General features: G+C 42.2%; 5 protein-coding genes and 1 long non-coding RNA gene across 16 annotated transcripts in view; 3 read left to right on the top strand and 3 right to left on the bottom strand.

Moving 5' to 3' along the window:
- LOC113019101 (phosphatidylinositol-binding clathrin assembly protein) overlaps nt 1-94,655 on the top strand; it is a 112,010-nt gene extending 17,355 nt beyond the window's left edge. Inside the window, exons 2-21 of one of the 6 annotated variants that reach the window (XM_026162624.1) lie at nt 19,023-19,165; nt 46,321-46,396; nt 46,623-46,725; nt 47,956-48,049; nt 48,574-48,685; nt 50,632-50,738; nt 53,906-53,947; nt 56,602-56,622; nt 60,765-60,850; nt 61,011-61,134; nt 64,919-65,055; nt 67,859-67,959; nt 70,022-70,132; nt 78,524-78,667; nt 79,013-79,043; nt 79,305-79,437; nt 82,469-82,492; nt 88,341-88,397; nt 90,195-90,311; nt 91,941-94,655. In XM_026162624.1, the coding sequence (XP_026018409.1) occupies nt 19,023-19,165; nt 46,321-46,396; nt 46,623-46,725; nt 47,956-48,049; nt 48,574-48,685; nt 50,632-50,738; nt 53,906-53,947; nt 56,602-56,622; nt 60,765-60,850; nt 61,011-61,134; nt 64,919-65,055; nt 67,859-67,959; nt 70,022-70,132; nt 78,524-78,667; nt 79,013-79,043; nt 79,305-79,437; nt 82,469-82,492; nt 88,341-88,397; nt 90,195-90,311; nt 91,941-91,955 (1,778 nt within the window). In that variant the 3' untranslated portion in view covers nt 91,956-94,655. The remainder of the gene's footprint in view (nt 1-19,022; nt 19,166-46,320; nt 46,397-46,622; nt 46,726-47,955; nt 48,050-48,573; nt 48,686-50,631; nt 50,739-53,905; nt 53,948-56,601; nt 56,623-60,764; nt 60,851-61,010; nt 61,135-64,918; nt 65,056-67,858; nt 67,960-70,021; nt 70,133-78,523; nt 78,668-79,012; nt 79,044-79,304; nt 79,438-82,468; nt 82,493-88,340; nt 88,398-90,194; nt 90,312-91,940) is intronic. The other 5 variants (XM_026162627.1, XM_026162625.1, XM_026162629.1 and 2 more) reach the window with 5 other exon arrangements.
- Nucleotides 1,683-7,026, bottom strand: LOC113019102 (uncharacterized). Its single transcript, XR_003271939.1, has 2 exons — nt 6,635-7,026; nt 1,683-3,049 (listed from the first exon to the last, which is right to left on the bottom strand). It is a non-coding gene; the product is annotated as an uncharacterized LOC113019102 (long non-coding RNA).
- A 7,079-nt stretch (nt 94,656-101,734) lies between the features above and the next one.
- Nucleotides 101,735-113,042, top strand: LOC113019100 (cysteine and histidine-rich domain-containing protein 1). Its single transcript, XM_026162622.1, has 11 exons — nt 101,735-102,310; nt 102,848-102,897; nt 102,980-103,036; nt 104,087-104,241; nt 104,533-104,636; nt 106,328-106,380; nt 109,305-109,375; nt 109,860-109,962; nt 110,430-110,549; nt 111,665-111,727; nt 112,174-113,042. The coding sequence occupies exons 1-11, from the start codon at nt 102,247-102,249 to the stop codon at nt 112,606-112,608; spliced, it is 1,275 nt and encodes a 424-aa protein (XP_026018407.1). The 5' UTR covers nt 101,735-102,246; the 3' UTR covers nt 112,609-113,042.
- Nucleotides 113,043-114,111: 1,069 nt separating this feature from the next.
- On the bottom strand, nt 114,112-206,539 carry LOC113019099 (diacylglycerol kinase delta). Of its 3 annotated transcripts, none has more exons than XM_026162619.1 (31): nt 206,040-206,539; nt 204,600-204,967; nt 202,869-202,973; nt 148,802-148,912; nt 148,613-148,693; nt 147,802-147,906; nt 147,065-147,197; nt 145,104-145,210; nt 144,833-144,958; nt 141,917-142,019; nt 141,497-141,656; nt 141,272-141,380; nt 140,050-140,189; nt 137,060-137,147; nt 135,193-135,284; nt 131,143-131,242; nt 129,810-129,875; nt 128,017-128,188; nt 127,808-127,933; nt 127,536-127,620; nt 127,346-127,453; nt 126,728-126,824; nt 126,492-126,599; nt 126,235-126,348; nt 124,786-124,920; nt 123,940-124,103; nt 122,888-122,993; nt 122,597-122,686; nt 120,387-120,500; nt 120,091-120,205; nt 114,112-118,034 (listed from the first exon to the last, which is right to left on the bottom strand). In XM_026162619.1, exons 2-31 carry the CDS (start codon nt 204,687-204,689, stop codon nt 117,982-117,984), a joined length of 3,303 nt encoding a protein of 1,100 aa, XP_026018404.1. In that variant the 5' UTR covers nt 204,690-204,967; nt 206,040-206,539; the 3' UTR covers nt 114,112-117,981. The 3 variants fall into 3 exon arrangements, with proteins under 3 accessions (XP_026018404.1, XP_026018405.1, XP_026018406.1); XM_026162620.1 differs by having other exon boundaries at nt 127,808-127,906; nt 206,040-206,538; XM_026162621.1 differs by lacking the exons at nt 202,869-202,973; nt 204,600-204,967; nt 206,040-206,539 and adding an exon at nt 154,490-155,409.
- A 46,967-nt stretch (nt 206,540-253,506) lies between these two features.
- Nucleotides 253,507-258,121, top strand: gpr185b (G protein-coupled receptor 185 b). Of its 3 annotated transcripts, none has more exons than XM_026162616.1 (2): nt 253,507-253,744; nt 255,203-258,121. In XM_026162616.1, the coding sequence occupies exon 2, from the start codon at nt 255,205-255,207 to the stop codon at nt 256,273-256,275; it is 1,071 nt and encodes a 356-aa protein (XP_026018401.1). In that variant the 5' UTR covers nt 253,507-253,744; nt 255,203-255,204; the 3' UTR covers nt 256,276-258,121. The 3 variants fall into 3 exon arrangements, with proteins under 3 accessions (XP_026018401.1, XP_026018402.1, XP_026018400.1); XM_026162617.1 differs by lacking the exon at nt 253,507-253,744 and adding an exon at nt 253,761-253,875; XM_026162615.1 differs by lacking the exon at nt 253,507-253,744 and adding an exon at nt 254,560-254,606.
- Nucleotides 258,122-275,681: 17,560 nt separating this feature from the next.
- LOC113019097 (wiskott-Aldrich syndrome protein family member 3) overlaps nt 275,682-288,358 on the bottom strand; it is a 57,631-nt gene continuing 44,954 nt past the window's right edge. The window contains exons 6-11 of one of the 2 annotated variants that reach the window (XM_026162613.1): nt 284,449-284,517; nt 283,868-283,912; nt 280,922-281,055; nt 280,116-280,418; nt 279,599-280,011; nt 275,682-279,273 (exon numbers count right to left, since the gene is read on the bottom strand). In XM_026162613.1, coding sequence (XP_026018398.1) covers nt 279,116-279,273; nt 279,599-280,011; nt 280,116-280,418; nt 280,922-281,055; nt 283,868-283,912; nt 284,449-284,517 — 1,122 coding nt within the window. In that variant the 3' untranslated portion in view covers nt 275,682-279,115. The remainder of the gene's footprint in view (nt 279,274-279,598; nt 280,012-280,115; nt 280,419-280,921; nt 281,056-283,867; nt 283,913-284,448; nt 284,518-288,358) is intronic. The other variant, XM_026162614.1, reaches the window with a different exon arrangement.

Below are 288,358 nucleotides of genomic sequence, written 5' to 3'. Positions count from 1 at the left end.
AATGGCAACATTCAACAATTAGACTTAACATTTCCCTCCTTTTTGTCATTGTTCTTAAATTTCAACTTATGCACCCTTTGTTTAGACAGTGTCAGTGTAGATTTCATTCATGCACAGTAAACTACATCCTATACATAAGCAAATCAGTATCAACAGTTCAAAAACAGGAATTAATATTTTCAAAAGAAGATGCCACCAAGGACCAGACAGTAACCAAGCTATCCAGCCTTGTGGCGGATCTACTCCTGTCGTGCAATTCATTATGTATTTCTTCAAGTACACAACTGAATGTCAAAGGTCAAACAAGAAGAATCATCATTCTCAAAAATCATATGTCTCTACAATCCAACTGTATACAGACATAGGTATTTAAACGCATCAGTTGACTTTATTGTTTGTCCATATGGCTCTCAGCTAACTTCAAAGCTGCAGCCTGGTCAACACCCTTCTTTATGACTCCTATCAACCCCCCAAATCTTCTCACTGTAGGCATCCTGTGGGGGTTAGAGTCAACTGGTGAATTATCTGCATTTACAACTCTTCTCCTGTCCTGTTGTCACCACAGAAAAAGCTTTGTAAAGGAAATTGGATCAAGCTGTTTTGATCTTCTTGGCTCAAAACCTCAAGTGTTCATGATGTAAATGTAGACAAAAGGCTTCTCTGTTTACATCCTTCTTGCAAAAGACAAAAGAATAAGTGATGTTACCATGTTCCATGGTTAATCTCCAACTTGGGCTAATCCATTGTCCTTCGTACACATAGGCAATTGGCCTGTTTCCAGTTCGTTTAACTGTATAATGTCCTGCAACAAGTCATATTCTTTGAGTCAGACGAGCAGGTCTGTCTCACCAGAGCAGTTCACCTTCCCAGCTACTGGTGAATCAACCTTCCATTCAGGTTCAGAGCAGTTGAAAAGTTGGCAGTGTTCCTGGATGTGTTGCTAAAGCAACCAAACAAACTGTCTCGCTCCAAGTGATGCTATCCGGTTGTGTTCTTAAACTGCCACCAGTAGTTGGTTGAAAACCCATGCGGGTACTGGGTGTGATTTGCTCTGTCCCAATGCGCTCCTGTCATCCCACTCAGGGTCCACAGGCACAAGAAGATGCACAGCACATTCCCAGCCATTCTGATGAGTACCTGTGGCTCAGTTGGTTTCTTCACCGGATTGAGACGAGGGGCCCTGGAGGCTTTCCCCCCCCTTTGTTCCCGGTCTTCCTGCCACTTACTCCGAGCTGGCCTGGATGTGTGTCACCTTCTTGCAGTGCGCTTGATGTATCCAAGTGTTCCTTCCAGCAATCTTCACTGCTGTGGTCGTCGTCAGCAGCATCCGATATGGACCTTCCCACCATGGACTGGACCAGCACTTCCTCTCCATGGCCTTATCATCATCCAATCTCCAGACTTCAGGCTCTGCTCCTGCGAAGAAACAGAATCATCTGGCAGATCATTTGTTCTCATGACTACTTTACTTTTAAACATTTTCAAGCATCTAATCTGCTAATATGCTCTCTCTTCTGCTTTTCTATCATCACTACAGAAGACTGGAACTCTAAATGCTCTAACATGTGTAATCTCAAAGAGTCAGACCATTCTCTGTTGGAGTAATCCTCATGTACTTATTCTATACAGTCTAACCATGTCCTGCCTGTCTTCCTAAATCTTAACTTTACTGTCTGCAAAAGTTTTTTTTTTAAAGTATTTAATAATCCTAGAGTGAGTATAACGACTGCTCATCTCCCTCCTGTTTGAGACATGGCATAGCCAATGGCTCAAAATAGCAGCAGTCTTATACAAATTATTAGGCAGTACTGGTTTATCACACAGATAAAAAAATCATCCTGCAAGCTTGCTCCCTCTGTAAGTCACAACTATTGTCCTGCAGTAGGTGAGTGGGCCTGCATGTCTGCTAATGCTGTACTGATAAAAGGTTAACACCATGTTTAACTAAAGCTGCCTCTTTTGCGATCTTATCTGCAAAAACTTCCCCTAATGCAACCGGATCTTTCCCTCACATGTGTGCTGCACATTTACAAACGGCAATTCCACTGGTTAATAACGCTGCATCCAGCAGAATTTGCAAGAGTTTGGTGTGTTCTGCAGGTTTCCCTGTAGAGGTTGTCACACCTCGTCTCACTCACTGCACTACAAAGAAATGTACAGTAGCAAATGTATACTACCTATCAGTGTATATTGTCTCTCTACAGCTTTACACGCTTCCGTTAAAGCTAGCATCTCTGCTGCTCAAGCAAATATGAAACATGCTAGTTGTCCTACATAGATAACTCTCTCTCACTGTCAGCTACAGTAAAACGTGTTCTAGTCTGTCCCTCTGCTGTTGTAAAACTCAAATCATCAACAAACCAAACCTTTCCCTCAACGAGTGGCACATCTATTAAGTCATCCCTCAGCTTACACGTCTTCTCCTCGCGCTCTCTACACTCATGAGAAGTGCCCTCCTCCGTTGGCAAAAAGGGTTGGACAGATTCAGAATTCTGCACCACTTTATGGTAGTATGTGTGGTTGTGAGAGTAACAGTAACATTAAAGACAAGTGTCTTGTAGGTGACAGAAATGTAAGTTTAGTCTGCAGTAGTAGACATCTACCTCGTGTGGAACTAACAATTGCAAAAGGTGAAATAAACTATTGAAACATTGTACAGCTTAAGCTGCTGCACATACTGATCTCACGCATGGAGGTAAAGCACGAGCAACTAGAGCTAATCTTTTAGGATAGTAAGTTACTGGCTTCACTTGTGGAAAAAGTGCTGTTAGTTATTTTACAGTCACCTGGCATTTGTGCTGTTCACAGAACCACAAGTCCATCGCTGGACCTCCTCTGCGCTGTCACTTTTTGGAGCTTGGCACGCTCCCTCAGGTTCCATTTTCCAACGCTGAAAGTCTCCTTGTGACAATCCTTTGGAAGCCCAGTAGCACAGCTCTCTGTGCTGAAGGTGATCTCCGATCCTCCTGAAGACTCCCTCCAGGCCTCAGCTTCCATCTTGTGGACGATCCTCTCAGTCTCTCCTTCTCATCATGGCACCTCACGACATCTACAAATTGGAAAAAATGACACTCCTCTCGCCACACGGCTTTCGCCATGTGTCAACTCCCCAATGAGACATGTACAAGAGTGTTGCACAGTCTCCCTAAAACAATCTCCAGGGTTTGTCCCTTGGAGCAGCTTCACTCCAAGCTGTAACCCTGTGTAAGAACATTAATCAGCACTTAAATGTTCAGCTTGTTTAACTCCCAGCTCCTGTATCACAGAAGACAAAGTCTTAAATTTAAACAACTTCACATTTGCAACCAACTGTAGATCATAAGAGTAATAAAGTATTCAGCATCACAGAGACAAGTATCATTGCAGGTTTATTCTAAACTCATTAATCTCCTACGTTTTCCCATAATTTATTCCAAATTATTTAACATCTCAATGTTATTCCACATTGTAATCAGTGAACTTCACTTATAGGCCATCAAAGCCTCATCTGAACATGGATGCACCACTTGCATAGGTTTAATACTTGTAAATAAACAGCTAATCACACAAATCACTGCAACAATAATAGAAAACATTGTTTAATATTAATTCTGGACCCCACCTCTTGACGCATGGACACTTCTCATGCGTCAACTCACCAAACCTGGATCCCTGTCTTAAAAACTGGCTCCACCAGGAGCCTGCATACTCACCATCATGGCCTGGAAAACAAGATCTGGAAGTAAAATCAAACTTCACACTTATAAACAAGTATATCACAAGGGTAACAAGCATTCAGCATCAGCAAGACAAGTGTCATGTGCAGGTTTTCTCAAATCATTAAATCACTATTGTTACCATAATTCGCCTCAAACATGGATCATCCCATGTGCTCAGTTAACATTAATGTAATCGGTGACTTCTCTTAAGCAAAGTCACTCCACTCATATATTTATTATGGGTCCAAAAGTGGCCAGCAAATGAGCCCATAATAAACTATTCCATAAATATCGTAATCTCTTATTTGTTTTATTCATGTCACTTGTCCGCTTCTGCTGAATGCTACATGCACTCTTAAAGAAAACAAAACCTGTAATAAAGAAACAAACATCCACCAGTTGTTCTGCTAAAAACCACATCATCAAATCACATGAAAAACTGCAATGCTGTAAGAAAAAATGCAAATGTTAGCGCTGCGCAGGTGTGTACACACTTTCTCACAGTAACTTCTGTGAGTACCACAAGCCCATGAATAACACACCTCTGATAGATTCACAAACATAAAAATGGCATTTAAAAGGTTAAACCATCACGCAACCTCAGATGTTGCTATCATCTTTCTGCTCCTGTAACAGAGACACACACAGAGATACATCCACACCTTTGTCAAGTGGGGGTTGACTTCACACAATGGTGTTAAGTCAGTCAGTCAGTTCCCGATTTATTTTAAAATTCTTACTCATTCACTCAGTGATTCCTTCTTTTGCTAATTGTGGAAATTATCGTCGCATTCGTTTCCACGCTCAGCAAAACAACGTCATTTCAAAAAGAAAAATAATTTAGACTGGATTTCCTCGTTGAATCCTTTTGGACAGGAATTTGTTTCCTGATTGTCCCAAATAAGAGCCCATTTTAATTTTGGGGAAGCTCACTTTGCAACAGTTTTCTCGACGACGCTTCGATTCTAATCGTGCAGATCTGCTCAACAGAGATCATCAAACAAAACTTTCAGTGCACCATGAAAGTAACAAAATAAAAGAAAGAAAATAAAAGAAATCAAAGAAAATAAAGGAAAGATAGGCCTTGTTTAAATCATGACACGTGTTCTTCATGCCAGGGGGATAAATCGTAACAAAAGACAAATCAAACAGCCAGTTTAATCTCAAACATTCATCCAATCAGCCATACACACAACATACAGCATAACCCTGTTGTCTTAGCACATAATAAGTTTTAGTTCTCATGTAACTAAATGTGTGCCATGGTAAAACTTCTTCACACACCAGAAACTCACAATCAGCTCACTCAACTCACTCATTTAAGACCTCTCATCAGCATTCTGTTTCCTCCTCTATGATGCAACCATCTGTCCTCCTATAATATTCAGTCCACTAGTCTATGTATCACTTTCATCTTACTAGTGACTTGGACAAGATGACAAACAGAATCTCATGCTTAAGATGCTGTCTGGTCTCATGAGTATCATTGTATGTGTATATGCATGTAGGGTTAGTATGGTTAATGCATTTTCAGTATGTTTTTGTGTTCATCTCTCACCACACTTCCATTATTCTCATCACTGCTTAAAACAACACACATCTCTCTGTTTTTTTTCTTTAACTGTACTTTTCTCCAAAACAGAAAATAGCATTACAGCTGTTTCAGACTGAGAAACACCAAACACTCTTCGTGCTATCATTCATCCACACAACTATTTTATTTCTTTTTGTCCACTGGGCAGGTGACATGCAGAATCACGTCTGCCCCAGCTGGATACCTTTCACACACACCATGACGTCAGACACTCTCACACTCATGGAATTGATCAGGAGAAAAACTTTCTTCATCTTCACACTCTGTTACAGAAACACCATATGTTTTTTTTTTTTTTTTTGTTTTTTGTTTTTGTGTTGTGTCAGGGATGGATATGTAGTTGTAACGTTTGTGTTCACTAACTTTACTTTCTGTTTCCTACCCTGCCAAGTCTGTCTTGGACTCAATGCTGCTCCTAATATGCCTTTAATCTCTCCTCCACTTCTGCCTCTGCTCTCTCACGCTCTTCTCTGACTCTACTTTCTGCTAACATTCTTGCTCTTCCTAATGCTTTTCTATGGTGTTGTTCTAGAGTAGTTGCAGTGGATTGAGCTGTAGTTTCATCCTCAGGTTTCACAACTACTTCTTGCAATATTGCTCTTTTAACATTCTGTGCTTCTCTCCTCTTCTGAGCCTGCTCCAGCCACAACTTAGCAACTGCTAACTGCAATTCCTTCCTCTGCTTCGCTTTACCTGTTTTACCTGCTACACTTACAGCTATTCTTTCTACCAGCATTTTACACTGAACTTCCACTAATGTCCCTTCAAATCCACATTTCTTATACCAACAACCTACATACTGCGTGCTGCCTGGTAAAACTTTCTGCATAAATTTTACATCTCCTTCTAAGGCAGACTTACACATTTTATTCTCCATTACAAGACAACAATCAGCCACACTCACGCAGACCACGTCTGGCCCGCACACACACAACATAGGCCTATCGCTTGCGTCTGCACGCACAGCTAGCGCTCTCTGTTGAAAACTCTCAAACGCCCCATATGGCGGAGAATTCAACCTTCGGACACTCTCCAACGCCCCAAATGGCGGAGATTCCGGACTCTGAACCTAGGTTCTCTCCACGCCCCAAATGGCGGAGAACTCTCTACGCCCCAAACGGCGGAGAAGCCTGCGTCTCTCTCACGCGGCTAGCGCGCTCCCGGACTCACGTTTAACGCACAGCCCGTAGCCGCTCTCTATTGTTTTGGGTCCACGTGCGCTCTCGTGACCAGCGCTCCCCGGGACTCAAACGTTTCACGCAGAATCACGGTGACGCGTATCTAGGATCCCACATTCATTCACACGGTTATAGAGATGCTCTCTAAGGCCTTCTGTACTCACTGTTTGTTTACGTTCATGGGAAGAGTCTCTGGATCCCGTCAATCGTCATCCATCCCGAGGGGAGGTCAGGCGCAAACTTCCCGGCCTGGTGGCAAGCCAAAAACACCAGGGCTTTACGTCAATCATCCCAGACGTTGCGGTGGCGTCCTCTCCCTCTCCTCGGTGGATGCAATGTGTTAGGCTCCGGCTCCGAAGGACCAAAAAATGTTGGGTCTAAACTCAGACCCCGCTGTATCCAAGACTTATTCCCATGAAAGAAAAACAAGGCAACAGTGTTCGATCGATTTCTTGCGCAAGGGAGGCCCCCTCATCTGTGTCCAGCACGACAATGAACCCCGATGATGGCCTCCTCTCGCTGCCTTTTATTGACAAACTTCAAACAATAGTTTACAAAACACCTCCCCTTGCAACCCCCCTTTGGTTACAAAGACAAGGCACTGTATGTAAGTGTGTGTGTGTGGGTGTTATGTGAGAATGTATGTGTGTGTGTGTGTGTGTGTGTGTGTGTGTGTGTGTGTGTGTGTGTGTGTGTGTGTGTGTGTGTGTGTGTGTGTGTGTGTGTGTGTGTGTGTGTGTGTGTGTGTTTGATCAAAGGGTCATAAAACCTAAAAGCAGGAACAACATCCTTGGTCATAAAGAGGGTAGTCTTCCCCCACACCCAATGTATGGTTTACCAAAGATAACACAGTGAAACCATACAAAGGGTAGGAAGCTCTACCAAACATCAAACAGATCTTCAAGTTAGGATGTATCTACAATAAAACCTCCCCCAGCACAGAGTGGCTGGAGAGGTGGTCAGGATCAAAGGAATGGCTTTGATCCTACTGCTTAAACTAAGACTGTACAAATTTAAGAAACACAATGGCAACATTCAACAATTAGACTTAACAATCAATTTTTCACTTTAATTTTCAAAGTGTTTTTAAATTCAGCTGTATGTAGTTTGATCCTTTTCATTTCCCTCGAACAATGTGGCAGTTCGCTCCTAACACATCTAACACAGTGCTCAGTCCATATGAGCAGAGATATCCAGCACTGAGGTCTGATGTGTTGTCTAAATGTTTGTTTTTTCTTAGGTGTAAAATTTCAAACTGTTTTCTTGTTCGGTCAAACAGTTGCACACTCATCGCAATACTTGTTGTACCAGTAGATAGAGGTGCAGAATTAGGACGTCACGTGTCCCTTGTGTCTTCATGAGTTGCTTAGCTCACTAAAAGAAAAGTTGTTTAAACAGCAATAAGACATACAGCACCTGATAAGCTTTAGTCTTGCTGCCTCTGTTTCTGATTTGCATGAGACATTACACAGAGGAGAGGGGCGGGGGCGGCTCTCACATGCTGCAGCACACCACGGACTCTGCTCTTAATGATAACAGAGGAAAGCTAAACATTTAAAAGAATTCACAAGTTGATACCGACAGCAGTCGATCCCGCAAGTGCATCAAGTCCCTTGTACTGCATGTTTAAAGAGGATTCATTGATGTAGTCAGGTTGTTTTTAGCTCCTGTTCTCTTTAATCTTGGTGACATTAAAAGTATCATATGTTTGAACATCAGGCAGAATTTCTCTTCTGTCCAAATTTTAAAGTAAATTTTAAGACGTCATATCATTTTAACATAGTGTAAACCGAACTGAAGTCTCCTGACATTTTCTGCATCTCTAATGCAGCTGTGCGAGAATAAAAAGGGACGTGATGCTCGTAAACAGAAGCCGATAACTACCATGAACAGTAATTTTTGTGCTGCTGTACGCGCACACTGAGTCACATCACTGTTTTATTCTCTTACGGCGAAAACATAAATGCAGATCAATGGTGTAACATCTGCTGCTTGATTGGCTACATTGCCCGTAAAGTGATCAGTCATAGAAAGAATTGAAAGCGACAGAGAGCCTCTGGTGATAAAGGAGAAGCTTTGTTTCCTCCGTCGACAGTACAAGACAACATTGTCATTTTCACACTGAACCACTCTTCAGAGCGTTTACAAAAAGCCTTCTTCGAGGTTTTAAAAAATGCTGTCTTAGTATGACTATAAATCTGGAAAGGAAAGTGATGTGTTTTCAAATTTAGCAGGCTTACAATTCTTCACACCTCTCTTTTTTCCTTTTCCTCCTCCTATCAGGGGGGATTTGAGAGGGAAGAGAGGTGGAGGGAGGGGTGGACGGGGAATCTTCTTTTGAGGCAACACCTCTCGACAGTCCCTAACACAAAGACAGACAGAGGGGAGAAGGAGATTACAAGTACATGCCAGACAAGGTGCGGATTCTGCTGAGTGTTAATCTGTAACAGATTGGGGGCTGCACTCCTCCCGGTGCCTTCAGTGTCGGGCTTTTCATATGCATGGTTTCTGCTAATGTGCATGTCCTTCTCTTACTCGGTACCGGCGCAGGTCCGGCAAGGTCATTCGGCTCTTTGGCAGTGCTCCTGTTTTTAGTTAGCCGTGGTATTAAACCTCAGTAATCTCAGTTCCCTGTGGATTGACTAGAACTGAGGGGTTGGGAGGATTGTTCTTGAACCTCATGGCTAATTCTCAGGCCTTCAGGTTCAGCTTATATACTGGTCCTTGAGAAAATAGTGAATTTGTACTGATGGCAGAAGAGGTGATGCTCTGTCATGTAGTTGACAGAGTTGGGCAGGTTTTTCCATAGTCCAGATGTCCGATTATCCCACAAGATCATCAAAAGCAAGGAAAAATGTTTTTTACTTTCATTGGGAAGCTACTGGCGACCGCTCATACAATCCTTGATCCTTGAGGTTGTCATCATAAAGGAATTCAAAATGTTGTTAAGTCTAATGACAGGACAGAAAGGTAAAGGTCCATCCATTTCATTACCATTTATACAGTTCAGCAGGGGTGCTGTATCCTAACCTATGTTTCTGCACAAAGCTGGCCAGTGGATTTGAACCCAGGAACTTCATGCCCTGAGGCAGTGGTACCAAACTCTACACCACTATTCTACCGAAAAAAGCAAGCTGTTTTATCATTTCTGAGTTTTAATTTGGCTATTCACAGAGAGACCATCTCCAGCCTGATTAGAGCTAGTGTCTCTAACAGCGGATCAGGAAGTGGACTATTAAACTCATCTCCAATTCATTATTTTTATTTTTGGACTCCTCAGAAAACCGAGCCTTAATGACGAAAAAGCATTTTTAAAAGCACTCGTAGGCAGAGAAGTGGATTAAAGTTTGTGATAAAAGAAGCTGGGTGGATGTGCATAACTAGACCCGGGAGTAGGAAAACGCACGGAAAGCTGCATATGGAGCAGTGTGAAGCTGTAGCTTTGGACTTAATTGGACATACAGTGACCTTTTTATTATTTTAAATTATGCCCATGTTTGTTGTGACTATCCACCACTATAACTGTGGGTGTATCTATTTATACTATGGGAAAATAAGCGTTCACTTTAGAGTGATATTCTGCCTACAGAATACTTTGGCATTGAGAAACTAAGTAAAGCAAATAACAGTTGCTGTAGCAACTTCCGGGACTGAAGACTGGTAGCACGGCATTGTTTTTTCTGGTTACACAGGCAGTCATGTGTCCCATCTAAGTAATTTAATATAGCTATGTGTGAACTTACTCGCCTTTTCTTCATAACAATCGGAGCCAAATGCTTAAAATCTCCTCTGTGGATTTGTCCAGATAGATCCTCCTCTGGAATTCCAGCTATGTGAACCTGACCTGCCCTCTGAGGTCTCTGAAGGGTCTTGAATGTGGAGAGACCGAGTGTGTCAGGCATACAGAGCAAGGCGCTGATGTCCCATCGTGTCCGACAGATGCGTACAAAATGTCAGAACAGGGTCGAGAAGCTGGATGTAGAATGTGTTTGACGCATTTGCTTTAAAAAGGCCAGGAAATGGCAAAATACCAGATATCATCCCGGGGTTCCCATGCTGTGCTAGTGATGGTAATATACCAGCACCACTCTCAGGATTTAGTTATTTTTGCAGAAACATAAATGTATAACTTGTTGTACAAATAAAACTTTACAGATCAGGTACACTAAATTAAAACTGGACCACCAACCTTCTTAGAACCAGAGCTGTTGAACGGAAGGAATCGCGTTTTGTTTTAAATGAACGTTATCAACATATGCTAATCCTGCTATCGAGTTATAGCAGCACAGAAGTTTGAAAGTTTGAGATGCATTTTTAAAAGGTAGGAACAAGTCGGATGTTACCAGAATGCATTTCAACTGCTCACTAAGCACTTGCGGGAATTATTTGAAGCCTACGTGAAGCTTGTGACTGAATTCTGAACCCCCGCTGACACGACTCTGACACACTCAAGGACTTTGCGTCCAACTAGGGAAAAGTCGATGATTACCTGATGATTACAACAAATATTTTCACATTCTTCAACCAATTGCGAGTAGTTGCAGCAACAAACTGATTGCTCAGCGGTGTGATTGCTTTTGATTGGAAAACACAGGTCACCTGGTGAGATGCAACTTGTCTCCAAACAATCACAGATGAACTGTCACAGATTGGTACTGCAAAAACACCTGCCGTCAAATTTATAAACGCAGACAGCAGCGATCGGTCTGCATCTTTGGCTTAGTAAACTTGACGCAGCTCACTGTATTTTGTATTGTGGTTATATTACTATATAAGGCAACGTTGCTGAGTACTTGTCATTTTGCAGCTAAATGTCCAACATCAGTTTCTGATGTATTTTTTAAAATACCTGGATGAATATAGTTTTACATACAGAACTTACACTGTTCACAAGTGCTGACTGTGTCCTCACCACTTGTGTCTATACCATAGTCAAGTTTGTTCCATACTCTTGTGAGCATGTCTGGCAACCATGTAAAACTGTGAACTTACTTGTGAACTACTGTGGAATTAAAGCACTTTCTGATATTCATTGTATTTAGAATTGGGGGGGAAAGAACCTCGTAAAACAACAATACTGGTTGTAAAGTAAATGGTTAAAATTAACATTAAAAAATGCTCTTATGACTTGTTAATAGTTGGGAAAAACTTAAAGTCAAGCTGTTGATGGAGCTTCAAACTGGGCCCTCGAGGTCTGAATCTCTAAGTTGCGTGATTGAGTTGTGGTATTTCATGGCAGAATTGCGGATTTGCATCCTAAATGGAGAAAATATTGCTAAACCTGCTCCTCCTGTCCTTTCTTTTGCTTTATTTTTATCTCACAAAAAAGTATTAGCACAACATAAAAATCTGAGAGAGTGTGCTTTCCTTTTGGGACAAGATCCACCATACAGTCAATAGCAATGGTCGTTTTTATCAATAGTAATAATGACTTTTTTGTGGTTTGAACTGCAGAAGCGGCTGAAGTTGATGCTTGTCGATTATTGGGATTCTTTAGCCATTTTCTGCCACCATTGTGTCACCTTATAGAGCGGCAGCTGGTCCCGGAGCGGCTGCAATGGATTAAATAAAGAAGATGAAGAGCAGAGGGAGTGAAAGAGGAGGCTTAAAGTGACACCCAGAGAGGCAGGCACCGGCGGTTAATTAGTGAACCTGTTGTAATAGTTTGTGTGCAGATCAGACAATATGAAGGAGGAGATGAAATGTGAGTTTGTGTGCCTGTGCGCACGTGTGTGTGTGTGTGCCTCTCCCCCATGTGCAGCAGCTGGATGGTGTGGGGACTTAAAGGTGGATGAAGTGATGAGAGGAGAGCGAATAGAGAAGGTAGCCAGGTGGGCCAGATGTAGACTTTATCTCCTCCCCCTCCCTTGCCCTTCTTCTACCTCCTGCTTGATTTAACACTCACATAGGCAGAAGAAGCTGTTCACTGGAAAAAGAAAAAACGTCTAACACAAGTGCCTCACAGAATATAGATAACTTTCTGTTGGTTTATCGCTCACAAGCACGCGCCACCCCCTATCAGATGTCGAGCCTGGCTCCTCCAGGTCCTCGCGCCGGTCCCTCGGTACCAGGAAGTCTCCGGTCGGGTGTGGTTTAATCAAAGGCCTCAGAGGTCAACAGGCAACTGGCAACAATGGATCTCAGTGAGATCAGGGAGGAACACAGAAGGTCACTGTTGGTGATGAGATCACATCTACTCAGCACTCATTCCTCCCACATGTGTAAATGTGCGAGTTTGTTAGTCGCACTAATTAGTATAAAGCTACAAAAGTCCTCTGGGGATGGCAGGGTATCAGACAACAACTTAAAATAAGTCTGTCTGTTTTTTCTTATAATCCTGTATTATCAGAATAAAGAGTGTTTTAGTCAGATTTAAAAAAAAATCTATTTATTTCTATTTATTACTTTGTGTCTGAGGTGCAGCTACCATCAGGTTATCACAGATGTCTTCCTTCTTTTTCTGTGTGTCAGCTTCAAAATTAGACTGGGCATTCATTCCTCACACAAATTGTTTGGAGCTGAGAGTCGCTTCCTCTTCCTGTCAGTTAATTAGGGCTGCAACAGATGACTGCTTTCTTCATTAATGCAATAAAATGGTAACTTTTACAGCACTGAAAAGCATGTTTACAGGCTGGTACAAAAAATGCCTTATGATTAAGTTCCCCTTTTTATATCAACTCTAAGCAGGGTAAATAATTTATTATTGCAGTTAGGGGCGTGGCTGTGTTGATTGACACGTGTCCTTACAGGCCTCACCACTGCTCAAGTGGACCTTTTCACTGTGTTTGGGCTGTTTTGTGTCTTTTTGGGGATTTTTTTTTTTTTTTCTTTTTTCTTCATAGAATTATTTGAGAAATATTATAGCTTGCTTGAAAGGTTCAGAAGGAGCCTTTGGGGGCTTACTAGTATGATTCATATCCATGTACTTAAGGCATATAACTGTTTTGGCCTTTTGATGGGCAAAGCTTTATTTTAAGCCTTAGTGAAACTTAAAAAAAAAATCCTAGTTCTTGTGATGTTTTGCTTAACCTGCTTAAGGACTGATGAACTCATGCTGGAATTTAATCACTTATATAAGGGGATCTCCTAATGAGCCTTCACCCAAACCGTGACCAAGGTCAAGGACACCTTTGCCATTTTATGAGAAATAACCTGTGGATTGGGACAGACCTTGAGCTACTGCATCACTGATGTTTCTGGTCTGACTCTTGAGGAGCTAAACTCGCCTGCTGGGATGTGAGTGGTAGGCAAACAGAGGTCAAGTATGGGTCAAACTCTGCCTCTATACTAAAATATAAGACTAAATGATTTAAGTAAAAGATTAAAGCTTTATTTTTATGTTTTTGATGCAAACAATTTAAAAAAAAATTTGAAAGATTGAAGAGACCACTCTGATGTTACCCAATGGTAACGACCTAAGACCTGGGGTATTGAACTCCAGGCCTCAAGTGTCGGTGTCCTGCAGGTTTTAGATCTCACCCTGGGTCAACACACCTGAATCAGAATATTAGTTCATTACCAGGCCTCTGGAGAACTTCAAGACATGTTGACGAGGTAGGTTAGCCTTTTAAATCAGCTGTGATGGATCAAGGACACCTACAGGACACTGGTCCTTGAGGCCTGGAGTTGCCTACCCCTGCCTAAAACCAAAGCCTCTTTGCTTGCCTTTCAGATTTGGGGAGTGTAATCATAGATGCATCACAGTGACGAGAGACCTCAAAGTTTGTGATGAAATGAACTTTTCTTAACTTTGAAGTGAATGATTGAAGCAACTACCAATCCAAATTCAATTTTCAATTTAATTGTATTTATATAGCACCAAATCACAACACCTCAAGGTGCTCGACAGCTAAAGATCCGACAATAATCCAGGGAAGACAATCGCACAACCCCCTTTGAGCAAGAACGAGATAAAAGTGGGAACCAGAAAAAAATCCCTTTTAACATTAAGAAACCTTCAGCAGAACCAGACAGCCAGACTGCTGTGACCAGTTTGGGGTGAGGGGAGGAAGATGGTACAAAAGGCACACAATGATAGCGATCAATGCCCATGATAAGGTTGATTAAAGTATGGACTCATAATAGTTATATTAGGCAACTGGACGGTGAAATTTTCTGCTAGTAACTAACGGATGGTTTCTGAGTGATGCACGATGAGTGAAAGTGGCTTAAGTCTGTTTCTTGTCTCTAGTGTCAGATAAAAGCAGATCTTTAGCCTCTCGTTCAAAAAACCCCAAAAAAAACCCAATACAGAACTTACGTCATGGCAACCAAAAGGCCTTTTTTTTTTTTAAGCAAGTAGGTGACTTTAGGGTGGCTACGTCAATCTTTCATGCCGTTTGTGGTGAGTCTAAATGAGTAAGGGACGCTGAAGTACTCAGCATAATGAATAACCAATACTTGGCTAACCTAACACAGAACCGGCCACTTCAGTCTCTACAGACCCAGCTTTTAAAGTACACTTGTAATGAGACTTCTGACATTGTATAATGCGCTCTCGTACACAGACTGCTTCAGTCCTCTGTTGTCCTCATCTTGTAATGTGTGGGCGCCAATTAGCCAGGCTACGTTTGTTATGAAACTGTTGTGCAGGTAATTGCTTGTAGGACGCTGACATGTTGGTCTTAGCCTTGCCGTTGAGGGATGATAGACTCAAACTTATGTATTTTTCCATTTGCGGTCAGAATAATTGCCCCGGGGTGTGCTTGCGGGGGAGAAGAAAAAATTGCATCCCCAACTGCGTTTCTGCTGCAGAGATAAAGCGAGGCGAGCAGCTTGTTGAGCGGTGTGTGGATTCTTCTAAATTGTCTGGATGAAGAGACACTCATGTCTCACGTCTCATAATCTCATTTCATTTATCGATCTCTTCTTCTCGTCCCCCTATTCTTCAACACTTTTCATCCGTTTCCTCTTTATACCTCTCTGTAGGACTCTTGATCTCTCGTCACATCTGCTCGTGTCTCCTTCTCTTTACCTCGTCTTCCCCTCTTTTTTTTATCTTCATTTCTCAGCCATATGTTTGTCTCAATTGCCTCGCCGTCCCTTTTCTCTCTGTCTCTCGCCGGTCTGGGATCAGTGGCATCTAATGCTTTCCGCTCTGGCTGATTAAGTCAGCACATGTACCCTCTTTTAAATTATCACTCGCACACGTACACACTCATGCACGAGCGTCCCCACAGACCTAATCAGTCCTTCTCTTAGTTCTCTCTGTTTCTCTCACACCACTCCAGACCTAATGAAAAAACATGAGCTCTGCTAAAAAAGAAGGCGAGATGGACAGATGGGGGGGGAAGAGAAACAAGGTAGCAGCAGCAATAATAAAGAAAGACAGAGCAGCAAGGAGACTAATTCGTTAACAAAGACACCAGTCGCTTTCGGTGCCCGCTTCCAGTTCAGAGATATTGTTTCCAGTCATAATGTCATGCAGCGGTGCAGTGGGAGGTGGGGTGGGGGGCTGCAGAGAGACAGAAAGGCAAGGTGAGTCTGGCTGTGAGAGCGTTTTCAGTCCAGCTGCACTCTGTTAGCCACTAAATGTTGTTCTGTTTGGCTAAATGCAGCTGTGCTGTGTTACATTATTCTACTCTCATTTGTATTGACCGCATAGCAGACTGCTTGGTGTGTGTGTGTGTGTGTGTTTAGGGGGTAAGTGGGAGAGGTAGCATGTTGAGTGAATGATTGATACGGGACTGGGAGTCTGCTGTGGAATGTTACTGTAAGTGTGTGTGTGAGTACTTGAGGGAGATGATGGGTTAAGTGAGTGAAGGTATGATTCTTTATTGAATGAAGGCACGCGTTCGTGCATGTGCGCATGCACACCTGATTATGGTGATGAAGTTCCCCGTCGGGAGTCTCTCCCGCTACAGTCCTCGAGTAGTTTAATGAGAAGCTGTTTCCGTAGTTACCAGGTGTGCGAGCCGGCAGCTCATAACGTCCTGCGGTGAAGAATAAAAGATGGCGAGAGAGAGGCGAAGGAATGAAAGTGGTTGAGGACGCCAGAGAAATGAAACAGAAAACACCCTGATATCTGGTGTGAATGATCAATTTAACCGTGTGTGTCTGTATTGATGTTTGTGCTCGAGAGGCTTGCTGAGGGCGTTGCACGCGGCGAGCGGAGACACTGAATCTGTGTAATAAGCTAGAAGACCTTCAAATCGATCTCCATTTAAAGTGGTAGGAACAGCAAGGTGGGGCCAAGCTGTTAGGTTCTGGTCAGATCATATTAGGCATCTCTTGGGATGAAGTAAAAGCTAAAGAGAATTTTATGCAATGGGGGAAACATCCCTAGCTCAATAAGCACCTTTTATTTATTCTTTGTTTAAAAATAAATAAATCTAGGGCGTCTGTCAGTTTCCTGTTTTCTCTAAAGTGGTAAAAAAATGTGCATATTTTAAGTGTTTGAAGCAGCTAAACAAGAAAAAGTTGGTGCTCTTCTCTTCCTGGAGTAACTCTTTGTGTGTGTGTGTGTGTGTGTGTGTGTGTGTGTGTGTGTGTGTAAAAATTATAAACTAGTTTATGTTTAACACATTAGTGGTTGCGTAGGCTGTTGCCTCTTTTAATCAGAATACTTTATTAATCCCTAAGGAAAATTATGTGGGTTACAGTTGCTCCAAGACAGTAACAGTAATAGACTGAACTAATTAAATAATATGTTACAGAATTTACAAATTTAAGAAACGGCACTCTGAGCACCTGTACTGAGGTATCATTGGAATGCTGGTAAAGACAAACATAATCATACACTCATGTCTTCAACCCGTCCGTGCACGCTCAGCATGCCAGGTCACAAAAATTAAGAGGTGCACAACAAGAAATCACTTCCAGATGGCAACAATGTAAATTAAAACGGCATAAATTAACATAAACTACATTTGATGTGGTAGCTTTCCCTGGCAGACCTTGCTCTGGGACTCGTTTGATTTTATTTTTTGAAGGGCTTTTTAAATCTGTGTGGATGTTTCTCCTGTTTGTATAAAAGCATCTAGTTTCCTCATGCCACACATGCTTCCCAGGTCAGACACCTGTTACATAGAAAGCTTTTCTTCTGTTTTTGTAGTTTTAATAGACGTATTATTATTATTATCATCTTCCAAAAATCAAGTACAAATTTATGTAACAATCGTTGAAACTTGAGTTATTAATTTAACAGCTATTTAAATATTCACAAATCACAACCATCCGTAATCATCCCTGTACAGTTTGGATTTTGCTAATTTAGTCATACCTGCCAACACACCTGTTTTTTCCTGGGTCCTTTAAGGCAGTCTTATAGTCTCCTGCCTCTTAGCTGTTCAACATAGAATTTGTTTTTTCCTCACTGGGCCAGTAGATCAGACTTTCACTGGCCCCAAAAAACCCTTTTGAATTACTGTATATAATAAACTAACTTAATCTCTAAAACATACCATCATTTTCTTAGGAGGGTTTTCAGAAAGAAAGGAGGAGTGAATGCTGTGCCCCTCACCCGCCGCATGTCTTGCTGCTAGAAAGAGACATCATGCCTGCCAGCAGCTTGCAGCAAAGGTTATGAGAAATGCCAAATTGAGAGACCTAAGAAGTTTACCTGTACACAGACAGCTTTGATTTTAGCTGCTTCTTCATTTCCTTGTGCTGTCTGTGTCTGTGTGGTGGATGAAAACAGCTAAAAAGATCACTTTTCTTGACACTTAAACTTTCTGAACATGCTGTTTTATTTTAATGTGAAAATACTGTAGTATATTACTACCCGTACTACTACCCTGTGGTGTAAGAAAAATACATTAATTCCTGATGGTTCATTTCACCCAGTACCCGTGAAAGGTGAACAGATCTGTGGAAATACTGTTTACATATTTTTTTTTCTTAAAAAGAAAACAGCAGCTGGTTGGTCAACTTGCCCAACATATGTTTGTTATGTTGAACCCTGATGATGCCAGTATTGCACAGACTTAACCTGCAAAGATAATCCCACACCTCCATGAATAATGTTCACATTACTGGAGTATTTGCTGAAAGTTAACATTTAATTAACATTAAACTCTAACAAAAAATTGCCTCATTATAAAAATCTAATGCCAGACTTTGGTGGAAAGTTAAAGCAGTGATGTAACACTATATACTGTAAAAGACCTGTTTTGAGATTATTTCTGAGATCTGCCAGTTTGGTTTTTTTTATTATATTTTGACAGTCATACAGTCGAAGGTTCAGTTTTCCTCCAGGTTGGGTGAATGAATGACACGTGAGCTTCTGCTAAGATGTCGAGAGCAGAGAAGAGGGTAAAGGTGCAGCAGAGTAAGAGTCAAAAGAAGACAAGAAATAGTTCTGTGGGTAGCACCTGTCCTTCAGGCTTCTTTCACTTAAGAATTCAGATGAAATTCGTGCTCTGTTTGTTGGTCCTTGCTGTGTGTCTGCATTTTTTTTTTCTCTGTGTGAAAAGTAATTTGGCATTGTGTCGGTCAGGGTTATCTTTAAAAGCTTCTCATCACTGCTCTTTGTTCTGTTGTCTTGTGTAAGCTTCTCTTCTTCTCTCATTTTGTTGTTGGTTTTTTTTTTTTTTTTGTTTGTGTCCTGGCCAGATCTGATCCACTGCACCAATGAGATGAACGTGAACATTCCCCAGCTGGCGGACACGCTGTTTGAGCGCACAGCCAACTCCAGCTGGGTGGTGGTCTTCAAAGCTCTTATCACCACCCACCACCTCATGATGTACGGCAACGAGGTAGGAGACATCACACACACACACATACTGACACAAACAAAAGCCCTCCAGGGCAGTCAGAGCAAGCTACATCAATAAGTGATATTATTACTCAACCCTGTCTCAACCCACACACTCATAAATCCGAACATACACAGATTTTAAAAAGTCTTTTATTCATGTCTGTGCATTGTGATCAACATCAGCGGAGTGGGAGGGTGGCCGACCCGTATGGGACGTAAACAGCATGCACAGTAACTGAGGATGTATATATTGGACACGAGGCGTGAGTGATTGAAGTAGCTGTGGAGCGCTGAGAAATTAATTAGCTCAGCCAGAGGCTAGATGGGGGACGAGGATGGAAGCAAAAGAATAATCAAATGATTTAACTTCATAAAAAAACATGCTTGGAAGCAGGAAGAATAACCCAGCTGGGTCTCTCCATGGGTTTGCCGGCATTCAAAGACAAATCTGAAATGAAAGCCCAAGCAAACCTTTCTTTGTTCATGAGAACTTTTTTTTTTTCATTAATTATGAGGTCTGATAAGGACCCGTGTACACAAAATGTCAGTTTATATGCAGCAGTACAGATTTTAATAAAGAGATCTGTGTTTATTTTATTAAGGTTTTTACTTAGTGAACCGCTTACTGTACAATACTGAGCTTTTAATTTGGTATTATTTTATTTAGAGCTTATTTACTGAGCTTCTCCTGTTTTTTCTGCTTAAATATCAAGTTTATTTATTTACCTATTTTTGCTTTTTTGGGCCATGTTCTCCTCTCTCATTGTATTTATTTTACTAAGCAGTCTAAGTCATCATTATTGATTGACTTTAACCCTAACCCCAATGGTAGGTTCAATTCCAAATTGAAAGTCGGAATTTTCAGCTGAACCCCGTCAGACTTCAGACTTGGAAAGTTGGAGCAGCTGATGGCGGCAGTTAACATAAACATGATTAAAACTGTAGAACTTGTAATCTCGACTGCTAGTGTTGTGTGTTTGTTACTTACTGAAAAAGCCCCACAGAGAGTGCTGACCAGGCTCTGTCCTTGAATGTGCTGCAGTGATGTTTTTAAGGAGTTAAAAAAAAAAAAGCATTATGCTTTACTGCTAGTGATGCACGAATGGCTCTGCCTTGCTAAGGAGCTAGGGAAATAAACTGGCTATCCAACAGTATAGGATTTTTGCCAAGAAGGCTTGCTACGGTGACAAAATCCTCACTACTTGTGTTAAGTTTGTAATTTTTCCAACTCATCACTCTCAGTCCAGCTGCTGGAGATGTTGATCTATCTGTATGAGACCAGTTGTCAACCATCTGGCAACCGCTGATCACTGCGGGCAGGGCGGGGGGGTGTCACAATCAGACTGATTGTGACTGATTGCTGCTGTCTTTGGAGTGAAATTACTTGCAAAGTGGTTTACTTTCCTGCACCAAAACCCTCCCTGAGGTTGCTTTGGTTGCTAGCACATTGCCTTGGTCACCATGGTAGCTTTGCATACCAGACGCCAACTGGGCTGCTTACACCACTAAACTACCCGACAAGCGGTAGCAAAACCCTGCAAGTTGATACGTGTCATGCAAACTACAGCAGACATGGGTAATCTGCTAGCAACAGTGCAGCTTTTTACTTCACCAGCTGGACAGGGAATGCACTCCCCCCCCCCCCCCCCCCCCCCCTCTTAATAACCTGTAGTTGCTAAGGGGTCAGTCTCCAGGGCTGTGTGATTGAGGCCTTAACTTTATTTATATTTTTTTTCCCCTGGTCATCCAGTAATGGTTTTGAGAAGCACTGCCATAACATGTACTACAATCCTTTGTCCAGGTAAAAGTGTTGTTTTTTTTCCCCCCTCTTTGTGGAAAAAAAGAGGTCACTTATTTACTTATGTAGTAAATATATTCATCTTATAGATGGTAATAGAACTATGCAACCACTTTCAAATTCATGCAGTGTACAAAAGTCACAGCTGGCTACCTAACCAGATCTTGTTTATCTCTAGCAACATTATGCGAGCGGAAATGTTGGTTCGCTTGACAAACTTCTTCACCACCTGACATAATCCAAGATACTTGCTTCTGTGAAATGTTCTGTTATTGAGTTAAGCAATCATTAAATCCTGTAATGGCACAAAGAAAATGTGTAAAACAGAGGCAGGTAAAAGCATGCAAGTCACCTTTGTTGTTGATGCATGCAGTGCATATGCTGGTTGTTGCATAAGATGCATTACACAGATTGCACACAGTGCTGCATAATGGTTCATGACACTGTGTGTTTGTGTCTCATCACTGTTTTTGCTGCAAGTAGCTTGCACATTTGCAGTAAATAGCAGTGGAGCGCTGCATGAGGTTCATTTGGCGGTTGTGGTTATCATTAATAACAGTGGTTCTCTGGAAGTCACACCCAGTGCAGTTTCTCCTTCTTTGTGGTGAACTCTGCTGTGGTTTTTACCTTTCCGTTTCACACCAACCTTTAAAAATGTCCGTCTTTGACCTAAGATTGTCTCTATGCCCAGAGGTGATGATGTTGTTGGCTTGTAGAAGGACTGCACACAAAAGCGACTCTGCCTCTGCTATGGTTAAATACTCAGAATCCTTCCCTCTGCATTGGTGGAAAGCTATTTAGACACCAGTGCTGCACCAAAAGCTGGCCCTAACTCCTGCCTGATGCTCCTGCTAGTTTCATAATGCTGAATGCAACTTTTCTGAATTGAGTAGTAGATGGTGGGGAAAAAAAGGAACCTTTCTATCATTTAGCTGTCTATCACTTAATTATTTTGGTGTAGGGGTGAGGGGTCTTTTCCATTGGAACAGCTTTAAAACCTATGAACATACAGTTAAATGTAAGAAAATCTATATCCTCCCTTATACAGTGGGTGAGACTGGAGTGTTTGCTGGACCAATTCTGGCCTCAGACCTTATGTTGCACGCTCCTGGTTTAGGAAATGTAAACGTTTTGCTTCCAAGCTATTAGCTTAGCTCTCAGTCTGTTGCTGTTATGCAATGTTTTTGCGTAGCGATAATTTGGGAGCTTTGGTAGATTAACTTTGGACGGAGGCGGAATAGTTGGTTCCCCCTTGTTCCTGTTTTTTTTGTGAAAGCTAGCTAGCACGCCGCTTACTCATATTTATTGTGCAAACGCCAAAGTGACATAAATCTCCACTAACTCTCGCTAAGAATACGAAAATGAGGAAATTCTCTAAAATGTCGAATGATTCCTCTAAAAGAGCAAGCCGCTCTGTGGATTGTTGTCATTCTTCATCCATCAGATATAAGTAGATAACAGTCAGCTATGAAATGGTGGGTAGTTAAGCTTGTTTGCAAATACACTGTGTACTGTAGGATCAAAAAAAAATACCATGCACTTGTATACAAACACTCCCAAACGCCGACACTCCCTGCACCGCATTCCTTTCAATATCAGTCAGTATGGGGAAGCATCGCTTCCTTGTTTTGCCAAGATCAGTTTTGTCCACATTACATAACATTTCCTGTTGGAGGTGCATTGTTTGATTGCGCCAATCTAAAGTTCCTCTGAAAAATGAGGAAGACTTGGGAGTGAGGCAATTGCATTTTTGGTGTTTTGCTAGAAACCTCTTCCTGACTGGCAGTATTTTAGGTTCAGAGCATTAGTCACAATACTCCAGAATTAGCTGTTGCATTGAAAGCACCAGTGCAGCAGAGACAAACTGACACACTAAAAAAAAAAAAAAAAAGAATAAGTCAAGACCTTAGTTAAGAGAGACATCAGCAGGTACCTCCATCCTGTTTGATTGCTCAAGCTGTGGAAATTCCTGCAACATTTCTGATAAATCAAATCATGCTAAGTAGGTCACTGCAGAGCAGCAGGAAGCGGTTTAGAGGTATTCCCGAACTGTAGGCTGATTTATCTCGGAGCTGTCGCTGTCAGAAGGAACCCGTTTGATGTTGACGTCTCACCTACAGTGATAGCAGCAGCACACTAGTTTCTAATTTCTGTGTTACTAACGAAGAGCTTGCAGTCAGTGTGTCTTCCTGTGTTTATTTCTGCTGTGGCATATTTAAAAAAAATCTAATCAATCTTTCTTTATATTACTGTCTTTCCACCTTTTCATTGTCCCCAATCCATCATGGAGCCATAATACTGAAGTAATAGGCATCATCTTTTTGTGTTTGCATGTAAAGACTAGTTAATGCATTGTTGTTGTTTTGTTTTTAGATTAGCTTTGCCTGTACGACCTTGTTGAGAGGTTATTAAATGTGTAAAATAAGAGTGATGCACCGAATCGCTAATAGTAGGGAGATGCACTCCTCCTGCTTTAGCCCCGTGGAGCGAGGCTTCCGGCTGTAGTAGAGACAAGACTGTGTACTCATCAGCCTGCATTCATCAGACCTGTCAGGACACTGGTGCTGACTAGGGCTCAGCAGCCAGGTGTCCCTGCTCCCTCACGGTCGTCCCATCCATTACAGTCAGAGCTGAGAGAAATCCGGCCGTAAAATTAGAAACCAAAGACCCGCAGAATTGGGGTCAATAGACTGTACATTCCCCTTCAGATCAACACTGCTGAGCACTTGCAGCTTGTCTGGCACACTAAAGATGGCCACGTTCGGCTTCTGACGAACGATCTCGTAGTAAAGATCGTGACGAGTGGTGTGAGTCTTGATGTAAAAGGAAATGACATCATGTAGGTTTCACCCTGAAAAGTAATTTCCTTGGTTTTAAAGAACTGCTAATCCCAAAATAATTGCATTTGTCTGGGTTTTCGGGGGCATTATTTAGTCTCCCAGGTACTCTGAGCTGTGCTTATTAATGGATGATCTGATATCCTCGTGTCGGTGTTGTTCCCACATCATCATAATAAATGTTGTTCCAGGTTCAACGTTGCAAGTGACCAATCACATTGTTGTGACGTCCCCCTTTTGTGCCTTTGAAAATACCGCCTTAAAAAAAATCTACTTCACTTGCGAGAAGAGAAACCACTTCTGTCCGCCCATCCAGGAACTTAAATTCTTTGCATTTCAGGATAATTGTCTTTAATAAACGGTAAGCATTATACATATTGTCCTTACAGAGGCGGTTTCTCCTCGCAAGTGAAGTAGATTTTTTGAAGGCGTTTGTTTTTTTCCGAGGTCGCGGATGACGTCAGGAGAAGGTGATTGGTCACTTTCAATGTTGAACCTGCAGTAACATGTACTACAATCCTTCACATAAGGTCTTCACTGAGATTAAAACATTTTTTTCTTGTAGGGGAGATCTTTTTGTGAAAAACTAGCTTTGGCACTACTTCCTTACTTGTGGGACTACATTTGTTTTTCATACACAATGATCAGTCGTTGCTCATGTACAACTCACCATTCAGCTCAAAGCACACTACATTCACGGTGCGATACCGGCGGTTGCAAAAAGATTGTCTGTAGGATGTGACCTCTGACTTAGACCATTAACTCATCAGGAAAGTGCTTATGGCGGTCACGTCCGATATGCTCATTCAAGTCCATGTTGAATAAAACGACTTGTGGCTGACAAGTCATTAACAATGAGCGTGTGGTTTCAGTCTGATCCACACCTCACTCCTCGCATCCGCTTTCACAACAGCACAGTCATCAGTGGATTTTGCAAATCAATTGGTGATGTCGCATTTTTATGCTTTCTAAGGTTTTATGAGTCAGTTACAATTTAGCGTAATTTCACTGCTAGGTGTGACATAACTGGCAGCACGATGACAGGTAAAGGGAAGAAAAAGTATGTTTCAGCAAAATAATTGGGCAGCTCAGGCCAATGAATGTGCTGTTGCCAAGCAGAATTTCAAGTGTAACTGAAGCAAACAGTTACTAATAGCTTGTGTTTTTCTTGCTATTAATAGTCTATTTTCACGCTTCATATGCTCACCGCCTACTCTACCTGAGCCTGGTTCTGTTGGAGGTTTCTTCCTGTTAGAAGGGAGTTTTCCCTTCCTACTCCAAAGTGCTTGCTCATAGAGGGTCATAGGGTTTCTGTTTTCTTTGTATTATTGTAGGGTCTTTACCTCACAACATAAGGCACCTTAAAGTGACTGTTGTTGTGATTTGGAGTTATACTGGATAAATTAAATTGAAGTTAAATTAAGACCGGCAGCAGGATGCTGAAGTGATGCTGGTTGTGCAGGACTCAATAGAATGAGGGGTGGGAATTTAAAAAAATAAAAAATGCCAATGAAAATGTTCAACAGTAACAAAGATAGTAATTCATGGTAGACCAGAACTTTCCCTCCTTGCACAGTGTGGGTGCAACATTGGGCCAACTGACTGACCGGAACTGACCAATCATGTTGTCTGAATATTTAGTTAGCATTAGCTAAGAAGTTAGCTAAAGCTATTGAAAACGATCAGAAGCAAACCAACATGAGTAACCTAAATTTGACTAACAGCAAACCTAACTTGATTATTAATTTTTGAAATATAACAAATATTAAGACTTAAAGTGCAATTGGTCAGTTGCAATATTGATCCTGGGCCAACGTTATTGTGATGATGCCAGAACAACACGGGAAATGTGCCCACTGTTGGCAGCAACTACCTAAAACTACCTGCATACTAACCTGAAGATGTTACAGTTCAATGAATTGGCCAGATTAAACATCAGAAATCATGCAAATAAATGAATGAATAAAACACGATATATTGGACATGTTTCATGAGTACAGAAGCAGGAACACTGGAATGAAGCAAAAATAAATAAAGGTGGTGGTAGTGAAAGACAGTGTTTCTGAACTTGTCATTAAGCATCCTTTAGCTGCCATCTCATGTTATCTCAGGGGGCAGTTTTATGTGAGGGATTATGAATGTGTTTGCATGAATGAGGCTTGTAGTGGTGTTGAGTGCTCAACTACATTAGAAAATCTCTATATGAGAACTTTAACCTTGTTTGTATTTTATAAACCATTTAAAACGTGTCGTTTCTGCTTTAACTCGGCGGTACATCGATACTACAAGTGTTTGCCTTGCCTTCCTCTGCATCTGTGCTCAACTAACTGTAAATCAGCAGACCGTAATATCTGAGCATATTTAAATTTGGTCTGCTGTTGCATTCGTTGTAGGGTGCAGCCATTTTAAATGCTGCCCATTTTACTGTGGTAATATATTCAGCCCTTGCTTTCAAATCGAATGTGGGAATTTACCATTCGGAGCAAATAGCAGGTGAATTAACTTTTAATTTCTCATCTTTGCCTCAGCTGCCATATTTGTGAAGGGGGCTTTTGGATCGTGATTAGAGTAAAAGTGCATTTTCTCTGTGTGGGTGTGGGTGTGTGGTGGGTATTGATATTCATTCAATTCAATTCACCTCCAGTTTTTTCCGCCTTGCTCAGAAGCTGTGCTGACTCGCTCCCTGGTGACACTGAATCTTGCAAGCGATCAAGAGTCAGTCAATATCTTTGATCACGATTTCACTTCTGTGCCTCTACAAAGCCAATTTGCGAGTATGTCTTGCAGAAACACAGCTGTGGTATTTGGAGTTTCTCCCTCCCACCTCATTGTTTCTACTTCTGGGTGTTCGTGACAGGCACTCACACAGCGCCAGATAAAGTCTGAACTTTCCTAATTAATAAATGCATAGATTAGATTCAGCATTAACCACAGACAGAGATTTGATGTGTGCCTAGGCCTGTCTGACTTTGGTCTCAGTTGTTGTGCCTCTGCTTTCCAAGCCTTTGTACGATGGGCCAATATGTACTAAAAACAACCAGCAGGAAACCCCAAACAATGGCTGAGACAGCCAATTTCCATCGCTTCTCTCCCAATCGGTCCTCCTCTCTCTTCCCTCCAGGGAGGCTGTTAGTCTCTCCTGGGAGCGTTTAATGCTTAGACCACCTAATCAAGGATAAAACTCAATGGAGAGAAAGGAAGGACATAGGAGAAAATAAAGAAGAGAGAATTATGTTCATGTAATTACGAGAATAGTTAGAAAGATGAACGAGAATAAGCAAGTGCTTAAGAGAGATGGCGAGTCGAGGGTCATATAGAAGTCAGTGTTTTTAAAATTGATTTTTTTTTTTTTTTAAAGGCTAAAAGCATCTTGTTCAAATGGGTATCTGACACATAACCCTAACCCTAGCCACCTGAATTTCTCATCTTTCCCAGCATTTCTAGCCAATGATTGTCCAAAAACATTTTCCCCCACATTTATTGATCTAAAGTTATCGCTGATAATGCTTACTTTATTTTAAGATTTTTAATGAAGACAGTCATTTTAATAGCATGCCAATTCTAAAACAAGATACTTCTCGGGTATACACGAAATGACCAAAAACAACTCAAATGCACCCATTATCCAACGTGACATAGCATGTAAGCTAGCTACTGTGTCAGCTCTTTGATCCTTTGTGTTTTAGTGATTATGCAAATGGATAAATACTCAGTATGTGAAACCTCCACTAGAAACAGTCGATTGATCAGAAACCACACACCGTTATCACAACAAACTAAATAAATAATTGTCATCAGCATCAGTGAGTCTGTGATCAGACCGGGAGCCTGCTATGGTCCGCTTGGTCCGAGTGGCCACGTAAGGAATGACTACTTAGCCACTGGGTCTCCAGCTGCCTGCAGTGGAATATATATATATATATATAGATATATAGATATATATATATATATATATATATATATATGATAGATAAAGATAGTTGTACAATGTAATGCAAAACTGTGTGGTCACAAAAATAGGCAGGCATGCGGATAAAAAAGGTTTCTCGTGTGAGGATTTGGGACATTATAGTACTGTGTTTATATTAGAGATGGCACGATACCACTTTATTATGTCCGATATCGATATCATAAATTTGGATATCTGCCGATACCCATATGTATCCGATATATAGTGTTTTTTTTAATCAATAAAACTGTTTGTTTTTTTTGTTTTGTTTTTTTTATATCTTGCTGCATTTTTATAAGTTCATACTCAAGTACTCGTACTCAAAAAAAAAAAAAAAAAAAAAAAAAAATAGGGAACCACCCTCCGCCTTGTGATGCTTAATCGACGTAATTGACTTTAATTTAATGCACGTGTATAAAAAAATACACAGAAATAAATTATTTTTCCACAATAATTAAATAGATTCAACATCTTTCTTCTACAGAATTGCAGACTGCACAGATGGTATCTTCCCAAAGGAAAAAGTACTATAGCTTACTAGGGTATATTAGACTTAATAGTTACTATATTCAGTAATGGACTTCAGATGAAAACTTTGGGTGTAAGATTCAGATAATTATTTATTAAAAGCTAGACATTTTAAATGGGAATAAGAAAGAAAAGTATGTCTTTTATCATATCAGTTTTTTCTCAAATTTCTTGGTAATAACAAACTTATGGAAAAGGAAGACTTTGCCAGGTTAGGCAGAAAGGCATCCTACTACCAACTTGTTCCCATCTGAGGGTGTCAGATACTGATGCTTGATAGATGCATGTGTGAAGTCTGCTTTAGTTTTGGCCTTAGACTGTGCACAGCAATATTGAACAACTACAGGTAGTGAGATGGTCCTCTTTAAAAGACTCATGATGCTTTAGGGGGGCTGGGTGGTAGAACAAGCATACAGCGGTTTGTTTCCTCAGGGGGTGTTTGGTACTCGGCATACTTTTGATTTTGCTGATTCATGTAATATTCACTTGTCTTTTACTGTCTTTTGGTTACTGGTTTAGACTCTAAAAGTACTTTGTCAGGTTTGGGAATAGATTGCAGCTCGGGTTAAAAAGGCCAAAGGCCATATATGACAGATTGGAAGAGAGACCCATCTCAGTATTGCCTAACCTGGTGCGTCACAGCATGGGACCCCAAAGGGCCCCGGGACTTTCCTCTGAGAACTCAGCGGCTTTGATAAAACGCCAGGTATTTGATTTGTTGGAATGAGAGCAGGCTTTTCCATTTTGTTTGCCCTAAGGTGAGATGGGAGTGTCTGTACCTTGGTTGTTGAGAGGTTTTAATTAAAACCACAAGAAACGTCAAAGGAACACCCAAGTTCTTATTAACTACCTGAGAAAAATGACTGTGTACACAGTCGTTGGTGTATCCTCTTGGCACGAGGCGTACACGAGCTTGTGACCTCCCTGAGGCTGGGTGTGTGTGACCTCCTGATCTCGAACTATGGATCTTTTTGCTTTTAAAGCAAAGGGGATAACCACTGTTTATTGCACTTTGGGGAATTATTGGTATTTGCTAACAGTGCAGGTAAAAAAAAAACAACAGGTAGCTTTACTGGGTGAGTTTTTGCAGCATTTTCTTTCTCCATATTTTGTTTTTCTCTTAAACACAGTACAATATCAAAACCCCAGCAACCCAAACCTGTCACACTAAATATTTTCCACAAGTAACAGCCTTTCTGAAAGCCCACATAGTTATTCTTTGCAACTTCAAGAGATGTCACAGCACAAAGATTTGCAAGACCACAAGGTGCTGTATAACACACCGCTGTGAAAACCTTTTTCCCCCCCCCGTGTTTTCAAGGACAACACACTCAGAAAATACTACCATCATCATTTCTTCTTCAGGGCAGGATACTTGTAAGTGTCAGCTAGGAAAATTACAGTCTGATTGATTACACCTCAGTGCATCAGGAATCAGGATGGAGGGCCGTGGCTCTGTGCTTTAAAACAGGGTGCTGGAGTAGGATGGAGGGCATTGACGGTGCAGGAGGAAAGGCAGTAGGGAGGTGAGGGAGGGAGAGAGGACGCCAAGTGGGAGAGTCATTAAGGACATGAGAGGAGACAGGGACGGTCTGGCGAGGACACCGGTGAAAGTGCTGATGGTTGCAGGACACGCCGCTTTCCCTTTCTTGTGTGTGTGTGTGTGTGTGTGTGTGTGTGTGTGTGTGTGTGTGTGTGTGTGTGTGTGTGTGTGTGTGTGTGTGTTGTGTGTGTGTGTGTGTGTGTGTGTGTGTGTGTGTGTGTGTGTGTGTGTGTGTGTGTGAGAGTGAGTGATGGGAAGAGATCTGGGGGGAGTGAGAAAACACTGTGTGCAAAGTTACACTACAAGTCGCCGCCGCTGGTGTCCTAGATAGTGAACGGCCCATTTGTTTTAGTGACGTCACTAGAGCACTACAGTGCCTCAGCACCCTTTGGGATGGCGAGGACGCAGACTGTGGCAGAGATTTAAGCAAAAGGGTGAGGCGTTGTGAGTTCTTATGAAAGCCGGGCGTTTGACCGAGCGAGACGGTGCGGACTGGGAGGAAAATGAACGACAGAAAGAGAGGTGTGGAAATCTGCTGACTCAAGCACTGTGTCGAAGATCATGGGGAGGGAGGATGTTATTTGTGTTGCGTTTTGAGAGCTCGCCGTGACTCTTGATAGGGGTCACTAGTGATAATCTGAAAAGCTTGAATGCACACATGAACAAAGTCACCGCACATGTGCTTCCTATCAGCTCCTCCTGCACAGCAGTAAAGATGATTAGTGGAGAGACAGAGATTGCAGTACACGACTATAGTGTGTGCACGCTTATCTCTTATACCCAAACATCCTATCTTTAAAAAAAAAAAAAAAAGGTGGAAACTCCAGGGTGACCCACACACGCGCTGCAAACTTCTTTATGCTCCTTCAGGCAGATAAACAAGTTTTTCCAACTCAAGTAAATTGGCTGCATCTATGTGATCAATAGAAGAAAGCAATGGGCGTGTGTGTGTTTTGTTTTGTTTGTGTGCCGCCCTCCTACTGCGCTCAGCAGATTCAGCCATCCAGAAACTTGGAGGCTACAACGAGCTCAATAGAGATTCTCCCAGCCAGTGGTGTCTGCATCTATTTTTCTTTTGTCACTTTTTCCCTGTTCAATAGCGGCTCGGGTTATTGATTTGACATAATGCTGAGCTGATTTTTTTTTCTTTTTAATTCCACTTCCAACTGTAGCCTTATGCATAGCAGGTGTGTCCATGTATGCTAAAAAGATCAGAATCAGAATACTTTATTGATCCCTGGGGGAAATTATTTTTTGTTCCAGTGCTCCATTATAAACCAACATTAAGACAAGACGGACAATACACTAACTAAGAATAGTACAATATATACATAAGTCACTCATAAATAAATAGCTGGAAAAGAAACATGTGTAGTTGTAGCAGTAACCAGTGTGTTAAGTGGATGCGTTGTACAGGGAGATGGCCACAGGCAGGAAAGATTTCCAGTGTCGTTCAGTGGTGCTTTTCGGTAATCTCAGTCTCTCACTGAACGTGCTCCTGTGACTGACCAGCATGTCATGGAGTGGGTGGGAGGTGTTATCCAACATTGTCTTTATCTTGGACAGCATCCGCCTCTCCGACACCACCTTGAGGGAGTCCAGCTCCATCCCCACAATATTGCTGGCCTTACGGATTAGTTTATTAAGTCTGTTGGCATCTGCGACCCTCAGCCTGCTCCCCCAGAGATGAAAAGATGTGCATGGAGGTGAAGTAAGAGACTCAGCTTTAGGGGCGTCAACCATGGCCTCTGAATTGTCCCAACTCCAATCTGGCCTGCTGGAGGGCTTTGGAAACTTTCCTAGTGACAAAGAGCTCCTCTGTGGCCTTCATATTACACTGAAGTAACCAAGTATTACATAAACATTTAAATAACATCCATCCATCTTCTTCCGCTTATCCGGGGCCGGGTCGCAGGGGCAGCAGCCCAAGCAGAGAAGCCCAGAACCCTCCCTCTCCCCAGCCCCTTCCTCCAGCTTATCGGGGGTAACACCAAGGCGTTCCCAGGCCCGCCAAGAGATAATCTCTCCAGCGTGACCCGACCCCTACAGTGCCTCCTGCGGGTGGTGGGTCTGCAGGAAGATGGGCCCATGTCCCTTTAGTGGGCTGTACCCGCCCGGGCCCCATTGCGTAAGGCCCGGCCACTAGACGCTCACCCTCGGGCACCCTCCCCGGGCGTGGCTCCAGAGCGGGGCCCCGGTAACCCTGTCCCGGGCAGGGTGAACTGGTCCCTCAATGGTCTTTTCATATGGGTCTTCTGAATCGCTCTTTGTCTGGTCCCTCACCCAGGACCAATTTGCCATGGGAGACCCTACCAGGGTGCAAAAGCCCCCAGACAACATAGCCCCTGGGATCCCTGGGACACACAAACCCCTCCATCACGATAAGGTAGTGATTTGCGGAGGGGCATTTAAATAACAGGTTCCCATATTCTTCACTATCAACAACAGAAATTTCTATGATTTATAGTGCGTCTATACAAAAATAACCCCAGAAATTGGCAAACACTGAGCAAGCAGAACTTTAGTAACTTTACATATATTGTTCTTACAATTTAAGCCCAGCGAGTCACACTAAGAGTCTTCTTCCATTTACTACAGCAGTGTTTCTTTATCATGTGGAAAAACTGAGATGTACTATTGTACTTGAGCCACTTTTTTTATTTTTTTATTTAGATATCGGAAGGATTCCATGTGTGGTTAAACTTAACTGGTTTCACTGGTTTGACATCCCTATTTGAGAGGGTGATTTATGGTAAAATTACTGCTACTGCTATCAAAGCTAACAGTAGGAAATGGCAAGAGTGAGATGAGTAGACTCAGAGTAGAAAAGCGCTATATAAGAACCAGTCCATTTACCATATGAGGACCTTAGGGTCTTGTTCAAAATTTAATAGTGGGGCATTGATGTGGATGCTCTAACAGTCTGTGGTGGTTGTTTTCTGAAGTTCTGTTATGAAGCTTGAGATGAGTGTTTTCACTGTTTCCTTCTCGGCGTTTTGAAACCATATTTGATCAGTGAGCTGCAGATATGAATGAACAATTGTTGGTTCGCAGCTTTGCGGAGGGTCACAAGCCAGTTTACTAGTGCCAGTCTTGTGCTTGGATAAATAGGGAGTGTTGCATCAAGAAGAGAATCCGGCTTAAAATGTTTTCAAATCAAACACGTGTAATCAAGAATGAGATTTCCAAATCAGATGAGTCAAGGCCTGGGTTAACACAGGCAGTCTCCAGTGCTGTTGACAAGCAAGCAGGTTGCCGATGGGAAATGCACTACTGTTGGGCAAAAACAAAGGAAGAGGAGGAGGGCGGAGTAGGCATGTTAGGAGGCAGTGAGAGGAAAGGTAAGGTGGGATGTATGGACTCCAGGCAGGAGGAAGACCACAGAGAAGATTAATGGATGGAGTGAAGGACATGTAGAGGGTTGGTGTGACAGAAAGGGAGTGTAGCACTTCTTGTATTACCAGAGCTCTATTTAAAAAAAGAAAAAAAAAAATCTTAAATGAAGACAAACAGCCACACAAACATCAACTGTTACAAAAAACATCATTACCATTAAGTTATGTCCTGAAAACCCCTCTTAACACAAGGCCTGATGAGCTCTACACCGCCATTAAAGACCACCGCTGTTTCTTCTTCACTGATCATCAACACACCCACAGTGCATCCACGTTTACGTGTGTGTGTGGGCACAGTTGCTTGTGAATTGGTCGTGAAGCTCCTAATCTTCCATGAAATGGCAGAAGCCCACGTTTCCAGTCATGCAGTGTGCACACTGAGTACTACCTCTCTTATTTAGCTGCTTTTTTTTTTTTAAGGTAATCTTGTTTTTACAGCATCCCTACTAATTGTTGCACCCTTTCTCTAAAAAGCACTGCCTGTGAGATGTGATTTTTGCTTTTTCTTTCTCCACTAGTTTCCCTTCAAGTGCCAGGTTTAATTAGTAGGACTGTAATTAGCCCTGCTGGTGCCACCACTCTATACTGTTACTGCACTTAAGACATTACATTTAACTCTATCGCTGCTTTTGATCTCTCATCAATGTCCTCTTGCAGCAAAAAAGCAGCAGAGTTCTCAAGAGATGTAACAATTTTTTTTATTTGTCTTTGGTATATTTTTTATTTATTGTTATGAAACCTGGTTTTGCTAAAAGAGAAAAACCTCCGTACTCTTCTATTAGGTTTGAACACATTTCTGACAAACTGAATGCATTTGGTAACACCTGGCACGCATATGTAAAATGAGTTGACGCTTATTAGCTACATATACATCTCTCAACAAATTGATGCATGCATAATTTTTATGAGAGCTAAATGGAAGGTGCAGGAGCAGCCTAAGCAGAGAAGCCTGGGCCTCACTCTCACTAGCCACCTCTTCTAGCTTTACTGGGGCAACGCAGAGTTGTTCCTAGACCAGTTGAGAGAGATAATCTCTCCAGCGTGTCCTGGATCTGCCCTTAAGGCATCTGCCTGGGAGGTGCCTAGGAGGCATCCTTGCCAGATATCCAAATCAACTCATCTGCCTCCTTTTGATGTGGCTTCCGAGTGACTGAACTCCTCACCCTATCTCTAACAGACGAGGCCTGCCACCCTTCAAAGAAAACTCATTTCCATCGCTTGCATCCGCAACCTTGTTCTTTTGGGTACTTCCGAGAGCTTGTGACCACAGGTGAAGGTAGGATGGTAGCTTCGCTTCCCACCCAGATCTCTCTCTCTCATTCCCACCACTTAACACTTTGCTGCACACTGCTCCAGTGTGAACTGGAGGCAACAGAACACCATCATCTGCGAAAATCGGAGATGATACTTCGAGGCCCCAGAACAGTCTAAATTTAATGTATTGGTGACTAAAACCTGCAGTGATGACTGTAGCTAGGATTATCGATTAAATTGGGAGGTGTAAGAAAACGGAAATCATTTGACTGCAGTGTGCTGTCTAATGACTTAGTGATTAAAAAATTTTATCACTAGAGAGTAGTGGTTATCAGTGATCCAGAAGTAAAGCAGTCCATGAAAAATCAGCCTCGGCAAGCAAATCATCAGAAGACCAAAATCATCTAAAGGTGCAGTGGAGGTAATACATCATCAGAGTTGAGTAACAGAAGATTTCAAGCTTTTGAAATGGGTCGTAAGTTTGTTTGCTTGTTCTCAGGTGTCCAATATCATCTCAGACGCCTGAAATAATTTAAAGTCGTTGCAAGTGCCTTTAATTTACATTAACCCTCTGAGTCATAACCCTATCATAGCCCTATATTTTGGAGGTTGATCATCTGGATTATTTGGAAACAATGTGAGTGTCAGAATTATAAATTTCTTTGTCTCAATTGCCAAGACTGAGGAGAACAATGGGGGTTAACAAAGTCCCACTGTGACATAAAAAATTCAGCAGTCAGATCTGATGAAATCGGCTTCAAACCTCTGCTGACTTTGCCCCAAAGTAAGAGTTTAAATAATAATAAACTTTATTTAATATAGCACCTTTCAAAACAAAGTTACGTGCTTCACAAGACGAGATGGAACTGATGAAATGGCACGCAACTGAGACACGCTTAACAATTGTACAGCATTAAGAAAGGAAAAGTAGCAATACGAGGAAAATAGAAGCAAAACAACATAAACTAATTAAAAATAATATAAAATAATGCAGGGTAGTCACTAGGAAGAGATGGTGACACTAAATAGGATTACAAAATAAAAGTAGCTCAAACTGGAAGCACTGAGAAACTGTGCTTATAGAAACGTGTTTAGAAGTGATTTTAAAAGGCAAGCGGGTCTGCGTTGATCTGATTCTCAGGGAGATTGTACCAGAGAGTGGCCATCCTAACAGAAAAGGCTCCCCATCATCTTTAGTCCTCAAACCAAGAGACTGTGGGATGGCTAGTAGAGCCTGGCTGACAGTTGTTGCATTCCCTGAACAAGTTCATGAGAGTTGTCTCTGTCTATGCAGCTACCCTTGGAACAACTCTGAAACCACGTCTTTATCGATATATACTGAGGTTTCAAAACACCTCATTAAGGGTATGCTCTTGCCTTTATGAGGCAAAGAGTTAATATGGTCTCTTGTTGTGCATCAAATTAACCCCGAACAGTATCTGGAGATGAATTGATCAAGTTCCTACAAAGTAGAGTCTTAGTTATCTGCACACACCGGCACGGCTTTCAGTTCAACGACTGGGCGCTTCTTGCTGACGCACTGCTGAGATTCACGGGTAACTTCTTTTTAAAGTTATCGTGTTAATAAAACAAACTCTGTTGCTTTTTTCTTCAAACTTTTGTGCAGTTCTGAGCTTCAGAAGAGCTCCGTTACCTAACAATGTCTGCTGAGAAAATGAACTTTAGCTTGAATGATGTTTCCACTCCTCAGTTTGAGTACAAAGAACAGCTCTGGATAGACCCGCTGGAGGAAGTGTGAGACTATCCCAGCTACGACACTCTTTGCACTCGTAGTTCCCAACAGAGAAACGTCAGGAAAATTAAGTTGCTCCTGAAAACTGTATTCAGGTCGGTGTTTCAAACGGTGACTCATGTTGCTTGGCTTCCTCACTGACCTCCAGACATACTCATCATCCACCAAGACACGACTGTTCCCGTGAGGCGAGGAGCCCACACACGATTAGCCTTGTCACCTTGTAGGCAATGCTATCACACACAGGCACGAACAGATCTGCAGCCACAAAAGTTTAAGTGCGGAGAAATAAATATATATATAGATGTATTTAATCGTATCCCTTAATCACCCACCCGACGTGTCTTTGTGACTCAGTTCCTTTCACACTTTGATTGGATTTGGAGGCTAAATGGTTGATTGCGTAAGAGAAGGAGAAATATAGGGTTGGAGAAAAAGGGAGGAGGAGGAAATTGAAGAAGGGAGCAGAATCCTGGGAAAGATCTGGACTAGTAGCAGGCCTTTTTTTGTGTGTGCGCGTGTGCTCATGTCCACGCGTCTGTTTCCCTCCCATGCGTTTCTGTGCTTGCATAAGAGCAGCTTTCATTCAACACAGCCCGATCACGACTCATTCTTCGTGTGTTAGTCACCACCTTTCATGGAACTGGGCTTGCAGTCAGTTCTGACGATTTTGTGCATGTGTGTGTTTTTCACAGAAAGTCAAATTGAGCACAGCAGCCAAAAATAATTCCCCCGTGGACTCCCTGAACTCAGTCTGGCGATAAGTACGCCTAACTGCCTCTTTTTTTATTCTCTACAAACAGGTGTTAAAATATATATATATTTTTACTTTATTTCAGTCAGACACTCCAGACTGCCTCCTCCCGGCTGAAGTAGCCCTAAAGCCAGAAAGTAAATCCAAAATAACCAAAGCTGTTTGTACTGGGCCTGAAAGCTGTAGAGAAGATTTCACTACAAGGATCAATGATTCCTGTGCCGGCTGACGTGGTTGTTCATTGACTCTCTGTACACATTGGCAGCTTCACAAAGAGATGAGCAGTAAATCTTTCAACTTCACTGATATCATATAAGGTGATCTCAGTAAGCTGCACAGAGCACACTCGTGTCTACCAACCAGGCCGGTTTATTTTTTTTAATTTTTACTTCTTTTTTTTTTTTCTTTTTTTTTTGGTAATGCCAAAGGGAGACAAGATGAAAAGGGTCTGTTGGCAGATTAGTGCTTCTGGATTTGAGCCTCAATTCACCATTATTTATTTTATTTAGATACAGAAAAGTTAAAGTTTGAACTTTACTTGAACTCTAATCTGAAAATCAAATGTTTTGACAGCACTGCCCTCTGGAATTGGTATACATTTTGGTAGATTTTTGAGTTTTTCCAAACCTACACTGGTTGTCTAAATAGCTGAAGGTGAGAAATCGAACTGGATTTGACTGTTTTCTCAACTGCCTTTAACATCGCACTCGGAGATTAAAATGAAATTGATTTCAAGTTCTGTTAATACTCCCTGTAGTGTTTCCTTTACTCTTTAAAACCTAGCACAGAGTATTTTGTCACATGACACTCTGTCAGGTCTGTAACAGGGAAACGCCGAGCCGACTGTGCAACTCTGCCAAATAAAAATGACATGTCCATTGTTTGGACATATTTTTTGGATTTACTAGACAACATCAAACTGAAAACTTCAGCGACCAAATCTAATACCACCTATTTGTCACAATACTTTCAGTTCATTCATATTATTGAAAGAATTATTATTGAAAGGAATTCCAGATTTAGTAGCTGAACAGTTTCACAGAGTGAACCTAATGAATTATGAGGGCAAGAACAGGAAGTGTGTATGTGTATGCTGTCTAATTTTCTTACTAATTTTCAAGTTTTCCACTTTCCCTTCGAATTCCCAGGTATCTGGATTGGGCTAACAGAATTCTTTTGGGGTGAATCGGACCTTAATTTACAGAACATTTAGATGAACATCATGCTGTATTCTAATAAACCATGCTTTATTAGCTCCACTTTACAGGCAAGGACGTAATTTCAGTAACGCTTTGCTGTGTTTGCCTGTTGTTTCAGTCACATTTGTAGTAGGTGGGTGGTATATATTAGAGATGGCACGATACCACTTTTTTTTTTGTCCGATATTTTTATGTCCGATGTCATAAATTTGGATATCTACCGATATGAATCCGATAGTGTTTTAATCAATAAAACTGTTTTGTTTTTTTTATATATCTTTCTGCATTTTGTATAAGTTCATACTCAAGTTTAAAAACAAACAAACACTAAAGCTATTCTGTTATGCCTGTATGTAAAAAGACTGCATACAGGTATAACAGACTGCACAGATGGTATCTTCCCAAAGGAAAAAGTACTATAGCTTACTAGGGTATATTAGACTTAATAGTCACTATATACAGTAATGGACTTCTATACATTTTACACCAGATTAAAACTTTGGGTGTAAGCTTCAGATAATTATTTATTAAAAGCTAGATGTTTTAAATGAGAATAAGAAAGAAAAGTATGTCTTTGTGCCCCCTTTTCCCTGTTAATGCCCTATCGGCCCCCCTGGCTAAACTTTGCTGGATCCGCCCCTGCACAGTTACCAGCCGTCAGCTGCGTAGAAAAAGATCCTGGTGTAGAAAGTAATATTAAATAAATTCTAACAACAGCTTATCAAGCTTAAACGTGCTGCTGTTGTTCAGCCGCTGGTTTCCTCTTTCTGGCTTGAAGTGGGCGATAAACAAACAAGAGAGACGGACTCGCAACAGAAAAGCCGATCAGCTGATCATTGATCAGTTTCATGATTGAAGTAGCAGCAAGAAGAGGCAGTCGCTCCATATATCAGTTGTTAAGCTTAACGCGGGAATGCTTAACAAACATTCAGAGATGGACTTACACACTTGCTTTACTTCTCTGGGATAACTTCCTCCGAGATGAAATGCCGGTTTGGTAGCGAGGCTCCAAATGCTCAACCAGACCGCTGACAGGTATCGCATGCCACAGCCGCTCTATCACGTGACGCATACTGCTCCGACGTGCTACGGTTATGAGCAGAGTTAAGCCATGTCGCAAGTTTTGTGATATTTAATGGATAGAATTACATTTTTTATTTGTCTCCGATACCTGATCCAGTAATTTAGGTCAGTATCGGACCGATACGTAATATCGGACCATCTCTAGTATATATATGTAATTGTGCTCCTACGTTTCTTCTCTGCAAATGTTTTATTTGCAAATGCTTGGTGACAAATGGATAATTGAGCGATAGATTCGGTGAACTCCAGCTCCACCATCTGGGACTCCAGCTGGTTACGCTAGTGCTTCTTCTGCTCGGCAGCTTCAGCGAGCTTGGTGTAGCAGCACGTGAATCGGCACCACATCTGCTTATGGGTATGGTTAGAGTGACCCTTTGGCCTTGAGCTTGCAATGGATCTCCAGAGCAATACGTGGAGTGCTGCCACCAGCTGCAGTCCAAGATGATGGAGTTGGAGTATGTCCTACCAGTGGGATAAGATTCTGATATCCCACTGATAAGTCTGATAAAATCCCTACCGACCGAAACAAGTAGGGAATGGTCAGGGTCACATGGTTAGCTTTGACTGTTCTTCTAATGTAAGAGTGAGAGGATTGTCCACTAGCAGATCGTGCGCAGTGGCATTTTTTACTCGAATAAACAAAAGACCCTAAACAGAGAAACACTGAAACTCTGTAGGTTACGACCATGTTTGTCTATATATTGAGTACTGCTTCTGTGGCAGACACACAAAAATCAGTAAAATATTACAGGGCTCAACAAGTCAGTTTAAATTTACTGCAGTTTGCTCCTGTTATCTACAAAGTTCCAGCCTTGGCATCTACTCCACACATAACCTGACTAATGGAGGGAAGAGAAAACATGCACACAAAAAAGCATGCTTTAGGTCAGCATAGACGCCATGGTGTTTCTACGGAAACCAGCAACTTGTGTACTCTCGAGGGTCGGATGTGGAGAAATGGATTAGAGAGGAAGACGTGTGGTAGCTCTGTATGTTGCACTGTAGAGGTGGAGGGGAGGCAGGGAGTATAGCCGTGATCTGAATGCATCAATAATGCATGAGGTTGTTCTCCAATATGCTAACATGAATTATTTGACAAGCAGTGCCGACCTGCTTCTCCACCATCTAGTGTCTATGCATCGTCTCACTGTCTCCTCTATTCTTAGACCGTTTCTCTAAATCTGAATCTCTGCGTCTTTTTCTTGGAACTGTCTTTGCTGAATAATCTGGGGCTCAGCGGGTTTCCGAATCTCCCACTCTGTCTCTCTCTGCACCAAGTGTTTCTTCCCCTTTTTATAGATTTTTTTTTTTTCTCCCCCTCCTTTTAACCATATCCATGCATTTTGTGTGGGTTCTCTCTGCCTCCGCCTCTGTATGTGAGACCGAGGGAGAAAGGCAGGCTGTCGTCAAATGGACTTTTGATGAGGAAGAAAGCAGTTGGCGCACAAGAAGAGGCAGAGAAAGGGAGCTTATGAAGTTTATGAGCTCTTTTTCTTGCCATCTCTCCTTTGTTTCCTCTCTTTATCTCTGTGACCATCTTGTCTAAGTTTCATTTTTATCCTCGGTTCATTGCGACTCGACCAGAATACTAAACGGCGTCACAAAAACAAAGCCAAGGACAGTATCCTGTCCTTTCTGTTATTTTCTGAGTACTTTCGTGGATAATGTAGGGACACGCATTCAGCTGAAAGGCTCAATCTGTTTGTGGATCACCAGGAAAAACAAAAACAAGAAAACAACAATTTGAAAGCCATTCAGCAAGCAGCAAGAGCGAGTCTGCATTCATGCAAGTGGTTCTGTGAGACTCTATTTAAGCGCAGCTGTGCTTTGAGCTAAGTGGTAATATCACCATGGCAGCATCCTGAATTTAAGCAGGTATAATGCTTGGCATGTGCCAGAGATGCTCATGGGAAGTGAAATGACATTGCAGCCATTCAGCCTGCTACTGAAAAAGACAAATTACGGTCTGATAACGGCACCGCAAAGAAATTCATCATGTGAAGAACATGAATGTTGATAGCAGACCTCATCGCTGTCGAAAACGATTCACAATGCAACAGAAATCTGCTCTCCATTAAACGTTACAGAGGGTTGCTGAAATGTTCAAGTGCTGTTCTGTCCTTGAAGTTGCATTGTTGTAGGGCGGCTTTTTAGATTTTAATCTGTTGCAGTTTTGACTTCCAGCTTATTTTACAGCAGCCACTTGCCAAGTGGTTGGGAAATTCACATTTTTCACTTCCTTCGAGAGGTTTCCAGATGGTTGCGGACCAGTCTCTAGGTCCGTGTAACTGAGGTAGAGAGACAAAGACTTTGGTTAACAAGATCTATTTGAAGGAAATGCATTTCTGAAAGTTTGTCCCCGTATCGCTCAGTCTATTTTCAGTAGTGGATGAGTGTCTCAGCACTTCCCGGAAGCAATCGAGCAGCAGCCATGCTTGGATGTAGTGCAGTCCACAAAGGAGAGATGGGCCCAAATTTTATCAGCTTAGTTTTAGTTTTTACGTAGATTTTTTCATAGGCAAAGTATTAACTGGTTGAAACAATAGCGGGCAGATTAATTAACTTTTTTTTGTTAATTCATTTTTTTTATTAAACATGTCAGACTTTGTCAGGAATAACCCAATGATGTTGTCAGACTTATTTTGATGCCAGTCTAAGCTATTCTTACATTAACTACCCTGCAGCTTCCTGGCCTTGACCTCAACTTAAACTTTAATGGTGACCGTAACATCCCTCCAATACCAGACCGAAAATCTCCAAATCAATGGTTAAGTTGTTGGGGACTGAATTTCTGTCCACAGATGGAAGTTGAATCCCTACAGTGTGAATAGGGGTTTGTGTGTGTGCACACAGGCAAAAAAAAAAAAAGGACAAGAACCAAATCACATTCTTTATGCCTTTTTAAACAGTCCCAGAGGCCTTGGAAACATCAGTGCAGCTGAATCCAACACATGCCTGCAAGTGTGTTTGTGCTCACAACCGCACATGCACACACACCCTCTCTTAGATCCTCCGACCAGCCAGTCAGGGCTGGTTATTTGCCAGATAGGGAATTGGCAAACTGGTAAATCTCAGATCATTTTAAGTCAGTTGGACAGAGACGGCCTTAAAAGTTAAGATGCTTTCAGGAAGCCCGAGGCCTGAGTTCCCAGAACTGTGGATAATAGCCAAGACTCCTTCCACAACAACGAAGTGAGGAAGACGTGGTAGCAGAACTGTTCACGAGAGACAAAATGTAAGTTTAGGTCTCTAATGTATAGACAGAGGCCAGGTTAACGTTTTTCTAAAGTTTTTCCAGTCAAAAATTGGATTCAGGTCTCCCTGTGTCACAAATAAACATATGTGGTGGTACAGTCTAAAAGTTTCAGTGTCACTACATGTTACATGCAGTCGGAGGGTTGGTGGGGCTTTGCCGACTTTCTGAGTGGGAAGTGTGACAACTGTGGGGTCTTTCAGTTTTACGACTTAAAACTCTGGATTTCCAGTGTCTGACTTCAAATGTTGTGCAGCATTAGCACTGCTTCACACTGTGTGGTTTTTAAGTGCATGCCCAAGCAAATGGTCTGTTTCTGTACATAATAGTTCTTCTACATGGCCCAGGGCCTTGAAAGTCCTTCAAATTTAATGGGTGCAACATATAATGCAGTATTCGGGTAAGTAGTGTGGAAACTACCACACCTTGGTTTGAATGCACATACCTGTGGTTTACAGCCGCACAGGGCTTAGCTGGACAGCACCTTACTAATTCTTAAGTCAAGTCTGAAGTCGAGGACAGCTTGTACATAATGGTTAAAGTGGGATTGTTTGCAATGGAAGTCAGTAACACTGGTTTGTTGCTCTCTGCCAGATTGATTGAGACCTTTTTTTTTTCTCCTAAAGTAAATATGCATGAGCTGCCAGGACCTACTCGGAGACTGTGGTCCTCCCAAAAGTCTGGCTCATTCAGCTCTAGCCAGAAAAATCAAAGATTCAGAAAGTGAATAAATAAAGTGCTGCACATTATTAATATTTCAACATTCAGAAACTCTCACATAGGGAGAAGAAAAAGCAAGAAACAAACAAAGTTAGCTGACCAGCAGCGAACAGTAGCAGCTCCCAGGTGCGAGAGAAAAAGCAGTCATGCTGTGCAAAAACCTTTCCTGGAAAATGGAAAGTACAAGGCTTCCCACACCTGCTCGGTGACATCAGATTTGTCAAAAAGAACAAGCGACTAGTATTTAAGAGTTGGCAGGATCAGGTTTCTTTACGTCACGCTGCAGTGGGAAAATGTTCAAATATAAACAAAGCTGTCAAGAAAGTCTAAATGGCAGCAGTGACATGATTTGTCACTGTCATGAGAGGACTTTTAGCTCAAGATTTGATCTCATTTGCAAAGGGCTGTTTGCATAATCGTTTATTATATTGTGCTGCCAACCCTCTCCTGCTTCCCAAAGGTTAATGATTTGCTTCCTCTTGCCAGTTCTGTGTGAGCTACTCTAAAGGAATCCTAAGAAACAAGAATAGAGAAGTTAATTTTTAGACACAGACTACATGCACTGGAGGCAAATAAAACATGAGTATTTGGTCATCGCAGTGAAGTGTTTGAGTCAAAGCAGATACCACTGTGTACTTGATATTAAAGGAGACTTCCATATAAGCCTTTTTTAGTGGGTTTAAACTGTTATCTGTCTGAGGTTAGTGTGTGTGTTTAGGTAGATACTGTTTTATGTCTCCAGTTATTTAAATAGCCCTTATAACAGGAGAATTCATGCTGCAAATATGGCACTAAGTGTTTTTCTGTCCAGTTTTTGAAGAGGTTATGTGCAGATATTCAAGTTTCCAGGGGAGGAAGCCTAATGACTCCAGTAATACTTTATATCCAGATAAAAATCTCAACTTGGGGACTATGTAGTTGGTTGATTTGGTGGTCAGATTCCACATTTAGGTCACTGAGAGGATGAATCCTTGAGACTTTTGGGACATCTCCTGTCGCGCTTGCTTCAGAACCTGTAAAAGGTTCACACACCACACATGAACAGTAACAAACCTTTTCTACAGATTTTTGAAAGCATATTCATTTAACTTAGTTTTACCCAAAGGCAATAAAACATGCAGGTAGCTTCCTCAGTTTGTGGCGGTAGAATGTTTAGGTGACACAAAAACCCCTGGAGACACATGTTGTAGAACACATAGTTACCAGGTCATCTTATACCAGGTTATAGGATGTTCCACCCTTACTGTTTAATATTGAAACTATAAGCCTGGCCTGCAAATCCATACAGCTACAATAGTTGGGCAGCAGAAATGTTTCTGTCAAATGCAAATTGGGGAAAAGTGTTATAAAAATACTGAAACAGTAGCGTTTGTATAGCTACATGTAATATATTTTATTTATAGATTGCCAAATTAAAACAACAGTCTCCTCTAGGTGCCTCATATCTTATATGAATTCCATCAATGGTGCCAAATTTGAAATTGTCAGTAGATAAAGGTAAAGGAAAAGTGGACTTGATGATATCGTTCTTGAGTAAATACATCTGTGGCACGGTTTTAAAAAATCCTGTGGAGCCTGCTTTTCAAGCTAATGCATTCACAAGGTTTTCAGTAAACTTGACCTCTGATTTTGACCTTGAAGTCACAGATTTTTAGTAGGTACATCTATGGTGTCAGTTCCTGCTACCAAATCCTGTCAGCTAGTTCTCCAGTTATGTTCCCAAAGTTGCCGGCCTGCCCCCTCGCCCAGCAGGGTGACAACAACACTCTAAGCTTTTCAAACTGAGGTGTCAAAATGAAGCCAGTGCACAAGTGCCCTGTGCAGGCCACCAGGTGATGATAGCTGGGGTTGGAAAGAGACGTCTGGTCCTATAGAAATCTATGAGAAAATGTTTTATTGACCTGACCTTTGTAAACACTTAGCTGCTGAATTTATGGGATCGTTAATTTTAGGACCTACTGAAATCTATTTTGTAAATCTTGCTCATGCCATGATTAATCGATTGTTGTAGTTTTATTTTTCTCAAGTGGTTTCACGTTCAGACCAGTCCCTCCTCGTCACATCTGGTTTTTTCCGTGACCAAGATCACGATGACAGAAACTCATCTTGGGGTTTTAAAACAGGACTTCAGTAACTGTGTGCGTCTTTTGCATCATCTGTGGGCTTTCCTCCGTCTTTCTAATTTGGCTCTGTGTTCTGTCAGAGCGCCACCCCTTAGTTTGACAAGGTCATAATTTCAATTTGTTGACTTGGTTTAGGACCAACTGTCTTTAAACTCTGTGACATCCCCATCAGCCCGTAGCTGTGTGGGCGCTTTTGTAGCATAGATGACACTCTGAACATGTCACCATGCTCCGCTTTGTCCAACTGTAGCCTCACAGATCGTGCATCAGCATTATGCTTTACTGATATGCAGTGCAATCCAGCTGTACATATGCTCAGTGTTGATTTTGTAGAGATTTGAGGTAAAGGCTTTGGTCTGGCTTTGTATGCCAGCACATTTGATTTGTGAAGAAACAATGAAGATGCAACTAAAGTCCTGACTTTCAGCTTTGATTCAAGGGACTAAGCTTCAGTATTGCATTAACTGGTGATGGGAAATTATTCATTTGTTCAATTAGATTTCAGTCTCTGGAAATAGTGGGGACCGTGTATAAAAGACAGGCTGGAATTTCTAAATGGTTGAAGCTGTATTTTTTTATTCCGCCACTTAAACCTGAAGCGGAGAATCAACACTTTAGTTATGTTGGATTGTTTCAGTTCAAATCTGTTTTACAGAACCAAACTTATGTCACTGTCCATTTCCAGACTCTTACTGTAAGTGTTTTTGGTTCATTTGCACACAGCCTTTTCAACCATCTGGGATTCATACAAGCAACCACATTAACAAATGCGGTGTAACTGAAATAATTCCAAGATGATTCCCAAGAAAAACACATCCATCGAAGGATTAAGCAGTGGGAAATGTATCTGTCAAAACTCCAGTAAATCCAGCCCTTTTGTCTGGGTTCATTTGTTTTATTTTTAAGTTTGCACTTTGCAAGCCTTAAATCAATCAAGTGTTAACTTTTGTTTTTCTTATTGCAGCGTTTCATCCAGTACCTGGCCTCCAGAAACACTCTGTTTAACCTGAACAACTTCCTGGATAAGGGAGCTCTGCAAGGTAAAGCACACACAAACCCCTGTGAAGATCATTCACAGCACAATTTCCTTTCAGAGAACCAGATGGGGGTTGATTTGCCTCGAGGTACATCACTCTGAACACCATAATGTTTCTGATAATTAAGAAGAAAGTGTTTAAAAGTCAAAAGTAGTGTCAAAATATTATTTATTACTCACACTGAGGATATTTCTTTCCCTCTGACAGTTTGTTTTTTTTGCTCCACCAGGTTATGACATGTCAACCTTCATCAGGCGATACAGTCGCTACCTGAATGAGAAGGCCATGTCCTACAGACTGGTGGCTGTGGATTTCACCAAGATGAAGAGAGGGTACACACACACTGTCATCTTTACTCTTCATTTCACACTTATCTTGTCACACAGCCGGAGACTGTGTTTATCTTTTGGCAATGCACTTAGAGAGAAGCAGTAGACAAAGACAGAACTAGCAGTTTCTCTGCAAAACCTCAAACTTGGACAGCAAACAAAGTTTTTTTTGGTTTTTTTGGGGTTTTTTTTTGTTGTTTTCTTTAGAGTTTATCCTGCAAGACATTTCAGACAAAACTGAACATTTTTCTGTTGGATGCATGTGAAATATTGCAGAAAGGGAAAAGCGAAAATGTTGCATCCAGCTTGCTGAAATAAAGAAATAAGCAATTAGAATTAGGACGGGAAAAAACAAGCACATGAAACACAAGTTGCAGATAGTTTTCAGTCAACTTGAGTAGATTTGTGGTTTTCATAGAGTGCACATTGGGGAAAGAAAATGGACTTCCGCTCCTGAAAGCTGGAGCTGAGTGATTGATAATAATAAATTCTAGAAAAATACTGAATGAATTGGAATCGCAGTATTTCACCAAGAGAATGAAACTATGTAGGAAGCATATAAAAGGAGAATAACAATGAGCCCAAAAATGTTTCTGTATCTGGCTGTAAACATGTTTACGTCTGCTTTAAAGTTGAATATCTTAACGTGAAAGTCTCATTTTTTGGGCCCACTCAAATGGCCACTAGAGGAACTGGAGATTTATGGGGTATTCAGGGGTTTTGGGGGGGGGTTTGTTCTTTTTTTCCTCTCTCTCAACTAAACCTTTAATTGCAGCCGTCGTATGCAGATTATGACACTTCATTTGTGGTATTTTAATCCCTCAGCTAAAGCTTTACAGCCTCCCTGGAGCCCTGTGTTTTCAAGTGAAAGTGGGTGCATCCTTTCTGAAGGTTTTGTGTGTGCACACAATCATTTCAATTTCAGAAAGTCCAGCCGCGGTGGAATGACACTGAATCTGTGTCACGCTGATCCAGCTGAGCAGAGTCTCATTATTTATCAGAGAGTGTTTTCAGTCTCCCATTTGTTGCACCTCAAAAAAGCACTTTGCACTACTGAGGATGCTTCAGTATGCAAAATATCGGTTCACTTACTACATGCTTCACATAGTTTTGGATCATCACTTCATTCCTTTTTTGTGAATCCTCTTAATTTGCATCAGAATTTAAATTTTGTCCACCAGGTGCCTGCTGTAATTGTGTGTTTGTGTGCGTTTTTGCTTCCTGTTTTGTCAGTATTGACGGCGTGATGCGCACCATGAACACAGAGAAGCTGATCAAGACGCTGCCCATCATCCAGAACCAGCTGGACGCTCTGCTGGATTTCCAGGTACCGAGTGTCTTTGTGTGCTACATATGTGCGCGTCCTGTGTCAGCCATGCTTCGTTCACTTTCTCATCAAAATGTAAATTGAAACCGTTTGTAAAGTTTTGAAATGCATTGATAGGAGTATTAAATAAAAAAATCACACTATGGGGACAGATTGCACATCTAAGTGCGAGCGTCTAGGAAGGGCACGGGAGGACTGGGTGGGGACTCATTGGTGAGGGTGCTGTGGTTTGTGCCAGCGAGCTTCAAAGAGTGATAAAATGGATGGTTTCTCATTGAAATGCATACTGAATGTGTATTGAGGGAGTGTGTGTGGGTATGGAAGTGATGGGGTTTTTTATTTTTATCCCCTCCACCTAAACTAAATTGACATTTTGCTCTGTGTGTGGTGATGTGTTCGCTTCACGCCGAAGGGGGAGAGGTGTCGGTATTTGAAAGAGATGCTTTATTTTTCTGAAAAGCTTTGGAAAGATGTGAGAGCGATGCCTCCTTCACCCTCTCACTCTCTACCTCTCTTCTCTGTAGGCCAACCCTAATGAGCTGACCAACGGTGTGATCAACTCAGCCTTCATGCTGCTCTTCAAGGACTCCATAAGGCTGTTTGCTGCTTACAATGAAGGGGTCATCAACCTATTGGGTACACACACACACACGAACACACACGCAGGATAAACAGCGAGCTTTCTCTCCTACATGTGTCAGGAATGATGAGGTATATCTGCAGTTTGTCTTTTGTGTGTGTTATGCGTGTCCTCACACTCACGCTCTTGTCAAGCAGATGTATAAAAACCCTCTCGCCAGCACATACACACACGTGTGCGCACAGTAGGTTTTGACAAGCTGTCATGTAGCTGCCAAAAGCTTCTTTTTCTACAGCCGATGAATGTTCCTGTCTTCTTTACTTCCTCCTTTCCTTACAGTACTGTGTAAAAGTCTTGAGCTACCCCTCATTTTCTATATTTTGTTGGGAAAATAATGTTTCAATAATTGATTTCTTGAAACACCATGTTGTAGCCATTTCCCTCATTGCCGAGGTTCAAATTTTTGTGAACGAGACGCTCTCATGACTTCTCGAGTGACAATACTGACCAGCTAATCGGTGGCATGCAGTGTGACGACATTACATTTTAGTACCTGGTTGGATCGTTTGGAACTGCGGCCAAGCAGGTGCTGAAAAAGTACCTGATACCAGGTACTATGACCTAATGGAAAACCCTGCAAACCGTGGTGAAACTGTGCCGAATCGATCCAAGTAGGTACTAATGGAAAAGGGGCTTTGGACAAGGTTTCTTGTAATTTCTTAAAGCAGTCTTCAGGAATATTTCTCCAGGCTTTTAAAGGACATTTAAAGCTTTTCTTTGGACGTTTCTGCCTTGTTCCATTGTCAGTCGAGATGATCCCACACTGGTTTAATAAAGTTGAGGTCCAGGCTCTGGTGAAGCCAATCCATGACTGATAGAGTTCCACTGTGTGTTTGTCTATCATAGTATGCTTTTACTGCATTGGGAGTGTTTGGGGGATCATTGTCATGCTGAAAAATGATGCTGTTATGAATGAAACAATTTCCAGATTATATTGCATTTTTCATCATAATCCGATGATACTTTTCTGCGTTCATAATTTCATCAGTTTTTAAAAGATCCCCAACATCACTGAGTGAAATGCATCTTCAAACCATGACAGAGCCTCCACCTCTCTCCTGACCTCCTCCTTATATACCGATTTGAACAAAAAATGTCAAATTCAGATTCCCTGCTCGATCAGACCTGTTGTCACTGATTTTCAGTCTATGCCAGCCTTGTAATCTGACATACCTCAGCCTTTCCTCCCTGTTTCCCTTCCTTAAGAATGGCTTCTTGACAGCCACCCTTCCACTGAGACCATTTCTGACGGGGCTTCAGTGAACAGCAGGTCTCTAGTAGAACTATGTCAGGTCTTTGCTGGATTTTTTTTTTTCTTAAGGAAATGACTTTCAGATACTCTTCAACTGCTGTAAACAGTTTTTCAGGCCTGTCACTTCTTCTTTTGTCCTTCATTTGTCCGGTTTTCTCAGATTTGCTGGCATATGACAAGTTGTCGGCTAACAGCTCTTCACCTCGTTGGTGCAAAAATGTTATTTCATGCCTGTCAAACTCTGTTATCACTGGCCTTTTTTCATAGACTCAACTAAACAAAGGCAAACAAATGATGTGTTTTGGTGACAGGCAAGTAATAAAGTGCCTAAAGATACAATTTAAAATTGGTTCTCTCTAACGGTCTCTTTTGTAAAGACTCAAAACTAGTCCATGCCTTGAGTTAGGTGCATTTGTTAAGTCAAGGAAAAAGAATGGCTCTGAAAATGGTCAGGTATAAGAACTGGACTGGAAGTGAGTGAAAAAGCAGCCAATGTCCAAAGAAAGAACTGTTAAAGACTTGTAGAAAACCTGGAGAACTATTACTCAAGAAAACTTTCCAAAGTCTGGCTGCTTAGTAGACAAACGAGTAGAAATGAAGGGTGGCTCAAGACTTCTGACTTTCGTACTGTACTTCACACTTCTGTCTTCCTTTTTCCTTTTAAATTTGTATGTCTTTCCCTCTCTGTAGAGAAATACTTTGACATGAAGAAGAACCAGTGTAAAGATGCCCTGGACATCTACAAGAAGTTCCTTTACAGGATGACGAAGCTCTCAGAGTTCCTCAAAGTGGCAGAGGTATATTTTTCCACGCAGACACCTTATTTTGAAGGCAATTTTGACCATTTTCCTTAAAGGTTTTTAAAACAAAAAACAAAAAACCTTTATATATACATAAAACCTACAGATACGGTGAACCAGAAGTGCATATAAAGAGGGCCACATTTTTGCTCACACGGCTACTGTACGCTCTTCAAACCAGAATTCCTAACTTGCCCTCCCAGCCCCACATTTGCTGCACACACTTACATATATATGCACCCAAAATAACCCCGAAGATGGAGCATGTGGTTAGGCGCTCCGTTAGCTCGCTCTCCCTCTGCTCCCCACACTCCTCCATCTCATCCTTTCTCCTCCCTCGCTCTTCCCTCCGCCCCTGACAGAGATGGATACTCGTGTGGCTCTCCTTCGCCCAGCGCCTACAGATCATCCCTCTTTCTGTCTTCCCTCTGGTGCCCCCTCTCTTTCATCCCTCCCGGTGTTTCAGCAGACTTGAAACAGTGAGATCAGCTGCTGTAACTTCCACATTAGTGGGTTTTATCTTCTCTCCATTAATGTACATAAAAAAATAAATGTTCCCAGTCACTTTCCTTTTGTCTTTTATAATTGGCTTTTGAGTAGCGCTCTGAGCTATTCATATATTTTTTTCGCTTCCATGTTTTACATGACATGATTCAAACATGTAGATTTCAGGGATTTCCAAGCCATCTATGCAGTTTATGACATATCCATAAATTAAATGACATGTTTCTCAGTAGCGAGCTGGTGCAGATGAGTCTGCTCCATGTGGTCATTAACGCTACATCTAAACGATGAGTAGTCAGTGTAGTAAATGTACTAAAAACAACTGAGATCTTGAGGTGTTACCTTTTTAGTTCAATGGATTGTTGAAGCAGATTTGCACATGAGGGTTGGGCATCATTTTAAGAAAGCAGCTTTCCACAGCAGACATTTTTGCTCAGGCCCTGCAGTTAGAAAGATTACCAGTGGCTCAGAACTGTTCTAATCAAAGGGAGCAACATGAACAGTGAGAGGACTCAGGTGACTGGACATTAGTCTTCATTAATTCTGAGATTTACCCCTGTTGTCGTGTGATTGGTGAAAAATGTCTGCAGTGTAAAAGGCCTCCTGTTAAAATGGGACCGTCCCATTTTTCTAAACTCTTAAGCTTTCGTTTAATAACTGAAAGCACCTGGATTGACTTGAAATGTGCCCTTGATATTCATGTTTGGTTGTTTTGTGATAAATGACAACAGGATAAATAATCAAAAGTATAAGTTGGAGGCCAACTAATTAAAATATCGTCTTTGGAAGGCACATGTTTAATTCTTACAGTGGCTGAATCAGACATTTTACTGACTTTGGACTGTGCAGCTAGCAGGGTAAAGACTGTTTAACATCCAATCTGACTCTTTTTACTTTAGGATATCTGTGTTCTCTCATGCAAGCCCACTGGTTAAAGTTGAAAAAAGGGGGGGAAAGAAAATATGCTGTCTTTCAGTTCTAATGTTTTACGTATCAGGACATAATTTAAAAAATCCTCAGCAGGTAAACACAACCTCAGATGAACAGCAACATATGACAAATTGCACAATGTCCTTATTTAATTAAGAAAATGAAGCTAAAACACACAAACAGTTTATAGAAAATTAGTGCACCCCAGGACTGAGCAGCTTGTAGAAGCACCTTGAAGGAACTGTTTTCTGTGGGACTTCATTAGTTTTTCACATCATCTTGGAGAAATTTTGTCCCGCTGTTATTTACCATGTGTAGTCAGTTCATTGAGGCTTGTAGGTATTTGTTCATGCACAGTTTGCTTAAGGTACCACCGCAGCATTTCATTCAGGACCCCAAACACAGGAGCAAATCTAAAACAGAATGGCTGAAAAAGAGTCAAACTCCTCGTCCTTATCTGTCAGACAGATGTTTGTCTCTGGAATACTTTGGTATTCAGAGGAGTTCATGTTCAGCCCAATGACAACGTGCCCAGATCCTGTGGCTGCAAAACAAGCCCAGATTCATCACCCCACCTCCGCCGTGCCTGACAGTTGGTGTGAGGTGTTTGTACTGATATGCTGAGTTTGGCTGTCTCCAAATGTCGAGCTGTGAATTACAACCACACATCTGATTTTTATCTTGTCTGTCTAAAGGACATTCTTCAGCAAATCTTGTGGTCTGTTTAGATGCAGTGGAAACCTAAATCATGCTGCCGTGTTCTTTTTAGAAGGAAGACACGTTCTCCTGAGAGTCCTTCCAAACAAGCCATACTTATCCAGTCTTTTTCTAACTGTGCTGTCATGAACTTTAACATTTAACATGCTAACTGAGGCCTGTAGATCTGAGATGTAACTCTTGGGTTTTTGCCGTTTCTTTCACCTAGGGGTGGGTTTGCTGGGAAAGTTGTTAATTATCTTTCTCAGTGTAAAATGATGGACTTTGCTCAGGATTTGACTTTTAATCATTGTCAGCAGTTGTTTCTCTAAGATCATTCCTGATGTCTTTTGTCCTCAGTCCACTTACTTACAATGCAGAAGCAGCATAAGTAGGTTTTTTTGTTTTTAAATTAACTACACAATATTGTTGCTGTTCATCTGAGGGTGTATTTTAATCTTTTAAACCTTGCTTCAGACCAGATCATTTATTTATTTAAATGCTATCCTGGTCTAATAATTTAAAGAGGCTGTACATTTTTCTTCATTGACTCAAACGATCTTCAAGTAACAGGATTAAACGTTACTCATATTTCCTGTTGGTAAAGCCTGAAGGTGAGTTTGACAACAGGTTTGAAAGAGGGGAAAATAAGCTTGTTTATGTCGTGTCCTAGTGTTTTGGAGATGGTTTTGGTGCAGGTTATGGCGTCCTTTATGAGTGTTTTCAGAGTTATCACGCCATCCTTCATGCCTGCTCTCCCTCATCGGTCAGACATGTTTATCACTGTGCAGTCATTGTTGTCATTCACTGTTGAGATGTCAAACTTTTTCATGTTTATTTCTGTTTTTGTTGACACTGCCGCTGCATGAAGTAATGATTCCCCTGTTTTGTTTTGTTTTTCTTTTCTCATCCTTTTATTTTCACCAAATGGACCCCGCCCTCCTCTTTATGCTTCCTTCTCCATTTTATCCCACCCCCGACCCCTTCCTTTTTTCTTTTTTTTTTCCTTTTGTAAATTTTGTTTTTGACGACAGCAAGTTGGAATAGATCAGGGTGACATCCCAGATCTCTCACAGGTCAGTGTACATCTCACCGTCCACCTCTCTAATTCCAACCTTCTCACCTTTTTTCCCCCAAAGAGTTTCTCCTGCAGCACTACTTCTTATCTCACTGCTCTCTCTGTGCTTTCATCCACTGACTCACACTTTATTTCACCCCTGCCTATGCCTGTTTCTCCCTCCTGACCAGTTGTTTACTTCCTTTTCACTCTCCACCCTACTCCTTTTTTGTTTCTTTAAAAGAAAGCTAACCTGAATTTACTGTTTGAATCCAGGCAACTCCCTTCTGGTATAATTGATTTTGCTTTCCTGCTTTCCCTTTCACTTCTAAATACTCGTTACAGATATAAAAAAAAACAGACTGAGCTGTGTTAAAGTTGGCCTGCTTAAGCGCTCCGGGCCATCGGCATGCCTGACGCCGATTTAAAAACCCCAAACAATGAGCTTTGGACCTTGAATCAATTAAATTAAAGTTAATTGCAAAAATGAAGGGCTTAAAAAAACAGGACAGCAACAGCACTTTCTAATTGTCAAGAATAAATTTTCCTTTTTGTTTGTGAGTTCAGTGGAATCGCTTGAAGCGTTGTTTTTATCCTCCCCGTGGTTTATGATCGAACATCAAGGACATTGTTTTCTTTGTTACACTGCTACCCATAAACACACATTATAATTCACTTCAATACCGTTAATGACCTGTTTCTGTTTGTTTGTTTGTGTTTGTTTGCCTTCTTTGTTGTTCTAAATGTGTTAAAAATAGAAGGCCCGTCCTTGGATTCAGTGGAGTGAAATTGATCACCAAGAGGGCTGCAGCTAATGATTGCTTTACCAATCCATCTGTTGGTTGTCTTAATTAATCTGTGTAAAATACTGCAGTAAGTGGCATCGTTAATTGCTTCATTTAGTTGGTCAAACAGCAAAAACTAAACAAAAAAATCGAGGATATTGGGTTTGTTGCAATAATATTTAACAGGAAAAAGGCCCAAATCCCCACATTAGAGAAGCGGAAACTGTTAGGCTGTGTACTATAGAACATTGTTTTTGAGAAATAATGAAGCTATTAATTGTTTTTCAAAATGATAGCAAAAGTATGATTATCTGGTTGTTTCAGATTCTAAATGGTGATGATTTGCTGCTGGTCTGTGTGATAGAGCATTATTAAAGTGTATGTTTTTTCTACAGAAGGCATTTACAGCGAAACTAGCAGACCTGCTGTACAGTATCATATTATTCTTAATGAGCAACAACAGTCAGTCAGTTAATTTTAGTTACTAGTTGGATGAGATCTGCTGTAAAGGGGGAAAAAAACCTCAACAATCAGACATTTCTCTGTTGGCAACAGTGGCGAAGAAGAACTTACTTTGAACAGGAAGACACCTCCAGCAGGGGCAGCCATCTGCTGTGACTGTAGAGAATATAAATGATGGTGTTGTTGAGGATATGTTGAACCATCAACAAGCGCATCTGCTCGCCTCTGTTAGCTGCCGTTAGCTTCTCTTGGTGTTTATTAGCAGCTCTTAGTGTCTGTTAGCTGCTTTTAGCCAGGGTTAGTGAAGGGTTTTTTGAAGCGGATGTAACATTGTTGGACTCAGACACTTAGTGAATAAACTCTCATTTGATGTGAGAATGTAATCAAACTGTTTATCAAAGGGAATGTTTTTGTTTGTTTGTTTTGTGTTTTTTGACACTTAACCCTAACATTAGCTAGCATAAAGTTAGTTTAAAAACCAACTATTGTTGTTTAGCCAACTTGTTGTCAGCGATGTGGAGACAGGAGGCTGATCTCAAGCTGCTTACGTAAAATGCCAATAATGTGCAGTGACTTGTCTTTCCTGGCCACTGTATTCAAATATGGTTGGTGAACAAGCTGGCTTCTGCAAACCAGCTTTTTAATAGATGAATTATACGTTTATTAGAAGGCATCAGTTTGCTGGAAAAGTAATTACATACTGTTCTATGCATATTTATGATTACAGTATCCTCTTTTCTGCTGACTGTATCTTTAAAGTAGCAAGTGTAGGCTAAATGTGGATGCATGTAATCAGAGATGCTGTCTTAGTGTTGGGTTGTGGGATTTCTTTTTGGTATTTTATATAACAATGAGTCAAAATTAACTTGGCATAGAGCAGTTGCTTCTGACAGATCTATTTCACCCACCCGCGACTTCTTTCATAGCACACAGCCACAATATGTGACTGATCCTGGTGTCATCTAGTTCCTTTGTCGCTGTCACAGTCTCTGCTATGCCTCAGCCAGCTCAGTTTGGTGCTGTTCAAATATCAGCACCATATCTCAGAAGCGAGTTATCAATTGGTGTGTCCTTGGCTGACAGATTCATCCATAACAAAATAATCATAAGCTGCAGCCCTGATTGGATTGACAGTTTATTAAATTGAGCATACTTTGGCTCATAGTTGAAATAAACTTGGGTGAATTTTTTTTCCTATTTTTGCCTAAAGGGAGGGGGAGTCTCCCACACACTGACACACAACAGTAAAACTTTACAGCTTGCTGGATCGCGACCTTGGTTATGCATTACTAAAAAATCATTAGAGTGTGAAGCTGGAAGTCAACAGCATGCGAGCTGACAGTGTGGGTGTTGAACTCATAGTAAAACTGCACAGTTTACTGTAGTCATTAAACAGACGTTTTTCTTCTTCCCCCTCCTCTCGCAGAAAACAAAAGGATCATACATTGTAGGTGGTGGGTTGCATACTCTACGCCCCCCCAATCCTGCTTAACCTCCTCCTCCTGCATGAACGTCTTCATAGCATGTGTGTGTGCAACCATACACACTTGCACCTCAAGCCCTCAAAGGCATGCTCTTCCCCTGTTTTTCGAGCGCAGAATGATCTGGTGTCAACTCAGTGCAATATGTGTGTGTCGGCCTCAGGTGGCAGTCGCTATCAAACGCACACACACACACACACACACACTCAAACGCGCACACACACAGCCTTGGCACGACAAGCAAAAGGCCATGAAACCTCATGAATAGAAAATGAAGCTTCACCCCTCCGTCTTCATCTGCATGAAAAGAATCTCTGCAACGGCTTTCGGCTCAGCTCATTTAAATTCCGTCCTCCTCCTTTTTAGATGTTGTTTATTTCATACTTGTCATGCACGACATCATTTCTTCAACACGCATGGTGCAGGTGCTTTAATAGTGAATGACCCGAGCATTACTGCGTAATCACTGTCAAAAAATAAAGGAAACATCAGAGAGAAGAAAGCAGGGATTCTTTTTTTTTTTTTTAATACTAGCACTTTTTTCTCAGTGCTTTCTAAAGTCAGAGGTATTACTGCTAAGCATCTTATGTTAAGAGCAAGGCATGCTCGTGATATTTCCCCCCCCTCTGAGAGTGTGTGTATGTCAGAGCTAATATTGACTAAGCACACACACAGTCTTCTTTTCACCTATTCAGACTCTGCGGCAGTTAAAGATCTTTCTTTGTGCAAGTCGCTGTTTCTTTAACAACCAGGCAACAGTTTGGCAAGAACCCACTGTCTGGCCCAGCCTCCAAATGCCTCTTTTGTGTGTGTGTGTGTGTGTGTGTGTGTGTGTGTGTGTGTGTGTGTGTGTGTGTGTGTGTGTGTGTGTGTGTGTGTGTCTACTGACAGCGAACTTTGCATTCTTGCGGACGGAGAGGCAGACATGACGTTGTGATATTTTCACAGTGAAAGAATTTCCCCTCCTCTCTCCAAAGCCAAAAGAGAGATGAACTATTCTTTTAATTGCTGCATGCTAAGTATGGACGACTGAAACTCCCACTTATAGAAATGATGAGTTTGGGTCTCTAATTTATTGGACTAGTGACACATTTTGTTTGCAGTCTTGCTTCTGTACACCACCACAGTAGATTTTAAATCACTGAGTCTGTGATTGACTGTGAAGGTTTTCAGAGGTCTAACAAACATTTTGCATTAACTGTTTAAAAATTGCAGCCATTTTTATACATATTACCGTATTTTAGAGGTTTAAAACTGACTGACAGGCACTTTCAGTTACAGTTCCTTGTTATTCTCTAAAAATAAAGCAGACTTAATATCCAAAGTTGATTCAAAGTGTTGAATTTTTATTTTTTAGGCTTTTAACTAATTTTAAATGTAAGACCCAAAGAGATGACAGTGTGAGTGAGGGAGGCTGTCATTAGGCTCTAATACTAAAATAAACCTACCAGAGAGGAACAGCAAGAATTTTCAGTGTGGCAAAATCAACAATTTGGTTCATTTTTTAAAAAAAAAAAGGGGACGGCACCGGCCAGCTCAGGAACACCAAAAAGTCCCACCAAAACCCCACAGGATGTGACTAAAGATGTCAGAATTATTTCCATGGTTAAGAAAAATAAATTCACAACATCTAACCAACTCAGGAGCAATCTCAAGGAGGTATGAGTATTATTGTCAGAGTGTAAAATCAAGAGACACCTTCATGAAATACAGACTGTTTACAACAAAGTGCAATCCACTGGTTACACTGAAGTACAAGAAGACCAGATTAGACTTGGCCTGCACAGTTCTGCAAAAAGGACAAAAGCCAAATCTGCCAAAGCAACCCAAGAAAAAATTGGACAAAAAAAAAAAGTCAGTCACCTGATGTCAAACCAACACAGAGGCTTTTTAGTTACAAGATACAGAACTGAAGATGGAGATCTACAGACAAGCAGCAGCTAAAGAGAGCTGTAGTAAGGGCCTGTTGGAGCATCTCAGTGAATGTTACGCCCCAGTCTAGGGGTACAGGAACGCAACATAAGTTTGAAAAGACTGCCCCGCCCTGGTCCCCAAAACCATACACAGAGGGAAACCAATTCCTTAGTGAATCGTGTTTTATTATCTACACTGCAAAAATGAAGCTCCAGGGTGAACAAAGGCCAAAATAACAAACAAAACAAGCTAAGTCAGGAGGAGGAGCTATCTAAAACCCTATGTGAAATCAAACATCAAACAAAAGACAAGCGCTACACCTAACTCCCTAACTGAAATAAACAGGAGAAAACAGTGCAAGGAAAAACAATACGGCAGCTCACCCCTTCTGTTGCAGTGCTATTTACAATGTGCTATGTACAATGAAAGCTAATATACACACTATATACAGAACTCAGAGAAGCCGCACAAATCGCAAGCATAAAAGTCTCAAGTTTTGGAGGCCAGGGTCAGGTCTGCTGCTGCTGTCAGTGGCTGCCCCGGGACAACTGCTGGTGAGGGATTTGAAGAAGATCACATGGCCAGGGGACCAATCAGCAGCCGTCAGCTCATCCACTCCGGGACCTGCAAAGACTTAAAGGCAGACAGATGACAACAACAGCCACCAAAACAGATTATGGACAGGGCCATAACAGTGAAGGAAACACAACATCTGTTGATGTCCATGAGTTTGACCTCTATTTCCTAAACAGTTTATGCAAAACTCTTCATTGAATTAAAGCTGAAAGTCTCCCACGTGGTGTTGTACAGACGCAAAACTCTGAAAATGTTGCCTTTTCCCAACAAGTTATGGGCATCACTGTAAATGAGCCATTAATTGCATCAAGAAAATACTGTAGGCATTAATTTCATTAATGAAATGTGACAGATTGATTTATTTGCCAATTTTATTTTTATATTTGAAAAGGTTCTGGTTGTATTTTCCATCCCAGTTTACTTTGATGTGATATATATTCATTTATTTCAATAGAGATACTTTCTTTTTCCAGAAATCTATCGTCTTTATCTTGTTTAGCTGTTGGTCTCAATTTTTATTTTAGCAGACAAAGAAACACACTTTGAATTACAGTCTACTTATTTGTGTAAATCAGAAATACCTAAAGAAGCATCAGAGCAATAACAAATACATCATTTATTAAGGGAAATACTTTAAAATAGGAAATGAAGTAAAGCTAAATAATTTAAAGCTATGTTGAATCAGTTGATGTCATTTAATTGATTTTGTTTAATTTTTATGTCCCGTTTAATATGATGTAATTATTTCTAATTTTGGCACTCGTGGTCCTCCGTAGCTCTTAAAAACCATTGATTATGCAGCGATAGTGCGGCTGCCTGGCTCGCTGTCGCCTTGCTGTTTTGCTGTGGTCTTTTTTTGGCATTAATGAGGCACCTAACGAGTGCAGAAGACGTCCTGTTGTGCAGTGTCAAACAATTGGAGTTGAACTCGAAGCTGCAGCCGAACTGTTTTATCTGTAGAAGCATAGCAACAGTCCCCAAGTAACCCACTCGCTAACTGGTACACAACAGCTCAAATTTAGCGCTGCTGCCTGGTGTCGTTGTACAACAAAAGGCTCTTTAAACACTCCTAGCCTCGCTTGTTTTTAGGAAAAACAAGCGAGGCCATGATCTCAGTCTGCAAGTGCAATAAATGCAGAGAGAATTAGTAAAGCTACAGCAGAGGCACACTGACAAGTCAGAGGTAAAGAGTACAGCCTGGCATTGTTTGACAGGACGTCGCGGTGTGAGGGCACTGCAAGATGAATAAGACAAAGAGGCAAACGTAGCAAAGGGAAGGCCCGGCATTGAAATGATCGCTCTGTGCTCGGGAAGTCAAGAGAATAAGGCGCAGCCTCTCCTCTTCAACTTCTTCCTCACTCTTTTTCAACCTCCTCCTTTGTTGTGTCTCTCCTTTGAGTCTCCTGCTAACAGTGTGAGTGTTTTCTGCATGTTGCCTTGGCTATTCCTGGAGCCTGATGTACTCTGTTACCTTCCTGTGAGACCAACTAACTCTGGGTGCTGTTTGTGTCTGTTACTGTATGTGTAGGTGGGGGTTTTTGTTTTTTTGCATGTGAGAGAAACAAGTTGAGCGGATGACTGAATTTCCTCCGTTTCTCCCCTCATACTCGACTCTCAGGCTCCCAGCAGCCTGCTGGAGGCTTTGGAGCAGCACCTTGCCTCTCTGGAGGGCAAGAAGACCAAGGAGCTGAATGCAGACACCAGGTAGACACGTTATAATTGGTCAGCGGCATCAGCCTTTCTCTAGTTTGCGTCATTTGCATTTCCATCATATGAAATTTCACCGTTCCTCCTCGAGAGTACTCCCTCAAAAAGAAAAATTGAACACCACCTCTGTTTTCTCCCCTTTCTCTTATGTTTGCAGAGCATCCACCCTGTCGAACGCCGTCTCGTCTCTCTCCTCCACCGGCATGTCCTTCAGCCGCATGGATGAGAAGGAGAAGCAGCAGGCTTTGGAGGAGGAACAGGCCAGATTGCAGGCGCTCAAGGTAACAAATTTTATTCTTTTTGGCCAAATTGTTTCTGGATCAAAGCAGGGCAGAGTCAGAGCTGCAGCAGCAGAGAGGCCAGCAGCAGCAGGTCAAGTAGTTACTGCTGTCTCCCCTTTCAAGAGACTTTTCAAGTGGCATCACTTGATTCAATTTATTCGATTTCGTGCAGCTCCTGCCAGACACAGCCATTTCTTCCCACATATTCAGTAATGCTTCAGTCGTTCAGCAGCCTTCGATGAATGAAATCAGTGCAGGCTTTTATTTTTAGGTGTGTGTGTGTGTGTGTGTGTGTGTGTGTATGGATGGATATGGATGGATGGATATGGATGGATGGATGGATATAGCGCAGATAATGTCGTAGTGTTCAGTGTTGAATGCTCATTTTTATTGAACTGTATTAGAGCAGCTTTGCATGATTCCCACAGTTTAAAATGATGCTCATCGTTCTCACTCTGAGTTTTGATGAAACTTTGGTTGTTCTGTTGTCATTGAACAGCAGATGGTTGGAGCTCATCCTTTCTCTTTGACCTCATGCAGGCCAAGAGCAGACGAGCTGTGTGACACAGAGCGTGAAACCTATTACGTCTACACATGCTCAAAAAAACCATACCTGATTTTAGCTCCTCCCCCCTTGAAAGTCATGACTATGTTAAACTTGTGCAATAAGCCACCCTGAACCTAATGTTCACTTTGAAGACAAGGAAGAAGTCACAGAAAAAGATGGCACAGGCCACATAAAGTCGCTGAATGTTTTTCTTGGATGCTTCTGGACATTAGACAAGAACTTTGTGTTGAAAGTTCGATACAGTGGGACAAAATTCAAGTGTAAAACCCAGTGAATCTCATAAATGGACAGGCATGCTTCCAGCAGCATTCCTGACCCTTGGGCTCAGACACCACACGCTCCTCCACTGTCGTTGCCAGTGATGGTCCTCGACATTAAAATCGGGTCATTTAGACACAGAAGTCGGGAGTGATGCAAACGTAAATCAGGTGTGGATGTTGCTTTTTATTGCTGGAGTCGGAGTGCTTGTTATAAGTCTGTGCTTGAAGCTCTTTAAACCCATCCTATAATCCAGCCTGTCTATATGGAAATAAAGAATAATAGCCTCACAAAAACCACCTCCATGACGAGCGTAGCTGCAGTCCTGTCTCTGGAAAAACTCTACTGCAAATCTCCTGCAACATTTAAGCACTTACAAGTGGGGAGGAGAAATAAAATCCATACTGCTCCACTTTGCTTTACCGGTAGAAGACCGGCTGTGTTGTTGTTGCGTTGCTGCTGAAAGATTGTCGAGTAACTTTGGCGAGTTCTGAACTCCCAGTCGAGGATAAAGGCCAGCAGTCTCAGTGGCGAAGTGAGCAATAGAAAAGTCAAGTGTAAAATGTGTTGACGTTTCTTGCTCCAGCCCTGGGAGTCCTGCCTTACAGCAAACTGTAATTGAGTAGGAGCAGTGAAGCTACAACACAGCGACTCAGTGTGTGTGTGCATGTTAAGCGTGCTTACATCCTGGCAGAAAAGATACAGTACGTGTCTCCCAGTGTTACTGGGATCTCTGTGTGTATCCTGGCAGATTACACTTGTCTGTGTGTTGCCAGCCAGCCAGCGCGCCTAGGTGTGCGCTCGCGTGCACGTGCTTGATTGGATTTTAGCACGCTGTTTACTCCGTGCCTTTGGTTGCCCCCCGTTTCTGCCAGGGTCCACCGATTACCTTTTGGGTTTAGTAAGAAAGGAGAGGGGAGATAAAGTGAGAGCGAGAGCAGAACAGAGTAAAGAAGAGGAGCTGAAAAGAGAGAGAACGAGCTCTGGGGTTAGCGGGGGTCGTCCAAATACTCTAGTCCAGCTGTCTGCGCTCTCTGGTGTCCATATGGACACATGCACTCACGCTCAGCTACTGTCCAGCTGGGGCCTCAGCCAAAACAATAACAGCAGTTCCCATTTGTTCCTCGCTGCACTGTCAGAATAACGATGAAGAGGACTCGGCCTGGCTGAGGCCGGCGCGGCAGCAGCGGGAGCTTCTGCCTATTAATCCGCTCAAAGTCCAAAATCCCTGAAAGGTGGACGAGGTTGTAAAGTGCAGTAGAACATTTGCATACATTGAAAGTTCAGGCTGAAGTGAAAATGCCTGGACAAGCACCTGAAAGCTTAAACATTCAAGACGTTTTATTGTCATTATGCAAGCAAAACCATGACAGTAAGGCAGTGATCCCTCACAGTGTGTAAAAAGTGTTGGTTCAAGTCAGTTTCTGGCCACTTTCATTCTTTTTTTTTTTTTTTTTTTTGACTTATTATTATTTTTATTGTCCATTTTATTTCTAGTTTTGCACTTTAGTTTTCCTTCTTGTTTTAAGACGTGATTTATTTTTTGCCACTTATTCTCTAACGTGTGCCTTTCTCTTATTTTTGTATGTATTTCTCCTGCTGTCTACTATTTATATTTCTTCCTGCACAGTTGGTGTTGAGCACCCACAGTTTCATTGTACATGTACAATGACAATAAAGGGCTATTCTATTCATTCTATTTATTGCTTTCTTTTAACTGGGAGCACTTTGGTCAGAGCTGTTGTTTCCTTTCTTTTTCCTTTTTCTTTTTTCTTTAAACACGCACTATCAATAAAGTATATGGACATATGTGCATCGATCCCTGTGGAGAAATGAGTTCATTGCCACAGCGAATCAGGGGAAGGACACGAGTGTGAGACGAGAAACAGGCAATAACAACAGCGAGAATGACAAAAGCGAGCGATGTGGTCGCTGAAAACGGCACTCGAAGCTTCAGCGTCTTCTGTGACTCGCATGGAGAAACCGATATTAGTTATTTTTATTATCATGTGTTTTAAATTTTAACACAGATGACTGAGAACAGAGTTGCTTGACAGTTGGACGTCTTCCGTCGAGCTGATCCTGATGCAAAATCTTTATATTAATGCAAGAGTTAAGAGTCTCTAGAGCTGCAGGAACACCTTCAGAGTGCTTTGATGATGATTTGATGAATAAATTATTTAAAACTGCATTATCCAGATCAGTTTCATAACCTGACGGCAGGCTTTTTTACTCCTGTTTCAGCTAAATGTAAAGGCGTGCGCAGCTCAGGCTTCACATGCGTTTGAATTCATCTTCCCGAATCAGCGGAAAAGGCACAAAATTCTAAACCTGTTATTGTTTTCTCCAGTTTGGTTGGACTCTGCTGATGTCGGTGTTTCTGTCACCAGAGAGATCCGCATTCAGCGTTTCAGCAGCACCTGAGTCTCGGGGTCAAGCGCTGCTGGACTTTTTAGCATCGCAACAAAAAAGAATTTGCTGGAAACAATTAGTTTTAAAGTACTTTACACTAATAGCCTGTCATTGTATTGTTGTGTGCGCTGAATCAAAAACAACACGGCAGGCTTGGCAGGCGAAACTGCACAATAATCTGAGGCTGGGAATTCATTTGGCCTGGCTTTTAAAGCCAAGAAGTGACTCTGTAGATCCCCAAAGCGTACTTTCTCCTGTGTATTTTCTCTTGCTCATCCTTGCGTCACGTCATTCATTTGTGAGATTAGATGCCTGAATCAAAAACAGCAACACAAAGCTATATAACTGCGGAGGTTTAGGGTGGTGCTTTCCTCTGTGGAAATGTGTATTTTTCTTCATGTGCACACAGTGTGTCACTTCCCCCGGATCGGAGCTTGTTGGAAAAGAGCCTCTTGTTTATTTCTGTGGGAAATAGCTGTTTAAGTGTTGCCTTCCTGGTCACATTGTGCTGTTTTTCACACTCCCGGCTGTGTGTTCTCCTTCCAGGACCAGCGCCTGAAGGAGATCACCATGCAGACTCCACCCTCTGCCTCCCCCAGCAGCCAGTCGATAGGCAGCGCCAACAACAACAACCACGTCACGCAGACCCCGGAGTTTTTCAGCTCCACGCTGTCCACCAACAGGTGAGCACGCTGCACAGCCAAACACCTCCCTCACACAGTCATACTCATCACACTGAAAAGGAGCCATTAGCTTAAATATGCAGCGCTTTGTAAAGATGTTCAGTAACGAGCACAGGTGTGCACGTTACTGAACAGGTCGGTGAGGAATTTGCATTTTACCACCGTCCTGTGTGCAGCAGAGATCTGACTTCATGCTGCAAGCAGCAGGTTTTGAGACAAGAGCAGCACATAGAGTTCTTAAATGAAACCCACTTAGTAATATGGTAACTGATACAGCACCACTGACCAGCTACAGTGTAGCTCTAACACCAATGCACTGTGTTAGACGTAGACAGGGGTTACTTTGTAACTCATCTAAAACCTTACGCTACAGCCTGACGTTCACCCGGAGAAATGTAACTCCACGTTACATCAGCACAGTCTGCAACACTTGTGATTGGTCCGTTCAGTTACATTGTTTCCTCCTGTGTTAGTAGGCAGCTACTTTTCAGTACGGCTGGGTATCGTCACTGATTTCTAGAATCAATTCAATTCGATTTGAATCTGGGAAATTTTGCCTCAGACAGTCAGAAATATTAGAATTCAGATCAGTACATTTACATATTTTTGCATCTATAAAAAGGAAGCTGACACTCACAAGACTTTATCAAAGGTGTGAGCATCACAGCAGAGGCCTTTGTGCCAAAGTAGCTGAAGATAAAACAGAAAAACATGAAGGTGGTTTTCCTGGCCTGGGTTTTATAAAAATATTCTGCAGTTCATCAAAAACAAAAGAAAACTATTAATCAACATATGAACATTACCTCTGAAGTTACAGCGGTTTTATTAGAGACACGGCTAACGTTTTGCATTTTGCCACATTTTAAAAAGTTTACATTTGTTCAGTATTGAACGGCAGAAATTAGGTTTTCTTTTCGGAAGTAAGTAAAAGGGAAAAAAAGAGCGGCCGACAGCCTGTAAATAACGTAGACTTGTGCGTAACAAGCAAGCGAATAATGCAGAAAACAGATTTTTAGACGGGAAACTGTTCTTGAAGTACAGAGAGAGAGAGAGAGAGCTGTGCATGAAGTGTACGATGTTTATGTGAAGCGTAGTTTGAATCTTCTTTTGCTGCTGGTTCAGTCAGTATTGTTTGGAGAGAGATCAAACTAACAGCTCTAGAATCAGCGCAAAAAGGGCGTAAACACAAAGTGCGGACTCGCCGAAACATCAGAATCAGCGAGCTGTCGGCTTTCAGCCCCGACCGTGCCGTCGGGTGAGAAAGGCGACATCTCACTGATTCTGATCCGTCGGCGGGTCCGCGCTTTGTGTTTACGTCTTTGTGCAGAATCCGTGTACCTGCTCTTATTTACTGTTTTAGCTGTTTGGTGGTTGTCGAAACTGAGATTCTGGCATTTCGGGCAAAATAAATTTATATTAAAAAATCGATTCAGGATTTTAATGAATCGATATCACGTTATCCAAGCCAGAATCGATATTAATCGATAAATCTATTATCAAAACCCACCCCTACTTTTCAGACTGTCATCTGGATGTGATGCACAAGCAACAAATGAGTTAGTGATTCGTTTTCTGTCAAGTCCATGAAACATATTGGCTTTGATTTGAGGGTGATCATGTGACTGACGTGATTTTTATCCTGGCATCCTAGGTGAAAATCAGTGGGAGCACTGTTGAGTTCCTGCCTCTTACATACAGTCTTGTCATTGAAACCCAGTTTGCACTGGCGTGACACATTACTAAATCTGTTCTTTAGTTTGTATGAGTGCAGAGCCCGTATAGGAAGTCTGCAGACAGACGATAACCACTGTTAAAGAGGAGCTGATAGAAAACTTAAAAAGATGCATTTGAATGATGGTGATGCTGTGAAGATCTAATGTTGTGATCTAACCTTACATTACGCTGTCACTCGTGAACTTTGTGCAGTATGAGGAGAATCGGTCAGGACATCGTCCTTGTTACGTTCTTACTACAGGAGATAGTCCACTGCAGACAAGTTCTCACTACTGGAAACACTTAAGGAAGCTGCCAGGAGGGAGGACACATGACAGACTTAATTAGCTAAACTGTTCTCACATGCCTGAAATTCAACATCACGCAGACTTTGCTCTGGAGACATGATGACATTTACATTCTTACTCACAGCTCCGGTGGGTGAAATATTAGGGCTGCAGTGGGTTTTAGGTGCTGGTGCCCAGCCATTTGAACTCAACAGGAGGTGCTTTATATTATAATACAGATTTTCAGCTGAAGTTTCAAGATGTTAATGAACTTTTTAAAGACAGTAACAAACCTCCTCTTGTTGTGCAACAGAGATTAAAAATATATATTTGTTTTCTGTCAGCGTGCATTTTTAAAAAGAATTCTTATCTAACACAACACATCCTTCTCGTATCTCATCTCTGGCTGTAGCGGAGGTAAAGTAAGACTATTTATTCTTGATAATCAGAACAGAATTTAGGCCCAGTGTGCACGCTCTGAATTTACTGCTCCTAACTGCTTTATTGCTCTCTGGAAGTTTTTACAGCCCTTCAGAGCGGGAGGATTAATCTTTATCTGTGACAAACGAACATTTTTAGTGGTGGCTTTAGCTATTTATGCTCAATTGATTAAATATTAATGCTGCGTCTCCATCTGTCTTTCCGTATCTCTCTGTTCTCTCGCTGACTTACTCGACTCCTGTTCCCCTTTTTTCTCCCCCTCCTCCCTCTCGACTCATCCTCATCTCTTTCACCCTCTTTTTCTTTTCTTTTTTTTCTGCTCGCCTCTTCTGTGGCTTGCCTCTCTGCTTTTCTCTCCTCAGTGTGCCCAATCTGAACAGTGACCTGTTTGATCTTCAGCCGGCCTTCATCCCTGCTGTGCAGAGCACTCCTTCCATCTCCAACGCCAATAGTGCCTGGGGAGGTACGTTACCTGCATACATACACGTTTTCATTTATTTTTATATATATTTATATATATAAAAATAAATGCACCAGCAGGGACGCAGACATGCGTATAATCAGACTTACACAAGTTAATTTATTTCTGTAATATCCCCTCTGGCTGCCACTCGAGCACCTGTGTCCATCCATCTATCTGACCATTCGTCATGGAAACCATCCATCCACCACCACCGTCTCCACCGTCATCGTGTTTTCTTCAGGGGCTAATGTAGCGTGACCCAGTCGGCGTCTTGTGTTGCGTTCCAATCTCTGCTGCTCAGTACAGAAGTGAGACTCACACAGCGTCTCCTTGTTGTTTGTTTGAGGCTGAAAAGCTGAGAACAGACTGCACCCCAACAAATTTGTGTGGAGGGGGAAAAAAAAGAAGAAGGTCGACATTTCAGCGGGTGCAATCGGCCGCTTCGGATCAAAATGTAGCGCAAAGATGCGTCTGTAAGCTGGGCTAGTGCGGCGTATTTAAGGCTTTATGATAAAGGATTATGCAGAGTTTGGCCACGTTACAGTCAGAGCGACTTCCTCACTTCAGATATGAGCCTTTCACATTATCAGGGACTCTGACCCAGAAGCTCAGATAAATGTCCCCCGTACTTTTCTCAGAAATACCACAAAGCTTACTTGCTTCAGGAAATGTCAGAGGATGTAAGATTACGAGATACTGATCGGGTTTTCAGTCGGGCAATAGACGGAGGATGTATTTTAAAAGAGTACTTTAATATTTGAGGGAAATATGCTTCCCGTTGTGCTGGGGAAAACTTTACAGAGAATGTGTGGCTAGCTGAGACCACGAGTTGTAACGTTCCCATTAAAGGGATGCACTGACTTGTCCCACTTTTTCAGCTGGAATGATCCTTTTTAGGGAATTTTCTCACTCACACTTTTACCCCCGTACCAAAAAAGAAATGGTATTCAGTTCATTTATTACCATTTTGGTTCATTCAAGCTCAGTTTGAGTCTTTCATGATTGCACTAGTGTTTTTTCTCTGCTCTGTTTTACTGTGAGTACACCACCTCACACAAGAGACGGGTGAAGTGAAGATGATAGCAATCAGGTAGAAGACGGCTCCTTCTCCCTGCTGTAGATGCACTAAAAGCTTCCCAGTAAGTGTAAAACCAAACATAATGAGAAAGAGAAAGAAAGTGCTTTTGTTGGAGCTTTTCAGTGGGTGTCAACATATTTTTTGGTAAAGCGAAAAGCCAAACAAACAACAACAAAAACGGACTTAAAAGCTGGTGCACTGCTGCAGAAACATGGTATCAAAGGACAGCACAACGTGTAATATAGCTGAATAGATTGGCCCCAATGCTGAGCTTTCTGAGCCAGCACCAAACCAGTGTCTCATACAGTATAGATGTCAGCTCGGAGCATCTCTGGGAAATTAATGAGCTTATATCCAAAATGGCAGAGTCTTCCTTTACATACACGCAAAGTTTTAGTCAGGGAAACTTGTGCCGTGACAGAATTGCCAATTACAGGTGCACAAATAGCAGCATGCTAGTTGTTAAGACGTCACTTTTTCTGAATGTTGTAAGAGCAACATTTTACATGCAGATAATTGCATATCTGTGCTTTATGGTGACGTTTTTGGGGCGTATTCTTGTTTTGTGGATCCCACAAAAGACGCCCGTTCCCCCGAGGCTTCAAGCTCCTAATCCCAGTCGGGGATGCGGAAAGACAAAAAGGTGCGTCAGTGGATTTCCTCGTGCACTGGCTTAACTCTCCCGTGAAAGGCTGACGTCCCCGACAGCCTGCGCAGAATCCCGAGTCATCGAGCAACAACAATAGCAGTACACTGGGGACTGTAGCGTCCGTGCTCCTAATCTAATGGGATTAGTTAAGCAGGAGGTGCTGGAATCCTTACTTAAAGCAAAGCTGTGACTTTGGGCCTGTCTGATGGATGGATGTATGTACAGCTGTTTCCTTTGTAAAAGTGTGCCCGATAAAGCGTCTCCAGCTGCTATCTCGCGCAGCCTAAATAGCACAAACGGTGCTTTAATCAGTCATATTTAATTGCATTCCTCAGGACTGGACAGCCAACCTCTGCAGCAGAGCGGCCCCGCCATGACCGTAGATTTCGATGCTGTGTTTGGGAATAAGGCCACACCCAGTAACAACGGCCCGCAGCCTGCAGCCGGTAAAGCCTCCTCTGCCTGACTGTCCGGGCAGAGCCAGACTGAACTAAACCTTTTCCATCTTTTTATTATATAACTTTTGGCTTTGCTGGGAACAAAAGCTTAACACTTTACTAACCTTCTGACTTGTTTCTTGCGACTGAGTGGGTGTGTGCAGCTTGCTCGCTCTGTCACATAGACCTTTTGTAACACTTCAAACCCGAAGATGACTTCAGAAACAAATGCTTCCAGTATTTTTTATTGTTTAAAGGTGCATTGTTATAACTGGTACATATTATATCCAGGATCTGAGCGTGACCTAGACAGTGTGTAGGTAGCAGAACAGCAAAAGTCACAGCCATAGCTAGTTGATGATCTTTCAAAATAAAATGCATATACATCTAGCACCTTTTAAGACTGTTAATGTGTGTCCATGAGGCTGATTTTAAAAGCAGTGGTTGCAGACCACGGCACAAACGTATGCAATGAACTTGCAGACTCTGAAATGGTTGCTCGAAAGCAGGGACCAAGTCTGTGACCACTCACAGTCAGCTGCTGTCCTCAAAGAGACTTTGTTGGATCAAGATGTAGACAAAGCTGCATTGAGATGGAATTAGTCTGCAGTTAAACTCAGTTGGTTAAGTTAGTATTTACATGGAATCTGTTTGTGATAAAATGGCAAAGATCGCTGATTTACTTTGAGTACACCGACGTTCACATTACCTGCTTGCACTCAGAGTCCAGGCAGAACCTCATACATCTAAAACTCCTCCACAGATAGTTGCTGCAGGGCAGCAATGTAGCTGCAACCTGACATGGGTACATGGGTAACATTGCTTCTAAATCAGAATATAACCAGAATACAACCGGTTAAGCCAAGTCATTTATTTCAGAGAGATGGGTTACACTCATCAGACCGACTCATATTGATTGCAGTGTTCTGACAGTCTGTTCATAAATTAGACGGTAATTATTTGCAGACCTTTCCAAATCCACGTGAGAGTGACTGGAGCTGGTGTGAGTTTGGAGACAAGTTGCCGTCCACCAGTTTATCGTCGTCTGACCCCAGAGAGGGTGGTACACACTAAATTAGTTGGTCACCACAATCGGGCAACCCCATAGATGTTTTTCTAGTCAGAGGTTGTCATCCTGTTTTTCCTCCAGTGTGATTGAGGCATTACTGGGTTTCTTTAATGTGCAATCTTTTTTAAATTTGAGCATTTAAACAGATCTTACCAAGCTGGAAGAAAACTGCTAAATACCCTAGTTAACTTCTGTTATCATTGTTAGTAGTGAGATGATTCTGACAGAGTGAACAGAGCTGAATCTATGAATACACTGTAAAGAATATTGTTGAATAGAGGAGTCATGATGTGTAGGAGGCCATCCTTCAGCCTCCTCGCCTGCTGCTGCTGTTGTGTCCTCCCTGTTATGGTAACAGCTTTGGACTGACTCTGACTGGCTCTTAAGTGTTGCAGGTCTAAGCCTTTTGGCTCTGAGCCCTCTTATTAGCTTACTTTCCTTTAACCTCTCAGCAACTGACACAATCAATTCCAGCGCTTCTCAACCCTTTAGAGTCCCGAGGCACTCCTGCAAAGCATATAATTTTAAGGCACACCGAGTTATCGACCACTCCAGAGAAGGTACAGCAGATAAGAGCGACTACCTGCAGAGGTCATCTAAAGACTATTTTCATCATAAAGGGAGAGGGAAGTTCAGAAAGAAGTGCAGGTTTAACTGCAGCAGCACGGAGGAAGTGTGCTGTGACTTCATTGGGTTTGTTTTAAATTAATTAAAGGGGTTTTTTTGGGTGCTTTTATTTCACACTTGAGGAAATTTACTGAAAGGTGTTTCATGGTGCCAGCCATTTTCACTGTGCTGGCGTCCATCAATCAGCCTCACCGGGATTTATCGTCCAGCTGTTTCGGAGCAGCATTCGCTCCACGCGCAGTTCACACTCGTTGTCGGGACGACTTGATCATAGCACATTTGTCACACAGATCGCTCGTCGTAACCTCGAGGAAAGAATATCCTGAAGTCACCTGGGTGAAATGTTGTCACGTTATCATTGTTATCCGGAGGATTAGCTGTATTTGCACAGCTGTAGCGCTGCCTCGTCAGACACTCTTAAAGCCGTTTCACTCCAAAGGACCTGAGTTGTGACTTTGCTCGGGAGCTGCTCGCTCTAATCTCGTCTAACCCTGTCAGTCTCCTCTGCTCAGATTTAACAGTTGGAGGCGTGCAGCTTGTTCCTGGCTCTGGACGGAGCGACTCTTTCTATTAATAGGGCCTGTGTCGAGGCTGCCTCTACAACTACCAATACACCATCTGGGCCACTGGCAGCATCGCATGTAAAATCCCCCTGTGTGTATGTGTGTGCTCATGCGTTATCTGTGTATTTCTATGCGTGCTCACATGTGTTTGTGAGTCTGTGCTCACACGTCTTCTGTCATTTTACTCCATCCCATCTGTCTGCTTCTGCTCGTCTGTTATTTGTTGTTGTGGTTCACACCATCCCCACCTTCCTACTCCTCCCTGTATTTCCTCTCCCTCCCTCTCCCTGTCTTTGCCTCATCGTCTCCCCATCACACTTCACAAGGCAAAAATCACCCAGGCAACTCCTTTCCATCTGCTCTCCTCCTCCTCCTCTTCCTGTCTGTTTTTCCTCCCTTCTTAATTAATTAATAATTGATACTTTGCCTGAATTTTGGCCACTCTTAAGCTGTATTTGACCTCTAGTGATCTTTTCAAGATTTGAGTTTTCTGAAGGACAACAAGCAATTTCTGCTGGTTATTCTAATGAAGGTGCTCTGCCTGCTACTGCTGTGTCTGTGTGTCCGTGTTATTTAAAGCAGACTTGTAATGCATGCTTACTGCTGTGCTTCACAGTTGAAAATAATCCTTATAGTATCTTACAATGGCCTTGGTGCAGCCCCTCAGTGCATTCTCTGTATATGGGAAGCTCTCCCTTGGAAGTTGGGAGGCAGTGGGAGAGAGCTGTCAGGGATGTTAGCCTCTGACTGATATCATAAAGAAAAAAACCAGTTTGAACTGACCTCGTTATTCTAAACTCTGTTTAACATTAGCAGCCACATATATGTGAGAAGAAATAAAGGTATAGTTCTGCCCTAATTCTGCTGCGTTCCTCTGTTTATGATCTTATCTGGTTTTGTCAGTGCAGCTTTCTGTTATTAACAAGCTCATAAAGACTTGCACAGGTCGTCAGTGAAGAAGTCACACTCTTAGAAAGGCCTGACGTTTGTTAGTCGCTTTGTGTAAACTCGTGATGATAATCTTCCTTCTCAGGCGGGACAAGTCTGAATTGAGTTTTGTCACATTAGCGTGGAAGCTGCGGCAGAACCAGATGAAACACTTGGACGGAGATTAAATGCACATCTTGTACTTCCTAAGAGGACTGTGTATCTTCAGTTATTACCTGCATAAAGGATGGGTTAATAGGGTTATGTTGGAAACACAGAATAGAGTGGTCTGATATTATTGAGTTTCCTGATCGTAAAACTGATTTATGATCATTTAGTCATCAGGATTCAGATGTTTTAAAATGGGGATGTGTTAGCTTTAGCTGCAGTCTGTTGGCATGATATAACATACTATATGTATCAAGTTAATAAGAGGGACTTTTTGCAGGAAGAAGTCGCTGTTACTTTGTGACCTGATTCAGGGCTTTTCACCAGGGAGAACAGTGTGGTGTGTGGCAGCAGGGTTTGTTAATGTTGATGTACTGGGTGAGAAAAGTAATCCTTACTGTGTGTTTACATACACACTGAAATATAGATGAATATATCAAATATGATGTTAAACTTGGTGTTTTTGACCAAACGTAATGCATTTATAGGTGCTGTAGATTAAATTTAGGTGAAATCATTGTGTAATTGTTTCACATTTCAAATGTACAGAGCTTTGTGCTGGTGCTTGGACAAGGATGCTGTGCCATCCAGTGTCCAGGCCTTTGTGTTTGGGCCTTGGCTCCATTAAACAGCACATTAGTTTTTATCTGTTATGAGGAGCAAAAGCGAAACTTTATTAAAAAACGAAAATCACTTGATTTGATAATAAAAGGGATAAAAGTATTCCCTAACCCGCTGGCTGCTGCTTGTTTCTGGGTGAAATTGGTCACAAAGAAGGTGCTGCAGTAGAAACTTCCTCATGACTTCTTTTGATCACCAGTAAATTACAGTCATTTTCATGGAAGATGCCGACTTGCGTGCTGACTTTTGTGTTGTGCTTTTGAAAACGTACCACCCGCTCTGCAGGCAGCGAGTGAGGGTTTGAGGACTCGTGGAACATTTTCCAAGTTTGGTGGGTGGTCAGCGAGTGTTTGCGGGCAAGTCGGTGTCTATCAGGTGTCACATAACCCTATGACAACCCACTGGATACCAAACAAATCACAGCAAGGTTTTTGGCGTAGCACCCTTTTATGTGGTATCACTGCCAGCAACCACTCATCAACCAGTTGGTGGAATACGTACTTTTCCCTGGCTAGTGGGCTGCCCACTGGTCTCCTGACCCTTTTTTTTTTCTTTTTCTTTTTTTTTTTTTTACCCCTAGCAACCTGTGGTTACCAGGAGGTTCCTGAGCAGTCTAGACTGAAGCCTATCAGCCATTTACTTGGTTCTTAAGCTTTTAGACTCCGTGGGCCTGATCCAGTCCAGCACCACCCAGAATCAACTTCAACCTCAGATCAGAATTACCTTTTATAACAGAAGATTTTCCCAAATCTGGGATAAATACGGTTTGGAAGACTGGTTTGCTTAGAAGAAAGACAAAGAACAGCAGGTTTCACTCAATTGTTGCTGTTGTTTTGGTCTCACATACAGCTATACACAGCCTATATTATTGTAACTGAACTGTAAAACTGTCCCTGTTATCGACTAAACAATCGCCACCCGAGTCCGATGGACCCCAATCCTCAACAGAAACCTGAGATGCTGGAAAGGGCTGATTAGGAGTCCGCTCCTGGGAATGAAGCGACAGCTACTTAAAGCCACTCTTGCAGGGTTATGAGGGAACAAGAGAGTTTCTGTTAGCATCAGTCAGTTCGATGGAGCTGGTAGGACTCATAGCAACAAAAAAGTCATCAGTCTGTAGATAAGAAACAAGCTAGAACCTTCACTGTCTCGAAACCATTGAAGCCTCTTCCTCCGTATCTGCCTGTCACACAGCAGCTCCTAAAGCTCTTTTTTGTAAAGATCCCCCATCATATGTTAATACCACCCTTGGGGACATTTAGGTATGATGAAGCCAGCGATGGTGGGTACTTCATTTCTGAAAGAAACGCAACGTTTTTACAACTTCTTTTCAGATCTCTGAGCAGTCAGCGCTGGTGTTTTGAATCCTCGATATGGATTTACTTTCTTCTTTCCCTTTGATCTTAAACTCTATTGACTGTCAAATCCATCGCTGAAACACCTAACACAGATATCATTATCTCCTCAGTTCAATACGACACACACCGCTTACTTATCTCCCTCCATCCCTGCTTTCTTCTTCTTCTTTTTGCTGCCCTGCAGTGTTGTGTGATCTACTGAGGAAGCTTGTTCCGTTCATCTGTCGCTTCTTGGTTCAGTTTAATTCAGTGGTGCTTTACTGATGTGACGATTTCAGAAATAAAGAAATATAAACTCACCTGTGTTGACAAAGCGTTTTATCACAGGAGGGAAATCAGTGTTTAAAACTAGGTTCATTTCTCGATCTCCCTTCTGTCTCAATTCCCGTTCTTCTCTCTACTTCCAGTCTTCTTTCTGTCTCGGTATATTTTCCATCCTCTCCCTTTTTCTCTCTCATCTGCTAAGCTAGCAGGAAGAGTGCTTTCTGAATCTCTTGTGTCAGCACCACTGTCAGACCCACACACCGCTTCCTAACTAAATATTATTCCTCCGTTTTTTTTCCCCTCTCCACCATCAGTTGCCTTACTTTCATCCTTTCTCCTTAGCAGCAGAGCAATCATTTGTTCTCATTCTTGTTTTAATTTTTGTTGCTGTTCTCCTGCCTTCATCTCTCCATCTTTCAATGAAAGATATTTTTTTAATAGTTTTAGCCATGCTGACCTTTTCCTCCTCTGAATATGCACCATCACATCTCCAGGTTCCCACCATCAGACCTGTGCTAAGCCATTAGCTGAATGAGTGCTGACATGAGAAGCTGTTAACGCAGCCACTTAGACGCAAACACTTCCACACCAGTGCAGGAAATTACCCTGTCATTTCCACCTATCAGAGACAAACTCAGTTAACTTTCCCACACAGAAGCACACACGCATGTTCCAAACTAATCACTGTTCACAGTCAGAGTGTGTACATGACGACTACAAACAGATAAATCAATCATCTGGAACAACTGCTGCAAGCTACAGAGTCAGGGATTAAAGGCTCGCTACTGAAGCTGCTACATGGCAAAGAAAAAAAGAGTGGTTTAGGTCGAGGATATCTGATTTAAACTATCTGCTTTTTCCCCCGTGTGGGTAAATGCTAAAAATAGGTCGGAAAGAATTCAATTAACAGAGAGGCTAGCAGTGAGATTGAGGTTCATATTAAGGAGGCCCAACTCAGCAATATTCTCAGATCAAAACTGTCCAGCTCGGCTTCATTAAAGTGGTCGAGCCATAAGTTGATGTATTTAAAGAGTAGGAAAAATTAGGTTGAAAGCAAGAGCCTGCTCTCATTAGAGTCAGGATTAAATGTCTTCTCACTCATACAGAAACTTTATAACGTTTGTTCCCAAACTTTCTTGTCTTGTCCTCCAGCGTGAACTTCACTCATTAACTTTTAGATGTTATTTTTCTTTTTTCAGCCTTACCATTGATAGTCCCCCGTCTCCTTTAGTAAGTTGGTAAATTCTGCCTGTCGAACTTTTTGTTGTTGCGTTGGAGCATAATACAGCTCACAGTGAGAACAGCTGCAGATTTCAATGGAAATGCAGTCATTTTTTGATATAGGTGGACAAGTTTAAGCAGACGTCTGCTATTAAAGAAGCTAGTTTGTCTGTTCGGGTTAGGTAAACATGGTATTCTTGGCAACCCAAAGTAAAACAATGCTCAGAGGAACTGCAAAAAAGGAACTACATCTCAGACTCTGCTGACCTCAGTTAACAAGTTCATGACAGCATGATCAGAAAAAGACTGAAGAAGTATTGCTTGTTTGGAACGGAGGCCAAACTGTGATTTTTCTCTCTAAAAATCACAGTTTGTAAATCAGAAACCACAAGACTTCTGGAATGTCCTTTGAACTGATGAGACCAAAGTGGAGATGTTTTGCTGCGCAGCACCATGTCTGAAAAATCCCAACAGCATATCAGCACAAGCACCTCATACCAACTGTCGGGCACGATAGAGGAGGGGTGATGAGAGGGGCTTTTTGCAGCCACATGACATGAGCACCTTGTAGTCACTGAGTCGACCATGGACTCCTCTGTATGCCAAAGTGTTCTAGAGTCAAATGTGAGGCCACCTGTCTGGCAGACATTCTGCAAACTGAATCAACGCTGTAAAGAAGAGCGGACTAAAAGTCCTCCACACTGATGTGAGAGACTCAAAGCCACACAGAAAATGATTACTTCATGTTATTGCTGATAAAGGCAGTTCTACAAGCTGCTGAATCACAGGGTATATTCAGTCCTGGGAAAACTTTCTTTTTCACATCTGTAACTGCAATCTAATTAGCATTTAGGACAAGTAAGCTACCATGAACGACTTAGTTTGATTACAAAAAGGCTCTCTGTGTATCACCAGTAAGCGTGTTCAGTAAACAAAGGGCTCTTTGCCAACATTGCTAGACTGTTTACATCAAATGTATTCTTTCCCACATCCAGTGAAGAGTGGGATAGAGGGGTTAACAGCGTGTAGGGCGTAGTAGCATCCAGGACACTTAAGCTAACATTAAACGTGTGTGGTAGCGTGGTTCCAGAAAGACTTAAGGATTTGTAGCTACAATGAAGGATAACTGTAACATCTCCAGAGGTAGCTGTCGGTGAGAAATACTACACCATATTCTTGATACAGTAACCCTACGAAATGCAATTTGGCTAGTAAAATGTTGATTACTACTGTAGCTGAGCTGTGCAGCTCACATTACAGCAGGCAAACAGAGTGATATATATGTAGCCTTTTGCTCCTTGTCTCTTTATTGACTTGGCATATGGAGAAATCCAAAGCTTGACAGGCCTTCTGTGCCTAGTTACAGTTTTCTAATCTGTAATTGAACAGTTGCTGTTGAGGGAAAAGGTTCATCAGCGGTCAAGTCTGCCACTCGGTTAAATTAAATATGAAGTGCTTGATCTTGCTTTTTGCTCAGTCTTTCTGCCTGCCTGTATGCCGTTATTAGCAGCCATTCCTATTAAAAATGCAGTTTTTCTGCACACCCATCTCACTCGCTTGTTTACCTTGATTTCTTCTTCAGGTTTTGATGCTCTCGGAGACCTGTTAAAGCCTACAGTTCCCACACACACCGCACCTCCTCCACCTCCCCCTCAAGTGGCCATCCATCATGGAGGAAAGCTGCTAGCCAACGACCTCGACTCGTCTCTGGCCAACCTCGTGGGCAGTGAGTGTTGAGATTCATGTGAATAGACCAGCAAAGACGAGAGAAAAACTGGGTTACATAACGTGGCACATGCAATGCCTGGCCTTGAATACGTGCCTGCAATGTACTCTCAGACTCTTAAGGACATATTAAAGTTTACTGTTGCTTGTACATAGAAGTGAGCCTGCATATTCCTCTTTAACTTCATGTGTTTGGTTGGAATTAGTTATTTCTTTGTGGAAACTTGAACCTCTTTTCATGAGGGGAAAAAAACAGCATTTGAGGCTGAAATTCCTTCCTGCCTCCCTTTTCATTGTACTCTCTTAACTGCGATCACTCACTTTCTGTGTTTCCAACTCTCCACAGATCTGCAGTTTGGTGGGACCCCAGCCAAAAAGTAAGTTTTGCTGAGTCGTGATGGTGCCTTTCCTGAATTGTGCCTGTAGTCTCTGCAAAAGCAAATATACGCTTTTAAGCTGTTCTTGGTCAGGAAACTGTCAGCACAAATCTCAGAAAGCAAATTTATTATGAACTGCTTAATATGCACACACATCTGTGGCCTATTGAATTAGACTTTAAAGATTTGAAAAACGTAAATAGCAAATTATGTGATAACTAAACCTGAGATTAAACAGCTGAATCCATTTGACTTCCACAGGCCAGATATGCAGTGGAACCAACTGGGAGAGAAGAAGCTGACGGGCGGCCAGAACTGGCAAAATAAGACCATGTCGACCACACAGTGGAGCCCAGCACCCATGGCCCCACAGCCCATGCCTGTACCACATGTGGTAAGGAGACCAACACATGCACAAATACCCAGCTGCTATAAAGAATTGTGCAACCTCAACATTTTGCCCAAAGGCGTCCATCGAGGTGTCTGTAAGTCCTGGAAGTCTTGGATAATTTTGGTTTATCACAAAAACAAATCTTATCTTCTCATTTGGCATTTTTGGCATCATTCCTGTTTAGTGCTTTACTTTAGATTAACCAAGTTAACTAGCTCAGATTTTGAGAACAACGTCACAAGATGTCCACAACAGCTACAAACTGGACCCAGTTGGGCAGACTGGAGGGAAACAAAGCTGCAAGTTTGGAAAAGAAAGCAAAAAACAAAATGAAAGTAAAGCTCACTGGTTACTTTGTTAGGTCTTGCTAGTTCTGAGTTACTTTTCCCTTCAGAGTTGCTTAATTCAGTAAAATGTTATCTAAATATCCATGATGTTGATCTTCCGTTCTGCCACGTCTCAAAGGGGCTCTCCTGAGTTGAGATCTGGTGACTGTGGAGTCAAGGAATCAGTTTGAGATGATGATTTGAGACATGGTTTGTTATCCTGCTGGAAGCAGCCATCAGAAGATAGTACACTGTGATCATAAGGGGATGGACGTGGACAGCAACAATACTCACTACGATCAGAGCATCTGCCTGCCTAAGGGGCCCAAAGCGTGCCAACAAAATATCCCCCACAGCGAGTTATTAATTGTCTTTGATAATCTTACAAATCTGTTGCTTTAATATCCGGTCTCATCATGTTTCTTATCCTCAATGACTTTAATTGCTGCCAGCTTTCATAAATGATGCCCCAAGCTACGAAAATGAGACTTGAGTTGTGATAAACCAAAGTTATTGTTAAAGTCACGAAAAAAAATTCATGGGAAAGACCCTTTATTGTTGTTTGATGCACGGCATTTTGGGAAATGCGGTTGGTCGATGAGAAGATGCCACAGTCAAAGCTCTGCTAGCAGTTTTCTTTGCTTAGGTCAGCTCGTTAAAATAATGTAAAAGAAGTATGATTTTTTTATTTTTTTTAACCTCCAACACTAAGTATAATTTCTAAACTGAAAATCATGAAGTGGCTTATTCAGTTAATTCAATTAAATTTTATTTATACACCACCATATCACAACAACTGTTGCCTCAAGGCGCTTTAAGGTTTAAGTTAGACCCTGCAATAATACTAACAGAGAAAAACCCAACAATCACATGACCCCCTATGAGCAAGCACTTTGGCGACAGTGGGAAGGAAAAACTCCCTTTTAACAGGAAGACTTGAGACAAACAGCTGAGACCAGAAACCTAGACAGAAAGTGTTTACTGAGGTAATAAAGCAGTTAGACACAGCGGTAGTTTTCATTTAGATTTCCATAGAACTGAATAACTTCTGGCAACCTGAGTAGTCGCCCCCTGCTGACCAATCTCAGAAATGCTGGTTTAAGCTTAAATTGTCAGACCTCAAAGTTACACCTCCGGAAACCCATTTTACCTCTGCACCACATCCTTCTACATAAATGTAACTACACGTCGGGTCAACGCATACCACAAGACTTGATTGGCGTGGAAGGTTGCTTTGTGGGGGAAAGAGTTGTTTCTGGTTAATTCGTTAAGTTAGGATGTAGATTTCCTGCAAAAGTTAAAATCACGCTTTAGGACACTTTGCATCCACCGTATTGGTGACTTTGACCACCGCCACTGACATCATCGCCAGATGTCACCGTACACTCATGTCTTCAACCCGGCTGTGGCAGCCCAACATCCCATGTTACACAAATCAAACCAGCAGAAACTAATCTATTTCGTTGACCAGTAATTCCCGTCATCGTTTTCAGTTTTTTCCCCTGACATAAACGAGACGACAGCTAAATAAAATCTAATGCAGGGCGACAAAAACTGATGAAATGTATTGACAACTTCTGAAAACAAGATCCAACCAAAACTTATCCTGCCTTTCTACGTAGCATGAGTCTGGAAGCAAACCAATCAGTAATCTCCTTGTGCAGTAAGATGTTCACATTTGATCTGCGCTGATGAACAGGGTGGGGTCGTACAGCCACAGGGGCTCTTTCCAGATCCAACACATCCACGTCCTCACTGCGAGGGCATGTAGCATCTTCTCATTTCACTCTGTGCCCGAAAGTTCCCAAAATGTCAGTGTAATAATTTGGCCTCCTTTCATGTTTCTGCCAGTGCTGGAGACAAAATCAGTTTAAATATTTAGGTTGGCTTCTCACAAACATACAGCGTGATGCCGAGCTGACTGGAACTTGCAAACACTTTGTAGGACATGCATCTAATCTAAAACTGTGGCACTTCTCACACCGAGCGCTGTGAAAATATCTGTGCATGTCTGTGCGGTGTCTTTGTTGTATCAGCTCGGTACATTTTATAGGTGTGTGTGTGTGTGTGTGTGTGGTTATTTGTGTGCGTTTGCTGATCCTGGCAGCTCCTGATTGTCATCCTGATCTCTTGACTGCAGTTTCTGGCTGACGTGGACAAACTGTCACTAACCCTCCGCTTCCCCTCTTTCTCTCATTTTCTCCTCCTGTTGATCTTTCCCTTTCTTCCTTTCTTCCCTCGCTGTCCGCTTCACCTCTGCTGTCATTCCCTCTAATTTCTCCTTCCTGTCCCGCTCATCCTCCTCGTCCGCTCGTTTTGCACCGTCATCCACTCGTCTTCCTTCCCTCGTTGGCTCGTGTTCTGCTTTATCACGACTCTTGTTATTTTTTGTTTTTTGTTGCGTTGTCATCTTCTCGTCCTGTTTTCTTCGCCCTGCCTTTGACATCTGCACGTTTGCACCGCGACCCCTCATTCTTTTATTATTTTCTGCTTGTTTCCTGTGCTTCTAATCTTTCACTCTCGTTTTTCCTCCTCCTTACTTTCTCCTCATCTTTACCTCACTCTACCGGTTTTGCCACCCTCTTTCATCATCTCCCGCTCATTTTCCCCCACTTTTTCCCATCTCATCACCTTGCCTCCTCTCCCTCCTCCTCCTCTCTTGTCTTTCTCTGTTTTTTGTCCCTTTTCCTCGTTGCGTCCTGATGCAGAATGGAATGTTCTATACTAGTTATGTAAGTACTTATCTCTGTTTAACGAGCTGCTCAGACACGTCCTCTCCCGGGTATCTTTCTCTTCATCTCTTTCCCTGTCACCTCTTCTTTCACTTGCATTCCCCGGAGACGCTTATTTAAAAAAAATAGAGAAAAAAAGGAAGTTCATTCTGTTCTTGCACCATTATCATAAATAACCTTCTCACCTCTGTGATAAAAAGTAATAGTCTGCGCTGCTTATGTAAGCAAATTGATGTGAGGAAGTTAGAACAAGGCGCTCCTTCTCCCTACTAAAACCTAAGAGCGCCATTCTTCTGGGTGTCTTTTAAAAGATCCACGTCTAATTTATTTGTCAGCCGTTCATCGGGTTATTATCCACATTTTTCTCCCCCCTCAATCAACAAATCCCATGAAACGGAAACAAAACGGCAAACCGAGCCACTCTGAGGCGCTTCAGAAGTCTGTTATCTCTGTGGCTGAAATGGCGACGTTATCTCGGTATGAAAGGAAAAACTTCATGTGCAGCAGAGGTCCGGTCCAGGATGCACAGATCAAAGTATCGCAATGAAGGATTTAACAACAAGTTACTAAATGGTTGCAAACAGCCACAGAGAGTCAGCTCTACCGGGTTTTTTTCTCTAATATAAACAACACTTTTCAGTTATTAACATCGATCTGTGTATCAATTTGGTCTCATTTGTTGCTTTTAATGACCCTCAGGCCTGATTTAGACCTAGAGGTAGAGGTTGTGGCGTAACCTTTTCTTTTCACGTCTTTGCTTTCATGGGTAAACAGACTGCAGTGAACAGGATTTATGAAAAGGTTGTACATTATATAAAGAAATGGCCTGTTTTGCAAGCATACTTTCAGATACTTGCTACCTGCCATTTTCATAAGTGTTGAAGCTTTTTCTGATGATAAATTAATCATACTGCATCAAAATAATTAATAAATGACAGAAAAGTGCCTGTTTTTTCTGCTCTAAAAGTTTTTTTTCATCAGGCAAAATTTAAGAAAATTAAATAAGAAATTTTCCTAAATTCATAAAATGTTGTTTTAATGAGCTTACAGAAGATTCTGTCATTTTAGATATTTTTTTCACAAGTTAGTCCCAGAGTGTTTCTTTCATTTACTACAGCAGTGTTTCTTTGTCATGTAGAGATTTGCTGTTGCATTTAGACGACTTCTTATATCCAGATGTCTCAGGGATTCAGTGTGTAGTTAAATGTTAATAAACTACACTGACAGAAAGAGGAGTTTCTTTGGTTCAGCTTTGAGATCGAAATGGGAGCAGTATGTGTTTGCCATCGCTACTTTACAGGTCGTTTACCTCTTATTGGCTGCTCTTGCAAACAGAAAGCTTAAGGTATATCCCACATCACTGACATAATACAGAGTTAAGAATCAAACACAAAACAAAACTAGAATATACTATAATAGCTCCTCTTAACTCTTGCCCCCCATACAGTCGGCATCTGACAACCTGCTCTGTACCCTTAAAGACTAGCTTTGACACCTCAGTATATCTCAGTTAATACTTGGTTTAATGATCATTAGAGTAGTTGAAAAATAACAAAGAGCCTCTTAGTCGACTTTCAAGGGGTAAAGAGTTTAAACACCCTGCAACAGAGCAGCAAAATCCAGCTGAAATGAGTCCCTGATGCACCAAGAAACATCTTTTTTTTTTTTTTTTTTTTTTTTTAAGAGATGTGCAGGAAAAAAACGTGTTGAAGTAATTCTCAAACCAGCTAATTCTTAAGGTGTTATATTATTTCAGCCTTTAACTCCCACTGACAAGCCAGCAAGAACAGAAATTGCCTATGGGGATTAATTCAGCAGCACAATAATAGGAAAAGAGGTGATGGGTCCCTGAGCAGAACAAACTAAAACAAACTTTTCACCTCTTACACGGTACGACACAGAAATTCTGCATGGTTCAGTCAGCACGACAGAAACATCAGCTTTAACCAAACAAAGCTCAGAGAGAGAATATTAATAAAACTGCTCATTACTGTCCCCGAGAATGAAAATACACAGTCTGTGACTCCAGCGCAGCTGAGATGACCTCCCATAATCCATGAGACAATAAATAAATCATAGCAGAACTGCATGAGACATCACAGGTAACACGAGTAAGCAGCTCGTCACGCTTCACGCATGATAATCGAAACTCCCACGTCTGAGATTCTCAACAGAAGGGCAAGGTTGTAACTGTCTGTGCTGGTTGGATATTCAAAAACGCCATCAAAAAGCATTTTCCCTTTGCTTTTCTTTTTTTTTTTTACTGTGACTGAGACTGCAGGCCACTCAAGGTCAGAAGTCTGAGTTTGCATTAGAAAGCACAGAAAGAAGAAAGTTGCTTGTGCCGAGGAGATGGCAGAGGGAGCAGCAGAAGTTCAGCTGTGAAAGCTGAAACTTGGGATGAAAGATGCAGAGAAAAGACAGCTTTCTTTTTTTTTTTAAATTTAATGCGCAGATAGGCAGGGAGACACGCTGGTGAAGGATAGAACAGCAGGCGGGAGATTGAGCATAAAAAGACGGATACAAACTCATGGATGTGTCACACGATGCACCGAGGAGCTGTCGGCGGCGTAAAGATAGATGGACAAAAACACCGGTTGAGAATCTGCAGCGGTGCATCGACACGTCTCACCTTCTCTGCTTTGTCTTGGGTTTCTTTTTGTTTTTCTGTTGTGTTTTAAAGAAGTAGGGAATAAAAATGATGCTCGCCGTCATTTTTGCACAAGCAGCCGTGAAGACAGACAGGAAGCAGAGATGGATGGTTTGCAAATTAATGAGCGATTCGGGTGCAGAGGACGGTAAAGTCAATTTCATCTTTAATCAGGGTTCAAATGCTAAAACCACAAACCCACTGATCAATTGCTGAACGCACAATAAGATGGATAAATTAAAGCGTCTTTTTTTTAATCTGAATTGGCTTCTTTTCGTACAACTTGTAGTTCACTTTGATTAATGCTTTTGAGCAACTGTCACAACTCGCTCTACAAAGGCGAGAACTTACTTGCGATTGATTATCTCCTGAGGGCGGTGCGCAGGTTCACCTTATCTGGCTTTTCTCCTGAGGGCGTCTTAACCAGAGTATACACTGAGCAAGGTCTTTGCGCTTTGTGAGAGATCTTCAAAGTTGGTCATTTTGAGGGTCTTGCCATCGAACGTGGAAAATCACCACAGAGAGGTCTTAAATGTTTTTTGCAAGGATCTTTTACCTCACATCCACATTTAAGTCCTGGCAATGACACTGCAGGGCTGAGACTGCGGTTCTGAAAGTGGCAGCCATCGCTCAGAAAGCTGTTTGACGCTGGAAAAATAACAGACGGACAATTAAAGTAGCAGAAGGCTGGCTAGCTTACTTGTTATCTTCACCAAGGAAATTGTGTTTTTATTTGTTAACATATATAGAAAGATTTAAAATAGTCTCACATTTGACCTTTGACCTCCCCTTCAAGTTCAATAGATTGGCGTGAAAGGTCAAAATGATAATGATGGTATATAGAGCTATTTGTTTCTGACTGCTGTTGTTTGTACCGGCAATATATTGGCATACAGGGAACGATGGGGATTCTAAATACTGTGTTACTTTTGACCTTCGACCTCTTCAAGGTCAAATCAGGTCAAGCTTTTTTAAAATGTCTTGTCTTTAAAACTTTGCGTAAAAAATCTTGCTGCCTTTGTTTGTATTGGCAACATTTAGAAAATGACACTGTTGTAAAAGTCACATTATAGTTTGCATCCAAATATCAGGACAGGTTTGACCTCTGACCTTTTTTTCCTCTTCAAATGTTTTATATCTTTAAATTGCGTGAGCTGCCCGGTTAGTTAGAAATATACTGCAATATTACCTGTAAACACAAACTGATATTACTGTTAATACTGCGACCCACCTCCAGTACTTTCACAGCCCACCAGGGGGCCTTGGCCCACACTTTGGGAATCCCTGCTCAATCCCCATACACACCATTAAAAGTTAGTGAGCTGACTGCTCTGTAACCATCTGTGCAGAAGCTTCTCACTCGTGGTTCAGGTGGAAAAGGTCAGGTAGGCGTGCTCTTCACTGGGACCACCCATCTTCTTCCTTTTATAAATCACTTTAAATCTTCAGTGTTCAGATGCAGTTTTCTGAGTATTTTAAATGACTTCGGCTCAGTTTTCATAAGTTTTAAAAAGTCAAAAGCTCGCATAGCGCGCACAATCAAATCAGATCGAGTGAGGTGATAAATCATCCTGTGGAGCAGTCACATTAGTTTGACTTAAAATTAAATAGGCACATCAGATGTTCTCATTTCATCAAGATAATGCAAGTAGGGGAAAAACTCAATTTTACCTGGAGCCACTTTTTTTTTTTTTTTTTTTTTTTTTTTTTTTAAATGATGAGCAAGAATATCTTTAACTTCAGCCAAAGACAGCGCATGAGGCACATTAGAAATAATAGAAACTGAAAGATATTCCTTCTCTGAGTCAAATCTGAGCTCTCTGATTTTATGCACGGGCTGTTAAACTCAGTGTGTCACACTGACTTGTACTTACTGTTCATTATCTTAATATCTGTCATAAAAGACAAATAAATCAACTCGTGAACACGCCTGATGGTTATGTGTCACATTTTTTTCAGATGTGTCAAATTAATCCAGAGATTCTCCACATCTGTGGGAACTTTTCACGCATGAAACTGTCTGTTTGCAAAGAGCAGCGCGTCACAAAAGAGAAAGTTAGACAGGCCATGAAAGGAGAGGTAGCAAAAACAGACACAAAAAAAATCATGCAAAGCTACGCTGGAGTCCGAGAGTCAACGTGCCTCATTTGAAATAACCACAGCAGGTCCTTTTTATGGTGTCGGTGCATAAATAACAATTAAATGATGATGCTGGGGTGGTTGTGTTTTTGCCAATAACAAAACTAAACCCACAAGTGCACTCACTTAATTCATGTAGCTCATCATTTTACGTAAGCCTGCTATGACTTTCCCATGCAGCTAATTGCTGTGTTTAATGGAAATATTTTACCGGTCTCTCTCAGCAGTTTGATTGAGGCTTTGTAATTGTGTTAAAAATGCCGCGGTTGTCTCATTTACGATGATGGATTAGGTCTGTGAAGGCAGCTGTTTTTAATGGGTTTTTGCAAACAGTGGGGTGAGCGGGTGCTGACCTGCAGCAGAGCAGGCAGTCACGGCTTGTGATGAGGAGAGTGCAAACGCTATAAGGTGTTCCCAAAACCCAGTGAGGTGCTTCCTGGTTGTGTTTGACAGACATCAAAGTCGTATGGGCTCTGTCAGTAACTCATCTGTTGATATTAATACTCCTCTACTGTTGTGCAAGAGGCACGCCGCCCTGCACCTGCCCATATCATCTTGTAAACTGACTTCCATCCAGGATATTCGCCGACACGATACCGCAATGTACCGCAGACGCTCGCGCCCATAAATTACCAATTTGTCAAGCAGAAGTCGGGCGGCGGCGACGCAGACACACGTGGGTTGTAAACGATGGCTACAAATTGCCCGTCACATCGAATTTGAAGCCTGTTCAGCTGTAGTGGATTTGATTTGCAAAGTGAGCAGGGCAGGGCCAATCACTGTGCTATTGAGCCACCCCTTTTTAAAGCAGTGGTAATGATTGCACTCAGTGGGAATCCACTAAGTACCCCTACTGCATGCTGCGTTATTGTGCTCCTAATGTGCACATACTTGAGCATTAAATGTACTCTCCTTGCACATAAAGTAGGCTTTATTGTGAGGTTTTTATTTTATTTTATTTTTTGAAGGCTTGAAGCCGTATGTGACAAAAGCCATGAAATGTTTGAGTCAGGTGCTTTTGTTCTGATAGTTGACACCTGTTTTCTGTTTTTCTGCCAGGCTCCAGCTCCCATGGCTTTCCCCATGACCACACCGCAAGTGCCTGTGTATGGAATGGTAAGCATGCACATATTAACATATTCCCACACATGCCTGGGGGGGCACTGTCGTAGATTTATATGGAGACTAGAGCTGCAAGTCTGTATTTGTATTATTAATTAAACTGTGTGTTTTCAAATGTAGCATAACTAGCGTGTACACCCAAGTTTGAGAGCAAGGGGACCAATGTTCACATTGGACAGAGAAGACAAGAGGAGTAAATGAGTCCATCTATGTGCGCTGTGAACGACCACCATTGAACCGAGGGGGTGGCCTATGACAGTCTGCCACCTACCATCTAGTTTTGAGATCCCTTCCCAGGTGCCTGAACCCCCACTCACAACTTGGGTTATGTGACCTCAGTGGGTCACATGATAGGATGGGGCAAGGTCTCACAGTGGTTTCACCTGAAACCTCTGCTGATAATGACCCATGCCCTCTTTCACAGCTTGGCACATGTGATGAGACACATGTTTAACCCTTTAAAACCGGTCGGAGCGGGCACGCTCCATTTTGCATAACTATTTTAAAATCCCTGTAGAACCGGAACCACGTTAAGCTAGCACAATAATTTTTTTGGCATATGAAACCGGAGTTGTTGTATTTACATCTTATGCCATCAGTTTGTCCTAGGTCACGGTTTCCTTCCACATATAGCTTTGCAAAATTTGCATAAAAAGCACTTGCAGCAACAAAAACATAATATTCCAGAAACACGCTTTGCTGATCCGATCAACTGTTCATAACACTTTCTACGTTGGAATAGACGTCAGCGCGAACTATCGTATGCCTACCTGCCCAAAATCAGAAGTGACATTTTCGCGGAAAATGTAGTTTTTTACCTTCAGGGCCTTATAAGCCTGTACTGGTGTTTTTAAAAGTCACATTTGGCTTTGTGCTTTTCTGTATTGTTTCTGGGATGCTTAGAACTTAAATTGCACTGCTGGAAATAGTTTATTTTGATGCACCTGCTGTTTTCTTTGTAAATTTGCATTGTAATATTTTCATTTTTCCTGCAGTATATAAAAAATTGGTGTATCTCAAAAATAAAACTATGAAGACACTCAAAATTTCCTTTTGTTAGAAACTATTTTGTGCAACTTTTTTGTATTTACAGTTTTGAGGGATAAGCCTCTTAAATTTCTCTAACTAGAAATATATGTTAAATTTAAAAAAGCGATTTTCAATTTTCTGTAGTTTATTGCACTTTTTTGCAATTTATATAGTTATTATAGACTTAATGCATAGATATTATCAAAATTTGGGCTATAACGGTTATATTGATGTATAGCAACTTCCAAAAATGGCACTACAGCATGTAAAATTATAAAGATAACTCTCGCGGACTTGGTTCTATGGTAGGTCTTAATGGGTTCATAGTGGGTCAACTCCCAGGAGGGTTTAAATGCCTGGGACTTGCCACCTTCTGGTTTTAGACCTAAAGAAGCTTATTGGATGAGACGTGAAACATCTGCACGAAATTTAAAGAACTCCAGTCACCTTATTTTCCTTACAAGGCGCCAGTATGTTCAGCTGCTGAAGACTGTCCCACTACCTAGAGTGTAATGTTTGGCACACTTCACCTGTAAAACAAAAGGAGTTTCACCCTCAGATTAAACACAATGAGCTTGAAAACAGACTTTGTTGGGTGATGAAATCATTTTTAAAATGATTGCTCCGTGCTTAGCCACCGCTGAGCGGCTGGTTGTCTTGTTTCCATTACTGCGTATAACAAAATATTTTTTTAAAACCTTATGTCTTTCTTTCTTTAATTTTTACTTTGCAAACATCTCTCTGCATCTTACCTTTGTCCAGGTTCCTCCCCAGATGGGTCAGATGGGTGGGGTACCTGTGATGGCTCCTCAGCCAATGATGTACAACCAGCCTGTTCTAAGACCCACTAACCCCTTCGCACCCATGCCCGGAGCCCAGGTAACTCTCATACATTTTTAACATCTTAACAGCTGATTACTTTTAGGAAATTAAATGACGGGATTGAAAATGTTGGACTCAAAGTCACCCTGACCTTAATAATTTGGCGAGGCTCGGTGTGTTTGTTTGGCAGTGTGTTAGCAGGATTACTCAGAAAGTTTTGAATGAATTTGCATGCAAATTTTTCAAAACTTGAGGCTTGAACCAACTTAGAGAAGATTAACTGCTAATAACAGAGCTGCTCTTATTATGATTACAACATCAGTTTAAATTCTCACGTTCTTTGTGGGTGGCAAAACAGGAAGTTCATGCAACAACATGCTCTTACCAAGATTTCTGTTTTGATCAGTGACACTTTATCAGTTATGAGGTTTTATGAGTTGGTTGTGGATTTTGTGTTTTGTTTTTTTGGGGGGGGTTTTAGAACCAGTTATCAGCCCCTGGTGTCCATTAAAAAGACATTAAAATGAAAATTTTAAGAATTTTAAATTCCTCGTTGGCCTCACTGTACACGACCAGGAGCTCCATCCATTTTATGCCTCTTACCACTGGTACCTACTTGGCTTTACTTGAATCAACTGTGTTTCAGTTGTTTTCCATTATAATTGAGTACCAGCTCAATATGTGTTGGGTCGTTATAGCAACGCTTCCGCAAGTCTATGACATTTATAAGCGTCGCAATCATAACGCAACAATGGAGGACGTCGAGGTGATGGTGTTGATGGTCTATGGCTTTTTGTCAGACTCGACACCACGATTCTGGTTTTTGTGGAGCCATTTGAGTCCTTGCAGAGCTTCAAAAATGGCAGTTTTTGTTTTCAATCTCGCTACTGAGTGACCAATCGATGACATGCAGTCTGTTGACCTCACATTTTCAGACTGGAACCTCGGCCCATCAGGTACTAAAAAGTAACAGCTACTACCACGTAATTGAAAATCGTAAAAGTCGAGTCGAGCTGAGAAGGTACGAGTAGAAAAGAGGCATATTTTCTGTGAAAATGGGCACCTCGTGGGCACAACACCAGATTTAAGGTCAACATTAAAGAGGTGACTCCAGGATGCTGGATGGCTAGAAATTTGCAACACGACTGTAAAACGGAAACACTGAAATAGAAAGACAAGCACAGGTAGTTTGTGAAAAATAGTGAAAAAAAAAAAGGTTTGTTTTTCCCCTGATTCCTTAAAGAAAATCCTCCCAACCTGTGACACAGATGTGTCGTCTTGAGTCACCCACAGAAAACCTGAGAGTGGCAGACTGGTTGAAAACAAAACCAGCAGTACATAAATAACATTTGGCACACAAAGTCATCTCAAAAGCAACAAATGCATAGAAGACAGGGTAAAGAATGATCACCAGGTCAACTGTGTTTTCATCTGATAGCTTTTAAGAGGGCCGGGGAAGTTCAATTATTCAGCAATTTTTAGAAATGCTGGTATTTTTCATAGAAGTTTGTTTGTATTGTTTTTTTATCTCGTTTTATCTTGCCATTTTTCCTCACCCTCAGTTTTTTTTTGTGTAATTTCCCATTGAGAAATTCTTTACTGCGGTCAGAGCAGAGTGTCAGAGGGCTTCTCTGTGATCAAAACAAACCGTTTCTCCTATCATGTTCTCTCTCTTTGTCTGTTTAGATGCAGTTTATGTAATCCAGTCAGGAGGGGAAGCAGAGTGCCAAAAGCAACATACATACAAACAAACAAACAAACAGCATAAACAAACACAAGAGGATGATGATGAGATGGACGGAAGGATGATTTGCTCAAGCTGAAACGACAGACTGACACAAGATAACCGGGCTGACACCAAAAGTCAAGTTGGAAAGAGGAAGAGAAGATGACGAAAAGGATGGACTGAGCGATGGCAGGGGTTCGATGGGGAAGATGTTATCCTGGCTGGTCGTTGTCTGAAACAACTCTTTGCACCTGTGTGTGTGTGTGTGTGTGTGTGTGTGTGTGTGTGTGTGTAGCTTCTCTCTGTTTATTGTCTGATTTGTGTTCCTATCGATGGAGTGATGTTTCAGGAGAGGGAATAAGGACGAGAGAGAACGACGGGGAGGAGGGAAGAGGGGATTCAGGAAATCCTACCTCTAGTTTTCAGTCAGGCTAAATGTGTCTGACTGCTGTGAGAGTCTCTGCTGCAGAATTAGCTTTATTTCATACTGGTGCTATTTTGTCCTCTGTGGGTCACTGCTCGCCTGCAACGGCAACTTTGGAGCACTTACGAGAAGACAAGTGTTTGTTTTATTGTGTGTGTGTGTGTGTGTGTGTGTGTGTGTGTGTGTGTGTGTGCTCAGCAGTTGTTTCAGACAATACCTTTGCCACGGACCTCCTCTCCATCCCCACCCTCGCTCCCTGTCTGCGTCCACAACCGTCCACTTAGCAAGAGATTTAGTGGCAAATCCTCTTCGGTGTGTTTCCTGTAATTTTCCGCTTTGTTGGGATATATTTGTATTTTTCTGTCAGTTTTTCTTCGCCAACTTCTCCTGAATGTTATCGGGGCTTGTACAGCGATTTGTTGAAGCATTTGTTAATAGTAATTGAGCGTTTGTTGTTAAGGGTTTTGAGCTAAAGTCTTTGTTACTCATACAGCATTGTTTTTCTCCACGTAATGCTACAGATACACACAGAAAGATGGGAGCTAGCAGGCACAGCATGCTAGCACTGTATGAAATTATGTTTTAAGGCCTAGTCACACCAGAAAGTGACACAGCAAAACTAAGCTAATAGCAGTTAGATAGTAATTTGGTAGTTTGGGATTTTTTTTTGTTATCCTTTGTTTTTCTAGTGGGTAGTTTATTTTTTCTAAAAATTATTATAGAAATTTAGTTGAATAAATTAAATACATTGATTAAAGAGATCTGTTAGACAGTAAACTAAAGGTTTACTGAAAATACAGCTGTAGTATTTTGAAGTTTTCACTCTGAGAAACGGTAAGGAAAGGAATTGTGCACGTAGCTAATAAGTTACAACAGCATGAGGTTGGCCTATGTTAAACTTATCCAGAGCTGCACCATTAGCAATTTTCCTTAAGTCACTAAGCAGTGCTGTTTTCAAACGAAAACTCCCATTACTACATACAAAAATAAAAGATCATCCAGGGCATCAGGAGACTGGACGCTTGTTTCTACCACAGACAAAATGTAACAACTGCCCAAAAGAGACTAAATTCTGGGCTATCTCAAAATTTTGAATTGCGTATATTGTAGTTTCGAGATGCATTACTCAAAATGTTGAGTTATTAAGACAAATTTTAATCATGGTCGCTGTTTGCAACATCCTTGAATTTTGAAGGACAACTTTGAAGAAATTATATCCGTGGTTTGTTGACTTTGGAATAAAGGTGCAGCTGCTGTGATGGGCCAATGGAGAGGAGCAGTCTTACACCTGAGTTTGACTTTTACAAGTTAGACCCTGAAGTCAAAGATGCTCCAAAAAAATGGCTCAAAGTTATTTATTGACTCTCAAACTTGTTGTTGAGCTCAATAAAGGGTAGTCCAAAATGTAGAACTTTAAGGGCATCGGAACAAAGGAGGCCGGACTTCCTTCAGGTTTTTGAAAGGGTTAGCGCTAAGTTTAGTTATTCCATAAATGTTAGACAGCAGTACAGGAATAAATGCTCTAACAGGCTTCAGAAGAACCACCCTTCTCCCCCAAACACATCCTGGTGGCAACAGTTTTCTATCAAAGATCACAACAGTTAAACTTGATTTAAAAAAATTAGCAGACATTTGCTGTGTCAAACGTTGGTGTGACGAGACCTCCAACTGTACATTGTGTTCAACTTGGTGGTCAGTTTAGGAATAGGTAAAGTGTATTTTTGTTTAATCTCTCACTGTTAATTAGCATTGTTAGCCTGTGGTTTGTTGACTTTCTGCCTCAGTTGGATCTATCTGTGTGTATCTGTTTTTCCTGTCTTCTTCATCAGCTCATCAACCAGTCTTTAAGGATTTGAGCTTTGTTTCATTAGGTACAACTTCTTGGCAGATCCACAGTATGTGCCAGTGATCGATGACAGCGGCACAGAGTGAGTTAAATGTTACTGAATCAAGTTGAATTCACTTTTAATTGCACTGAATCAAAGTGAGTGGCTGTAAGTGCGACACTGAACCTGTGGCGTCTCCCTCGCTCAGTGGTTCCAAGAATCTGTGGGGATCAAATTTGACTCTTCAGCTCAGCCAAAGCATCCATCCCCATGAGTTTGACTGTGGGTGTATTTATGCATAACGACTTCTCGTGTCCACGTGTATCCTTACACATTTATGTGTACGTATTTTCTTTTCTTCATCGAGGGCTATTTCTGAGGGTCAAATTTAAAGCCAGACTTGATCCGATATGTTTAACACAAAATGGGCTTGATTTGTTTTTATAAAGTCAAATTTTGTTGCAAAAATGCACATGCAAAAATGTTGCACTCAAGTGGCTATCCTGCCGTAGCAGAGCTGTTGTTTTTGGGGGTTTTGTTTCTTTCCGGTATGAAAAAGTTGAGGAAGATTTGAAGTGTGTAGAAGTAGTTTAGGGTTTTACAACATAATAGGTTTGTCAAATCTACCAGCCACTTTGGCGGGAGACTCAAGGTTACTCTCCTGCCATTCTAACAATGAACTTGAAGCTTTTTTAGTACCATTCCCGATCTCAGTCCAGCATCTCCATCCCAGCCATCAGTGGTTGTCCAGTATCAAACTCATCGCCCACTCTGCTGTGAAGTCTCTACAATCTCGCTTCAGCCTGTCTGGTCCAGTTGGTCTTTCTCTAGGATGCTTCTTTAGCCTGTTTGTCACTGTTGGTATGTGTAGATATGTGTAAGTAAAAAAATAGCTATAATAACCAGTTTCTGTCTAGATTGTCCACTCATCCCTGTCGCTGTTGGATAGATGCTGCTTCTAGAAGCTTCCTGTTGCAGTCTTGTGTTAGCTTAGCCTCTCTTCATAGTATCCCCTGAAACCTGTGGAAGACCTCCCACAGCAGGTTTTCCCACCCCGTCCTCTTCTCCGCCAGTAACTGTAGCTCTATTATCTCTCTTGATGTCTCAGTCTTTTAGCAGTAGATTAAACCTCTCACCGGCTCTCAGGCTTTGTAGTTCTCGAGCTTTTCCTTAACATCTCTGCAGTGTTTGGTAGGTGAGGTCCTCATCTTTTTTTTCCCCTCCATCTCCAATCATATTTGCCAGTCATGATGTCAGCAGCCTACAGAGTGTCTCCGGTTGGACCTCGACGGCGAATCACACGACGCTTGAATATCCAGGTGTTTTGTTACAAGTGGGCGAGCTGAAATGGTGCTTTTCTAGAACTAGTGAAGTATGTAGTCCAAGAAGTGTTGGAACTTAGATGTCAGCTGTGACTGGGAGGTTTGTCAGTCAACCAGCTGTTGTTCAGGGGCACTTAGGAAAATTATGGAAAGTAGTGAGTCCACTGATCACTGGGACAGTTGATCGAGATATTAGCTCTCTTCCCTGTTAGTTTTATTATAGCTCTGCGGAGAGGCACCGAAATGTCTTTGCAAACCTACGCAGAGAAGGATGTCATTCGTACCCAGTGGTTGAGCACACCTCTTAAATCTCAACGACGTAGTAACTGCCACAAGTGATCTTCGAGCAGAACACAGGAAACTTAATCTGTTTGGTTTTTTTTTTTTATTGGTTTTTTACACCAGTGAATTCCTCGTTTCTGTCTTGGATTTCGTCGTTTGTTCGTGCTTGCCCACTGCGTGTAAATCTGTTTTCGAGATGTGGCATATTGGCCTTTTTGCACAACAGTCAAAGAAAAACGTGCTTATGTTTGCCGGCTTGCAGGCTGGAGAGACGTACCTCAAGCTTATCTATGGCTTCTAACAAATACGACTATGCAGAATCTTTAGGTCTTTGCTGCCGTAAGCTTTCTGGTTTCAACTTGTAGTACAAGTTCTGTTTTCCAATCTCCTTTGAGCTTTGGTTGCGCGCAGGTCTGTAGAGAACAACAGCAGGATTCATCCAGATATCTTGGCTGCACTCTAAGCCTGCGAACAGTAGCAGCTGGACCTGGAGTTCTTAAATAGTCGATAAATTCTGTGATTGGATGTTCCTGATGCTCCCTGTGTCCTAAATATGGACTCTTTGGATCTTCTCCATCTTCAAAACTTCCCCTCCTCTGGGCCACCTGTGTTTTTGAGTCCCAGCTTTAAAAAGAAAACTATTTTGTTAATGGATGTGTCCTTTTTTTGGCACCAATATGAGACCGTTTTTATATTCTAGGACAGCTGCCTTACTGTCTCTAATCTTATGTGATAAATTGACACTTCACAAATAAAAGCTGCTTGATTTGCGTGGCACTGATCCAGGATCAGGTCATCATAGCCCTGGATGATAAAGTAATAAATCACATGAGGTCTAACTGCAGATCTGATGATTGATAACAAGTTTGTAATAGTCTCATTAGGCTTTGAAATGAAGAAGGGTAAAATGAGAGCCAGGACGTGGAGGTGAAATCAGGTTAACTGTTTGCTTTAATGTAATCTTTGCAGTCTTTGCGTTTCTTTTGTTATTTTTGTTCTACTTTCTCTGAGTGGAACCTACTGCTGCCAGTTGGGATCAGGTTATTCGACTGGTTTTAAAATGTTCCGATGTCGAAAGATTGAGTGGGTTCAGAAAAAATGGCCGCGGTGGTTTTTCCGTTGCTGGCTCGCCACCTTTAGCGTCAGTGCAACTTGCCAATAGTTTTTACGGCTTTATCACATAAGGTGTGGCCAAGCATGCGGGCCTTATTCAGTGCTTCACCTTCCCTCAAATTCAGACTCTTTCTCACATTTACAGCTGAGACTTTCCCGCCTCGACCGCTGTTTTCTGCTGTTAGCCTGCTGGGATCAGTCCTGGGGAACCTCGTGGCCACGTTGCAAAGTTTCTTTCAACTTTAAAAAAAGAAGGAAAAAAAAGCTGCTGCCGCCTGTCTGCATTGTTGTAGCATGAATCTAAGTGGAGGAGGATACATGGATAAACCTTGATGTCATATTAAAACGTCTGCTGAGGTGTTGAGCGAGCGGACTCCTCTCTGGCGAGCCATCTCTCTTTTTCTCGGGGAGTGCATGGTTGTGTTGTTGGTGTTTCTTGTCCCCCCCCCCCCCCCCCCCCCCCCACCCACACACACACACACACACACACCCTTGCAAAGGATTTTTTAAGAAAGCATGATATGACAGTCGCAGCGGTGGTGCTCATGATAAATTCCCTCCTGTTGTTGTTGTCGTTGCTGCTTTAAACGGCCCCAACAGCGCGAAGGGGCGGATGGATTATCTGAGCGCAAGGGCAGGTTCATCGCTTTGTCTGGACTGACAGATGTTTGGCCGCTGTAACCACCCGGTTGAACTTGTCCCAGAGATCTCACATTAGTTGCTTGGTTTGCGGCGTCCCCTGTGGGTCGCAGCAGAGTCAACCCCCCTGCCGCCATCCCCCCAAGAAAAGGAAGACGAGCAAAAAGAGAGAGGCTGTTCGATGGTAAATCCCCCCATTTTTGTGTCGGTGAGTCGGTGTGTCGAGTCGATGATCTCTTGTGCACGTTCTGTTTTTTCTACATCTGTTTTTTGGTAAGAACCCTCGGATTGCTGCCTCACTATACTGTATATAGAGAAATGCACACCTTCACACTCACAACACAGCTTAAAGACATACTCATAATCTGCATTATTTTCATTTACTCTTTATTTTTCTGAACTTGAAAGATATTGGCGTTCTTACAGCAGTATATAGGTATGATTGCTACTCGGTGGGGGCAGGCTGAACAGACAGACGATGCAGAAATCTTTGGAGGGCTGCAGACCTGCCCCGTACTTCAGGATCAGCCATGAGTTTCACAATGATGCCAAATGTTTTTCGGAGCAGAGTACAGCTTTTAATCTCTGATTCCTCTTCTGTCTCCTCCCCCCCATCTCTTTCTTTGTACATGTTTTCTATTTATTTAAAGCAGAAATATATGGATTGTATCAAGCATGGAAAGGCAAACAGATGTTACAGTTGACAAAAACACAAAAAAAATCACAGGCTTTTATTTTACAGCAGTATATTTGTTTATTCTAGGGACTTGTTTTCTCTCTCTCTATTTTTTTTTTTTTTTTGAAAGAAATAAAAAGTCATTTTCATTCCTAAGCGAGTGTTTTTGTGATCTTTTAACTCAAACAGTCGAAAAGTCTATAAACTCTGAAAATATTCACCATTCAAGGTCTCAGAGTGTCAAACGGCTCAGCTTCTGATTTTTAATTGCGCCACCCCGAGGGCTTGAGAATGTGTTTTCTTAATTGCGCAACTTTTTTTTCTTTTTTTTTAAGTGAGATTTTTAAACAGTCCACTAAATATTTCAGCAGTTTTTCTACCAGCAGCGATCTTCTTAAATTTGATCGAGACTGGCAGATTCGGCGGTCGCTTTTTGAGCGTGTTTATTTGAAGAAAATGGGCTGTTTGTCGTTAATCAAAGGCACACATTAAAATCTTACATCTGCCTCCAGCTGCAGGCTTGAACCCTCAACATTCGTTGCTGATGCAGGAGAGTTACTGTGCACTCACCACATCTAAGGGCTTTAAATCAGGGGATGTGGATATAAGATCAGATCCTGTCACATTAAATGTATTATCCAAATTAACTGCGAATAATTTTTTGGCACAGATGCAGCGCAAAATATGCTACACGTCACTGATAAAATGTACATTTTCTGTACTGTGTAAAAGTCCTGAGCCAGCCCTCATTTGCACGCTTGAGTTGTGTGCACAGAAAACATGCACAACTCAAGAGATGAAGCAGTGTTTTGTCTGCACATGACACGACTTGGCAAATAACACATTTGTTAAAAGCACCCTGTCATAAGAATGCATCATTTGTCCCAATTTCTTCAGTTAAATCTATAAAAATGTCAAAGACAGCACAATCTGACACACATAAAACAGTATTTCTGCACCAACAAAGTGATTTCCAAACAGCTGTTAGCTGCATGGTGTGCAGGTGGCTGTGAAGAATACTTAAAAGTACCATCAGATTTTGATCGACCATAAAAATTTCCACTATCTGGAAATCATTTGATTGCCTTTATTTTTCAGCATGACAATGATCCCAAAGACACTGGCAGTGCAGTAAAAACACAAAGTGGAACACTATCAGTCATGGATTGGCCTCCCCAGTGCCCGGACCTCATCATTACTGCAGCGGTTTGGGATCATCTTGAAGAGATAAGGGGGGGAAACAGACAAACTTTGTGAACATGTGGTTATTATTCCTCCACCGGGTCAGGTTTACTCCAAAAGTGAGTAAATTACAGCAGAAATAAACATGCTTACAGTGTCTGTAGTTATGCACAGGTTAAAACGTGTAACATTTAAACTGAATTAAGTCTTAAACTTATACATGATTAAACTGCATTCCTGCTGCTAACAGTCACTCAATCATGTTTTTTGCCCTTTTCATGTGTTTGTGGTCAGTATGGCCTGCTGTCTGGATAACTTTACCAGCACCCTGTGCAGAAAACCCAGTGTTTCCCTTCAAGTATGAGATGGGTAAAAAAACACAGCCTATAAACGCTGGGGGACGTCAGAGTGGGTTTATTAAGTGTCAGTAAATGAACTGTTAGTTTGAGCCACATGATCACCTTTAAAAGATGTTTATCCTCTTCTTTGTTCTACACCGCTGAATCCTGCTAACCAGCCACAATGCAGTTAAACCTTCTGTTTTCAGCCTGCAGCATCCTCGCGTCACTGCGTATCTGCAATGCATTCGTTTAAACTCTTCCCTTTAGTTCACATTGCCTCCTCAGCATTCTTTTATTATGTACCCAACTCCTCTGAGAAAACATTTACCACACCGTATAAATGTCATTTACGACAATAAACGCCTTCATTATTCTGGTAAATCTACGTTTATGCTTAAAGCTCACTGAAAAGATGCAAACAAACTTGAGTAAAGCCTCAAAAGATCCCCACACCGTGGGAAACCTCCAGCCTCTGCTCCTCTCCAGTTCCTATAGTTGTTGTTTTTTTTGTTTACGTCTGATTACAGTCTATACCTCTAATCTCTTCTTGTTGCTACACGTTAGCGTGAAACGCCTCTGATTTGCTCCGCCATTGTCTGCCATGATATCAACGCTCCCACAGCGAGGGATTTGGCAAAGTGTTCCCACCTCCCGACTCCCGCTGAGCCCTGAATAATGAAAGCGTTTGTACACATTTGTTCCACAATCACATCGAGGGCTGCTCGCTGATGCTGCCGCTGATACACTGGGTCATATTTCAGGGTTTTTTGTTTTTTCTTATTCCTGATTCTTTGTAGGAAATAAATCACTTAAAAAGTCCTGTGCCTGACAAACAGCAGTGTTTTGTCTCGAGTGAATAATTTATTGTCGCCTGGAGTCGCTGGCAGTTTGTCTCAGTGTGCCCGGGATGAAAGATATTTTAGGAGCAAACTACAAAAGGCCGGCATATAAATAAATGCCTTTCTGCACCGTGTTAGCCTGAGCTGAATTAACTGTCCTGTCAGGGAGATGTGAGAGCAGGCTGTGCTGCCACATGGATGCAGTTAGGTCCATAAGTATCAGGACAGTTTGTTGTAGTCGGGATGTGATTGAAGTGCCGACTTTAATTAAAGTCATTGTACAAACAAACTCATTTTAAACACAAGGATTGTTTTTAATAGTTGGATGAAAATCTTTTGCAATCAATCACAGCCCGAACTCTAAAACTCGGGAACATCGACAGATGCTGCATTTCCTCCACTGAGATGATCTAACAGACCTTTAACTGCTGGTTGGTTGTGGGTCTCTCCGCCTGTGGTTAGTAACTAAAAAGCTGCTCTGTTGGTTGGAGAGCAGGTGACTGATTTGGAGTAGTTTTCTTTCTTTATCTTGAGAAACTCATGAGTTGCTTGAGTGAGGTGTGCAGAGACTTCATCCCTGCTGCTTCTGTCAGCAGTCACATCGTCACTGAGTACTCAAGACCTGCTTTTACTGGCTCGCATATGTGCCAATGCCATAACAACACCTCCACCATGTTTGACGGGTGATGTGGTGCACTGGAAACAAGTTTGTTTCATCTGTCTGGACTTCCTGTTCCTGAGTGTAACCAGTGGTTTGCACTTTGTTGTAAATCCTCTGCACTTCCATTCATGATGGCATCTCTTGATATCTTTAGCACGTTAAAAAAAAAAAACCCAGTTTCAAAATGTTATACGAATGAAAGCCCACTATAAGTTCGCCTAAATCGCTGTGCTTTGGTCTTGTAGTCTTGTGGAGGTACAAATATACACAAAAGAAGTGGCATGGTGCTGGGACACACTGGGATTAAGTATTCCCTTCCTATGGCTTCGTGTCACATGAGTTTAGGGGTCCCTGAACTAGGCGGGCTCCAAAGTGTTGTGGACAATCTTCCCTGAAGACCAGTTATTAACTCAGTGTCACATGTGGAACACAATCACCTTAAAAGCGCTGAGGAAGTTTCAGCACAGGGTGGAATTAAAATGTCTGTCAGCGTCTCGAGCACTGGTTTGCCGTCTCTGCAGTGGATCCAGCGCACAGAGTGACAGGAAATCCAGGAGTTGTCAGTCCTATTGTGGCTGCTGCCGGGCCGCGGCAGGCCTGTTTGTGACAGCCGACACTCACCGGGAGGAATGTCAGCCCCCACCCCCAGATAAGTTTTGACAGCTGTAAATTGCGAGAGGGGCGTGGGGGTAGGAGGGAGGTGAGCTGCTATTTTTATCTTTCATTCAGCCAGGCCTGAACCAGAGAGAGACGGAGACCCCCCTCTCTATCTCTCACTTCTCCACAAGGCGACGAGTCCTTCTGGATCTCTCCTTTCTGCCTGGCTGGAGAAACTTCTGGAGACCCGACCGAGGCATTAAGACCTGGAGACACGGCCGGTGTGAAGGAACATATCTAAACGCAAGCGAACGAGTGCAGACTGTACAGTGAAGAAGAAGACATCGCAGTCCACGAGGCCAACATGGCTCTGCTGTGCTACAACAAAGGCTGTGGGCAGAAGTTTGACCCCGACAAGAACAAGGATGGTAAGATCCTCCTGCATGTGTCTGCTCCTTTACTTTAAACCTGCGACTCCGAGTCATCCTGTTATCAAAGACCTGGAGCTGAAGTGGAAGAAAACTGGGTGTGAGATGACACTTGTAGGTTGTCCGAAGAAACAGAATTTCCTTCATGATGATGATGACGTCTAAATTTTCAGCCACCTTTAAAAGGAGCTCTGCACTTTTATTTTGAAAGGGAGCACCCATGAATAGTTTTACTTTAATGTAATGTTTTGGGACTCGATTCAAATTCAGATTGTGTGCACTAAACATGAACAGTGTGTGAACCTGTGATCGTGACAGATTGACTGATCACGCGCTGGTTTGCGTGACATCAAGTAGAAGTTGTGTCCGTGTGAGAGAGACGGTCTAGTCTGAGACAGCGTGGCTGAGAGAGACGGCCATCTTCCTTCCTTATAAGGGACACACGGCACCTCCACACTGCAGTGACCCTGTGAGCAGCTGGGGTCTCAGTGAGTGTCTATATGCAGACTCATGTTGTCTTTATCTCCACTCTAAAAGATTCCTGCCTCTTCCACCCGGGAGCCCCCGTCTTCCACGATGCACTGAAGGTAAACTCTCCTCTTAGAGTCTGACTCGAGTGGGAGAATAAAACTCAACACTAATCACATGTTTGCTTGTTTGTGTCTCCAGGGCTGGTCCTGCTGTAGGAAAAGGACGACAGACTTCTCTGAGTTTCTCTCCATCAAGGTAATACAAGCTCAGGGTCCACGCTCCAGAAGTGTTTGTCATGGTGAAAGTACCAAAAAAACAGGGAATAAATTAGGAGAAAACATGGAGCTCTTTTGATGAATGTTTAATCAGGTGGCAGCAAAAGCAGTGGAGTGAAACCTAATGAGAGTTAGTGTCAGGCATTTCCAACATTTATTTTAAACCAACTAAAACCCCAGTGTTGTAATGAAGTATGATACTTTTTCAACCATTAAAATGAGCTTAATCATGCAGGACGGAGAGGTTAGCTCTGAATGATGAGTGAAGGCTTAATTAGCGGGAAATCTATGTTTGTTTTATGTTGAAAATTTGCTGCCCAGTTATCAGGATGTTTCATCTTCAGCCCAGGACATGCAGATGGCATTTAAAGATGAAGAGCGTACACAAAGATGTAAAAACCAATATGGGAGGTTGATTTAGCCACTGAAAAAGGTAAATACATAAAATAAATACACAAATAATTCTTCCAGACAGAGCGAAGACTGAACTTTTATTTGCTGGTAATAGTTGCATGTACACAATATATTTAATTGGTCTTTAACGTATGGAGGCTCGTGTCTGCCCCTGAAAGTTTTGCGCTCCGCAAGTTACAATTTCAGGTTATCATCTCAAAATATCAACTTATCTCAAAATTTCAAGTTAGTTTGGTTAATTACCTGAATCTTTTACATTTTTGTGACAGAAACAATCAATGAAAACAAAAACGTGAGTACAAAAATATTGTGTACCTTCTTTCAGCTGTTACCAAATACTTACACACTCTGTATCAGTATCATCAGTTCTGCACTGTAAGAGCAAAAAAGTACATTTTGCATGTTTGATGTTTTTCTGCCAAGATGAGCGAGGTTGGAGTCACTGGTGTGAGCTTAAATGACTTGTATTTAACAAAGCAACAAACTAATAAGAACCGAAAAACTGAAGCTGTCACAGGAGCGCGAAAGGTTTCATCAGGTATGTGGGATCTGGAATCTCATCCAGAGCTTCGTTACCTGAGCATGACTGAAGTGACCCGTGTGGTTTTGAACGCAGGGCTGTACCCGCGGGCGCCACAGCGACGTGAAACCCCAGGAGCCTCTGAGGCCCGAGGTGTCGTCGGATAAGGGCGAGATTAAACACGCCGAAGGCCGAGAGATAATCTATCAGGGCCCCAAATCTGCAGAGATGCTGCAGAAGGAGAGACCCAGGTGTGTGTTTGAGATCTGCAGTCAGCTCTCATTTATATCAGCATCCACCTTTTTCTGATGCGCGTGTGATCGCTGGAGTTTGTCACGTTGTGTGTTTGTCCCTGTTTGCTTTATCTGTGCAGCGAAGTCATGGGGGGGGGGGAGGTCACGGGGGTCACCGTGAGGTTACGGCTGGAATAAATTATTCACTGCGTAACTCTTGTGTGTCAGTCTGCTCATGCTTGTGTATGTGTGTGTTCATTTCTCTGTTGTAACGTGTGTGTGTGTGTTCATTTCTCTGCGCGTGCACAGTTCAGACGAGCCCATGACCAAACTTCCCCAGAAGGTGTCGGCGTCGCTGGCTCAGGCGCTGGAGAAACTGGACATCAGCAAGAGAGGAGAGAACGAGAAGAAAGGTACACAAACGCTCACCGTTTAAAAGAATCACAACAAACGTTTACTCCAGGGGTGGGCAACTCCAGGCCTCACAGGCCGGTGTCCTGCAGGTTTTAGATGTGTCCTTCATCCAACACAATTGATTTAGGCTACATTACCTCCTCAACATGTCTTGAAGTTCTCCAGAGGCCTGGAATCTGAAGCCTAGACTGTCCCATTTCACAGCCTCGAACTTCCGGCCCTCTAATGTGTAATGTGTATGTGTTAGTGCCCATAGGGAAATTACTCCTCTGCAGAGGGAGCAGTGTGTAGGGATGGTACCTTGCTCAGGGGTACCTCAGGGTAGCCGTGCAGTGGATTTGAACCACCGACCTTCCGATCATGCGGCAACAACTCTACCTACTGAGCTAGCGCTGCGTGGGCCGGTCTTTGAAGGGCCCAGCCCACGTAGACAGAAAAGGCCGGGTCCGAGTCACACCGGCCCTTGAGGCCTGGAGTTCCGCACCCCTGGTTTACAGTGTTGTTTCTTCAGGGGTGGTACAGAGAAATGAAACTTTAACTTTTTGAACTCTGATAGAGCAGCTTTGCATGATTCACAGTTCAAAATAATCCCTGTGCTTCCTGCTTTGAGCCAACCTCCTTCACAAACAGAAGGGTTGAACGGGAGGTGGGCGGGGCTTCTGAAGCTATGTTAGGGATGTCCGTGCTGACTGATGTGATACAGACCCATAAGCAGTCTGAAGTCTGACCTTTTTTCTGAGCTCAGTACTTAAATGTACACCTCGTTATCGCTGGGTTGCCTTCACAGCTTCTTTAACTCTTCCTGGAACAGATTCGACACGCTGCTGGAAACATCTCAGAGACTTTGGTCCATATTAACTTGACAGCAGCAGATAGTTGGCGTGGTCTTCTGCTTCGAGGTTCAGCGTGTTGTGCGTTCAGAGATGCTCTTCTGCATAGTTTGCTTGTGACGAGTGTGGTTATTTGAGTCGACTGATCTTTCTGCTCAGGTGTCAACAAGACATTTTCTCCCTGTGAATTGCTTTTCCCTGGATTTTCTCTTTCACATCATTCTCTCTAAACTCTAGAGATGTTAGTGTGGGAAAAACCTCAAAGTCACTTAAATAAACTTTCTTCAAAACAATCAGCTCTGCATTGAGACTTTTCTGAAATCGGGTGCGTAAATCTTTAAACGAGGCAAAGTAAGCGAGGCGCCGCAGTCAAATCGATATCTGTGAAAGACGAGTCGACGTGTATTGGAAACAGTTTGAAATATTGATGCTACACTAGCAGGTGTTTCTCATTTAGGGAAAAGTAAACTTTTCAGATTCAATTAAAGTCAGAATGAGACGGTAAGGCGGGTTTATCGTGGATCCAGGAGTGCACGTGTCTCACTCTTACTCCAGATCAGAGTGATACAATGAAAAAATATCAGGAATGCAGTCTCTCACCGCCCTCCACCACCTCAGCAGCAGCTGTGTAAGCTTCACGTCAAATGACAAGTGTAGTTTTTTTCTAAGTATGTGCTGCACACTTCCAGTTTTATCGCACGTTTCTGAAAAAGAGGGGAAAAAATGTCTGCACACTGAGAATAATTTGATCTCAGTACAGCACAAATCAATACATCAAAGCTGCGTGCACTCTCACTGCTCTGTTAGAATAAAACTTGGACTTGTTAGTGTCTTATCTCTGTTTTTGTTTTTTCCAACAGAGAGTCAGGCTGTTATTTGCGGGACCCGCTGCAAAAACGCAGGATGCAAAACAGTGAGTGTCTTTTTGTCATTTGTGTGATTTAATGCCTGAATCTGAGCTTATCAGTCCTTTCAGACTGTGGCACCACGGTTGGGGAATTCTCTCCCACTGTCTCTTCGCTGCACGGACTCCACTGATTCTTTTAAGAAACAGCTGAAGACATTTTTATTTAGAAAAGCATTTGATTAATTTCTTCTTATGCTGTTTTTATAGTTTTATTGTTTTACATTGTTTTATTTACTGTTGTATTGTTTTTATATTTCCATTTCCTGTGTTGTAAAGCACTTTGTGATTTTCATCTGTGAAAAGCGCTATATAAATAAATTTTACTTACTTACTACTTAAAGCTGAGACTTAACAACTTTTAAAAGACTCACACTAAAGTAGTCATCATAATACACACATGTGGCAGTTTTCTTAACCATTTATTACACGACATAGTGGAGCGGCGTTGGAGCTTTGTAATAACTTGACCCGGCCCCCGCAGATGCACCCAGGCAGTAACGCAGCCTCACTGATGCGCTTTCGTTTGAGTTCAGGCCATCAAGCCTCTGCTTCAGCCTCTGTAAAGTTTATTAAGGGCGCCATCTAGTGCACAAAGCAGGCAACAACACATATCAGCTGGTACTAACTGTAGCAGCTCTTTGTTTCCTCAAATGTAGAGAAAACACACAAAAGTAAAGCCTCCAAACAGTTGACTGACTTTTCATATTTACTAGAACTCTATGAAAAATGCTGCTTCCTTATAACTACAGTATGCTACAGGTATCGGGGGCGCTGTTTGCCCAGTGATTGCTTTTTCGTTTTTAATGGACTAGTGAATGCAAGGCTTCTACCTACTTTAATGTTTTCTTTTCTTTTTGCAGCATAAAAATATAAGGATATATGGGATTGCTACTGTACTCCTGAGCACAAAACTATAAATACTCTGCTTGAAAATAATTGTGCGTCAAGACGATGATAAAAGTGCAATAAGACGGAGTTGGTCTGTAATCAGTTATCAGTTATCAGGTTGGCAATTACATGCAACCTGTTTGTGATAATCAGGCAATTAACTGTGATAAATGAGTGAAAATGGCTAATTTGTTGCCATCTGCATACACAGAAATTCATACTTGAATCCAGAGTGTGGACAGAACCTCACAGATCTGAAACACAAATTTGTAAATAGCTGCAGCAGGATGGAGATTTAACTGCCAGATGACATCGGTGCTTGGCAGTCTTGACCGTAAACTGGAATATAACCAGTTGGCAGCCAGCTGAATCCAGTCACCTACTGCAGAAAGACCACTCAGACTGATGGCAACATGCTGGTGATCTGTCTGCATTTATAAATTGGATGGTAGTTATTCGTAAACCTTAACCAGTCTCTCTGAGCGTGATTGCAAGTGTTTGGAGACTGGTTACCTTCCACCACTTGACTTGTGATCAAAAGTGTTTACCCAGGGGTTGAGAGTGCAACATCACTATCAGTCACCAAAGATGGAGGCAGTGAGTGGAGAAACTGAGAATTGAGTGGTGACACACACATCGCTTCTGTGTTTTCACATCATTTTGACCTTTAACCCTCTTAAATACAGTAAAACATCACAGTTCACAAACCACACCAAGCTTTCACGTTCACAGGTGATTTTTTTTTTAAGTCTTTAGTTTTACTTTCAAATTATATTTGGATTTTAAACCCATTCAAATTCAAATTTTATTTGTCACGTACACAGTCATACACAGTACGATATGCAGTGAAATGCTTACACAACTGCTCGTGACCTAAAGAAAAAAGAAAAGGCTATGAATGAGAGGAAATAAATATGAAAATTAAAAAGGGTAAATTTAAATAGGAAGGAATAAAATAAAATATATAAATTAAAGTTGAAAATAAAATAACTGTACAACAAAATACACAATACACAAATACACAGTATAGAAATATATAAGAATGTATAAGAAATATAAATATATATACACAATAACAGCAGCTGTACAAGTATTAAATGGAAATGAAGAAATATACTGTCCAGTGTTGTGCAATCCACATTTGTAATTCAGTTTGATCACATGATCGAACCTTAATTAATATTTAATAAGTGTTAATTAAAATAAGTCCTGAACTAAAAACTACACTGGTGCCACCTTCGACATAGAAGGCAATGATATAGAAATGATCATGAACTTTAACCTGCTAGGATCAATAAAACGTATGAGCCACATCAAGGCAACGATGAAATCATCGGATAATATCTTAGAAATCTAAGGACAAGAAAAGAAGGCTTACGTACAGTTTGATTTCCTTCATGGTCACCTATAGTTGAACTATAAGAAAACAGCGCAGTCACTAAATCATCAGTATTTTTGAGATGTGGTGAGAAGACTGAGTTTATAAATTTAGGAGGACCAACAGACCAGTCTTGAATGAAATCGAGCCAACAACGTCACTGAAAGGACAGAAATCGAAGCTACTACTCGCCTACTTTGATTGTCATAAGGCAGATGAAGATTTCCTTGTGTACTCATTTTTATTTAGTCACCGTTTTGTTGTTTGTATCACTATACTGTTTTCCTCCAAAAACAAAAAAGGTTGTTGATGAAATGAACTCTGTTCCTGAAGTTCTTCCCATCAAAGGACTGAGGATAGGATTGATGTTTATTTATGAAGGCACTATGATTCACGAACGAACTGATGACCTTAACTTTAATTGCTTTATATTTAACAAACAGTGCTGACATAAAAGGGAGCTATCCTTTCACTTCACCCTTCAAGGTCTTTGCCTTTACAATTAAATATGGCTGAACGCCGCTTATTGGACAGAAAATATGACATCGCCCTGTTAAAAATGGAAGAAAAACGTAATCTTTTATGCCTAAATCTTTAATATTATCAAACGTCCCCATAACTGATCCGATGGTCTTTGCATTGTGTGCTATGTTTCTGTGTTTAGGTCTACCAAGGACCACAGACCGACATGGAGGTCTGCACCCACCATCCTGGAGCTCCCGTCTTCCACGAGGGGTAAGAACAAAAACTCTACCCTGCCACTTGTTTACTGGAGCTTTTTTTCTTTTTTAACAAAAACAAGTCTAATCCACTGTAACAAAACCGTAATTACATTCTTTATTTGCATAGCTCGTATCAAAAACAACAATTAGCTGACTTCTACAAAGGAGGGACGCAAACAAAACAAAACTGAAGGCCATGCACGCAAAGCAAGAAACATAAACACGTCGAGATAAGAGAGTTAATTAAAGATTGGTAATTAAAGCAAATCTGCAACATTACAAACAGACTTTAAGAGTAAATAAACTGCAAGCGCTGCTTTTAAATCACATTAAGTGTAACGCTGGGCTTCCTACTGCTGGGGAGCTTCCTAACAAAACCTGAATTAGTCTCATTTCATGGGGATCACGTAGGGTTGTTGTTGTCTCCAGGATGACACGGCTTGTTTCTTACAAACTGTGACCATTTCTTTGTATTTTCTTTTTTTGTTGTTGTTTAGGTACAAGTACTGGAGTTGCTGCTGCATCAAGACAACAGACTTCAACGCCTTCCTGGACCAGAAGGGCTGCACCATGGGGAAACACTGCTGGGTCCCAAAGCAGGTACATGCACCACCTGGAGAATGTACTAGAGAAACTGCTGGTGGGACACCGGGGATCGGATCAAAGTTTGCAGAGAAAAAGGAAAACAGATCCCAAGGGCTGACAACAACATCAAAAAAAGCTTTAAAGTGACCTATTTTTGCGTGCACAGTTCACTTGTTCGTCCTTTTGATCACTATAAAACAAAGACTTGAGTGGGAAGATTTATCTGTGAGTGCAGACAAAAAACAAGTCAAACTTCAAGTCAAACAAATCATGTTTACCACAAATTCAAATGTCCTTGAAGAGCGCTAAAGCAATCCAACCACTCAAGCCAGGGCAGGAATAAAAAGGTTTCTTTCTTTCATTGGGATGTTTTGATTTAGATTTGATAACTATGATTATCAGCCTTCGAGTCGCTCCTCGGTCTCGCAGCAGTCTGGCTGTGCAGCTCACCGGTGTGTGTGGGTTCACGTGTGTGTTTGCAGGACAAGAAGAAGGTGGCGTGTCGCAATGACTGGCATCAGACTGGCAACAGCGTCGTCGTGACCATTTACGCCAAGAACGCAAACCCAGAGTTTTCCAGCATAGAGGCCAACCGGACGGTGGTGAGTTTAATGAAACAGACAACGCACAGCGTATGTGGTTGGATCTAGTATGACTTTGCAATGAGACAACCTCATTAATAAGCAGCTTATTCTAATAATTTGTGGTTTAATTAACTGTTAACAAATCAGGATTCAGCACAGTAACAGGTGTTAATGAGATTTAGCTCAACTTCCTGTTGAGGTCCAAAAATGAGTCATTTATGACAATCCTGTAACACTTTCTGAGATTGTAGTGATTTTTAAGAGGGTCTATGATGCACATGTAGATAATTTATCAACCACAATAAGATGGCAATGTGTATGTTGTGTATTAGAGTGACTGCATTTATGTAACAGGTTTTACTAAATTACTTTTGTACATCAGCGCTTTAACGTCCGTAGGTCAAAGAGATGCGTCATAGAAAAGTTGCACTCATTAACAGACTGACTCACATTCACTGCAAACTGTCACCAATCTGTCTGCGAGTGAACGCAGCCACCCTCAGCATCACCATGACAACTTGATTGCTGCAACTTCTTGAAGTCCTTCATTGTTAGCAAAAGAAATTTGATTGGTCCTTGTATGCTGCACAGTGGCAGCCTGGTGACTGTATGAGCTCAATCGCCAGTTTCAGGTCATACTGAGCATACATGAAGTTAACTTTGCTAATAATAAATAAAAAAACAAAAATATTAGCAACACCGTAGCAACCAGAGAGCATCGAAAGTCAATGAAACTCAGCGACATGTGGCGACATAGGGTGAAATAACCATTACCGATAAACTTCTCTCAGGCGACCAAAGTGACCACGAAGGGGTTCTCGGGAGAGTAGTGTAAACGTGCATTGACCGACTGTGAGCAAAAAAGCGATGTCCAATAACTGAACTGTTAGATGTGGACAGGGTTGTACTCTACCTTTGATTACGGAAGTCGAAACCATAGAAAAGGACAGACAAGCCAAGCGTCTTCAAGCTTTTTACTAATCTTACTAAGAAGTGCTATTTTAATTTTATACCCAGTAGCCTACTAATAATCATGGTCTAACTCAAGATTTTTTTTCATTAACAGATTTGTATATTTAGCCATTTATGCAATAAGACCTACACCGTTTCTCTGTCTTCTGTCCTCTCTTTAGCTCTCGTGTCAAATCCAGTTTGAGAACAATAAGATTTTCAAGAAAGAGTTCCACCTCTGGGGGGTAAGTATCTGCTGTCTGCTGGGAATCGCCTTTCCCACTTACACTTGGAACATTTGAGCTCATGTTCAAAGATCAGTGAATGGACTGAGGTTTGAGGATGGTGAGCACACAAAGCGCCCGACTCTTGTTTGGCAGGTTTTGCTGGCTGTGGTTGGAAAAAAGTATTTAGGAGAGAAAGAGGTAGATAAAGACTTTGTGTCCGACTAACTACGCTGGATGGACCTTTCCTCAGCAGTGGAGTGCTGTGAACACCTAAACATAATCTGAAGTTTAGAAATAAGTAAATCAGTTGCAACTAGATTTTCTTAAAAATATAACCGTGATCATAATCATTAGCTTATCCCGTGGTTAGTTAGTTATCAGTTCACACGTTTCTGATGAACACATTTAAACTAGATTGCGCTTGAATGTTGTCCATCCAAAGTTTGAATTTCTCTTACCTGCAGGTGATCAACGTAAAGCACAGCTCGGTCAATATGGTCCCATCTAAACTGGAGATAAACCTCCGCAAGGCCGACCAAGTGGCTTGGGGCAAACTGGAGGACCCGAACTACAAACCTGAGCCCGAGCCCGCAGACGACCCGTTCATCGAATCCAACGAGTCGTACCAGCCCGACTGGGACATCGATGATGACGACATCAGTGACTCGGACGAGGAGTGGGCCTATGACACGCCCAAGAATAAAAAGGCAGAGAAGGACGAAAATCAAAAGAAGAACGAGGAGGAAGAGAGGCAGAAGTTAAAGAGGAAGGAGGTGGAGGAGGAGATGAAGAGGGCATTGGAGGAGCGGATGAAGGCGGAGGAGGAGAGGAAGAAGCTAGAAGAGCAGAGGAGGCAGGAGGAAGAGGAAGGATATGAAGACATGCCAGAGCTAGAGTGAGAAATGTTAGATTTCTTTGTGGTTTAGAAATAGAAAATCAAAAGAGATTTTTATAACATAGGACATATTTACTTCTGAAATAATAATTACTCACTACAAACCCCAATGAGACGTGTTTAAATGACCACGATATGGAAAACATGATGTAAAGACAAAACTGTACCTTCAATAGAAGAAATAAAGTTTTCTATGTCAGTTTCTAGTTTTACATTTGTGGGGGGTGTTGTTTCATTTTGTATGTGTACCGACTGGTAGCATTTCACCACTGTTGGCTACATTCATACAGATTAAATAGCTGGATCAATGTTATAAAGACTTGATATCCATCACAAGTCCCCTGGGCTTTAAGCAGAAAGATTAATGATTTTTTTTCAAAAGCCTGTAATGAATAATTAGTTAATCCACTGGTGCTGTAAATAAAACAGTTTAGGTCAGACTTTAGTTCATGAGTCATACTTAAATTGTATTTCCACACTTTGTTTTCATTATTATAAGCCTATTGTACATCTGTGAGAGCAGCCTACACAGTATTACTCACCGACTGGCTTTACTACAGCCAAACAAAGAACATACAGCATGTGGGCTAATTGTTTAGAGCAAGCGTGGCTAGTAAACAAGGCGAGAAAATATCAGGGGTAGTTTTGTGTTTGAAAATGCCTCCTTGATGCGGGAGTTTGTTGGAGAAGTCCCAGAAGTCGGAGTTACTTCTGTCACCTAAGAGCAGGAAACTGAAACTACATTTCACGCCGGCTTGCTAAAATTGGACAGTATAAGAAAAATGTTGCCTCGTCTGATGAGTCCCCAGTTTTACTACAACAAGAAAGCATCACTCCATCCCGGCTTCTATAAGGCTGCTGTGGTGTTGGTGTACTATTAGAGGATGTTATCTAAACAACACAGTCTTACCTGTGTCTTGTTGTTGACTATGCCGATTCCTTTATGACCAAAACTTCTGGAACTTGTTCCAGCACGGTAACACATCACCTTACAAAGCTACGTTCACTGTTCACTTAGATTGAGATATGGCCTCCATAGATCCAGATCCTAATAAAATGGAGCAGCTTGGGGATGTGGTGAAACGAGAGATTCACGTCCCAGATGTGCAGTGGATAAATCTGCAGAAGCTACGATTAGCTCCCTCCTTTGTGCTGCAGAAACATGTTATTGTAAGAAAAAGGCTATTAAAAAAAATGCTACAGAAATTAAGAATCTGCTCCAAAAACTAAAAGATAATTTTAACTATTCACAGACATCAAAGTGATTTATCAAGTGTAAAAATATACATAGAAAAATCAAAGAGAAAAATCAAGCAATGAGACAGTGCCTAAAAGTTAAGTGGGTAGACAATAGTGAAAATACTATTTAAGTCTTTACCTTTAGTTGTGACCTACTTTGATTAAAGCACGCCGAGGCCTTGACTCTTTTGTCAACCTGGAATAAAAACACTCGAAGGCGCAAGAGCACCACAAATCACACAGTTACTAAATAAAACAACACACAAGATTCACACTTCAATAATTCATTTAATCTCCAGAGGGTTGCACTGACTTTGTCTTTGTTACAAACTGCACATGATAACACAATAAAACACCTCGCAACGTACAAGGTCGTGCAACATCTAGTCTGGCTTCCAGCACTGTCTCAATATATAGGCTGCTCAGAATCAGGGGTGCGTTCACAAATGTCATCTATGGAATACTGTTGCACAAACATGGCAGTGTTTGTAATCTGTGGATTCATTTAAGTTCCTTTGCTAGCATTTTTCTTTTCAGCTTCACGTAACTCCTTGGGAAGAGTTTCAGTTTGTGACATCAGAAAATTAAAAAAAAAAACAAACCCTATAAAAGAAAAAACAAAACTAGGAGATATTTAATTAAAAGAGCAATAAATAAGCAATTACTTGTCCCAAAATGGCTTCCATATATTATGTTCCCCAACATCTTTGCAGTAATTTTCAGCACAACACAAACCAAATCAAAAACTATACACAAAAATTTCAACCCCCCCCCAAAAAAAAAGGCTCAACACAAGCTGAACAACTTCTTTGTGTTAGTAGTTTGTAAATAACACTGGATTACATTTTAAATAACTTTGGTTTGAAATTAGTATTACTTTTTTCTTTTTTTTCCTTCTTCTTTGGGATAGCGTACCAATTGGGCTAAGGATGTTTAGATGACATCGCTGTGATAGTAGAATGACACAATCACGAATAACATTGGTGTCAAATGGTGTCGAGCTGCTGTTGGAGTAATTGTACCGCCACGAATGTAATAAACATTTGTGTATACAGCTCCATATATTCATATTTTTTTGTGATAGGTTACATATATCACACTTTATCGAAACACTTATGTCCGTATACATTTTTCATAAATAAAGATTTCATTCATCGATTAAAAAAAAACAACCCTGTAAACACGTGAAATCTTAGCGTACACACACACACACGTACACGTGATTACCCCCCAATCAAGTTAACCTCTTGATAAAGTGCAAGGCAAGATACAGTAAACTTTGAAATATATGACATACAACAACTCCTGCATCTCAAGTGCATGTGAGCGCCATCGCTCAATCACGCGCACGTTATTGTATGTCTCATAACCCACAAAAGTACAAACTTGGCACAACACCACGAAAGCCTCTAAGGTGTAGAGCGTAAGCTGGCACACTATGGATACAGTAGCACAATCCTACATCTACAACGCCTCACACTTATTCTGTCTGGTAAAGGATTAGTTTGATAAATGTGGAAAATGATGTCCGAACTCAACAACCGAGCACTTCTGTGTAAATGAAGCAAAGCTGATGCACAAACAACTTTATTTTAACAGACCTGAGTCAAAGTGAGATTGTGAATGTACATTTCTGTCCCTTTTCTAGTTTTCAAAGCAGTTTAGTTATAAATTAAGATTATGTAGGCTTCTTATGAAAAAACATCTAACAACCACTGCGTCATATTGCTAGCTTGAAAAGCTAGTATTAGCTAAAACTAGCTAGTATTTCATTTTGTTTTAATTTTCTTACTTCTTACATTCTGACAATCAAACACTTGGCAGTAACTATGTCTCATGGTGTAGTTCAGGCCAATAAATGTGAAAATGTGAGTGTAAAGAAAAAAAAAGTATAGCTAACTTGTACTGTAACATTAAAACTTAGGTAAAGGTTAGCTAGTGAATGTTCTTTATTATATGCTGATAGCAAAAATTTTATGAAATTTACTTTTTTGCTAGGCAAGAGGAATGTTTTATTATTTACAAATTTAGCTTTGCTTCTGAAAAAAGATGTATAAAGGAAGATGTCAAATCCTGCCAAAAGTTGGATTTGATTGCTTAACAACTGTTTGAGTAGCAATTATCGGATCCATTGCCACCGTCTCTAGTAGGGATGTACAGGACCAGTCGGCTTGAATATTACTGCAATTCCTAGTTGCACAGAAATACTTGTGGGTTGAAATGATTATAGGATTTTTTTATGCTGTAATTGATATGAGTATTTGGTGGTTTAAAACTCTGATATTCCAACATTTGGCCATTCTCTTTTCAAACAAAACAGATTTCCCTCACATTTATTATTAATTTTTTTATGTGCGTGTTGTTGGATCGTGTATTTCACTTTTAGGCTAGTAGGAAAAGAAGGAAAAAAACAAACAGTAAACGAGTTAACAAGTTTCTGGAGTATTGTGAAGGAACAATTTTCGATTTCAGGGATTTCCAAACAGCAGAACAACAATTTAGGTACTCAAATAATACACTATTGATACACGGCTTGACAAAATTTACAATACGCAGGGTGTAAGTATGTAAGTAAGTGGTTTGTCTTTTTTTTTTTTGCTAAACTAACTCCTGCTTTTCAGTTAAACTCCAACCAGCCTGGTTTAAAACAAAAGTAACATTCACAAATGTTGCTGGTCTGAACAAACACGTAAAAAAAAAAATTACATTTAAAGAAAAAATCATTTTCATGAGGCAATATCCACTGTGAGGCGAAGGCTAAGTATGCATGCGGGGACACACATAACAATAGTAATTGGCTTGATTATATGCATGGTGGCCAAAGAGTTTGTCAAAGGGGGAAGCAGCAAAGCCAGAACAGCTTCACAGGTTACCATTGGGAAAATAAGATATACAAAAAAATAGATATACATTTTGTAATGTTAATAACAATAATAATAATAGCTTTTAACCACAACAAGGCAAAGTCAAATATCCACTGACTCTTATATTACATATACAATCATGAATATGGCAAAGTATTAGTAACACACTGAGTAGCTGTAATGTTTTGTTTGTGTGCATCCTTGATGCTTCCTCCTTCTGTAAACGCATTTACCAGACGCTACCAAAAATATCTGCTCTTATCGAGTCACTTCATCTGGTACTGTGCCTCATAGTGGTTCACAGAACTGAAAAACTGCACAGTGGGAAGAAATATTTAACTCCCACATAAGCCACATTTTAGACCTCAATAATAACCAAAAGAACGTACTTTAAAAATCCCACAGTCGGATCTTTTCACAGGGCTGAATGCCAGATGAAATGACTCACAGTAAAGTTTTTTTTTCTTTTTGCAGCGTGGCTGCATAGCCTCGGACCACACAAGCCACACAACAGCCTATTAAGAACCACTTTAAAACCACAACAATAGAACCTCTGTAAAATCATATACGATTTATCATTTAACATCATCATTATTCACAGGTTAGTACAAGTCCACACAAGTACATTCCTCAGTATATATATATATTTTTTGCAACATATAAGAGAATCTCCAGTTCAGTAGACAGTAAGGTCGAGATGTTTCAGTTTGTTCATTTTGTTGATTTGTTGCGTCGGAGTTCTCATAGCAGTAGCATCACGGAATAAATACTCAGTCTTAATCAACGTCTAAAGGCGATTCAAGAAGTTTCGAAATAAAACAATTAAAGTTAAAAGATTGTAACAACTTATGATTGTACATATAAAATAATATGGCTGAACTCAACATGCAAGGAGAGCACCACGTAAACACATTTCTTGGTCACGAAAAAAAGAAAAAAAAAAAACATAAGCCAGGAAGGACGTTGTTGCTCCACGCCTGCCTTGATTTCAGTTTAATTCGCTGCTGGCCACATCTACCAAACCAGAAGCAGAGCGCCAGTGGTGAAGCAATGCGATGCAAAGCCAGGGCCCTTTAGAAAAAAATTCAACAGAAACGGGGAGGAAAAATAAAATCCCCCCCTCAACCCACGTAAAATAAAATAAATCCTATAGTGGGAGGAAACACCTCTCTCAAGCCAATGGGCATTAGATTAGAGGTAAGGGTAGGAGGGGCGCTCCTCACACCTGGTTTTCAGGGTAACGGGGTCGGTAATAAAGCACCTCTAACAGGACTTCAGTTGCCTGAAGAATCTGCCTCAGTGGTCCCACCTTTGATATCCCAGGTTCCTGTGGACGAAACAGAAAACAATGAAAACCTGACCCTGCTTACAAAGACACATAACTGTGTGTTTTTAAAATAAAAGCAGGCTGAAGCTGACAAAGCCTCTTCTTTTAGTTCTTGGAGTAAACTGCTGTTAAGGACAACAGGACCTTGAAAAACGACAGCATCCCCCGCCTCTCTTTTTGTTGCTCACTGATGTATAATTGAAGAAAAATGCTAGCTGCTGTTTGTTTGGCAAACTTGATCCTTTGTGGTCTGGTTCCAGTGTCGCACAGAGTTTGATTATGTGGTTAAAATCAATTAAATGGTTTGCCCAGCGGGAGTAACTACTGCAAACAAACGAACAAAAGAAAAACTCTAAATGGCATGGCTGACTCAGTATAGCTGTAACCGATCCACAAGAAACTGATCCAAGTCCTGGAGACATGCAGAACCGTCTCCTCGTCAAAGGGTCCTTTTTATAGTTCCACCGTGGGCACTGTGACTTACATACACGACAGATACCAGGTGAAAAAAGATTAACGCTTCCATTTATTGCACCAAACAACCCAAAACGTATCCGTCTTTCAAATCATCCTCTCAGGACAGGACCTGTTCACTCCTATACTGCGTGCATCAATTTTTATTTGGTTTGGATATGCTTGTGTTCTACTTTGTATTAACACCAGCCAATTTATAATGAATTGGGTTAGGAGATCAAATCAGGACAGGATCAAATCACTTAATATGAAAAGCTAATAGAGATAAAAGATGGATTCATTTATGTTTTTCCTTACTAGGTTTAAAAGGCTGAGGTCAGTAGCTGTTTAGTTCTGCTAAACCCAAGAAGACAGAAAAGGAGCCTTTGGTCAACAAAATGCATGTTGACACAAACTTAACCTTTCCTTTGAGTTATATTTAAAGTTCAAGGAAAAGATTTTTTTTTCATGACTATTCATATGTGTATTTGTTTTCTTTTACTATAACCAAGAAGTACTACATAATCCATATTTTCCCTAGGGATTAATAAAGTATTCTGATTGCAAAACCTCAGTGGAATTGTAGTTTGTCCTTGATAAAGGACAGGGACGCATGAGTGTTGCTGCACAGCACACAGAGAGCTTTTTCAGTCAGTTTAATTTCAGAAAGTTTCATTTAATCTTAGGCCAGAGGTTTCGCAGGTCGATACCTTCGGCTCTAAGATGAAACCGTCTCCTGCCGTGTGTTTGGCTCCTTTTTCTCTCATTGTTGGACAGCAGGGGCTAAAATGACTCATTTGATGTTGAAGGTTGCTGACCTGGTCTAGACAACACCTTGGTCTTTGTATTGCTGTAACCCACATCCCAAAGAAATGAACAAACACAGCTAATGGCTCAGTCACACTACAGCGAAAATAGGACGGTAAACTCTTTCTGACTTTGGGGGAAATAAATATTTAAAATTCTGGTCGTTGCCCAATGATTGCTTTCAATATTTTTGCTGACAATGACAGATGTCAAGAGTTGCAACTGACAACCTTGTCTGGGCGAACACTCAAACACAAGGCTATTGCTCAAGTTGTGGTGGGAAGCAACCTGTCTCCTGACTGCAGTCACTCTCCAACAGATTGGCCAAGATTTGCAAATAACTGGAGTCTATTTTTGCAATAGGGAATACAATTGACTGGTTCCAAACTGCCTGAGCTATTTTGCATTTAAATTGCCGTCCTGAAGCAACTGCATCACTATTTGTAACTCTTTAGAAATGTATAACTGTCTATTTTAAACGTATGAGGTTCTGAACTCTTAACGCAAGTAGTTCATGTGAATTTCTGTGCATGGAGATGGCAGCAGGATTTGCTGATTTATTATAGTTAATCAGCATCTTATTGATGTGTTGACGCACAAGTCTTGACAGACCAAAGTTGCTTCGAAGACGACAACTGGCTGCGAGTGCTTGCAAACCTGCTCCCAGTCTTCAAAGCAACCATTTCAAAGGCAACAAGACTGCGAAATGTTTGGACACGATCACAATAAATTTGTTCCTGCTGTGGTCAACAAACTAGTTTAACTGTTAGCATGCTGACATGCTAAGATCTTTTACCTGAGAGAGAACTGTTGGACTTCTGCTTGTGGAGCTTCTCTCTCTCCTTCTTCCCCTTAGGTATGATCTTAAGCTTCATACTGCTGCTGCTCTTAGTGCTGCTCCTCACTGAGTCCTAGAAATAAGAGATTGATGGGTACACAGTGAGGGATATTTTGCTATGTGAAAGTCGTCAGTGAAGGCAGATGGGCTGCTACTGAGCAACAGAAGTGACACTGTGGCACTTTGCTGGTTGTTAGTCTGCGATAATGCCACGGCTTCTCTCTGACACAAACAAACACTGCATCCCATCCCACCTCCTCGGTGCACTGCATGAGCGGGCAGATCCAGTGGATGTCATCCAGCTTGTGAAGCTCGGCGCTGAGGCTGTTCAAAGTCAAGCGAAGCTCCTCTCGCTCTGGAGACTCCGACTGAGACAGAGAGAAGGTGAAGAAGAGTTCAATTATAATCAGAATGGGACATTTGACATTTAACCCTCTGAAAGTTGGTAAAAAGTCAACACCTGTTCTGCGTGTTTTTGACCCCTTCTGATTCACAAATGCATAAACACCTGTTAATGTGTCAACAGTGGTTACTTCCAATTTCTTTGAAAGGAAAAATATTTTGTATATTTTGCTAATATTTTGCTGCACCTGCACCTGTGTAATCATCACATGTTCACTTCATTTCATCTCTCATCAAAACAAGTTTACAGAAGTAAAATCCCTACCTGTGGTTCACCATTCAGTGTTAAAGGAAGCGAAAGTTAAACCCTGTTTATTAACTAAAAAAAATGGCTTTTAGATACTTCAAAAAAGGAAGCAGATTAAACTGCATCCCCAGGAAATTTGTATCTGACACTCTCTAACATGTAGACGTGTTAAAGACAGCATCAAAAGAAGTAGAGGTGGGTTGTAAGGCGGCTTGCAGCAAGACTAAAACAACTTAAATGTGCTTTATCTAAGATTTACCAGAAGGATGAGCAGAAGGCTATCATCTGAGCCATCAGCCAATGCTGTCTGGCACCGCCATGAGCCATTCAGCACGCACTAATGCTGTTCTCGGTTTCTCCCTCTAGCTGTGAACAAAGGATTGTTCAATTTGTCCAACTGTGCATGAAGTGCCACCCACAAGTTGAAATGTCTGGACACACCATACAGTCGAGCTGTTCCCATGACAGCTCCGTGGGACTGAGATCTGGTGACTGCACTGGACATAGACCGAATACCAGCTGACTGTTTCTTGAAATAGTTCTTACCTAGTTTGGAGCTTTGTTTTGGATCATTTTCCTGTTGTGGGAGGAAACTGGCATCGCCACAGGGTATGGCTCGTGTTGAAAAATGGAGCAATATCCTCCCTTGTTTCAACAATAGTTTCTCTTACACAAACCTTCCCCCCCCTCTGCAACCAAACTATTGGATTTCTTCACCATGCTTTAAAGTTATTGTTGAGCTCCTCCAGCACCTATTTGTTCCGAATCTCTGTTCTGTTTTGACCACAACTCCTCAAACTTTAGATTAATGGGTCTGTAAGGCTGGTTTCTAATCTTCCTCCGTCCAGTGTTTGTGTTCTTTCCCCACAGTTTCCTTTTCCATTTATTGGCCAAAGTCAAATTAAGCTTTTTCCTTTCAACTCTGCCTAGAAGGCCATCAGGAAGATGTCTCATCATTACTGCTGACACTGAAACTAGTTATTTACGGGAACTGTTTATTGAAGGTGCCAGAGCATGTTTTCTCCAAAGGGAGTTGTTCCTTCTGGTCTTTGTTGAGCCATGCTCTAGTCTTTATTTCTTATCGGGTGTACACACAGGAAGAGCAATGAAAAAAAAGGTAACTTGTATCAGTGCCGAGCAAAATAAGCCAAATAAATTAACAAGCAGTTAAACTAATGTCAACTTTAAAGCCACATCCACACTGGAAGTGATTTGCAGCGATGTGGTGACCAGAAACTACCGAAACTGAATGAAATGCTGATTACGAACGAAACAACCACCATGATGGGACGTGAGCGGGACCTCAGATAACCAGGTAAGTGCCTGAAGCAACTTCCAGTGAGAGTGAAGGATATATGAAATATGATCTGTTAATAAATATATTGGAAGTCGCGATTACTCGAAAGTGACAAGCAATCTGCTTCAAGGAGCAAACTGCTTCCAGTGTGAACGCAGCCTCCTGACTACCAATGGGAATGAACTATACGCCTGACTGACTCATGACAGGGCAGAAGATTTGCTAGAGGGTTACCTACACAGTGAGATTGATCATCCAGTAGCGACTAACACTCAGTATACAGTAGTCATATGCAGAGTTCTCATTTTATCTGCTCGTCTGCACAAAGGCTCACTGCGTTAAACTGTGAGATTTCCTTAAAGCTACAGCGAACACAAACTGAACAAACATGTTGAACAGCAGAAGCTGAAATATGAGATGGAATATCTGAATGGCTTCAGAGGAAATGAAGGGCCGAACGCAAACAAGGAGGGAAACAAAGAACGGAGAGACGAGAGGGATGAACGGCTGACGCGTACCAGTAGTTTTCCATCGAGCAGCATCCTGGTCTCAGCCTGGAGGACTTTACTGCTGTTAACAATTTCCACTGCAGTGCTGCGACTCAGACACTGAGAAAAAAAAATAAATTCAAAAGTGACTGTTTTGAAGACATACGTCGTCCTCGAGGTGACATCACTGATGGAGTTCAGGTTAACAGGCTGCAAATTTAACAGCCTTTAAATTGACATGAAATCTGAGCATTTTTCTGAAAATCTGGTCATTTTGTGCCATCAATAAACTCCCATCTGCTCTCCGCCTCGGTGTCTTACCTCGGGGCTGGACAGTTTGGCCTCTGTGAGCACCAGGGCAGTGGCGTTGACTGCGTGAGCCAACTCCTGCTCCACCAGCTTGTGTGTCTTGGCCGCCTCGCGGATTCTGAGCGGGCACAAAGCAGGAAATGGTGAGAAAAAAAACCCCAGAAAAGCACAATTATGGCCGCTGTAGCCTGTTGATACGTACCCGCCTCTGAATTTACTTTCTTTTATTGTCTATTATTGTATTGCCTCTTTCTCAAATATAACCGGAGCATCTTCTACTGTGCGCTTAAATTATTTGTAACACATCTCTCTTGAATTGAAATTCCCTTTACGAACGTTTCTCCACATCTGAGGAAAGTTTACAAATGTAATTAAAATATTTATCATCCTGAAAGTACGGCAGTTTTGAAACATAACCGAAGACATCATCATAAACAGGGCAAACTGAGACAGGACGAAGGAGTTGCAGAGGGACACTACTTGTTTGCAAATGTGAAAAAGATAAATAAAACAGCTCATCAGTGCAACGGAGACAAGCTCAACGCAAGTTTGCAAATAAGCCAGTTAATTGCGGTGGGATGAGGAAATTACCCCTTTATGGTCTCCACACACAGACGGATGCAGCTCAGTTAGACTGAGCTGTTTGCAATGTTTGAATGATATATTTTAAAATAATGTAGAGCGGGCATGGGGAACTCGAGGGCCGGTGTCCTGCAGGTTTTACATCTCACCCGGGTCAACACACCTGAATCAAATGATTAGTTCATTACCAGGCCTCTGGAGAACTTCAAGAGGTCATTTAGCCATTTAAATCAGCTGTTTTGGATCAAGGACACATCTAAAACCTGCAGGACACCAGCCCTCGAGGCCTGGAGTTCCCCCACCTTCGATGTAAAGAAGAGAGGAGATGTGTTTTTCAGTTTTAGTGCTAAATTTTTGTATTTTTAACATTTTCTTCTGACCACAAAACAGCATCCAGCTTTTAAAACCACTGTGTGGCGTCAGCACGCACTAATAAACTGTAGGACAGCTGAGACGAGAAGAAAATCTGAAGCGGTGCCTACTTGTTGATCAGCGTGTCGGCCACGATGCCTAGCTGCTGAACCTGGGCGCACTCCTCCTCGGTCAGGTATTCCATGGACTGCTGGGAGTTAAGGCGGGGCCTGCTGGCGCGGTAGCTGTCGATCTTCCTCTTGTCCTCCCACGACTTCAGCGTGCTCTCAAACGCCTGGTTGTAAAGAGATCAATGTTCAGCCAAGCTAGTGCTGCTGAGCCATCTTTGAAAGAGAAGCCCATTTCAAACAAATCCAAGAGCCACCCGATGTCTGCTTTGAAGGAGTTCCCCTGTCAGTCACTGTGCGGTTTGTAGAAATAAATGTCAGGGTGCATTTCATTTCACGTCTAAGACTAATACACAACAGCAAAGACATCTTTTTAATCTCATGAAGGAGCAAAGGAAGAAAAGTGTTTCATTATGAATTTAATTTAAAAACTCGCCAATAATCGTGCCTCGAGCAGGCAACCAGCAGGGAAAAGCTTTACCCGACACATAACTGTCACTATTTCACTGAATAAAGCCGCATTTAGGGAGGATAAAACCAGCGAGCCAACTCTGTGGTGCTTAAGGAGGGGAAACCATGGAAACAAACTGCCCAAATGTGCTTGGCTCAAGAGAGCTCTCAGAGGTTTGAGCAGCATGAAGGGAGAACAAACAGTGGGTATGGATGTGATTTAAGAAATCCCAAAATAGAAAGACTCAACAACACGGGCAGAGCGCTGAGTGTCCAGCTGCAATATTTATAAAAGGAAAAGGGAGTATCTCCAGCCACTGCTGGTTTTAACATGCATGCCGCAGACATGGGTATGCAAAGTGTCAGGTGCAGGTTTTTTATGTGTGCTTCAGCGCTCACCCGGTCTCTCGTGAGCATCTGAGCGCGGTTCTTGTGGATGATCTTGACGATGCCGGGCGGCTGGATCCAGGCCTCTCCGTCCACCTGCACAGGAACCCCCTCCTCCCCCAGGATGGTGATCTTCACCTGGCGGCACTGAGAAGCGGCAGAGCAGAAAACAGCAGCTGTCAGATGCGGGGGTTTGAGTGCTTTTTATCAGCTAACCCCTTAAACTGACCTCCTCTGCCCTCTACTGATGAACACTGAGCAATTCATGTGAAAAAAACAGCAAGTTTAAGGGTTGGGGCTCTTCTTGCACGGTTGGATTTTATACCTCTTGACAGCCCTCAAAGCTCAGAACAAACAACTTCTGATTTTCCAAATCACCAAGGCCTGATAATTTGTACTAACCAAGAAAGCTCACCAGCCACAAAAAGATCCTTGTCATTAGTTGTAATTAAATTAGCAGGATTACCCAGCCAAAATAATTCATGATAACAGCACAGTGGAAATAATACCAGGCCTACTACGTTGAAGTGCCAAGGGCTTTAAATCCCCGTGAAAAACATCTGTTGATCGTTCAATTTTATTTATGTAGTGCCAAATCAAAATGAATCACCTCAAGGTGCTTTAAACTGTAGGGTAAAGATCCTGCAACAATTAAGAGGAAGCACTTAGCGAAAGTGGGAAGGAAAAACTCCCTTTTAACAGGAAGAAACCAGCAGAACCAGGTTCAGGGAGGGGCCATGACCAGAGTGAGTGAAAACAAGCTGGTTTTGGGGACGGTGGGCACCTGGCAGATCCCACGGATGCCTTTGAAAGAGGATGACAACAGCGAGAGGAAAAGGAAAGCTCGCCTTTATGTGCGTACAACCACAGGGGGAGAGTTTGGGCTGTGATCCTCCTCCAGTTATTGAATTATTGGTGCACTGGGACGCTCTTATTTAAAATAAATGCCAGTGTATGAAAATATCTTCGGTGTGTAGCTTATTCAAAGACTGTTTTGATCTGAATATACATTTTAGATTACTCATGTTGCACATTCATGTAAACACTCTGACTCCATATAAATATTATAATTACTCCACGGCCTCCTTTATTATCCTTCATATGTAGATGACTGTGGAGAGTTTTTATTTATATACAGTAAGGAGCTGTTGGTTCAGAGTGGAAATTAAATATTTGCATCTGATATTTGTCTTTTATTGGTGCAGAAAGTGACGGGATTTGATTCCAGTTTGTTTTGAGTTGCTTCCTGTTATTAAAGCTCAACCTCTGATAAGAGCTGATGTGCAGGTTTTGCAGGTCCTGAAGTCTTGTGGACTTTCACCTTCTCAGCCAACCTTACCAGTGGTTTAACTTGCTCGGTGTGTCCTTTTGAAGGCCAAACTAAGATGCTGATGTAGGGAAGAGGTTTTAAAAAGGCTCTGTCAGACATGTAGAGGTAAGCGTTATATGTGTCTGTGTTACCTGTGCAATGCGATGGTGCTGCAGGTTTATGACTCTGGACACGGCCATCTGCATGCTGCCGAACACCGCCACCACCTCCAGCTTCTTATCATCAAAAGACGGAGCTCCAAAGTTCTGGAGGTGCAAGCGATAAAAATCAAACACCGTCAGATTCAAATTTAGATGAATTTGAAATGTAAAGTAAAAATTCTGATTTATTTTCTTGTCTTTTCTTTTTACTGAGAATGCTTCTGAAGGCCCGGTTGGACAACACTCACATTGTCCTCTTTGGTGCCTCCCCAGAAGTTGATACCGCCTGCATAGCTGGGGATGTTGAGGACAGCCAAGCCCTGCAGACTCGGCAGAGACATGGGAACCCCGTCACACTGTGGACAGAGGAGAGGAGATGCTTCAAGACGAGGAAAACTCAGCAGGTTTGCAGAAATCAGCTGACAGACATTTGTTTCCCTAAAGAAAACCGTTGGGTGTGTGTTCATGTACGCCTGCTTTTTACCTCCAGCTGAACTCTCTGCTCTAGGTTCTTGTACGTCTTCTGGACCAGCTCTTTGGTCCCCAGGACTCCGTACCACATCATGTTCTTGGTGCGACTACTGCAGAGGGAAAAGCAAACCAGTCAGGCCTGAGCACAATATGATAAACTGATGTGTTGCTTAACAAAGTGCAACTAAAAAACACCATAAAATCTAAAACTGAAGCAATTTAAGCAGAAATTCTTCTGCTGCTAGCCTTAGGTGGTCATTACTGGGGGAACTTTGTCATCTTGATCGGACGTTTCTTTCTGATATGCACCTTTATTTACTGGCATGACTGAGAATGTCACGGACTAGTAGGTCACATGTAGCGTAATGAACTGGGATTACTGTGGGCATTTACAAAGAGTGCAGTGACAAGATTGCGTGTAAGGTTGAACCCCACAGATTTGATGCGACTGACCCTGATGGATGTGTATTTATGGTGACACACAATTTAGAAAAAAAGCTAGAAAGCTTATTTTTATTGACTTGACATTGAAATAAATTGACTGTTTGAGGATTGTGCTTACACGTCATTTTGCCCCGTTGGCCCTTTATAATCAGGTTTGTGCGTCTGTGTGTTTGTTGGGGTTTTTTACCTGCATTTTTTCGGGTGCTCGTCTCTTTTGTTGTTGAACTCGAGGGAGATTTTGGCATCCAGGCCGATGCCGAAGTAGTTGTTCATCACACACTTCTCTGAGCACTGTCTGTAATTATGAAGCATGCAGACGGTTTATTAATACCTGATTTTGTGTGAGTGTGTGTGTGTGTACTCATGTGTGCGCTTACACAGAGTCCTCGCTGAAGGTGACAGTGTTGAGGCTCTCTGGCTTCTCCAGGACGATGGGAGAGGTGGGACTCAAACTTCCTTGACCTGGATAGAACAGCGGTAATAGGAGAAGCGCCTTTAGATTGAAACTGGTGGCTTTTTTTAAGGAGTGAGGAACCTCCAAAGCTTTAAAGAGAAATCACTCTGTCCACTGCTTTGACTCTTTAATTTGCTAATGCATGAACTAAGAGCACTTTGGCGTGGCGCGTATCCCTGCTGTGATCAAACTTACGTGGCTCGGCGTCCTTCAGCTCCTCGCTGTTTTCTCTTTTGATGGAGGATGAAGACGACATCCTTTGGACCTGTGTGTGCCGGTTCTGCTCGTCAACCACTGACATGATGATAGACAACCGGTGAACTGCACGCAGCATGCTTGTATTTTACAAAATAAGCCAGCCCTGATGTTGTGCGCTAAATGACGAGAGAAGAACAGCGGCCTACCTTTCTCGGCCTGCTCGATGATCTGCCTGAGCGCCTTCTTCAGACTGTTTGCCCTGAGCATCAGCTGCTCTTTGGACCGGTACGTTTTGTCCTCCGATCCCGGCTCACTGCCACTTTCATCGTGGCTCGAGCCACCGCTCTCCTGGCTCGGCACCGTACCCGCCGGCACCACCTGGATGAAAGTACAAGTAAAAACCTATAAAACCTGTGAAATAGGCCCTGGGATGCTGCTGTTTGATGGCTTCTTTTGTGGGATTCCTGATATTACCAGACTTCCCCCATCAATCTGTTACATTTTACGAGCAGCGGGAGCCCAGCATCACAATATCACCAAAGCAGCAGTGTTCAACCTGAAAACGTCTTCTCATTCATAATTTTTTACGATCCCTGCTTCGCAGCCCTCTACAGCGGCGCAACATCAGCGAGAGGCAGCAGTTATCATCCTTTAACGACAGAACTGCGGCTACACGCAGAACTTTGAATCAAAGGTAAAAATTCAATGCACTTCCCCTTTTACTGAGCAGAAAGTTTAAATCATGCTGACATTTTGAGGGCTGGGCTGTTTCTTCTAAAGCAATGACATCAATCTCTGGATAAAAGGCTCCACAGGGTGCAGAGACACAGAAAGCTGGATGATGTTTTGCTCTTGAGCTCCCATGAGGAAACTTAAAATGTGTGCAAAGCCACCTTTTTCTTTTATACTTGACCTCATGTTTCAGACAGTCCTTAGTTTATCATTGCAATCCTTATTTTCTGTTTAGTTTGAATTCCTAGATACTGTATGTGTTTATTATTTGCAGTACAAATACTGCTTGGTTTGTTTTAGTAATTCGTCTACTGCGCAATCGTCAGTTCAAGACGACTGACTGGGAAGGGAGAGGCTATAATTAGGGGGAGACGACATTATCATGCATAATTATGAAGCAATCAATCATAAATATTAGGCTGTTTTTCAGTCTAAGCACTTTCATGAAGCAATAAAAATTAAAAGTATGGTTCACTTTTGAGATGAAGGCAGCTGTAATAAAAATGTTATTTATTGTAGAAAAAAACTTCTGTTCAAGGTTACAAATAATCTTCTTGTGGCCTCTAGTAGTGGACTCATCTCTGTGTTTGTTCCACGAGATCTGAGTGCTACATTGGATACTGCTGACCACAATATTTAAATACATACATCAGAACATGCTGTAGGTATTACAGATACTGCACTTCAGTGGTTTGTATCATATCTATCTAACACACTCCAATGTGTTCATGGAGAGTCCTCTTCACACGCTGAGGTTAATTATGGAGTTCCACAGGGTTCAGTGCTAGGACCAATTCTGTTTACATTATACATTACAGATTATACATGCTTCTCTTAGGCAGCATCATCAGAAGGCCTAGCACTGCAGATGACACCCAACTTTATCTGTCCATGAAGCCAGATGACACACACCAATTAGTTAAACTACAGGAATGTTTCTACTCACTACTACTGAACTTTTAACATTATACAGATTCAAATGATGGTTGTTCAAGGACAGAAGGGAGCAGAGACATTTAAAAAAAGAAGCATTTATAAAGCGTAAGGATAGAAGTAAGAATAAAATCAAAGTAGTGAAGGAACAGCGGTGGATGGGAGGTTACATAAGTGAGTCAAAACCTACAGGAACCCACATGCACGTTATTAAACTAAGTACTCTGTGGGAACTGTAAACATGATCTGGGTTCAGTATAACTGGTTGTGTTATGTCATTGTCAGTGTGGAAATGTTGGTGTGTTTGCACAGTTGTCACACTTGTTGTCATTACCTGGGCTTCAGCTTCCTCACTTAAGGCCTTGACGAGGGAATCGAGCTTCTCGTTGAGCAGCGCACACTGAGAGAGGAACAGAGAGGGAGATTTCCATTATCCGCATTGCTTTCTTTCTCACTTCAAAATTACACGAGTGCGGTGTAAATTTGGACATGCAGTACGCATCACTCTGAAATCGTCACTCTGTGAGGCTGCAGCAACACCTCAAACCAGCGTGAAAGCAATACTCGCTCTGATTTGGTGCTCGTGGGACTTTTATTTGGAGACTTGCGAGGCATCAACGCTGCTTCGCAGTATTTGGAAAAAGGCGGGTAAGTCAGAGGGTGGAAGCTTAAAAGATTTTTCTTAGTTTTTTAGAATCTTTTACGTCTCGAAGTGATTTTCTATGCAGAGACTCGAGCGGAAATGTTGTATTCAGGGGTTGTAGTCACGTGATCGTCATCTATGTGGCGTTAACTTGTCCACCATCAGGACAACAGACTGGATGCAAAAGAAAACTGCGTGCAACCAGCATTTGGTGAGTTGTGGTGAGCGTTTGCAGCAAACTACGACCAAAGCAGCTTTTTGGTGCAGCACCCTGTTTGCACCTGATTTCACCTAGCAACTGTGAACAACCTCTAGCAACCGTTTGCTAACTGGGAATGCATCAGACGGTCACTGACCGCTCTCTAAGCCTTTATATCTGAAGTGAGTAATACACCTGCTAGACATTAAACATGATTAAGGTAAGGACTCATTTACGGACTAGGATCTTGCCCAAGGATGCTTTGGCACGCTGCAGGAGGAGCTGGGGATCGACCCCTGAATTGGTAGAAAACTCACTCTACCACCTGAGTCGCCCTAAAATGATGTGAAAACTGGGGGTAAAATAACAAAAAAAACAGCAAGTGCATCCAACCCTGTTAGACTTTTGAGTGCGTAACACTAGATCAGACACAGCAAGACCTGAAATTTCTGAATTTAGATGTTATCCCGTTGTTGTATCCTATTAAGTCCCAAATAAACGAGAAGCAGCATGAAAATGATCAAAGCATGAGTGGGTTAGTGTTTTGTGCAGACAGCGAGGAGTGACTTTGACTCAGTTTTTAATCTTGCATTCAGACTTCCAGCTTCAGTGTCTCCATTTATTCTAATGAAGAGTCAAATAATTCAGCAAGAAGAAAACATGAACCGCCAAAGGCGCAGAACACTAAAGCAGGGAGTGATAACACTGAACCTTCAACTATATTTCACACTCTCAATTATACACACGCACACCTACACTTGCCCACTAGTTACTGTTATACAAGCTCTTACATAACCCACACGGCCGCACACAAAACCCATTTACCTTCTTTGCCATGGCATCTGCCTCCTCCTTGTTCTCCGTGGCTCTCTCGTACGCCTTCCCCACCTCCGCCACAAAATCATTCACCGTCCCACACAGAAATCTGAAAGGGGGGGGACGTGAAGGTGAAGGTTAACGTGATTAACACAGAGAGTGAAACTAATTATACGGCTAACAGGTTTCAGATTGTGTGAGTCACTGTGCAGTTACTGAAGATTACACACACACACACACACACACACACTCTTGTTTTATTGCCACCTACCTGCCTGTCAGCTACGTCGCCTCCACACAGTCACTATTTACTCACAGCTGTTACATTGCCGCTGCATGACTCAGCAGGGAGGCCTCTCCAAATTCTCACAGTCCTCGTCGTGCTTTTTAGCAAATATTGGATGCTGAAAAATGATCGCCTCTCGCCTTCTACAGAAACACGCAGTTTATGTCCTCCAGTGCTGCCCAGACTATTTATTTTACTTCTATATTAGATGTGTGGAAATTACACGTCTCATCGCACCTTTTTAATGAATTTAAGCGTCATCTTTGAAAGGTAAAGCTTGTAGTGCTGATGAATATCTATTCAGCTTCACCGGTGCTACAATCAATCACGTGCAATGGCTCAGCAGCTGCAGGTGACGCGCTAATAACGGTAAAGATGTCACTAAAGGATAGAAGATACAACTTTATCTGGAAGCTCTTTTTAAGGTGTAACTGCTTTTAAGCAGAACGCCCAGAGGCTCTTACAAGATGTTTGCCAGGTGGACAGACTGGTTTCTACTGTTCAGATTAGTCAGATACAGTTACTCCATAGATTATGCTTTTGTAAACTTTCTTCTCATAGTACTTTTATAGTGTAGCGGTTCACTTAATACACATATCATAGTACTTTTAGTCCCCCTAACATATATCTCTATGTATATCATATGTTTCTATAAAACAGCCACTATCTGATGTGTGATTAAAAAAAGGTCCAAAAACTTCATTATGTTTAAATTTAGTAAATTTCTTGAAAGGGAAGTTCCTGTTTCTTCCTGTTAAAAGGGAGTTTTTCCTTCCCACTGTTGCCAAGTGCTTGTTCAAAGAGGATGGTTTGATTTAGAGCTGGGCGATATGAGATTTTTTCATATCACAATATGTTTTTTTCATTTCAGGCGATAACGATATCTATCACGATATAAGCCAAATAACTATATTTGTAAGATTTAAATGTGCCGTTGCTCACAAGTAAAATGTGAAATAATCAGCAGCTTGTTTTTATTTAAATATTTATTTCCCATAATAAGTTCAACAGGGTAGATGTACTTAAGGAACATGAGACTTTTTCAGATAAATAAAGGCAAATATTGCAAACTACACAAAAGGCAGCCGCTAAAGCGTTTAAGTTTCAAAATAGAACAAACGAAACAGACTAAATTGTCAATTCCACTTAGAAACAAAGTATTAATTCTAAAAATAAATCTTAGTTTGTTTTACAGAAGAACAGACAAAACTGACTAACTTTTGTCAATATCAAATAAACTGAGAACTAAAAGGAAATTCTCAATCTCTCCTTGTTGTATAGCTTAGCTTTTCAAACAGTTTTAACAGTTACTTTAGTCTGACAAAAGCCGAATGACGAATTAGCGCTTCCAGTCAGAGACTGAGGCTACGTCCACACGTACACGGGTATTTGTGAAAACGGAGATTTTCCGTTTTCGTTTTAAAAAATAATCCCGTCCACACATAAAGGCAGAAATGAAGGAAAACGCTGCTATGAACATGCCAAAGCAGCAGGTGGCGCTAGATTCCTAACCGTGCAGAAATGTTGGCCAATCAGAAGTCTAGAAGCCTCGGTGGGAAAAAGTAAACAAAGCTGGGGCATAGAAGCAGAACCGAGTCGTCTGTGTGGAGGGACAGTAACTGTGTGTATATGTAAGCATATAAAACACTGCAGAGAGTAGAATTAACAGTAACAGTATTGTAGAAATTCATTTCACCGAAACAATAACGTGGCGCAGTGTGACGCATGCACCAGTTTATTGTATTTCCAGACTTGCTTTCGGCACAATTTACAGTGCACGCTACTCTGTTTTTTGTCAGACTTGAAATAGCTGAAATACCTTCAAACTACGGAACTTCTATGGCTCTTCCGTTCGACAATCTCTCCGGCGTTGGAACCATCATCTGTTTTCTCTTCGGTCACGCTCGGTTGATTTTTCTAGTCGGCACACTCATTTCCTCCATTACGCACTGGCTCCATTACCCGCTGGCTGCTTCCCAAACAAACACACGTGCAGCTTGGCACTTGTGCTGTACGTAACAAGTCACGCGACGTGACGCTGCGGCTGTGATTGGTTCGGCTCTGCGCTACTTAGTTTGGATTGGCTGAACTTTTTTTTTTATTTTTTTATTTTAAGAAGACAAGAGCGGCGAGGTCTATCGCGATAGCTTAATTTCTCTATCGAGTAAAAGTTATATCGCGATACATATCGTTATCGTTCTATCGCCCAGCTCTAGTTTGATTGTTAGGATTTTCTCTGCATACTGTAGGGTCTCTACCTAACGATATCAAACACTATGAGACCACTGCTGGTGTGATTTGGTGCTATATAAATAACTGAACTGAATCTTCCCTGCACACCTTGGACGTCCAAAAGCAAAAATCAACTTCTGTTTCAAACTGATCCAAATTTGTGTGGAGGATGATCACTTGCTGTCACCTCGGAGCAAGAAGGTCCTTGGTTTGAATCCACCACCTAGCACCTTGAGGAGTTTGCATGTTCTCCCCGTGGCTGTATCGGTTCTGTCCGGGTATTCTGAGCTCCTCCCACAGCCCACAGGGTTAACTGGCAAATCTAAACTGGATGTTTGCGTAACGGATGGCTGTCTGTCTCTCTGTGTTAGCTCTATGATCGACTGAGGACCTGTCCAGGGCGTACCCCGACTGTCACAGGGATAGGCTCCAGAGTCCCTGCGACCCTGAATTGGATAAGTGAAAGAAACTGACAGAACTGGGGTCTCTAGATATGAGATATTAGTTTAAAAGAGCCCAAAATGTTGCATTTCAGGCCCAACCTGCTGGATTCGCAATTTAAATGCGTTGCAGCCAGCATCACTGAGGCACAGCTAACATATATTCCGGTAACAGACTTCAAGGGAGAGATTTAAAAATCAAATCCACAATGAAAGAAGTCCAGAGGTGCATCAGGGGATGATCCTGAAGGAGAGACTAGCTTAACTGTAAACCAGGTGAGGTTTTAGATTTTTGTGTGCCAAATCCCAGAACTCTCTCGAACTTTCTCGTAAATCTAGCACACTTATTTGTCTCTACTGTCCCTGGCATGTTAGTGGGAGATCATTGTTAATGTTTAGAGGGCTCCATTAGAGTGTGACGGCAGGCTTACATTACTTACTCCTCTAATGGCTTCGCTGGCAGAGTGACATCCCATTTCTTCCATTAAGTCCCGGCCCTGTGCAGGAGCTCCACCAGACTCGTCTATGAGTTTTCACTGATAGTAAACTCAGGGTGAGAACAGCACCCAGCTGAACTCCATAAATATTATTTTAATGTCATTTCGTGCTTGAATTCTGTTCACACATCAAATCCTGTTAAAATTCTGTTTGCTGCTTTAAAGGTTTTTAAAAAGAAGTTATTATTGTTATATTTCATGGAAAATCTGCTGTGAACGTGTCCTGAAAGTCCCTGGGGTGTTGTAAATGTGCTGCAGGTCTGAACTAAAATAAGCATTGTTTTAAAACGAGTCCTGCTGCACCGTTCCCCAAAGGGAGACGACTAATGCACTAATGCACTTAGGATGACCCCTAAACACTGATTCATCTGTCTCGTTCACTCAGACACGCTCGCACTCTCAAGTGTATGTGTGACCTCAGGATGAGAGCAAAGCATATACACACATTTAAAAAATACCAAGACAATCACTCGACATCCCCGTCTCATCGTCAGCCCCTCTCCCAGGCTTCATTCACCCATCATTATTATCCTTTACCCTCCCATCTACTACTTTCCTCCCCTCTTGTCTCATTTCTGAGTTTGGAAGCATTCGTGGCACGTACTTGGCAGAGGAAATGACATCACTGTGTTTGTCCGAGTCCAGGATCTTGGCGAGGTGGGAGGCCACGGAGTCTGCATACTGAGTGATGTGAACCTGAGAAGAAGAGAGGAAGGTTTCAAGTTAACAGAGAAACCAAAGAAACTTGATCTGTAGTTTAATCAAACGCTCTGGTTAATGAAGTGCCACAAGATATTTTTCTCTTTCATCTGGAAATATTAATTTACTGGTATTGGCACTAATTATGTGAGTTTAAAGGACCTAAGATGACATTTATTGTTTTTCTTTTTAATAGAGGCTGTAACCACTGACTACTAGCATAAGCCTACTCAGATCTTTTATTTTAAGATCTTTTTTTGAGAACTGAAGCAGCAAAATCATCCACTTTTGGGCAATATGGAACCCAAACTCAGTCCCCTAAAGATGATTAACATTATTATCTTAAATAGAATTAATTATCAGATTTAATGTAGCTAAGATTAAATTAATTTCAGTTTTATTTTGGCCAAAGATTTTGCAACTAGCAACAGGTCAGGAACATTATTTGGTGAGTTTCTCAGAGATGAGGTATGGGCAGAGGTTCACCACTTTGCAAAATAACTACATCTACAAACTGTGGAGAAATTGCAAAATAATCTAATTTGTGAAAGCTTTGACTGTCTCATCCACATTTCCTAACACCGTCAATCTCTGTGCGCAAACGGCAAGCCTGAATATGTTTTTTCAAATGGTACATTTTCTTAAATGCATGATTAGTACGGTATCTCTTGTCACAAGTGGCACATAAACCTGTGCGACTTCTTTTCACAGGTCATGTTTGACGTGACAAGGCATGAATTACCCGCTCGTATTACTCATCCATTCACAGGAAATTCAACTAAATTCATCTGCGTTTAAGAAAACGTCAGTCCAGGTTTGCAGTTTGTGCAACAAATCCTTCTGCAGAGCGGGCATGTACACTCCTGTGAAGAGGTGCACCTGATGATTCAAGAGCCCGCAGAGCTACCTTTAGCCTCAATGATGTGAAGTAAACGTTTACTGCTATGGAGGAATTGCACCTCACTCTTCTTTACGACCGTGTTTCAGTTCATTCATTTGTTTATGCACAGCTCTAATGTTTCATCAACTTGAGCTCTGGACTTTGACTGGACCTTCGCGACTTAACTGAGGCCTGGAGAGCAGTAACGTTGAACACATTTTACATCGTGGGCCACATACAGCCCACTTTGAGCTTGGGCTCAACCCTAATAAGCTGTAAAGTTACAAAATTTATTCCCTCCTTTGTGTTTTCAAAAGCTGTCCCAGTAGGCCAGACTGGAGTCTTTGGTGGGCCAAAGTCTTAGATGAAGCTTTTGTGGGGTTTTCGCCGTTTCTCTGAGCATTGCACTCTGAGCAGGTAATCAAGAGCTACTGATGAGCAGCTCTCACCCTACTTACCCTCTGAATTCCTATAGAAGAGGTAAGGGTGGAGTTAGTCAATCCCCATTTATCACTCAAAAAACTCCAGTTTCTTTGGAATTTTACTGCAATGGCAAAATCATTTAGTAAAGAGGATTAATTTATGTGAGTGAAGATGATTTTAGCACGTTAACCACCATCTACTGCATATCTGGCATTTGAGAGGCAGCGCTCAGCTTGAATTGAAAACACAGAGCTGCCCTTTGTCGATATCACCGCCGCTCCCCGTGGTTTGAGTCTGATTGCTTTGGTTTCCAGCTGCCAGGCTCAATTGATTCTCAGCGGATGTTTTCCAAAATAATTTCAGAGAGCTTGGAAGCTCAGCCATTTACAGTCACCATCTGTCAAGAGACAGACAGCCTCTTTTTTTAAAAACAAAAACAAAAAAAAAGGAGCTGTGCGGGGTGATTTACCTGTAGAGGAGAATCGAGGCAGTCCTCTTCCTTCACTATCGGCGTCTGTTTATTGGTGGTGGGCACCTCGTATGTCATCACGCTCCATCTAAGGAACACAGAGTGATAAAAAAAAAAAGAAAACCGTTATCAGATAATCACACAGAGATAAGACGCAACAGCCTCCTTATCCTGTTCAAACAGCAGGTCAATGAAGAAATGACCTGCAGTTCAAGGTGAGTTCAAAGAGAAGTTTGACCTCTGCTGCCTATAAAAAAGTTTACGTTATCATTTAATTTCACCCCAAAAGACGTCACAACTCGCAGCGTGTGGTAAAGCCTACCCTGTCCTTTTACTCCAGAATAGTTTGTTTACTTGAATGAAAACCAAAAGACAAAATTGGAAGAAGCAGCCATCTGCCGTGACCGGTTGGGGTAGATGATTAACAGTTAAAGAAAACATACCCCAAACTCATGGGTGAAGCATGTAAGGCATTTTATCTCCCGTTTGCATCATCGCCCGCATGAAGAACCAGGAAGAAGGCCAACCTGAACAGTTACATTTACAGCCAGGTATGTAGAGTATGCTCCATCACTAAGATAAGCTTCAGGTTATTTTAAGTGACAATAAAGGGAGTGTCCAAATGCTGGCACCACGCACTGTGATTGGTTCTTTATAGTCCCAACGCCATTGGAAAACAGCGTAGATAGGATAGGGTCAATAGAGTCAACTCACGACATTCCTGGAGCCTGACAGTTTTTAACAGCAGGTCATAGGTGTGTGTGTCAGATTTTCAAAATAAAAGCCTTTGTTTTTCTCAATTGAATACATGTGCGCTTTAAAAATCTGTGAATTTTTTTTAAACATAAAAGCCTCATTTAATTCCAGGAAGTTATTGAGTTCACAAAAACGGTGTCTAATTTTCAAAATAAAAGACTGAGTATTCAATGAAAGCTACAAAGAGGCTTTGATGGTGGCTCTATAATGTAAAAAAATGAAGATACATAAAATATAAATAAATAAATCTGCCAAATCAAACATGAGGGTTACTCGCACTGTGACTTATAAAAGCCTTCTATTTAGCTTTGTTTTAACTTTTTACAACAAGTATGAAACTGCTCTCTCCCTTCAGCGTTTGAAGCCAACCTGTTTACCTCCAGCTCTTTAGCATCAACCTACAGACTGAGTCCGGCAGTAGCAGCAACCCCCCACGATTTCTCCAGAATCACACATCAAACATAAGGTCCAGGGCCCAGAATCGGTCCCCAAAAGGACTCCCATCTGGCCCACTGGACGAGTGTGGAAAATGTGGAGGAGTGAATAACTTTGAGTTTTATCTGTATTTTCATAACTTCTACAGATAAGAACCTCCCCCATGGTTATTAATACTAAACCAATGTAATTAAGTAACTGTTTTTTTTATTATCTACTGTAAAAATTTCTGATGGGTACAGTGGTTTAATTAGATAAATAGAAATCGAATGGTTTCTGTGAGTTAATAAAAAACCTTGTTATTTATAATTACTGTCCAATGACATGCTACAGATCTTTCTGTCCTTTTACACATTTATTTCTTACAACTTAAGCCGAAAGAGCCTTGTTGACAGACTTCTTTCATTTACTACAGCAGCATTTCTTTCTCATGTAAACAACCAAGACGTAGTGTTGGGCACAGCCATTAAAAGTTTTAGGTTTTACTGGTTCGGCCCACTTAAGATCAAAGTAGTTTGTATGTGGCCCACAATGTGAAATGAGTTTAACTTTCCTGGTCTAGTTCGTTTACTTTAGTAAAGTTTAAAATATTTGCTCTTTATTAAAGTTTATCCATGTCGTGGCCCTTACTCCTTCTATTACAAATATTTTACTTTGTTCAAATCATTCATTATAACTCTTTACTTCCTTATTATTTTGCAGATTTTAAAATCCAAATCCAATTTTTCCTGAGCTTAAACGCCACACTCTGTGCTTGATATTCCAGTTTTCCGATCACGTATTCAGTTTTTTGGTCGTGGCAGCACCTCTGAGCGACAAGTGAGCCTCACAAGGAAGTGCTAAAAACTGCAATTCCACTCGAGGCTGAAAAGTCACAGACTCCCACGTTAAAATGCCCAAATCTGCAGCAGAAATAAACATGTTTACAGACATCATTAAGTAACAGCTGTGCCAGCACAGGCAGCCACTAGCTGTCTGCTGGATGTCACGTTAGATAATTGGAGCCACTGGACCTCTAGGCAGTGTGGCGTTGGACCCTTCTGGAAAACTTTTAATCTAATTATCTGACAAAAATGATGACCTACTCTGTGGTTAATTGTGCTATGAGTCAAAATCTTAAAAATAAGGTGCAAGTAGAAGCGGACATTTAAGAGGTCACTGTTGAATTGTTTAAAATCGCTGAGGCTAAGGAAGGCTGTGTTGGATTCACATGATGGCACACGGGGAGAAAAAAGCTCGCTGCGGCTCATTTTCTGGTTTTAATCGGCACCATTTATGGCAAATATGAAAAGGTGGTTTCCAACATTCTGTGAAGCTCGGGGGCTCTGTATGAATTTGTCTGTGCACTCAGTCCGTTTCATTTTGTGCCCGTCGCTGGCTGAACTCTGTGGCATTAAAAGTTTTAATTTTTAATTTTATAAATCTTTCTCAGGAGTGCAGACAGAAATGAATAGCCTGTAGTACTTTTATTTAATTCTTTTTATTACTTTTAGTATCACCTGCTGCTGTCTGCAGCCCTTCAATGAACCTAATGAAGCGAAATATAAAAACCTAACAGGACCAGATCTGTTTTTCATTAATTCGTTCATCTGGGACATCCTCCTCCAGCAAGTTATTTCAAGAAAACACCGTGAACATCTCTCGTCTCACAACCCAAACAAATAAATTAAACTGCACTTACAGTGCACTAGCAGTAACAGCTAAAAGCACTTCAGTCTGGACCTTTAAATTCAGAGGACTTTTACAGGAGCCAACCCAGCTGAAACCAAAGTTTCCACCCTCACTCCCTCTGGTCTTACCGATCCAGCATTTTGGTGGTGGCTCTCTCCAGCTTCTCCAGGATCTGTAGGAGCTGAGCGTCATCGTCGCAGAGGCCGCCCCAGCCCAGAACGCGAGCCAGGTCGTTACCTGTGCCCAGAGGCAGCACGCCCAGCTGACACTACAGACACGTGGAGAAACGAGAAACTGATGCAAAGTACAGAACAATAAAAAGCAAACAAACTGATGACTACGACAAAGCTCACTGCAATGGCTTAGTTTTGCACTACATCTGTCTTCTGGGACATCCTCACCCTTTCCTGTGCTTAAAAATATACTTAGACGCCCAATAACATTTGGCTACATGTCTTTGATTTGTTTTAGCTTAAACTGCCTAGCTGCTGATCTGACATGACTTTGACGAATTTGGGGGTAGTCCTCTGCCTTCTTTATTACATCCACTTTGTGCAACGTACCAAGAGCACTGATAGTGAAACAGCCCCAGAGCACGATGCTACCATCACCATGCTTGGCACCACCGTGGCTGCAGTGCTGCTGTCTCCAGAGGGCACTGGGCATGTGTATATTTGTCTTATATTTTAAAATAATTAAAAATCACCATGACATTCATTCCCAGGATGAGTGGATATAAACTTCTAACCACACCCGTTGGCCTGACAGCAGCAGACAGAAAAGTGATGCTCATTTAGCGCCGGTAATAAACTGTCTGTAGTTAACTTCTCTGAGAGGTTTGTTTCAACTGCAATGTTAAATGATCAACAAATCTATAAAAATCATGCTGAGGTTACAAAAATTCTGACTCCTTGATTTGTTCATCTAACATCTTAAAGCTGATGCTGACTTAAGCGGTTAATCTTATTCATTTAGCCTGGAACAAAACTGATTAGACGTGGCACTTTATATAAAATTAGTATTAATTTAACATAAAAGCCATGTTAATCTGCCACAACATCAATTTATGTGAAATTAATTTAATAAAATGAATGAATTAGTTCAGCTAAGGAGGCTGTGTTGCCCTTCTCTCTACCATGAACCACTCCCTCTCCAGTCAGGATCAATGTTATATTAGACTTCGATTATAGACTCAAGTATGTAAACTTGGCTTATTGTTGGTGTTTCTTCTGAAAGCACCTTTCGCCAGCATCAAGATTAACACAACAACAGGTATCTCGCTGCTTTCTCCTACCCATCGGCGTTACATCATCGGCAACATCCACTCCTCCTCCTCCTCGTTGTTCTCACCTGTTTATGGAGGTTGAGTTTATCCAGCTCTGAGAGCACCCAGCCCACGCTGCCATCTCCTCCGCACACAAGAATACGAAATGTCACAAACTTCTGGAAGAGGCGCAGGCTGAGGAGGAGAGAACGAGAGGCAGGTGTTTACAGAGAGCAACACTTATTAAATGTTCTACTGGAGAACGACCCGTAGATATTACAAGGACTCAGAAAGAAAAAGCTCTTAAATACCCGAGCTCTGGCCCTCCGTTCATCAAGTCAAAGACCTGCGCTGGGTTCAGAAGCTGCTTGAACTTGCGGAGGAACTTGACCCCCTGGTTGTCCCCGCTTTTAGAGTTGACCAAGACCAAAAGAGGGCTGGAGCAGGACGCCGAGGTGGCCTTCCAGAAGCCTGTAAACGAGCAGAAATGTTTGTATAGCTCACAGCGTGGAGTTCAAACGCCACTGGGACCGTGTTCAAACTGTAAACTGCTGATGATAGATGCACAAATTCCAGGGATAAGGGTTAGTAACTTGGAATTACAAATTGTCAGTGTCAGTAGAAAAAGCCAAGTCAGGCTAAGTCACAATTTCATTACATGACTGAACTTTAAAACCTACTGTAAAAGTAATACTGTGTGTCCATGTGGGTGGGAGTAAGAGGTGTCTCACCGTCTGAGTCGATGCTGTTAAGTGCAGTTGGAGGGATGATGGACACTCGACATTGGCCCAAGGGACACACCTTCCCCATTTGTTCCTTACAGCTGTTATGGACCTGTGAACGCACATGCACACACACATACAGAGTCAGTGGTCTCCAGTAATTCTATATTTCAGTAGAAGCAGAAAGGTCATTACATCCCTCTGAAACCCACCAAAATGCCAGTTCTGTAACCTTTACAAATGCCACTGTGATTCATTTGAGTGTGCGAGCCTGTGTATGCGCGTGTGTCTTTGTATACCGAGGATCAGACTTCGCATTATGTGTGCCCGTTTGGCCTGAACGCTAAAAAAACACAATGCCGCTCTTGCTAAATGGAACAAGAGGATAGAGTAAAGCTACATCTCTCTGTGTGTTTGAATGCTTCCACTGGACTTTTCTGTTTGACTACATCAGTGTTTCAAAACCCACTACAGTAGAGCACAAACATAATAAAAGACAGGCTCCTGTGTACTCCTTATTAAGTAAAGAGCGGATGTTTCAGGCTTTCCAGCGCGATGCTTGGGCTGGTCTTTTGGTGTACACTGGGTGAAATGACACTAATCCATAATGTGAGGGTAAGTGGTTATAGTGCAAACCACATGGGTAAAAATGCACTCAGCAGCCCGATGCTCACTTCAGTAATTTCCCAGTTATCCCAAATCAACTCCCAACTCATCTCATCTATTGACTGAAGGTTGGAGGTTCGATCATTGGGGAGGATACTGAACCCCAAGGTCTCCTTCCAATGTTAGTTAGTAAGTGTAGTGCTTGTATGAATGCATGATTAAGGCACATAAAACGCTTTGAGTGCACTAGTAGAGTGGAAAAGAGCTAAATCAATCAATCTGTTTACAGAGTCTCCTGCCTAATTGTACTGTTGCACTTAAGTAATGGGAACTGTATTTCACGTTAAAACATGTGGAAGAACTATATTAAAACTATATATATGCACACTCTGGTTTTACTCTAGTTAATATTAGAGCTGCAGTTTCATACTTTCTTTGCCACTTGGGGACAGACGGTATGGACACAGCTCTCAGGTCAGAAAGCGCCTTAAACCTGTATTTTCTCTGAAGGCCAGCAGATGGAGATAGCTGTGACTGGAAAAGACTTTCTGTCCTACTGAGGTTTCTCATAGGATGTCATACGTGCTTCGCTTAACAGTTGGACTTGGTACAACACTCAGTTGCTAGGGAAACTGGCTGGCTTATTCCCCGACTGGCTGGTGGTTCATGGAGGTTTCTGCGTCTTACTAGTTGAAATCGGTTGCAAAGAAGGTGCCACACGGTTGTAGTTTTTCATGTTTGCCTGCAAATACTTGCTAACTACTAGTCCACTGGTAGTTAAATTTGAAGAAGTGAAGTGAAGAAGGTTCACTTTCAAAGTAAAAGTTATGCTGGTTGCACATTTCAAAGAAAGCAACTTCGAAGGCAAACGGTCTCCATTTCTGATTTCTGTTGCACATCTTACTGTGTTTGTGTACGAGCCCATCGCCGACTCGTCTGCAGGCCTGTGGGATTTAGCATTTATATTCCCAGCCACTGCCATCAAATTTGATTAGTCTTCCTGTTTGTTCCACTGCTTTCTGTTTTCCTTGTTTGTTTGGACTAGACTCTTGAAAGAAAAACAGCAGCCAAAGGAACTGACGAAAAGAAAAACCAAAACAACCCCATGGGCAAAGAAACAGAAATCACTTGTGTGGGGACATCGTAGTAGATTGTTCTACTACGATGTCAATATTTCTCACTTGTACAGTCGGGTCTAGTACATCACAGCTACTGCAATAAAAAAACGAAACGTTTCTGGCTGTAAAACCAGAACAATGGGCTGAAAGGCAATAAAATGCTCCACGGATTTCAGGGGCATCTCTCTGTAAAACTTTTACATATTCTTTTCTATTAGGCAAGATTATTTTATCCATTTTATACGTGGAAACATTACAAAATAATGGTTTAAATGAATTTAAAAGCATGAAAAATTAACTAAAACATCTACGTATTTTATGCAGAATTTGAAGGACTTTAATTTTATGTTAAGATGCACCAAGTGCTGTTGGTCTTTGTGCCACTTTCTTTGCGGGATTATAACCAGCCTGTCAATGCCCTCCTAAATATTATTAATACTCCAGCGCACACAAAAAATGATTCTCCACATCGTGCTTGAGGCGGTCGAAGCGTCGGGTCAGTTTCAGCAGCCCTGCAGCTGACAGGAATTTATCAGCCCCTGTTCCATTTCTCATTTTAACTTTCCTTCCTATTCCTCCTCCCCTCGGGGATCTCTGCTGCCAATCTATGTGCCGTCCCATTAGTCTGATGACTCTGCTGAACTTCTCAGACCTTGAGTCTTCGGAGGAGGTGAGAGCGGGAAGTCAAGGACAATAAAAAGCTCTTGGTTGTTTTTTCCAGAGAAGTGGGAGGAGCGTCTCATGTGGAGAATCACAATTTCCTGCGCATGAGTCAACATGTCCCAAGGGCAGACAAACAAATAAAGGGATAATTGAATCTTATGAATTTAATCTCTCTGTTCTGTACGGAGCCGCTCACACGGTTCCAGATAACGAGACGTGTATCGTGCTTAATGAAAACCCTGCGTTCATATTTAAATGTGACAAATGATGCACTTTTATTTTGCTGACAACATCACTTCCCGAATTACCTCCATTATTGGATGGAGCTGCTTTGAGTCTGTTTGCATCGCACACTTTTCCCAGTGCACCCCTGCTATGACTCCATTTCCGTGGGCATCGACGCATTCGAATGACAGAAGTTCAAATAAGAAAGGCTGGAAATAACTCTCAGCTAAAAGCAATGCCCCAGATAAACACTAATATTGATTCAGCGTGACAGTTTTTGATGGGATGGAGGCTAAACTCAATCCACACTTACGATAGCCTTGCACCAGAGGCAGCGCCAGTCCTGCAGTCGCCTCACGCTGCCACAGTTCTTATCACACACCACACATTTGGCGCTGACGGGCAGATTGCCTTCCAGCCACTGGTGGGGCATGGACACCTGGAGGGAAAAATAAATAAACAAAGCATATCAAATGAAGCCCTTCTGCTCTAAAGACATCAAACCAAAGGTATGCACATCAGGCAAAAATAATTTGCATGAAAACAAAACCAAATGCAACTCGTGAGTAAGCCTCGGCTCGTACCCCATCCTCATCCTCAATGATGTCATTTCCTATGGAGGCTAGCGTGGTCCACTTGCAGTTGTTGGTGGAGCGAACAGCACATCTCTTGTGAGCCTTGAACTTACAAACTGCAGAGGATAGATGAACAAATATCATGTCAGACACACTGGAAGTCTCCACTTTTATCCTCTTCTATTTGGGTGAGTGTATGATGTAAGCTTCCTGATGGTCACAGTGTGTGACTGTACTCCTGATAGAGCTGTGTAAAACTATGCGATAACATGATGAGACAGTGTACATATGGACTGGAGAGCAGCTGGAGGGGGTGCTAAAAACTGCAGCTCCTCTAGTCTGAGGCTGCTCTAAACGAGGGCTGGTCCCCATAGACTCCCATGTTAAGAGGCACAACTTTAAAGCAAAGACAAACATGTTTGCAGCCTGCTGCAAAACTCAGTTTTAGTTGGAAAGCATGTGCAGTATAACGTGGTTTTTGATGCTTAAAGTTATCAATTGGGGCGTGGCCTCTTTGAGCGACAGTCACAGTTAAAGCACTAAAAGCTCGTTACAGTCATCTGCACTTTTGGTCACTGAAGCTCTGATATTTTATTTCTGTGTTATAGGTTATAACAGCTATCTGTGCTATAGCTGACATGCTAAGGCTCTTTGAGGTGGCTGCTGTTGTTGTGAATTTTATATAAATGATATTTAAACTGAGTCCAAATATGGTCACTACAAGTTAAACAAAAAAACTAAGCAGGGATCCACAAGTTCAGAGGTGGTTACTGCTTAATTACTGCTGAGTTTTGCCATCATTTAGATACAGTCTATGGTAAATGTACTGCTGGGTTTTTAAAGCACGAGAACAAAATTAATCTGAAGCAAGGACAGTGGGTCGACTAATTAGAGTTAATCAGTTAATTTCTTTGTTTTACCTAATCAACTTCATATTAGGGACCAAATTAAAATAAAGTGTTACTTAAATACCTGTAACACTTTCTTTCTTCAAGATATGTTGTGCTGAAATTAAACAAAAGGAGCCCTCAGGTACTAACATTGTTCTCTGAGAAGAGAAATTCTCTTTAATGGTAATTGGAAACCTGCAGCCTCAATCACACAGACCTTGAGTCTAGTGATACCCTGGCAACATGTAGTTGCTAGGGAAAAACGTGTTTTTCCTGATCAGTTGGCGGGTTGTTGTTGGCAGTCGCTGGGTACATGGTGCTTTTACTTTGAAGGAGACTGGTCTCCTTTTCTAGTTTCTTGGACTTTGAGGTCGACATACATGGATATTTTGGTAAACCTAGATTTTTGTGTGTTTTGGCCTTTCTTGCACGTGTAAATGCCGTTGTTTGTTGGATTTTGAGCTGCCGCTTAAGGGTTATATGGCGACCTGCTGCTCTGGCATGATCTTGATAGACTTTGAGGTGGTTTTACGCATTTTAATGTTCACTGAGATATTTTTCAAAATAAGCTCTTAAAATCCTGTCCTCTTCAGAAATTGTTCCGTCTTCCTCCCTTCTAAACCCCCAACCGCAGATGGCTGCTCCTCCTGGTTCTGCTCAAGGTTTTTTCCTGTTAAAAGGGAGTTTTTCCTTCCCACTGTCGCCAAGTTCTGGCTTACAGGCTGTCGTTGGATTGTTGAAGTTGTCTCTGAATTACAATTGAATGTGTTGAGTGGATTTAAAGTATGTCTGTAATCTGATTTTTACCCCTGATATGAGAGGTGATGTACTGTCTCCAGTTGTATCACAAACCTGTTAAGCAACCATTGTCACAGTGCAGGAAAGAGCTTTAAAGCTACTTTATTACTGCATATCAAGCGCAGACAAAGAGAACGCTGGTGATGTAATTTTTCTTGTTAGACCAAAAATGGTAGGATTGTTTCTTAGAAATTAATGCATGAGTGACTCGACGTTCCAGTGACTTCATATGAGTGAGCGCAAGAACACAGATGCAGTGTGTGTGTGCATGTGTCTACGTGCCTTCACAGGACAGGCCGTGGGAGGTGACACCTGGCAGCGCCTCTCTGCAAACGTTGCAGAAGGTCGGTCTGGCGTGCGAGCAGGCGTACCAGTTGTGCATCCCGGAGAAATGCTCCATATTAAACTGACTGGCCTGGGGGGGTGGGAAGGAGAAACATTGAGGTTGAAACGCGTCAGCACTTCTCTACACAAGAGGAAACACAAAAGGACAAAAACGAGAACTTTCCCGGAACTACAATTAAAAAAAAATAACTAGGCTGGGGTAGGAGAACGATGGCTGCACAATTCATCACCTGCTTAAAATCACATCACATGAATAACTAGAGATGAGAAGGCAAAAATTGAAACCCCAAATTAACTTTTATAATAAAAAGCCTAGGAAGGCCAAAAATCAAAGAGAATATAAGCTCATAAAAAAAAATCAGAGCCTCCACTTTATAACCAATTAAAGAGGAGGCTTGGTTTTATGAGGACATCAATCGGTAGGCAAAGAGCTGAAATGAGAGGCAGATAAAAAGGAGACGAGAAGATGTGAAGGTGGATCATTTATGTGAAAAACAGATGCAAGAAGAACTGAGCTGTGAAAGCCTGGTCTCATCAAAATTAATTACACACTCATGACTAGCTATTATCTAATGATAATCAGTTTGGCCCAGTTTACTCTCACGTCAGCCAGGAGAACGAAGGATGGGGCTGAAACATAACAAGAGCCCGACACAGAGATGAGAAGCACCAACCTCGTAGGTTTCCCACTTTTGGACGGATTTCAGCGCCGTGATCCAGTCCTCCATTTCCTTCCTGCTTTCAGCGCATAACATTAGTTTGCGAAATGGAGTGATCACCTGAGAAAGAAAGAAAGTGGAAAGCTTAGAAGAGAGCAAAAAACTTGACTCCAATCTTTGAATTTTTTGTAGTTGTTGAGCAATATGGCATGACAGGCTAATGGAAGCACCAGCTGTTCTTCAGATATATGTCCCCAAATAAAATTCTGAATTAAACAAACTTATTAGAAGTTATCAATCCTGAAGTTAATTAAGCCTGGTATGAAGACGACTTTTACTTTTAAGACGAATGTTCTCTGTTTCCGGATTGCGTCGCTCTTTTTCAGGTTTCTACTGCTTGGTGGTTAGCTAGCAAGCGTGCGCAAACAAGTTGCCGTCTTCAGTGCAAACTACGGGCAGTCTCCTAGAGACCAAAGCAATCAGAAGGTTTCTGTGCAGCTCTGTATACCCCTTAAGTTCAATTCCTACATTTTGCTTTAAACTTTTTTATAAGCCAAAATTAACATTACCTGTTATATTAAAGTGAATAACAAACACACCTTGCTAACCAGACAAGCTAACTTAGCTAACTAAATTAGCTGATTAGCAGTAATCTTTTACACTAAAAAACAGCCATGTCACCACCAAATAGCTGAGCTGGCATCCATTAAAATGGTCTATTTCTGACCTAGCATTAGTCCATGTAGGCTATTTTGTCATAATTTGCCCTTAGAAAAGTTTTAAAGGGCCACCTTGTAGTCAATTATAAGGCCTGTCTTGGGCTTACTGTGAAACTGTTGTTGATGTTCTTGGTGCTGGTCTCAGCCACACTGGCATCTGATAGGTCCACTTCATCAAAAATTAGGGACTAATGGGAGAAAAAAAACCCATCAGCTTATTTTTTAGCCAGTTACATTTAAATAAAAATGTTACAGTTTAAGAGCTACGGCGGTAAAACGATCACACAGTTCTGTACCTTGCAGTCTTTGGCATAGTAGAGGGTCCTCCCTCTGAGTTTGAAGTACCTCCTCTTCCACCTCTGGAAGGAGCTTGTTTGCTTTAACAGGATTCCCTCCTTCACACTTTTCTGTAGTGAGAGAACAGAGACAGAGGGGATAGGAGGAGAGGAGGAGGAAGATAAAACAGACGTTAGCGCATCCAGAACCTCTGAATATCAGCCGTGACAGCTATTCTTCTCGGAGTTCACACGTAAACAGAAGGAGATCGGTTTGGATAGTGTCACTCGGATGGCTTGCTCTTGTCAAACAAAGACAGAGCTGCACACATGAGCAGAGCGGTGTTGACTGGATCTGTCACGATAAAACAGAAGCATCAGCCCAAAGGCACCGCTGGGCTTTTTCTGTATTTTCACCCGATATGTGTGTGGATGAGATCAGGGGCCCAAAAACAGCACACTAATCTGTTAAAGCAGCAAATAACGACGTTTGATTTGGTTTGCAGTACACTCATGCAGCATTCAAGTCAGGTAGGGAAGCAGCAGGTGGGAGATGCAGTCATCCGTGGCCACGTAGAAATTATTACCACGGTCAGAACGTCAGAAGATCGAATGATTTCATTTGATACAATCGATCCGCTTGGCTGAAACTCATCACCAATTCTGCCACGGTGGCTGTTATTGTCTTTTTTCCTCATCTCTGCTTAACATGCGCTCGTTCTTTCTTTCCCCCTGTTTGTGACTACATGGTGCAAGAGGGCCGAATCCCCCACGGGTAATCAATTTGAGACAGGACATCGGGAGGGGGTCGCCATGGAGATCCTCGTTTCTCGTAACAACCGCTGGCACATGCAGATAGGATCTTAAAAACGCGCAGCTCCCTGCATACCTGCACATTCATCACCAAATGTAGCAACAAATCACTAGATCTGCCTCCGTAACAGCCCAGAGGCTTCCACATAAAGAGAATAACCGTGTGCCTGCATGAGTCACCCGCATGTCATGGCAGAAAACAGCTGTATCACACACGTGATAAAACTGGAAAGAATTCACTTTCAAGGCATCTGTGAAAACTGCTACAAGCTCCTTTTTTATGTTTCTTCATCTTAACACTTTATTCCAAGTGTCGCACATGCCACGTGGACTTCTTTGTCATTTTGGAGGTAAAACTTCACAAAGCTGAAGAGTTATGGTAATGTGAAGTGCACATGGAAAAATCTAGGTGGATTTCATTTTTCTGTCTGTGTTCAGACAGCAATACCTTATAAATGCTTTGTGCTACCCTGATACACCAAAAGTCCCCATAAAGCTCAATGTCTCTTCTTTCCAAAACAGTTTGAATTTTGTGTCTAGCATCAGCGGTAACAGAGTAAAGGTCATTTAAAGAGCGCTTACAAGATATTTTTGCATTCATGGCATTCCATATACTCAGTTTCTTTGTCTTAATGAATAACTCAAGAACTATTCAAGATAACTTTTCAGCCAATAAGCCGAATCAGGAGGACTGCAGGTAATCACATCTTACCTTCCTCTTACCATTGTTTTCAGCAAATAAGACTTGCATAACAAACCAGTTCTCCAGGAGTTAAATCGTGTGTGTAAGTATGTCAACTTCCATCCAAGATCTTTTTCATTGCTTGAGGATACGGTCTGAAGATATTTTTCACTGTGAAATTAATATCAGTTTTCTAGGGGAGGTTTCAGGCGCTTTTCAAAAACACGTGTACGTTACTTTCCTAGTGAAAATTAACAAACGTCTCAGCTCAGGCATGGTTCGATGGCAGGTGGCTCAGCAGTCACTTGGCAGCGTTTCCATTTCAGAGCGGAAGTCTTCCCTTAAGGGAAATTGCAAACAGGAGCTTTCAAAAGTGAAAGTATTCAAATTTGATAATATCTCGCAGAGCAGGTAGTTGGCTATTTTTATCTTTAGTGGTCTGAGTGCAAACAAAAAGAAAAGGAAGAAGATTAATGCATTACGCTTCTAACATCTCTAGGGTTTGGCTTTTCATTCAGTCCTTATATTTCACCTTGTATCTTACGCCTCAAAATTATTACTTTTTGTTTATTTTTACTGATCTAAATGCATTTCTGTCATTCTGTGTTTGTCATGGGTTTAACGCCAGCTGGATGCCAGGCTCACAACAGAAAGGACTGCGTCTACTAGAGCAGTGGTCCCAACCCCCGGGCCACGGACCGATACTGGTGCGTGAGCCGTTTCGTACTGGGCTGCTAGAGTTGAGGCTTGGTGCGAAATTTATGGTTTTCAGGGTTTTTATCGTGATTTTTTACTTCATTTCTATCATTAAATCGGTTTCCCTGGAGAATTTCCTGTGTATTATAAATAAATCTTCTGTTTTTTGGTACCGGTACTGGTTTTATGTTGTTGTATTTATCCACGACACCTTAAATGCTGGTCCATTAAAATATTGTCGGACATAAACCGGCCCGTGTCGCAAAAAAAGGTTGGGGACCGCTGTTTTAGAGGAACTGAGCCAACCTAGATTAGACAGCCATTACTGTCAAATGGGATTATTTGATACAAAGATAGACACTGACATTTATATACTTGCTACTGGTAACATCAGTCTAATTGCCTTTTTCTGCACCACAGAGGCAAACCCAAGATAATAGCATCTGTCCACATTTTATATATTGATACCTAACATTTACTTTAAATATTTTGGTGCATTCAATAGCACATGTATCTACTAGTCCATGATACAGATGATTCTGACAGTTTCAGTCCTCCATAACTTCTGTTACTGCTTATGTTTCTCCTGACCTTCCTCTTTCATCTCATGCGATTTCTGTCTTACTTTCTCCGGCTATTTCTCTTAGCAGTAATGTCCTTGGCTGTGTGAACAGTGGGAGTAATACAAGGCAGAGGCACCGCCGAACCAGTGATAAATCTAATTCATCGCTCCACCACAATCTCATTTCTCTCTTGCAGTGTGTGTGCGTGTGTCTCCGTCTGTCTGTGTCAATGTGCAACCATGAGATATCCCGCCTAGTAATGGCGCATACAGCTGCTTGTGCTCTCAGTGTGCTTGTTTCTTTCTTAGAATAAATGTGCTTTCATACCCTGCAGGAGAGAAAATCTCATATTGTCACCATGTGAGAGAGAAAGACGGAGAGAAAAGGAAGCAGAAAGGAAAGGACCGATGGTGGGAACAATGACAGATAGGCTCACGGTATGGATCATTAACAACAGGAGATGCAGGGGAAAAAAGAAGTATAGCTGCGAGAGCGGTGAGGACTGAGGAAGAGGAACAACACAAAAAGAGAAAGATGCAAAAACTACATCAACCACAGGCTCTAGAGAGTTGACTTGAAAGAAAACCAAAGAGCAGACGGTCCCTTGAGGAAGTAGAAGAAAGAACAAAATGCACCAACAGGAAGGTGTAAAGGTCTCTTTCCACTGACCCACTTGACACTTTAGAGATAACGGTGAGGTGTAACCACCATGTTCCACCAATCAAGCTTATCCGTGGTTGCCACAACAATGCCGTCACAAACCGTCAGTCGAGGAGCTAATCAGAGCGGTTTTGTTTGACGAACGCTAACAGCATTGCAGCCCAGGGTATCAGTAAAGGACAACCTGAAAGTCAGACCCAACACAGAGAAACTCGTCAAGCCTAATGACCCCATCCCCAAACCAGGGCCTAACATTTGGCTAGGTTAGCTTACTATCCTAAACATCCCAAGCGCATGAAACATGCAGGTTATATGGAAAACATTGAGAAATTGAGTTGATTTAGAGCTGGCAAAAGCTAACGTGATAAGCGTTTCAGCAAAATCAGATAAAGTAAAGTTCAGTCTTCTCCAGCAGATGTTCAAATGCAAATTCAATCGATTTGCCTACATTTGCCAATTTATTCTGAAAAATGTTTTACATGCTGTAACTACCATTCGTCCCTTCACCCACAGAGATATATTTCAACCCCCCATTTAACAACAATTAAAAAGCAACTTTTGCAAACCTTTTTTATCCACCGAAGGAAAAAAGAAAACCTACGCTCCTCTAGTCTGTCATTTCTTTCCACTTACCTTATAAGCAGATTGCTGCCCCTTTCTGAGCCTACTTCACTCGGAGGTCTCTTCCTGTTAAAAGCGAGTTCTTCCCCTTTGCTATCACCAAGTCCCTGCTTCTTAAAAGCGCCTTCAGACAACTGTTGTTGAATAAAACTCCATCTATCACTATCTGTCACTTGAACTTCCCACTCACTCACTTCTCTTTGAATTTCCGCTGTCCGGCTACAAGACCAAGCAACTAAATTCTTCAACAGTCACACCTACTGCTAGAGTTCGCGATGAGCTTAATTTTGTGTATTTAAAACTGAGCTACGCAAGCATCCCTGGTCTTCTGCTACTTATTAATTGCACTGAGTCGTCATTAACCTTTGATCACCGTGCAGAAGGAACTAGTCCCTACATTAAAACAATAAAGAGCCCGACCAATTTATCTTTCCCAGGTAAAGTTTCCTTAGCTTTCCTGACTGAGTCACACACCTGAGCACAGTGGGTGTCACACATGCCATAAAGCCTCTTCAAGCTAATTCAGTGTACGGACTATATTGAACTGCACACAGGAACATATCGGCAGAGCAAACAGCACACGTGTGTTTCACATATAAACAGACATATGTGATATTCAAAGGTCACAGTGTCTCCTCTCTTCTCCAGCTGAGCGATGTTGTCACACAGATCACTCTATTCATTAGAGCAAACTAATCACATCACAACAATCATCCTGGCACACGCACACAGACAAACACTCAGAGGAGGGCAGTGAAGTGGATATGCACACTGAAGCACATTAACACATATACTTACTCATCTGCGAAATGCACACACACACACCCGGAGCTTTGAAGGGCGCCCACATCCACACAAACATCCGACTGAATCAACCCTGATTTATTTCTCCCTTCATTTAATTCTCTAACAGACCACACACACACACACACACACACACGTCTGTCAGCCTCCGTCCTGCATGAAAGACTGACCTTCAGTGTTCAGTGTAAACACTCAATCAACAAATCACTGAAATTTGGACTTTCTCCCAGACAGCAGAGCGACACGAGTGACTCGACCAGTATTCTGGCGTAAACACAAAGACTGCTGCACAAAAACTTCCTGCAGTTTTATTTCCACTCGGTGAAATGAGCAATACCTGAGACTGTAGGAGAAGACGGACACGGCCAATCCCAAACAACCCACTTCTCTGTGAACTCCACACAGAAAGGCCAATACCTTAACAGTCACACCTACTGTCTGAGTTAATAGTTAGCTTCATTTCTGCAGCTGCGTGGACATGAAAAGGTAACAATATATGTTTGGTAGTTTGTTCTGGAAACCAGGAGCTGCTAAAGCCAAACTTTCACACCTATAGAGTGGACACAAATAGAGACAGAGTGATATTTTGGGGTTTCTTTAAAGTATCAAACTCTAAAATCATTGAAGAGAAAAGCTAACTGTCCTAACTTTTATGTCATTTAACTGTTTATCCAGTACTTAGTTACTTTGGTGTGGTATGAAGAAAATGTCAAGAATGATGTCAAGAAAAGTTTGTACTTTTAAACAAGCAGCAAAGAAAATGCAAAGAATCCATCTGACAAACTACAAAAAAAACACACACAGACACACACATTCCCACAGTCTAGGACTGGGCTTATCTGGCTGTTGGTGTTTGCCTCTCACACTGACCTCTTCCTCAACCAGCCGGCTCTCCTCCGCCTTACCAAAGTGAGCCGACTCCAGATGGTCCTCGTGGCTGAGCCACTTGTCATCACCCTCCTTCCCTCGCCCGAACAACAGGGGCGCAATGCAGCACCCACCGCACCTACACAGCCCCAGCATTTCACTGAAAACCAGTCTTATCCTCAGGACGGTGGTAAGAAACTTTTACTTCCTTTCTGTGTGCTATCTGGATTCCTTCCTTCCCATCGTTTTTCCCTTCTCCTTCTTCTTATATTCGAATGCTTCCTTCTTTTGTCTACATAAAAAGTTTCACACTAGCGGTTCTCTCACACAATGCAATTCTACTTCCTCTCTCGCAAACTTCCCTGTGGCAGGTAACCACTCCCCCCTCAGGTGTGCATGTGTTTGAGCAATTTCCCCCACCCCCGCCTCAGACGTAACTCCTGAGAGGTGAGGTGGAGCGTGCAGGTGTGCGTCTGCGTGTTCATGTAAGGACAGGCCGACTTCCTCCAGGCTAAAAATAGAACCGGAAGAACCTGTCTGGTCGGCAGTGACAACACACACAGACACACACACATGGTAGTTGCTATTCCTGCTGATTTAAGGCATCAAATTCATTTTACACACACACGCACATATATCAAGATGACGGGAAGGTTAATGGCACGCCGCTGTGGTTTATAAGAGAGCTGGAAACGTCACTGTGATCACACAAACTCACGAGTTGCCAGCCTGCGTGAGCTGTCCTGACTCTGTGTGTCTGCGTGTGTGTTTTTGTGTGTGTGTGTGTGTGTTGCTCTGCGCTGCCTACGCGCTGTCATCGGACCGCTTTCAGTGTCAGATCAGCATCTCATCTGCCAAGGCAAATTACAGCAAGCGTCCGCATTTGTGCGAGCGCATATGTAAGAGTGTGTGTGTGTGTGTGTGTGTGTGTGTGTGTGTGTGTGTGTGTGTGTGTGTGTGTGTGTGTGTGTGTGTGTGTGTGTGTGTTTTCTGCCACTCGGTATATCATTCTGCCTTTAATGAGCAGCAGCATGCTGTTCCCAGCAGACTCACTCAGTGACACCAGCTCCCTCTCCTCCTCTACTTGTCTTCAGTCCCCCCCTCCAGAACATTTTCCCACTGCTGATCTAATTCAGCATCAGGTCAAAGAGCTTCATTAGCAACTTTAAATGATTTTAATGTAACATGTTCTTATGTTCGTTAAAAATAAATAAATACCAAGGACAGAAAAGAGCTAAAGGAGGGACAGAAAGTCCTCTTTTACAGCAGGAAGAAAACAAGTTCCAGTCTTTTCTCCAGTGTCCTACTGCAGTCCGGTCGTTAAGTCACTAGGCCCAGTCACTAGCCGTGTGTTAACAACACAAAAGCCATATTAAACACAGACTACTTTAGGCCCGGAAGTAGGATCCGTCACGTCATCACTGAACAACCGGATAACAGATAAGAGCCCCCAAAATATAATAAGGAGATACACTATAAGACAAAAAAGTACCAAAAGAACCTCCAAGAGCTGTTCACCCATAAAAACCCATGCCAAAATACAATTATTTTACTCGAGCATAAAATAATGCGCTTTTGATTATCGCACGTCTAGATACGATAGGAAAACACATCAAATTCTGTTAAGCACAGTAAGACAGCCTCATAGCCTTCATATATATGGACCAATCATGCTTATGAGTGTAGTTAAGGCCTAATTTTGAGGCAGGAGAATCCCTGCAGTTATTTAAATGTTACGCTCATCTACTCATGTAGGCCACTCTCTGAGCAACATTAGCAGGAGTCCCATTTGTTTCAGTGAGACTGAACTGAGCTGGTAATGCACGAGTGCCCTCAGGTTGGACGTGGCTCAAATGCCATGTAATCTAACATAAGCAGCACCAGTAAAATCTAGCGGAGGAATTTGAAAAGATCATCGAGAAACAACAAAACAAAGACTTACTGATCACCCAAAGCACGTTAAACCACAAGCCACATGTAACCACACCTCACACCATGGCGAACACTTCAGCCTTATAAGTGATGGATGGACAGTACAAATCTTGCCCCGTGAAATTCACAGTAATCTGTACGATGATGTTTTTGCTTAAAAACTGCAAGTGGCAGCTTCGACGTGCGGAAATCGACTGATTTCAGGCGTTGAATACACTGATAAACCAACCATGTGGGATCACGGGGCATCCTTGGTGGTGCCTTTAATCTGAAAATTCCCTGTTTGAATGACGTGTTTCCTTAAAGTTGTGTGCACCAGGCTTTCACGTATGTTTTTATCTGGGTGGGATTTATAGCAATGTAACATCACAAAAATTGCTTTGAATTCAAGTTTTGATTTTATTTCCTTCATCATTTATGGATTTTTCCCCCTTTTTTCATTATCCTAGAGCAGAGATGTCAAACTGGTTTGACCTCACGGGCCACACAGAGCCCATTTTACCTTCAGTAGGTGAAGAAAATCCCCCTTTCTGTCTGTGTAAAACTGTTTAACCATATTACATCCTTGTGACAGCTTCACATAAGATGAAATCAGCACAATTTCAGCAGCATGTCTCAGTTTTCTATTAAAATAATGCTTCTGTAGTAAATGAAAGAAACCTGTCAGCATGACTAAACTGTAAGAATTATATGTGCAAAATTTAATTCTTTATCTATTACTTAGTTACTTTGGTGTAGTATGAATGGCTATGGATGAGATATTTACCAACAGGAATCTGTAAAAATACAGTTAAAAATATTAAATCTATGCACGCCTTCACTTTTTTTCAAAGCTGTCCAGTGGGCCGTATTGGGAGTCATTGGCAGGCCAAATCTGGTCCCCCGGGCCTTATATTTGACACCCCTGTTCTACAGTATCATTGATCACTCTTTTGAAAATACTGCAATAAATTTGGTGCAGAAGAATTAAAAGAGCTGCTTTCATTAAAAGAACAGATTTTTTTAAACAATCCCTGTTCAAGATGCCCAAATGTGAAGATTATTCAGCTGTGGTCTTACTAAACACTGATCAGCAGCTGTTTATTCATGAATAAACAGAACGCGGGTGCTTTTTTTCCCCACGACTAATTAAAACAGTCTCAGGCTGGCTGCTGCAGACACAGAACCACCTGGCCTTTCAAATATGGCCATGTTTTTGTAATCATGAGGCCACGCCGTCCCCGGGACGGACAACACCGGAATGCCAAATGCAGCTCGGCTCCCGTGTCACTGCCTTTGGACAAGCTGCGGTTATTTTTCTCCTCCAGCAGATGGCAGACTGAGAAAGAGATGAAGGGGGTGGTGGGGGAAACGGCGGGGAAGAAAAGGTGACGGGTGCACGGGGAGAGGAACTGCAAAGGGTTTGGAGTAAGGACCGAATGGAAACATTAAAGATGAGAGAAGGAGAATGGTGCAGTAATCTGCAGCACATTTGGCAGGACTTTAACTCGGAGCAGCCTCCCAGCTGTTTGTGTTGGCTTTTTAACACACACACGCACACACACACACACACGCACACACACGCACACACAAACACGCACACACAGGGTTTCTCATGTGGACATGCAAATCCCCCTGTGCACCCAACAAACTCATGTTTCTGGCACCACCCAGTTGGAGTTCGACACACATCCAACACAGACACACATCATCAGGACTGACACACAAGCAGACATCTATGGAGGACCAAAACTGCCAATGACAGGAACAAGACGTGAAGAAATAAGGAATGACTCGACAGAAAAGCATCAAAACAAGTATTTTTTTAAAAAGTTACTTAAATTCATAGATTTGTTTTAAATTTCTTCTGCATTTGTTTTTTTAATGAATTACAAAAGTAAACATATATGCCATGAAATACATTTAAAATATTATATTTATAATTTGGTTTTTATTTTATTTTATTTATATTACCTTTTTTTAAAAATAATTTATATAACTATAAATAAAAATGGAAAGTAAAAATTAAATTTTAGCATAACAAATAATTAAATAGATGTATTTTTAAGAAATGTAAATTAAAATGTAAATAAATGTAGCTACACCTTATTTTGACATCTATATATTTTGTAAGTATTTAAAAGAATAGACCCTCACTGGCCAGTTTTTTAAGTACAACTTTTCAACTGGTCACTAACACAAATATCTAATTAGCCATTAACGTCACAGCAGCTCAGTACACTGACGCATGTGGACGCAATTAAGACAAACTGAAGGTCAAAACCAGCATCAGAACGACAAAGAAAGGGGATTCACAGTGAGTGCCTTTGAATGTGGCATGGTTTTGGTGCCAGACGTGCTGGTTTGAGTATTTCAGAAACTGGTGACCTGTTGGGATTTTCCCCACACGACCATATCTATGCTTTACAGAGAATGGTCTGAAAAACAGAAAATGTCCAGTGAGCTAAACGGTGGGTGGGTGAAAATGCCTTGTTGATGTGAGAGATTAGAGAAATCTTATTGCAATGAAGGTATGCAGAAGAGCAGCAGCAGAAGACCACACCCACCCACCATTTACTCCACTCTGTCAAGAACAGCAAATGTTTTCTTCAACAGTTGGATGGTAGGGTCAGAATTTGGTGCAAACAAAATGTAATCATGGATCCAGCCTGCACATTTTCTTGGCATATGGATGTGCAGCCAATAAATCTGCAGCAATGCAGTGTGATGCTTTCACCTCAACATGGGACAAAACCTCTGAGGAATGTTTCCAGCAACTTGTTGAATCTATGCCACAAAGAATGGAGTTCAACATGTAACCAGCAGATTGTACCTAATAAAGTGGCTAGTGAGTGGAATTTCAGGTATTAAGTCGCGTATTTATTTCTACATTTATTTTTTTGGCATTTACAGACTTCCGTAGGCAACCTGGATCACCCCAATGCTGTAAAGCCCCACCCAGCCGGCACTCAGAGGTCACTAAAACAAATGCAGCGTATCATTAGCACATAACAGCTGACCCGGGTCTGTTGTTGTTAATTATACTTATTTTCTCTCTCGCTCTCTCGCCGTCTTTATTTTCTATTTTTTTTGCTTTGTGACATTTGAAGTTGGTGATGCAAAGGCATGTGGGGTTGCCACGGCAACAGTTCGACTTTCAAATCAACCTTGAGCGTTGGAAATTTAAGGACCAGCGCGCAAACAGACAAAAAAAAAAAAGAAAAAAACAAAAACAGAACTTGCGCTCCTTTTCACCTGGACGTTTTCTCTTCAGTTAATCAAACAGGAAGTAAACTAGGCTTCCTATGGGTGTGTGTGTGACGTTTGTGTGCGTAAGGTTGCGTTACCTCACCGTCCTTAATAACTTTCATTATGCAAGCAATTTTATTAAACGGTGCAAAGAAACGCGGTTAAACAGATCATTTGAAATAGAACAGCTTGCATCATCTGTTATACATAAAAAACATCTGACCACACACACACACACACACACACACACACACAGAGGGAGAGTCAGAACAAGGCGTGGGAGGACTTTGCACCATGGCGACCACATCCTCTCTCATGTACCTCTGTGTGTTTATTAATAGACACAAACACGCCAGTGATATGTGCAGAAAGCAGCCAGAGAGAAACTCTCGTACACTCTGTCGTACTTTAGATGGACAGATGGAGACAGCCAGACACAACACACACACACACACGCACGCACGCACGCACACACACACACACACACACACACACACTTTCTAACCCTCTGACATACACGCATGCACACATTTCTTCAGGTTTAGCCCAGTTTTCACATTTTTATGTTAATGTGTCTTTGAAAGATCATCCAGTTTTTGGCTTCTGCCCGTGAGGTTTGTGCACTGAAGGACACATAATCTGCTGCTGGTGATGGTGACAGGAGGAGGAAGAGAAGGGGGGGGTTTCCCAGGAGCATATGGACCAAATCTGGCCCTGATGCTGTATAATCCTCGCATACATACACACACATAAACACACACAAGCGAACAGATAGGTCTCTCAGCCAGAAATAGACACACAGTGACAGAGAGATGGAAAAAAGGTGCAAGGCTCTCATAATGTGCCGATGCGATTAGTGTGCTCTTCCTGTTGTTTAGATTTGTGATATTAATCACTCTGGTGATGGTTTTTTTTGTTCTGCTGTCGTTAGAAAAGAATTATGCAAATAAAAGTTTTACATTTGGGTAAGACGAGAGGAGGTTGTGATGTAATTCAGGTAGGGGAAGAAGGAGAGGAGTGTAAAGACAGGAGGAGGTAAGCCAAGATTATCTATATGGCCATGCATGTGTGTGTGAACGCACTGGTGATTATCCGTGATGATCACACCGTGCTGTTTAATCTGGTCTCAAAGCATCCAAAAAACGTCAGATTGGGGGGATGTGTGCACGCCTTTGTGTGTCAGTACATTCCTGTGTGCGTGTGTCTCCGGGGGACCCAGTGTGCATGTAAATGTGATAAATTTCAATAAATCTAAATAATCAGGGTGTCCATGTGAAGATGTGCATGATGTGTGTGTGTGCTCTCAATTCCTTTTCCTCTGGCAGCTTTACCTCAGACGCACACATACGCGCGTGCACACATGCAGACGTTACACTGACTTATTTAGTTTTGTAGAAGCTCTAACTCTAAACCACATGTTCACCCTTTAAATTAATGATCTGAATTAATTTAATGAAGGAAGCAAAGTCCCCGCAGCTTGTGTTTTGTGCACACCTGCTCAGACATGATGAATTATCCACCCCTGCAACCTAACCTTCGCTTTTGGTGTTCGCCACAAAAGCCAAGCAACGTTTGCCTCCGCAAAGATTATGCAGAGCCGTCGCCACGCCGCAGCACACAGGTGAATGGAGGCCAAGTGACCTGAAAATATTTCAGCCATGGATTTCGCCTGATGCTGCTTCTCGAAAGTCACCATCAGTAATCAGAGCTGTATGACCCAGGTTTGCTTTTAGAGACTAGAGGGAAAAATGAGAGAGCAGGGAGAAAACTAAATGAAACTGCAGACTTCCTTTTAAGTTCTGACAGTTTGGTACCGTTGATTGATCCCAGCTATGGGCTGGACTTTGGAAGGAGGCAGCAAAAGAACTCCAGTGACTGGATCTGTGTGAGTAATGAAGCCAACCTTTGCTTCACGTTTGGTCTGAACCATAAAATAAATCTTATTTTAACCTGAAAGAAATGCAGGTCCTCTAATGGCCACTTGTGGCTGGCTATAACAATGAGTTAGTCCTCATAGACTCTAACGTTTTAACTGACCAGTAAAATGACTTTGACCTTACACACACAGGCATCAAGACCTATTAGTGAACATTTAGCAACTGCAAGACGCTCGGTGTGATTCCCAACCAGTTACGAGGCCTTTCGGCTAAACCCTAATTCACTCAAGACTAGAGTCCAATCAGTGACTGCCCCTCAACCACAGTTTGATGGAGGCAGTGTGTATTCTGCAACAAGCTGAATAAACGAAGGTTGAATGCTGAGGTTTATTTATTGGTGTTGTACCCAATACCTGCTCGCAGTTCCTTTGGTCGCTAGCAGATTGTTGTGGTTGTCCATGGTTTGCATGGAAGATGCCAACTTGTGTGCAAATGCTCTCCAACTGCTAGCAGGGCGAGAGTAAATCTGAGAGCACAACGCAAGCTGGAAACAGAAAATGTTTTGCTGCAAAGTTGAAATGCAACTTTGTTTTTGAGTCCTTTGAAATGTATTGGCTGTAGGAGGGATGTACCACTTTTACTTTGAAGGCGAGTATTCTCGATTTCCTGTTTGTGTTGCACTTTGTGAAATGTGATTATTTAGCAAGTCTTTGCAGACAAGTCGAAGTCTTCCATGGAAACTATAGGCAACCACAGTAAACTGCTAGTGACCAAAAAAATCACGAGGCTTCCGGTGCAGCATCCTCTTTGCAGCCAGTTTCAACCATTAGCCAATCAGTTGGGGGTACTCAGTATGTTTTCCAGAGGGGTCACCAACCAGTCTCTGGACCCGTGTGACTGAGGCTTTACTTGGCATTAATTACCAGCTTTATTTAAAAAAACACCACGATGGCAATACCCAATAGCTTAAAACTGTCACCTGAAGCTCTGACTCAAAGTGAAGACCACTGAAATGTCATCACATCCCAAAAACATGTTCTGAAACTCTCAGTGATCCTCCCAAAGACAGACAGATACAAGCACACACTCACACATCAGTAATCAGACAGAGATAGAGGCAAAAACCAAACCGTCTAGCTTTCTCTCTCTGCGCCAATGGCTGTGCTGTCGTCATGGGAGATGAGTGATTTCCAACCCATGGGGGCTTTTCCTGTCCTCTCCACTCATTTCCCGACAGTCTCATTCAGAACATAATTGCTGCAGTAAACTGAATTGTGCTGCGCTCCAGCAAACGCTGCTGACAGCTATTAAAAATCACTTTAATTTCACAATTATGATCAAATACAGATCTGAATTCTTCTGCCTCATGGGAACAGTTTAGAACTACTAGTACAGGTAGTACTGCAGGAGTACAGAAACACTGCAGACGAATGCATACATTTTAATTTCTTTGCATCTGAGCAAAGTAACCCGTTTTATTTTATATATGAAAATCAGATTTTCCAGTACAATTTATTGAATCCTTACTATGCTCAGCATTTACATACACCCAAACATTTACCACCAACCACAGACTTTACCACCATTTTATTTAAAGACTTCTGTGTGGTCACCTGTTAAAACTGAAGATAAATGATTGAAGCTAATTAGATTCTGCGTAAATAAAAGACTCAACCCCCCACACCTCCATTTCAACCAAAACGTCACACTGTGAAGTGTGAAGGATTCTTCCTTCTTCACTTAAGTAATGTTTTCACTCAAACACAAAGCACCAAATGAATTTCTCATTGCCCAGAATGACTAAAAGCTAGCCTCATGTAATTTCCATATATTACAAATTAAAGAATAAAACCACCAAACCAAGTGTTTTTTAAGCTAGACTGCAAACTCACTGAACCCAAATTTTAACAAGTGTCTTAAAAAAATGTTCAGATCAGTTACATGTAAGTGGAGATTTCTGGTGTGTATGAAAAAAATAATAAATGATATATGTTAATTATAGTTATTATATTAAATTACTCCGATATATTATAAGAGTCATGTCTTATACTTATATTTTATACTAGTTTTATATATATATATATATATATATATATATATATATATATATATATATACATACATACATACATATACACACACACACACACACACACACATATATATATATATATATATATATATATATATATATATAAAAGAAGCGCTTATTCTCGAAAAAGTGGTTGCAGGAGGTGAGCTGGCTTCAAACAAATGGCAAACGGCATATTCTGCACCACATCTCTGTGTGTTCATCATTTGTTTGAAGCCAGCTCATGACATGACATTTCTATCTGAATATATCTCTAACTAGGGATGGGTATCGAAACCCGGTTCTTGTTGAGAACCGGTTCCCACTGTTTCAATTCCTTGGAATTGTTTGCCATTTTTGCAAACATTCCCTTATCGATTCCAGTCGCCCTGAATGATGTCACCACGTTGCGGAGCGTCATTTACCTGGCAGGAAACATGGCGGCTCAAACGCTCAAAAGTTTGATTATACTTTACGAGAACGGATGACAACAAGGCAACTTGCAATACTTGCAAAGTAGATGTTTCATTTAAGGGAGGAAACACTACGAATATGCAAAAGCATTTGCTCACTAAACACGCAATGACCTTAAATGAATGTCGTGTTTTTAATTCCGCTCCGGACTCGTGAATCTCAACCCAGCAGCAGCGGTAACGTTTGCACGTCCTCTCCCGTTAATGCGGCAGGTAAATAATCAACTAACAGTGCATATTATGTTAGCGCGATCTGCCTTATTACAAAACCTGCCATTACTGTGCATTTAGGTGACCGTGATGAGAGAGACAGAGTCTGGATCAGATGCTGGCAGCTCTCGCTGCAGTCTACCGGTAGCGTCTCCTTTCAGGCCAGGATAGACGAATGTCACCGAGCAGTGACTAAGTTTGTGGTCAAAGGCTTGCACCCATTTGCCACAGCAGATGCCCCGATTTAAAGTGAATGTGTTTAATTGTAGGCAGGGACATTACTGGATATTCGTGTGTAATTGCTACAGAATAATTTATGTTATACTTTGTTATTGCTACAGAAGAACATTTATTTTATTATTTTACATTTACAAATTTTTTTTCCTGGGGACCCTGTGACACCCCATTGAAGAGCCGTAGGCTGTGGATCTCTTAAGATCTCACTGTTGGGTTTGTAAGGCCATGTTACTCCTAAATTTCTATCTTGTTCAAAGAGAAGATATAAAACAAAGTTCTAAGCTAATCGACCTTAGTGTTCTCCTTTTTTAAAAAGAATCGATAAAGAATCGAATCGTTAAACAGAATCGAAACTGGAATCGGAATCGTGAAAATCTTATCAATACCCATCCCTATCTCTAGCTCTAACCAATGAGAATAGGTCATTTTGTTTTTCTTAAATTCCTTTCCCAGATTTTGGCAATAAAGAAGCAAATGAAGAAAATTATAAAGAAATAAAATCACGTAACTGCCATACATAAAAATTAATTTACAACTTGTTCAATAAATGTAAGCTTTCCTTTTTTTAAATTCCAGGTAGGTCTCGGTAGGTAGGTCTTCTATAACTTTAAGCGTCTATGATTATTATTTTTTTCTAATGCAAGTTTTCTGACATTATTGAATATGGAAATGAGTAAAGGGGGATGCTTTGTGCAATTATCCAACACATAGTTTGTACTAGTGTATATAAACACCTACATTTGTATTTTTGACATTTTCTTTTCACTACTTTTAAAGAAGACATCAATTTCAAAATTGTCCCGTGTCTGAGGGGGAAAAAATTGTCTCACCTAACTTTTTCTGATTTACACTTTGAACTCCAAAGAATAAAGAACGTATTAAAAAATACTCTTAAACATTCCTGTCGAAGTCATGAGAGTTTGTGAATTCTACATAAATATTAATTTGCATCTTGAATTAGTATGCACATAACATAATGCAGTAATTATAATAGCTGTAGGAATTTCATTATGGCATATGTATTACAGTACTGGAGGCTCTACAGTGTTGTCTATTTGAGGACATGATTTGAGGACACGCATGATCTGACTTTTCACTTTACATGTATATTCCAGCCATGCATGGTGTCACAGGAACCAAACGGCCTCGACACTTTTTATTCTATGCAACATTTTATTCTCCACACGCATTGTTTAACTACAAAGGGCCTGCAGATGTGAAGTGGTAGGTGGGATGACTGCATAAACACACGCTGTAAGACGTGAGCGATTAGAGCACAAAGAAGAAACACTTGTTTGTGCAGCTCCAATTCCTCCGCACCGCTAAGTGTGATAAAAGAGCTCCGAGCCTCTGCACTGGTTCTGTGACTGCAGCCCAGGGTCGAGTCACTCCGAATCAAATCAAACAAGATGAATCAGAGGACCTGTCCCGTCACTGCAACATGTGCCCGCGTCCTCGCTGCTGCTGATGGAGATTCATTCGCTGTCTAAATAAAAGACACAGCTTTCCCTTTAGCTCTCATAAAAATTCATTTCAGACTGAGCTTATTGTTTTTCAGAGCAGTTCTGATACATATTTGAAGCAGATGGTTTTAATTTCTGCTGCTGGAGCTGCAGTGCAAAAAGAAAACTATTTGTTTTCCGCTTAAATCGACTCTTATGGAATTCATAACTTTCTTTAGAAAAACTAAAGAAAAGATAAAATTACAGTCCCATACACATAAGTGATTACAATGTCAACAACCCAAAACAGTGAAGCATGGGACCTTTAAGAAAATTTTCCATGAATCTAAGAACTGATAAAATCGGATTCAAACTCCTTTCATTTTGATACCGAATGGGGAGGCTAGTTCGGTAAGGTGTCAACTTACTGGGTCAACAGACATTAACAACGTCACCACCTCAGCCAACCAACGTTAACAAGACCAAAGTACAAAAATGTTTCTCTCTCCTTCCTAAAAGTTTCAACGGCCTAGAGATCAGATATAGTGATTGTGTGTGTGCATTTGTTCGTGTGAAAAAAGAGAGATGGTAATGATGTATATGCATTCCTGTCAAACCACAGGAGAGATATGATCAGCAGACCTGAAACCCGTAGAAGCTTTTAACAAGAAAAACGTGGGTGCAAATCAACCAGTGATTGAGGTGTCCATTTAAAAATTAAACATCCGGTTTTTCAAGAAAATAAATGAAGGAATTTTAAAAATGGCCACAGACTGTGTCTAAAAGATAGATGAAGCCACTGTGATGTCACCTACTTATATAAATTGAATTGAATTAAATCATAATAACCTGTCAATCACAAAGTAGACATGGCTCAAAGCATACCCTGCATTATTATTTAATATATACTCAGTCGGACCATGTTTCAATAACTGTACACTATGCTGTATTTATGATACATGACACTAGCAAAAACCTCATCAAGGAGTCGCCCCCTGCAGGCCCTTACAAATAATGCGTTTTTTCAACACTGACTTTTCACACTCGAGGCTACGTCCATCTTTTATAGACAGTCTATGGCAAGGACTCTCAGAAGTTACTCAGTAGGTCAGCTTACCTATGGAGCCAAACATTTCAGTCACCGTGTCAATGTGAATTGTAACAGAAACAAAAGTGAAAACATGAACTCACTGGATGGTGATGCATAGTGGCGTCTAAGGTGTTCAAATCAGCATGAAATATCTGTTTTGGGAAAAAGCACAAATTCACCTCAAAGTCTATTTTAATAACTGGTCAAGAGGTTTCAATGATCAACTGATCTTTACTAGAGCAGGGAGAAAGGTTTTGACAGCCAAGGAAACATAGCTACTGAACACAGGTTAGACGACCCTGGAGTGTGCATACGAAAAACAAGTACAAGCGGCTTCGACAAAGTGGCAAAAATAAATAAATAATATGAAGACATTGATGAAATATCAGCAAAAGCAGCAACTATTACTGGTATTTTCAAGTGCGGATTTGCAATTAGTCTGCATCATCTACACTCGCCAACCAGTTCACCTGCTCTTTAATGTAAATATTTAATCAGCCAGTCACATGGCAGTAGCTAAGTGCATGGTGAAGACGAGCTGCTGAAGCCCAAGCTGAGCATTGGAACGAGGAAGAAAGGTGAATTTAGTGACTTTGAAATTGGCATGGTCAAAAAGCCACGATCTGCTGGGATTTTCCCACAAGACCATCTGTAGGGTTTGCAAACAATGGTCTGAAAAAGACAAAATACCCAGTGAATGGAAGTTTTCTGGGTGAAAATGTTTTGTTGATGTCAAAGGTAAGGGGAGAGTGGCCAAACTGCTTTTATCTGCTCAAATATCCACTTATTGCAACCAAAGGAGACAGAAGAGCATCTCTGAAAAGCAGCAGAAGACCACACCTACCACTCATGTCATTTAAGATGAGGAAATTCAGGCTCCAATTCACAGAGGTTCACTAAAATTGGACAACAGATGATGAATCTCGATTTTGACTACGACATTTGGATGGTAGGTTGAGAATTGTAGTGGTCCAGTGGTGCTGTAATGGTGTGGGGGATGTATTTGCATCATGGGCCTTCAGTCAGCAAATCTTTCAGAGGAATGTTTCCAGGATCTTGAATCTGTGCCACGATAAATTGAAGTAGTTCTGAAGACAAAAGAGGGTCTAAGCCCGGATTTGCAAGGCGTAGCTAATGAAGTGGCTGGCAAGTGTAAATCTGAAAGCGCTAGTGCTATAGCATGGATTCAACACAATAACGTGTCATATTCTGTGGGCAAGAGTCCAGTCTTGGTTTATATAAAGGTGGAAGTAAAGTCCTAAACATAGCTATTCCTTCTGTCTCGTCTTCTTTCCACATTGCTCTGTTTCTACCTCTTACTTTCTTTATTCCTGCTGTTTAAAGCTCTTGTTCTTCCAGTCTCTTCCTCTCACTCCATTAACTCTCATTCTTTGCCTTGGATCAATATCATGCTTCCATCTCATCCCCCTCAACAATTCCTCCTCTATCCAGGCCTTCTGTTTACTACCCAAATCGATACCTCCTCCTACTCCTCATCCTTTATTTTTCACTCTGATTTCTTCTTCATGCCACCTCCAGCTCTCCAGCCTCTTTCCTATTTTTAATCGCCTACAGTCTTCAGCCAGTTTTGGATCATTGTTTCATGTCATCTGCGTTATAAGACGCCCCTTCTGCAGTCATTCCCACAACTCACCGTCAGTGTTTTTCCTCCTTTCATCTTCTCCACTTTCTCCTCTATCAAACAAACATTTCTTCTTCATCTACTCGTCTCATTTTAAGATTTGTGAGGCCACCTTTCATTCCTTATTTGCTTTGATTGTGGATCTTTTCATCTATCACCACAAGAAAAAAAATCAAACTTCATACTTGTTGCATATTTCGCTTTATCACAGCATAGCTGTAAAACTGATGACCAGGGAGCTAAATTTGAATGCAGCTGAATAACTTACAACAACTTGGCTCAAACTTCACTTTCAGCTGTGGTTACTAGATTGGAGTAGCTATAGGGGACATAACTGTAATCATCCCTTTCATGCATAATAGCTGAAATTTTCAATACAGCTGAAATATTATGATCTCAGAGCTCAGCTATGTTTCATGACGTGTAAATCCCTCTGGTAACGAGCAGCAGTGGACAGCTGAAGTCAAACCACAAAAGTAACCAGTGCATTGCCATCCTGTGTGTAACTTAACGCCCTTTGGCCATGTTATAGATAGCCGTCCACTACAAAGTGCACACTGGAGGTCAGAAGGTCACTTTGTGGGAACTTGGGATTTTTTTCCCCACCAACTGATTTGTCTAGTTCAGTGATTACCAAAGTGTGGGCCCCCTGGTGGCCTGTGAAGGTTCTGCAGGCGGGCCACAGTAATAAGTTAGTACAGTTACGTAGTAATATAAGTTTATGTATTCAAACAAAAAGTGAACTGAAACTGGTAATCGTGTCTGTGTCCCAGTGGCAGGTTTTTCACACATTGCCCTTAACACTTTGCATATGACTGGGTAGCATTAGCAATTTATAGCTAACAGCCTTTTAAGAACATGTATTACTTTCTCTTTCACTAGAGTGAAGATTTACGATTGGGTGGGCCCTGTGGGATTTTCTGGTTTTTAAAGTGACTTTGGGAATGACTGAATTAGAGCATTTGCTGGAGATTTCGGGTGCAATAAAGGTTTTAGCTGGCTAGCAAATAAAAGAGGTAGAGCTGCACTCAGAATTAGCCTACTGTGCTAATGTACACATGCTAAGTAAAGTATTTTAGCTGGCTAGCATCTGATACACATGAAGATAATGGCTTGGGTTTAAAATAATCACCTGGAAGCTTAGAAAATAGAGCATTGTCAGAAAGTTTTTTTAGGGTACTGCTACTAATAATCTAAAATATTTTTTTAGACAGTAATATGTTCAAAGCTATCAATCAACGCTCTTCACTTTTTTCACCTTTTTAGTTCATATAATATGACTGTCTTCAGAAACAGTAAAATTCCCACTAACAAAGAGAAGTTGATCAAATCTCCAGATAGTGCCGATAGTGCCACTGGTCTTCTAGGTTAAGCCGTTTAGACCACCAGAGTGTGCAGGATGGAGCACCACGTCAAAGCCATCACCATGAAAAAAAAAAAAAAGCTGATTATGTGGTCTAGACATGCAGAGGTCTGCTCCATCCATCACAATACAAAACCTGCCAAAACGAGGCGTGGAGGAGAGGAGCAGGGAACAAGGTCACCTCAGTTCCTGCGGTTTAATTCTCCCTTTATGAGGCAAGCAGTCGATCACCTCTTAAATCTGACACAAGCTCATAGTACACATCCAATTTACCGACACTGCACTGATGAAGATGTATCAGTGTCCTGATTTTAACAAGTTAGAATAAAACTGTAAAGGTCATGACGCCTTTTCCTTCTTTTTGTGGCAAAGTTATGTGGCAAGGTGCAAACGGATGAAAAATGAAACAGGATGGTGCCGCAAGAAGGGACATTAACTTTCATAAAGTAGTCTGTTAATTGCTGATTGTAACTTTCAACAGACTAGCTGGATAATTGCCATATCATTACACTGAAAAAACAGAGAGTGAGAGTAAAAGTGAAAACTGAGTAAATACCTTTTTTTTTTTTTAAAGCAGAACAAAGAGCAAAACACCTCCTGACCTACAATGTGAGCTTTGTAGTGGACACCCGAGTCACTGGTGACAAAGGACACCTTGTGAGTAATGGTAAGACACGGTTAGCATTGGCCCTGGTATGACCACTGGTTGCTCTCATTGCTCAACTTCATACTAACAAAAGCTGCATCTGTGCATGAATGACAGAGAGACAGATGTAACAGTGAAGCCGCAGGGAGCAGGGGGAGTGAAGGTATGTGTGTTTAAATACCTGAGGTCAACCATCTGAAGCAACGGACAGCAGCAGAGGGGAGGCAGAGAGTGCAGGCAGGGTGAAGACGGATAGCAGCAAGAGTGCAAAGAAGGCTTACAAGATTGTAGTGAGACCTGCTGTGATGTGTGGGCTGCAGACAGTGGCACTGACAAAAAGACAGGAGGCTGAAGATGTTGGGACTGACCAGAAGGGACAGGATTAGAAATGAGTACAACAGAGGGACAGCTCAGGGTTAAAGACAAAGTTAGAGAGGTTGGTTTGGACGATGGGGTGATACAGAGGCCAGGTGAAAGGATAAGACGAGGCTGGATCACATGATGTTCCCTGAAACTAAAGCTGACATCTCATCCCAATTCGGATTATTTATATAGCTCCAAATCAGGAAAAACTCCCTTTTAACAGGAAGTTGAAGGCTCTGCCTCCAGTTCTACTTTTAAATATTCTAGGAACAACAAGCAAGCTCGCAGTCTGAAAGTGAAGTGCTCTACTGGGATGATACGGTGATGTGAGGTATTTAAGATCAGATGGAAGGATTTTAAATTAGATTCTGGATTTAACAGGGAGCCAATAAAGACAAGCCAGTATGGGAGAAATCTGCTCTCTCTTTCTAGTCCCTGTCAGGACTCTTGCTGCAGCATTTTGGATCAACTGGCTTTTCAGGGACTTTTAGGACATCCTGATAATAATGAATTACAGTAGTCCAGCCTGGAAGTAATAAATGCATGAACTAGTTTTTCAGCGTCACTCTGAGACAGGATATTTCTAATTTTAGAGATGTTGCGCAAATGGAAGAACGCAGTCTTACATATTTGTTTAATATGTGCGTTGAAGGACATGTCCTGGTCAAAAATGACTCCAAGGTTCCTCACAGCGTTACTGGAGGCCAAGGTAATGCCATCCAGAGTAAGACTCCGGTTAGATACCATATTTCTAAGATTTTCAGGGCCGAGTACAATAACCTCAGTTTTATCTGAATTAAGAAGCAGAAAGTTAGAGGTCATCCAGGTCTTTATGTCTTTAAGAGATTCCTGCAATTTAACTACTATCTGGCTTAATCTCTCAAACATCCATGCGTCCATCCAGTTATCAGGTTTCAGCTGTCCATCACGTGGTCCTCTCTTTACCATACCCCAGGGTAAAACAACAAAAATGTCAAAGTAAAAGGAAGCAGCATAAGACATTTACATATATGTGGTTTCACCACAAAATCCAAGCAGGCAGAAACATTACTCAACAAAGCCCTTCGATCAGGTTGGCAAACTGACTGCACAAAGTGTCGAAACACCGAACTGGTGAGGACAAGCTGCACGTGATGGATTTAGACACGCAGAGCAACCGCTATTGCAAAACACACACACGTTCATGTGAAAGTGCGCCGTTTCAAGAGGACTTCTCTCCCCTCACCTATCTGTCATGCTAATGAAACTGAACTCCACCAACACCACCCAACCCCCTCATTTTCTTTTCTTTAAAAAAAAAAAAAAAATTCCACTACAGCACCAGCTCACCTTTGCCCCCCTCTTCCCTCCATCACCTCCATCACGTTGAGGCTCGCTGTTTACATAAAATGTGAAGTTAAAATAGCCTCGGTCTGCATGCGCGAGACGATAAATCCACACACATAAACACACGCTGATGGAAGCACATGGCCTGTGTGTTTTGACAGTCTTCCAACACGCTGACGCTGTATTTGTTTAACAAATTGACCTCCTAAATATAGACTACGTTTCCCAGAGGAGGCTCTAAAAATGGAGACGGGCCCTTATGTGTATGTGTGTGTGTGTGTGTCCCTGCTTTTATTATATCCATTTGAGTGCACGGCTTGCGGCTACGACAGAAATTCCTCTGGCTTTCAAGTAAAATCAATACCAGCGCCTGTGGTCTTTTGTCGGACACTTGGAAGTAAGAAAAGAGCCACTCCTCGCTCCTCGAGTGTGTGATTATGAAACCCAAACACAGTGCCGGATACACCCTTATTGACGCTACTGTTTTCTTTATCTCTCTCTGCTTAAGCTTGCTCAGGTGGTTTCTCGGCCCTGGTAGTGGAGGTGCAAAAAGCCAAGGATTACAGTATGCTTTAATACGTAGGCGGGTTCTGGCTCTATGCGTTTAGGCGGGTGGGCGGCTGCTGCACACAACAGCGATGATTTCGCCTTTTCACGGTGGCATCGTGCAATTGGAAACACGTTGTGTAACCAGAGAGGGAAGTGATGCTTGCTCTACGTAACATATGCAAAAACAGTTGATGCTGTGAGACAATTTCTTTTTACTGCATTCAAATGTAGCATGATCAAACTACTGTGCGTTTCTGAGGTCCTCCCTATCTGGGCTGAAAATCCCTTTGTTTGGCTTCGGCTGCCTCACGTGGACGTTTGAATGATGTGGGTGGAGTTTGATGCTGAGGCGCTTACATAAAGAACTGTTTTTCAGTAAAGGAACATGATACGACTTTACTACTAGCTTTTTTGGGGGCAAGCAAAAGTGACTCAAACTCACTTGCACATGTGCACTAAATCACATATGCAAGTCTGAGCTTAAAAAGTCAGGTCAGAATTCATTTGGACTTCAGAGTCTTTAGGAAAAGCACTGCCAGATTTGGCTAAAAACACATTTTGGGGCAACACAGCACTTTTCCCTCAGACTGCAGGCTTGTTTGTGGTCCCGAGGGTGTTTAAAAGTAGAATGGGAGACAGCACCGTCATCTTTCAGGCCTCACTACTCTGGAACCAGCTCCCAGTTTGGATTCAGCTAACGAACACCATCTCTACTTTTAAGTTTAGACTTATCCGGTGACCCTGAACTCTCCGTTATGCTGAAATAGGTCTCTGCGGACTTCCCATGCTGCACTGTTTCTTCTTCGTTCATATTTCGACACCACTACTGCTGTCTTCTCTTTCCCCTCACCCCACCAGTCAGGGCAGAGAGCCCTGAGCCTGGCTCGGCCGGAGGTTTCTTCCCGTTAAAAGGGAGTTTTTCTTTCCCACTGTTGCCAAATGCTTGCTCACAGGCGGTCGTGTGATTGGTGGGATTTCTTTCTGATATTCTTGGGTCTTTACTTTGCAATTTAAAGTGCTTTGAGGTGACTGTTAACCTGATTTGGTGCTATATAAATACAAATGAGCTGAAGTGAAAATTTAATTGCACTCTGGCTCCAGTTGCCTAGGTGACTCTCACTCTACTGTATTTAGTGCCAATGATCAGTAAAAGTAAAAAATCAGCAGAAGAAGCAAACTACACTAGCACTGTCATACAAAAAGCCATAAAATATGCTTTAAAAGGCCTCCATTTTTACTTGTATATGGCAAATGGTATATGGACTGGTTCTTCTATAGCGCTAAAACAGCCAGGTGAACAAAGGTGAGTGAAGAAGAAACCCTCAGTGCATCATGGGAAGCCCCTAGCAGTCTAGCATAACTAAGGGAGGATTCAGGGTCACCTGATCCAGCCCCATCATTTACATGATATATGATATGATATGCCACAATCCTGACATTGGATGAGTTCTTTATCATAACTTAAGCATTTTGTAATTTTGTTGTATTCTTAATGTCTGTTGTCCATGTTTGTTTTGAAAATGTGCATATGAGAATGTTCAATTTAATTTTTAGTTCAGTTCTATTAATATAGTATCAAATCACAGCAACAGTTGCCTGAAGGTGCTTTATATCATAACGTAAAGACCCTACAATAATACAGAGAAAACCCCAACAATCAGATGACCCCCTATGATCAGACACTTTGGCGACAGTGGGAAAGAAAAACTCCCTTTTAACAAGAAGAAACCTCAGGGAGGGGGCGACCATCTGTTGCAACAGGTTGGGGGTGAGAGGAAGGAGCCAGAACAAAGACACGATACATGACTCATTTACTGCAGATCGAATCTGTATACAGGTACAAGTAAGAAAACGGAAGCAAAGGAGAAAGGGTCAAGGTGGTCAAAGTCCAGAGCACAGTATTTACTTTTGTTCCTCCAGCACCAGAAACATCTGACCAGTAAGCTGACTCAACATTCTCACGTGGTTTGTAGTGACACATTTTGGTCTCCCTGTAATTTTCTCAGTATGAAAAGAAACCAAGTGAAGGGAAAAATGTCAGAGTTTGTCTGAAAGCAGTCTATATTTGACTCATCTTATGAATTTTTAGCTGTATGAACAGTCGTTTGACCAAAGTTACACAACAAACTTATCAACTAGTTTAACACCTTAAAGAAGACATCTACAGCCTTTGTCGTCCTCTGAACTTTAACTTTGTGTCTCTAAAGGCAGATTCAAACAACCTTTCCTTCTTATTTAATGTTTTTTTGTTGTTATCAGATGTTTTTACACTTAGACGTGTTACTCATGTTCATTTCAACACGGTGGCCTGGTGAGACGTCTTGCTTTAACATCGCCCTGCAAGAAAGCTTAAAATAGCAACACAAACATTCAAGTCTGAGACGTTTATCGTGTCGAAAATATATTGTGTAGCGAAAGTTTTGGAAAATCAAGCCACGCTGGCTAAACGTTGGTGTGACACAAGAAGAAGAAGAGCTGTGCTCGACCCTATTAGAAGAAAGGAAGAAAACAAAAGTCAAAGAAAAGACTTTCCTTTCTTTGATACATGCACTGAACTTTGCTTCTTTGCGGTAAAAACAAGGTCTCTTCCCCTCTCTCGCCTGCACGACAGGTGGGGGTGGGAGCGTGCGTGGGCGTTCGTGCGACGCTGCGCTTAAAGTGTGTATCCCTGCGTGTTCATGTGACGAGCGCCAGATTGCGGCGCAGCATGGCTGTACGCTCGGACTGACAGACCTCTGCAAAAATGAAAATAAGGACGCCTGCAAAAGGGATTAAAAAAAGCATTTTTTAAAAGCAAGAAAGTGAATAAAAAGAAAAGAAGAGTCAGGAAGAGCAAATGAAAGAAGAAAGAAAAACAAAGAACGGAAATGAAACGAGAGAAAAAAAAGTAACAACAGGCAAAAAAAGGAACACAACAAAGAAAAAGGCCAAAAGACAGAAGCAGAAAAAAAAGAAAAAGAAATAAAAGAAAAACAGGAACTTGATGCATAAACAAAGAGAGACAGAACGGTCGGGGATTTACCAAATACAGTAAAGAGCGTGATTCTAGAATAAGCTCGGTTTCTCAAACATAGACACAGGATGACAAAAATAGACTTTCAGCAAAGAGTTCGCTGAGTGGTTAGTGGTGGTGCGTGTGTGTGTGTGTGTGTGTGTGTGTGTGTGTGTGTGTGTGTGTGTGTGTGGCTTTTCACAGAAGCAGGAGCCCCAGCGCTCCATCTGTGTCTCAGATTCCTGCTTCTATTCGTCAGACTGAAGGGAATCCTGCGCTTCAGCCACAACAACACGCTGCTGATCTTATCATGTGCACACGTTTACTCATTCATCTGCAGACATGTTGCACAGACATGCATGAAATACAAAAAAAGTGCTACTGTAAGTCGTAACCGGTTACGTCTTTAGTCTCAGATGTTGCTTTGTTTACTGTGAACAAGATAATGCCATTTTTTAAATGTGTTTCAGGCCTTATAGTCTCAGCCTGCAGGCTAACTAAAGGTTATTGTTGAGGTAGAATTCCTGTTAAAAGGAAGTTTTTCCCTCCCGCTGTCGCCAAGTGCTTGCTCATAGAGGGTGGATTGATTTTGGGGGTTTTCTCTGTATTATTGTAGGGTCTTTACGTTATGGTATAAAGCACCTTCAGGCAACTGTTGCTGTGCTATAAATAAACTTGAATTTAATTGAATATTCACAAACTTGGGGTCATTGCCAGGTGGTGACAACACCCTCGTCAGCTTTTAACAGCCGAGGGGTAAAAACGTGAACCAACAAATGCCTTACTTTATTGTGAAAGGACCCACACGTGTTCATGGGAAACGTGGTTTTAAATCTGAGCAGTAACAAATCCACTGCCCAGTTTATTTAATTTAAGGGACAGTGATAAACTCCCTCCTAAAACCATGACACAGTGGCGTTAATGCACCCTTCCCATATTGTTTGTTCTGCTGCTATTTATATACACGGTATGAGGATGTGGGGTAAATCATGCTGACATTTACATGTATGCGCATTCATTTGCATACGCACTTCCACGGCAGACATATTCAGGAAGCCACACGCAGGCTGGATTCCCAGGCCGCAATCTTTCTGTGCCTTCACCTGCAGATTTACAACACTGAGGTGTGTGTGGTGCATGCACATGCAGGGGTTATGTGGGACACGGCTTTGGTTTGGTGTTAAAGATGAAATTCCAGGAGACGGTCCTGCCTGACAATTTATTTTTAGCCTTACACACACACACAAACACAGACCTACTTTAAATACAAAAGGAGTCTGGAGTAAGCAGACACACACCATAACACCCAGTAAACACACCTATTCACACACCCATTCCTCAGCACTTCCTCTATTCTCCTTTCCATCACCCCTTCTCGCTCTTCTTTTACTCTCTTTATTTGTCCTCTCCATTGTTAGAGATATTTAATCAGGTCTTTGTGTTTTAAAAGCTCCCATGACCCTGATGTGTTTTTTATTTCCTGGTACAACTCTCGGTGCATGTCAACACTTTAGGAGTGTCTTGAGTACATGTATCTGCTCACATACATGAGGCCAAATCGCATTAGCTACACTCAAAATCTTGAGACGAGTCAAGAGAAAAAGGAAAAGATGGAGAGAAACTTGGGGTATATTTGTCTTTCTGATAACTTGCCAATACCGCTAACTCTAATATGATTCAGTGTCTGGCTCAGCCTCAAGCTTGATGACTAAGGGAAGACACTGAGATCCAAAAAGGCCGAGTCAGAGAACAAGACAGAGATGGAAATGGAGTGAAATTGGCGACTTCGGGCTGGGTAAGCGCTCCTTCCTAATATGATTATACCTCGTCTTGTCCTCATCTTTTTGTGCCAGTGATGTCCTTGGGAGGAAGTTTCATTCCAAACCTGGAAAGGCTCTGCGGCCTACTAAGCTAAGTGTCAGGTCAAAAATAAAAAATAACACTGCCTGCTAAGGTTAAAAGGACACTTAAATAAAAAGAAAATCACATATATGTAGGCATCAGCAATTAGAGTAAATGCAACAGGGTCAATCAATGAAATGAAGCTTTTAAAAGCCAGACTAAAGCGAGGTTTGTGTGATAAAATCTGCCAGCGTCATCGGCTTGAGTCGCAAAGGGGGGCTGGATCCACACAGCAGTGTTCCATCTCCACTAATTGAGATGCTGTTGATTTGCTGGATGTCCCTAAATTAAATTAAGGTGTGCCGGACAGACGCCAGCTGGAAGTTGGGAAGCCTATGTAAACAAAAAACTCCAAAGTCTTCATGAGGGGAGCGTGACTCATCAGTAATGACAAAATAAAAGCTTTATTTTTGATTTACTTTAAGTCACTTATTAAGCAAGAACGTCTCGTTTGTTTTTGGTTTTTAACTGTGGTTTGAGGACAAAAAAAAAAAAAACACAATTAGATCCTGAAATATCCGGTCGTTCAGTGATGACATGACGAATCCTACTTCCGGGTGTTGTTAACATGTTTAATGTTATGTATTTTCTTCTATTTAATCTCAAAAAGCTCCTAAAACAGTCAGTGATCCCTGTTGACCTCCCTCGGCTTTTATTACCGCTAATCATTTATTTAAGCTCAGTTTTTAAAACCTTAGGATGTAACTACAGCACAACCCATGCAGCAGTATATGAATGACTAACCTCGTATTGTGGATGGATTATCTCAGTTGTTCTCCTGGCTGAAGTTTGGTCCTTTTACAGCATCCTGCCATGCGATTACATTTGTTCCTGACCACCGAGAACACTCACGTTAACTTTTACCGAGTGGAAAAAAAGTTAGTTTTATTTATATTATGCTAACATAGCTATGTCGCTAGCGGTCAGGTAGCACATCGTTATATACCAGCTAGCCCAACTTCAGTAACCCTACAAACGTCACTGCTGTTTAGTTTTCTGTCTTCATTTATCTTGGAAGTGATAGCAGAGCTGTACGTTTTAATTTGTTTCCAAAACCCCGCAGTCAGGACATGCTATATTGTATTTAGATAGAAGCTAGCGAGCTAACTTCCTGCTAACTTCTAACTCCGTTAAATGTCATAAATTCCGTTTTCATGGATGCCTGGATGTTAAACTCAATTGTTACACCTGGTAGAGCAGAACGCTGATCATTTTATTAAAGATGAAAGACTTTAGACAGTTTTTCAACTCTCAGTAATGCCATAGTGATTGTTTGATATATGGACCTGCAGCGGAGTTTAGGCCCAGACACGGCTAGTGACGTCAGACTTAACGATGGATTGGCCCTGACAGCTTATTTGGTCATAACACACACATTTTCCCCTCATAGTCAGCAGCAGGGGCCCGACCACCAAAAAAGACCCTAACTGTCTATGTCTATGAGTGTAAACCCAAATACTTGATTATGAACACAGGTCTTTGCATAGAAAGTACCAACGCACTGGCCGCCTTCCTTCAGCCGTGTCCTGCAAGCCTCCAACTGGAAAAATTGGAGTTTACCTTATATGAGGAGAAAGTCAGTGGGATGAATATTCTAGCCTGTGTGCGCTCAACATAAATGGAGAAAAGGAGGCAAGCTCCTTTGAGAGACCGACTGGGTTTTATTTATACCCTCTCGATTTCACCCAGCGCTGAACCCTTGTAAAGGTCTTGGGTCTTTTCCTGCATGTGTTAACTCATGCAGTCAAATTAGCAAGAGTGAAAATAATATTTGTATTCAAAATAACATGCTTAAGAGAGGCATGTGTGAAAAGCTGCTCAGTGTTTGCACAGGAAATGCTTGGGCCAACTCCTTATTTAGTGCTCACATTAAGAAACTACAAACTGCAAAGCAGTTAGGGTTGTGCAAGCAGACACAATGAAAAATACCATCATTATTTGCAAGAAAATGCTGAAATTCACCTTGTGTTGCCAAAAGCATTTCAAGACTTCATGCCTTCCCTTTGGTTTTGTAATCCATTGTGACCATGAAATAGCAGTTTAGCACAGTTGACCAACGTTTTTAGGAGATTACAACTATATGGTGGACATTTCGGCTTCAGTCGCACAGCGTGGAAGCTTTTTTCTGCCAGTGAAAAACAAATAAAAGTGCCATCCATAAGTCACTAGTGACCAGAGGTTTCCAGGGGATCACCGACTGGTCTCTAGGACTGTTTGACTTGTTTGGCCCAGCCTTACAGCAGCACCTTTGGGGTTGTCTTTACATTCACTGTCACCCAAAGACTTACACTATCACCTGTTATACCTGTTATACACTATCACCAGAATGCGTTTACAGCATTCTGGCCACCGTGGGGTAACTATCCTTAAAGCTTAAAACCTTACTTTTGATTGTTATTTACTATTTTTCAAAGGTTTAAACCGACTTTTTAATCCCGTAAAGTTGGGTATTTTAACAAGGAAGTCTTTGGAGACTGACTTGATTCTGGAGTCAGCCTTAAGTATAGTTCAAACATTTAAAAAACGTACGCTGCTTGCTAGCTTGAATTTTGCTGGCACATCGCTATGACACTTGGGATGTTTTTTCTTTTTACTTTAATTAACCATGAAGTGATACTCTTCATGCCTTCAATGCCACACGTGAATTTGAACCCACGACGCTCTCTCCGTATGAAATCAGCGGTAACCACTGAGCTACCGTGCTGCACAAACGCTACCACAGGCGCAGCTCAGTCCCAGCGACTTGAAACCGAAAGCACAAATGAACGCTCCTGCAGGAAGCTCGCTCGGGTTTACTGCTCGTAAACAATCTTTTTACCATTGAACTGGTATTTTTTTTAGCCAAAACACAACTTATAAGGCTAACCCTCAACTTTGTGTTATGACTGTCATCATTATCAGCAGTATAGCTTACATGCAGTGCATTTCTATCATAACCGTGCAAAAATTCTCACACATGCTTTTGTTTACTTGTCTAACTCATATCACTTTTAAACCAATTTCTCTACTTTAGTCCATGTGAGTGACTCACATGGACTAAAGTACTGCAGCGATGTATAAACTGAGGAGTGAGAGCCAAGGTGAGAAGCAAGAAAAGACAAAAAGAAGATGAGGGGGATTTACGAGCAACAACCAAAGCAGAAATAGAAAATAAATGAATTTCATGGTCTTTTTCCTCCATTCCGTAAACAATTTAAAACAGAAGCATCCAATCATATCAATCAATTTATCTATCTACTACATCTATGTCAGTCTATCATGTTGCGCCTGTGTCTCACTTTGTACCTTTCTTTCATAATGAAAACAGTCTTCCTCTGTTACGAACATCACACACACACACACACACACACACAGCTGTGTAAAAATAAGATGTGCTGTTTTTAGAAGGGAAGCCACATCCTTCCAGTACAGTCACACTGACTGCCAGTGTACTCTACTTCTACGTCGCTCTCGTTCTCGATTTTACTCATCGTTTCCAGGAAGATGCGCTAATATCTAAGGACAGTTTTTTTGTTCTCTGTTTTTTTGCAATCGAAGCCCCTCTGTGAACTACAGGTTTTGACTCATTTAATCTCTAATATTCTGATCTCTTTCCCTGCCGTTATCACTATAATTTGCTGTACATCTGCAGCGCACAAAATCTGATGTGGTGTAGCAGGATGTCGATTTAGGTTGTAATGCAAGGTCGCGGTGTGAGCCAGATAATCAAAGTATTTGCATGCCACGTATAAGCTCAAAGTCCTCATTTGGCCACACTTTCTTCTCTTCAGCCCTGAATCTGGATTTTAATTAGGCTTTATAAAATGCACTCAATACACTCAAGATCAACCTCGCAGACTTGTTATTACTGTCACAGTGGAACCCCGACTTACGAAATTAATTCGTTCCCAAGGGTCTTTCGTAAGTCAAAGCACCCATCGCGCCTTTTGAGTGAACGATAGGCTATAGGCTAATTGCTAACTGCAACAACAATATGTCGTTCAAGTGGAACAGCGAAGCACAAGTACGAAAGCAAAGGGGTTGTCACATGATTCGGAGGGCAGCGGATTTCGTTACGCGGGCATTTTGCCATAACACGGGCAGAAATACTGCAGTTAAGTGCCTTCGTAACTTGAATTTTTTGTTAAATGGGGTATTCGTAAGTCGGGGTTCCACTGTACATTTAAGTAATTCTACTCTTTCAAAATGAATATTCATAGTACACAAATAGTAATTACAGCTAAAAGACTAAACTGGCCACGCATGCTTACATGTTATCAGTAACATCTCAAGTTTCTGAGTAATTCAGATCCATAGGATTACACATATTACTGTCACCGTCTAAATAATCCACAGGGGGAGCCCTCTTGCGCAACACATTGCAGGAAGTGAACCACACACCTACACAGGTTTGTGACACACTAAAAGGCGTCTTCTTACATCAAACGACTTCTCTTCAGCCCTCACACACTGAGAAACTATGAATCTCCCGAGAGGGATCCGCTGAATGAAACAGCGAGTCGTACGCATCGACAAAGATGACAAAAGCAGTGCAACCAACAAACCAACATCCAAACAACAAACAAGACGGTGGAAGGCGAGCTGCCACACAGCAGGTGCATTTTGTGATTTACGCCAGTTTTTGCTCCAAAAAGGCCATCCCACACAATCACTAATGACATCACCCGTACCTCAGCAGTCACAGAAAGTATACTCATGGCTTCATGGATACATCGCCAACCGTTGCTTTGGCATGCTCTGGACAGAGCCTGACAAATAAATACATGTAAAGTATACGTGTATTTTTAAAAAACATAACTGTATTCGTGTGAACCTATATGTACACACACTATTGGTAAAAAATACCTGTATATGTGTTTTATTTTTAAAATTGCATATACGATACTCTTCCTAATCTTTATAAAATAATACGTATACGTTATTTATAAAAATACGTATACGGGTGTTTATAAAAATGTATGTACAGGGCCTCACCTTACTGTCTCAATAAAACAAACTAAATGGATAATAGTTGGTGATTCCTGGTTTGTTTTCTTAGTTTTTGGGATGCCTTTTGTCTATGGACAAAGACCTCAGTGACACATGCTGTCTGCAGCTGCTTCTTGCTACTTCACAAAGTGTAACCTTAAGGTATTGCCTATAATTAGGTGTCATCTGACTGCACCAATAGAGAAAGGTATTTTAAACACAGCTGTTTCAACTGTCCACCTTCAAAGATGGAGCAAAAGGGCAAATATGGAAGGAGAAAGCAACACAACACTCACTACAAGCGTTCACACAAAACACAACTATCACTGCCGCCATCGTTAAAACATACCGAACTACTTCATAGAGAAGGGTTAATAACTACCTGGTTTGTAGCTACTGAACTTTCAGAATAAGAGCGGACTAACTGTCCACCAGTATGCTGAAGAGGCCTGTTCTTTCAAGACCGATGAGGAAATAATGATATAAAGCACTAAAAACGAGTTGCATACCCAGGGTGCTTAGTGTACTAGGCTCTATGACGGATTTTACATTAAAAACCATGACAGTGTAATATTTTTTAAACCTAAAAAAAAGCAGTTTTATGAGCATGCATTTAGTTTGTGCAGCTGACAGGCTGTCAGAGGAGGACAAATTAATGATCACGACACTGTAATAATGAAATATGTACTGCAACACAGCAGGTAAGCAGCAGCATTAGTAAGAATAATAATTGTAATTACTGTAATTGTAGGAAATGCACTAGTGAATATGATGAATAGAGCTGGCTCTCCCTTTCTCTTTGTCACTCACACACACACACACACACACTCACACACACACACACACACACACACACTTTATTTCAAGTGTCATTAACAGATGTGTTTTTGTGCTGCTGACTCAGTCTCTTTCTCTTCATGTGGTACTTAAAGTCAAGGCTGATAACAGTGCATGGGCTCACAGGCAATTCAACACATGCATGTACACACACACACACACACACACACACACACACACACACACACACAAAGTATTGCAATGCAAGGTGGAGTCAAAAAGAATAAATGGAATCACTAAATATATGTGATCTCTCAGGACAGCAGTATTGCAAAAGCACTATATATGTGTGTGTGTGTGTGTGTGTGTGTGTGTGTGTGTGTGTGTGTGTGTGTGTGTGTGTGTTTTTGTGTGTGAACGATGTGGTGGCTGTCTCTTACTTCCTGTTAAAGGGGTTTTAAGAGAGAGAGCGAGGCTGACAAAAACCCAGAGAGAGAGTGAGTCTATTTTTGGCCCCTGTGAGACAAAAAAGAAAAAAAAGATGAAGAGATAGCAGCAGGGTTAAATAAAACCGAGAGGCGCGCTGAGGCGTGAAAGCAAAACAGGAAAAATGAAACACAAAAGTTAAGCAAACAGAAAGAGGGAAACGGGGAAATAAGATAGAGAGAGAAGTGTAAAACTGCCCTAATGCACACTGTCTGCTTTTAAAGGCCAACACCCTGATAGGACGAGGTGTATGCATCAGAGGAAGTGCTTTGGCCTCCACGTCCTCTTAACAGAAACAGCCTGCACTCACTGAACAGCACGATCTGGCATCTAACTAGTGGCACAATTTTTTTAATGTATTGTTTTGTTTTTTTCTTTCTGCAATCAACTTTCCCACACTTGCACAAAGCCCATATACAATATACGAGACCTGAGACATGAAGCTACATCTTTACTTCTCTTTTAAGCCGTTAGCTTTCCAGTTAGCTTTCCAGGCTAACGCAACACTTTTTTCTACTCTACGGGGTATTGTGCTTCTAATAACAGCTGCACACACATCATTTGCAGCGCCATAAAAAAAACTGAAATTAAGCAACAACTGAAAATAACTAAACCACAATAAAAAAACAAAAAAAAACAACAACAATCCCACAATGCAATCAGCTAATAAAGCTCCAATTTTCTAACTTTCAGGCCTTTTCTCATTCAAGGCTGCAGCAGTCTACCGGGTTTCCGACGAAATTAAACGCCAAATTTAAAGCAAATTCACTGAATAATAGCTACGGAAGCTGCAAATTACTGTGCACTTCCATCTCTTACTGTTACATTAATATTAGGATCTGGGTATAAAGTGCTGCTGCTGGTGCAGAAGAAGAAGCGGTTACAGAAACGATAACATGGAAAACAGGATGGAAAGCTGATTTCTGATTTATTCATGTGTTGATTTAAATAATGTTACAGTTAGCACACTGCTTCATACTGCTTGGAAAATCTATCAGCGAAGGAAAATATAGGCGAGCACAAACGGCAGCGGGTATCTAAGCCTTAAGTTTCACAGGCATCTTCATTTATTTGTCAGTTCTCTTCCATTGCACCAACTTCCCCTTTCAGCCAAGCATTAATAGGGTTTCTGCAATATTTGGACGTTGTCCCAATTTACTTTTTCATGCACTGAAACGCAAGTGTACCACCCTGCAACCTCACTTTAGAGTTGCACAGCCTTCAGTCTTTTGTATACAAAATACAAAAGTCTTTCATGTAAAATATAAGTGAAAGCAGAAAGCAATTATTTGCAATGAACACCAATCGCCAGGTCACTTTTTTCATGTCATGTTACTTACCAAATTTGTAAGTGACATGTTTTAGTGAGATGTATAATTCTAATCAGAAGCGTGTATTCTGTCCAGTGAAAGGGAGGACGTGTCAGCATAGCAAGGCAGCTTAAAAAGACCTGGTAAGCATTACATTTTCTAACCAATCTAACCATGTGATTTCTATATATGAAACCTAACCAAGCAACACATTTAAAATGACACAAATCTGTGACGTGTATGACTTGAACCTCATCCTGAAGTATGAGCAGTGAGATCACTCGATGTATGAATGACCCCTCCAAACGCAGACGTTTTTTGCCTTTTGAAACTACAAAATATTGGGTTTTTAGCTCGATGGTTGAGCAGGTGACCCGTGTCACAAGGCTGAATGCAACGGCCTTGCTTTGCTGCCTCATGCACCTCGATTTCTTCGCGGCACTATGCAAAAAATACTGCCAGCCGCCACTGCTACCACTCAGCCTTCTGGTAGATACACCTATCGTATCAGTTTCAGTCGCCTTGTTCTCAGGTTATTGTTATCAAGATTTTCAGAAAACTTGACCGAGATTCAAACTCATCTGAGATCTTTAGTAGATAAAACACACCTATGGAAGTGTATCAGAATTGTACACTGCCTAATTTCTGAGTTCGCAAACTTGGGTGTCTATGCTGTCGGCCCGAGCGGCAGGGTGACAACAATACCTAATCGGCTTTTTACAGCAAAGCGATAAAATGGAAAAACAAAAACCCGAAACAAAAAAAACTACTTCTGTTCATACACATGAACACAAATCAATACTTATGCAAGCAGAGTCAGGAAAAGTTGTGCTCAAGAACATGAAAATAAAGACCGTGCCTATCCCATGAACTACCGTAAGACTTGCTTTTATTGACTTTGCACATATTCCAACAGCGCGTCATCGTAGTGAGAGAGAGTCCAGGTGCTAGGCTGGCCCTGCTGCTGTCCACAGCTGTCAACTGACACCACGCAATCCTGGGCAGCTGAAATCCTCCATCGAGCAAAAATAGCAAAGCACTTGTGAAGTTGAACAACTGGTCTCGGCAGTCCTTAAATGCAAAAAAGTGCTGTGATGCTACAACACAACGCTCCTTTTTCAGCTTTAAAAACGAGGAAATGACAAATGACACTTCTCAGCTGCAACAGCTCATATGCTGTTTTATAGCATTCGAATGACTTGCAAATCATTTCATGTTTATTTACACTTTTTTGTAAATGTAGTTGTAAAATGTTGAAAACGCTGCACGTAGCGCCTTTACCTGCAGGTGCTACGAGGGAAAAAAACAGACACATTTGCAGATGTTATCAGAAACCTGTGAGGAAAGTCAACTCAAACTGCGCAGCTTCAGCGAACGGAACCAGTTGAGGGTATATTATCCATCTCCTGCTGGCAGAGAGAGATATCGCTTCAGAGGCACGAGACAAACACGCCGAAACTCGTGCTTTGTGCTGTCAGTCTCCGGTAACGAGCAGAGGAACACGAGCGGTAAATGCGCATGGACGCAACACCTTTCACTGATTGATAACGCACCGTTAGCACATTAGCACACAACTGCACACCTGCCGAGACTGAAACGCCCGTCAGTGATAGCACAAATGCACACACACACACACTTCTGCTAATGACCGAGAGCACACATGAGCACACACACAAGATATTGTTCTCTCCTCATCATTAGCACATTTCCATGAGTGAGCGTCAACATGGTAGACACAGCTGCTGCAGATAACTCATCAACTTTGTCTCACAGCACACACACTTTCTTTAATGGCCTGCTGCCTGCGGAAGACTGATGACGGTTCAGGCTTGGTAGATGCATAGGAAAGGGAATGATAGAGCAAAATGGAGACGAGGGGAGGGGAAATGAAATCAAGAGAAAGGAAAGCGTGAGGAGAGAGATCAATACGGGGATGCCGGGACGAGGAAATGCACCTGAAGTCAACCTGGTTTGACTGATCTAAATCAGCTCGGATTGTTGTGAGAGAAATGCTGCAGCTTTTGAGGTGAGGGTGGGAAGTGAGCATTTGACAGACACATTAAGCTCAAACAATGATGTTAAAACGTGAATAAAACAAAAAAAATGAAAGACACGAAAACCTGCAGTGAAACATGAGAGATGTGAGGAGGAAACCTCTGTGCACAGCACGTTCTGCAGGAGTGAAGCCAAAGATGGCAACCACAATAAACATGTAATCATGAAGAAAATAACCACAAGTAGTGCTATATCAAGACTATAAAAATAGAATCAAAGCTCAACAGTGTTTTTTTTTTTCTAATGCGCGCTTTACTCAGGCGCAATAGATTGATAGATATAGATTTCTGCTGAATCAAAACAATCTCAACTGCTTTCACATTGCTTCAGCCACACTACATAATCTACATTCAAAGGACTCTTTAGACCTTTAGAGCTCTGAGAGAAGAAGAAAATTAGCTTTACCTGTCAAGTTAGCTCAACAACAGAAGGAATAAGGGCTCTCAAAAGCCTGCCATTGTTTCTATCCAAAAGCCCCAAACTTTTCTAGACATTAACGCCTCTGCATCGCCTAGAATGAAAATGTCACACACTCAGGTCAGACATTAAAAGCTGTTTACCCTCCCAGTTCTGAATGCAACCATCCGAGAATGCACGGCTTGCAAACTTACTACAGTATGTAATTGTTCCATTCACGCAGCATTTGCTAACTCTGTAGAATCCCCAGCTAGTCACATTGTGATACTGTTACGGACCAATCCCAAAAAGTTGATTCTGTTGATTCTGTTCATCTGGACGTAGCGTTTTCAGTGGGAGAAACGTTTCGTCACTCATTCAAGTGACTTCTTCATTCTCTTCATTGCTGACTGCAGGTTTCCCCAATCTTATAAACAGTACATTTGCATAGTGACTGAAACCAGCCCACTGAATGAACAATGGGCTGTGAGAGCAGTTTCTTGACCACTAATTTGCAAACTGTTGTGACCATTGATCAACAACCACTGTTCAAAGTCCAGGCCATTTACCATAGAGAGGCCTCCCAGCCCATTGTTCATTAAGTGGGCTAGGTTCAGTTATTGTGAAAATGTACAATAAGTCTGGGGAAACCTGCAGTCAGCTGAGACTGAAGAAGTCACTTGGATGAGTGACGAAACGTTTCTCCCACTGAAAACGCTACGTCCAGATCAACAGAATCAACTTTTGGGATTTACTTACCTGGATGATTGAGCATGCATTAAGACCTTACAGACCAATATAACCAAACATCAGTGATGTTACTCATCCAGTTTGCGGTTCATCTAAATCCAAGGGATTCTTCCTTTAAAACCTTTAGCACAGTTTGGGTTAAGACCTTTCCCATGATCAGCTTGTTTAAGTTTAAGTTAATTCAGTAGGAGTAGCGATTCTTGTGACCAATGGACATGTTGCCACAATGCTAGCTAATCAAAATGAATGTGGCTTACTTACTATGTTACTATATTACTAGGCATGTTTGGTTAAGTCGCAGAAAATGTCTACAATGGATAGTAAAAAAAAATAGGGACTTTTCTGACATTTAACTCTTTATCTATTGTCAGGCAGTGTCTATTTAGTTACTTTAGTGTTGTATGAATGGATGTGAGGGAAGTCTTTATCAGCAGGAGAAACTGTAAAACTTGTGAAAACACAGGTAAAGGTCCAAAATGCATGCCCTCCTTCCCATTTTCCAAAGCTGTCTATTGGGACAGGAGTCTACTGGAGTCTCTTCCTGGGCCGATTGTGGTCTCTGGTCCTTATGATTGACACCCCTGTTACACTGACTCAACCAAATTCTGTTTGTAGGGTTGTTTGATGAATCCAGACTAGACCCAATCTATCCAGCCTGGACCAAGCACGGAATTTACAAGTGTACTACACACAGACCTGACATGAGCTGACTCAGATTCCTCTGCAGTATTTTAATGTTTTTCAAAGGCATCTTTCACCAGTTCAATCACAAATGATACAAAAAAAGTCACATTACAATGACCGGTAATTCTCAGCTACAAAACACGAACACGTATGTTGTATATTCTGGACTGCCAGATAGCCTCAAGGCTGTTTCCCTCAGTAGATTTCACTCATTTCTGTAGTATGTGATCTTATTTTAGCTAAGTTCACAAAAAGAATAATTTGAATGTTCTTCATCATGATAAATCAGAAATATCACACCTCGTAGAGTTTCGCTACAACAATATGATTTGTGAACTTTCCTGTTATTCAAAAATGACTTAACAAGTCTTGCTTTTCCTCCTGAACCCACAAACAAAGCTTGTTTCTTCACACCTCTTTAAATGATTTCCTGCTTTCTTTAAATGCAGCCCAGAGTTTTCTAGCACTTTCTTCTTTCTTTGACTGTAAAGAGTCCCCCTGTCGAACGGCCTGGCGTTTCGGGGAAACATGAGGTCAAATCAATAGAAACTGAGTTTGACGGCTCCAATTAACCAACACCGGTGAAGTCGAGGAGACAGAATGACTCCGAATTAGGCCCTGAGACTGTGTGCGTGTGTGTTCATGCATGTATGATAAACAGCTTATGTAGAGTAATTTCATCAGAGCAGATCAATAATACACATTGGTGCCCTTTGTGGATCCTGGGAGTTAGCCACTTTATCATACATTACCTATAAATTACAGGGAGTAATATTTTAAAGTGCTCTGCTGAACGCTGCAACTGCAAATCATGAAAGAAGCTTTTAAGGGGAAAAAAATGTTTATTCACTGTTCAAACTACTTTTAAAATGTCACCATTAATACTCTGAAAGGCGATATACAACCACTTGCTTTGTGTGTCGTTGCTTCGTACTTGAACGCAGGAACAGTAAAAGTACCACCAAGAAATATTTTAACCATCAATCTTTTCATTGATTTTCAAATGTATATAATGATAGCGAGCGTCAAAAGAAGCTTAACATTTATTAACTCAAAACTAAATTAATGTCTTACAGGCAAATCAGGAGTCTGGCTGAAAGAGTATTGTTCATCATTTGATGACAGATACTGATGTTTAGTCAGAGTCATTATAATGGATTGGATTTATATAGCGCTTTTCTAGACACCCAAAGCGCTTTACAATACCACTATTCATTCACTCTCACATTCATACACTGGTGGAGGCAGCTACAGTTGTAGCCACAGCTGCCCTGGGGCAGACTGACAGAGGCGAGGATGCCATATCGCACCATCGGCCCCTCTGGCCAACACCAGTAGGCAAGTAGGGTAAAGTGTCTTGCCCAAGGACACAACGACCAGGACAGAGAGCCCAGGGATCGAACCGGCGACCTTCCGGTTACAGATGCGATTCCCAACCCCCTGAGCCACGGTTGCCCCATTGTGAGGAATCAAACATCTGAGAAACAACCGCACATAGTTAAACACATGAACTCTTATCATGTGCAGAAACGTCGATTTATCTGCCCTAGTTCACAAAGCTTTACAGTAAAGGAAATGTCACTGTGGCACTACTGAGGTTTCTCACGTGACGTCAAGCGCACATTATTCAGAGTTGTTCGCCATATTGGATAGGTACTGTAAAAAACAAAGTGTAATCCCTGGATAGCTGAGAGTTTGTAATAAAGCCCTTTGATTCCATTGAAAGTACGATCAGAGCAATATGTTGGCAACCAAAGAAATCGCAAGGAGTTTTTTTGCCAACTGTTTGGGGAATGGATTTTTTTCTCTAGTGATGGGTGGTTTGCAGGGTGTCACTGACCGGTATGTAGATCTGCCTGACTTGAACTTTAGCAGTCACTTTGTAGCAGAAGATACTGTTTTTCCCCCTCACAACTGGTGGTTGCCAGATGGTTGCAGACCAGTCTCTAGGTCTATATGATTGGGGTCACAATAATGGTCATACATCTAAAATGGCAAACAAGTTAACATTGCGTGGTTAGTGGTCGTGTGTTTGTAAAACGTCAGTAGGCCATGACTGGGCACAAAATATAGTAGTTATAGACCTACTACAGCACATTCTTTGATTTGGGTGTACTTGTTGAGTCCCGGTCTCAGTCACACAAGGCTAGAGAGCAGTTATGACCTCTCATTCGCCATCACCAACTGACCAGTTAATTAGTCTGTGCTTTCCTGTCTTTGATAAGCGTTGCGTTTTACCAGCGTGGCGGTAAAGAAGAGGGTCAAGGTACTAATCTCAGGTTTACTTGTGTGAAATTATTTTTAACCTGAATTGTTTTATCAAGTCATAACTTAACTTATTTAGTTACATTAATAATATTAATACCCAGTAATAGAGTTTCCACAAAATTGTATTTCTCCTTCTACAAATTTAGCATCCTTAGTACATTCTTACTACAGCTGGGCACATACTGAGGCCACTTCCTTTTAAGTTTGTCATGCTTTTTTATCATCAACCTCTTCGTGCATAAATGTAGGTTAAATCTTTTGGGATTGACATTTTGGAGTTTTTTGTTGTTTTTTCTTAATGTGTGTGAATTTTAACTTGTCGTTTGTTGATAAATAAATCATGGTTTTACTTTAATTAATGTTCACGGGATTATAATACGAAGTAAGCACAATATACTTAAAATATCTTTTTGTAATCAGGATTACATAAACCTAAAAAGAGTCAGTCGTGCTGAGCTGGCTATCATCTTGGTAAGTCAAACAAAGTTCTGGCTATGAGGGCTTTCAGCTGGTACCAAATAACCAACTGCAAATATGAAAAATCCCTAAACAAATGTGAACCAACAAATATATAATCCAGGCTAAAAGGCACACATTTGCTAGAGCCAAACCAATCACTATCACTGTTCTACATAGAAACTTCTGTACTCTCTCACAATATAAGGCCCTTCTGTTCTTTATCTTGCTGCTGTAATCCAACAATGTTGTTGTGGGATCAATGATGTAACGTACCTACCTAATTGCTCCATCATTAAGGCCCAGGCAGATCTGACTGTATTTCTCGATGTTTATTCCAAGAAATGAATACATTGCTTAGATGTTTCATTACAGTTAAAAGACAGTTTTAGCTGGCTTGGCTGTGTGCACAAGAAACATTTCCAACTAGTAAATAGGCTTTGCTAATCCTACATAAAATGAATAAGTGGTCTAAAAGGAGTTATTCCTCTGTTTCAGGACTGTGTCACTGCTTTCAACAAATAACATTCATGGGGTATAGATGCTTTCTGGAAACTAAAGACAATCCTGCTATCTACACATCGAGAAAAGTAACGGCATTCTCCAAGTGAATCGAACCTTTTTTTTTCTCAGTCTTTTACCTCACTGAAACCTTCCAGAACTTAAATCGGGATTTAAATTGGCAGCTAGCAGGGGACAAGCACGTAACGTGTATCATGAAAGCTTTAAAGGAGGAGAAGAAAACCCGAAAGCCGGGTTAAGTAGCTGAATATACAAAAACGAGCTGATCAAATGTCCTAAATGTTGAGGTAGATAATGCAACGACTAGGGCTGTTCAATATAACGATATATATCGGATGACGATATAAAAACATCTATCGTTTCATTTTACGCTATCGTTTGTTTCGTGGTGTCGCAAAATAAACTGTTTACGGCAATATTTTTTCATCATTTTGATGGTCATTGTAGTGGCTATATTAATTTCTTAAAGTTCTCTCTTTCTCTTATATTTTATATAACCACACTATGAACAGACAAGTGTCTGTGTTTATGCGTTGTCGTTAGCAACAACGACGGTAACACCATCGCGTGTCCGCTTGTTTATGTTCCACATAAACCTTTCACAATAAAGCTCAAGATCCTGTTGAGACTTTTCAAAATAAACTGAATCTCGTGAAAGAGCAGATTATTTACGGATGAGAAGCAAAAAAGAGCCGCCAGGTGCTAGAAAATAAACCTTAGACTCAAACGTTAGAACAGGCTTTTCCCCGCAGCACGCCGTGTAATAAATACAAAGAAAACGGCGGCCTTTACAACTTATGTCTAAAAATGTATAGTTTCATGCATCGGTTAAAACACTCAACTCCAGGTACATGACGCGCAGCTGGAAACACTTCACGCAAGTCGAGCTGCCAGAGATTCACAGAATTTACAGAAAATGTTAAATTTTTGTGATTTATATCGATATCGGGACGATAGATTTCTTATATCGGGATATGAGAGTTTGGTCATATCGCACAGCCCTAGCAACGACCACGTGTTTTTTTAAGCCTTAAGGATACAAACAATGTGTTTTGAGCAATCTTTGTACCAGTGACTGAATAACACATTTTAAATAGTCAAGCCGCCTCCTCACCAGTCCTGCCAACCTGTTGTAACGGTAAATATGGATATTAGAGCCTGCTGTTCGCTGTGTGGATTTCTTATATAACCGACTCTGGATGTGTTTCCACTCTGCCTCCACCTCTCTCCCTCTTACACTTGCTAATTCTCTCCCCTTTGTCCATCTTCATCTCTCTCTCCTCTCCCCGTCTTTTTCCATCTCTCCCTCTCCCGTGTTGAACCGAACACTTCTGCATCTGTATCGCATCAAGCCGAGGGCACAAATCAAAGCACAGCACACAGACACACAACACCGGCCGTCCCACACGCTCGTGCACTCTCCTAAAGCCATGTCTGTCACCCCCCCCTCTCTATCCATCCACACACATCTATAACTTGTCCTCATCTCCATTGCAGTGAACACCCACACAGATTTCTGCACTGGGAGCGAGATGCAGATAAAAAAGAACAAATATAGTGGGTTTGATTCCAGCAAAGCATCGTGCAGGAAATCCACAGGAATAGGAGCGAGGGGGGGAAAAAAGAAGAAGTGTTACCTGTTAATCACCACTCTAAAAGCCAGAAATACGACTGGTTACATAATCTGAAGTGGCGCTGCTGCTATTTTAGAAGGAAAGGGTTTTGGTTAAGAAGTTACCAATTTTAGAAATTCTAGAAAATATTTGGATGTTAGGAAAGGGACAGGATGTGACGTGATCACTCCAAAGGAGGGGAAGTCACAGCAAGAAATTACAAAAGAATAGGGAACAGACAAATGAGAAAGAAGAGGAAGGTAGAGAGGAGACGAAGGTGAAAACCTAATGACGGGACTGGCCTTTTCTTTGCACGTTTATGAGTGTGTGTGTCTTTGTCTACTTTCATAACATAACATAACAGTTGGCGGCCTACTCAAAACGTAAGTGGTAGTGCTACATACACACAAACACACAATTCACAGAAGCCTTTCTGCTTCATTCTCTTCCTGTGTCTCCTTTATCCTCCACACAGTAAATGTGAGTACTGCAAAGAGGAGGAGGAAGAAGAGGAGGTGGAGGAGAATAGGATTGGGAAAATAAAAAGAGGAGAGTAAAGAAAGAGTGCGAAACCTTACGTAATTGAGCCTGGAGGTAGACAAGGACAAAAAAAGAAGGAAAGACAAAAAGAAAGTAAGAAAATCAGAGATCGCTCGCAGAACGCAGACACATTGAGTTACAAACAGAACTTTTGCAACAACATGTGACAAAAAGACAGCTGACAGCGCAAAACTTAAAAGCCACCACATCCAGCAGTTTTTGTTTCTCACAATTTAACATCAGATGATAATTTCCCTCAAGAGAACTGCTCCCTGTTCCAAAGATGCTGCTGCCTGACCATCCTGTGGTGAATTAGAAAACCAGAAATCCATTGTGCAGTGGAAACAGGCAAATCAAAGTAAATCTGTGGTGGTAAACAGTTTGTGGCTCTACTCACTAGCATAACATCTTAATAGTGCCAGGTTTTGAGTAAAGGGAGGCCAGACAAAGAAAGGTTGGGGGGAAAGAAACAAGTTAGTTAGCTAGCAAGCTTTTCTGTATCTGACTTTTTCCCATTGCCTCTCAAAGACAGGCACATCTGTCAAGGTTGTCACACCATAGTGCGTAGAAAAGATGGGCATGCCTTCCAGGTATAAAAAGCTATCATGAAAGTACGTGTAACTTAAATTTCTTTGAATAATATTGTCATGTTCATCCATTTTCTGCCGCTTATCCAGGTTTAGGTCGCAGGGACAGCAGTCTGAAAAAAAAGCTCAACCCTGCCACCTCCTCCGGCTAATCTGGGGCGACAACGAGGCGTTCACAAGACAGTCGAGAGACTATCCAGCGAGTCTTCGGTCTCCCAGTAGGAATACCTCACCTAAGAGGCACCTCAACTGAAACCTTTTGATGTGGAGATGCTTCGGTGCTTAGTGCATCAGGTGGCCATCAAAGGTGGAGGCCCTGGTGTTCTCACCCCCGGCTTCAAGAACTGGCTATAATTCTTGACCTCTGTAAAAAATTTTCCGATGACTTCATGTGCTCAATTGGCCGTTTCAGATAAAATTGAATAAAATTAAGTTCACATAATTATTAGAGCCAGAAAGGAGGATTATCCAGGATATGTTAGGTGGCTAACAAGTCGTCAATCAAAAGTGCAGTGCCCTCAGTTTCACAGTCCAATCTACCAATCAACTATTGAACTGTTTTTTAGGGTTTTTATACTTTCATTTTGAAAAATATCTCCATTCAAATGAAAGCGAAAAAAAATTGCTGTCACATGCTGTCAAGAGCATGCCAAAGAAGCAAGTGGTGAAATAGCCCTAACCATGTAGATGTCACAATGCTGGAACACCGCAAACGCTAACAAAATGAAAGTGGATATATGAATTCTCTTGCATAGCTTCTCCTTTCTTTTTGTTTCACTTTTTTAAGCAAAAATGCCACATTTTTTAAGACACAACACGCTGAACAATCCTTAGCAACTAACGTTGATTTAATCTTTTCAAGATCTCAAGTGAGCCATCAGCCTGCAGCTAGGCCGATAAACATGTAACCACTGTTTCAACAGCTTCCCAAGATAATCAACAATGCTCAACAAATAGCTGCCCTCTGTGGAGAGAAGTGAAGATGTCTTATTGAGATAAGGTTGCAGAAATGCCTGCATGCACAGTGTACTGCAGCTGAAATAAAATGCAAACAGTTCCTGCAGTCATCGTATACTCATATAGCACAGGGTCTAAATGTCAGCAATTTAGACTGAAAAAAGCTTTTAAGATGTTAATTGATGGTAATTATTTGCCTTGAAATAGATAAATTACTACATGAAGCACGTTAAAAATGTGTCTTTTTTCATTATCAGATGCAGTATTGATGACCTATACTGAACTGTTACCGTATCCTTAGTAGGGCTGAACGATATATCGCATTTGCGATAATATCGCGACATGATCAAGTGCAATTTTCTAACCGCAAAGGCTGCGATTATACTCTGGACATGTCCAAATTCATGGGCTGCATCCTCCTGAGGCCGCATTTGTAGACCGATTACGTCACAGCGACGCGCCAAAGGCTGTCCAAATTACTACCATATCCCAGAATTCATAGCGCGGCCCAGCCAAACTCCAGTTTCCAGCAATGGCGGCCGCTACTAAGTTTTAAAATTACTCATACTAATCTTTCTGGGTCACAAAATAAACTTTTAACATATTTTCAGGCGAGAAAGTAGTTGTGTAAACATCAAATATCTGCTCGGTTTATCAAGATATCCCATATTTGCAAAAGTGCTTCGACGTTTTCAGAGGCGTCTGCTACCCACCAGCTCGACAGCTAGCCGGGAGCTCGAGGGTTACTGATGCGGCCGAGAACGGCACAACTCCCGGCACATCATTTTCAGATCACCGCGGAGTTTCGCTGCTCGGGTTAAACGTAATATATAAGTCACTTAGACAACCTAAAAATGTTATTGTTGGGCTTTTTTCAGTGTTTTGTTTGTTCGTGAGTAAATCGGTTTGGCTGAGATTAAAGTTATTAGATTAGATAAAATAAAACTTTATTAATCCCCCGGGTGGGTTCCTCCTTGGTTTTCACACAGCTGACTAAACGTCAAACAGAAAACTTATTAAACAGAAGTATGAGACAGTCGAGAATTTACACCAGTGTCTGGTTATATTTTAGATAGCAAGAAGCAGACGGCCGAGTTTATTAAACTCCACCGAGACAGCGGTGACGCTAATCAGAACTAGACCGTCCAATTTCACGCCTTTAAACTTTAAAGGCGTGTTTGTGTGTGTGTTTATACAATTGCTATTATGTTTGCACTTTATGTGTAATGTTACTGACTGCAGAGATCAGTAAGATGTGTGTATTTTTATTTATTAGTTTTATTTATTTAATATTATTTTTTAATTGAATGACTGTCTAGTAGTTCACAGATGTCGAAAAACTGAGTGTGGTAAAGCCACTGATTTTTTTTATGTATATTTCTGCAATCTGCACATTGTACTGACTTTCATTTTAATGTTTACACCAGGGTTCCTTGTCAGCACTTTATGCTCAGATGTTTGTAAGCTAAAAATAAACTATTGTGTATGTTCAAATATACTGTTGTGATTGAAGAAGTTAAATAAAAATGTCAGTCATCAATTCATGCATCACCTCATGTCATCATAACAGAGGTCTGTCTTCCAGGAAAGAACAGTTTAAAATTAATGTAATATAGTATTGGCCATACTATATGATGTATTGCTTGTCTTTGTTTAATAATACAGAAGACAAAGACCTTAAAAAATAATCGCATATCGCATCGCAATCGCAATATTGGGGCAAAAAATCGCAATTAGATTATTTTCCATAATCGTTCAGCCCTAATCCTTAGTGACGCATCGTTTATGTGGTTCTAATTTATGCTACTTACTGGCTGAAATATGTGAAGCTGCAGTATGTTCACTGAATTGTCTATCTGACACAAAAAGTTAATAGACTTCCACTTTATATTTACTAAATACAGAAGCAAAATTATGGAGAAATAAAGAGCAGAGTCAAACAGTATGACCCTGGCAGCTTGTATTGGCCCTAACCGTCGTAGTAATCAGTTCTAAATACAGTTCAGAGTTTCTTCAGAGTCTGTTTCTATTTTAGTCAGGTAGTTGGTTAGATAAATTAAACCTCACTAAATTTAGAAACCGTCATCTTTACTCTAAAGAGCTGTGTGAACAGAAATGCTGTCACAGCTCTGCTGAAACTTCACGTCCCAACAGCTGGCTTTTATCTGTTGCTGGTGGATATTAAGCACCGTAGAAACGAGGGAAACAAGCTATTTAGAGATTGAAGATTTTGGTTTTGTTTGAAGGGTATTTGAGCATGTCATTATACTGATATGAATGTACCATTTACCAATAATGATAACAATATCAGACATGAGAACTAAAGACTGAGAAACACAGGAAATGGAGAACAGGACATGAGATATAACAACCGCTCAAATTGTGGTTTATGAAGTACACCCATCTTTGCGCCCAGGCTACAACTTTAACACCGAAAGAAAAGAAAAAACCTGCACACATACAAAAGGGTTTGTCTTTTTTCAGAGAGCATTGGGTTTAGTTTCTGAAAAGCCTGCATAAACAAGCCAGTCCAAGACAAAAACTGAAGTCAATTCACAAACAGCAGAATTACCGCCTTGTCAACTAGTCAAGTTGCATTTCACCATCTGTGGAGACTTCAACCTTTGGATATAAAATGTCTTTGTTTCACATTATGTCATGATTAGCATATCACCAAAAACAATACTTGCGGTACCATTCAATATCAAAATTCCAAGAATTTGTTTGCTACTTTAAATGCCGATACACCAGTAATTCTTGAAATCAGGTGGGTAGCATACAGGTACAAGTATTTTAGGCTATCCTTACATACTTAAGAACTAGGAAGCCCTAAATATCTGGTATTGTGACAGGTCTAATTTTAATTTGTCAAGTTAGCTAATTTTATGTGTTTATTTTTTCCAGACGCTGCACTGATCTTGACCTGTGAACATGAAGTCAATAAAAGTTGATTCTGACTTCACGAACATGGGCCAGATTTCAGGTCACTATGTTCATGAACCTTTTAACCGCTGTACCCAACTAAAACAAGCTGTTGCGTCATGTAGCTGCAACAGGCTGAGGGGACTTGGGTCCCCTTAGTTATCATTGGTCTTTCAAGTCACCATAAAGAGCACAAAGGAAACAACTTTGTTAGAAGAGAAACACACAACAAGGACTTCTAATTTTACTCTCACTAATGAACATAGAGGGACAATCTAATGAACATTTACCTAATTTATGTTCACTTTTTGAGCTCGTCTGCAGGTCTACTATAACATAAGTCATTGCCATGCAGTCATAAATATCAAGGTTTGACCTACATAAATGTATATATATTTTACCCGGAGCCACAGGAAATGTATTTTTTTTACTTGTTTTGTTAACTGTGCTATTATTATTTCACACATAACACTGTTAAACGATCAGAAATAGTATGAAAATGCACAGCTAACTAGGCAAAGTTAACCGCCAAAGGCCTGTGTGGAGCCTTGAATATGTAGGTTTAGCTTGAAAATCTCATGAGTTAACTACCAGCATATCCCCTGCTGATCGTACAGTGCATCTAAAGCTGGTCTTTAAACCCAAACATATTTAATTAACACCACAGTCTCCACAGTGAAATGGAAATGACCCGCCCTTTGTTTCTGAGAGCTACCACAACATCTGTATGATTATTTAGCGAATCACCGCCGAGGAACTGAATTAACCTAATGGTGTCAGGAAGTCATGTCACAGTTGATGAGAATTAGCACCTCCTTAACAAGTGTGCCGACAGACCGCAGCTCTAACAAGGCAGGTAATAGGCAGGGGACAAACTGAAGCAAGTCAAATGAAGCAGACAAGGAAGCACTGATGTAGTGATGGCGTTCAGCTATAACACACGCAAAAGCCATAAAAAATAGAGGAAGAAAAGAGACATTTTGGCAAATAACAAACTCAGCCAAAATCACCCAACACACGCCTGCATGCACTCAGAGAAATGAAGGGACACACAAGCTCATTAATCCTCTCAACCTATTGTTGTCACTGAAGCATAATCCTGAAGTCGATGACTAGCTTAATCTACAGCAAGTCATGTGACTCTAGTTACACAAACTCTAATCATCTCACACTTGCACACAAACAACCAGCAACCGAACCAGCAGCAATTTTTGTTTCATCCAATGAGAAACGATCTACACATCTTTAAAGCCACATTTTGGGCACATTTTAGCTGTTACTTTCAATATCACAGCAATTAAATGTGACGTTTTAGGATTCTGTCATACCAGGCTGGAGAGACTGGTCAGCAACCTGCTGGCAAGCACATATCATTGGAGGAAAAATGTGCACTGCCCCCATCGGTTGGCAAGTGCTTGCTGGCTGGCACTGAATTGAATCGGTCAAAAAGACATTGCTGCAGCAAAGATGTCCTTATGATTGGTGTGGTCTCCTGTACTTTACATGGAAAACGCCGAGTTAACCTCGCACACTCCACATTTACTCTTCAAGAGTAAATGAAGTTGCTGAGTGTTTACGCGCAACCCTGCGCTTTCCATTGGTGACGTTGGCAATTTTCACCTAGCCAGCAGCCTGTAACCACTCACCACCTGGTCAGGGAATACATATTTTTCCCTAGTAACCTTTGGTTGTGTCTTTCAGGAAATAAATGAAAAATGTTTTTCATAAGTTTATTTATGTAATAAACTGCAAATTTTTCTCACTATATGTCTATATAAACATATATATGTCTGTATGTACCCTCGTTCCTCCTTAGCTAGCATATACCAATCACGTATACGGCAGTTTTTAACATCTATGTTTTTTTTCCCTAAATTTATTACAGATATCAATTGTTTAAATTTGTCTGTATGCATTTGTTTCATGTGCCACATTCCGTGCGCGGCATCCAAATACGTAACGTAACGTTCACAAAAAACTTTTGTTTGACTTACCACTGAAAATGAAAATTTTTAAAATGTGCTGCAGGTTTTTGCTAGTATAGAATATGTATGCAGATAGGTTTATGACTTAAGAATGGATGCTCTGGTGAGAAGTAATTCAAGTATTTTGGAATAATTCTTAGTTCGTTTTCTCTAAAAAAAAAAAAATATATGTATACGTAAATGACACAAGTAATTTAATTTTCTTTTTTTCATTGCTTTTAAGCTTTTGTCTTGTGTTTTATAGGTTATATACCCTTCGGTATGATTTAACCGTACCTTGTACTTTCAATTGTTTAATTTTTTTTTTAATCCAATCATCTAAACTGGATGATGCATGTGAAAAAACAGGAAAATATTTTGCAGATTAACAGACTTTTTTGCTTTTATTTCAGTATATTTTCATTTGAGTTTTTATTAATTTTAATGTTAGTTTTAATCTTTTTAATTATTATTGTATGGAGGGCATATGTCAGAGACAGGACTATTCCTCCATTATACCTCTTTATTTTTTAGTTCAGTTCTTTTCCAAATAAGTTTAAATTTTTTTTTTCAAAACACTACTTATTATTTTTATTTTGGTTATCTACGTTCTAGTCTTGCTGATAACGCTAAACAAAACACACACACACACATATGTTAGTGTATATAAGTGTCGAGTGAGATCAGCCAATCAATACTAGACTGTTATCCAATCCTATTGTCTGCAACAGAAACAAATGAGGCATTATGGGATGCCATTCCCATGACGACAGGGATAGCAGGTATCCTGTGTCTTCTATTGATCTGAGTGTGTTTTACAGCTGCGGGTCAATACAGGTAATGGATAATGATTTACACACACACGCACGCACGCACACACTCATACAGAATAATAATTTGCACATTAATCACTCTGTTGATAATGATGCATTTCTCTTTATTGCTATTAGCTCATCAATAACTAACGACACACACTTCTGTGTATGTGTTTAAATGCCAGTAACAGGATACTATCAAGCCATCAATATCTTACTGTAAGAGTGAGTCCAGAGGCCAATAACATCTACCAGAAGTCCAGTAAGAAAGGGAGCTCTTACTGCTGTCATTGATTTGAACACTGCTCATGAGCACAGTGGCGGTAAGAGAGGAAAATGACGCAGGCAGGAAACAGACCAGGCGTTAGAAGGAAGTTAGCTGACCTCAGAGGAGAGGTCGGATGAGAGGTCTGATTTAACGGTTGATAAAGTTGCGACAGAGACAGTCACACAGAGAAAAGGCTGCTAAAGATGCAAGGTAGCGGTTAACGTCCCTTCACATACATTTGATTATCATATGCGAGGCCTCCGAGAAAGGCAAGGGTCCTTCATACCCACATGCACATGCCCACATTTCAGTGATAAGTCTAAACTTTGTGCAGGTTCTTCAATAAGTAAGCAGCTCAAATGTTTAATCAGGGTTATCAACATGGCCCTGATCGGAAATTCCATGATTTTTCCATGAATGTTCTCTAACTGAAGAGCGCCTGCCTGAATCCAAAAATATTACCGCACTCTGGTTCGCTAATGATGATTTTTACCTCAGAGGAGTCAGGTCGAGAATGGATAAAGTTCAGAAAAGCTCTTAAAAGCACTGCAACGTGTCGAGAAAGGTTAAAAAAAAAAGCAGCTGGATCCATCATCTATGATACAGATTCACTAATATTACCTCATTTCTTTCTGTGTCAAAAACAAGCTCTTCTACCTGCTATAATCCCACCTACACACACATACACCATTTCCTCCTACCTTGGCCCTTATCTGTCCCGAGGTCGAAACTTTGCGGATCAGCTTGTGTGACGTCTCTTCTTGTTCTCCATCGCTGTCTGATGACTCTTCACCTGCTTCACCGGGCTGCAAGAAGAGGAGATAAAATCACCAAAAATGAATGTGAGATCAGGAGCCGTAAAATGTCCTCATTTCAAACTGTAGTGGAAGCGTTCAGCCACTGATTCAGCAGTTTGGCTGATGGGCTTTTTACTCAGAGCAACATTTTATGGTAAACTTACGTAAAATCCCACCGTCACCTACACAGAAAAAGTAAAAATGGACCGATAGTACAAATTTTTGGTATCGACCAAGTAATCACCTAATCATAGAAACTCAGGTAGCTCTTACAGCTCTTTAAAAAAAATAAAGCAATATTAATTTTATAGGAGTTAAAAAAACTTTAAAAAAATGCTGCTCCAATGATTCAGGGTTTTTTTTAGCATGAATATTTTCAAAATAAAAGACACTAACTGTAAAAGATGTACCTAGACTACATAAGTGCACTTTAGGCACTCGCTGATCTGAATATTTGCATATACAACAGAAAATGTCAGCATAGGCACGAGATTTTTTTGGGTACCGGAAGGTTTCTGGTTTGTAGCCTGAGTGCTACTGACCAATCACATTTGAGCAGGATGTAGCTGCAGGCGAGTAAGCTGCCTGTGGTGAACAAAAGAGGTTCTGCATTCACTGAAACGCAACGTAAAAAAAACAAACAAAGATGACTGAGCTTTACGTGTACGCACCATCGTGGAGCGAGTAGTTTTAACTTCTTAAACAAAGCCACCACCCCAAAAAAACAAGAACGTCACCTCCTCCTCCCCAGTGGGAAATCTGAGCCTGCTGCAAAGCTTTTCCGCGAGTCAAGAAGTCAGGGATGTCAAATTCAGTACATGTCGCTGATACTCTATAAATGTGTGGGAAAAATGATAAAGTGAGGAGGTCGGGGCGGATGGATGTAGTCGTTTTCTTTCAGCTGCTCCGTTTAGGGTCTTCTCTGTCACACTAACCCTCCGTGTGTTCTCCTTCACTACATCCTCTGAGATCTTCCTCTTCTCCTCCTGCCTGAAAGCTCCATCTTCAGCACCCTTTGTCCACTATATTCTCTATCCTGCACATGTCCCTCTGATGTATTCATTTCTAATCCTGTCTTTGGTCATCAAAAACACAGTTTAACGGCTACATTTTCTTACTTTGTGTTCCCATTCACACATTTCCCGAATCTTTCTCAGAGTTTATCCACACTGATCCCTGCAGAGTGGACATCTCCCCGTGGCTGCTTCCTTCCAGGGTAACTTTGTCACATATAGTGAAGGTTTATACTCGCTGCTCAAAGGGGCTGTTAATAATTCCTGTATTTAAAGGCTGCTCCATGCAGATGAGGTATCTCGTTTAAAAGCACGTGTCTTCTTTCACCTGCAGGTCGAGATTAGTCAAGGCTTTTGTTATCTCGACACGACCCGAGGTAAAAGACTCTCGCTAAGGGATTGTATTACTTATAAATTAGGGCGTGTAAGTTGACTAGTCCCATTGTTAAAAGTGTAGAGTTGTTGTTTTTTTGTATTTTTACCCCTTCTGAAAGGGAAAGGAAAAGAAAGTGGAAGCAAAACCTGTTGAGGAGCCCCACCTATACTTTCACAATCTCTCTCTCTTTCTCTTTTTTTTTCCAATTTTAGCTTTAAGTGTGAAGAAGAAGTGGACTGTACTCACAATATGAGTCCTTTCAGAGTCTTGCGGTGATCCCAGCGACTCCCCAGCCCCCGCCACGTACAGGACGTTGGGGTTCAGTTTGGACGCCATCACGAATTTACAGAGAAAGGAGAGGAGAAGGAGTAGGAGGGCGAGGATAACAAAGAAGAAACAGAGACACGGGTGTGAAAGGGGTGAGAGAGATGGGTGAAAAGTTGCAGAAGATGTGGAGGGGTGGGGGGATGAGAGAGGAGAGGAGGAAGGGAAGAAGGGTGGAGTTTGGCAGGTGAAAGCCGGGCTGAGAAGAGAGATGATGAGGAACGGGACAGCAGCGGCAGCAGCAGGATCTGGGACGCCACGCTCCTGCCGAACTCTATCCAGGGCCAACTCTGGAAAAGACGGAGAGATGAATTATTGATCAACAGAGAAAAGCTCGGGTTTTTTTGGCAGGGGGAGGTTGTCTCTCTCTTTTTTGCTGGAAGTTCCCAACATGTATAAACAAAGTGTGGCTTTCACAGCTGATTAATTTGCCTTCCTCCTTCCATGGCAGGCTTTCAGCTGACAGTGCTACAGACACAATGCACACGGCGCTTCTGTTTCTCGGTTCCTCTTTGGGTCTTCCTGTCTCCGAGCGTTAAACACTTTGAGGTTTACGGTGTTTTGGGGGTTTTTTAGGGCCCTTTTAGGCAAGTCACACAAAGTCAAACAATTATAATAATACATACAGCGATGATTGGGAGGTGGAGACAGAAACATGCTTCATCACCAGCCTCTGCGTATCTCACACACAACGTGTTTTGGCATGCAGCAGTGCCGGGAACACACACCCTTAAAGTCAATATATATATGTGTGTGTGTGTGTGTGTGTGTGTGTGTGTGTGTGTGTGTGTGTGTGTGTGTGTGTGTGTGTGTTTCCTTGATTACGACTTGGACAGATTATTCAAAAACCTGTCTGCGCATCTTTCACCTCTCTGCCGCCCCCGGTGACACCAAAAAACTTGCACACATAAGCGCTCAAAAACACACTTCAGCACAAACGCTGAAGAATGTGTGTGTGTGTTTGTGTGTGCGTGTGCGGGCTTTTCCTTTTGAAAAAGCCGATCAAACTGCGCTGCTGTGGCTCACATGTTTCAGGGAGCCGTACACGCAGACGGATGCACGCACAGCGGGCTTGCTGGAGCCGAGCGCAGACCATCCATCAGCCGTGTCTGTCCTCGCTGTTTACCGCGGGAGCTGTCGGCGGACACGCGACACAAAAACAGTCCGGTCCGTGTACAAGGACCGCGTGCATATCTATCAGCTGGGCTCAGCCTCAGCTCAAAACGTCCATCAGCGACCTGCGGCCAGCACCACCTACTTTGCTTTGCACACACACAAAAACAAACACACACACACACACATATATATATCTAACCCCCCTCCTGCGCCCTCCTGTTTTTATAAAATGTTTTTATTATTCACCTTCGCTGCTTGATTTCTCCTCCAGCGGAGCTTGATCAGGTGCGCTGTTTCTGCCCCGCTCCGGTTACCCTGTCTGGGTGGCTCGCCAGCCGGCGTCGGGGTGCTGCTGCGCGGGCGGCCGGCGGTCAGCAGCGGCAGGAGGAGCAGCAGGAGGAGGAGGTGGTGGTGGAGGAGGAGCAGCGGCGGCGTGCGGGTCTCTCCGGTGGTGCTCGCCTTGCAGAGAGAGCGGTCATACGCATAGCGTCGGAGCGGATCTGAATCAGGTAGCAAGAGGAGGAAGGGGAGGGAGGGAGCAGGGGGTGAGAGAGAGCGAGCGAGCGAGAGATTTAAAAGCGGCCGTGTTGAGACGCTTCAAATCGCCGTATCGGGGTTAAACTGAGAGCAAATAACGTGCACAAACACACACACGCATGCGCCTGCAAGCAGGAAAGACAGACCTGCTGAACATAAGCAGAGCTACGTTAATTAACACAGTGGACCTTTGAATGAGGGGGAAGACATCGTTTAATCAAAATCGTCCTGAGGTAAAGAAAAAACAAACACGCAATGAGCTTTTACTGATTGTGCATTAGCGCTTAACAATAAGTGTGTAATTACAGCGCTGCCAAGCGTTGATTTGAAAGGCAAAAGTCGATTAAAATGCCAACAATCCTTTGTTGTTGTTACGTGCACACGGTATACCGTTTCTCAGCCTGGGCTGACTTGGGCGCATGATGGACGTGGTTGGTTTATGGACACCTGTATGCAGCTGGAAAGCATGCTCAATCATCCAGGTAAGGAAATCTTAGAAAGTTCATTCTCTTCATTCATTTCTTCATTTTCAGTGGAAGAAACGTTTTGTCACTCATCTAAGTGACTTCTTCAAACAGTAGACGTCACATGGTGACCTTCAGTCACTTGGTTACTGAAGAAGTCCTCTTAAGAAGTTCAAGTGACTTCTTCACAACGCAAAGCAGAACCACCTTAACTGCATCTTTGACACATGTAGGAGCAGTGTTTCTAACTGTGCAATTTCTCCAGATGTGTCAGCTCCTCACCCGCTTTCAGAGGCTTAGAAAATTCGTCCAGTTGTATTCAGAACTCTTAAGGTCATTACCGAGATTTCATGACCTGAGGTGAGGGTCGGGACATAAAGCTACACCAGGAAAGTTCAGTACAGCATCTGCAATACTGCTGACGGTGCACCAATCCGTCAGTCATATTCTCACTCCACCTTTCCATCACTTGTGAGTGAGACCTCAAGATACATGAAGTCCCTTGCTTGAGGCATGCTATTTCTACCTATTTCTACGTACAAAGTAGGAGCATTCCACCATGCTGAATCTCATCCTAGCTATTTCACACTCAGCTGCAAAGTGCTCCAGTGCACACTCTGAAGATGCCAACAGCAACACATCATTTACAAAAAGCAGAAATGCTCCTTATCCTGGCCATGCCTTGAGATCCTGTCCATGAAAATCAAGGACAGGATTGGGACACCATGCTCCTACAGTATAGCCGTCAGGTGCCCCAGGGACCTTTGTAAGGCCGTAAGTCTTCTCCAAATCTACAAAACATATATAGTCTGGATAGTCAAACTCCTGTGATTCCACCAGCGGTCCTACAAGGGTGAAGATCTGGTTAAATGTTCCATGGCCAGGAAGGAATCCCTTTTGCTCCTCCTGAATCAAAGGTTCAACAGTCTTCCAGGGTCTCTTTTCCAGCACCTAAAATAAACTTTCCTTCGAAGGTTGTAATTGGAGCACACCCTGCAGTCCCCCTTTGTTAAAAGGGGAACCACCATACTGGTTTGCCTCTTTACAGGCACAGTCCCAGACCTGCATGCAACATAAAAGAGATATGTCAACCAAGACAGCTCCAGAATGTCCAGAGTCCTTAAGATTTAAGGGAAAATCTCACCTAAACCACCAGGGAGCTTTCCAATAACCCAGCAACATCTACAAGCAATAATGTAACTGGTGACACTTCCACCAAGTCCTAAGGCTCTGCCTCCTTTACAGAGGAAATTTTGGCTGGATAGGAGTTCCTCAAAGGCCAGAAGTTCTCCTACCCAACCAATTACTGAATTGCTGCTCACCAAAACTTCTTTGAGGCCTGCCAAAAGTCCTCCTCCACAGCCTTCCCGAACGCTTCTGTAGCTGCCCTTTTGGCCTTCCAATACCTGTCTGCTGCTTTAGTAGACCCCCGGCCCAACCGGTCCCATACATGAAAGGAGGCTTATGGAATTACACGAAAGCCCAGGTCATATTTAGGACCACTGTCTAAATGGTGTACAAGTTTACAGATATAGATTTAGTCTTCCTCCTTTTTACCCTACAGGTAGCATTTACCAATTCACTCACATGCATACAAAGCCTTTGTTTTTTTTTGCACTTTTAAGTGTCACACACATTCTTACAGATGCATTTTGCAATGGAGTTTGAGCTTTACCATCCAACCCAACGGCAATCGAAATGTAGACCGAGGGATGTGAGGACTGCACCACCTGCTCTAGCTCTGCCTGACCTACAGCCACTGAGTGCCTCCTATGTGTATACATTTAATTGCCTTTGTTGGCTGACAGGCTGGGGTATCAAGCATTTTTGGACAGAATGGAGCACTTGCCAATGCCTGAGAAATCAAAGTCAAACAGAGTCATCCGTGGATTGAATAAATACACCTTCCACAATTGGAGTTAGAGGCTTTAAATGTTGCTCGCAGACAGCAAACAATCTCACCTCGTGTTCCATTTATCAGCCGCTCTGGAGCTTTCAGTCCTTTTACATGATCTCCAGCTTTCATTTGTTTGTGGAAACCTGTGCACGGCTTGAAAAATGAACGCTCTCTCTGTATACATATACATATATATTTTAATTTTAAATCCAGAACAAGCCATGACAAATCCCGAGGGCTCATAAAGCATAAGAAAAAAACCAGTGATTATTCTTTTCTTGCTTTCCTATACTGCTTTGCCTTTCACGCTTCTTCAAGTGAAACCAACCGAGAAAGGGGATAAAACACAGTTGAACTCCTCACAACTCATGCTGCACTAAATCTATAACCATGAGCCAAAAAATAATAACAATAATAATAATCCTTTAGACGAATAATGACGCAATTGAGAGCCGGTCCAGTCAAATCTTTTGCTTTTAATGTGTTTGCTTTTCACAGGAAGGGGGGTGCAAACGGACTGGTTTAAAAATGTAGTGGCACAGCATTCCTCTCGCACACAATAACGCATCTATTTCGCTCAAAGTGCTGCCCAGACATGCTCTCAAAAACTCGCCTCGCACTTAAGCGTCTGCGCTTCTGCTCTCTCAGATCTCGATCTGCTGACTGATTTGCGCTCAAATTTCAGCTCAGTCAATAAGGAGAGCCCACACCTAATGGAGAGCTGGAGCTCCATTTGAGAGATAGTGAGACAGAGAGATCTGCATTAATAAGGTAGAGAGTCAGAGCGAGCGACACGTGCACACTAACACAGATACAAGGAGAGTGACAGGCAGACGTACACACACACACACACTGGCAGCACTCAGTGCAATAGTAATTTGTTTACAGTTGATTAAATATTCATGCTGAATTAGCGGTGAGCCTGCCAACAGTCACTTCATTTACGCCCCGTGTGTGTGTGTGTGTGTGTGTGTGTGTCCGTGCCCTCCTCAGCCTCAGCCTTCCTCCACCTGTAAATGTGTGTTTTTTTCTTGTTGTTGTTGTTTGTTGGCTTGAGAAAAAAAAGACAAGACACAAGCACAGGCATGCGCTCACACCTGATGAACTCCCCTGACGATCAGGTGATGTCCTTATTGTATTAGACTCTTTCCTCCGGTTGCCCTTGACAACAGTGAGAAAGAAGGAAGGGCGAAAGGATGGAGATGAGGGAGGGAGGAAGACGACCGAGGGCGAAAGAAATAAAACACATGTCAGCTGAGAGTATGGGACTTGTTTTTATAGTATTTCCATGAGGAATTGTTCTGGAGCTGGGGTTAGAGATGAACACTTCACTGTGGGACATATGCGGTGAGTATTTTATCGATCGATTAGTAGCATTGAGCCTGTAGGAAGCCTGAGACAGATGTGTTTTATCTGTTCCTCTGGCATGGCCAAAAAAATCAAGGTAACGGAGCCCTGCAGATATGGCATGAGCTGCCTGAGGTAATCAGATCAGCAGAGTCAGTGACCTCTTTTAAATCTCTCCTTAACAGATACTTTAATTGGAGAGCCTTTCCAGATTCAATTCTCTTTTAATTGATCTGGTTAAATGCTATCAGTAACAGTAGGAGGGAGGACCTTCATAGTGTGCAGTAAAAACCCAAGAATATTGCAGAAAGAACCCCAATGATCACAAAGTCCCCAGAAAGCAAGCACTTGGCAACTGTGGGGAAGAAGAAAACCATTTAAACATGGATCAGAAAATTGGGAAGCACATCTATTCTGTTTCAAAGAATAAAAGCTGTTTTCTTTTTCTCTTCTTTTGTCCAGAAAATTGTTTCAAATTCAGATATATCCAGTTCCCAGTGTGTTGAAGATTTGGCCACTAATTTACATTTCTACAGTTTATGGCTCTGTTCTAAGACCACCATCCCAAGGCTGTGATGTACAAAAATGGAAAGGTGAACAGCGGGAATACACTGCGCCTGGTGGCTTCCCAATTTAGCTGTGATGCAGCCACTAGAGCTGACTGCACCCACCCAAGACAATTCCCGCAATTCCGGTGTTGCAGAAGCATCCGATCACTTAAAGTAACACTGCGTTCTATTATATCTACTAGAGCCATGTTAAACTGAACAGAGCAGATAAGAAGGGCAGACAGTCTGGCACAAGAACGGCATAGGGAACTATGAATTTTCAAAATAAAAGTGCTCAGCCAGACTAAACATTTAGCTTCTGAGATGATCCCTGAGTGATATGAAGGCATGGGAAGCTTTATGGAACAAGACTGCATCAACGATGCGGCGTCAAAGACATGCATTAATTGTATTCCCATGCTAAGGCAGCAGATCTGCAGTAATAACCCTGTACAGAACAGAGAAGACACCAATACCAATAGACCTAACAAACATGGAACTAGTTTGAAGGTGGGTTGCAAAGGTGCTTGCAAGAGAGAGACCTATGCACAGGCTAAAGCTGTTTAAGTTGCCCTATATATGCTGCTGTGATCACTTCGAGGCCACCTTTGAAATGAGGACATCCAACAGAGATACGATAACCAAACGAGGAGCAAGTTTGACAGGAGTTCCTCTGGCGTAAATGATCAAACCAATGGAGAATCCCACAAACGGCACCGAAGAAAACATGGCTAAAACAGGTTGAAGATGACATCAGAGATCGCAGAATAAATCTCGACGAGGCCAGGACAATCGCCAACGATCGCCATCCATGGAATTGAGTTGTAAAGGAAATGCGACAACCACTGGCACCCACAGCAGCGTATAGGCTTAGGAGCCAATCCAGGCCTAATGCCAGCTACGGATCAAAGAAAAGAAGAAGACACCTGAAGCCACACAGCTATCAAGCTGGTTACCCCCATCAACCAATACTTTTAAACAGTAGGAGTGATCTTAATTATCATAACGTCATACACTGCACACACAAATATGACACACGATTCTTGTTTATGTATTTGACTTATATACTTAAATATCTTATATACAGTATGCAGTATGTGCTGATTGGACCAGACCATGTGCAGCTCTCTAAGGGGGTATTAACTAATTTATCTCCAATGTTATATATTTTCTTTGACTTATGTATTGCCTATTTGCTTAGTGCTGTGTTGAGTATTACTAGTTGGTTAAATTTTTTGTTGTTAGATTTGTTTCTATTTTTGTTCCCCTTATGGATCAACCGTGTCTGATTAGCCACAATTTAAGTCCGCTCTATCCACTTTAGATCAGTTTTATTCTGTTGAGCAGGTAATTCTGTTCATTTCACCTCTGTGTTGTTACTTTATTTTGTATATTTTTGCAGTTTTGGGCAAATAAAACCAGTTTTTCTCAAAAGAACCAACGTGTCTTTATGCTATGTGTAATCACCTCGGTCTCTCAAAGGTGCCATCCTGAGGCACCAGATGATGTGGGCTGGCATCGAGATCAGCTATTATTAGATGATGTACTGGGACTGCAGGCGGAGTTTAACTCCATGGCCTGCGTGAACTAACACTGTGCTCAAGTTCTGTTTGAAAAACAACCCTAAAAATCCACTGAAACGTTTTTCACAGTCACCTGTGTAACGAGAGAAACCCAGTGATCTCCTATGAGCAAACACTTGGCAGCAGTAGGGGAATAGAAAAAAAAAAAAACATGGCTCAGAGCAGGCTCAAAGAGGGCCGCCATCTGCCTCCACCATTTGGGGTGAGCACAGGGTAGAAAGCAGAGCAGAAAAACAAAAAGGTGGTGGATTGTGTTGTTTGTGTCACGTTTAGGAAAATTTAAACCTTTTTTATTTTATCATTTGATTGTGCTAATTAAAAGTGAGATAAATCAGGTGTTTCGTGTGCTTCTTTTACCGATCAGACCAAAGAAGCTACAGTTCTTTGGAAAAGCAGGAGGAGGCAGGAGAGATGAGGAAGAGCCAAGGCCCTGGCGCCTTCGCTCGATCTGTCACACACAAACTCTTTCTCTCTCTCACACACACACCTCCTTCAAGGTCTCCCGGGGAGCTGCTTACAGGTTGTCAAATTTCCTCTCGTCCTCATCCGAGTGGCGCGCAGCGTGAGCAGCAATCAGAGGCGAGCAATAAAAGAAACTGATAACAGAGAGATAATTAACAGCTCTGTGTTACGTATCAAACTGAAGGGCAAATTAGCGCACAATCATTATCATCATGCAGCAGACTGTCGCACTTCCTGTACTAATCTTTCACAAAGCCAGTTATACTCTCACACCCTGTATTTATCTCTTTAATAATGTGCAGCTAACACATCGCAGGAACTGCTCTCGCGTTGTATTCTCATGCTTATTACTGCTGCTGTTTGCAGAGAAAATACACATTATTTAGTATTCTGGAGAAAGCAGTGGTGCTGCTGTTTCTCTGTGGTCACTATGCTCGTGTTTTGGGCCTTTGAGTTGCATGTAAAGCACACATAAATGCTCTTTCTAGATGATTGAACTATTAGTGCCTTTTGAAGCATTTTTATAGAATTATCCAGCCTATAATATGTCTTGTTGTGCAGTTACTTGTAGTAACAGACCATTCAGGAAGTCTCTGCTGTAGGTGAGTGAAATGCTAGTGCTAACAGTGCTAGCAGGTAACAGTGCTACAAACTGCAGTTTGTAGTGTTTGGCTTTGTTTTGGTTGGATGCTCCTTAACTGTCCAAATATATTATTTTACCTACCTGTGTACAATCAAATTCAAAAATTGGTTGTAAACACACTCCTTTACATTGTTGCCAAGAGCTGAATAGCTTTATTTTTGGTTAAATCTACTATTTCATATTTAACACTCTATAATAGAAACAGAAGGGTCAAACATAAACAGGGAAGCCTGTCTGATGGCACACACACACATTCAGTGACACACATATCAGATGGGAAATGCCATAATCCCAGTCCTAATCCTACTGTCATTCATGTTGTCACCACCTACAACTAAACCCACACACACACAGCGCAAGAAATCGTTACATAAGATCTTAAAATAAGCCGGCCCACAAATATCGAATATGAGTCACATAAGAGAGTTCACGGAGGGAAGTTAATGGCTTCTGTTGAAGAAAACCGTTTCCTTACTCAGCCATTAAATGTGTCTTTTAACGGTTATTTTTGAAATCAGCTGTTATTATTTTTGTTTGTTGTCAAAGCAGTAGCTGCATACCTATCTGACTAAATTACAGGATACTGAAACAAGATTTAAGGTTTTGTTAACAAGCTTTCTTTCTATCAGAGAAAATATTACATGTTATACCATAAAGTCACATTCAGGCAAGAATATTTTCAAAATAAAATATCTTTCTTATTGATCTTATCTGTTGTGGCAGTTTTGATTAAAAAAACCTGCTTCTTGCTTTCAAACCATGTCTACTTTTACTATTTACATACAACTAATAACAAACCGCATATTCAGGCTGATTGTGGTAACATTGCACAGGCAAACTGTATCTGCTTTATACCTTCCAAATAATTGAGATTTTAAAAACCCTTAAAGCCTTCCTAAGTGCTTTGCAGTTGATCTCCTGATTAACTTTAGGACAACAGAGGTTAAAAACTTGGCAAAGAACCAATATGCTTTTAAAAGGTCATTAATGGGTGAGGGCAACATTATTTGAATTGATCTGAAATCGACCCCGGGCTTATTGCGTTGGGTAATTAGAGACATTCAGGGGAATTGAGCAGCAGTTATTCCAGTTATTCCTTCACTAATCCTGGATCAAGCCCTCAGTACTGCATCTTAAATTGTTTGGAGCCAACATGATGCAGTTCCTGAAGCTCACTTAGTGTGTGCACCCTCTGCCTTGTCAATGTATGCACCATGCGCTACTATGCTGCCACCTAGTGATTTGTTCTATTAAAAGAAATGAACCTGGGGTGTGCAGGAACAGACTCAGCATGCAGAGGAAATTCAAGAAAAAGGATAAGAGGAAATGAAAAAAAAAACAAGAAGAAGAGGAGGCTGACTTGTTATTGGAAGCTCGATAAGCGGTGGTGAAGTCTAACGATAGGCTCTTTGAGGGTATTAATTATTAAGTGTGGTCTACGATTTCTCCTTTGATCTGTGGGAAGGGGTAATCACGGTTAAGGCTAATGAGGCGTGTGATGAGACGAGGGGAGGTGAAGAGCAGCAGAACAGAAAGAAAAGAGGATGGGGATGGGAGACAGGCCGCTCGTAACATCGGGAAATGGCAAGACGAGGATTAAAGGGGAAGATGGCGAGGAAAAAAGGAGGACATTTCATTATTCCTCACCACAGTGTCTGTCTGTGATAAGGATTAGAGTGGCTTGCTGAATCATTATTTTGCTTATCGGAAAATTCAAATACAATCTTCTCAGTGTCACGTACCTCCAGAGTAAATATGTTGAGCATAAAATAAAAAATAAGCTTTCTTGTATTTAAATGTTTTGATTTAAAGGCTTCATTGAACAGAGTTTAACAAATCTGAAAAAGTGTCATTACATATAATCTGAATTAAACAGAGTAGGGTTGCATGATTATGAAATGTTGGGCTGATACAATACAGTCTTTGAAACAGCAAGTTTGCAGAATACCGATATTTTTTTCCATAACGGTTTATTTTTGCTGTTAGTTATTTTTTCCTTTCTGTCATAATAATACTTCAAATTATCTTTGATGTTTTTAACTTTCATGTGATACGACGCGCACCCCCAACATCGGAGAGCGTCATTTAATAGACTGGTATCAGTCAACAAGACTGATACTTCGAGCGATATTTTGGTTATTTCTTATTAGTCACATTACAAAAAGTGAGTGACTATAATCAGCCCTGATTAGTTATGAAATTCATTTAAATAGATTATTACATTGTCATGGATAATGTGATTAGCGTTTGACCAGTGCTGAATACGTTCCTCTTTAAACTGAAGTGTCTTTTATTAGTCTGACGGTTTTGTTATTGTGACTTAAATGTGTTTGTTTTTACTTATGATATGGATCAGAGTTGTTTTTTAATATATTTTAAATCCCTTTTTCTTCATATTAAAAGTGAAAAATATTTTGATTAAATTCTGCAAGTTTTCTATGTGTATTTCTTTTTTAAAAAAGAAGACAATTTTGTGTTTGCTTCCATCTTTTCAAATATGAGGAGCAACAAACTATTACACTTTGACTACTCTTTGTTTTCCAGTGGATTAACTACATTACCAAAACATTTTCTGTAAGAAACAGCCTACATTTCATTTTCCAATCCTTTGTAATGGTATTGTGATTTTGATATATCGTTTTTAATTAGGCTGTGATATTATAGGAGACAGAGTTGAAGTCATTTAAGTGAGTAGTCTAAGGAGCCAGTTGCGCTTCTTTTTCTGTTTGGGCTTTTCCTCTGACATGTTTTCATTTTGGGCCTCTGGATTTTGTTGTTTGGTAACGCTGGCCTCTTCTTTTTCTTGCTGATTCTTCTGGAGTGTCTTTTAGTCCATCTTTTTACAGCCACTGGTAGGATTTCTGGATGTCAGCCACTTCCTCTATCTGCTGGTGGTACATACTGGGCAGGAGCTTGTCCTGCCATGATGGCTCCTCCCCTTGCTCCTCTTTCTTGGGTTTCTCCTGCCTGAGGTATTCACTGAGCATGCTGTCGGTTGTGGACATCTTCCTGATGTACTCGTGGATGTTCATTGTCCTATCCTCGACCGTGGTTCTGACACTCACCTAGTTTCCTAGTGAAACCCACCATGCATGATCGGGAGCTTCCTTGTCTTCATGTCAGTGGCTTTCACCTCCTCCTTTGGTCAGCTTATTATCCCAGCAGGGTATCTGATCACGGGGAGGGCAGAGGTGTTGATAGCCCAGATACTGTTCTTACCATTCAGCTGCATCCTCAGGACTTGCCTGACCTTCTGCAGGTTGTAATCAATCCAGGTGAACAGATTGGTCAGCGTAGTCTTGCAGTCTCAGGTGGTTGCTTCGTCTACCAGTAGCTGGTGTTTTGCTTCTCTGGTATTCCTGCCAACTCCTTTCTGTGCCCCACTCATGTATTGAGGCATACGCCTGTTCATCTTAGCCACCATGACACCTGACAGGAACTTCCATGCGGTACTGAGGCAAGTTATAGGCCGGTTGGATGGAACCGGTTCCTTCTCGGGATCCTTGTGGATCAGAACTGTCCGGATTTCAGTTAACCACTCTGGTTGTCTCGCTCATCAACTAGCAGCTGGTTCATTTGTGCTGCCAGACACTCCTGGAGTGCTGTCAGCTTCTTCAGCCAGTAGGCGTGTCGGGGCCTTGTACTGTCCAACTCAGTGGTTGCTACTGGACCCAGGTCAGGGAGGTTGCTATGGTCTGTTCTTAGATCCATTAGCCACTGAGCATTGCTCTTATGGGTTGCGTCCTTCCGGCATTCAGCAGATAGGGGAACCCTAAAATTGGTGGCTCAGTGTGGGGAAAAGATCACATCAAAAACACACATTAATTTCTATTGAGAGCTCTACTAGCTTTTCTTAGTGTACAACCTATTTACAAAAAAGTGTACAGGCTACTCTTTGTGGATGTACACAACTGAATTTAAAAAGACGTAAGCAGTTGTTTGGCTTATTTCCATCCTCTACACTGGTAGTATACTGTTTATGCTATGTTTCTTCTAGATTTAAGGGGGTAACAACGTTTTTCACACCACTGTGTGTACAGTATGAAGAAAATCTAACTCCAGAGTGTCTTAGGAGCCTATAAAGAAAATCAAAAATACATAAAATGGTACCTTTCTGCTCTAAAACAGTCCAATTTCATTTAATTTAGTGAATTTATATTCTTGCATAGAGTTAAATAGCTTTATGCGAGGCTGCTGTGCACATAGGATACAAACCCTCTGTAAGTCTGTTATGTGTCAGTTGAAAAATACAAGAACGTATGAGTCACACATAAAACCTTGAGTGGCACACATCTCTGTGGCTGTCGCAGTGGTTTCCTGAGATTAACATAAAGACTTGAAAAATCTGCATCGAGTAGGGATTAAGAGCCACCACCTCCTTAACCCAGCTCTGTATAAAAACAGAGAGATAAACCGCTGACAGGACTCCATTCAAAGGTGACAAGCCACCCCAGCATCCTCACAGCCTAATAACCGAGTCTGTGTAAAAAAGGCAAACACAGTAATCAATCATTTTACAGATGGTTATTTGCTGGTTGCCTGGTGCTGAGCAGTCACCAGGCAACCTCCTGACATCTCATGTTGACCCCAAGAAATAGTTTGGCACGTGAGCGTCTGTTAAAAACGGCAAAGTCTCATTTTTCCTTTCTATTTTTATTTCAAAGAAAAAAGATAACTTTCTCCCCAAATATCAACATTATCACCCTGAGAGATGACAGATTGTATTTGTTTAAGAATACAATAATATTCTTGTTTTGTTTTGCATTCTTTGCTTCACTTGTATTTGCATTTGCACCCACTCATCCATACACTGCTTCTTTGTGCTTTTTATGCACATTTTAATTACTCTGCATACTCTCAACAGATGCACTGTGGGCAATTTGGGGTTCAGTATCTTTTCCAACAACACTTCGTCATGCGGACCGAGCCTGCAGAGAAGGACCAACAATGCAATGTCAACACTCCTCCAATGATTCAAGGGTGTTTCTCCCATCTCTTTTTTAGATTTTTAATTGTCATTTAATGACCATTATAAATGCAGACACGAGATATCAGCAAATAGCCAGTATCAGCCGATGTATCCATATCGTTAAAATATTGTAAAACTAATTAAAAATGCTAGTTTAAAAACTTGTTTGGTGATGTCTGCAATAATACTGGCATATGAAGAAAGCTGTAATAGCTCATTACTGAATTCTGGAAATCTGCAGATGGAAAAGTAATCTAACTTCTAGTCCATTTAAAGTTTTATCATCTTGTATGTACACTACGTTTGCGTGTACATGTACAGTAAAAGCTCCTGAATAGCTGTCGAATGGGAGCGAGGTCAGTTTCTGAATGCTATTTCTGCTCTCAGCTGGGGTCTCCTACAGGTGTTAGACCCACTGACACAGTTGAATCAAACAGCAGAGACATTTAATGAATGATACCTGATGGCAAAAAAAGAAACACGGCATGTGGAGGCAGAGGGAGAAAGGTTGTTAAAGCAAGAACAATGGAGAAAAAGAGGCAGAGGATAACTAAACATAAAGAAGCAAATGCAGGAAAGAAACTGAGCTAGAGGTACAGTACACAGAGACAAAGAAAAAAAATTGAGTGCATCCCCCCCTCCGTGATCTATTGAAGCTATAAATACCACTGTGGGATACATAGATCAGGAACATTTGAGTCATCTGCCATTTGAAGGCTGGTCTAATGCACCCGACCTGCTTTGAACACCCATGCTGAGCCACAAGTGCAGACTGCACGTCAAACTTCAATGGCTCTGGCAGAAAATTACAGGTGAACACGAGGACTGGAAATTAGGTGAGTGCATCGTGAGTCTCGTCAATAACGCAAGCAGCAGGGGGGGAAAAAACAAGAGGGGAAAGATGAACATAACCCATCCACTGACAGACAGACAGAGAGACACAAGTGGAAAAACAAAGAGGCCATTGTGTGTTTGACTGGGCCTGCTCTTCACCATATTGGTTTCTATGAGAACACAAGACTGAGAGAGCGAACAGGTGGTAACCTCAAAGAGCAGAGCAACACATCCTGTTGGCTTCTACAACCAGGAGTCTTACACGTCACACAAACACAGAGCTGCTAATGAAGCAACATGCTGAGACAGGCTTATGAACAGATTTCTCGCGGAGTTTTAGCTCAGTGTGTTAGTATTACGACTGTGGAGGTGGAAATCGCTGGTTCGAATCCCCAGTTACCCGCTTCCCTTATGAACGGATGAGGGCCAAAGGTAGCCAGCAGAATAACTACTCTGAGTACTGCTGAATAAAATAAGTAGAAAAGCCTTCATATTTCAGCTATATTTGTGCTTTTAGCCCAATAAGAAACAACACAAGAAAACAAAGGAAAACAGTGAGTTTTTCTTAGGGCTTAACATTCCTACTACCAACATGGGGTCCATGTATGTTAAATATGTTATTAGGACTAACATCGCCAAATAATAATAATGGATTGCATTTATATAGTGCTTTTTCAAGACCGTCAAAGCGCTGTACAATTCCACTATTCATTCACTCTCATACACTGGTGGAGGCAAGCTACAGTTGTAGCCACAGCTGCCCTGGGGCAGACTGACGGAAACGAGGCTGCCATATCGCGCCATTGTCTCCTCTGGCCAACACCAGTAGGCGGTAGGTGAAGTGTCTTGCCCAAGGACACAACGACCAAGACTGTCCGAGCCGGGGCTCGAACCGGCAACCTTCCGATTACGAGACGAACTGCCAATTCTTGAGCCACGATCGCCACTTAATAAAAAATAAATATAAATCAGTGTATCAATAAATAATCTTGTGCTTGGTTAGAGGTGTTGAAGTGATTTCAGTCGGAATAATGTAACGAAAGAAGTTAGATGTCCACATTTCACCGGTTGTAGATTCATGTTAACATGCTGCAGGAGCCAATGCACCAACCAATGTAACAAGTGTAACTAATATGGTAAGAAATGCACTAATCAGCTGTGTTTGGCCCAAAGAATAAAAGCAATACATTTTGGTGAGAAGCTGACTGAAACCACAAAACTTTATTTATGACTGTGATGCCAGTGAGTGAACTACTCATACTTGTACCAGAGGCATCAAGATAAGCATGCAGGTGTTAACCTCAAAGTGCAGTTTACTAAACCTCAGGCAACAAATTAATTTACCAAGAGACACAACAAATAATGGAGGTGAATCATCAGCACTAGCAGCAGCAGAGGAGCTGCCAGTCCTGTTGTAAGAAGCATTAATAGCAACAACTGTACTAATCCCGTGGAAATTTCACAACCAAAAACAGGAGCAGCGACGCGCTCGTGCAGTAAATTAAAATGTAATTTTGCTGTCACAGTACTGCAAAGATTTCTCACTGTCATTACGAATCCAGCACAGCTACACTGTGTTGCAAAAGAATGACATTAATTCCTCTATATCTTTGGATCAAAGCGATCTTGCGCATGCTTCAAAATATACCCATTATTGTCTCACAGGACAAATCGCAATATGTGAAACACAACAAAAGTCCAAGGAGCAAGAACAAAGAAAAAAGTATTGACCAAATCATCAGTCTGTTTGAGCACCAACATGTTTACATAGATTACCTCATAGGATTGTGTAAATGTGATAGAGTCACTTTACAGGCTGACATTTACCTAAAACTCCAATCAATCTGATGTGTCAGTGGTTAAGAAATCATTTCCCGGACAACAAGAGCTCAGGAATTAGCACAGAACTGCAGGGAAACACGAAACGATCATTGACAGAGCTCAGTCTATGTCAGGCTCATGGAAACTTAATCGATGAAGCTGTACATAATCTGAATTGCACCAAATGTCAAACTAAGAAGAGTTTGTCTTGAGTAAATGTTGTTGAGTTCAGCTTCCCTCCTTACTCCCATCAGGGGAATACGCCGAAGCTAAATGGAGACTGAACAACACCCACCCCACCTCCAGACCACAGAGCTGCTGGGACTGGAGTATCACATACAAGAGCACTTGACTTAAGCTTTTTATAATGCATGGACTCAAATTAAGGACTGTGCCACTAATCACTGAGTTGCTCGGGATAAGGCCTTTGAGAATTTTAAAAGCACAATGAGTAAAGAGCATAAAAGTTAAGGGGCAATTCGACATATTACTACACGTCAAAGTCTGTTAAATGTATCTTTAGAATGTCTGCTGAATAAAATTTGCATATGTTTTGTGTTTCCAGCGGAAATCTGGTCAACAGCTTCCTTCTCTGCATCCTAATTGAGGATAAGAGCTCCTGTAGAGGTTCCATTAGAATACTTTTATGTTTTCTGTGCTACACACAAGCGTTAAAGTGGGCTTGAACGATGTAGGAAAGGTAGAATAATGGCTAAAACTGTGGAATGAGTTCATTTTTCATGTGTTACTGCCTGGAGGTGCTCAATAATAAGAAAGTAATGTCATCCCACAGTCTCACTTACAGCCTCAATCTATCTTTCTCTTCTCAATTCTTGTAATTTGTTCACAGTACAGGTGTCAGTTTTGGATGACCCTTCTTTTTTTTTTTTTTCTCCTGTCCTGTTTGGTTCTTTTGCCATCAGAATTGTTGTCTAAAGGCAAAGAAAGATGCCCAACGGATTTACTTTACCAAATAGACCATCCCGGCCTTGCCGTAATGGTCTATTTGATTCACCTTTGCTTTTATTGTTTATTTTATTTTCACTTGCTACACACGGGACAGACTTGACTGGGGGAAAGAAAGAGGGAAAGAAAAACAGTGGGGAAGAGGAATAGTGATAAAGGGCAAAACCCCCCAAAAGCAAACAAAACAAACAGACAAAAAATACATATATCAATCACCTGGATCACCTGTTGAGAAAGAGAAAAAAAGCAAAAAAACAGCAATCATCGCGATGATCTATGTGAATATAACAGTAAATACTAAATATTGAATATTATTGTGCCACACGTTGGATGGACAGCGCACAGTGTGCTTTGAGGTATGAGCCAAAAAGGGTGTAGTTTGTGTGTGTGAGCACCCGTGTGTACACCTGTGAGCATGGACGCGCTTGTTTTTAAAAGGTTCCTTCATGTAATGATCTGCTAGAGGGTGTGGGGGGGCCACAGCCCCGTCCTCCGGGGCATGAAGCAGGTATGGAGGAGATCAAAACTCCAGACATCCAGAGGCCCCCAGAACACAAGAGACCATGGAAGACCAACAGAGGGGCAGCCGCGCCACTGTCCCAGAAAGAGCTGAGGAGTCCCAGATGAGGGCTCACTCAGCAGCCGCGGAGCAGAAGCCAGGGGGAGTTGCAGTGACGCGCCCGTGAGCTCTGCTGGCAGCCAGCCGTGCCTGAGTGACCGAGCCCCAGGCCGAGAGGCCGGGGGCACCCCACCTCTGAAGTGGACTGAGCGAGCCCCAGGCTCCAGGCCCCGACAAGCAGCCACCAGGAGTGAGCTGGTGGGTACCTGGACGCCCATCCCCGGACACCAAGAACCACCAACGCACCGATGTCTGAGGGCGTCTGCCACTGGCAGGGGGAGTGGTGGGGGGAGATAGGCCTCCATACCTTGGAGGGCCTGAGATGTCCCCAGAGAGGTGGCGTCCCAATCTGACATATAGACACAGACATACAGGCACACACAGATACAAACATCCATTCCCACCCTCATGCTCTCATATGCAATTACTCAACACTCACCCAACGTGGAGACAGACATAAAGAGACGCTGTACTCACAATCACACTCCCCAAGCGTACTCTATGCCCCAGGTCTAGGTACCCCTGCCCCTGGAGGGGGAAACTCCACCCAGACCCAGGTAGTGTTACCCTCTTCCCTGGGGTGGAGAGAAGCAGACTGCCCCGACTTGGCAGCAGCAGGGAGGCCCCATAATCCAGACTCCGATCGGACGGCCAACTCTCCTCCATGTTATCCAAACTTACGTTCCGTGATGTTGTCGTTCTTTTTGCTCAAAGAGACAATTCTGAGAACTCACGACTGCAGTGCACTTCCCAAGATTTGATCCAATTTGTGCTCAAAGGTGTTATTCGAGCTAGCCCCTCCAGATGTAATCCAGTTTTCCACTCAGAAGAGGTCTTGTTCTGAGTATTCACGGCAGCCGTGCGTTCTCCAAAATCTTCTCCGTGCTGCACTCAATGAGCCCATTTTTAGAAACTCACGCCTCGTCCCATCATTTCAATCCCAGTGGGCAGCCTTGTGGGGGTTTGAACAGCCGGTTCCACTTCCTTAATTCTTCGATAAGCCAGGGCCAAGCCAGCTCCGATCAGCAAGAACCCTGTTATCATGGTTCCGAATAGATAGATATCTTCAGCAGTCAGGCTCACCCGAGCCCAGACTTCTCAAGACACAAGACAATAGACACACAGGCTGAGTTCTTCCTCCACCTCTCCTATATCTCCCACACCTGCAGAGTGAGTTCTTGGAGAGAGGAGACCTCCTACAAGACGTAACAGCCTCCCCCACCAGTTGAAGAGCCCCCCAGGTGGCTTGATGCACTGGCGGCACCCCGTGCCAAGGCTGAGCCCCCATACACCCATCCACCCACAGCCCCGGCGACACACCAACCAGGACCCAAGCCCCCAAGGCCCAGCCAGGGCCCCAGCAACCTGTTAGGTTACATTAGAGACAGCAGACATCAGTTTAAGCTGATTCACTCACCAAATTCTACCTTTTATTCCAGCTTAAAACTGTCTAGGTGTTTGAAATAAGCTGTGATAGTTTATGTAACATCTGCTTTTATCTTGTTGAATTGAGCTGGGTGAATCTACAAAGAATAATAGCACATATCAACTGATAACTTTGTCCGTACACAAAAAAGCAAACCCACTGGAGTTTACAACACCCCGTATAAAAAAAAATTTAAAAATGCATTTAAGTATTAAGTTTAAGTGGGTCTCTGTGCATCTCCACCTTATCTTAGGCTTCCCCAGCCTGTCAAATGGCTATACTGTAAATGGTTCAAAGCTGAAATTATTTAAAGTATAGAAAGGAATCTTGTGATTCCCACATTCATACTTTCAGCATGTTTAAACTGAACCATTTTATTTACCAGGGTGTCCGACTAGAACTGGACCATTTTTGACACAAGAGAAAGAAAATAGTACTGACAGTTCAAATTAAGAGCAATGAAAGTATTTCATATGCATTTTGTACATGTGCATGTGTTGGGAATATTTGATTTAAACTTTTCTGTGAAGTTTCTGAAACAGCAAAGAGATTTTTGGAGTCTTTCTATAGTTTTTAGGGAACAAAATGGGGAATTATCTGTTTTATTTCAGTCTGTGCACAAAGGACCTTAGTTGAATAACAGCATGCCAAGCCTTTTCTCATGACGTTAGCGATGTTAATGGTGAAACAATATTTGTACTCAGTCAATTAAGATAGTGAGTCAGACAAAAGAAATCAGACAAATAGAAAAAGAAGCATCTCTTATAAAACACAAACAACCGAGATGATTGTTGCATTTAAAAATATGAACCACACTCATACATTCATCAATAAAAAAATAAAATCAACCGAACAAAATTTCAAAATGTAATATTATTAAAGTCGTCGGCATTTAAAAAGCTGCGTGCTGCAAGAAGAATGAGGCTCTTCAAAGTGAGCGACGCAGCAGTAGGTATGGCTGATGCATCTGCGTTATGTAACCTTAACAGCGGGGAGATTGCATGTGCATGTAAGTATGTGAGCCCACATGTCACACATGAATCAAGGCAGAGAGAAATTTCGTAATTAAATTTGGGGGAAAAGGTACCCGTCTACTGCATCACAGCTGGAACAGCTGGCCCATTACACATGAAATAACTGCCTTCTTACTGTATGTGCGTGTGCATGACTGACACAGACCATCAACGCTGTGTGAGATCACACCTTCCTACACACATGCTAGCACAGTGAAACAAATTTAAAGTGATGCTTAACATTCCAAATAATTTGCTGCAACTGCTATTACAAATTAAAACACACCATATTTGCCTTTATTTGACAGCTGACTGTATACACTTGACATCGTAGTTAACCACTTTAACTATTTGGTCATTAAGCACCCCTTCACAAATGTAATGCTGATTAATTTTTGAGAGTGGCACTAAAAGCTACGTTACACAAACACAAAATAAAACATAACCAAGAGTTTATAAACCCGGCAGCATGCCTGTTGAAAATGCTAACTGAAGTAATGAAGTGAAGTCATCAGCTGCAGGAAGACAGCAGAGGAGGTATCAGACACTACACCACATGCAAGTGTCTCTTAAATCTTTTTATACCACATAATATAGTACTGTGCAAAAGTCTTAAAGTCTCGAGCCACCCTTCATTTCTTTATATTTTGCTAGCAGATAGATAGATAGATAGATAGATAGATAGATAGATAGATAGATAGATAGATAGATAGATAGATAGATAGATAGATAGATAGATAGATAGATAGATAGATAGATAGATAGATAGATAGATAGATAGATAGATAGATAGCTAGCTTGGTTAGCCTGTGGGACTCTGGAGGCAGCCGACAGGTATCGACAGGCCAAGTGGAATGCGGCTCGGGCAGTGGCTGAAGCAAAAACTCGGGTGTGGGAGGAGTTCGGAGAGGCCATGGAAAAAGACTTTCGGGCTGCCTCGAAGAGATTCTGGCAAACCGTCAGACGTCTCAGGAGGGGAAAGCGGTGCTCTACCTGCACTGTGTATAGTGCTGGCAGAGCGCTGCTGACGTCGACCGAGAAAATTGTCAGGCGGTGGAAGGAATACTTTGAGGACCTCCTTAATCCCACTGACACGTCTTCCGAGGAGGAAGCAGAGTCTGGGGATGAGGGGAATGACCCGCCAATTTCCGGGGGCGAGGTCACTGAGGCAGTTAAACAACTCCTTGGTGGCAGAGCCCCTGGTGTTGATGAGGTCCGCCCCGAGTTCCTGAAGGCTCTGGACGTTGTAGGGCTGTCCTGGTTGACACGCCTCTGCAATGTTGCGTGGAGATCAGGGGCAGTACCTGTGGACTGGCAGACCGGGGTGGTGGTCCCCATCTTCAAGAAAGGGGACCGGAGGGTGTGTTCCAACTACAGGGGGATCACACTCCTCAGCCTCCCTGGGAAAGTCTATGCCAGGGTGCTGGAAAGGAGAGTTCGTCCGTTAGTCGAACCTCGGATACAGGAGGAACAATGCGGTTTTCGTCCTGGTCGCGGAACACTGGACCAGCTCTTTATCCTCTCCAGGATACTTGAGGGTGCATGGGAGTTTGCCCAACCAGTCTACATGTGTTTTGTGGACTTGGAGAAGGCATTCGACCGTGTCCCTCGGGGTGTCCTGTGGGAGGTGTTGCGGGAATATGGGGTGTCTGGCCCATTGCTACGGGCCATTCAATCCCTATACAACCGTTGCAAGAGCTTGGTTCGCATTGCCGGCAATAAGTCGGACTCGTTCCCGGTGGGTGATGGGCTCCGCCAGGGCTGCCCTTTGTCTCCGGTTCTGTTCATAATTTTTATGGACAGGATTTCTAGGCGCAGCCAAGTGGCGGAGGGCTTTCGCTTTGGTGGCCTCAGAATCTCATCTCTGATTTTTGCAGATGATGTGGTTCTGTTGGCTTCATCGGGTGAGGGCTTCCAGCTCGCACTGGAGCGGTTCGCAGCCGAGTGTGAAGCAGCGGGAATGAGGATCAGCACCTCCAAATCTGAGGCCATGGTTCTCAGCCGGAAAAGGGTGGAGTGCCCACTCCGGGTCGGGGATGAGTTCCTGCCCCAAGTGGAGGAGTTCAAGTATCTCGGGGTCTTGTTCGCGAGTGATGGGAGAAGGGAGCCGGAGATCGACAGACGGATTGGGGCTGCAGCTGCAGTAATGCGGACGCTGCACCGGTCCGTCATAGTGAAGAGGGAGCTGAGTGTAAAAGCGAAGCTCTCAATTTACCGGTCGATCTACGTCCCTACCCTCACCTATGGCCACGAGCTGTGGGTAGTGACCGAAAGAACGAGATCGCGGATACAAGCGGCAGAAATGAGCTTCCTCCGAAGGGTGGCTGGCCTCTCCCTTAGAGATAGGGTGAGAAGTTCGGCCATCCGGGAGGGGCTCAGAGTAGAGCAGCTGCTGCTCCACATCAAAAGGAGCCAGCTGAGGTGGTTCGGGCATCTGACAAGGATGCCCCCTGGGCGCCTCCTGGGTGAGGTGTTCCAGGCATGTCCCACCGGGAGGAGGCCCCGGGGCAGACCCAGGACACGCTGGAGAGATTATATCTCTCGGCTGGCCTGGGAACGCCTTGGTATTCCCCCGGATAAGCTGGAGGAGGTGGCTGGGGAGAGGGAGGTCTGGGCCTCTTTGCTTAGGCTGCTGCCCCCGCGACCTGGCCCCGGACAAAGCGGATGAAAATGGATGGATGGATGGATGGATGGATGGATGGATGGATGGATGGATGGATGGATGGATGGATGGATGGATGGATGGATGGATGGATGGATGGATGGATAGATAGATAGATAGATAGATAGATAGATAGATAGATAGATAGATAGATAGATAGATAGATAGATAGATAGATAGATTTCTGCATCTGTTAATATAAATGTCCTCTAATGATGAGAAGCTGCTGTAAATGATCTGTTGGGCAAATGTTACCACATGTTTTCGACCTCAAAGCAGTTGGTGTACCACACAATTACAGCAGATGTTGTAGTGTAGTTATACTTTATCAAACTGGTCTTGAGCAATAGTTCTCTAGGTGTTTTGAAGGTCTCTCAAAGTCTTTGTTTGGATATGGGCTGGTTTTTCATTCAATATCAGTCCAGTTCTTGTACCTGACCATTTTCATTGGTATGCTTTTTTGTTTGTTCAGCTACTGAACATTAGCCCATGAATCATTCAAGCATAAAAATGGCTCCCAACTCCTTTGAGTCTAGGCATAACAAACAACTTCAGAGAACCAATTTAAAGCCAGGTCCTTAAGAAAAAATGAAGCAAAGACCTGACACAGGACCTCTGTGTTTGCTTTATATACTGCATTTACATTTATATTTGCACATTTCAATAAATCCCTCCTATTTTCCATTTGGGTAAAGAAATGATGGGTGGCCCAAGACTTTCTGCACAGCACCGTGTATGCTGTGGTTGTCTGAGTGAAAAAGAGAGAGAAGAAGAGAGAGAAGAAGAGACTGCTGGCAGGGTGGGGTTATCATTAATCTCTGGCTCTCTTTCACAGTGTGCCTTTTGTCCTGACTTCTTCCCCTCACCCCAACCAATCACAGCACATGGTTGTCCCTCCCTGAGCCTGGTTTTGAGGGAGTTTTCTTCCTGTCAAATGGGAATTTTTCCTTTCCACTGTCGCCAAGTGCTTGATGATAAGGGGTCTTTTGACTGTTGGGGTTTTATACCTTACAGTATAAAGTGTGTTGAGGCAACTGTTGTTGTGATAAAACTGAACTGAACAGAGATGAGTGTCAAGGGTGATTAATGACAGCAGCAAGAGTGAAAGGGAAGGTTTACATGATGGTATGATCTATGGATCAGAGTTGAAGATGTTAAGACTTTCATTGAGGGTAACCAGGATGGACAGGACTAGAAATGAGTACATCAGAGGGATAACTTAGGTTGAACACTTTTAGACAGACTAAGAGAGACAAAACTGAGATGATTTGGACATGTACAGAGGGGGAATAGTGGATGTATTGGAGAAAGGATGTTGAATATGGAGCCACCGGGCAGGAGGAACAGAGGAAGACCTCAGAGAAGAGTCATGGATGTAGTGAATGCAGAGGGTTGGTGTGACAGAGGAGGGATAGGGTTAGACGGGGCAAAGAAGCCAAAAGAAGACTGTGTGTTGACCATCCATCCACCCCGACCTCCTCAATTTATTACATTTCCTACCTGACTTTGTACTACAGGCAAAAATAATCCTTTTAGCTCCTGGTAAATGTAAAACATACTGTTTTGGGCATTTGTTGAACTTACTAATACCACTGTCACCCCAGAACAACAGAAGGGTGATGACTCTGCTTATTTGCTATGACCTAATAATAGAATTTAGCTTTTCTCTGTTGATACTTTGTGAGGACTTTTTTTCTTTACATTTCTTTCTTAAATTTGCTTTTTTTACTCTGCTGAAATGACTCATGAAGCATAACAGCAAGTATGTGAGCTTTGGAAATCCATGTCTTTATGCATAGAAGCTACTTAGTCTTATTATGCAAGCAAAATGATTAATAACAAGACAAGAGAAAGATTGTATCTTAAGAAATTATAGCTTTGGTGATCACCGGATGCAGGCCAAAGATGAAGAGTTACAATTATGTGTAAAATAAAGTTTCACAAGACTCTGCAGTCCCTTACTGTTTCCACATGAAGCAGCCAGGTGCTGACAATCAAATACACTTGATTAAGTCATCATCATTAACTGATCATCACCTCTATAAAAGCAGAAGTTTTGGCAGTTTGCACATCTGGAGGATTCAGATGTGTTTTAACATAATGCCACAATCTTCCCAGGAGTGAATGTCCCAACAAACTCATCCAATTTGTTGTGTATATGAGAACACAGCATGTCTGTAGGATACTGAGCTTCAAAAAGTCTTCATATGATTGTGTGAACGATTGTAGTGGAGTGAAGGTGGATGAGTTTAAATACTTGGCCATCCAAAGCAACGGAGAGTGAAAAAGAGAGAGAAGAAGAGACTGCAGGCAGAGTGGGGTCATCATTAATCTCTGGCTCTCTTTCTCAGTGTGTCTTTTGTCCTGACTTCTTCCCCTCACCCCAACCAATCACAGCACTTGGTTGTCCCTCCCTGAGCCTGGATTTGAGGGAGTTTTCTTCCTGTCAAATGGGAATTTTTCCTTTCCTTTCCAAGGTTGGACCGTGGAATGGTAAGAGAAACTGCAAAAAACCCAAGAACTACATCTCACACTCTAAAGGCCTCAGTTAGCATGTTAAAGGTTAAATGTTCATGACAGTGCAATTAGAAAAAGACTTAAAAAAAAGAGTTGTTTGGAAAGGTTACCATGAGAAAGCTTCATCTCTCTGCTAAAGAAAGAAAGAACCAGTGAGAAGACGTTAAGAGAGCAGTGCATAAACAAATGCTTGCAAACCTCTATGAACTGAAGCAGTGCTGTAAAGAAGAGTGTTCCAAAATTCCTCCACAACGATGTGAGAGACTGATAAAGTCATACAAAAAACGATTACTTCATACTGTTGCTGCTAAAGGTGATTCTACATGTTCTACGTGCATGTTTCTGCACACACTGACGCGAAAAATGTTCCTTTTCACATCAATGTGTGCAGAGCTGCTAATAATACAAACAAATGCTGAGGAAATTAACTGCTTTAATTATCTATTTTGATAGTGTGTAGTGGTTAAACCAGTAATCTGACTTTAAGATAAACTAAACAGTAAAGTTTAGTTTAGGCAGCACGGTGGCACGGTGGTTAGCACTGTTGCCGCACAGCAAGAAGGTCCTGAGTTCAATTCCAACATCAGGCCGGGGTCTTTCTGTGTGGAGTTTGCATGTTCTCCCCGTGTTTGTGTGGGTTCCCTCCGGGTACTCCGGCTTCCTCCCACCGTCCAAAGACATGCAGCTTGTGGGGATAGGTTAATTGGAAAAGCCAAATTGCCATTAGGTGTGAATGTGCGAGTGAATGTGAGCGTGAATGGTTGTCTGTCCCTGTATGTTAGCCCTGCGACAGACTGGTGACCTGTCCAGGGTGTACTCCGCCTCTCGCCCTATGACAGCTGGGAAAGGCTCCAGCGCCCCCCGCGACCCTGAAAAGGATACGCGGAAGCGAATGGATGGATAAACAGTAAAGTGGATAATGAATGGATGGTGAAGCGTTTTCATATCTTCATTTGAATTATTGCTAAAGTAATAATTTCTTACCGCAGCATCACTGACAGGATCTTCAGAGCTCGTTTAAGCCACAACAAAGAGTCCAAGTGACACGTTTATGTCCACTGACATGCAGCTTTGGTTCACCACACGCACCCGCACTGCCCTTTTCACTCAGCGTCAAAGCTGTTCATTCTATGAATAAGAAGAGTGAGCTATTTTCATCTGACGCCCCAGTGTGGCTCTCAAGTCACCCATGTTAACAGTAATTTGGACCGACAGGTGCGTGGTTATGTGTATGCGTGCGTGTGTCAGATAGCCTTGGTGTGGCACAGTGGGGTCCTAACCTCCAGCTGCTCACTGTGACAACAGCCTGTCCGACCGCATCACCCTTTCACATTCACACACCGACACACGCACATGTTCTCTGCCTCCGTTTTCTTCCATCTTTAAAAAGCTGCCACTCTAGCTTTTGTAATTCAAAGGTGGGTCCATATTTGATGCCAGCCGCGCCAAAAACAAACAAACAAACAAAGAAAAAACTGAAGAGTGTGATGAAAATCTCCTTTTAGCTAGCTAGGTAGCATGCTAACAAACTAGCATACCTGCTAACAGAAAAGTAGGTTTTTAGCTTTTCTATGGATTACTTTCATTGCTTTAACAACCTGATTAGTGGGTTTAAGTAAAGATAAGCAGCTGTTGCGGTCTACTCACCACAAGTTGGTGAACATAGCGGAGCATTCAGTGCAGAGATGTCAAACTCATCTTACATGCAGCACTGAAGCATCTGAGCCCTGAGACGTCAAAATATGAGAATGGAAAAAAGATAAATGAAAGAAGTCTGTCAACACAGCTCTTTTAGCTTGAACACCAAGAAATAAAAATGTAAAACTACAGAAAGTTCTGGTAGTTCATTTCCCTGAATGTGCTATAATTATAAAACAGAAAGTTTCTGTTCATTGATGGGAAATGTTCTGGTTTTTTTTACTGTCCTAAAAAAACAGAATTGAGTTTTCTTAGATTAAATGTAGTTATTGTCCCTGTGTATGGATAAATCATTTTTCAATACCAAACAGATGTTTGCAGCAGCCTAAACACTGAATTAAGTATTTATAGTAGGTGTTATATTAGTGGTAACTACATCAATGCTAGATCTTTTCCGCAGGAAAACGATGTTCGTGCTACGTAATCCCTCCCTAGTCAGAGTGTGCAGACAGATAAAAAGCCCTGATGTCTTCCTGATTAGAAAGGTATACTAACGCTAATGAAGCTCTCTCTGTTTGGGTTGCACAGAGATAGTTGAAATGAGGGCAAATCAGTGCTAAATGTAGTGAAAACAACGTCTTCACAATGACCCAACACAGTGCATATACATATTTTTTTTTTTCTTTGGCTCTCGGAGGAGGCGGATGGACTTTTTCTCCTCTCCCTTATCTTCCCTGCTAGTTCTTATGTCCTTGTCTAGTCTCGTGGTTTTTTTGTATTACTTTCCCTGGAACACCCTCTCACAGTCTGTGTCTAAAACCTAAAAGAGAATTATGGATTTGATCAACTGGTCTCTGAATGCTATTGACACCCTTTAACGAGAAGTCTGGGCTCGGGAGAACCCGAGTGCCCTGTAGGGACTTTCCCTGCCGGATACACGATGGACGGGTGGCAGAGGATCGTGTGCCTGGCTGGACTGTCGATCGAGGACGCTGAAGATATCTACCTATTCGGAACCATGATAACAGGGTTCTTGCTGATCGGAGCTGGCTTGGCCCTGGCTTATCGGAGAATTAAGAGAGCGGAACCAGCTGTTCAACAGGCTGCCCGCTGGGATTGGAACGACAGGTGCGACTTCTCAGAAAGGGCTCACTGAAGGCAGCATGGTTAAGAGCTTGGAGGCGCTTACGACTGCAGTGAATGCTCAGAATAAGACCTCTGAGCGTATGTATGTTGGATTACATCAGGAAAGAATCAACTCAGAACAACATCTCTGGGCGGAAGCTGGATTACATCTCGGATCAGTTGGCTGCGGTCGCGAGGTCTCAGAATCTGCTCTGTGAGCAAAAGAGTGACAAGACCACAGAATCGACGGCTAATAACATCACGGAGAAACTCGCAGCTATTAACGGGAGATTGACAGACCAGTGTCGGAGTGTTAAAAACAGCTTGAAATTCTCACGAGTTGTTTGCAAAAGAAAAATCACCATCATAATGCGGCTACCCCTTCGGCGCCAGCTGTGGGCTCAAGGCTGGAGCCGAACAAAAACTCCCTGATAACGACTGTGTTGAGTCTGTTCCTTCCCATTCCATGCAAGGCCACCTGGGTTGGCTGGAAGACTGTTCACTTAGCCTGGCGGGGCGAAGGACACTGTCTCAGCTGAACTATGGACACGCACACACATATATATACTGATACTGATAAGCACTCACTGACGCATCACCCTCCCTATCCAACGCCACCTCAAACGCTTACCTCCCCCATGATGTGGACATCGGGTCAGCTGGAGGCGCAGTCGAAGATTGCAGCGGTCCCAGATCAGATGTACACACTGGAACACTATCCCATGCTGTGTTTATTGTGTTATGGTGTGTTGATACCTGTGCATTCCTGTATTATTCTTCTGTGTTACACATTTCGATGTTTTTTTTCCTCGCTACCTAGCCTGACCTGTCTCCCCAATGTGATGATTTTTGTATTTTATGTACGGTCGGCAAGGTCTGTCATCTCGGTTGTGGGCAAAAGACCTGCAACTGACAAATAAAGGCTATCTCTCTCATATAGGTTATACATCGAACGTAAGTTCGACTTGTTCTCTACTGTATAACACCACAGTTACTATCTACCTAAACAGAAGCCTTGAAGTACAAAGACATTTCCAAAAGCACAACATTTCATTTTATGAGAAGATTAAAGACAACATGTCCTTCTGTTGTATGGACAGAGGACAAAGCCCTGCCTACAGGTAGCTATCACCTGATTTTCCCGGTCAGGCTACAGCAGAACACTTTGTGTGCTGTTTGTAAGCACTGAGACGGTCTCCACTTTTATTTATAAGTTATTTTATTGACTTTATGGAGTTTGCAGAAAGGTATGATTGCATTCCTCTCTCATTCTTTATTTATCTCTCTTTATGGTTTCCCCCTGTTGTGATTTTTATTCGTTTCAGTCCATCTTTCTTGTAATTTTCCCCGGATCCCTTCGCTCCTGAGAGCAATATCGGTAGCAATAACTGTTTTGTCTATCTTCACTTTTTCCCCTCTGCCAGCGTTATACAGTTTCTCTCTCTCTCTCCATCTCTCTCTCTCTCTCACACACACACACACACACACACACACACACACACACACACACACACACACACACACACACACACACACACACACTGGGGTACTTGGCTGCCTCTTGACTTACAACAAAACACCACTGTAGCACTCTGCGGGAAACTCCTTCAGCCACATCACTCACAGCAGGGGCCACACACACATTCAGTCCTGCCAGTCGCCTTAACACGAATTAACTGGAATAGTAGGACCTATGGGCAAAAAGACACAACTGTGTCTACGTGTGTCATCCATGTGCGTATACGGTACGCCACTGGGCCTGGCGTGAGTTCCTGTTACCGCTCGCTGACCACTTTCTGACTTCACGCTCTTAAACGTCATAAAAAAATTAGACACTCTGGTGCTGGTTACTTAGATATTGAGTCCATTTGTTTTTTACAACATGCATTTTCCATTCAACCAAGAGTTGCAGGCGATACTGAAGTGATTGATGTTTATATTTTTTTTCTTCATTCTCTAGCCTGTTAAATAAATCTTAAATTTATATGTGATTTAGTCTCATTCATCCTTCCCCTGAGCTGCGTTGTGACATTTTACATCAAGAGAAATTGCAGTAAAGAATAGTTGCAGTAAAGCAGTTGTCATTCTGTGATTGCTTAAAAAGATTACAGGGTGAACTGAAAAAAGCAAACCTACTTTTACAAGTTGCTATTTAACGTAATCGTTAATCAGTTACTTAATTTCTTTACTTTTCTTAAGAAAGCTGTGAAAGCTGAATATGGTTAAATTGTAATTGTATGTAGGACAAAGCAGGCCCTTTGAACACAGCCTGTAGGGCTTTAAGAATGACTGATAGTCAAAATGCACTATTAGGAGTAAAGACTGAGCTATAAAATTAAAATATTATCTTTGTTTTTCCAGACAAGAAATGATTTTTATTCCCCCCTTTCACAAGCTCTGCAAGCAACAGATTGAAGATCTGGTCTGAGCTTATATTTAATCATGTAGTGCACTCTGTCTGCTCTAGATCACATGACATTTAAGGGAAAACAAAATATGAGATAAAAAAAAAAGTCATACCAAATAGAATTTTTTATTCACTCACCAGCCACAATATATCATTTAAATATTTAATTAACCAACCTGTCATGATCCAGACGACCTGCTGAAGTTCAAACTGAGTACAGAATGGAGGAAGAAGTGTGATTTAAGTAACTTTGAATGTGGTTGTGGATTTCACACAGGCTGCTCTGAGTATTTTAGAAACTGCTGATCGGATTTTCCGACACAAACATCTCTAGAGTTTACAGAGCATGTTCAAGATCGCAAGAAGAGAAATATCCCGTGAGCGGCAGTTCTCTGGGAGAAAATGCTGTGTTGATGCTTTGAGCCGGTAAGAAGGCTATGGTAGCCTAAATAACCACTCGTTATAATCAAGGTGTGCAGAAGAGCATCTCTGAATGCACAGCAGCAGAAGACCACACTAGGTGCCAGCCGAGCATAAATGACACTAAAGCTTGGATCCATCATGCATCCTACATTTTCAGCTCCTACTGAGCATCATTTTAACTCTTGCCTGAGTGTTGTTGCTGACTATATCCATCCCTTTATCACCACAGCATACTACCTTCTGATGGCTGTTTCCAGCAGGACAACAAACCATGTTGATAAGCTCAGATCATCTCAAGGTGGTTTCCTGATCATGACAGTGATTTTTTGTACTCAAACGGCCTCCACACAGGTACCAGATCTCAGTCGAACAGAGCACAGCACGGATGTGCAGCCAACAAAACTGTGTGATGCTGTCGTCTCAATATGGACCAAAATCTCTCAGGAATGTTTTCAGCACCTTGTTGAATACATGCTTCAAACCATTAAGACCTCTCTGAAGGAAACAGAGGGTCCAGCTAACAATAAGAAATGCTGGTGTGAGTCTTGATAGCATAATCTTTATGGCAACAGCTGAATATATCTAAAAATTATTATTTTGTCACAATAGAAGTATTAAAATAAGAAAAAAATGAAATAAAGTTGGATTGATTGACTGAAGGCAACATGTGTCCAGAGGTGAGAGGCCATCTGGTGACTACATGGTCTGGGCAAGAGCTATTAAAGCAGAACAGCAGCTGGTCACCATGACCTGGACTCCATCCAGAGGACCCCAGCCAGAAACTGGAGGGTAGTCGCTAAAACACACAGGTCTGAGTCCAGCTGCTGTGACTGATAAATGAATGCACAGATACGGTTGGGGAAAACCCCGAGGCAGGAAAACAGGACATGTTGCACTTTATGGACAGATGGGCATAAGAAGAGAGGAATGGAGTGCAACAGCCAAAATATGAGCGCATGACAGATTGTTACAGCTGTGATGGGCCATGTGAATAAATGAATGGGATTTAGATGTGAGCTGAATCTGCAGAGTATATTTTTAAAAAAGCCTCAAACTTAGGACTTGTGGACGTTGCTCATACTGGTGTCACAGTAGCTAAAGGTTACATTTGTAATCAGCAATTGAGTGATAGTGTCTGAAGGGTGAGTCACTGACAACTTTCCGGATTTTATAAAGTCGTCTGAATTCATGATTTGGAATTTTTTTTTTAAAGACTAATTTACTTACATGTACACTTACTTAGAAACTACTATGGAAGCCCGTACAAAAACCCCCCGTCTTGATAACTAAAAATTTCGAGTTATTTTCTCGAAGTTTTGACTTATTAACTTGAAATTTTGAGAAAAGAAAATGTGAAATTTCGAGATATGGATACTTTTTTTTGTGGCGAAATTCGCACTCAAAACCGGATTGTGAGCTACCAATGTATAGCAACAAATTGGCGCTTTCGAGAGTACATTTGCTGATAGTAACGCCAAGTGATTCAACTAATAACAGAAGGATTTCATCATTTGTGAAGCCACGCTAAAAATACTCAGGAATTTGTGCATTCATGACTGGCTGTAATACTGTATTAGCTAAGTTAGTATTGGCTAAGCTAATACTAGGTTAGCTGTAGCATTTGTAGCTGAGGGCTTCAGCTTCCGGGTAACAAGTAAACAACGTCATTCACGTAGATTACTGATTGGCAGCGCTAACTTGAAATTTGAGTCGCTTTTTGAGTTAATAAGTCAAAATTTTGAGTTATGGTTACTTTTTTTTTTTTTTTTAAATTGTCGAAAATAGGCTTCCATAAACTACAGTTAATATATCCCAGATAAAATGCAAAAACCACATTAATACCACCTACTCATGGAATAACTACAAAACAAAAAGCAGGATTGTCAGGATTGACAGTTAAACATAAAAAGAAAAACACATGCCTTCAGCTGATTAAATTACGAAATTTAAATAGGAAACTAGGTCTATAGTAGGAACATTTCAATTAATTTCTAATAAATGAAATTTTCATAATTTAGAATTATCATCTCAAAGTTTTCCCTTGATAACTTGAAATTTTTCTCAATTTTGACTTTTTTTTTTCCACCAGAAATTAGAGTTCGTAAGTTAAAATAGTAATATACCTACCTTGAAACCCAAAGTCAGTAACATAGGTAGTAAGGTAAGGCTGACAATTCAAGCAAAGGGCAGACAAAACCCAAGTCCAAAATTCAGCCCGAAAGTGGAACACAGAGAATTCTGGGAACTGAGATGGAGGTGCAAAGACAACAAGCTGCATAACCACACACACACACACACACACACACACACACACACACACACACACACACACACACACACACACTGAAGCGACTGATTTATTATAGTCATAGAGAACTGGTAGATACATTTTAAATTCTGAAAAAAAGTCAAAATTCTGATTAATGTTTGAATTCTGAGAAAAAGATAAATCTGAATTTTGAAATTAATGCTCAGAAAAACAGAATTCTAAAAAATAAATCAAAGTTTAGTGTTACTGAATTGAGAGAGATTGTGAGATTAAGATCTGAATTCTAAGAAAAGAATCTGAAAAATGTTTTCAGTTTGTCAGAATTCTGAGAGAAAAAGATAAGTCTGACTTCTGAGAAAATAAAATCTTAAAATGTGTCTAATTTTAAGATCAAAGTCTAATTTCTGAGAAAAAAGATCTAGATTCTGAGATATGTCCAAATTTTTTTTAGATTAAAGCCTGAATCCTGAGAAATAACTCAGAATTCTAAAATAAATCTAAATTCTGAGATCAAAGGCTAAATGCCAAAAGAAACTTATGAGAAAAAAGTTCTGATTTTGATACAATTCTGAGAAAATATAGAGAAAAGTTGTAAAAATTCTCCCAAACTCATGGTCCATTTTTTCCTGTGTCCCAAAATCTTCCATGGCAGGCACAAGGATGGAAAAAGAACCGAAAAAGAAAACAGCAGCAGAAACACAAAACCCACAGGGGAAATAAAAATGAAATAAAGTCTAAACTCGCACAGGTGCAGAAATTGGGGAATAAAAAATAATAACTAGAAACATTTGGCTGTTTGTTTTGACTAAATAGGACTTTACGAGCTCCACAGAAAGGTAATGAAGGAGATTATTTTAAAATGTTTTTAGAGCACAGTCATTCCAACTCATTATGATATCACAGCAGTATACCCACTCACTTCAAGCTTCACTTGGACTGTGAAGAGGGGCATTTGCATTCCCATCAACCAAAAGCTCTCTGTAGTCCATCAATTTGCTCTCGTGTGCTCTTTCAGCCTCCCTCTCCCTCTTGACCTTTCACTGAGACCTTTAATCAAAGCAGAGTTATGGCTCCCTGGAGCTATTGCTAACTACCGAATCACACAGCCTCAGTGCAGCAGGGATTTGGTAGGCCTGAAAAGTCAGTGTCCTCCTCTTAATCCTACAGCAGCGTGCTGAATAATGTATGTTTTTTCCTGCTTGGGAAAGAAACTAGCGTGCCACTGGTGATTCAGCGTGTGATTCAATCTGAAGAAAAGCTCCCTAAGACCTTAGTTCAAGAGAAACAAGAAGAAACAAGAGGAAAATCATCGCGGCCTGTGACTGGTGTAGGAACTCCTCAGTGCGACAAGATCAGCGTTGAGATGAGTCATTGCTTCAGCTCATCAGATCTGGGTCAGTGCAGATCAGAAAGTTTTACAGTGACAGCTAGATTTCTATGAATTTAACCAGTTCCATGAAACATTTGTACCATTCTGAACAGGATCCAACCACAGGTGGTTGGTCTTGCCTGCTCATTTTTTTGTGCTTTTTATGTAAAACAACACTGATAACTTCTGTTTTAGCTCAGACACACAGCTAGCAGTAGCTTCAACTCCTGGATCAGCCCATGAAATTCTCCTTGCTGCTGCCTTATTGTGAAAACTGGATGAACTGAGAATCCCAGTTTCTTCCTTTCCTTCTTCACAAAGATAAGTCTAGGTTTTTTTTAATCACTTTAATTAATGAAAATGTTTTTTTCACATTTATTTTCAGTTTAACAGCACGTTGGTTAGCACTGTTTACTCACAGCAAGAAGGTCCTGAGTTCAATTCCACCATCAGGTCTTTCTGTGTGGAGTTTACGTGGGTTGTCTCCGGGTACTTCTCCCTCCCACAGCTTCCTCCCACAGTCCAAAGACATCAAGTTAGTGAGGTTAGGTTAATTGGTAACTCTAAATTGCCTATAGGTGTGAATGGTCTGCCTCGATGTGTTAGCCCTGCGTCAGACTGGTGAGCTGTCCAGGGTTTACCCTGCCTCTCACCCTAAGGCAGCTGTGATAGGCTCCAGCCCCCTGGCGACCCTGGGATGGATGGAAAGTTTTAGTTTGGCTTCATTAACCTTGGGAGGATCTCTGTATTTTCTACTTTTGCTTGACTTTTTTTGTTTTTGTTTTGCACCTGCTCTCTTCCACAGCATGTCTTTGTCCTGTCAGGGTGAGGGGAAAAAGATGGCCGCCCCTCCCTGAGCCTCTTCACTCACACATCCTTAGAGCTCCTTCTTTATGCTTCACAGTGGGAACCATACGTTCAGATATCATCCATGAACCCTCTCTTACACAGATTTGTACTCACCAGATCAAACTCAGAACTTCCACTGGTCTAGCTGTCCATCTCCCGAGCACATCTATCAGCAGGGATTTCTTTATCAAGCCCGATTCACGCAGCCTCCACTGAACAGATGAGATGAGGCTGTGATTCAACCTCTGTGAAGGGCTGATGCTGGCTCCAAGCTGAGCTGCTGTTAATTGGTGATTTCTGAAGCTTTAATAAACTTCTCCTCTGCAGCAGAGGGAACCCTCGCCTAAATGGGCCTCGTGAGAGCCGGTTTCATCACAGTGTTAGATGGTTTCTGCTACTGCACTGTTCCTGAATTTTTCCCCATTGACTGTCATTTCATAAATTAACGATGAGATGCTGTTTCATTGTGGCGCCTGGCCGTCAGTGCCGCGATGTGGATTACTACAGATATGTGGGTGCCACCGCTACGTCAGCACAGCACATCTGATGTTCCCAAAAGCACTGCGAAGGAAAGGAAGACTAAAGAGAAGTTATTAGGTGATTTTTTTTTTCTTTTTTAAGCATCACGCTCGAGGGAAACCCAGCGGCTGTTTTGTGAAGGGATGTGTAGGTGTGTGTGAAAGTGAGGGGACAAAGAGAGAAGGGAGGGGAGTGAATGGGTGGGAGTAGTATTAGTCATCCACTCTCACTGCTGAGATGTTCCCAGCCTGTGCGTGCACAGGGATTTAACCCAGCAAAAACCTGTGCATCCTGGTCTTTAATAGCCCCACCGAGCCCACAGTTTAGGGTTTTTGTACTTCTAAGGATTCACTTTACATCTTCCCAGTATGTGTGATACCTAAGCATAACCAGGCACCACTGCCCTAAATATCAAGACGTTACACAACTCAGTCTCCTCAATGTGAATCGCCTGTCCTCTGGTGACTTTCAGCCCAGACTACACGAGGTAGAGGAGGAGGAGGAGAAGAACATAGCCTCATGTTGGAAATGCATCAGTGATGTAATACAGTTTGACTTTGGTGTGCTTTGTCATCACAGAAGCAGAAGCGAGAAAAGTGTGAGTGCTGCAGAAATGGAGTCGATCAAGACAAACACACACACACACACATACTGAGGGAAGGAGAAAGTGAAACAGACACACCAGCTTTGCGCTACAAAGCATACCAAAACAGCGAGATGAAGTAACGGCTCACAATTACCCATGGTGCTTTGCCGGAAAGATGAATGAAGTTGGACATGGAGAGGGCGTCAATGAAAGCACACATGCACACGTGCACACGCGCGTTTCATCTGTATTCTGATCATGCAGCGTGATTCATACATAACGATGTGCACAGCACAGAGAAGGGAAGCGGCACGCTTTAACTGAAGGCAGCATGAGTGTGTGCGTGCGTTGTTGTGCATCAAGAGAAATCACAAGCTTGTTCGCTATTTTATTCATGTGGCTCACAGTGAATGAGGGGATAAATGAGGAGACAGGAGAAGAGAGGAGCAGGGAATAAAAAGACGAGGAGACAAAGAGGAGGGAAAGGTTGTCAGAGTGCTTGTGGACTGGCTCGGGAGTTTCCTGCACTTAAGGTGCGATGATCCAATTGAGCTCAAAGTGAATCTGGAGAAAATATGAGCTCTGTCCTTGTTTATTTATTTATTTATTACGCCCGGAAGGAGGTGGTTTGCATCACGCATCCATATTCAGACTCATGGAGGGGGTTACCATTACCACACCAATTACGGCATTAAGTGGTTAACAGTAGGCGGTCTGAGAGTTGTTGAGGCATATTAATATTTAAAAGTTCAAATATAACATCACGACACAACCTTGCCTACCATCTTTCAATAATGGCTGTAATGTTTCTAAGAAATGTCTAAAACTGACACATCTGGTCTGTGATACATCAGTAATATCAGCCCAGTTTAATAGCGTGAAGATTTTGTAATTACAGATGTAAATGTAAGTAGGGCTCTGACTATTTCAATTCAATATTATTTACACAACGCCAAATCGCAACACCAATCACCTTTATATTGCGAAGTCAAGACCCTACAATAATACAGAGAAAACCACAATACTCGACAAGCCCCCTTCGAGCAAGCACTAGGCGACAGTGGTAAGGAAAAACTCCTTTTTAACAGGAAGAGCCAGCAGAGCCAGGCTCATGGAAGGGCAAATGCCACGTAATTCTTTAAAGGGGCAATTTGTGAGTTTCTTTTATCATCAGGACAATGTTCTTTCTAATGGCCAACAAGGGGGCGGGGAGCTCATGGTTGGGAAGTCTGGCTGTATAGAAGCCACAGGGAAAGTTTTCTGACAAATCTGAGTGCTTGGTCTTTAGATCCAAGTCCTTTCTGAATACAATTTGAAGTAGATTTTGCGTAAATTATTGTCATTATTGCAGTCAGAGAGGTGGGTAAACCTGAGTATAGTCGCTGAGCATGAATGCCAACTTGGGGTTCGACTTGATAGCATGACCTACATTAAACGAAACCTTTGTCCAAAAACCTCTCATGTTTAACTGTTTTCCACTTTTTCTTTAGTCATTTTAGCCTTTTTGGCCAGGGTGAAGGGAGTATCTGCCATCAAACAAGAAGACAGCTGCATGTAACTACGACGGTGTTTGCTAGTTCACCTTACATGCATTAATTTAATAATGTGGTTAGCCTACACAACGTAAATTACAAACGAACAACATTAAGCTAGTCGCGTAGAGAAGAATGGCTGCTGCTGCCATCATCATCCTCATCATTTCTGCTACACTGTGTCCCGAATTCTAAATATTGAGGATAAGAACAAACCAACACTGGCCCAGAAGAGTGCAGTCAAACATTGATTTTATTGAACACACGTGTGGGAAGATGTACACTGCAACACATCAGCATAGATCTTCACCCAAAAATACACTTCAGACTGCTTTTAATTCATCAGGGTTCTGCCCCTTCATGCGTTAACAAGAATATGACATGCATCAGTTACAGTAAATGGTCAATTAAAAAGCTAAAAACAGAGAAGTTCCTTTTTCTATCACGTTCTTCCATACATGGCAATTTGTTTCACCCTCCAGATGGTTCCTGTGGGCTTGCACTCTTCTTGACTCTTCTTCTGTCACCTGTTACTAGGCAAACTCAAATGCGGTAAGAAGCTAAATGAATTCCAGGCCTTTGGCCTGGCCTATCTTTATGATCATTTGTGTTTGTGAGCATGTATGCCTTTTTAACCTTCTGTTGCTCCAAGTCACTTACACCAGGGATCGTCGCGACATCGCGCCAAACTTAGCTTAAAACCCTTAAATAGACTGAGCATCAACTCTTCATGAGCACATCTGCAATGTGTGTATAAAATGGTTATAGCCGCACCTGTAATAGAAGTTTTAATGTAATGCCAGTAGCTTTTAATGAACGTTTTAATGCAATGATAATGATGAAAGCTATATGTAGCAGTAAAATACTTTCTTTATTCCCACATTCCCTCTCTTGACCTTCTGACAGGAAGGTCACCATACTTTGGGTTGTGTCACTCCTCGGCCCATTTGGCCGCCTCCAACTCTACCAGTGGCATCATGACCACCGGACCCATCGGTCCGGAGTCCACGGCCCTCGTTATTACCTTCTCCAGCAGTCCTCTGGCACAAGGAATGAGACAACACCCGCAGGTGACCAAGATCCCTAAAAAAGCGGCAATAGAAAGCATTGCAGACATAACAAACCCATTCCATTGTCCAAACACGGATGTCATCCAGCTCTCCAGTGGGTTGTCAATTACTGAGTGTTCATGCATGGTTTTAGACAAAGTTTTCAGCCCCTCCAGAGCTCGGGTTACTGAGCCATCTGGAGCAGTGTTGTTGGGGATGAAGGTACAACCAGTATGTGAATGTGTGTGTGAATGGGTGGATGACTGAATGTAGTGTGAAGCGCTTTGGGGTCCTTAAGGACTGAGTAAAGCGCTATACAAATGCAGGCCAGGCCATTTACAACACATGTCTCCAAACATGGCACACACGCCCCCTTTCTCCACCAACAACATGTCAAGGGCCATTTGATTTTGCACTCCCATCAACGAGGTTGGCCCCAGCTGCTCTGCGAACCGCTCCATGACGTCGCTGGTTAAGTTTGAGAGTCTCAGCACATTGTAATGGACATCATTTATGCAGTCAACATTTTTATTTGGAGTTATCCATATGAATATACTTTCAAACCCTGCAGCTACTTGGTCCACCAGTTTATACTCATTTGGAACTCCCCTGGGCACCCCTATTAAGTCAATCCAGGTGGGTGAGTTCATTCTACGGTCATAAGCATGTGTCTCCTGTGTCCCTCTCTTTGCCAAAATGTGTCTCTTACATCTGGCCGCCAAAGTGCGTGTGTTGCGTTGTGGTATGGCTTTTACTGTGTTCCCGATTAGCATGAGTGAAGCTCCTAATCACACCATGGCACACGTCCCCACACTTCCCACAGGAACACGAACCAAAAGGGTATTGCGTCCACAGTAATAATATAGCCCACTTTTCGCCCATGTTCCAATTATGGTGGCATCACTTACATTGTTTGTGGTTCTCCCCGTGAGTGTAACAGAGCACCAGCTTCGGTCAATATCTCCCAACTTGTACTTTACTGTGTCCGTTGTTGAGAATTTAAAATATGTATAGTTGTCTTGTTTTGGCATGAATGGTCCTACTTAACTCTGCTTGTGAATTGGGGGGAATAAACTAAACAAGAGAGTGCAGTTTCCAGTACTCACCGCCTCTCTAGTCAGCCGCAACATGCAGTCATAGCCCCACTTGTCCTCTGGATACAGTGGTGCGGGCTCCGTGAACAAACGTGGTCTAGCTGAAGCACAGGCAACACAATCAGAGACATGTTGTTCTTTAGCATTTTGAGCCACCCAGTCCAGCCAGAAGTTACTGTCACTGAAGCCGGTGGCACGCTCAATTAGGTCCTGAGGCTTCAACCTAGTGTAATCCACCGTCAGGACTTTTCTCCCTTTTGGTTCTTGCTCCTCTGGTCCTACAGTTGACGACCCGTTTCCCAATTGCCCTGTTGTGTTTGTGAACTTCCTATGACCGACTTAGGTTTGGGACTGACCAAGTTTACTCTAATTACCCTCTGAATTGCTATTCCCTTCAGGTTTTCAGGCACCTGTGGTTGCCAGCCCGCTCCTGTCCAACTCACAACACTATTCCAGAAACACCACTGCCCAGCCGTGTATGTCCTCACTGAACGACGAATCCCTGGACTGGAACGAGGGCTCCCTCCCCTGGTGCATATCATGGGGTGGCTACAAACCCACACATCATATCCCCTCCAGCTGCTATTTGTCCCTTTACAATTAATGACCTCACACAAGTCGAACGTGAATGAGCTTGTGGACCCTTTAACGTAGTCCAGTTCTATTCCCTTATATGTGCTGAGGCACCTGTCCCGTTTACCTGGCACCTCGCGCTTTGATCTTTTTTAACGGCCCCATATCGGTAATCGGTGTCTCAGACGGTGCTGGGCTGGCCTCCGTGTTTGGACAAGTCACGTGGGGTGCTCTGCAAGAGATAAACAAGAAAACACATGGCCATGGTCAATATTATTGCATACAGCAAACATGTGGTTATAAGGAACATTTTAATACGTTTCTTTTCATTATGTATCTCTGATTCGTGTGATGGCATTGTGTTGTGTGAATTTCTTTTGTACTTTAGCGTAAAATTTCTCTCCCTTTGGAGTTCTCAATTTGTTACCACTCCTTTCTGCTGTTCGGATGGTTTTCTGCGGTGCTCCTCTTCTTTCTTCGGCCTTCCAGGTAGACTGCTGGTCGGCCCGTTGCACAGGTGAGAGGGTTTATTATGCCTCTGTTTTGTTAACACCTGTGTTAGGTGGAGACGAGCTTTTCTCCACCAAGCTCTCGTCCGCCACAGCACACTGCGACCAGTGGAACCAGGTGTCGCCCCTTCCTTTCAGTTGAACTGCTGTTGTTGTTCGGGCAGTCACCTCGTATGGACCCGTCCACCTGGGCTCTTTCCGCTTTCATTTAATGACCTTCAGTCACACCGCTTTCGCGTCTGGGACCGCTCTGTCCACAGCATGTACTCCAGAGGCCACCTGTTGTGTGAAACTAGACACAAGAGTTTTTAATTCATTCCAATATTCTGTATGAGACCTGTTACTTTTGGTGCCTTGTTCCACCGGGACCGCTGTCCAGGGCGCCAGAAACTGCCTTCCCGTCAGCAGCTTATAGGGCATGAAACCCGTGGATTGGTTAACAGAACATCTTATGGTCATTAGAGCAATTGGCAGGGCTGCAACCCAATTCAACCCCGTCTGTGCACAGATTTTACCCAATTTGTTTTTCAAATTTAGATTCATTCTCTCTACTTTCCCTTGAGACTGAGGATGATACAGTGTCCCAAACCTATGCTGCACTCCCAACATCCTCTCCACCTCCGCCAGGTCTTGGTTCTTAAAGTGGGTCCCATTGTCTGATCTAATGCGTTTGGGAAACCCAGGCCTGGGGATGTAATGGGTGACTAAATACTTAATCACACTTCTAGCATCCTCCATCTTGGTAGCCCATGCTTCTGGCCAACCGGTTAGAGCATCTACACACACCAACAAATACCTGACTCCCCCAGGGCCCATGTCAATCATGTCTGTAAAGTCAATGACAATCTCCTCTCCTGGTCTCTCTGGAATGAGAAACTTACCTGCTTCTGGCTTTATCACTGGCTTTGGATTGTGGGCCCCACAAATCAGGCACATCCTGGCTTTCTCCTTTATCATGTCTCTCAAATATGGGGGCCACCAGTGACACAGATTCCTCTCCATCTGAGCCACTCCCACATGGCTGAGCCCGTGCGCCTCTGTTATCTTTTGTTTCGCCATCTTGGCTGTCAGGACAGGTCGCCCATCTGCTCCTCTCCATAGGCCTCCCTCTTTCCAGGCTCCTCGGTTCTGCCACACCCCCTTTTCCTTCGGGGATGCCTCCTCTTGAGCCTGTCTGGCTTCCTCCAGCACATTGGTGCTTGATTCCTCTTCAGCAATTACCTGCACCATTTGCCTTCGTGCTTTGTAACCTGCTGCTTCCTTGGTGGCTTCGTCTGCTTTCTGATTTCCTTTGGCCACTATGTTCGTTGTTTGTGAGTGTCACTTGCATTTTATGATACTCACCTCGTCCGGGTCGTCCAGGGCCTTTTCCAGTTCCTCCATTTCTTTCTTGTGGCAAATGGGCGCATTTCCTATCGTTCTGAACCCCGCTCTTTTCCAGCGAGCTCCACGTGGGCTGCTCCAAATGTGTAGGCTGAATCCATGTAGATGTTCACTCTCTTATCCTTAGCCAGTCTCAGGGCTTGACTCAATGCTATTACTTCTGCTCTCTGTGCTGACTGTTGCCCTTCAAGTCTCCTGGCCTCTTTGACCTCAAATTCAGTTCCTTGTCGGCAGATTATGGCGTAGCCTGCTTTCAGTCCTTCTTCATCTTGATGGCAGGATCTATCTGTGAACCAGTCCTCAGCTCCGGGATGGGCTCTACCTTCAGATCTTCTCTGATCTTTTCTTCAGCTTCCGCTTTTTTGACGCAGTTGTGTGGTTCTCCTGACCCCATTAAATCTGCCATATTGATTCCTTTGTGTGTAAATGTCAGATTTGGTGCATCTAGAACTTTACTCAATCTCTGTTGTGTCAGTGGTGTCATGGTAAGTGCTTGTGAGTTCACGTATGCCACTACACTATGTGTGGTCAGTACTTTTAATGGGTGTTCTCTCACTATGTGTGCTGTTTTCTGTATTATTTTTGCGACCCCAGCTGCATGTTGTGTGCATGTGGGATGTCTTGTTTCTGTTGGATTCAGTCTTATACTGACATACATGAGTACATCTCTCCCACACCCTTTTTTCTGAAACAACACACCGTTTACGATTCCGTGTGTTTCAGAAACATTTAAGTAGAATGGTTTGTCATAATTAGGTGTGGCCAGGTCAGTGGCTCTCGACAAGTCTTGTTTTAGTGAAATGAACGCGGTTTCTGTTGCGGACGTCCAAGGCAATTCAGTCTTAAGGTTTCGAACGCCCACCTTTCTTTATCAGGTCCCTTAAAGGGGCAGTTTTGCCCGCGTAGTTCGGAATGAACTGAATGAATAATATTATTATTATTGCCTGTGAAGGTTCTTAGTCATCCAGATCATCGTAGTCTAAGGAGCTTGCAAAGAAAAGCGTCTGGACTTCTTTAAGTTACTTGAAGACGTTTCACCTCTCATCCGAGAAGCTTCTTCAGTTCTAAGGTCAAATGGTGGTGAGTCCCAGATTTAAACCTAGTGGGAGTGACCCCCCACAGAGGGACAAAAGGACCCCCTGATGATCCTCTAATCGCCTGAGCCAAGGTGGGAAACTGGGCGTGGGTCCCAATCAGCCAGAGTTTCGGGTGAGTTCATTGTGAAACCTGGCCCCACCTTATCATGCGAATTCCTGAGGTCAGATGGCCCAGGATGTCAGACGGCGTTAAGGCATCTGGGGAGGGATCTCAAAACTGGATTATAGATGGCAGAGAGTTAGTGTCGTAAACCACCGCCTCTGTTCAAAGATGGTCGCTCACAGTGGACATAGATGGCTTCTTTCACTCCTCTTTCAAACCATCTGTCCTCTCTGTCCAAAATGTGAACATTGGCATCCTCGAAAGAGTGTCCTTTATCCTTAAGATACTTATAACATTGCAAAACACCTTGCTACCATCCTTGCTCCTCTCGTGGGGAACACCCCACACCACATCAAGAACTCCACCGACTTCACTGACAAGGTCCAGAAACTTACCCTGGATCCAGATGAAACAATGGTGTCCTTTGATGTAGTCTCTCTCCTCACTTGCATACCCACCACGGAGGCCGTGGAGACTGTCAGAAAACGACTACAAGAAGACAGCTCCTTGGAAGACAGGACCAACTTCACACCCGATCAGATTTGCACACTGTTAGACCTCTGCCTCACCACTACATATTTCAAATACAACGAAGGCTTCTACAGACAAAAACATGGCTGTGCCATGGGCTCCCCCGTGTCACCTATTGTAGCCAACCTTTACATGGAGGAAGTGGAAAGGAAGGCTCTTGGCTCTTTCAAAGGGAGAGTACCCAGCCACTGGCACAGATATGTGGACGACACCTGGGTCAAAATCAAGACACAAGAAGTGGAATCCTTCACTGCGCACATTAATGCTGTGGATAAAAACATCAAGTTCACCAGGGAAGACACAAAAAACAACTGTTTGCCTTTCCTGGACTGCGCTGTGCACATTGAAGAGAACGGCAAACTCAACATCGAAGTTTACCGGAAGCCCACACACACGGACCAGTACCTCCTCTTTGACTCCCATCACCCTTTGGAACACAAACTTGGAGTAATTAGGACCCTACACCACCGGGCAGAACATGTTCCCTCTAAGCCTGAAGGAAAAAGAAAGAACACACACATGTAAAGGAAGCACTCAAAACGTGCAGCTATCCTAAATGGGCGTTCTTAAAGTCAGCAAAGAGGCACAGAAAAGAAGACCAGACACCAGCGAGGGAGGACAAGAAGGACAGACGCAACAACATTGTCATCCCCTATGTAGCCGGTGTATCAGAAAAACTCAGGAGGGTTTTCTCCAAGCATGACATCCCGGTGCATTTCAGACCCAGCAACACACTCAAACAGAAACTGGTTCACCCGAAAGACAAAACTCCAAAACACAGACTTAGCAGTACATCTGCATCTTAAGGATAAAGGACACTCTTTCGAGGATGCCAATGTTCACATTTTGGACAGAGAGGACAGATGGTTTGAAAGAGGAGTGAAAAAAGCCATCTATGTCCACTGTGAGCGACCATCTTTGAACAGATGGTCGGCGTACATTTCCCCATACACGGAACCTGACGACAGTGGCGATGCTGCAGGCGGCGATGCTGCAGGCGGCGATGCTGCAGGCGGCGATGCTGCAGGTGGCGATGCTGCAGGCGGCGATGCTGCAGGCGGGCTCCTCGGGCCCCCCAGCAGACGAGGCATAATGCTGGACGGGTGACTCGGGCCCTCCAGCTGACGACACTCTAGGCTGGACGGGCGACTCGGGCCCTCCAGCTGACGACACTCTAGGCTGGACGGGTTCTCTCGAACCCCCAGCTGACGTGGCTTGAGACTGGACGAGCTCCTCGAGCCCTCCAGTGGAGACAGACACTGAAGCAGCAGGTACAGAGACCTCTGAGCAGCACAGTGGCTTGACTCAGGCAGCAACAGTGGGATGCAGTCCTCGGAGGGCAGAAAGTGTTCCCTAATACACTCAGCAGAGGATGGAGGCGGACGGGTGAACTCACTTGAACTCTCAGGGGGTGCTGAGAGCCGAGACTGTTCTGGTGAGTTCTCCGGTGGAGCTGCTGGTGCTGGCGTCTTGACCTCTAGGGGTCCAGACTTGGCTGGTGACTGACACCCAGCCTCCCTAGAGGCTGGGTGTCAGATGGCCAGCTTAAGAGATCCACCAGGTACAGTGGTGAAGTGTGTTCCCTGCTCGTAATGAGACGGTGAGGATGGTGACTGAATGAATGAGTGGGTAGGCTGCTGAACTAGTGGCAACTGAGCTACAGGTAGCGATGGTAGCGGAGGTGTAAGAGGTGGTGGAGTGGCTGACCGAACTGCGGGCAGCTGGGCTGCTGACTGAACTGCTATCTGTGTTACAGACCCAACTTTAGACTGTGGTGAAAGTGTGGATGGGAGAACATGGTCAGGAAAAACTGTTTCAGTGAGGTTTACAGCTTCCCCTGAATGGACCAGTGCAGGTGAAAAAGAGTCCCAAATATTTCCATTCTCTAAGTTCATAATGCCAGGCTCAGTAACTCCATGCTTGGCAACAACAAAGTGGAAACAGTCATTAACACAGAGCGTGGGCTCAGGAAAGACAGTCTTTGAAGCAATAGCCATAGATGAAACAGAAAAACCACTATTATCTTCGGTGGAAACACAAAAAAATAGCCCCAGAATAAATAGTCCTTGTATCTGACAAAGCAGAAACAGTGTCCCTCTCACTCACCACTGCCGGTTGTTTACATGTCCCGACATCCGGCTGTGCGAACGACGTCGCGAACGTTGCTTTTTTCTCGGAGACGGCTCTGACGGGCCGGGTAATTCCTCGTCCGGCAGTTCGGACGGCATGTCCTCCGTTGAAGCGAGCGGGCGAGCAGTAGCGGCCGGGGGATGAAGGTGAAGCTCGTGGAGAACGAAATTCTGAGTCCAATAGCCAGGGATAACCGGCAATAAGGTGTTGTAGGTTGGCTTCCACAGTGTAAAGAAACGCTTCTCCCTCATGCTCTAACCACAGGTTGATTAATTTTGAAGCAGTCGATAACGACCTCCTGAAGCTCCCTGGGTGGGCTGAATGCCGCTGGATCCATATCTGGCTGGACCGTACTGTCACGGCGAGTGAGATGAGCCGTGTGGAAGTAATAAAGGAGGATCCAAATGCAGGCACTTGTAAAGGTGTGAAGGTGGTTTATTAAACACAAAATAAAAATGGACAAATGGCAAACGGAGGAAGGACTAAACTATACTGGGAACAAACTAACTACTGGACACGAACCTGAACAAGAATGAGAGCGAGCAGAGGCAGACGACGGTTGACAGCAGGGAAAACACACGAGTGAGACATGGCGGATACACAGACAAACCAGCAACTACAATGACAGAAGACACGACTTAAATACACACAGAGAAACACAGGAAATTACACACAGGTGGTGGACACAGCTGGGAGTAATTAACGAGACGAGACAAGGGAGGTAAACTGAACACACTCACATGAGACGCAGACCTTCACAATAAAACAGGAAACAAGAAAACAATGCACAAAGACGCAGACACGACACTGAGACAGACTAGACACTGAACTAAACCTGAAATAAACATGAGAACACAAAACCTACGAACTAATCCCTAAACAAGAATAACTGAAACATAGTGAGAGACTGAGATTACCGAAAAGCACCACTGAACGACACAGGAAATCATTCCTGCCTGTGGCCATCTCCCTGTACAACGCATCCACTTAACACACTGTTTGCTGCTACAACTACACATGTTTCTTTTCCAAATATTTATTTATAAGTGACTTATGTATGTATGTATGTATATATATGTATATATTGTACTATTCTTAGTTAGCGTATTGTCTGTCTTGTCTTAATGTTGGTTTAAAATGGAGCACTGTAACAAAAAATAATTTCCCCCAGGGATCAATAAAGTATTCTGATTCTGATTCTGATTAGATTCATAATCATCATCATAAGAAAAGAATACAAAATGCAAAAACACACGTACCGGTATCCGGTGCCATTATGGCACCGGATACCGGTACCCATCCCTACTTAGAGGTGGGTGGATCGATCCAGATATCAATAGTATGGATCGATGCTAGCGCGATAGGATTGATATTTCATTTAATCCTGAAGGTTCAATATGTAGACTGCTGGGCTAAAAACCCTGTTTAAAACTATATGCTTTATTGTAGATTACTAAGTGCTAATAGTAGCTTGCCATCACCAGTGTGTGAATGTGTGTGTGAATGGGTGGATGACTGGATATGTAAAGCGCTTTGGGGTCCTTAGGGACTAGTAAAGCGCTATATAAATACAGGCCATTTACCATTTACCATAATAAACTAATTACTGCGGAAAGTAACACTCATAAATCTTGACACACGGATCAACACTACACAAGCTACCTTTGTAAGTTGAACGTATCAGTATCGGTATTGGTATCAGTAATACTAGTTACTTGGTATTGCACAGCACAAACAGCCAGTTTGACTGGTTATGCTGCAGACCACACATACACACAGACAGGTACTTTTTGCAGATGCACTTTCAGCAATTTATTTTCATATTGTAGCTGTTTGTTTATTTCTATCAGCACACCTGGTGACGCAGAACCTAAAGTGGGAGGCAGCAAAGTCTCCCACTGTCCTTTTGAGCGGGTTATCAGTCACTGTGTGATGCACAGTGTTGCTCAGTCACCCCTCCAAGTCCAGGACAGATAACACCAACTCTGAGGCACAGGTAGTTACACGCTCACCCCGCTGTTTAACAACAACAATATTAATAAAGATAGAGTAATGGCGATAAGGAGCTCTGAAACCTGACCTACATACAAACACATAAACTCAGTGAAGGTGACGATGTGTTAATCCACTCTCCCTCTCTCCGTGATTCACACACAGACCATGATGACGGTGACTGGAGGAGCGGAGACTTCTGACGTCAGACGAGGAGAATGACAAGCGCGTCCAATGAGGGGCCGAGGATGTGCAGCGCGAGGACGGAGCAGCCGACAGAAGGCTAATAACCATGCCAACGGAGGAATATAGCGCGCGCCGCTGACTGGGGGAGAAGCGCGCGCGAGAGACAGGGGGAAACCCCGAAAGAAGAAAATACTGAAAACACGTTCACGGGAAGTGGAGAATAAAGGAGGACGGAGAGAGATACGAGAAGCAGAAGCAGAAGAAGAAGACACGGAGCGGGTAAATGTGTGTGTGTTTGTGTGTGTGTGGCGTGGTCTTCATCCATCCCACTTTCTCTCTCCATCCTGCTCTCTCGCTCTCGCGCGCTGGCTCAGGGACTGCACTGCTGCAGCTGAATGAAACCGATGAAGGTATTTAAGCTTTTGTTCTGTCTTTGCTGCACACAGCCTGCCCTCAGTGCTGGAGGCTCGGCAGGGGCGTAAAAACAAAAAACAAAACAAACAAAAAAAAGGCTCGTGAGTGCTGTGTGCTGGGCTCTGGGGCGCACGAGCTCCCCGTTACCGCAGGGATGTGAGACCCCCCTCCTCCTCCCCCTCTCAGCTGCGGGGCTTTTGATGCTGGTGTAGGTGGTGGTGGTGGTGGGGACGGTGGTGACCTTCCCTGGACGTTTCCAGTCATTGACGGTGTGTGCGCGTGCGTGTGGGCGTGCGAGAGGAGGACTGAAGAGGACTGAAGAATAGAGGAGGGGGAGGAGGGGTGAGTGGGGGCGTTGAGGTGGGAGGTGCGAGAGGAGGGGGGGAGAGATTTTTTTTTTTATGAATGGAGCTCCACATCTCTCTTTGGCGCACGCGGCTGCGAGTGTGTGTGTGTGTGTCGCTGTGCGTGCGTGTGCGCGCGCGCTGGCTGCTCTGCTGCTGGGCTAAAATTAGCGTCAGCAGCCGCAAATATGTGGATCAGAATCCGAATTAAGCAGCTTCTAAATGAAAACTGTGGGCGCACGTGCCCGTGTCTGGGCTCGCGCTCACACACGCCACCGGTGAATAGGACGGCAGCCGTGCCCCAGGACGTCATGCACCATTTTTAGAGACGCTCTAAAAATAGACAGAGTCGGTGATGATTTTGGTTGTCCGGACTCTGTCAGGTAGGAGCGAGCCAGACTCTCGTTATTGTTATTACTGTTGTTGTTGACAGTATTGTTTATTTGGTGTATGTGTTGTTTTGCTTGAAGCCAAAATGGCAGGAAGAGTACTGCCAGTTATGGAAGACTTGTCCTTGTGTGTGTATGTGTGTGTGTGTTCGCACCTGCTGATAATTACCTGTCAGCGTGGTGCACGAGCTGCTGATGACGTGCATGCTGGAGGGTAAAAGTGCTCGGTCGTTTTCACGAGTTTCTGAATGGATGAAAAAAAAGTGATTTTCTTATTTGGTCTCTTTTGTGAAACGGGATGGCTGAGCACACATCCCTGCTCCTCCTCCGCCTCCTCTTCCTCCACCTCCTCCCTGCTTTTCTCGTTTGTTTTGCCCTCCTCTCCCCGTCTCACGTCCTCTTCCACTCTTTTTGCTTTCCTCTCGTCCTCACTTCCACTTCTGAAAACTTCTTCCATCGTGTTTTTAACTCATCTCTCTGCTTCCATCTTTCTGCTATGTCACATTCCTGCACACAAACGTCTGCACCTCTGCTCCACCTCTTTCCTGACTCACCTCTTCCTTTCTTCCCTCCCTCCTCCCTCTCTCCAGCTATGATTCTCTCCCTGGCCGCGGCGGCAGCCATGAGTAGCGGTGGCGGTAGCAGCCTCAACTCCTCCTCTCCCCTCGACCCCTTCGACTCCTCCACCTCGTGGAGCCTGGTTGAGGACCCCGCCAACTCTTCGTCAGAACCTGTAGTGCAAACTGTGACCCCTGACCTCCAGCCAGCGACCACCGCCGTCGCTCTTCAGGAAGTCAGCCCATGGGACATTGCGCTTTGCGTGACGGGGACTCTCATTTCCTGCGAGAACGCCCTGGTGATCGCTGTGCTGTTCTACACGCCGACGCTCCGCGCTCCCATGTTCATCTTGATTGGATCGCTGGCGGTGGCGGATCTCCTGGCCGGCCTGGGCCTCATCTTGAACTTTGTCTTCACCTATCTGATCGACAGCTCGGTGGAGTTCGTGACATTGCTGTCCGTTGGACTGCTGATCTCGGCCTTCTCAGCGTCTGTCTTCAACATCCTCGCCATCACGGTCGACCGGTACCTCTCGCTCTACAACGCCCTGACCTACCACACTGAACGGACGGTCACCTTCACCTACGTCATGGTGGTCTTTATCTGGGTGTCGTGCCTCACGCTCGGCCTGTTGCCGGCACTGGGCTGGAACTGTCTGAGAGACGAGAGTACGTGCAGCATCTGCCGACCGGTCACTAAAAACAACGCCGTGGCTCTCGCCGTCACTTTCTTATTGGTCTTTGCCCTCATGATGCAGCTCTACCTTCAAATCTGCAAAATCGCCTTCCGCCATGCGCAGCAGATCGCGGTGCAGCACCAGTTTTTGGCCATCTCCACCACCAAAGGTGTCTCCACACTGTCGGCCATCCTGTGTGCCTTCGGGGCATGCTGGCTGCCGTTCGCCATGTACTCCATTGTGGCTGACTCCAGCTACCCCGTAATATACACCTACGCCACGGTCCTCCCAGCCACCTGCTGCTCTGTAATCAACCCCATCATCTATGCGTTCCGAAACCCAGACATCCAGAAGTCGCTATGGATGGCCTGCTGTGGGTGCGTCCCCTCCAACCTCTCCTTAAGACCCAGGACCTCCAGTGATGTGTAGCAGGGAAGGTTGGAGTCTCCTTAGTGTGATGCTTGAGGTCGAGTCAGGGTTGGAGGGACAGGAGGTGGCTAGGAGGAAAGAGGAAAGAGATTTCCTCTGCTTCTCATATCGGGGCAGGCTGATGGCGAACACTCAGCTGGCCGCTGTAGATGTGGCACTGGCGGCTGATGGAGAAGAGGACGATGCATAGTCAAAAAAAACAAGAAAAAGAAAAACGATATGAAAGTTTGTAGCCTTGAGAAAACCAAAATCATGGATGGAGATGGTGTGGAAACCAACTGCAAACACCTGTTTAAGGTATCCTCATCATGGCTGTGGGAGCTGAGGCAGGCTGTGGGGGAAGTGTCAGGTGACTTTTCCACTGGCCTCTGTTAGGGCACGAAAAGTGAGTCCTGCTTCTCAAGAGTAGCATATATGTGAAGCTGAGATTTAGTAAGAAAGTTGCTAAATCTCTGCATGTCCTGAGGCTGGGCAGCACTGCATGGTTATGCAATCAGAAGGAGTGAAACAGTCTTAAAATACTTGTTTGTGTTTTAACTGATGTGTTTGAAATTAAGTGGCGTGTGGATAAAAATACAATGAGCTAAATATACACAAGGAACGACCTTGAAAATTCACAATGAGCTACTTTCTCCTGGTAAAAAAACGAGAATATTTCCTCCCTGGAAACATTTTGAGCAATGTTTCCTTCAGCTGATGCAGATTAAGTAGCTGAGTCTTGCCCATTAAGCCTTTTCCCAATGCCAGAAGCACAGCCTTTATTATTTGTTTTTCCCATTTCGATGCAAGTTTCAGGAAAGAGTGAAAAAAAGCTAATCACACAACATCCCTCCTCAAACATTCAAATCCGAAATGAAATCTAATGTACCAGTCTCTGAATGCATAAACAAGCCCGGCTAGTTTGAAGAATCTAGAGAGGGATTTCCATATTTAGACTGGCATGTGTTGTCCTTGGTTCGTTGAAATGAAATCTGCTCCGCAACGGAGAAAAATGGGTTTCTCAGCCTGCCGCTGTGCCGTGACTGCGAAGCAGAGAGAGCTGAATTCAGCACCAAGGACAGCGTCACTGCAGAGCGCTGCTACCCTGGGAATGCTCTCTGCTGCGGGGAGGGAGAGCGCCGGAAAGTAGGCTACGCTGTTCTTTACACCCTCTTTATGGGGAAATGTGAGACGGGCCTTAAAGGAGCATTTCAGCATGATTGGAGTTTCTTTCACCCTTTTGTCCACCCCTGGATGGATAAAGGTATTTAAAAATTTGTGTTTGCTAAAACTCTTCTGTTATGTGATTGCTTCAGTTTCAAAAAGACATGCAGAACAACATTAATAGTGCTAGTTAATCACTGTGGCACAAGAGAGCACAAAAGACATTTATGATTAGTATCAATAGCTAACATCTGCAAACCTTATGTCTCGGTTTGGATACTTCCATGCACTTTGCATTTACGCTATGTCCTTACTTGCATAGTGTTTAAAATTAAACGTGGTAATGTTGTTTCAAACTGACCACAGCAAGCTGTATACTTTCCAGAAATGATGACTGGACATTGATCGGAGCCTGACTGATCTATCAGTGGGATTATATAATCAGCTTTTTGGTATTGTTGTTTAAAACGGCGGATAAATTAAAATTTAACAAAGATTTGATGGGAGAAACTCCAACTTCAAACTTGTTATAAGTGTTGAAGATTTGTCCACCAGAGGGCACTCTGCAAGTAACCTGTTGGCGACACGTGTTTGGAACACCACAAATACGACAATCAACTGATTCAGACAGAGACAGGCAGAGCGTAAACGGGTAAATAAATAACTACATATAACAAATGTTTAAAAAGTCTGTTTAGATTTCATGTGTCTGACAGAATTTTTTTTTTTAAATATATATCGGAATTTCAGATTTTTAAATGACCAAATATTGGCATCAGTATCACTGTCAGTGTATAACAGTGATTATCCCACTAGCTGCTGCAATCTGTGAACATTTACTACTCCCTTAGCAGCTGACCGCACATACGACAAGATTCCTCTGCAATAAAGAAACTGATTTAACTTTCATGAACAAGTAAAGCAAACCAAAGTTGGTCTCGTGAATGCTATTTAGCTGGCTAGCTAGCATTGGGAGCTAGCATCGTTGCTTGGAATGTATTTCCTTTCTGTCATATTGCTGTCTGAAATGTTTTGGCCATTTCTTCTACCATGTAGCAAAAGCAGCAATTATTTGGGGTGGAAAGTGTAAATAACACTACACCACATCAAAGCATACTAAAGATTTGCTGCTCGTTCTTTAGCTGGCCTGTCATTGTTGTATTAATGTATTGATTTTTTCTGAGGGGTCCTGTTCTTTTATTACGCGGCAAAAATGGCGACTATTTTGAAGAAGAAGGGTAAAGAACGCCACACGACATGTACTGCAAGTGCATAATAAATGTTTGCTGCTAGCTATTTAGCTGGCAAGCCAGAATTGGCCTGACACAGTTCCTTACAATGTATCAGCTTTCTGCTGTTTAAGAAATTTCTGATGATCTATCTAACCCTAAAGCGAAGAAAATTTAGCAACTATGGGCGAAACAGCTGCAAGCAACGTAAAGTGGATGAGATCTGAGATAATCTTTTTTTAAAGCCCAGAAGGGACTACCAATGTGAACTAATAAGAACACAGGACACATATGACCTGTTAGTAAATGAGTTAGAGGGTTACCTAGGCAACCGCAGCCTGGAACACCTACAAGCTGTCAGCTTCAAAGCGATGTGCGTCAAGCGAATCGTTTACTTTTATGCTTGAAATACAAAGTATGGAAGTATCTGAGACACAGCTATGGTAAAAGCTCAGCACTGTTTAAGACCAGCATATTATAAGCCTAATTTGACCCCTGCCAGGCCAGTTTTTAATTATTTTTTAGATAAAAGCTACAATCGTTATTTTAGCCAAAGTGTCTTTTTAGCATACTCTTGTTGTTTGATGTTTCGACACATAAAAAACTATCAAAAAACTTTAAAACTGGATTAAAGATCCAGAAACATGGCTAAATTACTTCTCTGATGGAAACTCTGTCTATAATGCACAATCATGAATGTATTTAAATATCGGCCTCGATATCAATCTTAAAATATTTCCAGGAGTCAGTCAATCAAAACAATGACCCCGTCCTCTCTGTCCCCGTGTTTGCGATCAGCAGAAATTTCCGTCGTCACCGGGAAAGGTGAGAGCAGCTGATATTTTTCTGAGGCGAACAGGACCTGTGTTTTTCTGCAATCTCCATAAAGCTGTTTTGGCCATGCGGCTCTAAAGTTAGACGGCACTCTGGCTCCACAGCCCCATTGATTTTACATTAGCCGAGCTGAGCACAATCCATATCGAAAAGGTCGTTTTTCATCGGGGGCAGCTTTGGTCGGCTACGCTACGCTTTAAGTCATACTTGCGATTCTTGCACCTCTGAAAATAAATGAAGAATGGATGTGTTTTGTATTATTGCTAAATATTTGTAATGCTTACGCTTAAACACTCATAGATGTATGTCATAGATTCAGGGGAAATGGCAAAAGTCTATATATTAAGAAGGAAACAAAGCACCATATGGCGAAAAATTCTCTGGCTTCCATTTTAATTTCCCTATGTGCAGCCTGTCAGCAGTAGCTGGGTACCTTCTGCAGACATGCACACAGTCTCACCCCGCCTTGAAGAAGCAGTGCAGCTCCGCCGCGAGCCACCTCTGAAGGCTCGGCAGGTTAATGAGAAGCAAGAGAGGTGAGGTGACGTGGCGTGAAATAGAAACACCAGGCGAGACGCGCTTTAACGCAACCTCAGGTCACGTCCACCATGCACCCAATCAGGATGAAGTTATTTCCCCACTGAAAGGGCATCATGCACCGTAAATCCAGCTAATGATAATAATATCTGAGCAGTAATGGTACAGGGAGCTGGCCTAATGTACAGAGAATGCTGTGAGGATGAGTTGGAGAAGGGATTTATTGCCAACCTCAATCTGTATTTAAATGATCTGCGGAGATACTTTTCACTTTCGTGTTCCTCAGAGCAACCTCGGAGAGAGTTTCAATGACTAAGCTGCTGGCATGCTGCTCATATACATGTGTGGGAGGTGTGCTGGCTTTGGGAAAATAGTTTATGGAAACTGGGCTGTAGTTTCGAACTGCAACAGTAAGACTCAGCACAGGAAAAAAACTGTGTAACTACAGGGAGTCACTTCCAAATTCAACGCTTTCTACCAAATAAATCGCAACATTATGGCGTGAAAGCAAAAAACACACATGTACTCAATGAAACTCTGAAAATGGCGCACAGGAGAAGCAGGTATTTTCTTTTTCTATGATGTAAATTAAAGCTTAGAGTAGAAGTATTTTCTACTTTTCTTGGCAGGAAGCAACAATCAGTTGTTTTTGCAGCAGTTGTTAGCAGAACAACAGCCACACGAGTTTCTGTCAATGATTTCCTTTGGAAACGGCAGACTCTCTTGTGTCTTCTTTTGATTTCTATTTGTTTGGTTTTGGCCTTATTGGAACAACAAAAACTCCTTCGCAATAATGTCCAACTGTGTTTTGCTGTGTACAAAAAGCCACAAGCGAGAAATGGAGAGAGAAAGAGAAGCGGTCGGCTTTGGAAGATTTGCAGAATAACTCAAAGTAAATGTTTCAAGGCAACAAATGGCACATTGGGTTTTATTGGAAAGAAATATGATCCTGGCTGCCTGGTCGGGGTTTTCTAAAAAGCATGGAAAACCTAATGAGTAAATAAAAGCTCAACTTCTTTTCTTAGCTCATCTACTGCAGACAGAAACCTCCAAAATAAAACGCATCTGCAGCCATTTTACTAATTTGATAATTTAATTATAAAACCACCAGTTGAACAAGTTGCCGGTGCGACCTCTTCCCTTCCTCTCTCTTTTGCTCAATCACTGCATTGATGGAACTGCCTAATGGTAAACCACCTGTATCAATTATTAAGTGAAATATTTTCAATTACTCTGAGGCTGGAAGCATGATGTGGATGAAATTTGGCACTCGGTGAACCGCAGCAGTGCGCGAGGGAGGGTGAAACATATCCACGCACAAGAGTTGAATGAATCTATTTCACACAGGAAACTGATGCGGATCCTTTTGGCACACAGTTCTCTTGTATGCACAATGATATGCGAGACTTGCCTGGTCACCTGTGTTTGGATATGCTAGATGGGACATGCAGAGCAGTCACAAATGAGGTGAGGATAATGTCACATCCGGTACGGTTTCTAACAGATGGCCAGTGTTGCCAGTGGTACAGTTTGGCCCTTTAATTGTAATAGTAAAAGAAGACCTGCACTAGCAGGGATGTGGCTTTTAAACTCATCTTCTTTCCTCTTAAAGGCTAATCAAACCTATTAGAGAATCATGAAGCAGAACTGGATTGAAGGGAAATAAATTTTGAGGCTTGTTTTAGATTCTGTAAGGCCACCTAAAAATGTCAACATTTGAAATTGTCTTGACTCCAGATATGGCATGGGAACACCAGCATTTACCATTCTAATCTGTTCAGCACTTATTTATGAGGAAGAAAACAGGAAAACATAAACAGTGTAAAGAATGTATGTAGCCACGTGACCTCACCTATTGGTTTATGAAACCCTGTTTTGAACTCTTGCCATTATAAAGAAACCTAGTAAAGGATTGGCTCATTGGCTGATGGCACATGTTGAGGATTTCAACCAATGGACATATCCTGGATGACTCTCTTTTTTAACTATATAAGAATGACCAAAATTTACAAAATGGCATTCACGTTTTATTCACTATGACCTGAAGCTAGGAACTGAGACCATAAACTCATAAGAAGAGTGTTTGCAGAGATCATAGGGAAACTGAGGCGAGGACCATTTTCCCAAAGACTCAAATACAGCTCAGCAATGACTTTCAGGAAGTGAAAATCCTATTCATATTCTCCATAGGGAATCTGACTATGAGCCATAATGTGGAAACAATCAAAAGTAGACTTAGTATAAGCTATGACATTCCTACAGTTTCCTAAATCCAAACAGCAACATATCTAAATGTGGATTTCAATGATACCATGGAAATTTTTAAATTAGCGAACGCCGCATTACTTAGTCTACGTCCACATGCACATGGATATCTTTAAAAACAGGGATTTTTTCAAGTTTGTTTCCAAAAATATCTCTGTACTCAAGTTCCATCAAGATGATGAAGGATATCCATAACCCTAACCATATGGAAATGTTGGCAAGTCAGAAGCTCACAAACAATAAAATAGAGAATAGAATAGAATAATCCTTTAATTGTCCCACAAGGGGAAATTTGGTTGTAACGGCAGCCAGAAAGACACATATACAACAAACAGTACACAGGACACAGAACAGAAACACACGCAGTTTGTCTTACATATTTACATTAAGGACAATGGTTACTATAAACAGAGTCCAGAAAAGAGATAGTGGCTAAAGAGATAAAGATAAATATCTTTGATGCTCTGAAACAAAAGCTCAGTTTTTCTTGTCCACATGTAGCCGCAGAAACAAAGTTTCTGAAAGTCTTCACCCTGGCAGGAGTTCTTTAAAAAAAAGTCCTGTTTTAAAGCCTCGTGTTGTAGCCATCTTGGTTTAAAAGTACTGTACTAATATCCATGAATCTAGCATCCTGTTAGCTACCTTGCTAACTAGCTTGCTAGCTATTAATAGGCTAGCTACCTTCAACTACTTCTTTGCCTTCACAAACTCCTTTTATTCTATTGAATTATATACAGTTTAAACAACAAAAAACTCATGGTGTAAACAGCCCATTAAAGATGAAGAAAACAGATGCTTAGAGAAATATTGTGACTAATTGGCATTAGCAGGTTGCCAGCTAGCGCTAGCATGTCGGCATCTCAGTAAGTTACATATTAATCACATATTTTATGAAATAAAACCACATAAATTTTACTTTTTTGTGTGACGAAAGCCTAAAGATATAATCTCTCTCTCTTTTTTAAAATAACATAATTCTCAGTGTGTTTAAATATTTGGTGACCTTAAGTCTCCAATTGAAAAGCTGTGATTGAAATTTAAGGATTTCAGTTTTGCACTTTCACAGTACTATTTAGGCAGTTTTTGGGTGTCCAAAAAACTAAAGCAAAACTCACAATGTTCATTTGATCCAACTCTGCATAAAATCTTAAATATAAATATATATTTAATTGCTATATATAAATATAACAAGCCTGCTGAAATCCAAACACAGCGGCAACTAATCAGTCGCTGTGAATTCCAGATGTATTTTATAAACTGTCCCATCTGGCATGTCCATCAAGCGGTTGTTTTAACAATTAATAAGACTCATCTGTGAATATGCCACTACTCAGTCTACCATTCCTGGGACAGGAGTGGAGCGACCACTCACTGTGTGTTTGTGTATGTGTGTGTGTGTGTGTGTGGGTTTAACGCGTGTGCCCGGGATCATAGCCAATTGTAATGAACCATAGCAACTCTAACTGTAAACACAAACACGCAGAATGGTTTTTGTCAGCCGCTATACAGGACTTATAATTCAGTTTTTAAAAAGAAAAGAAATACCGTACAAGTGAGCGTGTAGAGCGCATGTGTGCGTGCGTGTGTTATTTTTCTTATGCAATGCTGTACAGAAATGTATATTTTTGTAATGTTCATCAGGGCATGAGTTACAAGACATGGTCGCTGCTGTGAGTCTGTTGTGAGCGTGTGTTTCTTCCTATTCTTCTGTGTTCTTCCTATAAACAAACGTCAAAAGTTTCTTTGGGGGGGAAAGTTGTGTGTCGGATATGCTTAAAAAAAGTGCCATAATTTTTGACTTTCTAGTGTCTTATTTTTTGGTTTGTATATATCTTAAGTTAATCGGAGGGCAAAGACGCAAAGTCGTTAGAACCAGTAAATCTTTCTGACCTATATATACTTATTTTTTGCTCTAACTGCAGATAAACACAAGCCTCGATACAGATTGCAGTAAAGTGAAGGGTTTTATCTGTTAAAAAAGAAAGGGGGGGGGGGGGGGGGGGGACAATCGCACTGATCGACAGGGAGACGGAGAGTTCGTGAGCAGCAGTTTTACGTCACAGAGTCAGGGCTCCGGTGACGTCATATTGTCTGAGTCGTGTCTAAGGGAGCAGGTCGTTTCAAAGACACCCCCTCCTCTGTTTGAAAAAACTTCACTTTTTCCTCCTCCCCATCGCTTTCACTCACCTGCCACCCCCCCCCCCCCCCCTTTAGAAAACACCCTTTTCCCCTCATTTCTTTCTATCAATCTTTTTTACTCCCCCTCCTCTTCTTTCCATTCAGCCCATCTTTGCCATCCTCAACTCCTTCCTCCCACCTCCCTCTGTCTCTTTCTCTTGTCTAACATTTTGCTATCCGTGGCCTGCAGGAAGCTAGTCGGTCAGGCGCCGTCTAAAAATAGTCCCCACCGAAAGCAGATTAAAAAGAAAAAGAGGAGTAGAAAAGAAAAAGGAGGGGTGGGAGTAAATAAGTCGAAATGAACCAGGGGGCAGAGGCAAACCTTCACCTTGCTGCGGTAGGCAGAAAAACATTGCCGGTCTTTGTTTTCTTCGTTCTCGTGTGTCTATTTTTATATACAGTCTCCTTATCCATCCTTTAAAGCCTCTTTTATTTTCTTGTGAGCACAAGCATTTACATGAAGGTTCTGTTTATTTGTGTTTTTTTGAAAAAAAGCAGGGTTTGGGGCGAGTGCCTACAGCAAATAAGCAGGACCAGCTCAACTGTCAGTCAGGCTTATAATGTGTCTCCTCTGTAACCTACAACCTGGCAGAGATTGTCAATTGATTTCAAAAAAACCATTATAGAGCTAATTTTCTATCGGACCGAGTATGGCCTTCACGGACAGAAAAAGGCGTAGTTTTACGCATCGATGCTGTCGGTCCCGATGAGAAGCAGCACCGAGCGTGTTATTGGGTAACAATACTGTGATGTCAGAGAGCTAATATGATGTTCTTGAATCATTCTTCCTGGATTTCTATGATTTCTTACTGTGTTTCCTTTGATTTTTGCTCCTCTCGGGTTTGTGCGGCAACACGGTCGGCTCATGATTAAAAAGTACAAATGCACTTTATAAGATGGACATGTTACACATTGCACTTGTAAATGTCGAATGTAAAACCTTGAAGAGAAAGATTTATTTTTACTATTGTAAATAAATGAAAAGAGAAACAATGAAAAAAAAAAGACTGCAAAAATTGAAAGAAGAAAAAGTGGAGAATAATTTGCCAAATAAAATAAAAAGAATAAAAAAGGGGAAAAAAAAAATTCTGGAGTGGAGTAACGTCATTGCTTTGTAGGTTGTGTGACATTATCGGTGTGTGGGTGTCATTTTCGAGTGTGTGTGGGGATTATGAGTGCGTATGAGTCAACATTGCAGGTCACTGTAGTGTAGAAGGAAAGCCTGGGAATAAAAAAGAAAAGATGGTGCTGAATTATTAAACCACTCCCTGCTTGCATAACAGCAGAGAAGGCGAGATATCCCGGCAGGGAGAAGAGGGATCGGGAAAGAAGAAGGGACAGATTCCAATAAAAGATGCAACACGCACACAAAAAACATGTTTGATATTCCCGGAGAAGAAAACAGGAAGCCCAGAGGGACAGGATGCTGGGAAAGGTGTGAGAAAGTGTATATGTATTTGTGTGGCAACCTAAAAACTAAAAGAAACACACACATTTGTGTGATCTACACGTCTTTAGGTTGGTGTATTCCCTGGAGACAACGATAGCCATAGCGAGGGTGCTGCTGAAGGGTGGGGTCTTGATAAATAATTAACGGCGCTGCAGACTTGGTGACGCAGGTGAGCGTGTTTATCGTTTAACCTTTAATTAAGTTCTTGATAAACACGTTCACCTGCTAGCGTGTGGGTGACAGCGTGAGACTTTAAAAGGTGATGTTCAAACTCCTTGACTCACCTCTATGCGGTCTCCACATGGAGGCGAAGAGCTCCGCCGTGTGGCCAGAGGTGAGTACTGCGCAGTCAGGAGACTAAGGGAAAAGACGCAGCATCCACCCACACACACACACACACACACACACACACACACACACACACACACACACACACACACACACACACGATGGGCTTCTTTTACGTCATTACAGCAGCTCTCTTGCAACAAGCACGAAGCAAAGCCCTTCTCCCCTTTTCCTTATCCTTACTGTCTCCTTCTCACTCTGTATGCACCCTTACACCCTCAGTGAGTCACAGCACTCTCTCCACCATCTGCTGCAGGATGCTGCAAATCACCTCGATGTATGTGCATGTGTTCGAGGGAGAAACGAACGCACAGAAGGTGGTGATGTTTCCGCATCTGTCGTGTCTGACTCGACACGCACACACATCCTGAGCCTGATATGAAACTGATTAACATTCGAATGGAGCCTGTGACGATGACTTACTCCATGTGGCGAGGAGATGATTCACGAGTGGACTTAATGTAAAACTGAAAGTTATTAAGTCACTGATCTGGCATATTTTAAAGTTTTCCAGGAACTGATGATTTTTTTGGTAAATGGAGCATCTAATACACGTGACCCTGAAAAATGTGACATGATTTAATTCTCGCTGTTTGGCGCCACTGAGACATACAAAAACAGTCCCCTTCAGATGCATGGACAAGGGATTTGGTAAGTGTGAGAAGCCTTAATGCTACAAAAGCACAGCTATATACAACAGAGAACCTGTTATGTTTTCCTGTTTATTGTCATATTTATTCTGCTACATGCACATATTAAACATGACCAAAGTTTCAAATGATGAAATCAGCGTACAGTTATGGTCAGAAGTTTACATCCACCCTTCATGGGCATGAATGTCAGGGTAATTTTGGGCTTTTAATCATATCTTTGAACTGTTTGTTTTCCAGGGTGGGATGATTGGCCAGCACACATAGGCTTTAGAAAACAAGAATTAGGTGCACAAGTCTGAATTTATTTTTCTGAATTTCTCTAATCCACACATGGTCAAAAGCATACCATATACCAGTATTATTGACAGCAAAACAGCCCAGAGCATGATGGTACCACCACCATGCTTGACAGTTGGTATCCGGTCGTTAAGTGATGACGCGACGAATCCTACTTCCGGGCCTAAAGTAGTCTGCGTTTAATATGGCTTTTGTGTTGTTAACATGTTTAATGTTTTGTATTTTCTTCTATTTGATCTCAAAAAGCTCCTAAAACAGTCAGTGATCACTGTTGACCTCCCTCGGCTTTTATTACCGCTAATCATTTATTTAAGCTCAGTTTTTAAAACCTTAGGATGTAGCTACAGCCCAGCCCATGCAGCAGTATATGAATGACTAACCTCGTATTGTGGATGGATTATCTCAGTTGTTCTCCTGGCTGAAGTTTGGTCCTTTTACAACATCCTGCCATGCGATTACATTTGTTCCTGACCACCGAGAACACTCACGTTAACTTTTATCGAATGGAAAAAAAGTTAGCTTGTTTATATTATGCTAACATAGCTTTGTCGCTAGCGGTCACGTAGCACATCATTATATACCAGCTAGCCCAACTTCAGTAACCCTACAAACGTCACTGCTGTTTAGTTTTCTGTCTTGCCTGGATGTTAAACTCAATTATTACACCTGGTAGAGCAGAACGCTGATAATTTTATTAAAGATGAAAGACTTTAGACAGTTTTTCAACCCTCAGTAATGCCATAGTGATCGTTTGATATATGGACCTGCAGCGGAGTTTAGGCCCAGACACGGCTAGTGACGTCAGACTTAACGACCGGTCACAATGGCGTGTCCAGCGGGGTGGCCTGGGGGGGCACAGGCCACCCCCCAACCAGACTGGCCACCCCAGGTGCCACCCCAAAGGCAAAACAATACAATTCAATCAAATATCAAATGTCCGATTATGTTTTCACGGTGAAGCTCAGATATCCGAGTGTAAGTGAATGCAGCATCGGCTTCTGCGCTATGCGCATCACGTTAGCAAAGGTAAGAGAGCCAAGCAAGAAAGACGGCACTGCAGGAAACAATTTTTCGGTGAAAGAAAATGAGGACAGAATAAATGTCCCGGCAAGTAATATTAAGTTTGTTGAGTTTAGTAAACTTCGGTGAAATTAGAATACCAAGGAAAAAATAACACTTAAAGAATTATTGCAGCCCTCGAATATTTCAGACAGTATGCTACTGAGGGCAGCTAACATAAGAGTTATGAGTTATAAGATATCATCTAAGTCGTAACATTGCTGTATGGAGCTGCAGATTTGGTTGCAGGTTAACATAGCTGGACTGGCCATCGGGCATACCGGGCATATGCCCGGTGACTTATATTTTATTTTTATTTTGTAAGGGCATGAACAATGAGAGGTGGTGGATTGGCCAGATGCAGGTCGATGTGTAAAAATAACTCAGTTGTTTGGTGGTGGCTATGGCGGGGCTTCCACAGAGGCCAGCAGGTGGATGAGGGAAGGGGAGGCAGGAGGAGAGCCCCGAGGCAGCCGCCAGTCCGAGTGTCAGGTGAACTGAACTTCAGGTAAGAAGTTATGACCTGCAGTCTATCTGGGTCAGATATGAACCAAGTTTAGGTGGAGTTTATTTTTGTTGTGCTGACTTTTTACCGTCAGTTGCAATAACTCATACTGCCCGAGCTAGCATGACGGAGTTTCTGTACAGCTGTTCAGTTGCTATGATGTTACTGATAGTGAACTTTATTTTATTCATAAGGTTAGTTAGTAGAGTTGCCAACGGCTCCTTAAAAATGGAATGGTCCCTCATTCAGAGAAAATATTATGCGTTTGGTATTGAGCTGAGAAGAGACGCAGTTTGTCCCGAACTTTAGCTAGAATGGAAAAAGACAAAGCTGGATTTATTCTGTGTGTTTACGCTGCACAGCTGCCTCTTCTCTCATCTCCCCCTCTCTCTCCTGTTGCTACTTCAATCATGAAACTGATCAATGATCAGCTGATCGGCTTTTCTCTCTTGTTTGTTTATCGCCCACTTTGCGCCAGAAAGAGGAAACCAGCAGATGTCGCGCTAAACAACAGCAGCACGTTTAAGCTTGATCAGCTGTTGTTAGAATTTATTTAATATTAATTTCCAGTATCAGCTGATGTTTGCTGGAGCCACAGCTGTAAAGCTGCTGGTCATGATGTCGGTTTGGATATGTGGTGAGAGGGAAACATGAAGATGAAACCAGGAGATGTCCTTACTGGATCATCAGAGCTGAACAGGTGATGAAGAAACAGGTTTAGGTGACATGAATGAGTTGAAGGGAAGTTATGAACTGTTTCTGAGAGACAAATAACACCAGGATCCTTTTTTATGTAGCTGACAGCTGGTAACTGTGCAGGGGCGGGTCTAGCAAAGTTATGCCAGGGGGCCAGGTAGGGAATTAACAGGGAGAGGTGGGGCACAAAGAAATACTTTTCTTTCTTATTCTCATTTAAAATATCTAGCTTTTATTAAATAATTATCTAAATCTTACAACCAAAGTTTTTATCTGATATAAAATGTATAGAAATCATACATATACCAACAAGACTGTGTACATCACTGTCACAACAGCGTTTGTTTTCATTCAAAGGCTTTATGGTTTTAATACCTGGTGGGCCGGTCTGTAGTCAAAATGCCCGATTTTCTGTCCCAGTCCAGCCCTGCAGGTTAATACTGGCAGTGTCACCATGCCAGCTGACTGGATTTCATCGTCAGCCAGTGTTGTTCTTTATCAATATTACCAAAGTTTACATTAGGCAGCATAGAAAGCATTTACTTGCTTTCAGGTTTTATTCAAATGTTAGTCTTTTCAGTTGTTTCCCCACTTTTTTCCTGTTTCAAAATCAAACACCAGTTTGTGAGAAGATTATCTTCTTTTTTTAACAGGCAGATAAAGTTTTACATTGGAATTGGCTAATTTGTCAATTGTTTGTTACAAATGTTCGTATTTTAATATTCAAAAATGTTTTTGCCCAAAACATATGTGCACTACATGTCAGTAAAAATACTATGCAAATATTGCTGTCCTTGAATGCTGAGTAAACACTGACAAAGCACTGATTGTATCTCTTGTACTTTATCAACGCAGTATCTAAAAACTTTGCACCGTAGTGGTTAAAATCTCATTCTAATAAGAGTTAAAAGCTCATTCGGTTATTAGGTTTATAGGATTATTTTTAAACATTATCTGCCAATTACATCTGCCACCCTTCTCCAAATCTGTGCCCCTACCTGGCCCCCCCAACAAAAATTTTCTAGACACGCCACTGCGACCGGATAGGATTTTTAGGTTGTAAAGCTTCACCTTTATTCCTTCAAACATACCTCTTGTCATTGTGGCACAAATCGTTCACAAGCTACTGCTATGTGAACACAGAAGGAAAACTCGACTTCGCCTAGGTTTTACCATGTGCGCTTTGGACTACCGTAACTCATCGACCATTTGAGCTAGAAAAAAAATTCACCTGGTTACTGAAAGAAGAGAAGCTGCGCTTTACAGGGATATTTGGTGTATTACGGTAGCACAAACGGTTTGCAAGCTACTGCTCTGGAAAAAGAAAAGCCAACTCCACTTAGGTGCGCTTCACACTAGCGTAACTCCTCGACCATTTGGGCAAGAGAGACATTTCAAATGGTGACTAAAAGACAAGAAAACGAGCTTTACGAAACTTCACGGTGCATCATTAGGGGGCACAAGCTGCGACGGTCCAATCACATGTAAAAATTGATGACTCATGGAGCAGAATGACGGGTGTGGAGAAGTGGCAACGCCCCCAAAAGGCCTGGATATTTTTTAACTGTTGTTTCATTGTCACAACAATACAATAATGTAAAATGACTTCCAGATATTGAAAGCTGAGGGTATTCTGAGAAAAGGGGCAAAAGAATTCACTTATAATATGATTTTTGGCCCTTTTACAGCCAAAATTACCAAATATGTCGAGGCAGCCTTAATGATACATAATAATAATGGATTGCATTTATGTAGCACTTTTCGACACCCTCAAAGCGCTTTACAATTTTACTCGCTGTTGGAGGCAGCTACAGTTGTAGTCACAGCTGCCCTGGGACAGACTGACAGAAGTGAGGCTGCCATATCGCGCCATTGACTCCTCTGGCCATTATCAGTAGGTGGTAGGTGAAGTGTCTTGCCCAAGGACACAACGACCAAGAAAGACAGCTGGGGATCGAACCTGCAACCTTCCGGCTCACATTCGCACCTACAGCCACCTTAGAATAATGAGTTAACCACATGAATGTCTTTGGGATGCGGGAGGAACCCACACCGGCACAGGGAGAACAGACAGACGGAAAGCCAATGTCCAGATGTTGTATTTGAACCTGTGGACGCTTTTGTTGTGAGATAATAGTGCTACACACTCTTCATCCACCTATAGTATAAAATTCATATTTGAGGTACAATTAGGTATGTAGTAGGGGTGCAACAATACACAAAATTCATGGTTCGGTTCGGTTCGATACTTTGGTGTCACGGGTCGATATTTTTTTGATACAAAAAAATGTTCATGCCTTTTTTAATTTGTCATTTATTAAAATTATAAATATATATTTTATCTCAAAAGTACAGTTTTTAAATTTAATGTTGCTGAAACAACAAAGGGATAAAATAAAATAAATCTATCTGATCGAGAAATCACTCATCTTTGGAAAAGAGAGTTTATTACAGAGAAATGTCTCTTTCCAAAATAAAAGCTATACTATACGCTTCTTCTGGGCTATATTCTCAGCAGCATATTAAACATATCAGGTCCCCATAAGGAGAATCCTGTGCTAACGGCTGTCTAAATGACTCGGGTAAAGTTTGTAGCATGCGTGCTTGTTGTTTTTGTCTGCTTCCACTTGTCTTTGCACGAGGATGATGTTGGAGTAAATGTGCAGTCATAGTCATAGGGTTAGGGTTAGGCGCCAGAGGGATTGTTCGCATAGGGCGCCAAACAGGCTGGGACCGCCACTGACTGACCTGTACTGTTACTCTTTACCTTGTAGTCTTTTTGGGTCTCAGAGCAGCTCGACAAAAACTGCTTGTCACTTGAAAACTGTATTTGGTCTCCTTGTCCTCCCTTTAAAACTACAGAAATAATGCCAACAGTAGCTCACACAACTACTATGTACTGTTTTATGTGCCTCTATATCATTTAGAGAAGGTGATATTTTAATCAGTGGTGAATATTTATTTATCTCAGCGCAGGACGGACTCAAACACTTGTCCTCTCTTAAATACAGTCTGTGCAAGTCATCCTGGGAACCGGTTCCATCAAGCACATTTTTTATTTATAGACCTTTGATTCCAAAATTAGATCCTGACTGAAATTAGGAGCAAAAACAAAGCAAAGAACAAAGCAAAAGGACTATCCATCACCAAGACATTTCTGTTTCTGAGCATGGGTCAGCTGTAGGTTTTTAGTCCGAAATAAAAATCTCTTCATCATTCCAGCATTTCTGCAGTGCTTGTTGTTTTTGCCACTGAACTGTCTCTCGCTCTCTTTTTTTTCTCTGTTTCCTTCACTGCTGTGTCACCATCTGTGCCCCAAAATGACTCCTCGGTCCAAAACAGCACCCATCGGTTCCTCCTCCACCCTGCCAATGGCCCAGAACGGCACGGCGCTGGGACCAAACGCGTCACCAGCAGTAGGCGTGTCACAGCGCTGAGAACATAAAGTGATGATGGCTGGATTTACGTCATTGCTGTGAAATGACAGATACTGCTGAGTAACACTTATCAGATTTGATTCTCTGTGAGAGAGGGGCTGGTAAGGTTTGCTTCTTTGTAACAAAATTTAAATGCACATAATTTGACCTGATGTTAAGGAGAAATGAATGCCAGAAAACATCAAATCATGTGCGTCACAGGATGTCTAACAACTATCAATGTATAAAAATCTCTCTATTATATCCTCCTGTTATAGAAGACTGAACGTGCCCAAATACAACTATTAATCTTATTTTAAATTGATTAAAGTTAACTGATAATGATAATTTGAAAATAAGCAAATACCTAATCAGCCAATCTTATGGCGGCAACTCAGTACATTTAGGCATGTAGGCATGGTCATGGACAACCTGCTAAAATCTAACCTCAAAATGGGGAAGAAATGTAATTCTAGTGATTCGATCCCAACTGATATGCTGGGATTTTTCCACACAACCAACCATCAAAAGAGAAAATATCCAGTGGGTGGCAGTTTACCGCGTGAAAATGCATTGTTGGTACCAAGAGGTAACGGTAACTCAAATAGCCACTTGTTACAAACAAGGTATGCAGAAGATCATCTCTGAGTCTGTAGCAGAAAAAGACCACACCGACCACACAACTCAAGAGTCTCGATTTCTGCTGTGACATTCAGATGGCAGGCTCCATCCTGTCTCATACGAACAGTGATGTAATGCTGATGTTTTCTTAGCACGTTTTGCGGTGAGTGTTTTCACATGTGGCTGAGGGAAAAAAACAAAGGTGGGCTACAAATGATGATCCATTAGTGTGTCTACGTTAACCACAAGGGACACAAAAAAACAGGTCTGTGACTAATGCATAAAACCTAAAACAAAAGTACAGCATACACAGTTTTGTTCACCATTTATTAGCTATAGTTACATGCATACTTGCTTACAGTTGATTTTAGTGTGCAGTACACAGTTTCATTTAGTTTCATTGTCTAGGTTATATTACCCCAATTTTACTTTACAGGCTGCCTTACCAAAAGAAGTCTTTACAACATAGTTCGTTTTTCACATTTTCAACACATAACAAAGTTTTCTTAGAAGCCAGTAGCCATAGATACACAAGGTACGCTTGATATGCGAGGTCTCTGCTTTTGTTGCCAGGACCGGAAAAGCTGTCAGCACATCAAACAATACGGGAAGTAGCAAAATCGTCAAAGTCACAGCTTTACATTCTTAGAAGCTGCAGGGTCACCAGCTACTCCGGGCGAATTTCATGACTGAGTATATCTATGGCTCCAGCACAACAACACGACCATAGAATAAACAATCAGAACAATCAGAGCAATCAGACCACTTTTCTCTAGGTTTTTGCATCCTCCGTTACGATACAACCTTCTTCCTTTTTTTCTTTCTTTAAATTCTAGGTAAATATTGGCCAGGTCTGTTGCAAATCCACTCTCTATCTCTTCATATGTGCTTTTTTTTTTGCTTCAGTAATAATGTCTATAAACGCAGGCCTTGGCACAAATCCTTAAATCTTATTCTAAACATTCAGGGAGAAAACCAAGAACCTGTCCACTCATTGTCCGCCCTTTAGTCCAGTTGTGAATCTCCAGCAGAGTGCAGTTGTTGAGTTAATTGAGTTTATATACAAGAACAAAAAAATTAAAGCTACTTTTGAGCCCTGTCCCTTTTTCAGAATCATGTCGTTATTGGGAATAAACCTGCACAGGTAAAGGTGAAAGTACTGAGCAGTCTGAACAGTCTCAGATACAGACTTAGATTATTACAGCAGGAGATATGGAGGTCGAGATTAGGCCGAATGCTGCTGAACACTTTACATGTGCAAGAGTAATTAGACATTGAAGTTAGTGATTGTACAATTAAACAGCTGTAATGTACAATTTAGACAAATGTGGAGTCCCACCAAGCACCACATGTCCACTGATGTCCCCCCCTTTTTTCTGAGCTAAATATGGCCGGCTAGTCAAAACTGTCATATTTTCAGACTACTACAATACTGTGCAAAAGTCCTGATCCATCCCTCATCTTTTTGCATTTTGGAAGTAGGTGCAGTACCTTAGTTTCATGCAAACATACATGTAAATACAGCATATAAGGAAAAAACTGAGTTTGTATAATTCTAAGAGACTTAAAAGTCAATATTTGGTGTGACAACCTTTATTCTTCAGCACAGCCTGAACTCTTAGACAATATTTCTTGTAATTTCTTTAAGTAGGAGTCGTTCTCCAGGCTTCTTTAGGGACATTCAAAGCTCTCTTTGGATGTTGGCTGTCTTTAGATGATCCCACACAAATTCAACAATATTGAGATCTGAGCTCTGAGAAGGCCAATTCATGACTGATAGCGTTTCATTGAGTGTGTTTTTCTATCCAGTTATGATTTTACTGCATTGGCAGTGTGTTTGGGGTCATTGTCATGTTAAAAATTAAGTTGCTGCCAATTGAATGATTTACCAATGGTACTTTTCTGTGTTCACAATTCACATTAATTTTGACACGATCTCCAAAACCACTGGCTGAGATGCAGCTCCAAACCGTAACACAGCCTCCACCGTGTTTTACAGATGTCTGCAGACTCTGACCTTATTACATCACTCCATCAGACCTGTTGTCACTGATTTTCAGTCCAGTTCTTGTGTAATCTGACATACCTCAGCCTTCCTGACAGCCACCCTTCCACTTCCACTGATTTCTAATGAGGCTTCAGTGAACAGTAGACGGATCATCTGAAGGTTCAGATGCATCTCTCAGGTCTGTTTCAGGTCTTTGTTGGATTTTTTTCCTATTTCTGACTTTTAGACAAAAATACTATTTATCTGTCAATTTTTCTTAGATTCAGCAAGAAAAATTAAAACCATTAAAACTTTGCAACAGGTTGCTAGTTACAAAGTACCTAAAGATACAATTTAAAATTATCTGTAAAGTTATCCTTGAATGAGTCATAGGTCAGTGTTAAGTCTCTGCTCAGGTACAAGGACTGAACTGAAAATGAGTGAAAAAGCAGCCAATGTCAAAGAAAATTCTGAAAGACCTTCACAAAGTCTGGAGAACGGTTACTCAAAATTTACAAGAAAGCCACGCTGCCTGGAAGCAAATATTAAAAAAAAATGAGGTGACTCAAGACTTTTGCACCATACAGCTTAATTCTAACCATGAATCCACGATTATGCACCTTGATTCATGAATCACTTTCCTTCTTAACAGCCTGAAAAAACTATTTTCACCTTTAACTTTTCAAATCTAAAAGTTGTAGAGCAAACCTTTTAATGTAATCTTCCACATGTACACTTGTACTTTTTTTGGTTAGGTGGGACCGTTGAATATCAGAAACTGTTCAGAGCGCACGTTTTCCTCACAAATTAAAAACCGACTGAAACGCTGTTGGGTTAATATCTCTGCCGCAGTGCTAGCACACGGAGGAGTAGAACTCCACTTCCCACAATGCTTTGCAATTAAAGGTTGCAGCATTAACAACAACAAAGAAATCGATTAACTGAAAAGAAAACTAAAACCAATATTAGAATTTGTCTTTGCAGGATAATGTTTAAAGGTCAATCTGGTAACAATAATAACAAAAGATCACCCTTTACGTGGCTTCTGTGATATACCTGTTTTATCTGGTACCTTCATCCTGGCCTGGACAGTTAGAAAAGCCTAAAATAAATCAAAGTGAACAACTCACTGCAGCACGTTTGAAAAAAGAAAAAGCACATTATAAAAACACTACAGTCCAACCAGCTCATACCGAGGATTAGCCAAACCTATACCGAAAACAGAGAAGAGAGAATATACTGTAGATTACTGCCGCGAGCCTCTTACATTTATGTATTTATAGTCCAGGGGCTGCGTTCACAAAGCCTCCACAGACAGCAGTGCTGACCCAGGGTCGAGTGAAGGAGTGGACATGACCTTTGACCCTTGGGCTTTGTGAGAGCTGCTCCAGCTGTGGTTTAAGTGTGGAAGCGTTTATAATAAGACCAAGAGCACAGCACACAGTCACTGGCTGAAATGTCAGGCTTCACTTTATGAACGAATACAAAAAATACCAAAAACTAATTTCATGATAGTCACTGTTCAGACTGGGCAGATGGGGCTCAATTATTCAATGAGAGGGAAACTCGAACGAGGCTGCTGGCGCTTGTTTTCCCACACCAGCTTCATCCTGGGTGGGTGGAGTCTTTTATCACAGTTTCATCACACTATTCTAACGTTAGAAGGTATGTTTTTAGGAAATGCACTGACCCAACCCCTTTTTTTGTTTTTGAGAGTTTGGCTGTCCAATCACTTTTGTACCCAAAACGTACCTGGAGAGCCAGCTTCCACATTTCTCTGTGTAGTTTCTGCCTGTAAGCTAAAGCCAGCGTACTGTGAGCTCATAAACACACCTGTGACATAAAATATTACTCTGAGCATTTCGAATGCTGCTGATCGTGTGTTTGTTTGATATTATGAATAGGACCTCTTTAAAAGAGCTGTATAATCATGTCGAGGAACATTTTCCAGTGGGCTCAAATATGTTAATGCATATTTTCTGGCTTTGAGAATAAGATTATCTGCTCATCGGTGGCCCAACAACACTGGAACTGGTTTGTTTACATGTCCCAACTGTAGAAATATCTCACCAGCATAATCTGTATATAAAAGATGGCCCCAGCTAATGGTCTGAAAAGTGAAGCCAACATGAAAGCTGGAGTCTTTCTTCAACCAGCAGGGGGAGACCTCGTGTTGTACATTAATCGATGGGAAACCCCCTAATCTTTCTTCTTCTGTGACTTTACGTGTCGATGTTGCACGTTCTCCCTGTATCATTGTAACAGTCAGGAAGGCCTCACTAACTAACGGTAGGCCCAAAACTCAGAGCGTACAGCATGTACGTCCAACAGCTAACTAGCACTTGTTTATGGCTGTGTAGCTTTGAAATGCTTTCTTAAAAATGTAATTTCATACATCCTTTGTAACTTAATCCAACCCCATTAGTTTTTCCTTAGTACGCTAGTGGCTCAGTCACACTGGAGTAAAAACCTCAGAAGAAAAAAAAGGTGGTTACCTGGTAATTGCATTGGATTTTTTTTGCAATCACCAACAGACTTCAAGTAGATACAGCAACTAACTGGTCGTCCAGAGCTTCAAAATGCTGCACCGCCAACCTTCTGGGCTTTCACCTCGACTGCACAGGTTGCCTGGTGGGAGGCAATCGGTCTCCAAACAAATGCAGACTGACTCGAACACTTGACTCTCAGACTGACTGGCAAAGGTTTGCAAATCACTGTCCTCTAATTTCTAAACACCAGAGAGCACAACTCGTCTATAACGCGTCTCTTTGCAATAGGAGACTCAGCTCAGCTGGTTGCATACTAGTTATATTCCAATATAAAAGCAGGGTTGTTGAGTGCATGTGTCAATGTGACTGAATCATAAACTAACGGTGCTCTCCAGACAAGCGTCTCCAGCTGTACGTCCCTCCGCAGAGCACTTTTATCTCCCGTTAGCTACAGCTACATTAGCCACATTCTGTTAGCATGCATGACAGCTCACTACACAGAGATAATGCTGCTCCTGCTGTCTCACGCTGGTTCAGATGAGCCAAACTCTCAAAAGGTCAGTGTCTCCAAAGGAAGGTGTGCGTGTTTCATAAACAGGCATGACCCAGAAAGCTAGCGAGTTATCTGCTAATAAGCTATTTTTCTTTATTTTCCCTGATTATCCTTACTCGTTTCCATAAATCCTTTCTCAACATTTGGTAGAGGAGTTAAGATTGCACTATAATTAGTTTGTCTTGTGCTATATACCTTGTGTTTTGTAAACACGTCGCCCCCATACTCACTAGGGGCCCACCTGCACACAGAGCCTGTAATATTGCTAATAGAGCGTGTAGGGGAGGGGGAGCTGCTGAGTACTGAGTGTTGTTAAAGGTTAAAAATAAGCAGATGTGGGGCTGAAACAGTGTGTGTGGTTACTGTGCCATACGCCCTGGGTGGCTGGACACAAAAACCTCTCTGGTTTAAGTTCACAAACAGGTGTGTGAGAAATGTATGACTGATATTCTTTTTTAATCAGACTTTTTTAGTTGATGATGAACATTAAAACTAACCAAACCCCTTAAGTTTCAACTTAGCGTCACATTTCTCCCCCTTTAACTCTCCCCGCTTCATCTCTCTATTGTTTTTTCTTCTTTTAGTCGGACCATTCGTTCTCGTCGAGCTCGGAGTCGTCGTCGGACTCGCTGTACTCCACTGCGATACGACGCGACAGGATCGTGGCCACGTCGTTACCAACGGGCTCCCTCTTTGCCTCCTGCTCCCTCTGCTCCTGCACCTTCCTCAGCTGGATACCTGGAGGGGGCAGAGGAAGGGCGGAGTTAACAAAAAAAAGATAATTTCTATTAAGAAATTTAAGTAAATTCTTGGGGGTTTTTTTTATAGTGTAAAATCTTTAAAACATTTAAAATTTCTTTATGTGTTTGTTCCACCAAAATCAAACTATTTTGGATGCAAAGGCATTTTTCAGTTATTCAAACTCATCCATCCTGGTAGTTTTTATGAAATAAATTTGTTTGTAAGCAACCAAAATGAAACGTAGCTGTGTTAACTTCCCTGCTCTATGTGGGGGCTAATAATAAAGACCCTGTGCGTCCCTTCCTCATACAGACGCACTCACCTCTACGTATGGCCGCCAACAGGTCGGAGCGGGCGTCGCTCATGGGGATCATCCCCAGCATGGTGGACTTCCTCGTCGAGGGTGCCGCGTCCACAGCTGACTGACCGATAGCGGCGTGCGGGGGTGACGGGTGGGCCTGGTGGCCCAAGGGGGCTCCCGGAGGAGGAGGAGGAGGGGCGGCCGGGGGTGCGCCTGAAGGCGGGTGGGAGGGGGAGGGCACGTAGTTGGCTGGGGGAGGAGGAGGAGAGGGTGAGTAGGGACGGGAGAGGGCGGAAGAGGTCGGGGGGACAGCGGAGGTGGCGGAGGGCGGGGCGTTGGTGGAGTCGAAGGCGGTCTGGGCAGAAGGGATGGTTAGTGGGGGGGGGGGGGGGGCCGGCGGGATGTAGTACTCGGGGATGGTGGAGGGCTGCCCTCTGGTGATGGAAAGAAGTAAATTAAAGATTTTTAATGAGTAGAAACAAACTAAACGCAAACAAAGCCGTAAAACAGATCAAGCAATAACACGCAGAAAACAAACCCGTGTGCGGCGCGGTAGTCCTTAACAGACTGCTGCCTCGGCCCGTTGACTGTCGGATCTCCTCCGGCCTGGACGCCGTGTCCCGAGGGGGTTCGGCCCAGGGAGGCCACGTGCCGACCTGTTGCCGCAGCACCGCCCGCTCCCGGGGGCTGGTTGGCCGGCCTCAGGCCCCGATCCAGTGACTGCGTCTGGGCCGCGGCACTGAGGTGATCCCTGGTGTGGTGGTCGGCGGGGTGGGCAGTGCTGGAGGCCTGGGTGGAGGGGTGGTTGGGGCTGGCTGGGTAGGAGTCGGACGCCATTGATCTGTTGGAGAGTTGTAATTGAAAATTAGAGGGCAGGTAGGAAGGAGCAGTGAATCATGATAATAACAGAAATGTTAGATTTTCTATTCCTTGTATTATTTCCTGCTCTGCCACAGCAGTGACTTCAGTCCCTAATGAAAGTCAACCTCATCGTTTCCTCCAACCTGCTGTGACGCAATCCAGGTGCTCTGCACTACATTTGCCAGAAGAGGGCAGCACAGAGCTGTAAACGACACAGTAAGCTGGCACTTCTTAAATCTCTGTATTAAGCAGGTATGTGCTTAAATTATGTGACACTTATAGTGGCTGTGTAACAACGCCAGCTTACTGTGTACTATTTATAGTATATGAATAGTATTTATAGGCTTTAAAGGATGAGAGAAACACTCATCCAATGCCCATCCTCAAACACTGACTGTACACATAAACTAGGACAGGAAACAGGACCTCAGAGACAAACCTCACTTGTAGCTAATGTATGTGTGTGTGTACATGTGTGTTTACCTGCTATCTGGGGACAGTGAGCCTTCAGAGGACATGCCGTGGTAAGGGGAGGGGGCGAGCCTGGCGTCTGGTCTGAACTCTTTGTCGTAGGCCAGGACGTTCCACTCCTGGCGTCGGTTACGAGCTTTACGCACCTTCAAGGTTAAACCGGGAGAAACAGACACGTTACACTGCAGTTACAGGTAAAATTATATATGTATATAATTATAGTAATGGAGTTTAGAAAGATTAAGCTGCTGTATTACATCTTTCTCCTGCAATCCTTTCACAGTCACTACCTTTAGAGCGGAGCATTAGAACAGCTGTACCTGTATTGCACCCTACTAATAGAAAATAGATTTTTACTGCCTCTACTCCAGTAGCAGCATTTACTAGAGATGCCTTTTAAAATGATTAAGAGCTCTCCACACTAACAATGTGGTCTCTGCTCTTTTTATTCCACTTTTATTAAGTATTTTACCAGCAAATTCACTTTTCTTTGGCTCTAAGCAGCTTTGTGATTTATTTTCTTCTTCATCAGTTCTTGATGTTACTGATGCAGTTAGGATGACTGTATAAGACCAGCTCAGATAATACATCTGCTAAAGTGCAGAATCAGTGTAAATGAAGGAGGAAGGTCAGATTACTCTTAGTAAGCCAGTAAGTTTGAATTAAAGCGATTTTTCATGGGTGTCAACGATGGAAATCAAAGCTAAACTGAAAGAAACACAATATTCCCACAAACGTCGGGGAGCCCGGAGTCATTTGGGGTCTAAGGAGGAGGAGATATGTAAGAAAAGACTGATGTTTAAGGACAGTAACGTGCTTTGAAATGTGCAAGTGTTTACTCAGTTCCAAAAAAAGCACATAGAAAACCTGCCTCCAAACCAGCTGATTATTACAAACAGATTAAGCGTGACTGCTAACTTGACCCCTTTGATCTACAAACTGATAACACCGTGTATTCTGACAGCTTCCTATCAGAAGCAGCATTAACGTTTTTCAGCAGTTTGAGCTACAGTAACTCGTCTGTTGGATCGGACCACACGGGCCAGCCTTAGCTCCCCAATCATCAGTGAGCCTTGGACGTTCATGACCCTGTCACTGACCACTGCAGGCCAGGAACAACCCACAGCATCTGCGGTTTGGAGATGCTCTGATCCGGTTGTCTCGCCGTCACAACTTGGCCTTTGGTAAACTCACTCTAGTCCTTATGCTTGCCCATTTTTCCTGCTTCTTACTAGGGCTGAACGATATATCGCATTTGCGATAATATCGCGACATGATCAAGTGCAATTTTCTAACCGCAAAGGCTGCGATTATACTCTGGACATGTCCAAATTCATGGGCTGCATCCTCCTGAGGCCGCATTTGTAGACCGATTACGTCACAGCGACGTGCCGAAGGCTGTCCAAATTACTACCATATCCCAGAATTCATAGCGCGGCCCAGCCAAACTCCAGTTTCCAGCAATGGCGGCCGCTACTAAGTTTTAAAATTACTCATACTAATCTTTCTGGGTCACAAAATAAACTTTTAACATATTTTCAGGCGAGAAAGTAGTTGTGTAAACATCAAATATCTGCTCGGTTTATCAAGATATCCCATATTTGCAAAAGTGCTTCGACGTTTTCGGAGGCGTCTGCTACCCACCAGCTTGACAGCTAGCCGGGAGCTCGAGGGTTACTGATGCGGCCGAGAACGGCACAACTCCCGGCACATCATTTTCAGATCACCGCGGAGTTTCGCTGCTCGGGTTAAACGTAATATATAAGTCACTTAGACAACCTAAAAATGTTATTGTTGGGCTTTTTTCAGTGTTTTGTTTGTTCGTGAGTAAATCGGTTTGGCTGAGATTAAAGTTATTAGATTAGATAAAATAAAACTTTATTAATCCCCCGGGTGGGTTCCTCCTTGGTTTTCACACAGCTGACTAAACGTCAAACAGAAAACTTATTAAACAGAAGTATGAGACAGTCGAGAATTTACACCAGTGTCTGGTTATATTTTAGATAGCAAGAAGCAGACGGCCGAGTTTATTAAACTCCACCGAGACAGCGGTGACGCTAATCAGAACTAGACCGTCCAATTTCACGCCTTTAAATTTTAAAGGCGTGTTTGTGTGTGTGTTTATACAATTGCTATTATGTTTGCACTTTATGTGTAATGTTACTGACTGCAGAGATCAGTAAGATGTGTGTATTTTTTATTTATTAGTTTTATTTATTTAATATTATTTTTTAATTGAATGACTGTCTAGTAGTTCACAGATGTCGAAAAACTGAGTGTGGTAAAGCCACTGATTTTTTTTATGTATATTTCTGCAATCTGCACATTGTACTGACTTTCATTTTAATGTTTACACCAGGGTTCCTTGTCAGCACTTTATGCTCAGATGTTTGTAAGCTAAAAATAAACTATTGTGTATGTTCAAATATACTGTTGTGATTGAAGAAGTTAAATAAAAATGTCAGTCATCAATTCATGCATCACCTCATGTCATCATAACAGAGGTCTGTCTTCCAGGAAAGAACAGTTTAAAATTAATGTAATATAGTATTGGCCATGCTATATGATGTATTGCTTGTCTTTGTTTAATAATACAGAAGACAAAGACCTTAAAAAATAATCGCATATCGCATCGCAATCGCAATATTGGGGCAAAAAATCGCAATTAGATTATTTTCCATAATCGTTCAGCCCTACTTCTTACTCATCAACTTTGAGGATAAACTGTTCATCTTCTCTCTAATATATCCCGCCCACTAAGAGCTGCAACGATGGAGAGATAATCAGTGTTGTTCACTTCACCTGTCAAAACTATGATCTGCTTTATACTCTGTTAAAAACTGTTCATTAAATGATTGTATAGAGGATTTAACCGCTTGCTTTACTCTTGTTTCAGAGGAACGTTGATAACTCTAATTAAATGACCATTAATAATAAACTTAGTAAGTGATTACTGACCTTCTTCACTTCTCTGCTCGGGTCTTCAACCTGCCTCTGCTGCTCCTACGAGTGACACACAGAGGAGCAGAGGGAAACTCAGCTGTTGGCTATTTATTTATTTACTGTGTAAAGGGAAATATAAAAAAGCTCAACCCCATCACCAGCTCCTTCACCACGGGGTAAATTCACACTGACCCAGCCCCCAACACACACACACACACACACACAGTGTAAGCACCACCCAGTCACTATTCGACAACACCAAAAACACCGGTACAGATGACAGAGCCAAAACTTGTGGGAGCACAGGACAGCAACCAAACCAAACACGGAGGGTTAGCAAGACGGTGAGGTGTTAAGCTGAGGTGACATTAAACACACACACAGACAAACAGGAGGGAGTGTGTGTGTGTGTGTGTGCTGGCATTTACTTAGTACTTTCATGTGTATCAGCGTGTCTCAATGGTGTTAGGACATGTCTGCTTTGATAGGTGAGTCTGTAATGTGTGCTAGTGGGATGTGTGGGGAGGAAGTGGAGGGAGGGGAAGTGGGGGGGGCAGAACGGGGGCAGGTTAGGTTAGGGGTCGGGGTTGTCTTACAGAGATGGACAGGGGGCTCCTGGGTTGGGCCTGTCTGGAGTGGGGCCTGTCAGGGTGGGCCGGACAGCCCTATGGAAACATGGGAGAAAGACAAGCTGGTGCGTTAGACTGAGCAGAGGAGGCGGAGGAGGAGGGGGTGGGGGGTGTCTTCAAAGGCCAGGAAACTAAAGATAGAGAGAAACGAAGGAGGAGGAGCTGTGGGAGGAAAGGATAGAGGTGGAGAAGCCATCCTCCTGCAGCTCGCTCGGGCTCTCAGACCTGTTGAGTAACAGCTGAAGCTGCGTTGTTTCGGAGGTGGGAAGGGGGGGGGAAGGTTCTGCATGGTTTCCAGGTCGAAGGGAGGGAACAGAAAAATGTGAGCAGCATTAAATTCAACAGAAATATTGACCGAACTGCAGCAAACACATGCAGCAGCAGCTGTTGAGCGGTTACAATCACCAACAAAGGAAGAGGGCGCCAAAGGAAGTGTGAAGGGGAACACCACCGAAGCTCAGCTCTGAAATACTCGTAGCTCAGTTCCTATTAGTTTGAATGGATTAATAAACGAGAGCAATGGTGGTGTGCTGGAGCTCCTTTCAGTGTTCCAGGTTATTGGTGTTCACGTAGACCAGCGCACAGACCTGCAAACTGAATGCACTACTTTAAAACAGCAGGACACAGTTCAGTTAAATCCAGCAGGAAGTGAGCGTACAGTAGTGTGCTAAAGACTTGAGTCACCTCTGGTTTCTTTACATTTTTGTAGGAAAATGGCAAATATTCTTATTCTTCAGCACAGTCAGAACTCTCTTATGGAAGCGTTCTTGCAATTTCTTTAAGCAGTCTTCGGGAATAGTTCTGCGGGCTTCTTCAAGGACATTTAAAGCTCGTCTTTGGATGTTTCTGAATTTAGATGATCCCAAACTGCTTTAATAAAATTGATGTCCGGGCCCTGGGGAGGCCAATCCATAACTGATATTGTTCCACTGTGTGTTTTTCTATCCAATCAGATGTTTGCTGGATGGTATTGGACCTTATGGTACTTTTTTGCATTCATAATTCCATCGATTTTGACAAGATCTCCAACAACACTGCAGCTCTAAACCACGACAGAGCCTCCAGGATTTGAATCAAAACTTTCAAATTCAGATTCATCACTCCATCAGATCTGTTGTCACTGATTTTGGGTCCAGTTCTTGTGTAATCTGGCATACCTCAGCCCACACACAGCCACCCTTCCACTGAGACCATTTCTGATGAGGCTTCAGTGAACAGTATATGAGTTGAAGGCCCAGATGTACAGTGGGGCAAAAAAGTATTTAGTCAGCCACCGATTGTGCAAGTTCCCCCACTTAAAATGATGACAGAGGTCAGTAATTTGCACCAGAGGTACACTTCAACTGTGAGAGACAGAATGTGAAAAAAAAATCCATGAATCCACATGGTAGGATTTGTAAAGAATTTATCCGTAAATTAGGGTGGAAAATAAGTATTTGGTCACCTCAAACATGGAAAATCTCTGGCTCTCACAGACCTGTAATGTCTTCTGTAAGAAGCTTTTCTGTCCCCCACTCGTTACCTGTATGAATGGCACCTGTTTGAACTCAACATCTGTATAAAAGACACCTGTCCACAGCCTCAAACAGTCAGACTCCAAACTCCGCCATGGCCAAGACCAAAGAGCTTTCGAAGGACACCAGGAAAAGTATTGTAGACCTGCACCAGACTGGGAAGAGTGAATCTACAATAGGCAAGCAGCTTGGTGTGAAAAAATCAACTGTGGGAGCAATCATCAGAAAATGGAAGACATACAAGACCACTGATAATCTCCCTCGATCTGGGGCTCCACACAAGATCTCATCCCGTGGGGTCAAAATGATCATGAGAACGGTGAGCAAAGATCCCAGAACCACACGGGGGGACCTGGTGAATGACCTGCAGAGAGCTGGGACCACAGTAACAAAGGTCACCATCAGTAACACACTACAACGGCAGGGAATCAAATCCCGCAGTGCCAGACGTGTTCCGCTGCTGAAGCCAGTGCATGTCCAGGCCCGTCTGAAGTTTGCCAGAGAGCACATGGATGATACAGCAGAGGATTGGGAGAATGTCATGTGGTCAGATGAAACCAAAGTAGAACTTTTTGGTATAAACTCAACTCGTCGTGTTTGGAGGAAGAAGAATACTGAGTTGCATCCCAAGAACACCATACCTACTGTGAAGCATGGGGGTGGAAACATCATGCTATGGGGCTGTTTTTCTGCCAAGGGGACAGGACGACTGATCCGTGTTAAGGACAGAATGAATGGGGCCATGTATCGTGAGATTTTGAGCCAAAACCTCCTTCCATCAGTGAGAACTTTGAAGATGAAATGAGGCTGGGTCTTCCAACATGACAATGATCCAAAACACACCGCCCGGGCAACAAAGGAGTGGCTCCGTAAGAAGCATTTGAAAGTCCTGGAGTGGCCTAGCCAGTCTCCAGACCTCAACCCCATAGAAAATCTGTGGCGGGAGTTGAAAGTCCGTGTTGCTCGGCGACAGCCCCAAAACATCACTGCTCTCGAGAAGATCTGCATGGAGGAATGGGCCAAAATACCAGCTACTGTGTGTGCAAACCTGGTAAAGACCTATAGTAAACGTTTGACCTCTGTTATTGCCAATAAAGGTTATGTTACAAAGTATTGAGTTGTATTTTTGTTATTGACCAAATACTTATTTTCCACCCTAATTTACGAATACATTCTTTACAAATCCTACCATGTGAATTCATGGATTTTTTTTTCACATTCTGTCTCTCACAGCTGAAGTGTACCTCTGGTGCAAATTACTGACCTCTGTCATCATTTTAGGTGGGGGAACTTGCACAATCGGTGGCTGACTAAATACTTTTTTGCCCCACTGTATCTCTCAGGGCCGTGTCAGGTCTTCGCTGGATTTTTTCCCTGGCTCTAAAAGACATGACTTTCAAGCAGAAACGCCTACGGAGGAGGCTACAAATGTGGCCTCCTCCTGAGGCCACATTTGTAGACCGATTACGTCACAGCGACACGATGAAGACTGTCCAAATTCGTAGACTCCTCCGAATCCGGCCGACAAATACGTCCTCCTTTTCCCCAGATTTGAAGAATGGGCCGGGTGTGTCCTTCGTGGCCCACCATATCCCAGAATTCATAGCGCGGCCCAGCCAATTCCAGTTTCCAAACAATGGCGGCCGCTACTAAGTTTTTAATATTACTGTTATTAATCTTTCTGGGTCACAAAATAAACTTTTAACATATTTTAGGCAAGAAAGTAGCTGTGTAAACTTCAAATATCTGCTCGGTTTATCAAGACATCGCATATTTGCAAAAGCGCTCCGATGTTTTCGGAGACGTCCGTTACCCACCAGCTCGATAGCTAGCTGGGGGTTCAATGTCACTCGAGCCGGTGAGAACAGCGGACTCCCGGCTTCATCGCTTTCAGACCCCCGCCGTCTTTCACTACTCAGGTTAAACATGATATATAAGTCACTCAGATAACTTAAAAACGTTATTGTTTAGCTTTTTCAGTGTTTTACTTGTTGGGGAGTAAATCGTTTTGGTTGAGATTAAAATTATTAGATTAAATTAAATAAAAGTTGATTAATCCCTCGGGTGGTTTTCACACAGCTGAATAAACATCAAACAGAAAACTGATTAAACAGAAGTGTGAGACGGTCGTGTCCTGTTATATTTTAGATAGCAAGGAGCAGAGAGCTGAGTTTACTGGACTCCACCGAGACAGCGGTGACGCAGATTTGAAGGCTGGACCGTCCCATTTCACAGCCTCGCACTTCCAGCCTTCTCGGTCTTCAAAGGACCCGGCCCACGTAGACCGCGAAGGCCGGGTCCTCCGAAGGACGTGGCCTAGGTTTTGGGACACAGCTTCAGATGCGGTTCATCTGCTATAGATA

Source organism: Astatotilapia calliptera, chromosome 3 (assembly GCF_900246225.1).
Source record: "Astatotilapia calliptera chromosome 3, fAstCal1.2, whole genome shotgun sequence".
In the NCBI taxonomy this organism is placed as follows: domain Eukaryota; kingdom Metazoa; phylum Chordata; class Actinopteri; order Cichliformes; family Cichlidae; genus Astatotilapia; species Astatotilapia calliptera.
The sequence above is the reverse complement of the archived record's forward strand: the minus strand, read 5'-3'. Positions and strand labels throughout refer to the sequence as shown.

Excerpts from the sequence above, each read along its gene's own strand:
- LOC113019099 (XM_026162619.1), bottom strand. The coding sequence starts at position 204,689 with ATGGCGTCCAAACTGAACCCCAACGTCCTGTACGTGGCGGGGGCTGGG. Across the intron at positions 144,959-145,103 it reads TCATTGAGGATGAGGATGGG|GTGTCCATGCCCCACCAGTG; the intron begins GTACGAGCCGAG and ends TTTTCCCTCCAG. Across the intron at positions 124,104-124,785 it reads AGATGCTCACGAGAGACCGG|GCGTTTGAGAGCACGCTGAA; the intron begins GTGAGCGCTGAA and ends CTTTACAACCAG.
- LOC113019100 (XM_026162622.1), top strand. The coding sequence starts at position 102,247 with ATGGCTCTGCTGTGCTACAACAAAGGCTGTGGGCAGAAGTTTGACCCC. Across the intron at positions 104,637-106,327 it reads AGGAGAGAACGAGAAGAAAG|AGAGTCAGGCTGTTATTTGC; the intron begins GTACACAAACGC and ends TTTTTCCAACAG. Across the intron at positions 109,963-110,429 it reads ACTGCTGGGTCCCAAAGCAG|GACAAGAAGAAGGTGGCGTG; the intron begins GTACATGCACCA and ends GTGTGTTTGCAG.
- gpr185b (XM_026162615.1), top strand. The coding sequence starts at position 254,579 with ATGATTTTGGTTGTCCGGACTCTGTCAG. Across the intron at positions 254,607-255,202 it reads GGTTGTCCGGACTCTGTCAG|CTATGATTCTCTCCCTGGCC; the intron begins GTAGGAGCGAGC and ends CCCTCTCTCCAG.